Raw genomic sequence first — 218,224 nt, 5'->3', positions numbered from 1 at the left:
CTTCTCCTCAGGGGCCTGCGCTGCTGTGTGTGTGTGTCTGCTGCGTGAATAAAGTGGCTCAGGACCCCGCAGCAGCGTGTGTGTGTGTGTGTGTGCTGCATGAATCAAGTGGTTCAGGACCCCACAGCCGCATGTGTGTGTGTGTGTGTGTGTGTGTGTGTGTGTGTGTGTCTGCTGCGTGAATAAAGGGGCTCAGGACCCCGCAGCCGCATGGCAAGCCGGCCACACTCACCTCTTCTCCTCAGGGGCCTGCGCTGCTGTGTGTGTGTGTGTGTGTGTGCTGCGTGAATCAAGTGGCTCAGGACCCCGCAGCAGCGTGTGTGTGCTGCGTGAATTAAGCGGCTCAGGACCCCACAGCCGCATGTGTGTGTGTGTGTCTGCTGCGTGAATTAAGTGGCTCAGGACCCCACAGCCGCATGGCAAGCCGGCCACACTCAGGGGCCTGTGCTGTGTGTGTGTGTGTGTGGCAAGCCGGCCACACTCACCTCTTCTCCTCAGGGGCCCGCGCTGCTCAGGGGCCTGTGTGTGTGTGTGTGTGTGTGTGTGTGTGTGTGTGTGTCTGTGTGTGTGTGTGTGTCAAGCCGGCCACACTCATCTCTTCTCCTCAGGGGGTGGGGGCTCCAGGTCCGTGTGGGCGGAGGATGCCACGACTCATGGTGGGGACCGTTTAGGAGACTCAGGGTGGGGACCGTTTAGGAGACGGCACCTTTAGGCTAGGCCCAGAGCGCCAACCCAGCTTGTCTGGCCCCTCAGGCTCCGAGCGGCAGGCCACCCCCCGCTGCTCCAACTACCACCACCGCCAGTGTGGCTTTCCACGGCTCCTCCTACACTAGGACTGGGCTTGGTCCGTTATTTCCTTTGTCTTTTGCCTTTTCAGTCTCTTTCTTTCTCCGGGGGCCTTCCTCTCTCTGTACCAATATCTCTTTATGACAAAAACAAGCACAGCCACCCAAAGCCGGTCCTCTGTCCTGGACACCCTTCACACGTCCGTGCCCTCTCTCCTTCCTTTTGCGATAGAATATTGTGGATAGGCTACACTTGGGGTCTCCACTTGCCAGCCACCCACTCATTCCTCAATCTGTCCCGTCTGTCTTCGGGCCCCACCAGCCTCCTCACACTGCTGTCCTCACTGACCTTCTCCTGACAGCCCACGGGCGGGCGCTGACGCTCCCTGGCTCGCCACCAGGTGTGGCTCCTTCGGGACTCACCTTCTCCTCCCGCAGCTGAGGGCACCGAGGGCCTCTTGCTCAAGGCCTGCCCTGGGCCTCCCTTGGAGCAGCCCCTCCAGCCGTCCTCTGCCCTTCGACCCGGCGAAGTTCCGCCCTCACGAGGAAGCCCGAGGCATTCAGGCCCACCCTCATTCCCACCAGCAGCGCAGAACGAAAACAAGAGGTGGCAAAAGCCTTATGACAAGGCCTCTGCGAAGGTGACTGGGCACAACTCGGGGTTTCAGAAACGGAGCGTGGTCCCTGGGAGTCAGGCGGTTGGGAAGAATGAAGCCCGAGACGCAGCGGACAGGCGCCCGGTTCCAGAGAAGCGCGCACCAGAGCCCCCGATCGCCGCTGGGCGGGAGGGGTACCTGGGGCCGGTGGGAGGGAAGGGTCGCCGTTTATCCTCAAGACCTGGGTGGGCCTGCCCAGAGAGAAGGCGGGCTACTGAGGCACCGGCACCGGCAGCGACCGCCGCTGCTCGGGTGACGCCGAGGGGAGGTCAAGGCCTGAGCGGCGCTCCGGCGACGGCTGTGGGCAGCCGCGGTGCCTGCTGCGATTTCAGACTCCCCCGGCCTAGGCGGCTGCCCGGCGCTCTCTGCAGGCCCAGCGCCCCTGCAGCGGCTCCTTTTCATCAGGCAGTGGCAACGTCTGTTTTAAACAAGAGCGTTCTGACTGCAGCCAGCACAACACTCTGCTGGTCGAGGAGAGGGGGCGCGGGGAGGAGGGAAGCCGCCTTCCTAGAGCCCCGCCCACGAGCTGCTGGCGCTCGAGGCCCACGGCCGCTCGAACGACCCGGGCAGACCTGCCGGATGTAATGAGGGAGTAGAAGCAGGTGGACTACCCGCCTGACCCCATTGCAGTGTCAGCATCAGGCAAAACCAGGCAGGATCCCCCAGACTTGGATTATTATCAGCAGATACTTGTTAATAAGCTGTAGAACCCATAACAGCTTGGCCTGGGTTGTGTGTGTTCAACAGGGGATATGTTTATGAGAATATACAGGAAAACAGGAAACACAGGAGGACTAAAAGATACGGATGGTAGATCGGGGTGAGAACTGAAGCCAGGAACCAGGAGCCAGAGCCGGAGGCGGGACTTCGGGGCCCGAGGGATCTGCCCGCACATCTCCGTGGGCTGTGCTGTGTCTCCCAGGAGACGGCATCCAGGAGACGGAGGTACCTACCAAGCAGAAGACAAAGACCAGGAGGCCAGGCGCTGGCAGGAGCCCCAGTCTGGGAGTGGCTGGGCAGCACCAGGTCTCCGGGGGAGCTAGACACCTGGCACCTTCCCCAACTTCCCTTCACCTTCCTGCCTCTCTCTGCTCTTATCGGGTAGGTCGAAATCAAAATGAATGATTTAAACCTTTTCCCCTCCAGAGTCTCTTTTTTCTTAACATTAAACTTGTTATGAAATACAGAGGCCAGAATAGAGAAAATTATAACTACCCAGCTTTAAAATTTCAGCATTATGCCATTTTGCAACAAATATAGTTGAGACACTAAGTATCACAGAAGCACTGGCTGGCCCTACTCTCTGTATTTCTACGGGGCTATTTCATGTTCATTTCTGTTTCATTTCCGTCAGCTTCCGCTGAGTACCTACCAAGCAGCGGTGGGGTACGCATTCCTCTGGGAGGCACGTACTTGGGTCTTGATGTAGGAAGCAGGCACTGAAGTGGGCCCTGAACTCGCCCTCTCTTGCTCGGGAAGGTGGAGGGTGGGTGTGTGGGCCTGTCTGTTCCCCGAGGTCTAAAGAAACAGGGGATCTAAAAAAGCCTTCCAGCTCCATCCGTGTAATGATGAGCACCTGCCTGAACACTGGCACTGGGCTGTATTGTGACTTTAACCTTGTTGATTTCCTTTCTTTATTGAATTTTACACCTTTATTTATGGTGAGCCCTTTTAACCACTGAGATTCATGAACCATTGCTGTAATTTTCCACTTATAAGACTTGATGTGCATATGGGTATTACCATACTTAAATATTTCTTGCTTATTTACCTGCAAAAATAGGGCAGTCACATCTATTTCAAAGATTTCCTGTGGGTCAAGTGAGATAATACATGTAAACCATCCTACTATGGTAATTGGCAATACACGTAGCAAATGATTCTTCCCCTTCTTTTCTAATTTCTCATAAAGCATCTGTTTAAAACTCCATGTAGCTACGCTGATGGACAGTGACTGTGAAGGGGTATGTGGAGGGGGACTTGGTGAAGGGGGGAGCCTAGTAAACATAATGTTCTTCATGTAATTGTAGATTAATGATAGCAAAAAAAAAAAAACAAGGACTCCCTAACACAGAAACATAAAAAAAAAAAACTCCACATAGAGTTCTCAGAGCCAATAAGCTCCACAGCTAGAATTTCTGAATACTACATTTGATCATGGCATTTCCTGTCTTTTAGTGAACTAGATGCTGGAAAACCTGCAGGAATAAACAGTGTTAAAATATGATTTTTTTAAATGTAAAAATATGATATTCAGGCAAATATGAAATGAACACAGGTCAAAGATTTTATTCAACCCATTAATTACTAAGGTCCCCCAGTAAATATGTTCAGGCTGTTTCAAAGGAGAATGTGAAGAACAGAGAGGCAACAAGAAAAAATAAAATGCTAATCTTGGTGCAATAAAATGTAATGTTTGGGTTTATCTTTTCTACAGAGGAGACATCAACTGTTAACCTTTACCAGACAAAATGCATTTCTTTGCTATGGACAAGGACCATTTGCATTCCTATCAATCTTTTACAAATTGACCTACAGAGTTGGAAGATAGCCCAGTATACAAGAAATCAAAGTGCACAAACCTATAGAGTCAGGAAATCAGATATTCCAGGAAGCAATGATAAGCATTCCAGTGAAGGGAAACCCAGGGTATAATCTCTTTCGTCCATTTCCATATCTTGGACAGCTTTTCCGATGATTACCTATGCCTTTGGGGTGTGAATTTTCTCCCTCTGGACTGTGGGGCTACAGAGTCAGCCTGGGATAGCCTCCATCTTTACCCCAGGCCCCTGTCCTAGCCAGTTCCTTGCTCAGTCTCTGACTACAGGAAGTCTCCTCTCCCTGAGGCATGGCAGGGATTAGGGAGAGAGTACTCGGGCAGCCAGTTCCAATATTCACAGTTTTATTCCCATAATTGTTAGGCCAGGGGCTAGTTATATGTGCAGCACCATTATTTAAGGCCTCCGTCCATGAACTGCCCTCAAAGCTTCCCAGACTACTCTCCTGCTTTGCCCTTGAAAACCCTCAACCCAAGCCAGATACAATTCATAAGCCCTAAAATAGGCCAAACCATATGGTTTGTTAAACAATTCATCCTGTATGCCTTGGAACAGCTCTTGTACCATATCACTTAACTTGTCTATAGTTTTAAAAATTGTTATTTCTTATGTTTTCAATTAGGTTGTATTTCTTTGATACCGGAAACTATTCACCCAATATTAGGCATTAAATAAATATTTAATGGGTATTAAATTAGGTGTTTAAGCAGGGGTTTAATTAGATGCTAAACAAATATAAACAAATATTGATTGAAGGGATAGACAGAAGGTGTTAGAAGAGTCTGTTCCTGCTCAGAAATATTTGTTGATTTTCCACCACCTTTAGAATACTGCGCAAACAGCTTACCAGGGAGCTCATGCTCCCCCTCCATGTTGTCCACCTGCTCCTGCCATGCTGGAGGCTTGCCCCCAGCACATTTTTTGTTTTGTTTTGCATCTCTGTATCTTCTCTCCCAACCTAGAACATTCGTTTCCTTCACCTTTAGGGCTTAACTCAAATGCCATCTCTTCCATGAAACCTTCCCTGACCCCCCTGGTTAGATGCCACCTGGTCGCTTCCCTTGTTCTCTGAGCAGCTGAAGTGAGATGACGATGATGGATATAGGCTATGGAGCAAGACTGCCTGAATCCACTTCTTAGTTTTGTGATCTTTGGCAAGTTATGCAGCCATTTTGGGCCTGAGATTTCCAATATAAATTTGGGTGAACATTGCTGTTTCCTCATAGGGGTTTTGTGAAGAGTAAATAAATTGATACATGTAAGGCCCTTTGAAGATGCCTGGGACCCAGAGTGCCCAGCAGGGGTTATTCACTATCATTGCTGCTGTATGCTCCCAGAATCCTTTCCTGCTGCCTCTTGGAGTTAGTTTATTATCTTACATAGATTTCATTTCTTACATTTCTGTCTCCAACACTGAAGTAAGCTCCTTAAGGGGTGTTTAAGGAACATTTACTGAATAAACAGACAAATTAAAGAATGGATGAATGGGTAATTGTTGCCCTGGCTCTCAGTAAATAAATCTTAATAAAAAAATCAGAGTTTTTATTCACAGCATGTGTGAGTTAAAAAAGAAAAACAAAACACACCGACCCGTTTGAGCTTTTATTATGCAATTTCAGACATGTTTGATCTTAAGGTAACTTTTGAATAGCCCCACCGCCTCCTACAGCACGAGGATATTTCCTACATAAATCATCTTGGATGTACTTGTTTTCTGGGTGTAAGTTGTAGTAGTAACTTTACAGTCAATTTGTCTTGCTTTCTAAAGCTCACACATGAAAGTTAATTTTTTCCTAACGAAAGCTCTGGGATGGAAGGAAGGAACATTACTGCTAGCGAGTTATGTGGCCTTGAGAAAGTTACTTCCACAACCTGGTTTTCTATTTCCTCTTTTTAAAAGGAGGTGATCTCACTACCTGTGAGGACCAAGGGGTCTGGACCACACATCTAGCACCCCAACTTTTAAGACTCCCAGCTGAGGGGTGAACCCCCAAAATACCTTGCTCTGAAAAACAATGGGGCTTGTGTCCACAGGACTCCAGCAAAGAATCATTTCTTAATGGGCACCCCAGAGCTGCAGCTATTCCCACAGGGCTCAGCAGGGACAGCAGGCAAAATTCACCCATCTCTCAGTCTTTTCCTTGCAAGAGATCTGACTACATACTTTATAAGCTGCTGCCTGAGGGACTGGCTTCTAATGTAGCACAAAGCTCAGGACTGTCTGCCATCCTCCCTGCCAGAGTCCAGCAGCCTGTGGGAACTTCTCCAGCCTTCTTCCTCCAGCTTGCCCCAACAGTAAACTCACACCACTGCTTGGCTATCTCCCTAGAAGGACTGTGTTCACGCATCTAGTGCCCCAACTTCCACAGCTACCACTCAAGGGATGAGCCACAAATTAAATCAGTTGCAAAGAAAGCAGAAGCAGACATCTACCTTTTTTGTGGGTGAGAGTGGAACTTCAGAGGTCTTCCAGAAAGAAGAAAAAGGTAAATATAAGAGATGATGGATGTGTTAATTAAATCAATGGTAGGGGATGCTTTCACAATGTACACATGTCAGATCATCATGTTGTATGCCTCAAGTATCTTACAATTTGTCAGCCACATCTCAATAAAGCTGAAGAAAAGGAGAGAGCACGAGGCCTGGCATCACCTGAGTAGATGGTCAGGCTGTGGAGGAGCGACTTCTCGCTGCCCTTCAAGCTTCTTCTAACTGGTCTGAGAATCACGTTGACATGAGATGGATTTACAGGAGAAAAAACTGAAGTTCACATGCGTAAGAGGAATTCATAGACCTGAGATTCCAAAGACTGGCAGGAAACCTGAAGTCTGGACGTCAACCTCACCTAAGGAGAAGAGGGCAGGGGTCTGGGACTTCAAAGAGGGAAGGGAAACAATTCATAGGAGTATGAAAAAGAAAAATACTTGCTGGGCCACACAGAAACAATGGGAGATAGGAATTTTTAACAGACCTCACTAGGGCCTCCCTCTCTACCACCCTCAGGTCATATTATAATGTTGCCATCTGTGGGCTAGCAGATCCTCTATCTAAATTCTTTCAGGCAGTTAGCAGGAAGGGGAGTTTCTTTCTCAGTCTTTCAGGCCTTGTTTGCAGTTCAACAAAATTAGCACACGAGGTGGGTATCTTGGGGCAGCCTGCCCTAGGCCCTGTCGATGAAAAATTCATTAGAATTACCTTGAAATAAAGACAGTTTTATTTGAGCTGAACTGAAGATTTATATATCTGGGAAGAAAAAACTACTATGGGTGAGGTAGGAGATATGTTTCAAAGGGCTCAAGTCAAACGAAGGTTTTATATCCTGGAGGACACAGGCAAGAGAGACAGAACTTCAAAGGGTCCATTCATTTACATAAGATATGCAATGCAAAGAAAGATTTGGTGCTGATATGCTTCCTGGTGCCAAAGGAAATTAAGGAGTAGGGCAAACATTCTTGCTTATCTTTTATCAGGAAGGCAGATGACAATTGTTTACCTTTTAGTTTAATTAACAGATGGTACTAGAAAGTTTAAGTTTTCACAGGTAGCCATTTTTTTTCTTCTAGACTTCAGAAGGTTTATTTATTTCTATTTTTAAAAAATTTATTAAAAATTAAAAAAAATTGGGAAACAAAAGCAAAAATGAACAAGTGGGACTATATCAAACTAAAAAGCTTCTGTACAGCAAAGGATACCATCAGTAGAACAAAAAGACATCCTACAGTATGGGAGAATATATTCATAAATGACATATCTGATAAGGGGTTGACATTCAAATTATATAAAGAGCTCATGCACCTCAACAAACAAAAAGTAAATAATCCAATTAAAAAATGGGCAGAGGATCAGAAAAGACACTTCTCCAAAGAGGAAATTAAGATGGCCAACAGGCACATGAAAAGATGCTCCACATCGCTAATCATCAGAGAAATGCAAATTAAAACCACAATGAGATATCACCTCATACCAGTAAGGATCGCCACCATCCAAAAGACAAACAACAAATGTTGGTGTGGTTGTGGAGAAAGGGGAGCCCTCCTGTACTGCTAGTGGGAATGTAAAATAGTTCAACCATTGTGGAAAACAGTATGGAGGCTCCTCAAAAAACTCAAAATAGAAATACCATTTGACCCAGGAATTCCACTTCTAGGAATTTACCCTAAGAATACAGCACCCAGTTTGAAAAAGACATATGCACTCCTATGTTTATTGCTGCACTATTTACAATAGCCAAGAAATGGAAGCAACCTAAGTGTCCATCAGTAGATGAATGGATAAAGAAGCTATGGTACATATACACATTGGAATATTATTCAGCCATAAGAAAACAAATCCTCCCAACATGGATGGAGCTTGAGGGTATTATGCCAGGCACAGAAAGACAAGTATCAAATGATTTCACTTCTCTGTGGAGTATAAGAACAAAGCAAAAACTGAAGGAACAAAACAGCAGCAGACTCACAGAACCCAAGAATGGACTAACAGTTACCAAAGGGATAGGGACTGGGGAGGGTGAGTGGGAAGGGAGAGATAAGAGGGAAAATGGGGCATTACGATTAGCACACATAATGTAGGGGGAGGGACATGGTAAAGTCAGTATATATAGAGATGACAAGTAGTGATTCTATAGCACCTTACTATGCTTGCTGATGGACAGTGACTGTAATGGGGTATGTGGGGGGGACTTGATAATGGGGGAGTCTAGTAACCATAATGTTGTTCAAGTAATTGTACATTAATGATATCAAAATAAAGAAATTAAAAAAACCATTTTTTTAAATTTAAAATATTTTTTATTGACATACACTCTTATGAAGGTTTCAGATGAAAAAACAATATGTTTACTCCATTTACCCATATTATCAAGTCCCCACCCATGCCCCAATGCAGTCACTGTCCATGAGTGTAGTAAGATGCCACAGATTCACTATTCGCCTTCTCTCACAGGTAGCCATTTTGGAACTGCCAACGTTAATGGAATCCTCAATACTTAGGCCTTAGAAATCTCTTTGGTGGCCCCTTAGTATGGTGGTTCGTTTTTCTTTAGTTCATAGCCCCTATAGTTTATATGCAGGGATGAAGTGATAAGAGCTTGGGCTAGGGGAAGAGAGGTGCCAGTGTAATATTAGGAAGAAGTGCCTTCAGAACTTGGAGAGACCCAGGCAGGCAGAGTCATGAATGGCAGCAATGTTAAATGCATACAGGGGAAGATGGCAAGAGATGTGGAACTCACATGGCCAACATTGGACAACAAGCCGAGACAATGGCATGTCCATACAGGGAGAGGGCACTCACTTCACCACGGGCAGGAAAGGGCCCCAGAGGATGCTTGGCACCTGCTGGGCCTCAGGGATGGCACAGATCTCAAGGCTGAAGCAGGACAGGATATGCCCCCCATTGAGAAGGTGGTGTAAAACTAAGCTGGACTGGAACTGAGGGTTTACATTGGAGGTACCGATAACAGAGACTGGAACTGAAAGAAAAAAAGAGGGGATGCAAACTCAACAGTTCAAGCAGGTTTATTGCTGAACCTGAGAGGGACCCTCTGTCCTGGCCAGCAGAACAAAGGAAAGGGGCCTCTAAAAGGCCAAGAGGATTTTCGGTGGTCTTTTTGAGGGGAGGGGTCAGGGGCAAGGTGGGCTTGTGGCTTGCTGCCGTGTCCTCTTGAGGATGCTTGTAGCCTAGGTAAGATGAAACCTAGGTCTCTCTGAGATGGTGGGAGGGCTTATTTGAAACGTGGTACTCAGGTCTGGATTCCAGCAGGGACCATCCCTGTGGCTGTCCAGAGGGCTACCAGGAGAGAGGGAAGACAGATTTTCATCCTTTAGTCCTCCAGATAAGAACTTAAAGTTCTGTCTCTTCTGTATTTATAACAAGCATCCATAATCCATAGGCTTATGTATAAATTGCTTTCTGATACAAGCTACCTTCTTTTAAAGTGTTTGTAGACAAAATGAAAAACAACAAAAGAAGGGACTTTAAGTTCATTTTAAGAGAATTCAATCCAGCGATTGTGAGCTGAGATTAGTTTCATCTCCAAATCTATGTATTTGACAAGCATTTGGTGAATGGGTGAATAGATGAATGAATCAAGTATGCAAGACTGGATGTATTCCCTCAGTGCACTGGAGCAGGTAGGGTAGGGGGCCAGAGGAGCCAACCGGAAAAAGGTTTTCCTGATGGGCAGGTTTTAAAATCAGTTGCAAAGAATGCAGAAGCAGACATCTACCTTTTGTGGGTAAGCCTTTGTTCAGCCTCCTGCACAGGGGGAGTGCAAGAGATAGTGTGACCTTTATTTCCTATGTCTGGTCAAAGAGGCTTTCTGATTAATTTTCCTGGGACACAGAGACAATAAGCACAAGCGAATGTCTGGCCTTAGCAGGGAGCAGTTTCAGACTGGATCTTTTTCTCCAGTTTCAGCAGCCCTGGAACGGGGGGAGGCATTATGACATCTTTGCCAAATGACATTTGAAACGGGGGGTGGGTGAGGGGCGTCATGTTGGGGAGCTCCAGACCAGCGCCCTTGAAGAGCAGACAGGTAAGGCCCTGCCATGTGCTGGCAGCATTTGACAGCTGCCTATCACAGGCCCAACTGCCTGCCTTTATTTAGATGAGCTCTTTCTAGAGCTGGAGGGGGGCAGGGACAGTCATTGCTGTTCTGGGGGAAATTCACATCACAGACTGGGAGAGACCCATGTCAATTGGGAAAAATAGTATTTTGGACACTGACAGACCTGGGTGTGGAGTCTGACTCTACCTGTCTAACCAGCCGGGTCCCTGGGAGAGTTATATACAATTCCCACCTCTTGCCAAGCCACTCTAAATCTGGAAATGCTGACCTCCAGCCCGGAGGGAATAGCAATGGGAGAGGCCAAAGGCAGTGTGGAAGGTGTCAATCAAGGTGGGAGTCTGGCTGGGAGACCCAGGCCTGCACTGCTAGGTGTAGCAGGCAGAGGCCTACAGAGAACTGAGAGGGGTCTGTACACTTACTAAGAGAAAAACCTCTTGCTGATTTCCATTAGCCTCTAACTATAATTTAGGTTTTCCTTCAGTTAAGAAGGTAACCACAAATCATGGTATAGGAGAGATCCTGTGGCTTTGTCACACCTAGAATCACAGATACTTTCATATTACATTACGATTGTCGCAGAGATCTTGAAATATCACTTACATTCGTAGCTTCTTCAAAATCACAGTCATTATTATACCTACGACTAGGTCTTGTCATTTAATGCATTTATAACGTAGCCTTTATTTTCACAAATTACAAATTTGTTTGTAATCTGGTAACTATATTTCAGTATGATTAGTTCCCTCTCTAGTCCTTTGCCCTTATGTTTGCATTAGAAACGGTGTTCTGAGAAATAATCCATAGGCGTCTCCTACTTGCCCAAGGTGTGAGTTCCTGGCACACAGAAAGGGCAGGAACAGCCAGCAAAGGGGCTGGACGTGCTAAAAACACAACACATGTTAAGTTCCGGTTTCAAAATCCTTTCAGAAGACACAAAGCTCTTTGTTGCTCATGTCTGTTGCCCTTGTAAGTTGACCAAGGGCCAACTTAGAACAGGATGGAGACATGTAAGAAGAATGGGTGGAGGGCCCGGGAGACATAACGAAAAGCAGTCTCAGTTGCCTCTGCACCACTGCGCCCTGACGTATTTAACAAGGGGATCCAGGCACCTGGGTTAGAGCTGACCCAGCGGCAGCTCGGCCCCTCCAGCCAGCGCCTGACAGACTCGGCGGCCGCCGCATACAACTCCCAGCCCACTCCTAACACCTGCTGGCCAGCTACCCAGACTACCGAAAAATTCCCAGACCCCAAACATTTTTTTCTTCAAGAAGGTCGTGATGAACTTTGTGGTCTTTGTTTGATGACTCTAATGCTATTTGATCACGGAGTGTCTGAGCCAAAGCTCAGTACTAAACACCCACTTGAACTTTGCAGTTTCCCTGTTTCCTTGTAGAGCCTGGCTGTGTATCAAGGACACGTTGACTCTGGGGCCAGGAAGGTGTGACCAGGAGCCAACAGGGAAGGGCTCAGACAAAAGGGGAAAGGCTCTGCTGGCAGCTGGCTGCCCTGGGGCTGCCCAGGTGGCACAAGCACTAGCCCCTGGGAACAGCAAGGCTCTGGGCTGTAGAGCTCTGTCATCACACGTGTTGCTCCAGGAGTATTTCCCTACCAGTGCCCAGATAATGGGTAGATTAAGGAGAAGGGGACTGCCAGTTGCAGGGGGGTGAAGGGGACAGGGGAGTGGCATAGGAAGATAACTGCAGTGGTAAAAGAGACCCCGGGTTTCTCATCTGGCAAAATTGAGGTTTACCAAGGGGCACATAAGTAAAGAGTGTTCTCTCATTTTTCCAGGAATCTATTCCTACAGTAAACCAAAAGGAAGACAAACTCCTACCAACCCCCTTCACGTGCCCAAGAGCAAATAGGTGCATTGGCAGTCTGGGGAGGGTGAAGGCAGAAAAAGTCCCCTTGCTCCCCACCACCTTCGGAGGGATGTGATACTAGCTACCAGGAAAGCTAGGTTGCAGCCCTCGCCCTGCCTCTAACCCCATTTGACCTGGGGTAATTCCCTTGTCCCAGTGTGCCTCAGTTTCCCCATCAGAAAGTTACCCACTGCTGAAGATCAGTGGTCAGGGAAGAGGAAAGAGGGGTAGGTAGCTTGTCCGCGAGGAGGCAGGCAGCTGGGGCTCTGGGAGTAGCTCAGACAGGGAGAAGAGGTGAACAGTGAGGTCTGAGCAGGCGGCAGAGTCCTGGCTAGGGACAGACAGGACTCTCGAGGTGCTGGTGTCTCCCCCATACCTGGTCCCGAACACAGACTGGCTCCTGTGCTGGCTGGAAGCCCCTCCTGGGTGCAGGCAGAGAAGTGCTCTGCTGCCGCTGGAGACCCTGCAACCCCTCACCCCTGCAGCAGAGCTCCGTGCTTAAATGGTGGAGCAGGAGGATGCAAAGCTGGCCTTTCTGGGGACTTCCATTCATGCATTCATTTATTAAATGCTGTCTTTGGATATTTTTCTGCTTCTAAAAATGAAATGTGCTTATTGTAAAGACTTCGAGCATAATGAAAATCTTAACTCACTGGAAATGCTTTCCCGGTACCACCTCCTAGAGCAAACAGTTCTGTTGTGTATTCATTGGATGTACTTATGTGTTCCTTTCTTTTTCTTTTTCTTTTTTCTTTTTTTTTGGGGGGGGGTTTAACATATGAACACGTTTATTTTGGGCAAGATAGAAAAAAAATCAGAAAAAGCAGTGTGATTCAATAGATTAGTGATTAGGAGAAAAAGGAAGGGACATAAACTAGGGGAATAAAAAAAAAAGAAAGAGAGTCAGTAGAGAAATGTAAAGGAGGTAAAACTGACTTGGTGACTAATGGGAGGTAGAGAGGAAGTGGTGGCAGGGGCCCTTGTAGGCGTGGTCAGCTCCAGGGTCTGGATGCCAGTGGGCGCTGGAGGCTGAGGAATCTGGGCTGGAGGGTGAGTGCAGGTCTGCTTGCAAGGAGTCACTGGTGCCTGAGGCGCTAGGACAGAGGCAACTTGGGTGACTATTGGGTGATCGCTAACCCGTTTATTGGAGGAGTTGCCCTGGGGTAATTTTTTTTTGGGGTAGGAAATTCCAGTGATTAGGAAAAGATTTGAACAGGTGATCTTTCAACCCAAGTACTAGTGCTGCTTCTCTTTAAACATGGCACTGTTTAGCACATGGCTATATTTATGAAATCATGAACTCCAGAGATGTTTGCATGGTTTTATCACTTATGACACCATTTTGGCAGTCACAGAAAAGCCAAATTGAACAGGGGTTTGGGGGACTCAATAGCCAGAGGTCAGACGGGTGTCGGCTTTGGGATTGCTGGAGGCAGCGTTGCCAGGGTCATCAGGCCCATGTCTTTCCAGTTCTGCTTTGCCTTCTTCCTGAGGCTAACTTCCATTCCTATAGGATGACTATCAGTAGCCAAAAGGGGTGCATTCTTCCACATTTACACCCAGGGGTACAGAGAGCATTTCTGAGTCACCGTTCTATGGAAGACTTGGAGATTCACCTTAACTTGCACTGGTTAAACTCCGTGGCCTCCTCTAACCCGACTGTGCCCAGGACCACGGCATGTGCACACTGGCTCTAACCGCCCTGGGCCCGCCTTGAAGCTAGAACTGAAGTCAGCTTCCTCCTTCCACCACATATGGTGCCTAGGGACTCTGAGGAAGGAACAAGGGAACAGACACCCAGTAGGTAATGAAAAATGTTCATAAGGCAAAAATATCTACATCTGCAAACCCAAGGGCCCGGTCCAGAGAAAGATGCTGCATCTTCAGTTTTAGAAGACAATGAGTGCTTCTCCTCTTTTAGGGAGCAAAAGATTGATTTTTCATTAAATTTTGTGTTTCAACCACTTATCGCCAATGTGTGCATGATTCCAGAATCTTCTCTCCAGACCTTTAGGGGTGCCTGTGGTCTCCCGGGAAAGGAGTGAACAGGAAGGGCATTGGTCATGATGCTGCCATGTGGGTGGTGCTATTGTTGGCACTTTCACTTGTGCTATGTTATTTAATTTGGTTCCTTTGATCCTGTGAAGGATCTTGTCCTCAGTTGATAGATGAGGAAATGATGCCCAAAGAAATTAAGCGAATCACCCACTGGCACATCCCTGATTAGCGGCATGTTCTTGGTATTCACTAGATTCTCAGTGCACTGGAGGTGAGTTAGCTGAGACAAGCCCGGGCTGTGTCATGGAGCCTGAGGCCTGAGATGCAGGGGGACAGAATTGGGACTGGAGACTCACCAAGATTCTCTTTCATCCCTGCTCCTTTCTGGTTTCCACGCCGTTTTTTTCTTCCCACAGACAGACTTTCTCTTCTTCCCTGCCTAGAGGGAGAAAAGGTGGCTACCAAAGTCAACCTTTTTCTCCATCAGTTCCAAAATCCCAGAGGAGGCAAATCCATGGGCCAGGGAATGACATACAGAACGGCCACTCTGGGTAGCTGTCAGCTAAATTAGGTCAGGGAGCCCTGAATGGACAAGCCAGGAGCAGTGTTTCCTTTGCCCACCAGCAGCAGGGGGCAAACCTCCTCCGTACACTCCATCAGGGGGCCTCGAGCAGACGGGTGACTGGTAGGAGCTTTGAGCCTATAGCTGTTAGGCAGAAAAATAGGTATGAGTGGGGTGGAAAGAGAAAAAGGCCAGGAAAGTCCACTAAAAAGACCCAGAGTTAATCAATTAAAACTCAAAAGCCAGGAGTAACTTAGTCTGGAATGTTTGAATGTTCCCCAGAAAAGGAGTGTACCTCAGCATAGCCCATGTCTTTACTGTGTTAATCATGCAGGCCCAGCTATAAACATGGTAAAATGCAGGAAGAATTCCATCTTAAAAATAAGATTGCATTTTAATACCCAGGAAGTTAAGTAAGATTCTTAACCTCCTCTTTAGCAAACAGACCATAGCTCAGCCCACCTTGGGGGCTGGGCAGGCAGCCTTGTTTGATATGCTCCCAGACCAAGACTCTGGTATCCCAGAGAGAAATCAGAGCAGTAAAGTTCCTTGTGTTAATTTAAATATTCAAAAGACCACTTAAGTCTGCATCACCAGCCCTTGGTCACATTCCTGAAGAATCCTTAAAAGGGGGAACCCCAAACCTTTCCAGGGCGCTCCTCTCTCTGAGGTCGCCTGCACTTTCTAGGTGCATAACCTTTCAATCTTAAACCTTTTACCAACCTTTCAGGGGCGCCTCTTCTCTAGTCCACACTCCCCTTTCTTCAAGTGTGCTCCTTTTTGCCTTAAACTTCTCACTTAAACGCAGTCTCTGCACCTTTCCAGTGGTTTTATTACTTTGCTTTGTTAATCTAATCTTCCGGATTTCAGCTTTAACCTTCATTCTCTATCCTACCTCAGACAAGTAGGGAGGGGCTGCTGAGAGCTCAGACCTGAGCTTGCAAATGACCATTGCCTAGGTGACCGGGAAATGCAGTTTACAGTCACGCTCTTTAGTAACCGGCCGGAAAGTCTCCCTTCTTTACCTACAGGAAGTTCGCAGTGCTCTGCGGCTTCCCCAAAGTCTGGGTGGTAGGGACTCAGTTCCCATGTCGTGCAGATCCAAGCAGACATTGTACGCCAGGTGACACTGGCTTGAGGAGTTGGCAGGGCTTGTGCCTCATGCTGAGTAGCTGTTCAATGGAATTCCTTTATTATTCTATCCTGCCATTCCCTAACACTCTGGCTTTAACGAATTCCTCCCTCACTTTATACTCTGACTTCCCAGCATCTCCGACAGCACTCTCCCTAACATACCTTCTGTCACCCACTTTTGCCCTCTGTGGGTGTTTGTCCAAGTGGCCCCTGCAACTGATTGCTGTACTGCTCACAAAGTAGATTGAGGATGCTTATGGAGGCAGCTGCCTGGGGCCTATTTCCTGCCTCTGTTGCTGTGTGATAAAATTCTGGGCCATTTCCTCCTGGGAAGTCATGATGTGCCAGTCCCTGGGGGACAATCGGCCTTGCTGGGCCCTGGGTGGCCAAGGAGCTGATGGCATTTGGGTTCTGTGCACAGGCCAGGGCATGTTCCCGATTGTGCTCTCCTCGGGCCTGTGGCAAGTATGTGGGGCGTGCTCCCCTGCTTGGGTTAATGGTGACCTGAACCTAATTCATTTGGTACTCAAATTCAGGAAGGGTGGTTCACTTAGACTTGGGAGAACCATGGGCAGCCATGGCAGCCTCTCTCTGGTACGTCTCAGCAAAGGAGTGCCTGTTTATTTCCTGCCATTCAGAGCCATGTGGAGCCTGGTGCAGATCAGCATCCTCCAGTTGGAGGTGGCTGGAGAAGTTGGAGTTGGTCCTGGTCAACGCTGGGGAGACTCCCTCCTGAGGCCACCTGAAGTCAGCCTTGTCTTGGCTGACACAAGGTAATGCTTCTAGCTCCTCATGGCCCAGGCTTCTCTTTGGAGCTCTGGCCCATCATTCTGTTGCCTGGCGTACAGCTGCCCATGTGTGCACACCAGCATGCGCTGTGCAAAGGCCTGGTCCTCGTCTTCCAAACACACACTCTTCTCCTATCCTCACTTCTGTCAAAACCTACTCTTCCTGCAAGATTCATTCCTTGGGTGATTGTTCCCACCAGCCACCTAACCATTTAGGCCAGGGAATCCACCAGTCTTTATTCCTTAAGAAACATTTCTGGAACCCCTACCACATACCAGACTCTGTGCTAGGCCCTAAAGGTAAAAAGATGCATTGGTGCAGGCTCCAGATGCTCACAGGCCAGTGAAAACCTGCAAGAACAGGTGTTAGAACACACTGAGGGAGGGAAATGGCTAGGCCCAGCTTCTGACAGGAGGGGTAGAGCATCCAACCTGCTTATGGGGTTCAGGAAGGATTTCCTGGAAGAGTTGGGTCATGAGAAAAGGAGGAAGAAGCCTTCCAGGCAGATGGGTCTGCACAAGAAAATACATAAAGAGCACAGCATGTCTGGGCAACAGTAAGCAGGTTGATGCAGTCAGAGGGTAAAATATAAGGCAAAGAGATCTTGAGCACTGAAACTGAATCCACAATCAGGAGCGGATGGTAGAGGGCTTTTGTTGCAGAGCAGAACATGCTAGTAAGATTGAACTTTGTCCTGCATAAAGGGTTTGGGGCCTGGTGGGAGAGGTGGGGTGTTGGGGGATGTGACAAAGTGATTTGTATTTTGAATGACTCGGTTTGGAGGCTGTGGAGAAGTTTGAATATGAGGGGGTTGCAAAGCTGGAAGCAAGATCTTGAAAACGCAGATGATGGAGCCTGAATTAGGGCTGTGGAGGAGAGGGAGATGAAGGGACAATTGATTAGACGTAGAGGAGGTGGAAAAGGAATGAGTCAAGGATGTTTCTGGCTGGGGTGTCTGGTGGATGGTGGGGGCCAGCAATGTAAATAGAGAATACAGGAGGGAAAACTAATTTGGGCAAAATCTGATGAGTTAGTTGGCTATACTGAGTTTGAGTGCCCATCCGAGGTTCAGGAGGAAGCTGGAAACACAGGCAGAAGCTCTGGGGGAGAAGCTGGGACTGGAGATGTGAATCTGTCAGTCATGGGAACTGATAAAACAGTGAATCAGTAGGAGAGGAGGCAGGGACTCCATGGAGAGTATGCAGATGGCAAAACGGGAGGAACACATCCTAGGGAGCCCTGTTATTAATGGGGCAGACCGAGAAAAGGAAATTCAAGCTGCTGGGAGAACGAACTCTGAGAGAAACAAGGAGGATGGAGTAGGAAGAGTATCATGAAACCGAAAACAGCTTTCAGAAATGAGAAACGAGCTGGGTCACATAGCACAAAGTCTGGGCAAGACAGACCAGAAAGCATTCATTTGAGACTTAGCAAGTCACTGGTAAACTTGGGATGGGTAGGAGCAGGTCTTGGCAGATGTATTAGCCCCCATCTCATTTGAGCCTGTGGAAGTGCAGCGGGCATGCGAGTGGAGTTCATATGCAGGAATCAGTCTAAGTAATATAGAGGGAGTCTGATTTGAAAACTAAACAAAGGTGCACTTCATAATACAACAAAACAGAAAACAGCTGAAAGATAAACATTCAACAGCCATTTAAACTGTTAGAAACCCTACATGGTCTGGAATAAACACATTATTTAGGAAGGAATGAGTCTCTGAGATGTAGGGATCCTGCACAATTCTGGAACAAATTTTTTTTTTAGGTCATTATCTTTTCTTTTTTTAAATTAATTTTGGTATCATTAATCTACAATTACATGAAGGACATTGTTTACTAGGCTCCCCCCTTCACCAAGTCCCCCCCACATACCCGTTCACAGTCACTGCTGGAACAGATTTTTTAAGCATGATTTCTGTAAATGAAAACATTAAAGCACATTCTGGACATATATAACCACATCAATCCTATACATTCTGAGGCCTTTCAGATAAAAAAAAAAAGAGGCTTTCAGATGGTTACATGAATGTGTTCACTGGGCTATATACACTAAGATTTATGCATTATGTTACCTCAATATAAACAATTTGAACGGCTTGTTTGGAACTTGATTTTGTACAACAGTGCCCCCTGGTGTGCATGTCCTGCTTAATACTTATCTTTTGGCATGGAGGCAGTATTCTAGGCATACTGCGGCTCTCACACTTAACTGCAAGTTCAGAACACCTATGTTTTGGACGGGGAGGCATTTGATTTGGAGAGCTTGTTTAGGTTTTAAGCCATGCAACTTTGGGATATCAGTGTACTTGTTATGGCTCACTTAAGATGATAAAAACTCATTTGTCCACATGCTTTGTATAGTTGTATTTCTACCAAATGAACCATGGAGTGGGATCTACCCTTTATTCTTCAAAACAAAATTTTACAAAATTATATAGACAGAAAATTGGACAAATCGTTAAGTACAGAGCACAGTGAAGTTTCTCAAACTGAACCACTTGGATAATCAAGCACATTGATCAACAGAAAATTACTGACAGCCCACATGCCCTTCCTTTCACCGTCTACTCTTTTCAGTCATTACAACCCCTGCCAAGGATAACCAGTATCATGCATCTTCATACCATAGATCATTTAAATTTTTTAACTTCTTGTAATTGGAATAATCAGTATGTATCCTTTTGTGTCTCATTCAATGTATTTGTTGAGATTCATCCATGTTCCTCTGTGTAGTTGTTTATTCTTTGCTGTATAAAATACGACCATAAAGCCCAACTACAATTTTTTTTTATCAATCCAGTAGTTAATAAAAATCTAGATTGGTTCTGGTCTGGGTCTATTATAGCTAAGAACATTATGCCTTTTGGTGTAGGCACTTCTGTTTGGTGTCCATCTACCTAGGAGAAGAATTGCAGGGTTATGAGGGTATGCTTAGCTTTAGTAGATGTCAAGCAGTTTTCTAAATTGGTTGTTCTAATTTATATTCCCATCAACAGTGAATGAGAATGCCAGTTGCTTCTTATCCTCACCAACAAATGGAATTTATTTTTAACTGTAGTCTCTTGGGTAGACATCATGCTTATTAAAAACAGCTTTATAAGGATGTAATTAACATACCTTACAACTTACCCCTTTAAAGAATACAGCAATGACTTTTGATATATTCACAAATTTGTGCATCATCACTACAGAATATTTTCATTACCCTGACAAGAAAGTCAACCTTCCTTAGCTGTAAACCCCAACAGTACACCCTCAGCCCCAATCAACGACTAATCTTTGTCTCTGTAGATTTGCCTGTGGCTTTTCACATAAATGGAATCATACAATATGAGGCCTTTTGTCTGGCTGCTTCAAGTTACCATGCTTTCAGGATTCATCAGAGATTGTGATTGAACAAAGCGACAAATTGTACATCTGGGACATGGGTTGCAGGCTTGTTCCTATTTCTTCACTCTCCTTGAAAAAACATTACTTGTTCACTTAACTGAGGTGCACTCGTAATTTTCATAGTTAACTTATTTTCAAGGATAAACTAGAAGCTGTTTGAGTCAATTAGTGAGTCCATGACCGAGATTTATCTTTGGCTGTAGAAATGAGTCCCTTTAACATTCCCCAGGCCAAAAGTATTTTGGTCATGCTTTTCAAGAAATTCTGGAGTTTTGATTGAGTTCATTTGTTGGAACAGTCAAATGATTTACTGAGATGTGATAAAACTGGCTTTTCCTAAGGCACCCCTTATAGCTGACCTCTATGTAGACTCATGGAGCCGTCCAGTTAGAAAACATGTGAGACACAGGGGCAATGTGAAGACCCACATACAGACAGAGGCAGAGATTGGAGTTATGTGTCTGCCAGCAAAAGCGCTTTACTCTGAGGAGAGGCATGAGAAAGATTCTTCCTCAGAGCCTTCAGAGAAAGCCAACTCTGGCAGCAGACTGTGGACTTCTGGTTTCCAGAGCTGAGAGAATAAAGTTGTTCTAAGCTACTGAATTTGTGGCAACTTGTTACAGTAGCCCTACAAAACTGAAACATCCAGGTCAATTCTGAAGCTGCCTGGCATCCTCTGGTGCTCGATAAAAACTTGTGGAACAGTCTGGGGCTGTGAATACTTCTTAGGAAGGACTCGAATCTCATTTTGTGGGTAATAGAAATAAACCTATTTTGAACTCATTTTTTCCTTTCTGACTTCTTTCCCCAATTAAAATCTAGTAGCTTAGATTATGTAGCCCAGTATCTTTAAGATTCGAGTCCTTCCTAAGGAGTATTCACAGCCTGACTGTGCTCCACAAGCTTTTATTGAGCACCAGAGGATGCCAGGCAGCTTCAGAATTGACCCGGATGTTTCAGTTTTGTAGGGCTGCTGTAACAAGTTGCCACACTTCAGTAAATGCAATTTATTTTCTTACCCAAATGGGGGCATTCTAAGCCTGAATCACCACAGATACATTTTTTCTTGGCCAGGCTGGCCTCGCTAAAAAAGTAGTTTATTTTTCTGATTAAGCTGTAGTCCAGTATTAACATGTCCAAAAGCAGAAGGGAAGAAAAAGAACCATCCAGAACATGTGGGTACCATATTGCTTGCACAGACTACAGAAATGTCTATTATTAAAAAGATTAAATTTGCACTTATAAATGTTCCTTGGCCCATGTTTGGAAAACTAGTTATTAGAAGATAAAACTAAGAAGGTTGGGTAACACAGAAATTCTTATCCAAAAATGAAAAGACTGGGGTAATGGGAAGAGGCTGTTAAACTGCAACTCTACAGTTATTAACAAGGAGCTGTGGGGAAGGGGTTCTGACCCCGAATGGGAGGCTAAGAAAGCAGCTTATGAATGTGTCTATTGTAGACATTGCCAGGTACTGGCCTAGAGCTGGGTGTAGGCTACAGGTCTTGTTACTAACTAGCCACTATGTGATTTCCCTGTGTAGACTAAGCAGCAGAGGTCTTAAAGGAATGTGGGTTCCTTCTTCCTGAACAATCCACTTCCTCTCATAGTGGGAAAACATCCATACTGATTTTGCACATTTTCAGACTGTGAGTTGACACTCAGTATCCCTGGCTGTCATTTTTTTTTTCCTTCAGTCTTTCTTATTCCTACATTTCCTGCTTGACATTTTGGGAGGTAGAGAAAACCATGTGAAAAGGGTTAAGATCATGTGCACTGTGAGCAATCCCAGTCATCTCGAACCCCATCATCTCAATGAAGATTTCCTACTCAGTTCTTCAGAATGATCAGTTTTCTGACTGGCAAATAATCTTTTAAGTAGCTGTGAATCCTGAAGGTGCTCGCAAATGTCTTATTACACAATTTATTGACAGACAAGGAACTGTTCTTGAATGTTACCTAGGCCAGCTATTATGTGATGCTCACAGCAACTAAGTTAGCTTTTTATGTGTTTATTACTTATATACTGGAATATAGCCACAAAATTTATATGCAACTATACAGAGGAGTAAAATATTTATCATACTGTGATATTAAGGCATGCAATAATGAAATTCAGAGATCTTGGGGTATCAAGAATAATGTTCCATTCTTTGGAAACCGGGTAACTCTGCAGTCTCAATTTAGACCTATTCCATTCAACATGGTGGCACTCATCCACAGGCGGTTGAACATTGAAATGCAGCCAGTCCAAACTGAGATATGCTGTAAATATATATATACTGGATTTCACAGACTTGGTAGAAGACATCACAATAATTTTCTATAACTGATCAGGTATTGCAGTATTTTGGGTTTAAATATTGTGGATAAAATTAAAGTTCCTATAGCCAGAATTCTTACCTGGCCCTGGTTGGCTAGTTCACTACACATATATGGACAATATGTTGCTATCGACTCTATATCAAGAGCTCTGCCCAGTGCTCTGGGTGACACAGTGGCATGGCTGTAAGGCTGCAGGAGAGCAGAGCAGAGGCCAGAGTGGCAGCAGCGCCAAGGACAGAGACTGGGACAGCTGTGCGGGTAGAAAGGCCCATTGGATGGCTGGGCAGGCAGGGAGGACCAGAGGCAGAGACTGGCTTGCTGCATGCAGACTCACTCTGAGTGAACGGGATTTTAGTGACTGACCTGCCACCAAATAAAGTTGAGTATTACCGTTTCACCCCAAGAACGTTTTACTGTCATTTGGTCACATTGAATCCACAGTGAACTTGCCCAGGGCTGAAACCCATCGGCAAGACAAATATATTAGAAATATTTCAACCGTTTTCTTTTGCTTTTCAATGTGGCTACTAAAAATTTTTTGATTGCATATATGGCTAATCACACTTCTATTACAGAGCATTGTCTATATACAGTTCATTAGTATATATGAGCACACACAAGACCTGAAAACTTGGTAGTGAACTGACCACAAACATTCACAAGAATTTTATCTTCTGGTACATATCAGGTCTTGTGATCTAGGAAGAAAGTAATTGTAGACAGTGATGTTTAATTGGCATATTTGGCACACTTGAGGTTTAGTATTATCAGAGCATAGTAAAAATGAAATGAAATACTTATTAAAGGAAGAAAGAAACTGGCCAAGATGAAATCCTGATGGAGTCCACATTTTACAGCTTATTTAAGGACCTCTATTTATTGTTCCCAGAAAATCTGCTCTAAGTCTGGTAGCTTTCTAGAGCTCTCTCCAGGCAGTGACTCAGTGTATGGCAACGTTATTGCCCACACAGGTGTAGTGAGCTAGCCAGCCAGGGCCAGGTGAGAATCCTGTGTAGTGTAGGCAGCGAGACAAGGGAGTGTATGGAAATTTACTGAGCACTAATTGCCTTGGCCGTTAAGACAGCCCTAAGTTTTGGGTTTCTTGAGATATTCAAAGCCCAACACAAACACTCTTGAATGGCTGCTTTCTTTCAAGGAAAGAAAACTGGGTCTATTATTTAACCTCAATTTTTTGTATTTTGTTTTACCTTTCTTCTCAAGTAACAAAGTCAGTATACATATGAGCAGACTTTTACTTTTCTCCCTTTTCTAGTCAAAGGAATTAAACATGTATGCAAATGACAACAGAAGCTCATTATGTTGACAGTAAGTTGGACTAAGCTGCAAGTAACATGGACAAATTTGCCCAATTATCTATTGTAATCTTACTTCCTGCATCTTATGGTTAACATACAAAGAAGTTCAATGACCTACTTACCTCTTACTTTCAATAAGCTTATGGCACATGTGTGGCTATATTCAGCTACCATCTTGGCCCTTTCAAAGATATAAACAAGTATCATATTATGATGTTAGCTGCTTTTGTGCTTCTAAGATGTTTGCAAAAATGCAGAAACACCTGAATTAATAGACTTTAAATCTGGCTGCTAGTAGCTCAACAACTCTATCTTCCTGTTGGAAATCTCCTCTGCCCCTCCCTCCATGCACACATAACCACTACCCTTCCCTAACACAGTAACATGAAACACAACACCTGTTTTAAGTGTACATACATTTATTACCAACAACCCTCTCAACTCCAAAATTGGGCACAGGGATTAAAAATAAAAATTCATTGCACTACTTAGTAAAGCATTACTAGTAACTTTCATAAAAAATGTACAAACTTTGTTAAAAATTTATCAAGCCTTCAAATGATTTGGTTACAGATATTTATAATAAGTACATTTAAAACTATATGTTAACTGATACAATGGAGTATGATTTGAGCAAATGACTCAGCAAATGATTCCAGAAAATACCCCTGTAAGCTTTCATAATCTGAAACAAACAGCCAAGTGAGGTAACCAAATACACCAACAGGGGAAAACAGCTTTCTAATGAAGGCCTAAAGATATCTATGAAAATATTCTCTTTAAGTAAGTTGGTAGATCTCATCAAAATATTGTAAGAGGCCCAAATTTAAGAATCTTAACAAATCACATTTCAGAGTGTATAAAATCTAAATATGCTTTCACATTTTCTAGATTTTGTTCAAAAAAAATTCAGGGCAGAAAATTCTAATGAGATCTTGATACCTGAAGGCCTTGACTTACGTTTTGTTTTGTTCTGTTTGGGTGGGTGGGTGGGGGTAGCTAAAAAAAACAAAACAAAAACAAAGATGATAATTCATGCAAAAAACCCCAAACCCACAGCAGAGTTAAGATGGGTAAAGCCAATGTTATTTAGGAGGAAAGAGGAAGGCAATAAACCAATGTGTGCCTGCCACCTGGTGCACCAGCCAAGGTGGCAACAGCTGGGCACTGTCACCTGTACTCTCTTCTGCTAGCCACAAAGTTGCTCACTGTGACTAGTCTGAGCTGGTTTAGACCACATGCATGTATGCTCCTAATATGCACTAACCACTTAATCAGCAAGTCTGCACACATCTCTAAGAGCCCCATGCAAAGACATTCCCAAAGAGAGATCAGTCACAAGAGTGCAACAATTCAGGATTTTACCGAAATAGACCCTGCTGCCTCTAAAATTGCCAACTGCCTCTCAAAATTTACTGGAAAAGGGAAATGACAAGAATTCATCGTCAGAGGGAGGGAAGAAAGAGCTAATTTTCCTAGTCATTAGTACAATGTGCCTTGTTACTTAGGTATCTATATAAATTAGAAAAAGTGCTTTACTTGCATGCTTCAATAAAATGAATACTGAGTGTAGTAGTGTTATGTTAGATCTGTACAGATATAAATTTTTTGCAGCTATATAAAAGAGTATGTATAAGATGGGCTTTTGCCATTTTAAACATGATTTCTTAATGAAAATAAAGATTAAACTATACGTAATTTGTAATGTAGCTGATGAGGCCAATAATTTTGGTCTTTAACACACTTTTGTTCATCAGGAACAGGTGGGGGATATCCTAATGACTTAAAACGTGTGCATTTTACCACTGTTCAGATGTATTTCCAATGCACTGACAAGTATAGGGCAAAGAGAAAGTATGCAAAATCCTATCTGTATGACTAGATAGAGGCAACAGTGTCTGGAAAAGGGCAAAATTGTGCTTCTGTGTGAATGGACTTTACTGAACTCTAAGCTGTGATGAGCTTATAGACTTCAAGGGAAGGCAAGTAGCATGGCAGTAACAAGTAGTTAACACTGTCATGAGTAGAAAACGGACACAGAGCCACCTGGAAGTTGAGTGAGGCTGGCAGTGAGCCATCACAGTCCTGGCTGGAACCACGCAGCTTGTGCTATGCAAACAAGCAATGACATCAATTCCAAGTTGAGGCAGACAGTGTTGAATACGTTAAAAGAACAAGAGGGATATAAACACTGCTGGAAAAACAACTTTAAACAATCTGAATTATGTTCAGTGAATCTATCTATATATATATAAAAAAAAAGACCCACACAGCTTTGTATTATGTCAGATCAACTAAATGAAGGTCAATTCCTGTTTTACAGCATTATTTTTATACAAAAATCAAATTTTCATTTACACTGCAAGTATTCTGGATGCCTGTTATATTAACTTTTTCTCGTTCAAACAAAAATTAAAGAGAGAAGCAGTAAAACATCAAAACACATCAGGTCTAAGGAACTTGAGCTGTCACAGCACTTGATCCATCCTGGAAATGAGGGTTTTGATGAGAAGCACATTTACTGAGAGAAGAATTAGACAACTTTCAGAATTGGACCTTGGCAGGTGAATGAATATGAACAGAAATATAGTTTTCTTTAAACAATTTAGTTGCCTATGGGAGCTTGAACACAACATGTATCAAAGTCAAGCTGAGTTAAGAGATTTTGTTCTGGTAGAAGGAGGTGAGATTTCATGGGACCAGTGGTATTCTTAGAAATATATTACTCAAATATCTTCAGAATAGATTACAAATCTAAATATCAAAAAAATAAAAAAAATCACGAGTACTTCCTGTAAGAAGCTTACTGGAAATGTAAAGGAAAAAACAAGAAAGTATCAACATTCAAATCACTGACTGAAATGCTAATATTGCTAACTGATGATGTATGATATTGCACCTTCTTTTTGGAAACAGCGAGTTGGAGATTAAAAAAAATTTTTTTTACAACAGAATCAAAAAATCAAGTTCATGGAGTGAGAATCTGTTACACTTTTTTTTCCTAAGTGACCCACTTGGGAACACCAATGAAGAGAAGGTGACAGCTGCCTGAAGCAAAGGAAGAAGGCTTTTCTCATTCCATTCATTGGGGAAGGAAGGGGACGGGAGTATTCAATGTTTGTAATTGATGCACCCTTAGCAATCAGTGTGCAACAGCAAACACAAGGGAAGAACCAGTGTACAGTACTAGTGCTGTTTAAATAACACACCAGATTATACATTGCAGCATAATTAAACTACACACACATTCTTGGTACATGCTGGTATATAGGATCTCATACACTCGTTAGCTACCATGCCCTCATACAGTGGTTGTACACACTCACTCTCACACACAGATACATGTATCACCAACAGTCATACACTGCATTCATTTCCACTCACAGTTTCTGAAGGCTCTATATAAGGTAGATTGCTATATCATCTGGAGCTACCACTTTTTATAAAAGCACATGCTAAAAGATCACGTCCACTGTAATCTTGCAGCAACACTCGGAATGATCACACAAAAACCAGGGAATGTTAGTGCACACACGAAATTAAGCTAAAGAAAAAGTCTTTGGAGTTCCAATCACACGGTTAGTATAACAATCCCATAATTGTGAAGACTACTTGTAAGCTTTTATAGTTGATTAAGTCACACAGTGCAAAGAAAGGTCCATTGACCCTTTTGGTAAAGGGAGGGCTGGAAGCCACACAGATTAAGTTCAATGGATAGTCCATATATACATGTGATGAGGAACACCCAAACCAAATTTGTGCTCTTAGGTTGGTCATTCTGAATCCCGATGGACTTCTGAAGCATCAGCTCGGCAAATTGGGCAAGTACGGTTTGCCTAGAAGACAAAAGAGAAAACGTGTCTGAATTGTGACTTATACATGAATATCCTGAAAGCGGTAAAACCGTTTTTACTTCCCATATAGTTTTTACACTTTGTTCCTGTCTTTTAAAAAATATCCCACAAACCTCAGACTTATTAGTCTGCGAATAATTTTTAAATAAGTCTGTTCCAACACAAAGACAAGATTACCTATCACCAGTTCAAACAAATTTAATAACTGGTTTCAAATTTCTCTCAAAAATGGCACCACCACTTGCTGAACTGCTAAAGCCAGAAACATAGGCATAACCTGCTCTTATTTCGTACCATTCATTAAACACTCTCAGTCCTACATTACAATAGCTCTCAAATCTGTCCTCTCCTTTTTCATCCAACTGTCACTCTCCACTCTCCACCTGGCCCAGAACATCCTTACTCCATTTCCTTGTCTCTCAGAAATTATCCCTTCTATTCCATCTCCAAACAGTGGCCAGTGATGTTTCTAAAACCCAATCTTGGTCACATCCTTTCACACTTTCAGGACCAAGTCCAAACTCCCTCACACTTCACAGTAACTTCACAATAAGCTGGCTGCTGGTCACATCTCTGAAAGTCTCTTCTCTCACCACTGTCCCTCACATTCTCACTACCAGCCACGTGGAACCTGTGGTTTTCTGATCATTCTTTGTTCTCACATGTCAGGGAAGTGCATATACAGTTTTTTTTTCCCCCTAAAAAATTAAGGCTCTGTGCATTCAGGATTCAGTTTGGCTTAAACTGGGTACCCTTCATCTATGCTCAGAGGACTGATCCTATTTTAATTCACCTGTCTTCCTCACCAAACTGTGAAGTTATCTAACCCAATATTATCATCTCCGAATCATAATACTCTTTTAAAAAATAAAAAATGAAGTTGACTATTTATTTTACTGCAACACATTTTTATGCTATTATTATAAAAAACATAACACAAGAACCCTGAAATAATTTCACCCTGGCATAACTGTTAGAATTTGTGTTCTTTGGGCTTTTTTTCCCTTCATATTTGCAAGAGGAAAATGGTCAGAATTAAATAAAAGCACTAGGGGCTTATTTCCCATGTAAATCTCTGGTGAAGGAGTTCCAGTGAGGCCCCCTTCTAAATACTTTAGAGGAAATTGGTCTAATAAGTTTAGGCCTCGTCCCTATATGCCATGAGAAAATTAGGACATACTATTTATCAAGGATAGGTAATCCATTTTTGGACTGTGCACCATCACTCCTACACTGATGATGACTGTTCATTTTTACTGGCCTTTCCATTTGAAGAAATCTTATCAAAAGCTGTTTTCCAATTTTGTCTCTTTACCTACCTTCCACCAAACAGTGGACTTACTCTACATGAAGTATGGTCAATAAATAAGAAAATTCAGTGTTATTCTCTTCACAGATGCCATCACCTTACCTTAAGCCATTTGTCAACACACTTGGCATGGAACTCGTGGTTACAGGGTAAAACTCTAAGTAGCTGCCTTGATTCAAAATCACACATGCATACTACACACCTTAAAGAAAAGCAAAAAGATAATTTAACTATAAAACTAAGGAGTTTTCTATTTTGTTATGATGATTAAAGCCTACAAAAACCACTTGTCTCATGTATCAAAATGTCATTTAAATTTTAAGACAAAATTTCAAAACCCAGAAAAAAATCATGTTACAACATTTAATAGGACTGCTTTGCTTCACTGACACATTAAGAAATTTTTAGTTCAACATCCAAACCAGTCTTAATACTGAAGATACTATAATATTCAACAAATGGTGTTAGAACAAATGGATATCCACGTGGAAAAAAATGAAACTTAACTCCTACATCACACAACATACAAATTAACTAAAAAATGGATCAAAGGCCTAAATGAAAGAGCTAAAAACTACTAAACTCTTAAAAGAAAACACAGGATTAAATCTTCATGATGTTGGAATAGGCAATGGTTTCTTGGAGATGATACCATAAGCAAAAGAAACAACAAAAAGTAGATAAACTGAACTTCACCAAAGTCAAACAAGAGAAATGTGCCTCAAAAGGCACCATCAAGAAAGTGAAAAGAACTCACAGAATGGGAGGTATTTTTGAAAATCTTGTAAGGGACTGATATGTATAACATATAAATAACTTCACCTAGGAAATGAAAATCAAAACCTCAATGAGATACCATTTCATACCAATAAGGATAGCTAGAATCAATACAGATAATAACCAGCATTGTTGAGGATGTGGAGAAACTGAAACTTCATAGACTGCTCGCTGGTGAGAATGTAAAATGGTACATAGCCACTTTGGAAAAACTGGAAATTCTCAAAAGGTTAAACAAAGAGTTACCCTATGACCCAATATTACTAGGTATCCAAGAGAAAAAAGAACACATATCCACAGAAAAACCCTTTACATAAATGTTCACAGCAGAATTATTAATACTAGCCAAAATGTGGAAACAACCTAAAAGTCCATCAACTCAGGAAAGGATAAGCAATATTTTGTGTATCTATACAATGGGATATGATTTGTCCATAAAAAGGAATTAAGTACTGATACATGCTACCACATGATGGACCTTGAAAACATTATGCTCAGTGAAAGAAGCCAGACACAAAAGACCATAGTATGATCCCATTTATGTGAACTGTCCAGAATAGGCAAATTTACAGAAATAGAAGTAAATTAGTGGGGGACTATACCAGGGTAGGGAAGGTTGAGGAGAAATGGGGAGGGGTTGCTAATGGGTGAGTGGCTTCTTTTTGGGGTAATGAAAAGGGAACAAATTTGATTGTGAGGATGGCTGCAAAACTCTGAAAACACTAAAAACCTTGGAATTGTATCTCAGAGTTGCTGTAAACTATAATGAGCAGAGTCTTTAGGTAAAAACCTCAAACTTTACATGTACGATGAGACTTTTCAATCTTCTAGGAAATATTCTAGGGTTTGAAGTAGAAGCCATAAAATTTCAAGACAATGTAAAAATTAAACCAGCAATGTCCAACAGAATTTTCTGAGATGACAGAAATGTTATCCATCTACACCTTTCAATCACTAGCTACTGCAACTTAGAAATTTAACTTAATTTTATTAAACAGCCCCATGTGACTAGTGGCTACCTTACTGTACAGCATAGGCCTAGAGTGTGAAAGAGAGATCATTTTTTATCAAGTTTTCTTTGATCCTCATGCTTTTGTTTCATAAAAGTAGAAAAGGAAAATAAATACTGAGTGATGTCAGAGAAATGTACTTACAAAGTCTGTTCTGATTGGTGGTTGTTAGGATTGAACCGATAAGAAGGAAGTTGTTCAATATCTGCTTTAGTCAGTCCTCGAGGCTTAGCCTCTCCCAGTCGCTCTGCCAGGTTTAACAGGGCCTGTATAAGGAAAAGGACACATATTTTAGTCCTCTAAATTTTTCTATTTCAATAATTTTTTTAAAACTACCTTTATTATGGAAAAATTTAAGATAAACAAAAATAGAGAAACAGTAGAATGAACCTCCTATGCCAATTACCCAGGCTCAATAATTCATGACTAATTTTACTTCATCTATACCTGTGTATTCTTAAACCCAAGATTATTTTAAAACATGATATTTCATTGTTAGAATAGTTCAGTGTTTATCTTGACAACAGTTTGTCAACTTCAGCACTTCTGACATTTTGGACTGGAGCACCCTTTGTGGAGGGGGCTGTGCTGCCTGTCCTGTGCACTGGAGGGCATTTAGTGGTGTTCCTGGCCTCCACCTGCTAGATGCCAGTAACACCCACTCCACAGCCACTGTACTAACCCAAACTGCCTCCAGACACTGCTAAATATCCTCTGGGGTATAAACGAGCCCCAGACTGAGAACCACCACTCTAAAAAAAATAAGACTTTTTAAGAGAATATAATCTTAACACCATAACACCTAAAAATTAAAGACTTCCTTAATGTCAAATATCTCTGATGAAATTCAGTTATTTTCAAAACATTATTTTTAAAAAGTTTGTTCAAATCAGGATCCAAATAAATCAATATATTATCATTGCTTGATATATCTTAAATACATTTTTTCACTCTTACACCTGCTGAAAAAATCAGGTCAATGGCCGACAGATATTCCCAGTCTGAATTCTGCTGACTGAACTTCCCCACCCCTGACTTGTATTTCCTTGTCCCATTTTCCCCATAAATCGGTGGATTTGACTATTTCAAAATTTAAAGACAGTAAAATGGTGATACTGTTATCATTCATTCTTAATTTATTAGAGGAAATACTACACTGAGCAACCTCCCCATATCCAAATGTACTCAGTAGTACAATTTATGTAGAAAGGGCAGGATAAGACCAATGAGTTTATTTTATACCAGCACTGCCTTCCTCCCAGTCTTCACTGGCTCTAATTATTCATTTGCTATATCTTACAATCAGTAAGGCGTTTGTGTGCTGCTTTCCCCCATTTTTTAGGGTTAAGAGAATGGGTAACAAAAGAAATGATGGATGAGAGGAAAAAATTAATTTCCCCAAATCTCTAAAATTAATGCTGTGATAGCTGTGTTAATATGATGACTAATATGAGTACAACATTGCTTCTGGTACTAGCGGTAGAGAATTGGATCATCTAAATAAGTTGCCCCCCCCTTTGCCATGCATGTCCGTTTTTCTAAATGCTAGAATAGAGAGTATATTGTTAAACTGATGCTGACTGAAATTAGCAGGTAAGATTTATGCTATAGCTGATATGTACCTTATACCTCTACTGTATGTACTCTAGGACAATTAGATTAACTAACATAATTTATGACAATTACATTCAATAAAATATGTTCATTAAGCCTTTACTGGATGGAGAATGCAATGATAATCAAGCCCTCAACAAATAATTTATATGATCTAGTATGCAAGACAACTCAAGGCAGGAAGACTTAATCCCTATGGTTTTGTAAGAATCGTAAAAATGAAAAGGAGGGAGAGAACTCATCTAGATTGGGAATGGACTAGAAATGCCTTTCATAGAGGTGGTTTTTAGCTGGGTCTTGACATGGCTATTTTGAAATGTGGACGAAGGGGGAAAAGTTCTTAGGCAGAAGGATCAAAGGGAGAAAAGGTTAAGAATGTATAAGGTAGACTAAGAAAATGGTGAATACTCTGGACTATGGAGTACAATAGGAAGGTACACTAGATTAAAAAAAGTAGAAAAGCACATAGATTTTCCTGACTGGATTCAAGTATGACTTTGCAGAAGGTCAAACATATTCAACCCAAAATGCAGTTTAGAAAGGGATTCCAGTGCCAAATACAAAATATCTTTCTTACATTGGGATGCTATCCCCGTTTTGTCTAGATATGTATGTGATCTGTTTAATGAAGAGCTGTCCTTTTCAGCACCATGACTTATTTTACTACAGAATGCCTAAGGATAACCAACTCCTTTTCTTACTACTCTCTATATATAAAACTAACATAAGCAGTGTAGAAACAAAACCAGGAAATTACTATAGCTCCTTTCTCTCTCAAGCAATCTGGGAATGGAATCCAAAGGACACTGCAGTGTGGATTATATATGTAGAAAGAAAGTGACATAATTGCATTTGAAACTACAAGAATATAGCATTTGGCCTGACTGCTTTCGTAGGCATAAAAAAAAAAGGTGTTTAAAATTATGTGTGCGTCTCCTCCCTGTTCCCAGGTTCAATTTGTCAGAAAACAAAACAAAACAAAACCTGTTTCAATATTCATACTGTATATAAAGACTAAGTGAGGCTGGGGTGAGTGAAAAAATGGCGGTACCAAAACAAAGTCATATAGTCAGTTCACACTCAATATATCCAAAACCAAATTTGCTTTCCAACTCCTAAACTGCATCTCCTATTCCTAAACCTCATATAAGATAATGTTCATATCATATAAATTAGATAATACATCTTAGATTCGGCCTTTTTCTTGGGCTATTGCAGTCTTTTTTGCAAAGCACCTTCTTTTGCAGCCCTCCCACTCACACCCTGGGCCCTACTGTTAAGCCATAGAGTGATCAAAGCCTGTTGATTCTAGTGTTAAAATGTCTTTAAAGATACATTCTTTTTCTATTTGCATTCCCATAGTTCAGAACTTGCATGGTTTTATGATTTATTTCCTGACCTATAAAATAGGTCTCCCTGCCACTAACTTCTAATCACTCTCATCTATTCCTTTATGCTATTAGCAGAGCTAATACATCAGATCTGAGGTAGCAATCTGATGCCATAAGCACCAAAATATTTAGTGGCTCCTTCCTCCCACAATATTAAAAAATTATGTCCAGGGCACTTAAGGACAACCAGTTGAGCTTTTCAATCAAACCTCCATTTTCTTCCCCTTTCCCTTTAGCCACAGACTATATGTTGTTTCTCAAGAATATCCAGCACTTCCCTGACTCAATCTTATGCATGAAAAAATTCCCGTCCTTTAAGAATTGGCCCAAACACATGTGCTTCCACCGCATTCTTTTCAGAACATTCGATTATAATTCACCATTTTCTTATTTCACTCTCTCACAGGAACTGTATGTATCTCTAATATAGCATCAAAGTCTATCTTGTTATCATAGCTGTGTGGCACATATTGAAACATCCTTAAGGATGCTGAACACTTCCCTGACATATTTGTATTTTGAAATGTACAAAGGGTTGACACCTAATAAATGTTTAACTGAATGAGTTGAGTAGAATAATACTTTTTATGCACACAGCACTCACCAAATTAATTCACAGTTCCCCTACTAACCTCGTAATTTTCTACTTCACCATCTTCCACATCCAACTCAAAGCTGAAAGTTGGGCCCACTGCAGGTGGCACTGGAAGCATTGATCTGCAGTGAAAATAACCCAAACTAGTACATGAGAACATTACTTCAATGAATAGGAAGAAGAATAAGGCCCATGCTACAAGGATAAAGAATGTTAGTTTTTTTTTTAAATATTCTTTTTTATTGAAGTATAGTTGACATATATTATATTGGTTTCACATGTACAACATAGCGATTTGACAGTTATCTAATGTTATTAAATGCCCAACCCAGTAATTGTAGTTACTATCTGTCAACACAGAAAGATCTTACAATATTATTGATTATATTTCCTATGCTGTACTTTCATCCCTGCAACTAATTTATAATTGCAATTTTGTGCCCCTTTATCCCCCTTACCTGTTTCACCCATCTCCCCCATGGTAACCACCAGTCTTCTTTGTGTCTATGAGTCTATTTCTGTTTTGTTCATTTTCAAAATAATTTTTTTTAAGATTCCACATATAAGTGATATCATAAGGTATTTGTCATTCTCTGCCTGGCTTATTCCACTTAGCATAATACCCTCCAGGTCCATCCAAGAATGGTTAATATTAATCAGTGGCAACCCTTTAAAGAAACTGACTTCACCAGCAATAAACAAATAAAAACTGAAACAAAAAAATTCAAAGCAGTGTAAAAAAAAAAAAAGAAATACTAGGGATGAATTTAATAAAACATGTGCAAGAAGACCTATATAATAAAAACTGTAAAAATACTTCTAGGATCAATAAATTTTAAAAGATGTGTTAGGTGGTAGAGAAATATGCCATATAAGTAGACTAGAAGACTCAATATCATTAAGATTTCAAATCTCTTCCAAAAACTGATCTACAGATTTCATGTAATCCCTACCAAACCCCAGCAAGTTCATTTTTTAGTAGAAACTTATTTGCTGATTTTTGTTGAAACTATATAGATCATGAAAACTTCAAATGAAGTAATTTTAAGGACAAAGTTGGGAGAATTATACTATCTGATTTTAAGACTTATAATAGAGCTACAATTATGAAAATAGTGTGATAATAGGCACATGGCCCTCTGGGATAGACAACCATTTCCTAGCCTTCCTACGAGGCAGTTATAGACATGAGACTACATTTTGGCCAATGAGATGTAGGCAGGAGTAATACATTCAACTTCTAGAAATATCCTTGTGAGGAGGCAGGTAAAAAGATACATTTTCCTTTTTGCTAGCTGTAATGTGGATGTGACTGTTACAGCCTCAGAAACTATCTTAGATCATGTAGGGGAGGCCATCTAATTTTGAGGACAGTAGAATCATTCCTCAGAGTTATGAGGCTAACAAACCATCCTTGAATTGCCTACTTCTGAATTTCATTATATGAGAGAGAAATAAAGAACTATTATGTTTAACCCCTATGTGTTTCTGTTATAAACTTAATCCTAAAAGAGTATTTCTAAGGCACAGAAATAACTTCTTTTCCCTTGAGAGAAGCAGTAGCATCAAAAGCGGGATAATCAGAAGAGGTTGGCAAGTGATGCCAACTGTAAAAAAAAAAAAAAAAAAAAGCCAAAAGTTTAAAACTTTTCTACTTTTGCTTTGTTAATCTAATCCTATTTTTTGCCTCACACATTTCTTTCTCTCCCACTAATCCCTCATCCTTGGCTCTTCTCTGTCACCTTTAAATGGCCATCCACTTCAACCTTTAACATTAAATAGAAACAAGTATCTAGCACACTCTAAATTATGCACCACAGAGAAGATATTCACAAAAATCTTAATATTCACAAAATTCAGAACTTAATAAAATGAGAAAGAGAGAACTTACAACACATATGGTAGTAGGCTGGGATGATAAGGAGGAGGTGGTATTGGCTGCTGGGATCGATATCGACTACGTCCTGTGAGTCTCCGAGGCATAAATGGAGGATAAGGCTGTAGGGGAAAAAATGTTAAAATAATTTAAGATAATTTTCCCTTTACAACTAACAACTATTTAATCTGTCAAATAGTTTCTTCTTTAAAAACCTACAAAGTTCTTTACTGTTCAAGTGGTATTTAATGTTTCTTAAATATTAACACAGATGCAACAACTAGTTTAAAACATACATTTTGGTGTATTCCTAAATACATTTTCCAACCAAATGCTTTTAATATATTAAAAATTCTAAACATGTAGAGTTATATTGAAACAGAACTTATAACAAGTTATCAAAGCAAGCAATAAACAAATAAAATGAATGAAAACTTACTACTCCAAAGGACACCTCCTGATGCAAAGGATCATGTGTTAAGAATTGCAAAGGAGCTGATGGAGGTAATGCTGGGGGATGGGCTGATGGAGGATAAGTAAAGCCTCCTACTGGAAGATGTTCTCCTAAGAGTTCCACTTCATTTTCTATCCTTTGCAGAGGCTGAGGAAGGGGAAAAAAAACAAATGAATATATTTCCATAACATTAGACAGGTTGTGCTTTGTAACATAAAAATCAAGAACTCCCCAAAATATCTAAGGTCATGCTCATATCAATCTAAATTTATATATGTGGACATATATTATAATAAAATCTTCCTACCTTTAACTGAATTTCAATAAGAAAGTCTCTGGAATATGTTATTAAACATTTATACTCTCCATTAAAGGACAACTTTCTTTCGACTATTTGAAACTCCTCTTAAGATGAGAGATGGAAATGAAAGACAAAAAATCATGTAGTAAGCCAATTATATGAAAGTTAAGAATTATTTTTGGTAATGGTACCTGACCTACTCATAGGATATCCAGACACGTAAACTTTAACAGATAAAATAGAACATGGTATTTATTAATCAGATCCAGGGCTAAATGGGCTATAATACAGCAGGCATTATGCTGTAGTACAAAGCTTATGGGCTTTGGTATCAGACTCTTGTTGCCATCATTAATCAGTCATATGACTTCCATATAAATTACTTACTGTGAACTTCAAGAGTGTCATGTATAGAACTGACACGTTCATAGCTTCTAAAGTGTGCTGTGAACAATGAGACAATGTAGGAAAAGCACATAGTGCTATACAAAGCACGTTTTTTAAATTAACTTTTTATTTATTTTTTATTTTGGTATCATTAATGTACAATTACATGAGCAACATTATGGTTACTAGACTCCCCTATTATCAAGTCCCCACCACATACCCCATTAGTCACTGTCCAGCGTAGTAAGATGCTGTAGGATCACTACTTCTCTTCTCTGTGTTGTACAGCCTTCCCCGTGCCCCCAATCCCCTACATTTTGTCTGCTAATAGTAATAGCCCCTTTTTCTTCCTTATCCCTCCCTTCCCACCCATCCTCTCCAGTCCCTTTCCCTTTGGTAACTGTTAGTCCATTCTTGGGTTCTCTGAGTGTGCTGCTGTTTTGTTCCTTCAGTTTTTGCTTTGTTCTTATACTTCACAGATGAGTGAAATCATCTGATACTCGTCTTTTTCCGCCTGGCTTATTTCACTGAGCATAATACCCTCTAGCTCAATCCATGTTGTTGCAAATGGGAGGATTTGTTTTCTTCTTATGGCTGAATAATATTCCATTGTGTATATGTACCACATCTTTATCCATTCAACTACTGATGGACACTTAGGTTGCTTCCATTTCTTGGCTATTGTAAATAGTGCTGTGATAAACATAGGGGTGCATGTGTCTTTTTGAAACTGGGCTGCTGCATTCTTAGGGCAAATTCCTAGGAGTGGAATTCCTGGGTCAAATGGTACTTCTATTTTGAGTTTTTTGAGGAACCTCCATACTGCTTTCCACAATGGTTGAACTAATTTACATTCCCACCAGCACTGTAGGAAAGGTTCCCGTTTCTCCACATCCTAGTCAACATTTACTGTTGATTGTCTTTTGAATGGTGGCCATCTGGTTTGAGGTGATATCTCATTCTGGTTTTAATTTGCATTTCTCTGATGATTAGCGATGTGGAGCATCTTTTCATGTGCCTGTTGGCCATCTGAATTTCTTCTTTGGAGAAGTGTCTGTTCAGATCCTCTGCCCATTTTCTAATAGGGTTACTTGTTCTTTGGGTGCTGAGGCATGTGAGCTCTTTATATATATATTTTGGATGTCAACCCCTTATTGAATGTTATTTATGAGTATATTCTCCTATACTTTAGGATGTCTTTTTGTTCTACTGATGGTGTCCTTTGCTGTACAGAAGCTTTTTTAGTTTGATATAGTCCCACTTGTTCATTTTCACTTTTGTTTCCCTTGCCTGGGGAGATATTTTCATGAAGAAGTTGCTCATGTTTATGTCCAAGAGATTTTTGATTAACATATTTTTTTAAATAGCTTTATTGAGATATAATTCACATACTGTAAGAGTCACCCTGATGATGGGTAAAGTTCAGTGGCTTTTAGTACATTCATAAGAGTTGCCTAACCATTACCATTACACCTAATTCCAGCCCTTTCATCTCTCCCATCCCTCAAAAAAAAACACCCCATGCCCATTAGCAGTCCACTACTCCTTTCCCCGAGTCCTTCCCAAAACCTGTCAAGCGCCAATTTACCTTTCATTTCTACAGATTTGCCTATTCTGGACTTTCATATATTCAGAATTATATGATATGTGGCTCTTGTACCTGGCTGCTTTCACTTAGTATAATGTTCTCAAGATGTTTCATTATGTTTCAAGCATAATGTATCAAGCCATTTGTAGTTTGTTCATCAGTAAGGAATTCCTTTTTATGGTTGAGTAATAATCCACTGTATGGATACATTATTCATTCATCAGTGGATGGACATTTGGACTGTTTCCACTTTTTGGTTATTAGGACTAATGCTGCTATGAACGTTTGTGTACACATTTTTGTGTTGACATTTTCAATCTGATTCTTTTGGAAACATGTATTCTTAAATGGTAGTCTGACTTCCTTTGGCAGAGAACAACAGCACATTGTTCAAGCAGTAAGTTCATATATAATTTTACTAAAGTACACTTAAATTTGGAAGCTTACGTATGATTGGGAAAAATCCAACTGCTGACACTATGACAACATGAGCGAACCTAAGTTCTGATTTCTTATCTGATTGGATCTTTTAAAGAATTATAAATTTAGTTTTAAGTGGTGGCTAAATTTTATGTTACTTTGAATTCCTAGTTACTAGAAGCTCATGAACATCCTGGCACAAATCCTGGCCTGATTTTAATGAGGTATTTTATTATAGGAGCACAGCTGGCCCTTGAACAACGCAGGGGTTATGGTCAACCCTTCATGGAGATGAAAACGCGTGTAACTTTTATTTCCCCAAACTCAACTAAGAGCCTACAGACTGCTGCTGACCAGAAGACTTTACAGTAACAGTCGATTAACCACATATTTTGCATGTTACATGTATTATATAGTATATTCTTATAATAAGTAAGCTAGAGAAAAGAAAATGTCTTTTCAAATTGTCACAAATCTCCAAAATATTTTTCCAATATATTTACTGAAAAAAAAAGATCTGTATAGAAGTGGATGCATGCAGTTCAAACACAACTTGCTGGAAGGTCAACTACATTTTTTTCAGATTAGCAAACTTCTGCCATAATTGGCTTCTATACAGAGTTCTTAGAAAAGCCAGATAAACTGACCACTGCCTGATAAGACCCAGCATGGTGCCTAAATCCTGAGATAAAGGATGGTTAAGCTCTATTAGAACAGACTGTCAAGTTCCTCTCATAGGGCAGAAATCTTCCACTCTAACTATGTCTATATGTTTGCCTTTAAAGTCTGATGGGTCAGATGTTCAGTTTGGCCTGTCCAAAAAACAACTAGTGTTCTTCCTGTGCCCATCCTTCTACTCATGTATACAGTACCTATCTCTTCCAACACTCTGAAATAATATGCCTCTCAGCTATATTCCAGCCCCAGGACAGAATTAACTATGTTAACAGACTGTATCTCGTTTACTTTCTATCAGAACATGGTGGGAAAAAAGGCCTTCATAAAAAAACAATTGAGAGTTATTTTACTTGCTTAAATGAATATAAATACTGCTTTAACATGTATAAACAATTTTATAGTATTTTCATTTTCCATTTTAGAAATACATACAAGGAACAATCCAGAACTGAATTCTTCAGATTTATTTCCTGAAGGATTGCAGATATGTAGTAATAAACTTAAATTAGTCAAGTGACATATAAAATAACTAGAAAGATTTAAGAAACCAAAATAATTCTAGGTAAATATGTCTATATTAATTTTTGTATCTGTGGATTCCTTAATATTTTAAGAACCAGAAGAATGCCTAAGTTATAGTTTTTAAATAGTAACAACTTACAGCTAAATTAATCTTTCAAGTCTAAACATTCTGTGAAAATTAAACACACAACAACAAAGATTACCTACCGATCGTGATTGCTGTGTTTGGAAAGGGACAAACTGGCCCGGTGGTGGCAAATGAGGAGGATGATGGGGAGAAAGGTGAGGAGGATGTAAAAGAAATGGATCACTAGAAATAAGGGGTGGGAATGCAGCATATGGTACTGGTAAGTGCTGAACTGAACACGCTTGAAGCATCTGTAAGAGAAATTATTTTTTGTTAAACTTATCAGAATAATAATTAATTAAAAAACTATACACCAAGATTAAAATGTCATTGCCATACCCTCCCCCAATCATACCAAAATGTTTTAATAACCTATATTAACAAAAAATACTAGTGTATTTTTGTACCTATTATTAAAATACTGGTAACTAGTAATTATTCTGTATTTTATATAGTTCTTACAAATCAGTCAAAACACCTTTTATTTTAGCCTTTTTAACACCTAAGAAATGGGAGTAAAGTTCTATATAGAAGTTTTTCTCTACTTGATTTAAGATGTAGCAGATATTACTGCTTTCCAAGAAGCTCTTTTTCAATCTGGTAGAAATTTTTTTATTGCTATGATTCCTAAAATTAGGAGAACCTAACTCACAACTAAGTGCCTTATTCTCTCTATATTTTAGTTTGCTAATTTAGCACAATAGTTCTATGACCTATTACTAAGAAATCAAGCTTAGGTAAATGAATCTGTTAAATTGGTGCTGGCATTTTTATGGTGTGTGTTCATTTGAACCTCAAAGTCAGATAAGGGTATTAGGATTATTATTAAATTTAACAAAGTGATTTATGGTGAAGACATTACTCAACTTAGACAAGTCACTTCAATTCTCTGGATTTCAGCAACCTCATTTATGAAATAAAGAGGTTGGACTAGAGGTTGATAGATGAAAGGATAAAGCCTAAGCTTAAGAGGCAGAAAGAAATGGGTATGAATCTCTGCTCTCTCTCATACTAGTTGTCTTTATGACATTAAACAAGTCATTTTCAGTTTCAGTCTAGAAAATGGAGACACCATTTTCATCACAGGCTTTCTACAGTGAGGAAGAAATCAGACCAAGCACTCAAAGTGCTTGTTAAAACCCATTAAGTGCTGAGACTGTAACTGTTGATCACTAAAGTCTTTGAGACTTTAATTACTAACTAGCCAGTATGCTGATGTTAACCCCCAAGGCCAACCTTCAAGGTTTTATTATGGGTAGTGCTGGGAACTAAATATGAGGGAACATGTTTTTCCCTTCAGGATATCCAAATATATAATTTAATTAATGTAAAATATATCAAGTTTTAAAGGTCATTTTATTAAATTGTTAACTGTAAGGATGCTACTGAGATTTGTTGTAATAAAATTGACTTTTTTACTTGGAACTGAAAAGCTGCAAAAGGCAATCTCTTCAATTTTGTTTGCTATTACCTAACATACTTAGCCATTCAAGAGGGACCTCACAGACTTACTGGAGGAGGCACACTGCAGACAGGGAGGTGCTGTCCACTGAAAACCACAGAGCATCCTGGGACCTGTTGTGTACTGCAAGCAGGGATGTGCTGGCCTGTGCAGAGTGGAATCCCATGTGGTGCCACTGTTGTTACTGTGTAAGAAACAGGGACAGTGCCCTGATGGAGCTATTAGGGAAGAAAAATAAAATTATAGCTGTTTGGATAAGACATCAACTATTAAAAATTAAAATCTGGGCATTTATTGATTTCCCTCTCAGGTGCATAGATTTTTCACAATGTACTTGTCCAACAAGTTTCAACCAGAATATTCTTTGCCATTCTGTAAGAAAGCTGTTTCAAGAGTAGTGAATGTTACCCATAGAACTAGACTAAACTCCTCTCTAAATGAGACTTGAAAAATTCAGGAGAATAATGAATTGCTAATTAACTCTTCTAGCCTGCTTTACAGAACAGAAACTTTTCTAGAGAGCACACTTGAAAAAAAAAAAGCTTTTATCTTCTAATATCTGGCCACACCAATAGGAAAACGCTTTTCAATTGCAACCAGTAACAGCAATGTGAAGTAGTTACTTAAAAAATTAAATAATTGCCTTTTTTCTTGGCCAGTCTTATTCCTATCTTACCTATCCTGAGGCAAACAATGTTACTAAAATATCCTTCCATAGCCTTCTCCATGAGCATAAGTTATAGTTATATGTAAGCATGAATCAGCCATAAATTGTCATCACATTTGTTTGGTTTTGTTTTGACTGAAATATTACTCTGCAATTTACTTTTTAAAATTAATATTGTAGATATCTCTTTAAGGGAGTTAAAGACAATTCATTCTTTTTGACACTAGCAGATATTTCCTTTTTTTAAAAATCAAAGTATCATTGACATAAATCTTATATTGGTTTTAAGTACATAAAACAGTGGTTCAACAACCCATGTTATCTCACCCTCACTAGTGCAATTATATCTGCCCACACAGGAAGATGTTACAGAGTCACTGATACTAGCCAGATATTTCAAGTACACTCCCATAATACTCTTCTCATTCATATGTTGAATGTTGAACATTCAAATTGTTTTCACTTGGGTGCTAATACAAACATAATTGTAAAAAATACTGAACATACACCCTTATACATTAGTAGTTTCATTTACTTCAGAGGGATTATGGGGTAAAAGGGTGAATGTATTTTAAACTTTTGCAAAAGGCTGGATGGCGTTTAATCACAACCCAAACAATCACAGTAGAGGCCCAATCCAAATATTTCCACTCAAAGTAGATGTCTTGCACTTTAAGTGTTTAACTACCCAAAAATGGGGAAAAAAGTATCAGGTTGTTTGCTTTAAATTCGAATTTCTCTGGTGATGGGGGGAGTCTAGTAAACATAATATTCCTCATGTAATTGTAGATTAATGATACCAAAACAAAAAATAAAATAAAATTTAAAAATCTTTTGGAATCTTCAAAAAAAAATTGCATTTCTCTGACTAGAGGCTTAACATCTTTCAATGTTTATTAACCATTTAGATTCCTTTTCTGTAAATAATCTTATATACTTTGCTCACTGCCCATTTTGTATAACGTTATCTGTCACATTTATTTATACTTTTGTTTTTTAATTAGCGTATGAATCTACTGCTTGTCATGTGTAACAAAAATATTTTCCCAGTCTGTTTTATCTTTCGATTAATCCTTCATTTAATTATAAACTTTATCATTTACAATATTATATATTTTTTGAACGTAGTACCTTTCAGTTCCCTTTTTGATGAGGTTATACAAATATGCTTCCAAACTTTCTAATCCTTAAAAAAAATTTTTTTTAAGTATCATTGATATACAATCTTACGTTGGTTTCAAATACACAACACGGTGGGTCAACATTTACCCATATTATCAAGTCCTTACCCCTCCAGTGAGGCCACTGTTCATCAACGTAGTAAGATGTTACAGAACTATCTAATCCTTTTATTTTTTACATTTAATTTATAGTCCAACTAAAGTTTTTGTTTACAATGCAGAGTAGGGCTCTAATTTCTTCTTGTAATTATAGTTGTTCAATTTATTAAACCATCCTTCTCCCTCTAAGCTGAAAACCATTATTTTTTTCATTCATTAACTTCCCATATAATACTGGATCTAACTCATGCCACACCTGTGCTATTTCAGTTATAGTAATTTACTAGAAAAGTTAACATCTAGTAAGATAAATTCTCCTCGTTATGATACTTTTTATTTTTTGGCCATTTTCACACATTCATCCAGTTTCAAAACCCACTGGCATCCTGATTTGTATTAGTTGTATTAATGTTATACACAGGACACATAATTTTTTTATATTAAGGCTTTTCATGGAGTATCATGCCATCACATGTTCAACACTATGGTACTGTCCTTCAAGAAATTAGTTTTCTTCATAAAGATACTATATTATTCATATTAAATTTTTTCTTCAAGTTTCTTTTTTAAGTTTGTAGGTTTTGATATGTTGTATTTTCCCCTAAATTCATATCAAATTGGTTAGTGCTAGTAGTGAAAAAAACTACTAATTTTTATTTATGTATTCTGAATACAATGTTATCCAACTTAATTCTACATTAAAAAAATTAGAATCTCTTTTCTATGTATACAACTATTATCTGCTAAAATTCAAGCCATTTACGTTTCTTGTCTGGATCCTAGTCCTTTCTCAGAAACAGCATTATGAGTATTTTCATCCAGGCAGTAGCTTGTTTTTTCACTTTAAAAATATTAATCTTGGATGACAGAAAATTTTTAATGAAACTCATTGTTTATTATTAAGTGGCTAGTACTTTATATATATCTTGTTTAAGAAATTGTTGCCTATCCTATGAAAACAATCTCCTTCATCACCTTTCAAATTTAAGATCCAGAGCTCAACTTTTTGTGCATGACATGAAGTAGTAGACAAGGTTCAAATTTATATGCATGGATATCCAGGTGTTTCCAAACCATTACTGAAAAAGATCTTCCTTTCTCTCAAGTGACCAATACATTGTTTAAGTCTATTTCTGACAATGAACACAAAATTCTTTACTCAAACTTACCAACAGTTCTCTGTATCAGTGCTCTTCCTGTGTCTTATTTAAAAAAGCCTTCCCTGCTTAATTAGGTCACAGTGCTATTCCAACATTACCTTCTTAAAAGCTTATAGTTCCGCTCTTAACAGTTATTTCTTTAATCCAACTGGAATTGACTTTTGTGATAGTGTGAGACAAAGGATACAGTTTCACGTCTTCATTTGGATACCCAATTGTCCCAGTATCATTTCATTAAAAATTCTGTCTTCTTCCAATTCTTCTGCAGTCATATATCATATATTATTTATTCATACAATATGAATATTTTCATATTAAACTATCATCCCTTGCCTGGAGTAAATCTATTTGGTCATAGATTATAATTCTTCTGATATATTGCTAGACTGTATTTTCTAACATCTATTTAGAGATTCTTCCTAGGGAGTCAAGAATTTCTTTCTATAGTTTTTGGGAGTATAATATTCTTATTTGCTTTTGGTATTAAAATTATGCTGGCTTCATAAAACAGAGAATTTGCCTTAAGAAAAAAAAAAAGCCTAGAATAATTAGTAAAATGAGTGTTCCTTGAAGATTAGGGAAAACAACTTTGAAGTTATCTGGTCATTGTACCTTTTTTTCTTGTAGCATACAATTTTTAAATTAAAATATCACTGATACACAATCTTATGAAGGTTTCACAGGAGCAACATTATGGTTATAACATTCACCCATATTATCAAGTTCTCAACCCCCATTGGAGTTACTGTCTATCAGTGTAGTAAGATGCTATAGAGTCACTACTTGTCTTAGTGCTGTACTGCCTTCCCTGTAGTCACTGTACCTTTTCAATGGTAAATCTCTAGCTTTCACACATTGGTAATTCAGATTTTCCTATTATTCTTGGGTCAATTTTTGGAACTTCTTTTAAGTTTTCCTTTTGTCCCCCCAGGGTTATATATAGAATTTCATAATAATAATGAAGTAATACTTGAGAGCTTATCACTTGTACTAGTTTAAGTATTCCAAATGGACTGCTAATTCTTCCAACATCCCTTATGAAACAGGAGCTATTTTCATTTTACTACTGAAAAACATTATCTCAATGTATCCTGTATGTGTGGATGTATGTTTATCATTCCTGTTCTTATTTACATTTGTTATTTTCCCCTTAACCAAGAGGTACACCATTCTTATCAATTAATTAAAGCACCAAGATTGGGTTTTCTGTTACTTAAAAAAAAAAAAAAAAAAAAGCCCACATCATTAATTTTAGTTCTTCCTGGTAATTTACTCTTCTCCATTCCTTTTAGTTTACTGTGCTATTTTTCACCTAATTACTCAAGCAATTAGCTCATTTATTTTTAATTTTTGAAATAAATAATGAAGGTTTATAAAATTTTCTCACAACAGCTTTAGGCATGTCCTGTTGACTTTGATATGAAGATTTTTCAACTGTAATCTTGCTTCAAGTATCTCAGTATCATTATTTTTTAAATCCATTTTTTAACTTATGATTTCTTTTTATCAGATTATGACCACAAAGACTGTGCTATGGAAAAACTCTTTAGAACTTAATAGTTCTTAAACTGTTTCATGAACATAAAAGCAGAACATGTCTGACAGAAGAATGGCACCTGGGAGAGATTCTGTTTCTTCCAATTGTCAACACACAGAATTTTCATTGTTTCTATCATCTAATGGAGGTGAAAAATTGGATGCTAGTTTGAGTCTCTTTCCTTTGTAGTTTGTCTATAAATTTGCAAGATTTTTCCCGTATCCTTAAGAACAAGTGATTTTGTAAGTATACATCTAGATTTGTGTCTTTCTAGACCTTAGAAAATTCCATTAAGAACTCAAATAATTTTGGTCTTCACCCTCAGGCTCTGAAGACTGGCAAGCCCTCTCCTCATCTAGTCCCTTAGTTCCTGGCAGAATTGAAGGGAAATAAAGGCTTGTATCTGTTATCTCCTTGGAAACCTATGGAAACCTGTAAGCAAAGATGAACCAAACTGTCTTGCCTATTGAATTATTTCAGAAGAAAGAACAGGGGATAGGAAATAGGGATATGTACGCAAACCAACAGCTATCTGATATCTCATATTAATCCTCCATCAGATCAGTCATTTCAAACCAACTATTACATGAAGTCATTGTGAGCTTTCACAACCTTGATCCTAATTTTCTGACATTGAATTTTCTTCTAAGGAGGCTGTAGGGTATTTAAATTTCACTCCTTCTTAAGAATAATGAATTTATATAAAGTATCTTCATTTTAGGTAGAAGTGTTTCCTTTTAGATAAAAATTTTAAATTTACAGCAAAAAACAAACAACATCAATAAACTACTACCAGCTTTTAACGCCTGTATTTCCTGGACAGTTACTATACCTGATCATGAATGTCAACCATTACTGCATTTTGCTGGGGTGGATGGGCAGCAGGGTGTAACAGACGGGGAGATACATTCGGAGGGTGGAAGGCTCGAGGTTCCTCTATTGCTTGTTGCTGTGCATAAGGGAGATGGTGGTAGTTTTCATCTTGACTAATGGAGTTATGTCGAGACAGACGATCCCTTCTTCCTCTCTGGCGCCTGACAGGAGGACTGTAATACAGCAAATGTCAAAAAGGCTGTTATACTGTTTACTGCTATGATTCATCAGGATTCTGTATTGTTTTTCTTTGCAATCCATCAATAGTTTATGCAAAGGTAAAAGCCTGAATATTAAATAACTGCTGTGGTTCCCCGTCAGCTCTAAAAACTCACAAATTTAAAGAGAAATTTGTTAAAAAAAAAAACAAGAACATAACTAGTATTCAGCTCTGAAAGTATTTAGAAATCAATAGCTAATTACTATCATTTTTATGGGGGTGGGTTTAACTGTGTGAAACCACCCTGTTTATAGGCAAAAAAAAAAAAAAAGTCAAATATCAGCAATTTCACATGGTTTAATCTATTAATTTGCTCTATTTAGAGACATTACAAAGTAAGTTTTAATTTATTTTGTCATTATTGCACATATACCTAATAGGCACTTATGTCTGTCTACTTGGTCACATCATCTAGAAAGACATAGCTCCTATGTATACAAAGTGATAATTTAAAAAAATGAGAGCAGAAAATACATGAAATAACCAAAGAACATCCAATTTGTTCACAACTGCAAGTAACCAAGTAAATACTGAGAACGGAAATGACTGAATGATAGTGTCAGCATAAATATTCTAGTTAAATACAGAATTTTTAGTTAGAATCTGGTTATTGAAGGGAACAACTTTTACTCCCAGGCACTAATCATCTACATAGTTTACCACTAATCTTAAAGTTGTTATTTTGAGTAGAATACCATTTTCTACTTCCCTACAATTCCACAATTCCCATCCACTGATTTTTATGATGGTTCAGCACTGATGCAATCTGAAAAAGCAGCAGGCCTCATTAAAAGGTACTTCATATTGGGCAAAAGAGGCCTAACAGCCCCTTCTAGATACAGGCGAACACAGCTGCCTCGGCAATCTTTACTGAGGTCAGTTCCCCTTTCAATCATCCCACTCTGTACCTCTCAGTCTACTGCTTCTCACTCCCAACTGCCCTGTATTAAAGAGAACAAGGGACATCCCCCTCTGGCAACATAAACTCCTCAACACTGCTCTTGATACCATCCCCCAGTTTTTGCTCCATTAATTGCTTCCTCTATCTTTATTTTTAGTGTATCTCATTTTACATTTTTGCTTCAAAATCTACACACTGTGTTTTGTATTGAATTTAAGATGCCACCCACCTTGGAACTTATTTTTTTAATATTTTAATTTGAAGTAATTTGGGTATACTTTTTGCATACCCCTTACCCAGCTTTTTCCTCCATTCTAGTATCTTCTCCAAGCACAGCAAATTATCAAAATTAAGAAAAAACCTTGGTATCGTACGATTAATTAAACAACAGAACACATTCAGACTTCACCAGTTTTCCTACCAATGTTCCCTCACTGTCTTAGAATCTAATACAGGATCACATTATTGCATACAGTTGTTGTCTCCTTAAATCTTCTCCAATCTGTGACAGCTCCTTAGTCTTTCCTTGTATTTCATGACCTTGATACCACTTAGACATTTACTCTGCACAATGTACCTTACCCTGGGTTTGTCTGATGTTTTCTCATGATCTGCCTGAGGTTATGCATTACAGGGAAGGGTGTATCACAGAGGTGATAGGACCTTTTCAGTGCATCATTACCAACAGGCTCCATCCATCACTGGTGCATATGTATGTGTCATTGATCACTTGGCTAAACTGGTGTCTGCCAAGGCCTTCTATTACAAAAGCACCATTATCCCCTTTGTAACTACCAAATACCTGAGAAGAGATACTTTGAGACCATGCAAATATTCTTCTGCTTGAAGTTATGCCAGTAATTTTACATGTATGAATGTATCTTCAGCAATCACTACTATGGTATTCTAATGGTGATTTTCTATTCCCATTTCTTCTATGTGTATTAATCAGAATTCTATAAGGAAGAGATGTTGTTTCTCTCCCATTTGTTTACTCAGTTATTTATAATCTATATGGGCTTATTTTATTCTTTGGGTTGTAATCCACACTTTCATTTTGTCTTATTAAAATTATTTCAACTTTGTCCAACTGCAGCATGTTCAGTTTGACTCCTATTCCCTCCCACTATGTCCCTATCTTTTTGAGCACTTCCTTAACAGCTGGCACAATACACCTAGGCTCATCTTGTATTTTCCCTACACCACTTCTGGAAATAACCAGGTCTCCAAAGAGCCATGGGTCCTTTAACTGCAGAATGGTATTTAGAAGGTAGGTGAACTCACTACTACACATAACTGTTGTTTCTTGTCCCTCTAGGAGAGAACAGAACAAGAAAAGTTATGCATACTAACTTATGTATATGCACACATCTTTGTTATCTGTACAAATATTTTAAAGGGCTGTTTTAAGTATCACCAAAAAGAAGAAAAAAGTTGCCAATTAAACTATGATATACCATCAACTTTAAATTCTTTATTAGATGTTAAGATGTGAAAAAATGTGTACCTTAAAATCAAAATAGAACATAAATTCTTAGATCACTCATTTCCCAAAAAAATATTCAAACTGTCCATAAACTTTAAGGACCCCTTTTAATATGTTTTATTCTGTTGTTACCACTTGCTCACTTCCCTACTCAAAAATGATTTCAGTAGCTCTCAAACTAAACAAAAATTATGATTCAAGTCTTTTCCTGACATATAAGTCCCTTTATGATTCTAGCCCTTATCTTAATATATTGTCCCTTCACATTAAATCTGTTATGTATGCCTTCGTTGTACAACATTTAGGATAAGAATTATTGGAAAATCTAGAAATAAGAAAACAGATAAAAAAACAAGTATTTCTTTTAGATGACTACATACCAGTGATATATATATATATATTTTTTTTTTGTCATTTAGTTTTAGGTGTATTACTTGTAAATAGCACAAAGGTTTTCCCTCTGGGCTGCATTTACCTGCCTTTTGTTGGATTGAGCTATTTCTCTACTATCTGTTCATTGTGTGGAAGTTCTATATTCTAGCTTTATTCTTCTAGTGATTACCTTTAAATTTTTAAAGGTAAAAAAAAGATACTTCCATTTTTTCTAAAAATATCTAGATTTACTCAGCAGTCCTGGTTGGGGGATGCAGGGGTAATGAAACTTAATACACTTTCATTTTTCTCTGTTGTCCCCATGTCATGTTCAGATATTCCCCATATTTCTTTCTCTTTTTTTTAAAATAATAGACCTTTATTTGGATAAACGTGTGTCTTTTTTGTTTCCTTTGTGAAGTAGCAGTTTTGAATCCTCCTACTTGCATTTATTCTTCTCCTTCCTGGACAGAATATGGTTTTTAATAATCCTCTTTCAAGGAGGATATCTTATTGCTTAACTTTGTCTTTTCTATGTTTGAAATGCTTTTGTATTTTGGCTTTATACTTAAAGGATAAATAAGCTGGTAGAACTAAGAAGTTTTCTGTCTTTGGATGTTTGTGGATTTTTATTTCTCCTTGGTATATGTTCTGAAATCTCACAAAGATCTTGCACAATGCTCAGTCTTTCTTTAACTTTGGAAAACGATTTTGTATTATTTATTTTAAAAAGTTTCCCTTTTAATGTCTCTGTTTGAAAATATTACTAGACATATTTAGAACTGATGGCTGTCTCTATTTAAATTTTCTTTCCCACACTTTTCATTTTGCTTTTACACACTATGTTCTGGGAAAATTCCTCTACTTGAACTTCCAGAAAACTAAAACACATTTTTTGCCCATTTACGGAGATTTTAAATTTTATCAAAAGATTTCTAGTTGATTTTTATGGATATAATATACTCTTGCATCTCTCTCATGTTATATTTACTCTAAAATTCTGTTTTGTTTGTTCTATTAACTTTATTCATGTTGTTTGAGTTTAGTGCCATTCTTTCACTTTTCTGGTTTTCCTTAAATGTTTGGTAATTTCCTGGTTGTGTGCTCATCTCAGTATTTGAAATTATGCTAGACTGTTGTTGAATATTGCATCTGCTTGCACAGTCTGCTTCTGGGAGGAAATATGGTTTATTGTTAACCAAAACAAAGTATTAAAAGTGAGAATGGAGTGAGGAATAACACACTGATGAGCAAAATAAACTCGTAGCTAGTTTTCTAAGTTAAGTGCTCCCTATCCCTCTTCTATGTTTCTATGAACTTAGAGCATGATGCTTCTCTTCAAGAACCTATAGCTAGTTAATAGTACCATCTGGAAACACACTTCTGACACTCCCTTTCTGGTCCAGAGCATTTCCTATGAATTAGCAATTGTACTCCTAGGCTTATATCCTGGTGAAATGTTCCTACATGTGTACCAGATGTGTACATACAGGTTTCTAATAGCACTCTTTGTAATAGCAAGAAACAGAGCATAGTCATTATTCAACAGCAGATGGATGCATTAATTATGGTATATTAATATAATGAAGATGACCTCATAGTAAAAATAATAGAATGACCACTACACAAAGAAGAATACATTTAAACGAAATAGGCAAAAACTAAAACCCATATTGTTTTAGAATACATTCACAGGTATTAAAAAGTCAAATGAGAAATTTTAAGATAGGGTTTATCCTCTAGGATGGAAGGTTGTGGGGAGGGGCTTTTGAGGAATTAGTGTTCTATTTTTACCACGGTGTTGAGGTGACTTGTGTGTTGCTGTCCTTAAGTGTACATTTGTTTTATATGTTTTTTCTGAATATACAGCCATTAGCTGACCACTCAGATGGTTATCTTCTCCCTTGTGTCCCAATATGCCAAAGAGGGTGAGCTCTCAGGTATCACTTCTTATAAGGACACTAATCCTACTGGATTAAGAGGCTCACCCTTATGACTTCATTCAGTCTTAATTACTTTCTGAGAGGCACCGCCTTCAAATATAGCCACATTGGGGGTTAGGACTTCAACATACGAATTTTGAGGAGATAGAAACATTCAGTTCATAACACATTTCTAATTCGATTATCAATATCCTGAACATGCAAACAGTTGTCTTACCCCTGGGACACACCATCTCCCTGGAAGAATGTATGACCTCAGGCAACAATTAAAGAGGAAGATGCTCAGAAGAAATGTCCCTGGGAAGGAAAGGAAGGGGTCAAGTCCCATGGGAAGAGAGGACTGAGAGCTGAATTAAACCTCAGTCACTCCTTCAAACCACAGGTGGCACAGTTTTATAAGAAGCCTAATTAAATTCCTAGTTGCCCTAGAGAATGGGGTGGAGAAGAGGTAGCTCAATTGTAGGATCTCCATTCTTCCTTAGTTGTGAACTATAAAACACATTTTCCCATAATCAGTATTGCAGGCTATCCCACAAAAAAGTTTTAAACTATTAAGATAGCTGAATTCATAGATCATGGCATGGATTGAGTTTAGGTAAATCACTTTAGCCTCTTTCAATTTCTTCTATCTGTCAACCACAAGCTAAATGAACTCATGATCTAGTGTGGGAATCTAAACAATTTGTAATGTTTTTCATGTGTGAGTGTATGAGTACGTTGTGCTGGTGTGTTTATAAGATGCCTACAGAAAAATGCTTTCTTCTAATGTTTAAAATGCCTCACAGATCTACCAACGTAAGAAAATTTAAGAAATAAATCATAACCAACTAACCTTCTTCTGTTGCGTGCAGGTGTGTTGCATCGTTCCCCTGAGAAGTGATGTTGGCTTGGTCGCACTGAAGGGGGCTGCCTATTTGATGTCATCTCCCATGGTCGCATTGGTGGTGAAGGAGCTGGTGATGCTGATGTATAATCAAAGACTGAATGAGAAAGGCGCTGTCTCTTGGGACTTGGACTATCTTCACTCTGCCAATGGAACAAAATCAATCAACTGATTAAGGTCTTTTAAGGATTTTTGCTTTACTGTATATGCACAGGTGTTTAAATATATACCTTAAAGTATAAAGGAGGGGAAAAATATGCTATCGACAAATAAAACACCTTTAAAGAAAAACATGGGGAAAGGGGAAGGAAAAAGGAGGTGCACAGTAATTAGTATCAAAGAAAGTGGTATCTATTTCTTAAAAATCACTGTAAAATTCATTAGGCAAAACATATAAGGTACACAGTAAGGCAATATAAGCAATTCTATGGTAGCTGACCATTTCCTTGAAAGCCCAGTCCAATTAAGAAATTCCACTATGGCTGTTCATCAGTTAACAGTTACTTTTTTTAGACATCAAATCTCAGCTGAGATTAATTTAGGAGGGGGTCTACCTTAAGTAGGCCCTTGACTTCTAAATCACACTCTTCTGCCTCTTTATTCTTGTTAAGGCCATTACATTAATTTTCTTTAATAAGGGTTGTGAGGATAAAATGTTTAACATTTATATCAAACAGTCAACTGATTAAGATTATCAGTTCTCAATTATAATGTTACAGCATTTTTGGAAAGACACAAAGTTTCAGGTAAACAAGGAGAGTGCTGGATAATTCAAAACCTATACTTGTTATATGCTGAGGCACAGTCTCAAGGGTAATGGCACCGCTTATTAGTTGTAAAGTTTGAATGGATCTTTTAATTAAATCAGTAATACTATGATTTCCCCACCTCCACAACTTAATTTTCCAATCTAGTCTCACCAAAACTGTCAAATTAACTGAGTATCTGTGTTTTCTAAGAGAATCTCTCCTACCTCCAATCTACTCTTGCAAATTCTAATTATTTGGGAATTAGAACACTTCTGATGGCAAAATAACTAGAACCTGCTACCAGCACAAAAAATATCAGCAAAAGGATATATGGGACTACATATATTAAGTTTTAAGAGGTAAGCATAATTAACTAATTAAACCGACACAAATGAAACAAATTACTAAATGTTCACTTTGATCATTCCAATTATATAGCAGAGGTATTCCAAGAACAATGTCATTTTCCTTCTATAGTTGAGAATAATATAATTCAAATTTTTCATTATAATTAAAATAAAACATAGCTTTCAAAACCATACAGAAATGCTTTTGTAACTCTTCACCACATTAACCTTATTTTCTTCCAGAATTAATGGTGTTATTAAAGGTACTACTTGTTTTCAACTCCTCTCCTTGATTTTAATAAGAAACCTTTGATAATCCCAGAATTAAGAAAAAAACATTGAAATTTAGAAACAAAAAGGCAAAACAATCAAGGCCTGACAAACTCGTACAGGACCTATATATAAGCATTAGAAACTAGCTGTCTGCATAGTTGCTAAAATAGATTTAACTAACATCGACTTTTTTTAAAGTACCAAATGCTAGTAACCAATCATGATCATTAGCTTTCACACGCAAAGCTTAGTTAAGCAAGCCAAGATAAGGAACTTTTAATTCTAAGAATTCACTCCCCAAAACGGAGGAGAATGCTACAGATCCACAAAACAAGACTTGAAAAAGCACTTAGGCTACCAACTTTTACTTATTTTTAATGATGTTAACACTGTTATTTTATAACTATTTTAAGAGTAGAGATAAGGAAAGGTACTGGAAAAGTTCATCGTGCTTTGATTTCACATTAGTGAAAAGGAGACAAGGAACTGTTAAGTGAAGGGAAGTGAACTATTAACTGGTACTACAGTAATACGTCTTACTTTTATACTCAAAATAACAGAAAACCACAATGGATACTTAGAGACAGAGAAATACTAAAAAGTTGTTTTACTTTTATTCTTCCTCAGTTTTAGTATTCTAAGGAACTGCAAGAATACCCTCAGTTTCCCGAAGAGAATTAGATTAGCATCAGACTTCTCACAAAAAAAAAGAAAGATATTAAAAGGGCTCTGAAAGAAAGTGATACTGAACTTAGAATCTTACGCTCCAAACAACTATTTGGGGGCAAAAACAAAAGATCTTGCCGGACTGTATAAAGATTCAAAGTCACTTCTCACATACCCTTTACAGAAAATTTTACTTGATTTTATATGTGTACAAACGTGTGTGTTTTTACTTCGGGACATTATAAAAATACAGGACCCAATAAACAGAAGTAACCCAAAAGTGCAATGAAAAGAAGTCTCAGGATGATGAAAAAAATCTCAGCAGGTCTGAAAATCACTCCAAATGAGAACAAGTCAAGAGAACTCGGAGAAAAATGCCCTCAATAATGTGGATCAGAAAATAGTACGACTGAGAACTTCAAAGTTCTTAATAAAATTTAAGCACAAGGCTCTTTTATCTTAAGAAATAAAAAGGCAATCAGAGGTCTAGGAAAAATAAAGATAAAAACACCTTCCAATCATTTTGTCACCTAAAGCATTCTTGGATGGAACAGGCAGTCAGAAGATTATATCTCCTCCTCCACAGGCCAAACACGCTGAGTTCTGCAATGACTAGACAGGTATTCCTAACATTACAAAGAATGTTTACTGGTTTTCAATTATTATAATCAATTTAGGACAATGACTGAAAAATTACTGATATAGAAAAATTAACTATAAAGACTAATGTGACAAAATAATGGACTAAATGTGAAAATCCTAATATAAACATCTAAAAATAATGGCTTAAATATAATGAAATTACTTTTTTAAATGTACTGCTGAACTGAGAAAGAATAGAAAATTATACAACGGACCAGAAATAAAGGGTAAGACTGAAAACTAGGTCTGTTTTTTTTTTGATGTCCCCAGTAGGGGGACATCAAAGATACAGCCTTATCACAGATTTCTGCATAAAGCCAAAATTTCCAAAGTACTAAGTTTCAATAGAAAAGAAGACTAGAAAAAGCCTACTGGAATAGAGAATCAACAAGGAAATATATCTACTCTGTCTGGACTGGTAATTTTAAGAATTTCTTCCCTGAGAATTCAAACCATAGGTTCTTGCCTCACACCAAATTTAGGGTTCAAAGTTTTCATTACCCACAGAGGTCTATAAACTTCTAAGCTTAGAAACTTATATAAAAACTGGTCTAGAAACCATGTTAACCACAAAGACTCCTGATGGAAGAACGTGGAGAGATAAACTCCATTACCTAGGCCCATGGCTCTCAATCTTTTTCATGTGTCAGAAACACCAGATTGCTGAGCCCATTCTCCAGTTGCTAATTCAGAAATTTTGGATTAGGGCCCAAGAATTTGCATTTTTAACATGATCCCAGGTGATGCTTGGCTGCTGCTGGTCTGGGACTACTGTGATATAATGAGTCATAAGAAACACATATTTATTTGGTCATTCAGATGACCAAATATGTATTTCCCAGGTGTATTTGGTCTTCATCCATAGTTCTGAAAATACTGCAGAGTCTTAAAGGTGAAATGGGTGTTTTGTCATATTAATGAGAGACTTTTGGACCCCATCCAAGGGCGGGGGTTGGGGTTGAATTGGCCAATGGCTTGTAACTTGGTCAATTATGACTATGCAATGAAGCCTTCACAAAAACCCCAACCCTATCACTCTGCTCTGTAGGATCCTGCTTCTGAGTTAGAGCTTCTACGCTTGGGGAACCAGTACACCTTCACATGCCACCAAGCCAGGCCCTGTGGGTAAAATTGTAGTATTTCCAGAATATCTCGCCTGGCTTTAGTACATCTGCATATCAATAGGTGTTCAGAGGTGGAATTCGAAGTACAGCTTTAGTGCATCTGCATCATTCCTTAGGGGTGGAGAGAAGTTCATTTCCCATCAATGGGTAATTACCTGGGTGAAGGAGGGCTTATCTGTACCTGAGAGGTGAGGAGGAGGGCTAGTTTTGCTTCTGCTGGAGCTGGAGAGAAGGGCCCAGACTGCAGTTTGTAAGCAATAAATGGATTTTAAACTTTCTCTCTCCCTTTGACTGCTTTCGGTTTTAGAGGTATTTTGCCCCGGGATTTCCTCTCCTGGGACTTACATCTGGCATAGTTGGCAGGATTCCTCTGAACCTGAAATCTGAAATGACGGGGAGAAGTGGTGCTCACACCGAGGGACATGTGCCTACACTTGTGTGGTCGTGGAGGCACCACTACTGCTGCTGGCTGCACCGACCCTGGCCTGTGGCCCGAGCCTAAGGTTACTGCTTCTGCTGACACGTGGAGCCTGGTCACAACTATGGAAAGGAGCAGAGGTCTGGTACATCTTGATAGAGAAGCAACTGGCTGCTGTGTACCACGCCTTGCTGGATGGGGCCCATCGCCAGAAAAGCTCTGACCAAGGTAATAACCACCTATCCCATCTCGGAGTGGGTGAGAGACTGGACCCAAAGGCCACAGAGTGGTGTGGCACAGACACCTACCGTATATCATGTGACTGCCCAGGGAATGATGAAGCAGACACATTGGCCCAGGTGCACTGGCTAGAAGGAAAGCCTGCCTCTGATGTGGCCCAATGGCTACATCAGCATTTGTTGCACCTGGGGCAAAAGACAATGTGGGCTGTAGCCCATCAGTGGGGCTTGCCAATGACCTTTGAAGAAGTCAGCTGAGCCCGGAAGGATTGCCCTGCACGTTGTGCAGATCAGCAAACCACCAAGAGAGGCCTAGATAGCATCTCTTTGCAGCCTATGGCCGGTCGCCAGTGACTGAAAGCAATCAAGGTACCCACTTTACTGAACATGCATCGCAAGGATGGGTGCAGCAATTAGAAAAAAAATGGACATGGCCCTGGACATTTTGACACGTGACTGGTGATGGCTGGCCCTTCTGGCACCTTGGGGAAAAAGGCCTGGAAGCTGGTCTCCTGTGTATTCCTGAAATAACAGCCAAGTGGCCCCCCACAATCATGGCTATTTGCTTCTACAGTCCTTGTGTCCTGGATGTGCCCCCTGGCTGCAGCTGTAGTATGATGATCAGCTACTGCCTGCCTATTGAATGGATGAGCTTTGGACTTATCTGCATGGGACTTTGAACCTAGCTGAATCCTTTGACTTGAGAATTATCATGATTGTGTTGCTGTTGTCAAGAAAAAAATGCTTAAAGAGAGGCCTGACTTTGTCTAATGTTTGGTAAAAGTTTTGTGAGTAATCTAGCACGGCTGTTAGAAATTAGTAAACAAGTGTAGAAACATATTTTGTGCTTAGTGAGAGACTGTGCTGTAAAGTACATTAACTTAATCTCTGCATAGGCTGAATCCTCTGGCTTGAGGATTATTATGATTTTATTGCTGTTGCTATTGTATGTCATTAGTTTGATTGGAAGAGGGGGAACAAGTAAATTGTAAGGTGAGATTTCTCGAGGTGTGGCCTGTGGGTAAAATTCTAATATTTCCAGAATATCTCGCCTGGCTTTAGTACATCTGCATATCAATAGGTGTTCAGAGGTGGAAAGAAGTATGGCTTTAGTGCATTTGCATCATTCCTTAGGGGTGGAGAAAAGTTCATTTCCCTATCAATGGGTAATTACCTGGGCGACAGGAGGGCTTATCTGTACCTGAGAGGTGAGGGGGAGGGCCAGTTTTGCTTCTGCTGGAGCAGGAGAGAAGGGCCTGAACTGCAGTTTGTAAGCAATAAAAAGATTTTAAACTTTATCTCTCCTTTTGACTGATTTCGGTTTTAGAGGTATTTTGCTCCAGGATTTCCTCTCCCTGGACTTATGGGCCCCAAGCTCCACCAGGACAGAAACTCCTTTCTTTGGGACCTTGCCCTATGTATCTCTTTGTGTGGCTGATAATTTGTATCCTTTACGGTATATTTTATTAAGCATGTAAATGAAGTGTTTTCTTGAGTTCTGTGAGCATTTCTGTTAGGCAGGAAAATAGATATGAGCTGGGTGGAAAGAGGATAAGGTCAGTAAAGCCTACTAGAAAGGAATCAGAGTTAACCAGTTAAAACTAGAAAGCCAGAAAAGACTCAGAGTTAATGAGCTAAAGCTCAAAAGGTCAGGAGTAAATTGGTCTTGAATGTTTGTATATTCCCTAGAAAGGAAAAGTATCTGAGCACAGCCCATGTCTTCATTGTGTCAATTAGATCATGCCATTTTAAGATTTACTCTAGCCTGCTAAAAGGCCCAGCTATAAACGGCATAATAAAGACAGGAAGATTCCATCTTAAAGCTAAAATTGCATTTTAAAAAACCAAAGAAGTTAGGAAGTAAGATTCTTAACATACTCTTTAGCAAATAGACAATAACTCAGTCCATCTTGGAGGAAGGGTAGTCTTGACTGATATGCTCCCACATAAGGAAGCTGCTATCCTGGGAGGGAACCAGAGCAGTAAATTTCTTGTATTAAGCTAATTTTACAGAATTACCTGCAGGATTGAGACCACATAAAAAGTCCACACCCCTAGCCCTTTGTCACATTCCTGAAAAATCCTTAAAAGGGGGAACCCCCAACCTTTCAGTGCCCTCCTCTGGGGTTGCCTGTACTTTCTAAGTGTGTAACTTCAACTTTTTCCCCAACCTTTTAACCTTAAACTTTCTCTCTCCAACCTTTCAGGGCACCTCTCCTCCTTGAGGTGACCTGTACTTTTTATCTCTTCAAATAATTCTAAATAAAACTTTTATTTTGCTTCACTACTGTGCCTCTGCCCTTCAATCCTTTGTTGTGGCAGGGACAAGAACCGAGGAAAATACACAACGCCTCCCCCAGCAACTCTAGCAAATTAACTGAACCCAAGGGGGAGGTTGTTTGAACCTCGAACCAGTAGCTGGTAGGTCAGAAGCACAGGTCAATTGCTTGGGGTTGTGACAGGTGTCTGGAGTTGGGGGTGGAGGGCAGTCTTGTAGGACAGGGCCCTTAACTTGGGGAATCTGGTGCTGTCTCTGGGCAGACAGCATTAGGATTGAGTTGAGTCTCCAACACATGCTGGATGTTCAAGAATTGCTTGGTGTTATGTGTGGGAAGACCCCCCTCCTACATACTTATACACAATAGAATCGGGTCCAGGAACCCCAAGTTATACTACTATTCCTGCTGTGTATAATATTGTTTTATATATGTATGTAGGAAAAGACTACACCATAGCAGCTACACTTTGAGAATCAGTGAATTAAGAAGTAAGAGACTCTTAGGAAAAGTCCCTAAGGATAAATTCACCATAACAGAATAATTTACATTTTTAATTCTCAGGGGAAGATGTTCCTTCTTCTCTTTGTCGACTCTATGCCAGTGGACTGACTTCAGAGAGTGCCAGATGTTTACAACCTAAATCCATAAAATGCTGATTTAAATCAGGCATAAGAACTGTTTCTACGGGTGCAGAATGCTATAGAGATATTACAGTATAGAATTCTGGTATAGATTTAGGGATTAAAGAAGAAAAGAATGAAGGATGGACAGAAGAAAACCAGCTAGCTAACTTTTATACTGAGTATTAAGCATCTCATAAAATGAGCAGAGGAGTATTCTATTAACACCAAATAATCTTTATAACCAAAAACAGCATTATTAGAACTGGAGACAGGTTCCAAGTTCTAGATAAAAACTGATGACTGAATTGTGCCTCTGATTTCAGGAACCACTAGTGAGCACCCACCAAAGACAAGTCCTTCTCAAGGTACCAAAGTGGCAACTAGAGTGGGTAGGGGTAAAACCTCCAATAACCTGGTCTTTTCTCTACTCATCATTCAAGACCACCTTTCATCTCAGACTTACAAATAAATAAGCACAGAATGATTTACGAGTCCCCAGTTTTCTCTTAAACTCCTAGATTTTCCCCACTTGTCTCATTATTTGACAAAAGATGAAGTTTCTCATTACACAATTAAGAAAAAAAATACTTAAATTTAAATGGCCCAGAGAGAGAAAAAAACGAAATTCCATTCATTTTATAATAGATGTGAAAGCACTTCGAAAACTAAACACTCTATATAAAGCAAGTTGCTAATAAAGAATAACCACCAATAATCAGAAAAGGGGTTAAAATCCAAAATGTAGAAAGAACTCATACGATTCAACAAAAAATCCCAAATAATCCAATTAAAAAATGGGCAGAGAATGTGAATAGACTTTTCCAAAGAAGACATACAGATGTCCAATAGGTACATGAAAAAATGTTCTACATCACTATTCATCAGGGAAATGTAAATCAAAACCACAGTGAGATGATCACCTCACACCAGTCAAAATGGCCTTTATCCAAAAAACAAGAAATAACAAGTATTGGAAAGGATGTGGAGAAAATGGAGCCCTCCCTTTGGTTAGTGAGAATGTAAATTCAAAATCTCTGATTTGAAAAGATATATGACCTTCTGTGTTTACTGCTATATTATTTACAATAACCAAGACATGGAAGCAACCTAAGTGTCCATCAACAGATAAACAGATAAAGAAGATGTGGTATAAACATACAATGGGATATTATTCAGCCATAAAAGAGAAAGAAATCCTGCCATTTACAACAGTGTGGATGGACCTAGAAGGTATTATGCTAAGTGAAAGAAAAAATAAAATATAAGATGAATAAAATTGCAATACTGAGAAGTGACTGGTGGTTACTATGGGGGAGGGGTTGAAATAGATGAAGGGTATGAAGAGTTAAAATACGGGGAGAGGTAGGTGGGTGAAACAGGTGAAGAGGATAAGGATGCACAAAATCACAATCATAATATAAATTAGTCATGGGGATGAAAGTACAGCATAGAGAACATAGGAACATCTTTCTATGTTGACAGATAGTAACTACACTAGTTAGGGTAAATATTTAATAATGTAGATAACCTGAATCACTATGTTGTGTACTTGAAACCAATATAATACTGTATAAAAAGAAAAAAACAAACCCATCAAACATATGTTGTCTTTATCAGCCCTTAGAGTTTTTCAGCAAAGCTTTAGATTCTGTATTAAAAAAAAAAAGGGCAGGCCTACGCAGTTTTATTCCATTCTGGTCCAGGATAGAAAGTTATTCAGAAAGAGGAGCTCCATCAAAAGACTCTTCTTTGAACAAACAAAGGCTGTAAGTCATACAGAAAACAATTTTAAAGTGCCAATAGGCAGTCCTTCCCAATCAGTAGTTATATGAAATGTAAATGGATTAAACTCCCTAATCAAAAGACACAATTTAGCTGAATGGATTAAAAGAAAAACAGTATCCAACTATATGCTGTCTACAATATACTGCTTTAAATCTAAGGACATGCAAAGTTTCAAAGTAAAAGGATGGAAAAAGATACTCCATGCAAAAAGTGACTGAAAGGGAGCAGGGGTGGCTACACTAATACCAAGCAAAATAGACTTCAGGTCAAAGACTGTTAGAAAAGACAAAGGACAATTTATAATGATAAATGGGTCAATTTATCAAGAATAAGTAAAAATATATAAGCACCAAACATCAGATCTTCTAAATATAAAGCAAACATTGAGAGAATTGAAGGGTGTAATTGACAAATTTACAATAATAGTAAGAAACTTAAACCACTTTCAATAACTGATAGAATAATATCAAGGAAGGACCTGAATAACAATATAGAACTAACAGACACATACAGAACCCTTCACCCAATGACAGTATGATACACATTTTTCTTGGGTGCACATGGAACATTCTCTACGAAATGCCAGTAAGGGAAACCACCACAAAACAAGTCTTAATAAATTTAATGAGATGGAAATCATACAAAGTATCTTTTCTGATCATTATGGCTAGAAATTAACAAGAAGGAAAAACTGAAAAACTCTACAAATATGTGGAAATCAAACAATACTCTTAAACAATGAATGGGATAAAGAAATCAAAAGGTAAATTAGAAAATATCTTGACACAAATGAAAACAAAAACAAAACACTATGGGATGAAGCAAAGGCAGTGCTACGAGTGCAATTTATAGCTATTAACACATTAAAAAAGGAAGATCTCCAATAAAAACACCTAACTGTATATCGTAAGGAACTAAAGAAGAACAAATTGAACCCAAAGCTAGCAGAAGGAAGGAAATAATAAAATAGAGCAGAGCTAAATGAAACAGAATTGAAAAACAGAAAACCAGCAAAACCAGAAATTGGTTCTTTGAAAAGATCAACAAAATTGACAACCTTTAGCTAGATTAACTAGGAAAAAAGAAAGACTCGACCAAGGACAAAAAACACCTAAGACATAGAAAAAAGAAGACATTATAACCGACTCTACAGAAATAATAAGGATTTTAAGAGTAGACTTTGAACATGGGCCTCTATGGCAGGCCACACAGCATTATGGGCCATGGCACAACTGGCTGGCTTACCAAGTAGCCAGCAACACAGGAACACTGACAACTTCTACTCCTACTGGAAGACCTTTAGGAGGTAGATGACTCTCAAATCTATAGTTTTTCCTGCCCTTTGAGGCTTCTTCATTTATTTACACTGCCTTCCAGGCAGACATTTGAGTTTTCAACCCCTGGTTCTAAAATGTCTTTGCCATCTAGCCTTGTTAAGGTGTATTTTTGTTTATAACCCTTGTATTTTTCCCTAGGTGATTTCTTTTGTGTATGTGTCAATGTTATCTATTTTAATTTTTTCATTTATTTTTATTATTGAAATGTATTAACCATAAAAAAATAGCCACCAAGACAAATCCTTTTTTTGTTTTGCAAAGGAAGGATATAATCATGGGGAAAGCAGTAAATGATTTTCCATTTGAATCACACAATATAGTTTACAAAATGATCTCTATAGTTTCATTTTCCACAAACTGAAGTCTGTATAAACCATATATTCAGATTTATTTAAATAGGTTTCTATTAATGAAGATGAACCAATTTAGTAAGTAAACTACTCTTATAATACACAATGTATATAGTGTTGCTTCACATACTTTTACTATTCTATGTACAGCCTTGGTAACTTCTCAGATTTTATTTCTAAATCCAAACTCATAACCAGACTTACAGTACATCCTCCTGGTGTGTTATTACTTGTAGATATGGAGGAAGAGGAGGCTGTGAACGTTGCGTTTTCAAAAGCATACATTAAAAAAAATAAAAACTTAATACTTTTTGATATAGTTCAAGTTTGTTTTTTCTCACAGAAGGCCAAAGAACAGTTTTATATGCAGTGAGTGCTTGGAAAGGGATTCAAGTGGTATAATTATTTCAATACATCATAATGAATAGGATCTAGTTATTTTATGAAAATGTTATTTTACTATTATTGGCCATAACTGCTAGTCCAGCAGTGGCTTTCCAAGTTTAGAGTCTGCATGGCTAATTTTTGAATAACATCTTAGTGTCCTTTATCCTAGATTTTTCTTAATTTTTAATTAGATAAAACACCACTGGTTCACAAAACTGATTTACCTTGATGCTATAACTGTAATGTTTTAAAATGCTGTTAGTTCAACCAAAGCACTAGATTTCATGTATCACCAATCTGTGAAGTAACTTTAAGATGTAAACATAGATTAATGGTTAAAATACAAAATCTGAAATATAACATGAAACCAGTGAAAATAGACAAGATATTAAGAACTGAAATCAAGGGATCCCTCTGGGATACCCATGTGGAATTGTTTTGCAGACAGGTGAAGCTCACAGACTAGAAATATAAATTTAGGAGTTTTTGGTATATAGACAGATGGTAGGTCAATAAAGCTGCAGGCATGGACAAGTTTCCCAACATAGTTTATACAGGGAAAAGGAGGCCTAATACCGAACTCTAAGAAACTCCATCTTATGCTGAGTAGGTGATAAGAGAGTGGATTGTGGTGATAGAACACAGTGGAATGGAGTTTCAAGTTATCAACTGAGATACCATGTAAGAGGAAAGCTGAAAAACATTCACTGTTTAACATGGAGCTCACTGCCACAGAGCTGTTGCTTTTACTTTTTTTTTTTTGCGTCTATACTTTTTATTTTGGCTTTTTAAAAAAAGATATAAGCATTTTTTGAAAAACTGAGGTACATACAATAAAATGCACAAATCTTAGTGTACACAGTGAATTTTGACATGCGTATGGAGCTATTTCTTTATAATGTGATTCAGTACCTGTTATGACGTATCTCCCCTCACAGCATTTTTTCCCTTTGTCTTGGATAATGTCCCTTATGAATTTAAGGATAACCCTGTAAAGTTCTAGAATTATAAAATTCTAAACCATAAAACCCCTAAAAGAAAACATGTTAGTAAACTCTGGGACATTGGCTTTAGTGATTTTTTTCTGGATACATCTCCCCAGGCAAGGGAAACAAAAGCAACTTAAAGGGAGACTACATCAAACTAAAAAGCTTCTGCACAGCAAAGGAAAGCATCAAAATGCCAAAAGGCAACTACTGAATGGGAGACTATACTTGCAAATGATATATTCATTAAGTGGCTGATATACAAAATCTACAAAGAACTAAAAAAACTCAACACCAAAAAAACAAAAACAAAAACAAAAAACGAGCAGAGGAACTGAATAAATGGTTTTCCAAAAAACATACAGATGGCCAAAAGATCCACGGAAAGATGGTCAACATCACTACTCATCAGAGGGAAAGCAAACCAAAAAAACTACAATGAGATACCACCTCACAAGTTAGAACAACTCTCATCAAAGAGACAAGAAATAACAAGTGTTGGCAAGGATATGGAGAAAAGGGAGCCCTCATGCACTATTGGTGGGAATATAAACTGGTGCAGCCTTTATGGAAAATAGTATGGAGGGTTCTCAAAAAATAAAAAATAGAAATACTATATGATCCAGTAACTACTTCTGGGTATTTACCCAAAGAAAACAAAAAAACACTAATTCAAAAAGATATATGCACCCCTATGTTTACTGCAACATTATTTATAATAGCTAAGATATTGAAGCAACTTAATCATCTATCAACAGATGAATGGATAAAGAAAATGTGGTATATATACAAAATGGAAAATTAGCCATAAAAAAGAATGAAAACTTGCCATTTGTGACAACATGGATGGACCCACAGGGTACTATGCTAAGTGAAATAAATCAGAGAAAGACAAATACCATATGATTTTACTTATATATAGAATCTAAAAAACAAAACAAATAAACAACCCAGAAAGAGACTCATAAATATAGAGAACTGTTGGTTGCCAGCGGGGGTAGTGGGGGGGATAGGCAAAATAGGTGAAGGGGATTAAGAGGTACAGACTTTCAGTTATAATTTAGTCATGGGAATGAAAAGTAGCTTGTAGAATATAGTCAATAATATTCTAACAACTTGGTATAGTGACAGATGGTAACTATAATTATTGTGGTGTGTATTCTGTACTATATACAAATGTCAAATCACTATACTGTACACCTGAAATTATGCCAACTGCACTTCAATTTTTAAAATTTGTCAATATAAAAAAATTCTGGTATTTTGGCTGGAATTTTTATTAAGTCTATAAACTTGCTGAAGAATAGATATGTTTATAATATTTAGTCTTATCTTTCAGAAACCTAGTATATTTCCCTATATGTACAAATCATCAAAATTTTAGTCACCTAATTAGCTTTAGTAAATTTACAAAGTTATCACATAGCTGTCATTAAGATGCACATGCACACACACCTGAAATCAAGGGCTGTGCCAGACATGAAATTCAAGTTCTTTACAATGCACTATTTCACAGAAGTATACCATTTTCAATCATAGCACTGACTTGGTTGACAGTACAGAAACTGTTAACTTTAAAACTGTGAGGAGTTGATAGCAAAAGAGACAATGGGATTTTTTTGGGGGTGATTTTTTTGGTGGAGGTGGTTCCACATCTGTATGCATTTGTCAAAACTCACAGACCTGTATGCTAAAAGGGTGAATTTTACTGCATGTTAATTATGCCTTAATTTTAAAATTTAAAACAATCATAGGAGGCAATTTGATTCTAATTTTAAATATATGCTTATTTTTAGAGAGATACAAACATGCCTACATGCCTATCCTACACTTCTGAAAGAAAACCCTGAGCAATAAATACACAAAGCCATCAGTTTTACAGAAACATTAAAATACAAACTGAATGTATACCAGGAAACACATACAAGAATGTTCACGGCAGTGCTGCTTATAATAACGGACATTTGGGTAGCTTCCAGTTTTTTACCATCAAAAACAGAAGGAATAAACTATAGTATATTCATATAAATGGAATACTAAAAGCAGGAAAATAAATAAACTACACAGCCACATACATAAATATGCATAAACCTCAAAATGACAAAAACACACAAAATATGATACCATTTACATTAAGTTCAGAAACTAAACTTTACAATATCGAGTCCCATTGTATGTGGTAAACACATACATAGAAGTAAAGGTATACACAAAGGGAAACACAAAACTTAGCACAGGTTTACCCAAGATGAAGGTATGGGAGAATAGATAGGTAGAATATAGAAGGTCTTATGAAGGCTTCACAAGTATTGGTAAATGGTTGCTTAGTTAAGATGGTTGGTGGGGTTTGTTAAATTATACAAGTATCTGCATTAACCTATCATATATGAAATACTTAATAATTAAAAAAATTTAATAAAAAAGCATACTAAATTTGAAAGATTTTGACGGAGTAATATAATACAAAACAAGCAAGTAAAAAGGGAACAAAGAGCAGAAGTCTTTAATAATAAATAAGGACAGTGACAAAACTGATAAACAGTGGAAATGAATGACAGAACTCAAAAACACATTTTTTTATTGTTCAAAGACTGGTGGTTGGAAACTAGGATTCAGGAGGATCCTGGATCCATTAAGGATTTAGGAGAATATAAATAACACTTTGCTTTTCTTCTATGACCATCCCACCTACCAGCCACATACTCAAACTCATGCTTGAGTGGGAAAAATCAGTAATTTTTAACTGCTAGAGAAGATTGCAGGGAAAAATTCCTCAGAAAAGAGACTAGTTTCAACTAAGATAAGGAAATAGGACACATAAAGAAAAAAACGTAAGAGATAGGTGAGAATAAAACAGAATATTCCAAAGAGAAGGAAAAGTAGAAAGAGTTGGGAGGAAAAGAACTTGGGGAAAAGCCAAGAGTAAGAAAATGTAATGCAGTAAGGGAACAAACTTTGTAAGGGCTCAAGAAAACTGGATAGGTTCTCCTTTTCACATGGCGACTAAGTTTTACAAGGATGAGAAGCACAACTGGAACTAAGAAGAAGTCATACCCAATTTTGCTATCAGAACTAATAGAAGGAATCCAACAGTATCTCAAAGGGGATGTAAGAAGGATTTACTTTGCTTCATGCAGAACAGTGGTAGGGAAGCAAGTGGACAAAGAAAGTCTATCTTCCTTGGAAGCAAAGTACACTGATAGCCTTAAGTCAGAGAGAAGTACGATTTATGTTTAAGCAGGACTATGTATAAAAATTTAACATAACACCTACTTTTCACCTTTCTGCAACATACAAACGGAATTGGCTCTTAGTTTTCAAAGTGTTTAAAATCTATTACATTTGGCAGCTAATCTCTGAAATTAAAGTTAATACTGAGTTAATGCCTGAAGACTCAAAGGAAATAAATATGGAAAACACAGGTGTCAAATAACTGTTTAATGGTGGCAGTAGAAAAGGCACCAAGTCAATTTCTTCCTTAGCTATATTGATTTACAAGTAAATATCAAGCTCTTGCAGACAAACACTATCAAAAATGGTAATCAACTTGCCATTCAATTCAGTACAGGCAACAGTCTCTTAACATACATAGCTTCATGTTTATAGAAACACCTGATGCTATCTAAAAGTGGAAATGATACAGTAGATAAAAAATAGCAGAAGCTGAATTTGGTTATCTGCTCTGCCAATAACCAGATATATAATTGGGCATGTCTGTGAGCTTTTCTGAGCCTATATCCTCATCTAGAAAACCACCCATGACAAGTTTTTATTGTGAGGGTTGAAAACAACAAAAGGAGACAGTACATGCAAAGCAGAGGACCTGTCACAAATTCCAACAAGGAGCACCAGATCAAAGAGCCCTGGATCACCTACACTGCTATTCTCATAAATTCCACATCTCTGATTTATTGTGTCACAAGCACTTCAGAACTAGTCCCAAACCCCAACCTGTCACTGACACAAACAGAAAATGAGCTAGCTCTACCCAAAAATCCTAGCCTGATGAGCAACTCTCACCACCTCAGGATTATATACACATATACAAATACGTGCCCTGGCCCACAATCCTAGCATCCAGAAGCAATTCTGTAATTTAGTTCCCTTTGTGGTAATAGTAACACTGTCTTCCATTACTAAAACATCCTTCTCTAAGAGTAATGAATTGAAGTTGGCAGCCAATAATTTATCTGAGCACATTCTAATAATCTTGTTAATAAGGTAATGACAGTTCATACTTTAGCTTTCATTTTATATGTAACAAAAATTTTAATCACATTTTACCCACAGGTATCAAAAGTCATAAAAGGCAAGTAACCATGTTTTCTCTCTGAAATATGCATTAAGATAAAACTCTGGGCACTAAGCAACTAAGTAGTGATGGCTTTAAAATATATCTTGCATGCTCCCATTTTTCCTTTCCTACACATTTTCACATATTCTACAATATCTTCTAATTTCCTTCAGAATATGGACAAGTGATTAAGACCAAAAGATCAGAAAACAAGAATATTAAGTGGTCAAATAAACAGCAGCTCAAGAAAAGACATTCCTCAGAAAAGCTGGCTGAAAAAAGTTATATTAAAGAAGTCCTCTAAGAAGAATACTTATTCTCATATACAACAGAAAATAAGAAGATGATATTGAGAATTTCATTTCAAGCCTTCCTAGAAATAGCCTAGAACGTATCTGTGACGTTCAGCCCTATGTAGGGAAAGGGTAAATATAAAAGAACCTGGAAGAAAGCTTTGAAGTGAGCATCCTCTTGAACGGTAGTATTCTGATCACTTGGGAGGAGAGGGAACAGGCTCTGAAGTCTCACCCTTTCACAAATCACCTTGTTAGGATGGCCAGGTAGAGGTGCTGAATTGGCCCCGAGAGATATCTGGGAAAAAGAGGGAGAAGAAAAGGATAGTTCATGGCTAGCTGCACCAGTGTGAAGAATCATGTCTATGAAGGACAGTCCAGATTTTCTAGGTATTTCATAATTTTGTTAGCACAGACTGGAAAGAAATTAAAAATACATCTTAAACATCAAAATAAACACAAGGATGGCAGAGGTTGCCTCTGGCAATGGATCTTTTTAAAATAAAAAATGCAAAACCCTTCCTATGTTTTTCATGTAATATCTACTGTATCTTTTCTAAAGATATTAATTGGTTGGTATTAATTCTGAAATCTTAAAGGATAAATAAGACTTCAGTTAAGAAAACCTGAGATAAAATCAGATATTGAAAGTATAGAAAGATTAATGTCTGCCTGAACTAACATTTTTTTCTCGTTTTTAAGTTAACCTAAAGGATCAAGCAAAGATGAGGGATTTCAGAACATTTGCAGCAAAACTTCTATAGCCATCATAAGGCATAAAAAACCAGCTTGCGGAGGTCTCACCTGTCTTGTCCTTAAAATTTCATTGCCTCATTCATTCACTTACATTTAAGTGTCCATTCTGTGTTTATAAAGCATTATACTTTAAAGACAGGCATAGTTTCCTATCTTCAACAAGGGTATGCTATAAAAAAGAAAAAATCAAATCACTGTACAACGTACAGAGTGATCTTTCTATGATAATGGTAGGCACTGGGTGCTAATGGAGAGGTAACTGGCAAGAGACAGCAGTGTACTCAGAAAACTGCCAATGTTCAGAGCAGAAAACTGCTCTGGTCCATAAGGAAGTAGCCAGAGAGGAAAACAGAGACAAATTATGAAGTGGCATGCTAATTACATTAACAGTTCTGCTATAATAACCTTCCTTGGCTCCTTATACATTTTTATTTCTGGTTTACTATGAGCCTGCTAAACAGATAACCACGCCTAGTAGTAAGAGTAAAATTACGTCCAAAGAACTTCCTCAGAATAAAAGTTTAACACTTGAGGGTAGTAACTTCAAAATTCATTAATATTGCTACACAAAATCTTCTGGACATAAAGGTAGAGCTTAATCTCTGTACTGCGGCCATCAACATGCTAATATCTTTCACCACTATGAAGTATGAATTGCTGGATCAAAGAATACTTAATAGATTGTCACCTACATACAAGTCAAGAGCTACTTTAGGAAAGAAGATAAAACATGGATCTCAACCTCAAGGAACTTATTCTAGCAAGCAAACAAACAAGGCAAGATGCAAGCAGCTGACTACAGGATAATGTTTTAAATGCCATATTGGAGGCAAAAATGAGAATAGAAGTAGGAGCCCTATGTTTATCTGAGGCTAAGAATAAGAAAAGATTTAATAGGAACAAGTGTATTTCACATTTCTGACTCCACTCAATCTAAGGAGTTCTTTTTACTTTATTCCTTTAAACAATCTTTTAAATTAAGGTATTATTAATATACCTTTTCTATTAAGGTGTTATTGATATACACTCTTATGAAGCTTTCACATGAAAAACAATGTGACTGCATTCACCCATATTACTGAGCGCCCCCACTATACCCCATTTCAGTCACTGCCCATCAGTGTAGTAAGATGCCACAGAGTCACTACTTGTCTTCTCTGTGCTACACTGTCTTCCTCATGATACCCCCACACCATGTGTACTAATCATAATACCCCTCAATCTCCTTCTCCGTCCCTCCCCACCCGTTCTCCCCTTTAGTAACAGCTACTCCCTTCTTGGAGTTTGTGAGTCTGCTGCTGCTTAGTTCCTTCAGTTATGCTTCATTGTTATACTCCACAGATGAGGGAAATCATTTGGTACTTGTCTTTGTCTGCCTGGCTTATTTCACTGAGCATAATACCCACCAGCTCAATCCATGTTGTTCCAAATGGTAGGATTTGTTTCTTTCTTATGGCTGAATAGTATTCCATTGTGTATATGTACCACCTCTTCTTTATCCAATCTACTGATGGACAATTAGGTTGCTTCCATTTCCTGGCTACTGTAAAAATTGCTGCAATAAACAGGGGTGCATATGTCTTTTTGAATGAGAAGTTGCACTCTTTGGGTAAATTCCTAGGAGTGGAATTCCCAGGTCAAATGGTACTTCTATTTTTAGTTTTTTGAGGAACCTCCATATTGCTTTCCACAATGGTTGAACTAGCTTACATTCCCCACAGCAATGTAGGAGGGTTCCCCTTTCCCTGCATCCTTGCCAGCATTTATTGTTTTAGCCTTCGATGCTGACAATCCTAACTGGTGTGAGGTGATATGTCATTGTGGTTTTTATTTGCATTTCCCTGATAATTAGTGAAGTTGAGCATCTTTTCATGTGCCTGTTGGCCATTTGAGTTTTTTCCTTGGAGAATTGTCTCTTCATATCCTCCACCCATTTTTTAATTGGTTTATTTGCTTTTTGGGTGTTGAGGCATGTGAGCTTTTTATATATTTTGGATGTTAACTCCTTTTCGGATATGTCATTTACAAACATTCTCCCATACTGTAGGGTGCCTTTTTGTTTTGCTGATGGTGTCCTTTGCTGTACAGAAGCTTTTTAGTTTGATATAGTCCCATCTGTTCATTTTTGCTTTTGTGTTTCCTTTGCCTGAGGAGATGCATTTAGGAAAAAGTTGTTCATGTTTATATTCAGGAGATTTTTGCTTATGTTGTCTTCTTAGAGTATTATGGTTTCATGACTTAAATTCAGGTCTTTGATCCATTTTGAGTTTACTTTTGTGTATGGGGTTAGACACTCCAGTTTCATTCTCTTGCATGTAGCTGTCCAGTTTTGTCAACACAAGTTGTTAAAGAGGCTGTCATTTCCCCATTGTTATGTCCACGGCTCTTTTGTCGTATATTAATTGACCATATATGACTGGGTTTATATCTGGGCTCTCTAGTCTGTTCCATTGGTTTATTGGTCTGTTCATGTGCCAGTACCAAATTGTCTTGATTACTGTGGCTTTGTAGTAGAGCTTGAAGTTGGGGAGTTAATCCCCCTGCTTTATTCTTCCTTCTCAGGATTGCTTTGGCTATTCAGGGCCTTTTGTTTTTCCATATCAATTTTAAAACTATTTCCTTTAGTTCGTTGAAGAATGCTGTTGGTATTTTGATAGGGATTGCATTGAATCTCTAGATTGCTTTAGGCAGAATGGCCATTTTGACAATATTAATCTAACTATCCATGAGCATGGGATGTATTTCCATTTATTGGTATCTTCATTAATTTCTCTCATGAGTGTCTTATAGTTTTCAAAGTATAGGTCTTTCACTTCCTTGGTTAGGTTTATTCCTAGGTATTTTATTCTTTTTGATGCAATTGTGAATGGAATTGTTTTCCTGATTTCTTTCTGTTCGTTCATCATTAGTGTATAGGAATGCAAGAGATTTCCATGTATTAATGCTGTACCCTGTAACTTTGCTGAATTAAGCTATCAGATCTACTGGTTTTGGAGTAGATTCTTCAGGATTTTTTATGTACAATATCATGTCACCTGCAAAGAGGGACAGTTTAACTTCTTCTTTACTGATTTGGATGCCTTTTATTTCTTTGTGTTGTCTGATTGCCATGGCTAGGACCTCCAAAACTATGTTGGAAAAAAGTGGGGAGAGTGGGCATCCTTGTCTTGTTCCCGATCTTAAAGGAAAAGCTTTCAGCTTCTTGCTGTTAAGCATAATGTTGGCTGTGGGTTTGTCATATATGGCCTTTATTATGTTGAGGTACTTGCCCTTTATATCCATTTTGTTGAGAGTTTTTATCATGAACGGATGCTGAATTTTGTTGAATGCTTTTAGGCTCTATGGAGATAGATGATTATGTGGTTTTGGTCCTTCTTTTTGTTGATACGGAGGATGATGTTGATGGATTTTCGAATATTGTACCATCCTTGCATCCCTGGAATAAATCCTACTTGATCATGATGGATGATCTTTTTGATGTATTTCTGAAGTTTGTTTACCAATATATTGAGTATTTTTGCATCTATGTTCATCAGGGATATTGGTATTAGAGTGATGCTGGCCTCATAGAATGAGGGTGGAAGTATTCCCTCCTCTTCTACTTTTTGGAAAATTTTAAGGAGGGTGGGTATTAGGTCTTCACTAAATATTTGATAAAATTCAGTGGTGAAGCGATCTGGCACAGGGTTTTGTTGTTAGGTAGTTTTTGATTACCAATTCAATTCCCTTGCTAGTAATTGGCAGGTTCAGATTTAATGTTTTTTCCTGGGTCAGCCTTGGAAGGTTGTATTTTTCTAGAAAGTTGTCCATTTCTTCTAGGTTACAGAGTTCATTAGCATATTATTTTTTATAGTATTCTCTCATAATTCTTTGTATTTCTGTGGCATCTGTAGTGATTTTTTTTTCGTTTCTCATTTCTGGTTCTGTTGATGTGTGCACTCTTTTTTTCTTGATAAGATCCAGGTAGGGGTTTATCTATTTTGTTCATTTTCTCAAAGAACCAGCTCCTGCTTTCATTGATTCTTTCTATTGTTTTATTCTTCTCTACTTTATTTACTTCTGCTCTAATCTTCATTATGTCCCTCCTTCTACTGACTTTAGGCCTCATTTGTTCTTCTTTTTCTAGTTTCATTAATTGTGAGTTTAGACTGTTCATACTGGATTGTTCCTCTTTCGTTAGGTAGGTCTGTATTGCAATATACTTCCCTCTTAGCGCAGCCTTTGCTGCATCCTACAGATTTTTGCGGTGTTGAATAATTGTTGTCATTTATCTCCACATATTGCTTGATCTTTGTTTTTATTTGGTCATTCATCCATTGGTTATGTAAGTGCATGTTGTGAAGCCTCCATGTATTTGTGGGAGTTTTCATTTTCTTTGTATAATTTATTGCTTGTTTCATACCTTTGTGATCTGAGAAGCTGGTTGGTAGAATTTCAATCTTTTTGAATTCACTAAGGCTCTTTTGGTGGCCTAGTATATGATCTATTCTTGAAAATGTTCCACATGCACTTGAGAACAATGTGTACCCCGCTGCTTTTGGGTGAAGTGTTCTGTAGATCTCTGTTAGATCCATCTGTTCAAATGTGGTGTTCAGTGCCTCTGTCTCCTCACTTATTTTCTGTCTGGTTGATCTGTCCTTTGGAGTGAGTGGTGTGTTGAAGTCTCCTAAAATGTATGCACTGCAATCTATTTCCCCCTTTATTTCTGTTGTATTTGTTTCACATATGTATGTGATCCTGTGTTGGGTGCATAGATATTTATAATGGTTATGTCTTCTTGTTGGATTGACCCCTTTATCATTAGGTAATGTCCTTCTTTGTCTCTTGTGACTTTCTTTGTTCTGAAGTCTATTTTGTCTGATACAAGTACTGGAACTCCTGCTTTTTTCCCCCTATTCGCTGCATGAAATATCTTTTTCCATCTCTTCACTTATAGTTTGTGTGTTTCTCTGGGTTTCAAGTGAGTCTCTTGTTGGCAGCATATAGACGGGTCTTGTTTTTTATCCATTCAGTGACTCTATGTCTTTTGATTGGTATATTCAGACAATTTACATTTAGGGTGATTATTGATAGGTATGTACTTATTGCCACTGCAGGCTTTAGATTTGTGGTTACCAAAGGTTCAAAGGTAACTTCCTTACTATCTAACAGTCTAACTTAACTCACTTAACATGCTATTACAAGCACAATCTAAAGGTTCTTTATTTCCCTCCTTTTTCTTCCTCCTCCATTCTTTATATATTAGTTATCACATTCTTTACTCATTGTCTATCCCTTGACTGACTTTGGGGGTAGCTGATTTAATTTTGCATTTGCTTAGTATTTAATTGTTCTACTTTCTTTACTGTGGTTTTATTTCCTCTGGTGACTTAGGAACATTTCCATTTATAACAGTCCCTCCATATACACTGTAGAGATGGTTTGTGGGAGGTAAATTCTCTCAGCTTTTGCTCATCTGGAAATTGTTTAATCCCTCCTTCAAATTTAAATGATAATCTTGACGGGTAGAGTATTTTTGGTTCGAAGACCTTCTGCTTCATTGCATTAAATATATCATGCCACTCCCTTCTGGCCTATAAGGTTTCTGCTGAGAAGTCTGATGACAGATAGCCTGATGAGTTTTCATTTGTATGTGATTTTCTTTCTCTCTCTGGCTGCTTTTAATAGTCTGTCCTTATCTTGATCTTTGCTATTTTAATTCTTATATGTCTTGGTGTTGTCCTCCTTGGGTCCCTTGTCTTGGAGATCTGTGCAACTCCATGGCCTGAGAGACTATCTCAGCAATTACCTCCTCAAAGACACTTTCTATCCCCTTTTCTCTCTCTTATTCTTTCGGTACTCCTATAATGCGAATATTGTTCCATTTGGATTGGTCATACAGTTCTCTCAATATTCTTTCATTCTTAGAGATCCTTTTCTCTCTCTGTTCCTCAGCTTCTTTGTATTCTCTTCTCTAATTTCTATTCTATTTACTGTCTCCTCCATTGTATCTACTGTGCTTTTAAATCCCTCCATTGTATGTTTCATTTCTGATACTGTATTCCATAATGATTAAACGTCCATCCAGAATTCTTTCCTGAGTTCTTGAATACTTTTCTGTACCTCTACAAGCATGTTTATGATTTTTATTTTGACATCTCTTTCAGGAAGATTGATGAGTTCAGTTTCACTTGGTCCTTTTTCTGGTGTTTGTGGGATTTGGGTTTGAATAAGGTTACTTTGACGTTTCATATTTGTATGTTGTTCCCTCTAGTGTCCAAAAGCTCTACTCTTGAGCTGCTCAGCCCCTGGAGCGATGTTGGGGTTCGCAGGGGAGCAGCACTGGTGCCTAGGGGGAAGAAAGAGCTGTTTTCTGCTTCCCAGCTGCTGTGCCTGCCTTCACTGCCAGAACCAGTGGGCTGAGCACACAGGCGTAAGCCTCTATGTTTTGCATTTGTAGCTGCCATAGGTGGGGCTTTCCTCTGGCTGGCCTGATGCCAGGGCAGGGGCTGCCAGTTTGTGAGCCAGATGCAGGCTGGCTAGGAGGAAGATGGAGCAGGCTGCCTATCATGTTTGGGGCGGGGGGGGGTGGGGGGTGCCTTGAAGCTGCATAGCCAGCCAGGGGGACAGAGTGCCTGAAGCTCCTGAAAATTCCCAACCTGCTGGGCAGAGTATGCCTGGACAATTTTGTCCATCTGTCCTTTCTCCTGAGCAGTAAGTTCTGTGCAATCCTTGCCCCTTTAGCAGCCCTCTTGCTTTTAGGAAGTCTCTCAGACTGCCTGCTTTTCTTTTGTCCCAGAGCAGCTGGATGTGGATCCATTTTCCAGAAACAGCTGGAATCCCAGTCCCTCCAGGTATTCCACGTATCTTAGCTTTCCAACCCCACTAATCTCCAGAGTACCATGTAATGTAGGTTCGTGCTCCCTAAGCATATCTCCAGGGCTGTGTGTTCAGCAGTCCTAGGCTACCACTCCCTCCCCACTCTGTTTCTCTTCCTCCTGCCAGTGAGGTGGGGTGGAGGAAGGGTTTGGGTTCCGCCAGATCACAGCTTTGGTATGTTACCCTATTCCGTGACGTCTGCTTGTCTCCAGGTGTATGCAGTCTGGCGCAGCCTTCTTTCTTGTTGCTCTTTCACGATTAGTTGTATTAGCCCTTTATATTTTTGTATTATATGTGGTTTTGAGAGGAGGCCTCTGTCTCACCTCTCATACTGCCATCTTTAATCCCTCAAGTTCTTTTCACTTAAAATTCTCTCTTCTCTCAAAACTGTTTGTTCTCTTATGTAGGTTTTGTACTTTTTGAAATCTTGTTAAGATTACAATTTGCTCAGAAAATACATCTGAAGAGTGTTTTAATAAGCGTATTGCTGTCATACAAAGAAGTCCGTATGAGTGAGTAGCACTCTTGCAAATTGCTGGTACAAGAAAGATGGATGGGAAGACAGTAATCAGGGGGTCAAGTTTACTCTCCAATCTTTGTTCCTTTAAAAACTTGAGATTTCTGTCATACTTGAGTTAAAAAACTGACAAACCCTGGCCCTTGTCACAAATTAGTAATTTTCAAGTATATTCCTCTTCTACCCACAACAATTTCCTGTTTTCTGAAACTCCATTCGTCTATAAAAAGGGTGGACATACAATATAATGGAGAAAAGCTATACTGAAATGTTGAGTTAATAGAAATGCGGGACAAAATGATAGATGGGGTTGATCAAAACCAGGTAACCCCACTAACAAGATAAAATTATACACAACTGGGCAGATGGGGGTGTAAGGGTGGCAGAATTCCACCATGGCTTCCACGATCCCCGCCCCTGGTGTTCATCTCCTGCATAACCCATCCTTCTATAATGTGTGGGCAGGGGTGTAAATATGGTGATCTCACTCCCATGATTAGGTTAAGCTATACAACCTATATTAAACAAAGCCATGCAAAGAAGTGAAGGGACTTTCAGGTGTAATTAAGATCCCAAATCAATTGACTTTAAATTAATCAAAGGGTAGATTATCCAGGGTTGGCTTGACTAGAGAAAGCTTTTAAAAGGGTAATGGAACCTTCCTGAAGAGCATCTCCTGTCAACCCTGCAGACTAAACTGCTATGTTGTGAGAAGGCATAAGAAATGGGCCATGTGCCCCAGGCAGAGAGACCTGAGGGCATTCTGTAGTAGGTGAGAATGGTCACTAGTCACACAATCACAAGAACCATATTCCATCAACGAGTGACCTTGACAGAAGTTATCAAGCTTCTAATAAAACCATAGCTCCAGCCAGGTAAGACCTGAACAGAGGTTCCTGCAGCTAACCCATATCAGGAATCCTAATCCTGATAAAACTGTGAGGCAATAAATTTGTATTTTAAGCTACTAAATTGGTGGTAATTTGTTACACATAATAGAAAACTAACACAATGTGTATGTATGTAACAGAATAAAAATTGTACCAAATACATTCAAGTAAAGTTTCTCTAGAACTTTAGCTGTATTAATTTGATTAAAGTTATAAATTAAGACATTTTATCTAAGCAATATGGAAGTTTTTAAAACCTCAATCTGGTAACAGCTAACTTCATACCAGGAAACTGAACAGGGCTCTTTGATCTTTACACTTGAAGTCAGAGTTAACTGACTTACTTAAAGCCACAGCTCTCATAAATACTAGAGCCATAATATGAAGCTAAATCTATTTGGCTCTAAGGTTCATACTCAATCCACTAAACCCCTGTAGTTTAAGAATTTTAAAAGTAACATTTCTATGTGTTGGATTAGTAACAACTATCCCACAAGGCCTACTTAAAGCTATATTAATATTCAAAAATAATGTTTGTTTTTCTGATGCAACTCTAATTCTCCCTCAATTAAAATTACTGAGGTTACACTATTATCTGAAAATTGATACAATTCTGTTTTTTCTAATCTGGCAACTGTTGAGCATTACACACACGTAGTAACCTCTGCCTTCTCTCAGGATGCAATCTATATTTTAAAGATCCTGCCAAGAAAATGTCCCTAAGATCCCATTAAATCTGCCACTCCCTGTACTTCTCATTTTTAATATTTACATATGCCTGGATGATTAATTCACTCAGTATAACTAAGAAAAGCACCTGTTTCACAAGACTAAAGATACAAAATACAAAAAAAGCTTAACCTTTTAAGCACCAGAATATTACTATTTTAGGATATCTTTTGTTTCATGTGGCCTTTCCTTGTCTCGGTGACCATAATAAAACCAGCAATTTAACCTTTGTCTTGGAGAGTGTGATTATTATCAGTTATTGTGTTAAAAATAGCATAGGACTTAGGTTCAGATACTGTCCCAGAACTTGTATCCTCCAAAACTGCTTCTAATGACAGCTTCCTTCTTCACTTACATTTTTCTCATAAAGGTGAGGTAGAGGATGTATGGGTCAATGACCTCGAGGTCAGTAGTAAACAATGTACTTTCTATAAAATAAATTACTGACAAGCTTCTCCAAATAGCCTTCTCCAAAATGGCCACATTATTCTCCAGAAAAAAAAAAAAACTGTTCAATGTTACTAGCAACGTATAAACTGGTCCAAAGCACTCAAACACAGCCCAACAGAGGAGGGGAAAACAAAACAAAACAAAACAAAACAGAAGGTGAAGAGTCAGGCACTCAGCATTGGCTCCAAGTCCCTTACTCCTCTAGGTTAAGTCTGGACACCTAAAAATGGAAGAGGTCAAATGCAAATTATCTAAAAATCTAAATATTTTCACTGCTTCAATGATGGCAAATGTTGATCTCCTGAGAGGTAATCAAGCCGACTTTATTATTTATAACAGTTACCTTTCATCTGATAAATTCTCAGGTTATACTCCAAAATATGGGAAGTCATATGCACAAATGTTTTCATCACAGCACAGTAACAGCAAGAACTGAAAAGGGAACTAGAAATGACCTAAATGCTTAACAAGTATTTGCTAAGTAAAATTATGGTATACATGCTTGGAGGACTACTGTGCAGCCAACAGACCATTCAAGGACTGGTACTGCCTACTGGGGGAGCATCATTACTGTCATTTTTTAAAAAACAAACTATTATTCCCCTTTCTTTAATTAAGACAAACAACAAACAGGGCCCATGTCTTTCTGGAGGCAGAGCAGAGTCAGGGCTGGTGAAAATAGCCAAAAAGACTACTATCCTCTCCCCACCCCAAAGTCCCACAAATTAATGGAAAGGAGATGGGAAGGAACACACATGCAACTAAGGAGGTCTCTAACCATTACACAGGTTGAGAAAGTGGAAATAAAGGTTAGGAAAAAAAAGAGTTACACATTCTTTTAACATGTTCTTTCTTTCCCTTCCATAATCCAGATCTGCCTATACAATATTCTTTTTTTCTTCAAAGAAGTGTGTCTAAAATAATTTTATTTAGGCTGGTTACCTCTTAGATCACTCTGAAGTAGCTTTTCAAGATTTATCTGTTAGAATGGGTTTGGAAAATATCTAGACCATGACCAGTCCAAATTAAAAACATTAAAAAAAAAAAAGATGAACTGTGACTTAATTCTTCATTCTTATTAAATAAAAATAATAATTCAAATATGTACTGAATGTCCACCATGTGCTAGATGCTGCAAATACAATGGGAAAAATAAATAGGACTAGCCTCAAAAGAGATTCATTCTAGTGAGGCGTAATCCAATAGAACTAAACGAGGACATTACGGACCCTTAACATAGAGGGGAGAAGGCAAGGTGTTCAGATCCTTAAGAAAGGGACTAAGAAAAGATCTAAGGGTTGGGGGAAAATGAGACTGTTTAACACTGTCCCTCTGTGTATATGCTCAAATTTCTCACTAATTTGCTATGTAGAGTTGAGGCATTTGCTTGATCTCCTCCAGAGACAACGTCATACTGGCAATTTAACATCTGCTGAATGAATGAACAAGACTAGAACTACAGGGTTCAAATGTGTTTACAATCTGTACACTCTCTATAGAGAAAAACATAGTAAGCTATAAGGTAACTAAAGTAGAAGTGAAAACGGATGTCTGATATACATAGTTAACAGGAAAACAACCAGGAAACTATTAAGTAGACCCAGACACATTACAACAACCATTAGACTAATAAAGAACTACCTTTTCCAGCAAAATGAACCACAACATGGTGGTGGCCTCAACAGACTGGGGCAGTACAGAGAGAAATAGAATAGATTTGAAGCAGAAGACAATCTTAACCAATAATCTTTCCATACTGATCAATTATTTCAGAGATTTTTATCTAAGCATTTCTCATCCACATTTCCCACACACAACCTTGGGTTAAAAAAAAAAAAGAGCACAAATACAGACTCTGGCATGTAACTAAAAGCCTCATCAAAAGCTGTGGGCGGAGAGACAATAGATCTACACTCCACATTATGACGCTACCAATTCAGTTCTGTTTCATTAGTCCATCCTCTGTTCACTCTTCATCTAAAATCAGGTTGCTCTCCTAGAGACAATTACCAACATTTACTTAGATTGGTATTTCTCAACTTAGTTTAGCTACAAAAACAGGATGGGTACATAAACCTAAACAAGTACAGAAACACTACCATCCAGAATCACAGAAGTCATCAGAGGCAGAGGGACAACACAGATCATTTAATTCAACCTCTATATTTTACAGATGAAAACCTGAGGCCCACATGGCTAGTTTGTAACAAAACTTAATCAACTCTACTATAGCCTCCAAAGGCTGCCATATTATTTAGAAGTCCTACAGAAAATTATAGAAATCAACATAAAATTGAACCCCTATAATAAAAAGATTTAAGATTAATAGGTTTTCAAAAAATGAAGCATATACCAACAAATTTATTAGCCTGTAAGAACTGAAGAGGGACACGAAGTGATGCAATTTCCACCTAAAAATCCAGTTAATAATTACATCTTTTGATTTCAAGTACGTCCCAGCTCCAATGCAACTCATCTGACACCAAACATAGATATCATTACTACTTCTATTGTTACTACTATAACAAGTCCTGTTTCTCCGATTAGACTATGTTCTCTAAAGACAGAACAATTTTAGATTCCAACTGTCCCTAGGGCCTTAAGCTTTGATTTCACAAAAACTGTATGACTTCCTTTAAACTTAAACCTAGTTAACTAAGACAGCTTGTTGTTCAAAGGAATTTTACGGTAAATGTGTTAACAATAGTTCAAGGCCAAATAATATCCAAAAAGGCTTGCGATTCTAGAGTAACACACAACATATTAATTGCAAGACGCTTAAGTTTCGGATGTGGGCCACGTAAGAAAAAAGAAAAGGCACTTCACATGACGCTAGCAATAATTACGTGAAAGTATTAATCTCTACGGTGGAAGAATTCGCATAACCAACTTTTAATGAAGATCATAATTTCTGCAGCACAATAAAAATGAGGTCCCTTACAAGTCCTACACAAGGAAATGAAAACTTTACTCTCTTTGGCCCTTATTAATTTGAAAACCTCCTGGTTCAAAATCAACCTCTCTCACTCTTTAGCCCTGAAAGGAAGAGCTTCTGTCCCTTGAGAACAAAATGCAGCCAGTTCAGATACCCGTGGCGGCAGAAGGACGCGAGGGAGGACCCTTCCCACCGGGTTCCGCGTTCTCCTGGGTGACATCATTTCACCTGCGCCTCCGCAAAAAGGGAGGGAGAGAGAGAACGAGGCCATCTGCCAGGCGACGGCGACCCGGCGCTCCCGCTGGCTGCACCCGCACCTCCTCACCACCGCCCCGGGAACAAAGACAGCCGGGCAGCTTCCCGCCGAGCACCGGGCAACCACAGCTTCTCCCGGTCGCTGGGCGCAGCTCCGCAGGCACCGAACGGCCTGGGGCTCGTCCCGTTCCGCCCTCACACGGGAACCAACAAGCCGCGGCGGCCACTACCTGCAAGAAGCTCCGCCCTGCGGGGCTGATCCCACAGCTCCTCGCTGGGCCGCTGCCTCCTATTGTGACTGTTCGCCCAGCCAGCAGCCAGCTCGCCAGCTCCGCCGCCGCCGGGCCTTCTCACCCCCGGATCCCGGGCTCCGACTGTCACGGCGCTTCCTTCCTCCCGGCACCATCACACGGGCCGCGCCAGGGGACGACGGCTGCACGCCCAGGGTTGACAGAACCCACTTAACGCCTCGGGGGCTCCATCCCCTCGGCCCCGGACCCTAACCGCGCCGGGCCACCGCACCGCCCTGCCCCACTGCCCCCAACCTCCGCGCTCGCTGAACGGGCTGAGCGCGCGCCGGCGCACTACCTTCCGCTGCGCGCGCAGGCGACGCCCCTCGCCTCTAGGCCGCCAGATGCGGGAGCATGAGGCCCTCCCACATCCCGGTTCTGGGTCGTTCCCCGCCCGTCCCCCTCGCCGTAACAAACCTTGCAAGCCCCGCGCGAAACTGCCAGATGCCCCGCCCCGTTCCCCCTCGACTGAGCTCCGCGCGCGGAGCCCCCTTTGTTTCCACCCCGCGGGGGCGGGGCTGCGCGCGTCCGGGCGCGCGACTCGGACTAGTTCCGGCAACAGAGTCGGTCTTACAGCGCCCCTGCGCAGCCCCGCCCCAGCCCGCCCTTGCGCTGGGCGCCCAGCGAGGCCGCGGCTCCGCTCGGCCGCGCGGGTGGCGGTGTCTCCTAATTCGTACACGTCTTTCCCTCAACTGTTGCTGCTGGTCGGTGCCTTCCATCTCCAAAACTCAGCAATCAAACAGTAATTAACCTCACTCAATTCAAAATATAATACGAATTCGTGTGGCCCGAGAGTTATTTTCATTGAAGTAGAGGGAGGTGATTAATTCAAGGTGTCTCACAGTGATGCGAGCGGGTTGGGAACCATCTTATCCGACTCTGGTTAATTAGATCTGACAGTTACTCAGTTACTCAGAGGATGGGAAATGTGATAGTTACTACAGTTTGGTGCTTGTACTGATCACGTTCAAGATCTAAAAGAGGAAGTATGACCTTCCATAAAGGCGCAATAAATACAAGGGGATAGTTAAGTGGTACAAGAGGAAAGGAGGGAAAAGAGACATAGAATAAATGGGCTTTAAGAAAATAGCAATTAAATGATGTGTTCCAGGATGGCGATATTTTAGGGTGGTCTAAAAACCAAAACCAAGGTTCTAGTTCTTTGGCATTAAACCAACCTCCTTCCTACTGTGGGCCCCAACTGCCTCCAGTAGAAAATTAAGGAATCATACTAAAATGATGTTCCAGGACCCTCAGAACCCCTAAGTATGAATAACAGTATATGGTAATCGTGTACATCTGTCTCCCAAACCAGACTGAGCACCCGGGCTCTGTTTTGGCTCTGAAACCCGAAAGTCCAAAACTACATCTGGAATGAAACACAACAGTAGATACTGGATGAATCTAAGTTCCAACAATAACATAACAGGCTCTTACAATTCCAGGACAAAGAGAAGCTAGAATGAGATAATGGAGCCCCTATGAACACACCCGTCCCCCAACCGTCCCCCAGCCCCACACCCCCATTATATAGCTCTGTTATCCAGCTGACTTCCCCTGAAGTCCTCTCTGCCAGTCTTTCAAAGTAGCCAGTTGAGATGATTTACATCCACATTTTGGGTTGTTTTTTTCCATTTCATGGTACTGAGCCTTAAATTCCAATCACACCTTAAAATGTGTCCAATGTAATCATTTCTAGCCTCTGAACCCCTCACAACTCCCCTACTACTGCTGTGGATTCACAAGCTTCCTTGCATAATACAGACCATTCTGAAACACCTTATCATATATACTTGGTTGGATATGGGCTATGCGAAGAGAAGGGAAACTAGAAAAAAACTGGGAAGGGGGAGGGAAGTAACCACATGGGAGTTGTCCAATAATGAGAGATTCCTCTAGTGCTGAATCTCAGCAGCAAAAAACCTACTATAGACAGGCGGACAAAGACAAATACCATATGATTTCACTTATTTGTGGAATATAAAAACAAGGGAAAACAGAAGGAACAAAACAGCCTTAGACTCATAGACACTGAGAAGGGACTAGTGGTTACCAAGGGGGAGGGGAGGAGGAGGGGAACTGTTGCACTACTGTGATGTACATTTGATGATAAAAAATAATAACAAAAAAAAATCTAGTACAGTCCTTCAGGGTTCCTAACTCTTAAATTTAATGTGAATCCTCTTGAGCTTTAGCCAACTCTATGAGGCAAACTTCTTGTGAATCCTTCTCAAATGGTTAAGATGTAAGCTAACTGGGCTTAACCCAAGAAGTCTGCCCAGAATGTAAACGATGCTCCCACACCTTGGTGTTAGACTGTTTAAAGTTTGTACTGCAATTTCTTCTATAAACTGATTTTCTTCACCAGAAAATCTGGTACCCTGCTAACAAACACCTACCTAATCAGTGGGAAAGGCTTTAACATGGACCACTTTTGACCACCTGATGTGGCAGGTGGTAGTAAATTATATTAGAACAGTCGTTCTACCACAGTCCACCTAAAATTTTATTTGTTGTCTGTTCAAACAGGTTGGAAGCCTTCTTAGAGAGGTGTCCAATAAAACTTTCTGCAATAAAAGGTTTAACATTTGCACCATCCGAAAGGTAACCACTAGCTACAGGTGGCTACTGACCACTTGAAACGGGTCTAGTATAAGTAATGAATTGACCAGGATCAGCTTAAAAAACCGCATGTGGTTAGGGGATGGCATTTTAGGAGAAGTAGTTGCTTGTGGCAAGGGCTTTTTGAGAATTCTGACCCCAAGACTGCTCTTTAAAATTAATTTTCACGACAGAAGTGAAAACTGTGAATGACTACTAAAAATTTTTCCCTCAGGTACCCAAGACATTTAAGTCCTCTCACCTTAAAAAAAAAAAAATATATATATATATATATATATTTATACACACACACACACACACACACACACACACACCAATATATTGCTTACCAAATAGGAAAATACTGAAGTTCCTTCAAATGTATTTGGTCACTGGGATCTACCCTGGTGTCCTATATTCTAATACATGGGAATAACAGCTGGATTTTCCATGCACTGGATCTACAGATGAATTACGAGGTATTGATATCTTTAACAATAATGAATCTTCAATGTGTGAGCAAGATGCATCCTGTTTACCTGAGTCATTAATGTTCTCAATGTTTCACAGTTTTCCATAGAGGTCTCACACATTTTCGTTCTTAGGTTTATTCTAGTTTTTATATACATTACTAGTTTACTTCAATTCTTTTGAGTGTTCTATACACACAATTCTGTTGGCAGAAAATAACAAACATTCAATTTTTCTTTCTAAAACATTCTCCTTTTCTTTGTCTTGTCTTATTGCACTGCCAAGGACTTCTCATACAGTGCTAAATACATATAGTGAGACTAGGCATTTTTGTCTTATTCCAAAATGAAATTTCCCAACATTTCATCCTTAAGTATGATGTTTGCTTTTTTGTAGGTCCCTTTAGCAAATTAAGGGAGTTTTCTTTTACTTCTAATTTGTAAACATTTATCATAATGGATGTTTAATTTTATCAAAATTTTCTGTTATTTATGATAATCATGTGATTTTTCTGTTAATGTATGAATTATATTGATTGGTTTTGGATGTTAAACCAATTTTACATTCCCAAGAAAATCATGCCTTATTGTCATACCCTTTTTATATACTGTTGGATTTGGTTTGTTAATATTTTGTTTAGGATTTTTACATCTGTGTTTTTGAGTGAGATTATCTATTACTTTCCATTTTTTGTGATGTCCTTGTCAAATTCTGTTACAAAGACTATGTTAAAATGAACCAGGCAGTGTTCTATCTTTTCATATTCTATAGAAGTTTCTTTAAGATTGGTGTTATGCCTTTTTTAAATGTTTGGTAGAATTTGCTGGTTGGCCAACTGAACTTGCATTAAATTTCTTTAGTAGTTATGTATTTTATTCTCAGATTCTCTTTTCCTTATTTCTAACAAATGGAAAACAACTATAATCTCAGGACATATATAAGAAAGATCTCATTCTGAAATTCACAATATCTGCTTCTAGAAAACTGTCTCCCAACCTTGTGAGTTTGAGGGTACTACTGCTGGAAATACATTTAAGCACACTGTATAAACAATAATCATGAACACATTTTCCATAAGTGAGTTAATAGTCTGCAAACAGCAAATAAAAAATTTGGTTTTGTGCTCAGTTTTGCATTTTTAGACATGAAAGATGAATAATGGTTATCTGAAGGATTTCTATACAAAAGAGGTGACTGTGAAGCTACAGGGTTTCTTGTCTCTCTCACTTCTATCACAACACCTTACAATATTTATTAAATGTCTGTTTCCCTTTATTAAACTAAGTTCCTAGAGGGAAGGTCCCATTTTTCCTTCATTTGTCTATCATTAACGTCCTCATTCGGAGAATGTTGGCTGGAAGAAAATGCACAAAAAAGGAAGGAGGGGCATTTCCTATTTTAAGATGCAAAAGTCATGACGGAAGAACTGAAGGTAAAGAATCACTTATCCAGATGCCAAGGAACCATGCACATGAAGGAAAATATCAAAGGAAAAAAAATGCTACACATGCTACACACTTTTGGGTTCTGCCAAAGAAAGTGTGGAGAAGTTGAGGTTCCTATGGCCAGGAACCTCACTGAACTTAAACCACCGATGATCTAACTGGCCTGTTGCTAGGCTACCACTTCCACACCTTTAGGCAATAAGCTATTATTGCGCTATATAGAGAGCTCCGCCCAGTGTTCTGGGTGGAGGCAGAGACGCTACTGCTCCACCTATCGCAGGGAGAACAAGCTGGGTAATAAACCCTTTCACTCCAAAGAACATTTTGCTGTCAATTTCTTTGGTCACACTGAATCCATAGCGAACTTGCCCGGGGCTGAAACCCATTGGCAAGACAAAACTGTTAGAGAATGACCTTCTGGCTGGAAGTAAGTGACCTCTATAATGAAGAGGCAGTTTCCCATTGTTAACAACTGTCAGGAATAGCGCTGTGGTGCCATCACATCCATTGCCAAGTCTCCTGATAGAAACCTCACTCCAACCTCAAAACTACTGCTGAGTTACTGGCCTCTCCTCTGTGTTCTAATATTAATTATTCTGCCTTGAAATATGTATTTACTTGACTCTTCTGCCCATTAGACAGTGAACTCCTTAAAACCAAGGACTAAGTCTCACTGACTCTGGCAGGGGATCTAGCACATGGCAAGTGCTAAGTGATAATTCAATTAATGATATATAAACACTTCACAGCAGTGGTAATTTCAGTGTTTTCTCAATAAGTAAATTCCTAGGGAGAAATGGGAGACAAAAACAGAGTAGGTAGTGAGAGGAACAAGGAGATAAAAAATAAACTTCAAAATTTTCCTGAGCTCTGCTCACCTTCTTCCCTAAGTTTCCCTCCTTCCACCAAGACCAGCTAAAAGGACCTAATAAGATGAAGCTGCTCAAGGGAAAGGTATATTGGCCTAGCACCATTCAGGCTATACAGTATTTATAAGCTTGACAAAACTTGATCTAATACAAAATATCAGCATAAGCACTTTCACCTGTAAGTGTTACCACTTGTCAGAGTGGAAAGGTAAATAATAAGCAGCAGACAGCTACAGACAAGAAAAACCAGAAAGGGGCAGCAAAAGTGCACCCAAACCCAAGTCCACTGAAGGCCTTCCATAATATAGTCAGCTATCAGCCAAGGAGAGGGAGAGAGAAGCTCTGAAAAGAGAACTTGGGCTAGAGTACTCTGAGAGTAGTCATATTTCATATCCAGCTTTAAGTTCTCTTTGTTGTAATTCCCTCTTATTAAATCCTTGGGCCTTCACTATGTTTTTATGAAAGATAATAGCCTAGGAACAGGGCCAAACTGGAGCCAAGTGACAGCCAGTGAGAACAGCAGCACTTAGAGAGCTGGTGATCAACAGACCCTGGGTCATAGGAGGGTAAGTTGGGAGGGCAAGCAATCACTGGAACACATAACCAGGATGTCCCAGAAACATCTGTGAGGGAAGCCAGATAGAACTGGCCAGCGGCAGTTAAGAGGAACAGGGGCTCAAATCACCAATAACTGGACACTAAAGGAAAATATACCCCAAATACGCAGGGAACATGGGCTACCTTATATAAGTGCTTCAAGGAAATAAATAAATGATAGTATAAGCACTGATTAAAAAACAGGGAGAAGCACAGGCAACTAGCTCCTTCACTCTGGGAAGGACATTGAAAAAAAGCAGTTGCTGAAAAGGGATATGGGAAGAGAGCATTAAATATCTGAAGATGTTTGAGATGCAATGTCCTCTGTGGGGATTAGAACACACGATCACCATGCAACTTCCACCACATTTGATGAGGAACAGACTTTCCTCTGGGGAATCCTGATGGATCTCATGTGACTGCATGGTTGATAACTTGCTCTGGATGATCCTCCTTGATTTAGAATTCTAAAACCTTGCATTTATGAAATATGATCAGTTCCCTGAAACTGCCAGAGTCCTTGTGGTACTTCTACTGATGACACAGATTTAGGATGCTGCCTAACCTTGGTAGTTTTGCACAGACATTGCGATACATGGCACATCTCTATAAACCCTGCACCGTCCTGCCCATGCCACACTTAACAGGGGTCTTTCCATACTTTTTCTAAGTTAAAGGATGTGTGTTACCTGAGCAGAATTCCAATTTATACCACAAAATAGAAATAAAAAACCAGGACAACTCTTTGTAGAGCAAATATAAAATTTAAGCTCCCACAGGAAGTTTATCCCCTCTCTGCTTGCTTGTTCCTATTATAATAATGTCTGGTATTGATAATGGGGGGAATCTAGTAACCATAACGTTGCTCATGTAATTGTACATTAATGATACCAAAAAATATATATAATAATGTCTTGTAAATAAAAACAAAATAAACTTAGCAGGCAATGACATTTCAAAGACCAACAAAAGAATGCCAAGTAATAATCTCAAAATGCCTATCACTACATGATATTTTTAATCGCTCAGGTATTTCACAATAAGGCAGAGAATCTATTTAAAAACACACTGGATCACATAATACTACATAGCTTGAAAGTGTAGTGTAAAATCAACAAAAGTTTTAAGGAAATATAGGTAAAATATTTGGAGACAGATTTCCCTAATATATAAGCAATGAAATATATTCCAAGGGACTATATCAATAGATGTACTCCCAAAATAATTTAGAATTTCTGTATAGGGAAAAAATTCATTAAAAATTAAAAGCTGGGAAATTTTCTGCTAATATGACAGATGATGAATATCCCCTTACAGTGATAGGAAAATAGGAATATCCCAAAATAAGAGAAAAATATGGAAAAGACAATTATTTAAAAAGCAATACAAATGACTAATGAATAGTTGAACATATGGAAAACTATCATCAAAGAAATATACATTAAAACAACTAGACACCATTTCTCAATCATATTCACAAACTAAATCACATAATGGATGATATTCAACTCAATGATGTGATAAGGAAGTGAGATGAGCATTCTCATACAGAAGCATAAACTGATGCATATGAATGTGTGGAAAAATAGATAAAAAGAGATACAGGCTGGAAAATGGTCATATCCTTTCATCCAATTCTATTCTAGTCACCTAAGCTCGAGAAATAAATCATTCAAAACTTACTACAAAGTTATAGTAATCAAAACACTGTGGTACTGGCATAAAGACCGATGGAATAGAAAGCCCAGAAATAAACCCTTACATAAGTGGTCAAATGATATCGACACAGGTCCCAGACAATTCAACGGGAAAAGAACATTCTTGGGAAAATTGGATACCCTTTTGTAAAACAATTAAGTCAGATTCTTATTTTACACTATACAGAAATTAACTCAAAATGAGTCAAAGATTTAAACATAAGAACTAAAACTACAGAACTTTCCAACATATATATATAAACATATATATTTAAACTACGTATGTATGAGCTATCTATAAACTATATATAAACTTTATATATGTTATAGTCATAAAATTGGATTTGGCAATGATTTCTTGGATATAACACCAAAAGGAAAGCTAAAAAGAGAAAAATAAAAAGATGATTGGATTAACTCAAAATAAAAACTGCAAGGGACTCAATCAACAGAGTGAAAAGGCAGCTTACAGAATGGGAGAAAATATTTGCAAGCCATGTTTGATAAGGAGATAATATCCAAAACATATAAAGAACTCCTATATAACTGAACAAAAATCAAAACCTGATTTAAAAATGGACAAAAGACTTGAATAGACAGTTCTCCAAAGAAGATACCCAAATGGCCAAGCATATGGAAAGATACTCAGTATCACTAATGAGTAGGGAGATGCAGATCAAAACCATAATGAGACACTACCTAACAAACATTAGGATGGTTATCATTCAAAAACAAACAGATGAAAACAAGTGTTGGCAAGGATTTAGAAAAACTGGAATCTTTATGTACTGTTGATGGGAATATAAATTGTATGGCCACTTGGAAAACACTATAGCAGTTCCTCAAAACATTAAAAATAGAAATGATCCAGCAATTCCACTTCTGGGTATATATCCAAAATAATTGAAATCAGGGTCTCAAAAAGATATTTGTATACCTATGTTCCTAGCAGCATTATTCACAATAGCCAAAATGTGGAACCAACCCAAGTATTCATCAATAGATGAATGGATACACAAATTCGGGTATATATATACAATGGAATATTATTCAGTATTAAATCAAGTAATAAATATTATTTAAAAGAAAGGAAATTCTGACATACACTACAACACGGATCAACTCTGATAACATCATGTAAGTGAAATAAGTCGGTCAGGAAAAGACAAATATTGTATGACTCCACTTACATGAGGTACAGAAAGTACTCAAATTCAGAGACAGAATGTAGAATGGTGGTTGCCAGTGGCTGGAGGAGGGAAAAGGAGAATGAGGAGTTGCTGAATGAATAAATGCATAATAGTGTTTTTAAGGCTTTTAATTTATTAATAACCTATGGATAGTTTCACTTAACTTCAGAGTATGTTTTTGCAGTTCAGTGTTGACAGGTTCCTTAAAATTTAAGTATCAAGAGAAATAAAGTCATATTAAATTTCTGGCTGAGGAAGCTGGTGGGGGGGGGCTTATCCTTAATTAAAAAAATTTTTATTTTAGTTGACATTAGTTTCAGATGTACAACAGAGTGATTCAACATTTACATAATTACAAAACATTCACCCATGATAAATGTAGTAACCATCTGTCACTGAAGTTATTACATTATTATATTCACTATGCTGTGTTTTTCATCCCATGAGTTATGTCTTTCATAACTTGATCTCTGTATTTCTTGATCTCCTTCACCTATTCACTTATCACCCAACTCCATAAAAAAAATTCTTAATTGCCTAAACTACACGAATAAAAACAGGCTAAATAAATTATCATGTATCCTTACGGAAGAACATTACGCAGCCATTTTAACCAATGTTTCATGTATATGTATTATACAGATTATATTTTTCAAGATGGCTGTAGGTTTTCCTACCCTTCATTCTCTTATGTTAACATTCCTCCCGAGTGGTGGGATCAAAGGTCCCTCTCCTCTTGAATTTGAGCAGGCCTGTAACTATAGTGGAATTGATGCTTTATGACTTGTGTAGTTAGGTCATAAAAGGCCATACACCATCTGTGTGCTTTTCTTGGGACAGTTGCTCTTGGAATTAAGCTGCCATGCCATGGGGAAGACCACACTACACATAGGCACTCAGGCCAAGGGTCTCAGTGAAGTCCCAACTGACAACCAGCATCAACCATCAGACCTGTAAGAACCTCAAGACGACTCCAGCCTCAGCCACTATTTGATGGCAAATTCATGAGAAACTCTGAGCAAGCACCACCTAGTTGAGCACAAGAAACCCCAGAACCATGAAAGATACTGTAAGATATACTATGCACCAGAGTTTTTACACACCCACACATAATCAGAACAGTTTAGTTTTATTTTAACCATTTAGAATGAAAAGAAAAATTAGAAGAAAAAATGCTATGTTAACAGTGGTTGTCTATTTGAAAGATGGTGTGCTTATGAAAGTCTATGTCTATGTGTATTTTCCCCAGATTTCTATAATGGAAACAAATAAATTATATATATAATTGGGGCATGTGGAGATTTATTTTTTTAAGCACAAGGGGCAAGAACAATAAAGGAGATCTTTTAATGGCCAATAAATATAAAAAATGATGCTCAGCACACTTAGTCATCAGAAAAATGCAAATTAGAACAATGAGATGCCACTTCACACTCACTACAATGGCTGTAATTTAAGACAACTCAAAAGTGTTGGCAAGGATATGAAGAAAATGGAACCCTGATGCATTTGCTAGAATGCAAAATGGTGCAGCCACTTTGCAAAACAGCTCAGCAGTTCCTCAAAATGTTAAACAAAAATCTATCATGTAACCAACTAAGCAAAAACATACATACACACAAATATTCATAGCAGCATTACACATAATCAAAATACAAAAATAAATATCTATCAACTGGTGAACAGACAAGCAAAGTGTGTTCAATCCATATGATTGAATATTATTCACCCATAAAAAGGAATGAAGTACTGATTCATACTGCAACATAGGTGAACCTTGAAGCTACCATGCTATGTGAGAGAAGCCAGACACACAAGGCCATATATATTGTGATTCCATTTATACGAAATGTATAAAACAGGCAAATCTACAGACAGAAAGATTAATGGTTGCCAGAAGCTGGGGTGGGGGGTGGGGTGGGGAGGAATAATGGGGAGTAACTGCTAATGGGTATGGGTTTTTGAAAGGGGAATGATAAAATGTTCTAAAATTAGTGGAGATAGTTGTACAACTCTGAATATACTTAAAAAAACCACTGTTTGCAAAAATGAAAAATGTCTTATACAAATGCAACTTTTGAAAAATCCTGCTAATACTAAAATTTGCATTGGTGTCACTTCCGGAAACAGGGATTCAAGGTAGTACTGCATATCTTTTATAATCAACATGTAATTTTAAAAAACACTAAAAAATTTAAAAGACAAGATGAAAGGAAGTATATGATCATGGAAGAAAGAAACAGTAGCACATTTCCCACCTTCCCTGAAAGCAATCTGCATGTGCTTACCTGTGCACATACTAGATTAGTGCCTTCCTCCATGGCTAATGGTCCTAACACTAGCACAAGGAAGTTTCGTCCAGAAAAGACTTCTGCCCTTAGTAGCTATTCATATACATGCAGTTTAGAAAGAATTCTCCCATTTCCCTTTTAAATGCCCTGCTTTCCTGTGTGTACCAGACTACTCTAGAAAAGTGTACCACTGAGGCTGTAATTGTAATTCCTGAAGGAATAGTCTTTTACCAAATTGGTCAATATTTTATCTCATCCTCTGGACAGATCTATTCCCTTATGCTAGGTTTGTTCTCATGGTGAAAATATGACTATTTATTCCCAGGTTGACATTAGCTGAGTTCGGTTAATTTCAATACCTAGGTGAAACATAAAGATGCCACCACAATTAAATTTTTATGTTATATTTGTATTTTTAAAGTATTTCTACAGAAGCATCACATTTGAGCAATGTAATAGAGCACAAATAACGTGTGAAGCATAGGATTCTGAGTGTGACGCAGGCAGAGGCATCAGGTCAGAGGGGCCTGAAGGAACAGGCATGAATCAGAATGGAGGAAGGCAGGCAAAGACTTCCTGCCAATGTACTCGGTTTCACTGTGCTTTTTCAGGGCCTTCTTCATTTGCATATACTCTCCATTTTTCTCTGAGTATGTCATAGTTGAGTGGGTGAAGTTAAAATATGAATGGATTTTCTCAGATAGTAGAGTACAGACTCTGGAGCTAGGCAGCTTGGATAGGAATCCGAGCTTTACTACTTACTAACTGGGCAACCTTGGGAAAATTACTTAATCTATGTTTCATATTCTTCACCCACAAATGGGGATTTTGTAGGGCATTGTGACTACGCTGTTTGAGAGGCAACCTTTTCCTAGTACTCTTATACTTGTCCCCTGGTTTATTATTTGTCTTGCCATCTCTCCAGCCCACTTACAGAAAGCAAGCTTCACAGAGTAAGGATTCATATCTGTCTGTTTACAGCACTGTCCCCATTGCCTAGAAGAGTGCTTGGTACACAGTACGTATACAAATATATAATAAATACATTTTCACTACTGGGAAATTGTGGGGTATGGCACTATGAATGACTATAAAAATATTACTGGTGGGGGGAACTGTGGTCTCTTCTCAGCTCTGTCCCGTGGCGGGACTTCTTACCCTCCATTCCCAGTTCCCTCAGGCGGCCACCCCCATGTGTACGAGCCCAGGCGCAGCTTCTGCCCTGCGCTCCCTCCACCTTTCACTGCCCAGCTGCCAAGATTGTAAAAGCTTTGAAGCTCAGCAAAGAAGGGAAATCCATTGAAAGCAGTCTGTAAAGTGTCTAGCAATATCCAGCTATCACCTGAACTCTGCCTGCTGCCTGCCAGATTCTTCCTTTGGGGTCCTTGCTGGCAGGAGAGCAAACGATGAATGTGATTGTACAATATAATGAAAAATTCACTGTTTAACAGTTACCAAACTATTAAGAGGAAAAATAGTTTAATTTTAAGAGAAAATAGAAGGTCATGATCTATAGTTCCTGCTCCCTGCAGTGGTGTGGACCCAGAGATCAAGCTTAGAAGAAGACCAGACCCTGATTTCACACTTCTGATAGGGGAAGATGGCAGCATGAGATGTGAGACATAGAATTCCTCCAAAAACCACATATATTATGGAAATATAGTCAATACAACTAATACTGAAAGAGCAACAGGGAAGAAGGCTGCACCAGACTCTATACACCTGGAGAACAGAACAGACCTTACAAAACTGGGCACCAGCGACGTTCCCCTGCGACCCCCAAGATCACTCAAGGGGCTGAACAGCTCCAGAGAGTAAAGCTTCTGGGCACTAGAGGGCGCCATATACAAACATGAAAGGTCAAAGGAACCAGGTTCAGACGAAAGTCTCAAAAACACCAGAAAAAGGCCCAAATGAAAAACTCACCAATCTTCCTGAAAGTGAGTTCAAAATAAAAATTACAAGCATGCTCATGGAGGTACAGAAAAATATTCAAGAACTCAGGAACGAATTTAGGACAGAGATTAAATCATTAAGAAATTCCGTATCAGAAATGAAACATACAATGGAGGAATTTAAAAGCAGATTAGATGTCATAGAAGAAACGGTAAATGGAATAGAAATTAGAAAAGAGGAATACAAAGAAGCTGAGGCACAGAGAGAAAAAAGAATCTCTAAGAATGAAAGAATATTAAGAGAAACTGCGTGACCAATCCAAACGGAACAATATTTGCATTATAGGGGTACCAGAAGAAGAAGAGAGAGAAAAAGGGATAGAAAGTGTCACTGAGGAGGTAATTGCTGAAAACTTCCCCAATCTGGGGAAGGAGATAGTCTCTCAGGCCATGAAGGTGCACAGGTCTCCCAACCAAAGAGACCCAAGGAATACAATGCCAAGATTTATACTAATTAAAATGGCAAAGATAAAGGATAAGGATAGACTTTTAAAAGCAGTCAGAGAGAGAAAAAGTTTCACATACAAACGAAAACCCATAAGGTTACCATCAGACTTCCCAACAGAAACCTTACAGGCCAGAAGGGATGGCATGATATATTTAATGCAATGAAACAGAAGGGACTTGAACCAAGAATACTCTACCCGGCAAGGTTATCATTTAAATTGGAAGGAGGGATTAAACAATTTTCAGATAAGCAAAAGTTGAGAGAATTTACCTCTCACAAACTACCTCTACAGTACATTTTGGAGGGACTGCTATAGACAGAAGTATTCCTAAGGCTAAATAGCTGTCACCAGAGAAAATAAAAGCACAGCAAACTAAAACAATTAATTACTAAGCAGATGCAAAATGAAATCAACTACCCCCAAAGTCAATCAAGGGCTAGACAATGAGTACACAATATGACACCTAATATATAAAGAATGAAGGAGGAAGAAAAAGGAGGAAAAAGAAAAAAGAACCTTTAGGTTGTGTTGTAATAGCGTACTGAGTGAGTTAAGTTAGACTGTTAGATAGTAAGGTAGTTACCCTTGAACCTTTGGTAACCATGAATCTAAAGCCTGCAATGACAATAAGTACATACTTATCAATAATCATCCTAAATGTAAATGGTCTGAATGCACCAATCAAAAGATATAGAGTCACTGAAATGGATGAAAAAACAAGACATGTCTATATGCTGCTAACAGGAGACTCACTTCGAACCCAAAGTTATGAATAGACTGAAAGTAAATGGATGGAAAAAGATATTTCATGCAACCAATAGGGAGAAAAAAGCAGGAGTTGCAGTACTTGTATCAGACAAAACAGACTTCAAAACAAAGAAAGTCACAAGAGACAAAGAAGGATATTACATAAAGATAAAGGGCTCAGTCCAACAAGAAGATATAACCATTATGAATATCTATGTACCCAACACAGGATCACCTACATATGTGAAACAAATCCTAACAGAATTAAAGGGGGAAATAGAATGCAATGCATTCATTTTAGGAGACTTCAACACACACCACTCCAAAGGACAGATCAACCAGACAGAGAATAAGTAAGGAGGCAGAGGCATTGAACACCACATTAGAACAGATGGACTTAACGGACATCTACAGAACACTCCATCCAAAAGCAACAGGATATACATTCTTCTCAAGTGCACATGGAACATTTTCAAGAATAGATCATATACTAGGCCACCAAAAGAGCCTTAGTAAATTCAAAAATATTAAAATTGTACCAACCAGCTTCTTAGACCACACAAGTATGAAACTAGAAATAAATTACACAAAGAAGATGAAAAGGCCCATAAACACACGGATATTTAATAACATGCTCCTAAATAATCAATGGATCAATGACCAAATAAAAACAAAGATCAAGCAATATGTGGAGATAAATGACAACAATTATTCAACACTGCAAAAATCTGCGGGATGCAGTGAAGGCCATGCTAAGAGGGAAGTATATTGCAATACAGGCCTACCTCACGAAAGAAGAACAATCCCACATGAACAGTCTAAACTCACAATTAACGAAACTAGAAAAAGAAGAACAAATGAGGTCCAAAGTCAGTAGAAGGAGGGACATAATAAAGATTAGAGCAGAAGTAAATAAAGTAGAGAAGAATAAAACAATAGAAAGAATCAATGAAAGCAGGAGCTGGTTCTTCGAGAAAATAAACAAAATAGATAAACCCTTAGCTGGATCTTATAAAGAAAAAAAGAGAGTCTACGCATATAAACAGAATCAGAAATGAGAAAGGAAAAATCACTACAGACACTAAAGAAATACAAAGAAGTATGAGAGAATACTACGAAAAATTATATACTAACAAACTGCAAAACCTAGAAGAAATGGACAACTTTCTAGAAAATACGATCTTATAAGGCGGACCCAGAAAGAAACAGAAAATCTGAATAGACCAATTACCAGCAAGGAAATTGAATTGGTAATCGAAAAACTACCTAAGAAGAAAACTCCTGGACTAGATGGCTTCACTGCTGAATTTTATCAAACATTTAGTGAAAACTTAATACCCACCCTCCTTAAAGTTTTCCAAAAAGTAGAAGAGGATTAATACCCACCCTCCTTAAAGTTTTCCAAAAAGTAGAAGAGGAGGGAATACTCCCAAACTCATTCTATGAGGCCAGCATCACTCTGATACCAAAACCAGGCAAAAACACCACATAAAAAGAATATTACAGACCAATATCCCTGATGCACAAAGAGGCAAAAATACTCAACAAAATATTAGCAAACTGAGTTCAAAAGTACATGAAAAAAGATCATCCATTATGATCAAGTAGGATTTATTCAAGGGATGCAAGGATGGTACAATATTTGAAAATCCATTAACATCATCCACATCAACAAAAAGAAGGACAAAAACCATATGATCATCTCCATAAATGCTGAAAAAGCATTTGACAAAATTCAACATCCATTCATGATAAAAACTCAACAAAATGGGCATAGAGGGCAAGTACCTCAACATAATAAAGGCCATATATGACAAACCCACAGCCAACATCACACTGTACAGTGAGAGGTTGAAAGCTTTTCTTTTAAGATTGGGAACAAGACAAGGATGCTCACTCTCCCCACTTTTATTCAACATAGTTCTGGAGGTCCTAGCCTCAGCAAACAGACAACACAAAGAAATAAAAGGCATCCAGATTGGCAAGGAAGAAGTTAAACTGTCCCTGTTTGCAGATAACATGATATTGTACATAAAAAACCCTAAAGAATTCACTCCAAAACTTCTAGATCTAGTATCTGAATTCAGGAAAGTTGGAGGATACAAAATTAATACACAGAAATCTGTTGCATTCCTATACACTAATGATGAACTAGCAGAAAGAGAAATCAGGAAAACAATTCCATTCATAATTGCATCAAAAAGAATAAAATTCCTAGGAATAAACCTAACCAATGAAGTTAAAGACCTATACTCTGAAAACTATAAGACACTTATCAGAGAAATTAAAGAAGATACCAATAAAAGGAAACACATCCCGTGCTCAAGAATAAGAAGAATTAATATTGTCAAAATGGCCATCCTGCCTAAAGCAATCTACAAATTCAATGCAATTACTACCAAAATAACAACAGCATTATTCAATGAACTAGAGCAAATAGTTCTAAAATTCATATGGAACCACAAACGACTTCGAATAGCCAAAGCAATCCTGAGAAGGAAGAATAAAGCAGGGGGGATCTGGCTTTCCAACTTCAAGCTCTACTACAAAACCACAGTAATCAAGACAATTTGGTACTGGCACAAGAACAGACCCATAGACCAATGGAACAGACTAGAGAGCCCTGATATAAACCCAAACACATATGGTCAATTAATATATGATAAAGGAGCCATGGCATACAATGGGGAAATGACAGCCTCTTCAACAGCTAGTGTTGGCAAAACTGGACAGCTACATGCAAGAGAATGAAACTGGATTATTGTTTAACCCCATACACAAAAGTAAACTCAAAATGGATTAAAGACTTGAATGTAAGTTATGAAACCATAAAACTCTTAGAAGACAACACGGGCAAACATCTCCTGAATATAAACATGAGCAACTTCTTCGTGAACCCATCTCCTTGAGAAAGGGAAACAAAAGCAAAAATGAACTCATGGGACTACATCAAACTAAAAAGTTTTTGTACGGCAAAGGACATCATCAACAAAACAAAAAGGCATCCTACAGTATGGGAGAATATATTTGTAAATGACATATCCGACAAGGGGTTAACATTCAAAATATACAAAGAACTTACACGCCTCAACACCCAAAAAGCAAATAACCCGATTAAAAAATGGGCAGAGGATATGAAGAGACAGTTGTACAAAGAAGAAATTCAGATGGCCAACAGACACATGAAAAGATGCTCCACATCACTAATCATCAGGGAAATGCAAATTAAAACCACAATGAGATGTCAGCTCACACCAGTAAGGATGGCTAGCACAGAAGAGACTAAGAACAACAAATGTTGGCGAGGATTGGGAGAAAGGGGAACCCTCCTACACTGCTGGTGGGAATGTAAGCTAGTTCAACCATGGTGGAAAGCAGTATGGAGGTTACTCAAAAAACTCAAAATAGAAATACCATTTGATCCCAGAATCCCACTCCTTGAAATTTACCCAAAGAATACAACTTCTCAGATTCAGAAAGACATATGCACCCCTATGTTTATTGCAGCACTTTTTACAATAGCCAAGATATGGAAGCAACCTAAGTGTCCATCAGTAGATGAATAGATAAAGAAGATGTGGTACATATACACAAGGGAATACTATTCAGCCATGAGAAAGAAACAAATCCTACCATTTGCAACAACATGAATGGAGCTGGAGGACATTATGCTCAGTGAAATAAGCCAGACGGTGAAAGACAAGTGCCAAATGATTTCCCTCATTTGTGGAAAATAACAATGAAGCAAAACTGAAGGAACAAAATGGCAGCAGACTCAAAGACTCCAAGAATGAACTAGTGGTTATGAAAGGGGAGGGGTGTGGGAGGGCGGCTGGGGAGGGAGGGAATAGGGGATTGAGGGGTATTATGTTTAGTACACACCGTGTGGGAGCTCATGGGGAGAACAGTGTAGCACAGAGAAGGCACATAGTGGATCTGTGGCATCTTACTACACTGATGGACAATGACTGCATTGGGGTATGGGTGGGGACTTGATAATATGGGTGAATGTAGTAACCACATTGTTTTTTCATGTGAAACCTTCATAAGAGTGTATATCTACCATACCTTAAAAAAAAAAAAAAAAAAAAGAAGTGTAGAGAACCCCAAACAAGACAAATACAAAGAAAATCTATACCATAAAGCTGCTGGAAACCAAAGACAAAGAAAATCTGTAAAGCAGCCTGAGGTAAATGCCTCTTCTCAGGAGAACACCATATAGAACAGAGAAGACAAGTAGTGACTGTGGCATCTTACTACACTGATGGACAGTGACTGCATGGGGTCTGGGGAGGACTTGATAATATGGGTGAATATAGTAACCACAATGTTTTTCATGTGAAACCTTTATAAGACTGTATAGCAATGATACCTTAATAAAAATAAAAATAAAGAAAAAAAAAAGACGCTAAATAGCCAAAGCAATTCTGAGAAGGAAGAATAAAGCTGGGGGGATTATGCTCCCTGACTTCAAGCTCTACTACAAAGCCACAGTAATCAAGACAATTTGGTGCTGGCACAAGAATAGACCCACAGAACAATGGAAAAGACTAGAGAGCCCAGATATAAACCCAAGCATATATGATCAATACAATAAAGGAGCCATGGACATACAATAGGGAAATAACAGCCTCTTCAACAGTTGGTGTTGGCAAAACTGGACAGCTACATGCAAGAGAATGAAACTGGATTATTGTTTAACCCCATACACAAAAGTAAACTCAAAATGGATTAAAGACCTGAATGTAAATCATGAAACCATAAAACTCTAAGAAGACAACATAGGCAAAAATCTCCTGAATATAAAATTGAGCAACTTTTTCATGAATGCATCTCCTCAGACAAGGGAAACAAAAGCAAAAATTAACAAATGGGACTACATCATGCTGAAAAGCTTCTGTACAGCAAACGATAGCATAAGCAGAACAAAAAGGCACCCTACAGTATGGGAGAACATATTTGTAAATGACATATCTGACAAGGGGTTAACATCCAAAACATATAAAGAACTTACATGCCTCAACACCCAAAAAGCAAATAACCCGATTAAAAAATGGGCAGAAGATATGAAGAGACAGTTGTACAAAGAAGAAATTCAAATGGCCAACAGGCACATGAAAAGATGCTCCACATCACTAATTATCAGGGAAATGCAAATTAAAATTACAATGAGCTATCACCTCATACCAGTTAGGATGGCCAACATAGAAAAGACTAGAAACAACAAATGCTGGCAAGGATGTGGAGAAAGGGGAACCCTCCTACACTCCTGGTAGGAACGTAAATTAGTCCAACCATTGTGGAAAGCAGTATGGAGGTTCCTCAAAAAACTCCAAATAGAAATACCATTTGACCCAGGAATTCCAATTCTAGGAATTTACCCTAAGAATGCAGGATCCCAGTTTGAAAAAGACAATATGCACCCCTATGTTTATTATAGCACTATTTACAATAGCCAAGAAATGGAAGCAACCTAAGTGTCCATCAGTAGATGAATGGATAAAGAAGAGGTGGTACATATACACAATGGAATATTATTCAGCCATAAGAAGAAAACAAATCCTACAATTTGCAACAACATGGATGGAGCTAGAGGCTATATAAATAAGTCAGGCAGAGAAAGACAAGTACCAAATGATTTCACTCATCTGCGGAGTATAAGAACAAAGAAAAAACTGAAGGACAAAACAGCAGCAGACTCACAGAACCCAAGAATGGACTAACAGTTACCAAAGGGAAACGGACTGGGGAGGATGGGTGGGAAGGGAGGGATAAGGGGAAAAAGGGGCATTATGATTAGCACACTTAATGTAGGGAGGTGCACGGGGAAGGCAGTATAGCACAGAGAAGACAAGTAGTGATTCTATGCCATCTTATTACACTGATGGACAGTGACTGTAAAGGGGTATATGGTGGGAACTTGATAATGGGGGGAATCTAGCAACCACAATGTTGCTCATGTGATTGTATTATAATGATACAAAAAAAAAATTTTGCTGGTGGGTTTTTGTGAATTGCTGTGCCCAATATAAACTGATCATATGAGAGTTTGCAATTCACTGTATTTAATGATAAACCTCAGAGCCAGAATCAGCTCCTTCAAGCACTATAGGCTACAAGCTGATGTACAACAGCAGAGAAACAAGTTGAAGAACAGGCCATACCATGGAATTCAGGGACTTGCCATCATTAGGCAGTAAAGGGTTGCCCAACAAATGGATGACCCTTTTTCTCCTTGCCTAACCCCTGGTTTTACTCCCAGTCACACATGGATTAGTTAAAATTGAAGCAACTTTTAAGAAAAATTGCCATATGTTCTCAAATCTGAGATATGGACCATTCCTGACAGTTAAGTGAGAATAAGCAGCAAAGCATCAACATGTGTTTTAAAAATGTGTTCAGAATTGCTGAGCAATTATTTTATATGACTTGTATCAGGGATGGAAAATCTGGTGAAGCCCCAGTACTGTATCCTGAATAAGCAATTTCTCCCACTGGGGTCACAGCTTCCAAGTTTATTTTAAAAAGTGGATTGGATTAGCTGTACTCTTTAATCCCTTCAATTGTCAAAGTGAGAAAGGCTCACTGTATGTGTGTATACAGACACATACACACATCCAAGTGATATCAGGCAGCAGGTTCATTTCTATTTTTGCTTTTGCAAAACCAATACCCATTTGTTACAGAAAGAAATAAGAAGCTGTTGAAAACAGAGAGATCTGATTTTTAAATATTTATCTGCTACTCTCCAAGAATGATGCCTGATGATCCCATACAAAGCTGCAATCTGTACCATCCAATTCTTAGTGGTCCTCATCCCACTTATTACACTCTGCATTTTCTTTAATCCACTGCACTTCTCATAACACACAATATAATTTATGTATTGTTTATTTTTATTGTATGCTTCTGCCAGTTAACTATGAACTTATGAAAAAATAGCTATCTTTGTTTTGTATCCTGACATATTCCCTAAGTGCCTAGACACATAGTTGCCAGTCAAGAAATATTATTTGCTGACTAAATCAGATGAATACATTATAAATACACAGTCAAGAGACCCTAGTTGATTCACTCCATTTCTCTCTGAGAAACAATCGTTAAGTATACACACTGTAGGTAGGGGAGAGGACATTAGTTTCTGATAGTTCTTTGATCCGCTCATCGAGAGACAAAAGTCTTTTCTTCCCCTCTTCTCATGTATTTTAGGAAAAAATCCATTTCTTAAAAGTACAAAATCAGTCATACAAAGATTCCAAAATTAGGAGGAAAACCCTTTTAAAGTAGATGGAAAGTATCTGGCAGAAGTGGACAGAAATCTCATCACCAGACTCTAAACCTGGAGATGGGGCAGAGCACAGTTTGGCTTCTCCACCATAAGTGAATAAATGGACAGAGGCATATTATACTTAGCGGGGAAAAATTAACCCAAAAAATACCTTCACAATTATGAAACACAACTGTTTGTAATATTACTGACCTAAAGTGATTTTGCCTTTTCTACCATCACTCTTATTTTCAAAAACTCATTTCTAAAACCTGCGGTATTCTGAATTTTATGGAACCAACGAAATAGTCTAGAAGTCTCTTTCAGTGGCTTGCTTATTAAAGAAGTTAAATCCATGCCTCTGGATTACTGTAATAATAAAAGAGACTCTGGAATGCTAAAAGCATACCACTCTCTCTGTAAACAGACTGAAATCTGTCTGAGCAAAAGTCTCAAAGACAGAGATCAACAGACAGAATAAAGCAAGCTGTTTGGAAAATCCCAATGATCAACCAACTTCTTGATCAAACTCCAACAGGATGCGGGAGAAGGATCTTGATTAAACAGCAGAGAAAAATAGATCACGAGGATTGGTCTGCCTGGGGAAATTACCAAGGGAGTGACACATTCCTGCCTGTAAGATACAGGAAATGGGAAAGAAGCCACTGGAAACTGATGATGGAAAAGACTAAATTTAAACCCATCCAACATCAGCAGCCAGATATTCCAAAACCCAAGACCACATTAGTATCTACTCCAAGGGCTGGGCCATAAGAGTGCTGATGAGTACAAGAAGCCCCCAACGGCAAGATTTTTTTAGAGATAAAAAGAACAGAAGTAAAACACCATAATGAAACAAAACCACAAGAGTTTGTTGATTTAAAAAAACAAACAAAAAGCAAAACAACAGACCCCAAAACAGGTTTCTTTTGCATCAATCTGACTGGTTCCATTCTCAATCTTTAACACTTAAATTGGGCTTTGGAAATTGCCCCCCACCCCACTCCCCAAAAAAAGATAAGCATAAGAAGAAGCCATAATCTAACACAACTACAAAACAAATTACATCAGAATGTCTAAGAAATGTCAAACTGGAAACAGAAACAATTGCTGAGATAATTATCAGCTTTGGGAGCACTTGTTCATTTATTAAGATAATCCATCCAGGTTGTGCTGGAAAAGAGGAAGCACAGGGACAAGGATGAGGGTAAGGAAATAGAGGGCTTATAAAGAGTATAGCCCATCTCCTGGGAATCATCCTTAAATTTGCTGGAGCAGTCTAATAATCTGACACACAAACCAGCAAGGTCCCTCCAAGTCATACCTTCCTGGCCCTATGTCCAGAGTTACGCAAGAGAATCCAGCAATATAAGGGCAGCATGCATTTTTTCCACAGTAGACATCAACACAGACCTCACCTTGTCACTGTCGTCATGACAAATGTGGTCGTGATGGATGGACTGGCACTGAAAAGAAGCCCCAACACTACCTACGAGAGAAAGGGAGGGAAAGTTAGGATGCAGTAGTTCCTCATATTTAAACTGTTACCAGTTAAAAGTGATTTTTTGGTCCATTATTCCATCTAATCCTCAACAATACTCAGAAGCAAGCAGGACAGGGATTATTTTTGTATAGTTTGAGCAAAACAAAACTCAGAGAGACTGACTTGCACAAAGGAGCAGTGAAATAAATGACAGGCTTGAAACTAGAACCCCATTATTCAAATCCCTAATTAACCACTTCGTACTATATTGAGTGGTCAGCTTTCAAAGTGAGGCCACCTCAGTAAGCACAACAGTCTTCAACAAGGCAAACTTCTATTTACAAAAAAGTATACTCTTTTTCAGAATATACGTACTTTGAGAAAATAATTGATGCTATAAATTCTCAGCATATAATATAACACTATCTAATACATAATCATGTAAGATTATAGATTATTACTTTAAAAGTACACATTTTCAATACGCCCAATCATTTCATTTGTTAATTTGAATATCTCCTAATAACTGCTTTGTAATAATGGTGGCATTTCTAACCAATAGGAAAACAAATCATTATTCCGTAAATGATTGGAACAATTGACTAGCCATTTGAAAAAAGGTTTTGGTTCCTACATCACACCATACAGAAAATGGTGACTCAAAGATCTATGTGAATGTAAAAAATGAAACCAGTTTTAAAAGAAAATTTAATTATTTTTTATTAAAGTATTATATATACCATCTTATGTTGGTTTCCAATATACAACACAGTAGTTCAATTGTTACCCATATTATTAAATCCTCACCCCCTCTAGTGTGGTCACTATCTATCAATGGAGTATATGATGTTACAGAGTCACTATGTTCTCCATGCTCTACTACCATGCCTATGACCAACTTATACTGTGATTGCAAATTACTGTGCCTCTTTATCCCCTCCCCAACTCCAGCCACTCCAACCCCTCCCCTATGGTAACCACCAGTCACTTGTCAGTGTCTACAAGTCTATTGCTATTTTGTTTCTTCTGTTTTGCTTTTTTTTTTTTGAGAGGGCATCTCTCATATTTATTGATCAAATGGTTGTTAACAACAATAAAATTCTGTATAAGGGAGTCAATGCTCAATGCACAATCATAAATCCATCTCAAGCCTAATTCTTGTCAGTCTTCAATCTTCTGAAGCATAACGAACAAGTTCTTACATGGTGAACAAATTCTTACATAGTGAATAAGTTCTTACATAGTGAACATTACAAGGGCAGTCATCACAAACTTCCGTTTTTTTTTTTTTTAGAGGGCATCTCTCATATTTATTGATCAAATGGTTGTTAACAACAATAAAATTCTGTATAGGGGGGTCAATGCTCAATGCACAATTATTAATCCATCTCAAGCCTAATTCTCGTCAGTCTCCAATCTTCTGAAGCATAACGAACAAGTTCTTACATGGTGAACGAATTCTTACATCGTGAATAAATTCTTACATGGTGAACAGTACAAGGGCATTCATCACAGAAACTTTTGGTTTTGATCACGCATTATGAACTATAAACAATCAGGTCAAATATGAATATTCGTTTGATTTTTATACTTGATTTATATGTGGATCCCACATCTCTCCCTTTATTATTATTATTATTATTATTATTATTTTTAATAAAATGCTGAAGTAGTAGGTAGATGCAAGATAAAGGTAGAAAACATAGTTTAGTGTTGTAAGAGAGCAATTGTAGATGATCAGGTGTGTGCCTGTAGACTATGTGTTAATCCAAGATAGACAAGGGCATTAAAACATCCAATGATACCGAAGATTTCTCTCAAAACAGGGGAGGGTGAGGTTCTAAGCCTCACCACTGTTGATCCCCAATTTCTCACCTGATGGCCCCTCTGCGACTGTGTCTGTCTTAGGTTGTTCATCCCTTGAGGAATGTTACCCGTCTCTGGCTAACCAGTCATCTTCCGGGGCCATACAGGGAGATGTAAAGTTGGTAAGTGAGAGAGAAGCCATATTGTTTGAAAAGGTTAGCTTTTTACTTCTTTGCAGATTTATGCCCTGTGGCTTCTATGCCCAGCATTTGTCTTGAGGTATCTTTACCACTTGGAGGAATTATGATACTCGGTAAATTCGATATGAGGCACGAATTCTATTTAAGGGTTGTAATTAGGAAGGAAGAAGAAAAGCTATAGAGGTTGTTTTGCTTTGTTTTTATATTCCACAAATAAGTGAGATAATATGGTATTTGTCTTTCTCCCGCCTGGCTTATTCCACTGAGCATAATACCCTCAAGATCCATCCATGTTGTTGCAAATGGGAGGATTTCTTTTCTTTTTATGGCTAAATAGTTTTCCATTGTGTATATGTTCCATGTCTTCTATATTCATCTACTGGTGGACTTAACGTTGCTTCTGTATCTTGGCTACTGAAAATAGTGCAGTGATAAACATAAGGGTGCATATGTCTTTTCAAATCAGGGATTTTGTTTTCTTTGGGTAAATTCCTAGGAGTGGAATTACTGGGTCAAATGGTATTTCTAAAAACTGAAGGTTTTGAAGTACAAAACTGGACAATGGGGAACACAACAGCACCCACCCAAGCACCATATATTTTTTGAGACCTATTTTATAAGACCAAAAGAAGCAGCTCCCATTGGCCAAAGTTTTACCAGTTTGAGCATCAAAAACAACAACAAAGAAGATTGCAGCTGATCAAAACACATTATATCAATGAAAATCAATGAGTCCCTACTGTACTTAAAAAAAGGAAAGAGAGACCAGAAGACACAGGACAACAGCCAGACTACATCCAAAAAAAAAAAAAAAGGAAAAATAAGTAAAGCTTCAACTATCAATTGAAATCTATTAACAGAGCTTATTTCAAAAAGTAGTAATTAAAACTACCCACCACATACCCCATTACAGTCATTGTCCATCAGCGTAGTAAGATGCTAGAGAGTCACTACTTGTCTTCTCTGTAAAAATCATTCATTTATCCTACCTTTTAAAATAATCAAATAGCCCTAGTTCTACCCTGTTCTACATTAAAGAAGAATGCCAGCTAATACATGCAGAAGGAATTTCAGAATTTGAAAACATCATTTTGCAAACCCCATAACAACTTGTTGACTCAGGTAAGAGTTATCAGTTAGGTTAAAATCATTAGGTGAATGGCTGATGGGGATTTGTAAAGTGCCAAACTAACACTATACAAGTGACTTATAGTTGCAAGCAAAACCTAACTATACAATAAAGAGATCAATGACCATCATCTTAATCCACTGGTCAATCTTAGCATCATTATCAGTGAACCAACTAGGTATGACTTCTGATATGATACTAATACACTATGAAATTCAGACATAACTTCTGTTGGGCATTCAGGCAAAAATACTTCACTTAGATCCAAACTATTGAATATGATTTCCAGTTTACAGGAAATACAGGAGATAGATGAATAAATGACATCACGAGGAAGCAATCAACTTATCCAAAAGATGTTCTGCAGAACAACTGGCTCAGGTTCTCAGTATGTCAGTTATTTTAAAAGGAAAAAGAAAAGATAGGACTGTGATAGATTAAAAGAGACTTAAGGAAAGTAATGAGATGTACTATGCATACCAGATTGTTTATCAGTTTAAATAAATGAGTTGAAAAGAGAATTGGAGAACTTTCAATATGGTAAAGTTTGATGAGATGGAAATTTACTGAAATGAAATGTTAACTTAAAAAAGCAAGGTATAGAAGAATATGAATAGTGAGATTTCATGACAGTTAAAAAAACATATATGTGTACAAAAATATGCATAGGAACTGTTCAAAAGAATATATACTAAGATACTAATAATGGTAATCCCCAAGTGAAAGTAGGAAATTTTTTTTCATATCTTTGCTCATCTTTGTTTTTTGATATTTCATGGTGTCTGTGAAAAAAAGGGCCTAGCTCCAAGGCTAATTCCCAGTATCCCTAGGAATACTGGACCAGATAGGAAGGACAAAGCATCAAGAAAAAAAGGAGGACTCTAAGAGCACCCCCATGTCCACGAGCAGGATTCCTGAGTGAACCACCCATAACCTTCCCTCTCCTTTGAGACCCTTTCCACAAAATGATCTGGACATCAACTGTTACAATGCTCCACTTTGCTAAGATGCAACTGTTAGCCTAAGTGTAGGTGGGGATATTTTGACTCCATTCATTTTGTCATTAAGTTCCAGTCCAAATCCCTAATGGCTTCTGACATAAGTACTTTTTTGGAAAAGGCAGTTAAGACCAATCCATGAGCACCTTTCTGGCTTGGCTAGGAAACCCCTCAAAAGTGGTATCTCTCTCTTCTCTACTCCATCCTCTCCCAAACATATAGAGAGAATAGGGAGTAGAGAAATAGAATCATTGACCTGAGCTGGTTTGAGGACAGCACGAGGGCTAATAAGGACAGAACCTCACACCTCAATGATCTAACCAGGGCTTCTTTTTTTGGCGGGGTGGGGGGAGGGAGTTTACAATTTGTGGGGGGGACCATTAATATACAATCACATGAGCAACACTGTGGTTACTAGATTCCCCCCATTATCAAGTCCCCACCACATACCCCATTTCAGTCATTGTCCATCAGCGTAGTAAGATGCTAGAGAGTCACTACTTGTCTTCTTAGTGCTATACTGCCTTCTCTGTGACCCCACCACCTACGTTATGTGTGCTAATCATAACGTCCCTTATTCCCCTATCCCTCTCTTCCCACCCATCCACCCCAGTCCGTTTCCCTTCAGTAACTGTTAGTCCACTCTTGGGTTCTGTGAGTCTGCTGCTGTTTTGTTCCCTCAGTGTTTGCTTTGTTTTTTGTTCTTTTTTTCTTTCTATAGACTTTTTTTATTAAGGTATTATTGATATATACTCTTATGAAGGTTTCCCATGAAAAAACAATGTGGTTACTACATTTACCCATATTATCAAGTCCCCACCCATACCCCATTGCTGTCACTGTCCATCAGTGTAGTAAGATGCCACAGATTCATTATTTGCCTTCTCTGTGCTACACTGTCTTCCCCGTGACCCCTCACACCATGTGTACTAAACATAATACCCCTCAATCCCCTTCTCCCTCCCTCCTCACCTGCCCTCCCACATCCCTCCCCTTTGGTAACTGCTAGTCCCTTCTTGGAGTCTGTGAGTCTGCTGCTGTTTTGTTCCTTCAGTTTTGCTTCATTGTTAGACTCCACAAATGAGGGAAATCATTTGGCACTTGTCTTTCTCTGCCTGGCTTATTTCACTGAGTATAATACCCTCTAGCTCCATCCACGTTGTTGCAAATGGGAGGATCTGTTTTCTTCTTATGGCTGAATAATATTCCATTGTGTATATGTACCACCTCTTCTTTATCCATTCATCTACTGATGGACACTTAGGTTGCTTCCATTTCTTGGCTATTGTAAATGGTGCTGCGATAAACATGGGGGTGCATATTGTCTTTTTCAAACTGGGATCCTGCATTCTTAGGGTAAATTCCTAGAATTGGAATTCCTGGGTCAAACAGTATTTCTACTTTTAGTTTTTTGAGGAACCTCCATACTGCATTCCACAATGGTTGAACTATTTTACATTCCCACCAGCAGTGCAGAAGGGTTCCCCTTTCTCCACATCCTCGCCAACATTTGTTATTGTTTGTCTTTTGGATGGTGGCCATCCTAACTGGTGTGAGGTGGTATCTCATTGTGGTTTTAATTTGCATTTCTCTGATGATTAGCAATGTGAAGCATCTTTTCATATGCCTGTTGGCCATTTGAATTTCTTCTTTGGAGAATTGTCTGTTCAAGTCCTCTGCCCATTTTTTAATTGGATTATCTGCTTTTTGTTTATTGAGGCATGTGAGTTCTTTATATATTTTGGATGCCAACCCCTTATCAGGTTTTGTCATTTATGAACATATTCTCCCATGCTGTAGGATGCTTTTTTGTTCTATTGATAGTGTTTGCTGTACAGAAGCTTTTTAGTTTGATATAGTCCCACTTGTTCATTTTTGCTTTTGTTTCTCTTGCCCGGAGAGATACGTTCATGAAAAAGTTGCTCATGTTTATATTCAAGAGATTTTTGCCTATGTTTTCTTCTAAGAGTTTTATGGTTTTATGACTTACATTCAGGTCTTTGATCCATTTTGAGTTTACTTTTGTGTATGGAGTTAGAGAGTAATCCAGTTTCATTCTGTTGCATGTAGCTGTCCAGTTTTGTCAACACCAGCTGTTGAAGAGGCTGTCATTTTTCCACTGTATATCCATGGCTCCTTTATCGTATATTAATTGACCATATGTTTGGGTTAATATCTGGACTCTCTATTCTGTTCCACTGGTCTGTGGGTCTGTTCTTGTGCCAGTACCAAATTGTCTTGATTACTGTGGCTTTGGAGTAGAGCTTGAAGTTGGGAAGTGAGATCCCCCTGCTTTATTCTTCCTTCACAGGACTGCTTGGCTATTCAGGTTCTTTTGTGGTTCCATATGAATTTTAGAACTATTTGTTCCAGTCCATTGAAGAATGCTGTCAGTATTTTGATAGGGAGTGCACTGAATCTGTAGATTGGCCATTTTGACAATATTAATTCTTCATACCCAAGAGCATGGGATGAATTTCTGTTTATTAGTGTCCTCTTTAATTTCTCTTAAGAGTGTCTTGTAGTTTTCAGGGTATAGATCTTTCACTTCCTTCATTAGGTTTATTCTTAGGTATTTTATTATTTTTGATGGAATTGTGAATGGCATTGTTTTCCTGATTTCTCTTTCTGCTAGTTCATCATTAGTGTATAGGAATGCAACAGATTTCTGTGTATTAATTTTGTATCCTGCAACTTTGCTGAATTCAGATATTAGTTCTAGTAGTTTTGGAGTGGAGTCTTTAGGGTTTTTTATGTACAATATCATGTCATCTGCAAACAGTAACAGCTTGGCTTCTTCCTTATCAATTTGGATGCCTTTTATTTCTTTGTGTTATCTGATTGCCATGGCTAGGACCTCCAGAACTATGTTGAATAAACGTGGGAGAGTGGGCATCCTTGTCTTGTTCCTGATATTAGAGGAAAAGCTTTCAGCTTTTCACTGTTCAGTATGATGTTTAACCAGGGCTTCTTATACACCAAGTAAATATAAGCTGATGATTAAGGCTTGGAGGTCAAGTGGTTACCTAGGGTCACATGTGGGCCAAGTCAGAAATCATGTCTCAGACTGGATCTCCTTCATAACACAAGACAGGCAAAGCAAAGTAGAATTCAATCATACATTGTTGGCACATGGATTATGTTTCCCCAGAGGAGGCTATAAGATTTAGATAAAAGATACAAAGTTTTTATACTGCTTTTAGTTCCTTTAGGACACTGGTACAGCCTTTGGCACATAGTGGGTATAATATACATATTTGATTGTTCTGAAATCTGGTTCTGTTTTTGAAGGTATTAACAGCCCTTCCAAGTCAGTCTTTTTGAAAATTTAATTAGCCTACCACCACTCCAACTCAAGTAATTGATATAGATGCTAAAAAGTATTTGAATCAATCAATAATATATAAAAAGAAAATTAACCAGCTACATTTTCGTTCCTTCTACACTAAGAATGACAGGTAGATTAAAAAATAAAAAATCTAGCCTCAAGGAACCTTGCCTGTACTTTATAAGTAACTGTCACTGCAATCACTACCTAAAAGAGACATTCAGCACTAAAGTTTAATTTTTTGGCTCTGCTCCCATTTAATCTTCTTTCTGGCTTCATTTCCTTTCACTGTGACAGAAAGAATTAAAAAAAAAAAAAAGCCTGATGTTATAGCAGGACCGGAAGACATATTGAGCCTTAACCAATTCTTGGCCCAGATGTTACTAAAGTCTGGAACATGATCACTCTGGGTTTTAATCACTCACTTGCCTCCACAATTGCTACTGGGATACTAGATCAATGGCATGACTACAGAGAAATGTGCTAAGGGGGTTCCAAGTCTTAGTCTTAACAACCAACTAACTATTTCTGTTATTTCTGCTCCAAAGATTCAAGTATCATCTAATTGGTAAAACCCAACTTCATTTACTCATCTATTCTCAATATTTTAAGCTTCCTTCAAATGAAGTTACAACAAAACAGACCACTGTTTTTAGAATTACTTAAAATTTACAAGACATACTACTAGTTCTGCCAGATAATCCAGTTCAGACATTATTAATATTAGGTAAATGTTGATAAATAACATGTGGGGAAAAAGCCAATTTTACTCTGAATCTAAAAACAAAACAAAACAACATTATTCACTGTTATAATAAGATCTTATTGATAGTTTGGGTTAAGTAGAGCAGAAAATTAAATTTCAGAGTCTTGGATTGTTTTTTTTTAACTTCATTGAGATACAATTCACATACCATATAATTCATCCACTTAAAAGTTTAAATTTTTTTAGTATAGTCACAAAGTTGTGCAACTACCGTCGCAATAAATTTTAGAACATTTTCATCACCCTGAAAAGAAACTCCAAGGGCATTACCTCATTTTCCCCTCCAACACGCCCCTGACAACCATTAACCTAATTTGTGCATAGACCTATTCTGAACATTTCATGTAAGTGGAATCATAAAATATGTAGTCTTTGTAACTAACTTCTTCCACCTAGCATCTTGTTTACAAGGTTTATCTATGTTATAGCATATATCAACTTATTCCCTTTTATAACTAAATAGTATTCCAGAATATGGATAACCATAGATTGTCTATCCAGTTGTCTGCTGATGGACATTCGGGTTGTTTCCACTTTAGCTCTATTATGAATAATGCTGTATGACATTTGTATATAAGTTTTTGTGTGGATGTTTGTTTTCATTTTTCTTGAATGGAATTGCTGTATCACATGATACCTATATTCAGCCTTTTAAGGCACTGCCCAAGTGTTCCAAAGTGGCTGCTTTATTTTACAATTCTACCAGCAGTATATAAGGATTCCTCTGGTTGTTTTTTGAGTTGAATTAACTTTAAAGTCAGATCTAGACACAGTTCAGTAATTTACTGAATATATGATCTTAGGCAAGTCATTTAACAAATCATATGCCTTCCTCATCTGTAAAGTGGGAATAATAATATCTATTTACCTAGAGTTGTTTAGAGAATTATTATTAAGATTAAATGTATGAAAATGCTCATCACACAGTGACTGACACATAGCACTTCAAGAAATCGTATTATAATTAGCACTTCTATTCAAACCAGGACTGATTTGCCTGTGAGAAACTGTCCAACTTCTTACTTTTTTGCTAGAACTCTTCCATAGCACCATCATACTGTAACTTTTTGGTTGCATGTCTGTCTCTCCAACCAGACCAAAAGCTCCTTAATTTATTTTTTTATATTCTGGCATGGAGCATATTTCCTAGCTCATGATAGACACTAAGTAAATATAGAAACAAAGGAAACCTTCCTAATCATCCCCTCCCTTTTCTGGTCCACACTTCAATCAGTCCCTTTACCCTCCCACCCACAGTGAGATGTAATTTTGCCTTCTTTTCTTCCACACAGCTCCTTAGGTCTCATATTATGTCTTGTATGTGACAGTTATATACAGATAAGTTAAATTTCCTCTACTAAACTACATTTTCTTTGGAGTCAGAGACTGAGCCTTATTTATCTTTATCATGATTACAGAGCCTAATACCAAGTTTGGTTCATAGAAGGCCCTACTTAAAAGGTTTACTAAATACATAAAGACTGCAACTGAAACAGACATCCAAAGAAGAAATACAGATGGCTAACAGGCATATGAGAAGTTGCCCCACATTGCCAATCATCAGGGAAATGCAAATCAAATCAAAACCACAAAAAGGTATCACCTCACACCAGTTAGAATGGCCACTACCCAAAAGACAAGAAATAACATGTGTTGGCAAGGATGAGTAAACTCCTACACTGTTGGTGGGATGTCAACTGGTACAGCTACTAAGGAAAGAAGTATGGAGGGTCCTCAAAACAGTTAAAATAGAAATACCATACCAAACTGCACTTCTAGGAATTTACCCAAAGAAAACAAAAACCTGATTCGAAAAGATATATGCACCCCTATATTTATTGCCGCATTATTTACAATAGCCAAGATGTGGAAGCAACCAAAATGTCCATCAATAGATGAATTGATAAAGATGTGGTACATACACACAATGGAATATTATTCAGCCATAAAAGAGAAAGGAATCCTGCCATTTGCAACAACATGGATGGAGCTAGAGGGTATAATGCTAAGTGATATACGTCAGGTGGAGAAAGACAAATACCATATAATTTCACTTATATGTAGAATCTAAAAACAAAACAAAACAAAATCGACAAAGTAGTAGGATACTCAGACACACTGAGAAGCAATTGGTGGTTACCATGGGGAAGGGGGAGGGGTGGATGGTAGGGAGAGTGAGGGGGATAAAGGGGCACAAAAATCTGAATCTCTAAATTGGTCACAAGGATGGAAGTACAACATGGAGAATATTGCCAGTGGTTCTATAACATCTTTCTATGTTGACAGATAGTAACTATACTAGTTGGGGTGGGGACTTAATGCATATAACTTTTGAACCACTGTGCTGTATACTTGAAACCAATATAATACTGTGAATCAACTATACTTCAATTTTAAAAAATTAAAAAGACTGCACTTGAGTAACTCTGATTTTATGCCTAACAAAGGTCAAGCAAATGAGGCAAGGAGTATATACTAACTGTAGTAGATAGATGGAACAAGACACAAACTGAGAAAGTACCCTTTCTTCTCATTCAGAGATGTCATTTGTGAATAGTCCATTTCTAAAGAGAGCCTTGAACATTTACTGAGTACCTACTCTGTACCAGATACCCAAGGGTCAGAGCAAAAAGCAAAGCCCCTTGGCTCTATGGAGCTTTACAGCACAGTAGAGAGCATCTGCCTTCTGTCCTGAAGGTTCTAATCCCATTTCAACTCCAGATATTTCATCTCTGCAATTGTTTCATTCATTCAATAAATATTTATGAATTCCCAACTATGTGTCAAGTCAATCCAAGGCACCAAGGACATGGGAATAAATAAATAAGACAAAGTCTCTGCCCTTCATTTATCTCATATTTTAACCAATTCTGTAAAGTTGCATTTTCCAATCACTACTTCCGTGAAGCATCACCATGTAATAGTAACACATGTACACAAGCTTAGAAAGTAAAAGCTAATGAAATGATATGTGATGAAAAACGAGCTCTGCTCCCAGGCTCCCTTCCCGAGGCAAATATCCTCAAATCTTCTAGGCATCCCCTCCAGTATTAACCTCATGTTTTCCAGTATGCTGATATGCCTATTTATTGGTTATAGATTATATGAATTATTTATTGAATTTCTGCCATGCTACTCTTAGAGGACTAAACTTTTCCACCCCTCTTATTCCACTTCCCCTCTCATTCAGTCCCCCCAACATAATTGCATCACATTTTATGTATCAAAATCATGGCCACAGAAATTTCAGAAACAGGTAAGATCTCCTAAAGAGAAGCCAAAGTAAAGCAGATGGCCATGAACGAAAATGTTTTGAATAATGAAAAGTATAGGAAGGGGCAGGGGAGTAGCTAATAAAGGAGATAAAGGAAGAGAGGAGACAAGAAAGTGAAGACAAGGCAATATGTTTGGGGACTACGGTAGAAGCAAGAAGGAAGTGGCCTATTTGATCAACTTTCTTAAGTCTTAACAAGATCCTAGTACTAAGTAGACTTTACTTTTCGTTTTTCTTTATTTGACTAGAAATATGAGGTCTTTAGATGGGGGGCAGGTTTTTAGATTCTAATGCAATTTTCAGAGCATCTCCTTATTCATTGTAAGGGGAGATAAGGAGAATGCAGAAGTTCTGAATCCAACCAAAAGTATGGCCTGAATATGATTCACTCCTTGTGTTGAAAATAAATAATCTAACTGATGACACCTAGGTGTTCTCCCCCTCAGCTTATCTAAGTATTGACCTTTCTTCTCCATTCATTACCTCCCACAGTACAAAAGCTAAAGGTAAAATTTGACAAATACTATTTCAGCCTTTAGGTAGAAAATGCCAGGTACACATACACTAAGCAGGGGTGATCATCTAACTGTTTACAGTAACCAACATAGTAACATAATACTCTTATTTTATACTTGAGTTCTTACAAATTCGAGTCTTTGGCCTAAATCTCTAATATCTTCCCTAAATGATAAATGAGAAGTTAAACTACTGCTGTGATTTCTTGTACAGATATAACATTCATATTCACATGTAACATTTCATTCAATAATATGAAAAAACTTGGTAAGATAAAAATTCTCACATTTCCTGAGTCCATCTGTCTGTCTGTCAAGAATGAATGAATGAATGGTGTTAAAAAGCTGTAACTTATAAAGAACTCCTAAAAATAAGAAATAAAAAAACTGAACAAAAAATATGCCAAGGAGGACATGATCGGTCTCAGAAAATATAAATGGTTTCTGAAAATTTACAAATAGTAAGATTTTTTCAAAAGAAACATTTAATGAATACTACTCTGACATACCTTTCTTACCTGATTGGTAAAGACCAAAATGTTAACACATAATGGGCCACCACTGTGTAAAAAGGTATGAAAAACAAGCATTCAAACATTGACAGTAGTAGATATGTAAACTAGTACATCTTTAAAGAGCAATTTGGTAAATGAAAAAAACACATGCTCATTAAGACAGATAGTCCAGTTCTAAGAGTTCACTCAGGCAAATTGATATATGTGCAAATTATTCACCATAGTTTATTCCATGTCCCCCAAGACTAGAAATGGCTCCATGAGAACAGAAAATTCTGCCTGCTTTACACATTGTTATTATATAAGTGCAAAGAACAGTTCCTATTCAAAAAATAAATTTTACAAGAGATCAGTCCTAGTCTAAATTGCAGTAGTTGTAAAATAAAGCACATTTTTAAACACATTTGAGGTTATTGAGTTGAAAATGCAAGGTAAACCAGACTCATGTAACTAAGAATTATTTACTTTGCAAAATAAAAGCAGCTGGTCAATAGAATGGAATTCTATTGGAATAGGTGGAATGAAATTACTCTAATAATTTATATTATTCTGTGAAGTCTATATAGTTGCTGCTTGGATAACAGACTAGCAACAAAAGGGAGAAACTGAATTTGAAAAATAGTAATGCTCAGTTCTGGTTCTTAAATGTTCAAAGCAATTGTTGATGCCTTGGCCTTAGTGAGTGGAGTTTTCTAGACAGCAAATATAATCTAGATCTTTGCAATTCTATGTTTTCTTATCTACCAGGACTTGTATATGTTTATTTCCTAAAATAAAAATGACTTATTTCCTAAAAAATATCACCTGTTTCAAAACGACAGAACAATCCATTTATTGTAAAGCTTCCCATAGGACAGTGTCAGCTCACAACACTTAAGGAGAGCCCCTGCATGTATATTCATAATTGTGTAATAAAGTTCTGTTGATGAGTCTTCCACTGAAATTAGGCTTTTATCACTCCTAAGTGGTAGTAGTGTATTTTGTTTTTATAAAGATGTCAAAAATGTGAAGAGTGGGTAGTAAGTAAAATACTGGGAAAGTGCATTATAAAGTATCTGGGGAAACCAAATCATCTCAATGGGAAAGCTGACATTAAACTGATAATCCAAAAGAAAAGATCTCAGTTCAGTTTGGAAAGAACTAAACCACTCAGCTCTTTTTTTCTGAAAGATGACTGCTCATTACAAAACAGTAATAACAGACATATAGCACATTCTCGATTGTCAGACAATTTACATCCATTTTTCCCTTCTACTTTGTGTGGAAAATATTCTAATTACCAGAAGCATAATCAATAACAGGAAACAGTCACAATAAGATTAGCACTGAAAGAATGGAAACATAAGAATAACATAAAATGGATAATCACCAATCTTTTAGCCTTGCCATGGCAACCTGGGCCAGTAATCTTTGAAGTTTGTTTCCTGACTTGCTAGTTCTGAGAGAAGGCAGTTTCTACCAGCAGAGAAGCAAAGGTCAGGTCCTTTCCTTTCTCGCTCTTTGCTATCGCTATATAGATAAACACTGAGGAAACAAACAGGATATGTATGTGTGGTCACTTATTGAAAGGGTATCTCGCCGCGACCCAGAATGACTCAGAAGACACCGGCCCATGCAAGAGACTTTATTATCTGAAGGAGAGAGTGGCTGCCCCAGATGGGGGAGGGGAGAGAGAGAGAAAGAAAGAGAGAGAGAGAGAGAGAGAGAGGAGAGAGAGAGAGAGCAGGGAGAGCAGGGAGACAGAGAAAGAGAGAGCAGCAGAGAGAGAGAGAGAGAGAGAGGCAGAGAGGGGGAGAGGGAGACAGAGAGCGAGAGAGAGCGCGCAGGGGGACAGAGAGACAGAGACGAAGAGAGGGCAGCACAGAGACAGAGACAGAGAGCGACAGAGAGAGAGGGCAGCAGCGTGGTGCCTTTTACTGTGGCAGATCCGCTCGGCCTGTTGCTTTGGGGGAGGGTTTGGGGGAGGGTCGGGATGTTTAGAGATAAGGTGCAGTAAGCCCCAGGCAAGTCCCAGGTGTAATTCTCACTGGCTTATGTGCTTGGGACCATGGGGCAAATGAAGGATAAATTACTATATTCTTACATTTCTCCCTTTTCTGTTTTATAAGTGGTAGAGCATTTGGAAAGGGGTGAAGGTTAGTCTTCAGTAACTGCTTCTTGCTTATTAGGGGCGATAAAGTTCATTTTTGTATTGATGGGTGGCGGTCCTCAGATGAGCCCTTGGTCTGCAGTGGCGATAGCATTTTCCAGGTTCAATAAGGATCATTGTCTTTGGAGAGGGGTTGGTAATCCTGTAATATAAGCTGGTTAAATGTTTGGTTAGAAATTTTTTGCATTTGGGCTGATTGCTATGTTTACATAGGGTGGCTGAATTAATAGCATTTTTGGGGACATATGTGTAGGCAGCAAAGCAACCTGTAGGGCAAAGGGAATCCTTGATGGTGCAATCGTTTGGACAGTCTGAAAGAGAAGAAAGGGCTGTTGTTGGGAAGATAGGTCTGGTGAGAGAGTAAGTGTTGAGACCAGGGTTAACAATCTTGAGGCATGAGGCATGGCGGTTGTAAGGGAGGTCTTAGGACTCTTGTGCTGGAAGAAACTTCTTCAGTGATGAGTGGAAGTGGAGATGAGCAGCGCGAAATGTGGAGAGTAAGAGGTCCCGTAAGGGTGGAGTAGGAACCTGTGGGAGATTTGGTGGGAGAGGAGTAAGCTGAGACAAATAGTTTAAGGTGGGAGTTGTGTATCCAATGGGGAAGACCCTGGAGTTTAACTGCAGTTGGCATGGAAAGGATTACTGTGTATGGTCCTTGCCATTTGGGAGTTAGGGATGGTGTTACTTGGTGTTTGGAATGGGCATGGTTTGGAGAAGTTTTTTCCTGTCTATGTTAATGGCCTTGTAGTGAGGGGAGAGCTGAACTCCCAGGTATGTGACCTAAGTGGCAGACAGCTGAAATTTGGAGAGTGAAACTCGATAGCTGTGTTCTGAGAGAAAGTTTAAAAGGAGAATAGTATCCTGTTGAGCCGTTTGTAGGGAGGGACTGCACGGGAGGAGATCATCTACATATTGAAGGAGGGTGGAGCTCGAGAGAATAAGGGATTTGAGGTCTTGTGTTAGAGCCTGTCCAAAAAGGTGGGGACTATCTTTAAAGGCTTGGGGAAGGACTTGTTAAGTGTTCTCTGAATATTAAAAATTAACTTTTAAATTAAAAATTAATATTAAAAATTAACATAAGGAATTTCCTGCCTTGATTTTTCTCTGGGATACCGGCGTCTTGGTCTGGGAGCATATCAAAAGGCTGCCTGCTCAGCTCCCAAGGTGGGCTGAGGTATTGTCTATTTGCTAAAGAATCCTGCCTTTTACTATGCCATCTACAGCTGGGTCTGCATGCTAAGTTAGTTGCTCAGTTTGCAAAATTACCTCCTCAGATCTGAAGGAGGAGAGACAGCACATAGGCCTGGGCCTTTTAGTATGCTAAAGTGAGTCTTATACACGATTACAAATGATTAGCATAATAAAACATGTGCTACTCTTCTTTATCTGGGGAACATTAACTGATCTCACTGAAGAATGTTCAACAGTTTTAGTGGGGGGGGGGCGGTTTCCTAGCATGTAGTTACATTGCTCTGACTGCAAATATCCCACCTTGCTTTCTCCAGAGGCTCTCACCTTTTTCTGTCTAAGCCTATGATCCCTGTCTCATTCTCCCCTCTACAGATAGAGACTCTAGCTGCTGCTAGGGAAAAGGGGCGATGACCGCTCTGGCTGCTTCATGCTGAAAGGGGGCGCAGTAAAGGGTGCAGCTAGGTCTCCATCACTGGTCAGTTGAGAGGGCCTTGGAAGGTTGGCGCTTCTATTCTGGGTTTCATTTCTATTACTATTTGCAGTTTTGTGGCTTCTAGGCAAGATAGAATAAATTGTTATTAGGTTAAGTAGCAACATCTGGAGTTGGATTTTCCATTCTGGAAGGACAAACTTGATGAGATTAAGAATGCATGGCTGAATATGAGAACTAGAAATATTAAGAGTCTAATTGAGAATCATAGCCAGGTATCATGGGGAAACTAGAATTCTGGATTGAGTTTACATCTCAATGACTAGTATTAGGATTTAGTATACATAAGACTGCATTATTGAAACAATACTTTTTTCTAAAATCACCCTCATTTTTATTAGAAGTATCCAGATTAAGAAAATAATTAACAGTTGGCTTGATTATTTGCATAAGTGCAGCAAGAAGGGCAACTGATTACATGGGATCTTTTAAATGTGCTTTGCTGGAACTTTTTGTAAGGAATTTCAGATTGGACTTTTAAAGGCTTCTTGAGGCCAGACAGCTAAGCCAGACTTGCCATTAGGTTGTGCCTGCAGTACCTGTATATTTGAGTGAATTCCTCTTCCTGAGGTTCCTGCACTTGCCAGGAAGTGACCTTCCTTACTCACCTTGTAAGGCTGCTGGGAACTCTGTAAGCAAGGTAGCAGGTCAGTTCTTCCAAGGGGCTTTGTTGACTCTATAAAGTCAACCTTAGTTCCTTAAAGCTGTCGGTTCATATCTGACTTTACACAAGTGTCTCTCAGGTATGACGTTTCAGTCAAAGCCTTGGTAATATAACCAGTGTTTTTCATTGGTCCTCTTACAAGGAAAGTAGATTCTTATTGAACTTATGCAAATAAACATACTGCCATGAAATATAAAAATAGTCACTGAGAGTTTTTAAATTCTGGAGGGATCAGGTAGAGAGAAAGATAGTTTCAATTCTGCTTATAAAGGCAGTCATTTACTAAACTGTTGTCAGCTTAAGAGAAAAAGCTTGAAACACTTTATCAACAACATTTGAAACAAAAAGCCACCAAATCATCTTCCTTAGTTTACTTAATCCTATGTAACTAATACCTGTTCTGCTGAAATCTAGTTTTTTACTAGTTTAGGAGTAATAAAACAGTGAGTATAGATGACAAAAGACTTACAAATGACAATGGTTAAAGATCTGATGAGAGCTTACTATAAGACCGTTGTCATAAGGAAATTTGGATATTTTTGTAACACAAAACATTCAGTAACAAAGTTTAGTATCATTCTCTGTGATTCCAGGTAATTAAGCAGGTAAATAAGCCAAATTAGCCAAATATTTTCTTCAATGAGAAAAAATTCCTCTGACATGTTCCAGGGCCCTCTGGAAAATATCAGAGTGAACTAGAGGTAAAAAGCACTTTTTTGAATTTGATTTTGGGAAGCTGTTAAAAGTTTTAAGGCACTTGCTTAAATAGTTACTCACATTAGACAAAACTACACTTTAAGCATTTTTCTTTGAAGGATTTAACAGATACCATCAACTTAAATGACTTTAGGTAAACTTAGGCAGCTGATAACCATAAGGACATGTCTATTCAGTTCAACTTAAATTAGCATTAATGCTTAGTATCTTCTATTAGAATTTTCTGGAAGTTTTAGAATGCCCAATTTTTACAAGCACTTGTCTTTAAATCAATTTTTATTAATACCATTTGGAGGTAGAAAAGTATTTTTCATTTATACACTTAGACACAAACATACAGACTGAGATGTAATGATACAGTGAGAGGACAGACAGAGCTCCTGGCATGAGCCAGGAGGGGACAAGAGAGCCTGTGGTGGTGCACTGTCTAGGAGTTTTATAGGCAGTCGAGGATATTTGGGAACATGAAAAAAGCTTAGGGGTGTGGACTTTAAGGCAAGTAGTAGGTGTTTAGGATTGCAGGGGAGACAGAGAGAGAGCTTGGTTCGGAGGTAGGAGAAAGCCTGAATATATGGGATCTCTTCCCATTTGCCCGTACGCTTACAGAAGTTGTATAAGTCGTGGAGAATTTTAGGATCTAAGGAGCCATTTGGGGGCCATTTAGACTGATTGTCCAAGGGATATTGGGGCCAGATCTCATTACAGTAGCGAACAGGTTTGAGGTCTGGAGTGAGGTAGAGGGGCTTCAGATTATTGAGTAAGCACCCTAGCGGTGAATCTGTGGGAACAGAGGGGCCAGATCCCATGGTGAGAACGAGACTGTTCAGAAGTCACTGAGGCATCCCTGAGAGATTGAGAAGGACACGGAAAAGACCAGGCACAGTTAGGGGGTCAAGGTGAAAACGCCAGGGAGGCTCGGTACCTGGTACCAGGAGTTTTTGAGTTGAGTAGAAACATAGATAAAGGGAGACTGGGCCTCAGTGGATGAGGATTCTCACCATGGGGAGGCAGAGAAGGGTCGACTATGGGGATCAACCGTGACTCTGAAATTCGTGGTTGAGGGTGCCGGACACTCAACAGTCACTTCCCAGGTTCCAAAGGGACATTTAAGTCTACCATGAAGGGGAGACTCACCAAATCGAAGGCCAGTGTTGGGCAAGAAGACGAGCGACCAGGGAAATGGACAGTGAGCCAGTGGAGGAGGATCGGGCAGTGAGGGTTCCAAAGCAGCTCAGGTTCCCAGAGGAAGAGCAAAGTCAATGGGAGAGCCTCATCTGAGTCACGGCACCAATGAAAGGGTATCTCGCCACGACCCTCCTTACCCAGAATGACTCAGGAGACACGGGCCCACACAAGAGACTTTATTATCTGAAGGAGAGAGTGGCTGCCCCAGACGGGGGTGGAGAGAGAGAGAGAGAGAGAGAGAGAGAGAGAGAGAGAGAGAGAGAGGAGCTAGCGCAGGGGGACAGAGAGACAGAGGCAAAGAGAGGGCAGCAGAGAGACAGAGAGAGAAGGCAGCAGCATGGTGCCTTTTATTGTGGCAGATCCGCTCGGCCTGTTGCTTTGGGGGAGGGTCGGGATGTTTAGAGATAAGGCGGGGTAAGCCCCAGGCAAGTCCCAGGTGTAATTCTCACTGGCTTATGTGCTTGGGACCATGGGGCAAATGGACGATAAATTACTATATTCTTACACTTATTAAGGCCACTCAGGCTACAGTGGTGGACAACCAGACCTTCCCTCCTTCTCCTGGCATTTCAGCTGAGCAGTGCAGGAACGGTGAGAGAATTCACATGTCAATCTTACTATCAAAGATGCCATTCTTCACCTAGCATCAGATGGGTTGTGTATATACAGTATGTTTTTTTCTCAACATCTTACAATTAAATTATCTTCTTATATCAACTACTGATTATCTATGATGATGCACATGAGATCAAATACAAATACCAGTTAAGTAAAATCAACTCAGAGGAAAACCTATTCAAGCTTGGTCAGTTACTATTATGGGTATCTCACCCCAAATTATTCACACATCCTTGGCTGTGAAATGTTTGTCCTCTTGTCTGGGGAACTAATCCTTTTCACCCGAACTTAGAGCTTTCTTAGGGCAACATTCTAAAAACAAAAGTGTTAATTTATCTCCCAATGAGTGATAAGCCAATCAATGTTACTAGCCTACAGACAGAGCTAGGTGCCACAAGAAGGACTACAAAAGCAGCAAAAAAAAAAGGTCCCTTATCTCCAGGCAGCTATCAACCTATCAACCTAGAAGGGGAAAGTAAGCCTAAATATCAGAGAACAACCCTAAAATAATTTGTCAAGATGGTTTACTTCAGACTATAAATGCAAAGGCAATCCAGGTGAGTGGTTTCCAACAGATCCTCAAAGTAGTCCGGGATTCTCAAAAAGTTAAGATTCACTACTTTAAAACAAAGTGTTCAAGATTCTTCTCTGCATACACATCCCAGTACACACTTGCAAGCAGGTAGAGTTTCAGGACATTCAGATTCAGTCCAGAGTAGAGCTTTCACTGAGCTGAGCAAAAGGCCTGGAGGTAGGAAAGCACACTTATTCTGCAACACAATTACTTCTGCAAAGCCACAGAAGTGGGGGATGGGGGGAGTGGCAATGCCTTTCCTAAGTATAAGAAAAATCTCCTTCTCACTCTGCTGGCTAGGTTAAGAGGCCTGGCATCTCCCCTACTTGGGCAGAGATGCCCTCTCTCCTGCTTTCACTTCCTTAGAGTGTCACTGGCCTAGGGGAGGGCAAAGCAATGCAAGAGGTAAAGTTTTACAACAGGGAGTTGGAAGCTTCAGAAGTATTAGATATTTCTCAGACTTTAATGCCAGTACACAGACATTTGTATCAAATACTCTAGCCCACAAACTTGAAGAAATAGGAGGTACAGTGAGCCACAGGGGCCACTTCAAATTGCCATATTTCAAATCTATGTAGAAGAGAGCTATGAATGAAAACAACGGGGGGAAGGGAGAAAGAGGACTACAGAACTACAATAACCCAGGAGTGAATTTTAAATAGAACACAAAAATTATATTCAGATAATTCTAACATCACTGGCAGAAAAAAAAAGAACATTCTTCTTGCTAATAATACATTTAGACCTAGAAATGATAAGTAGAAAAGAAAAAAGATTTTGTGATGAGACAGGTTTGCATTTTAATCCTTGTTCTTCGGTCTGTAAATTGTCTGACCTTGGGCAAATGAGCCTGTTTTTTCCTAATCTGGGAAGGGGTGTAACACCTATGACACAGGTTGTTGTAAAGCTTTTATGATGTAAATGAAAAATTTATGCCTGGCACAGAAAGGGTTAATAAGTGGTTATTCTTATATCAACAGAAAAAAGGTAACAGTACCAACCTTTCTCCAGTCCAGAAATTGTCTGACATAGTCTGTAACTGGGAAAAATCTTACAGTATCCAGCAATAAGAAAGTGGTTAAATACTGCTATTCCTTCATATGAGCTATTCATTATACAGCTCTCATGAAAGTTACTGACATGGAAAGGCCACCAGGATATATTGTTAAGTGAAAACGAAAAAGCAAACTGCAAAGCAACAAATATAATAAGGTCCAGTTTATCTGGAAATATATACAAACTGTTAAGAGTAATTATCCTTGAAAAGGAAAATGGGCTGGGATTATGCTTATACATTTTATATTGTTTGCATCTTCTATAAGTACTGCTTATATTAATTAAAACCTAATAACAAAAGGCAAAAGTATTACTGTATGGTTAAAATGAAAATTACCCATACAAAATGCTTACATAACCTCAAGATACCAATTAAACCTTCCGATCCAAAACTTTTCTTTTTTCTGAAGTAGCCCATGGTCTGACAGTCTTGAAAATCCCATGAGCAGACTTATTTTTGGTTTTATCTGTCAGTCAATCTAACACAGCCACGGCAAAGCCAGGCATGGCTGCTTTAACCACAACAGTGGCTTGGTGGTAGGGGAACAGGGTGCTGGTGTGGGTAATGGAGAAGAAATGACGAGAAAGAAAAGGCTCAATGGAAAAAAACACCCCTCTTCTCAATTTTATACTGTACTACTGAGGTTACAAAATGGTTTTTTTGCCTATGCTGATAGGCACCTATTATGACCTCAGCCATCTATACGCAATACAGCCAACCTCTCCAGGAACTTCAGCTGATAATAAGTGAGATATAATCTATGGGATTTCATTTTTCAGGCTTGTTACCTGTTTAGAGTTACTAAACTACTCTGCTAAATCTTTCTTAATATTGAATTACATCATCTAGGATGGATTCCAGAACTATTCTTATCTCATTTTATTTTACCAGACACTATAAAAGTCTGACATATGACTCTATAGCATCTTACTACACTGATGGACAGTGACTGTAAGGGGTATGTGGTGGGGACTTGATAATGGGGGAAATCTAGTAACCACAATATTGCTCATGTGATTGTATATTAATGATACCAAAATAAAAAATAAAAAAAAGTCTGACATGCATACATGTACACACTCTTCAATACACTTGTACACCTCCTTCAAAAAGGCTTGCTTTGGAAAGTTAATACTAATGCTCATATGTACTTCCAAACTGATTTATAGTGAACATTAGATTGTAACAAATTAATTGCTATTACTGAATGCCAGCCTATTCTTAAGATACTAATGGTAACATATTCTTTTATGTATTATACTATATTTAACCATCAATTCATAGAACTCTTTCCCAATACATCACTTCAACATTATCACTCTCTTACACAGAAACCATCAATTGCTTTCTGCTACTTACAAGACAAAAAAGTCAAATCTTGTCAATCAGGCATTCAAAATCCTATACAATCTACCCTGGCCAATCGTCCTAGTCGCATCTTACTAACATTTTACCAAAGTTCACACCAACTTTCAACTTCCTGCTTTGTTAATTCACCATTAGCTTCCTGAATTTTCTCAAGGCAACATACCTTTGAAATCCTACCAGAATGCTGCCACTTCTCAATACTCAACTCAAACCTCAAAAAAGCTAGGAAGGATCATTTCCCCCATGATTTCAGCAAAGATTACTACTGGAGTTTATGGGATCATTAAATAAAATCCCTTCCTCCAATCCAACTATCCAACTACCTCTGGAATAATTGAGAAGATTAAATAATCAAATAGATGGAGATCAAACTATCAGCTTTATTACAGATAAAGCCCCTACCTTTTCAATGTAGCTTAAAGGCATAGCAACAATGGGCTTCCTAAAACTGTACCCCAGATTGAGTCAATTTGCTGACCCAATCATCATCACAGCTGGAAAACCACAGGTCTCCACACACAGGGGTCTGTTTCTGGAAGACGTGCAGGCTATATGGACTTGGGAGCCCAGGAAAGGGAAAGTGGAGAAGGACAGAGAGCTAGGCTTTGACTAGTCCTTGCCCAAATTTTCCAATAAGATCAGTCACTCCCACTCTGGGACAATGAGAGGCCAAGGGAATTACATGGAGTGATGTCCTTCCACAAGGAGACATGAATCTAGGCTAAAAGAGGTTCTCATCCATCTTTCAAATAACTCCTTATATAATTTGATTTCACAATTTACCAAACAGGCTTCTACCACTTCTATAGATGCTTTAAAATGTTACTTTTAATGAAGTTTTTTACTGTTTTTACTCCCTATGTTTGTTGTCTCCAAGTAGATGGTAGGCTCCAAGAGGGGGCCATATTAAATGGATTGTCCAAGGCAGAGTGGTGGCAGGACTGAGAGACAGCAACACAGTGGACCAGATGACAAAAATCTCCCATGGGCTGTGGGCAACAGGATGAGAGAAATGTGGGTGAGAAATTTTAGATGACCACAAACAGAGAGAGATGGAGGGCAGTATGATATAAGCCTCAAAAACAGGTTTTTACACAAAGATATTAAAACAAAGGTACAAAAAAATCAACAGTAGAAAACTGCCAATGTTGCTATATACTTACATTAAAAAGTAAAAAAGCAATTCAATATTTCTATCACTTATATACACAATACAATCACTCAGTTGTTAGAACACAGAAGACTCAAATGACAACTAGATGAAGTGTTAATTAACATACATTGTTGGAAAATTATTTCAAGCCATCAAGCCTTATAGACCAGAAAGCAACAAAAAGAACGTGATTAAAATGTAAAGAAATAAACACTGAAAAGGCAGGCTTAACCACTGAACTGAAAAAAAAAAATTACTTAAGATGGCAAAACAGACTCATCCATCTGGCTTCTGTGACTGATAGGGGCAGAGGTGCTCAGTGAGAGCATGTGTAGAGAAAAGCGGAGGTCTCAGATAAGAGCCTGGCAACTGTAACATGGACTAGAGGGGTTGTAAACTCAAGTGTCCGGAGACCAGGTGGTCACCACAAGTGGAGTGCACTGGATGGCACCAAGCCAACCACAGGGAGCATGAGCCTCCCCAGCAGGAGCGGCTCTTGTGGATCACCGCCCACAGAGAAGTGGCCGCTTCCCCCAAAGAAGCCGAACATTCAGATCCTGAATATAAAATGTACTTTCATTATTGGCTATTATAAACATTTTCAAAACACTTTGAGGGCCAAATAAAGCATGTCAGCAAACCAGATTTGACACACAGATCGCCAGTTTGCTGTTGCTGATCTGAGACATGGACACAGCACAGCACCCAGAGCCCCTGAAGAGGAGTATTAAAAGGGCTGATGAGCAGTCAGGACAGGACAGTCACCGAAGTCAAGGCATCCAGGCTTTCCAGAACAGTGATAAACAGTAAGTTCAACTAAAAATCAAGACTGAAAAGAATCTGATTCACCAGAAATTCACTGATAGAACAAACAGCTTGGAAGGGACCAGAAGTAGATAGCTACTTTGTAGCAAATTACTTCAGTAAACTGCCATTTTTGAGAAGTGAGGGAATCTGTAGTTCAGAAAATCTTGCTCAACTAACATAATTATATATATTATAATCTTATTTATTATATTATGCATTTTTATACACACACACACATCCCTAGTTAAAATCAAACAGACCCTGGCTTTACAAATATTACAACTGTAGTGTAGCTTTTCAGAAGAAAAAAAAAAAGTAAAATCTGAATGAACAAAGGAATACTCTTCCCCCCAAAATGCTCTTCTCTTTATTACCATGAAATCCTAGCATAGTTTCATACTGCAACTTCAAGAACCATTCTCTTTTCTAGACCACTTACAATATATTCTGGATAATCCATTATCCCTCTAGACACAAAGGCTCAAGTCTCTTAGGATGCTACACTGGCTGATCCAGGACACATACATGATAGCCCCACTATGGTTCAGCATCCATAAAAGTGGACTACCTCACTCTTTCTTACGAAGTGATAGCATGTTATGACATAATGACAGAGAGGGTACAAATGATGTGACTCAGGAAGCACTTAAAGCCTTAACTGTCAAGTTCTCCCACATTCGTTTTATCATTTTGTCTTTTCAACAGGAAACACCAAGTATTAGAACCAAAGAAGAGAAAAAAATCCAGATGGGGAGAAGTTAATCATGAAATGCTTTCTGAGAAAATCTGAACATGGCAGAGAACATAAGGAAACAGACAATAGACATACAAAGTAGATTTCATGGCCATGTGTCCCCAGCTTTGGGACAGTATGGTCTCAGGTAATTTTTTCCTTTTTAAAAATGGTCATTTGTTAATTGCATAATTAAATGAACTTAATGATCACCTGTTCCATTCTTCTTCACATTAATAGTTTTACAAATTAAAAAGTCCTTTGTCAGACCTTGTACACAATCTGAGATTGGATAACTGGTTGCCATACGTATCAAAGCAATGGAACCCACAACACTGGCCACAGAGATGCTTACAATAAATAAGAGTTGGGATGAGAGGCAGCATAGGCAGATAGTCCATGCTGGGACAGTGGAGACAAACCAGATTAGAAAGCCCTGGAGAAGGTGAGGGAAAGAGAAAACCAGCTGGTCCAACACTCCCCTTAAGCAAGGAGGCATGTGGCTCTCTGAAAGCCAGGCTGCAACTCCTTAATCCAGGTTTTCAATTTAGTACTTCAGAGTGTCAGCTGATCTCAAGGAGTGTCACAAAACAACAGAACACCAACAATGAACTCTTTCCTTTACAAAAACAACTCACAGCTTCAACATGTCACTTGAAATGACAGTCAAGGAAAACATTAATTAAGATTTTTCTCTCTTTCAGTTCTCATCCTAGCTTGAAACATTTCACCTTGAGGTGGAACATGAGAGCCAGTCCCACAAAGCGCAATGTTTAGGACGTTAACTGAATAGTTCTCCCATACTAATTTTGCTTTAATCTAATCTTTGCCTTTATTCTTTCCCTTCCTCCAAAGTTTGGATCTTGCACAGGAAAGCTTACCCAGCTGTGATGTGCTAAAAACTCTCAGGCTGTTTTGTGAGGTCCACTTGCACAACTTGACCTGTGCTCATGTCAGAGAGTTTCTTTGTGGGTTAGCCCTACCAAAGTCCTAACTATGCTAACAGGCCTCCAGGCAGGACTTCTGGCCCTTCAAGTACAGATTCTGGTAATGTTACACTGATTTTTATAATTGAAGGGTTATTTTCTATTCCTTGAGTATGAGGGCAAGGAGTTACGGGGGCTCATGTACACAGTGAGGATTTTCCCAACAGTCTCTAAGAGTTGAGGACAATATGAATTCAGTATAACAGTTTACATGAAATACTCTTTTTCTCCCCTGTGCTTCTTAGAAAAAAAATCTGGACTAAGAAAATTGTTTGGAAACAACTGATTATTCCTTTGTATTAAAATAAGAATGAAATCTTAAAACTGTCTATTAAGTCTAAACACATGACAAGTTATACTGATTGTTGATTAAGCTCTGTGATTGTGGCCAGAAATGTGGACTCGAGTCTCATCACTGTGACTGAAGGCGTGAGTTAGACACTCCTTCTCTGTGCTGCCACAGCTCTCTGTATAACATGTCACAACCTGTCACAAAGCTTTGCTTCTCCTTCTAGACAAAGAGCTACCTGAGACCGAAGCCTCAACTTGTATGTTTTGATATACCCAAGCCCAGCCCAGAGGTAGGCACACAGTAGGTCTTAAGTAAATATTTCTAAATGGAAAGACATGATATTATGAATTCAGGGGACAATTTTCTAACTAAAACTCTGCTATCTCTGAAGAATTCCAAATTTGCCAAAAATAGCTACATACCTCACCTTAGATGTATGGGCATTTGGTAATGTGATGTTAGTAAATGTTTAATAGTAAGTGATCTACTAAACTAGATAACTCAGAAGAGGAATAAGCCCCCAAAGAAGCAAATATAATTTTCTACAGACTCCGAATTCTTGAGCACTCTTAGTAAACTTAGTATTCAAAGTAACTATTGAATAAGTAACAGAAATGTAAAGACAGAAATGGAGTTGCCAACTACAATTTGCTTTCTATTTCCTTTTCAAATCCAATGACCTTAGGGCCCAGGCCAAGAGGAAGCTTGAGATTTCAACACTCAAAAACGTTATTACCTGTATTGAGAGACCTAAATAAAAATTCCTTCATTTGTACTTCATTAATTGGGTTTGTTTTTACTATGTGCACAGCTACTGTCATGGGCAACCAAGAGCAGCAGCCTCTACCCTGTAAATTCGTTTTAACTAAAAGCATAGAAGACAGTGATTCTTCGCTGCAGTAACTGAAGTTTACCTATAGCTCAACAGCTCTAGATGGCTGAAAGTAACCTTTACAGTTCATCAAATCTACCTTTACAGTTTACACTGAGCATAAAACTGAGGTCCACCAAGAGAAAGTAACCTGCCCCAGGGCATACAGAAAGTTAATGGCCGAGCACAGGCAGAACAGGTCTTATGGACACCAGTGATCTACCCCAAGCCATCTCCCAGTAGCTACTTGATTTGTGTTCTTTGTGATAAACTATATCCAAGTCCTATGCCAGTGCAAATGCAAATTGAAATGATCAAAGATAGCAAAACCTTCCTAAGCAGATTTCTCAGAAGAACTGCATATTCTAGCTGATTTAATATTCTGGTTACTAAAGGTTGGTTTTGATAACTGAACCTCACAATTAAGAAAAAGAATGTGAGAGAAGGGAAAAAGCAGAACAGATACTAGATATATGCAGAGAGCCATTTCTTTTTGATATACCTTTGCTACAAAGTGGCAGTGGTATAGTACAAAGGGCCCAACCCTACCTCTGACTATCTGTGCAGCATTCTTCAAGCCAATCTCTCTAGAACTCAGTTTTCACATCTTTAAACAGAAGAGGTTGAACTAAATAATGCAAGATCCCTCCCAACTCTAAAACTCAGAGCCACCTAGAACACCTTTTTTGGAGGAGCCAAGATGGCAGCATGAATAGGGCAGTGGAAATCTCCTCCCAAAACCATATATATTTTTGAAAATACAACAAATAAAACTATTCCTAAAAGACGGACTAGTGGATACAGTACAATAGCCATGCTGCATCTACATCTGCGAGAACAGCATCTCACGAAGGAGGTAAGATACAAGCCACGGCCCGGCGGGACCTGAGCACCCCCCTTCCTTAGCTCCCAGGCGGAGGAAAGGAGTCGGAGTGGGGAGGGAGTGGAAGCCCAGGACTGCTAAATACTCGGTCCTAGTCATGTGCACCGGGAGTGCAGACACACATTGCATGGTGTGGATATTAGTGAAATAGAAAAGTAAAATCTACGAGCAGGTCCCTGCAGCCGGCGCCCCTGGGACAAAAGAAAAGTGAGTGCTTTCTGAAAGTCTTAAAGGGACAGGGGCTTCACAGCTGGATGGAATCGTCCCGGCACACTCAGCCCAGCAGGCTGGGAATTCTGAGGAACTTCGGACGCCCCAAACCCTGGGTAGCAACAAAGCCCTGAAACCCCTCATGACGATAAGTAGCATGCCAAGCACATCAGCCAAGCACATCAGCCAAGCATATCCCCATCACAGCAGCCAAGCAGCCAGAGAGCGGCCACGCCCACAGCAACAGCCCAGAGTTTCCTCCCAGCACACACCTGCCTGACACAGGCAGAGGAAGCCGGGGCAAGGCGCAAAGGGGCACTGTTCTCACAGGTGACCCCGTCCATGGCAGTTCAGGGGATTAATCCAGAGCCTGCTCCAGGTGTGCAGGTAACCGACACAGGCAGTGGAGAAGGGCAAGGCGACCAGCAAGCAGGAAGGGACTTTGTTCTCCCAGCTGACATACGCGCTACCTGCCTACAACTACCTCTACCACCATGAAAAGGCAGAAGAATTTGGACCAGTCCAGAATTACCCAGACAACCCCCGAGAGAAAACCTGGGGAGATAGATTTAACCAATCTGCCTGAAAAAGAATTCAAAATAAAGGTCATAGCCATGCTGACGGACCTGCAGAGAAGTATGCAAGAGCTAAGGGATCAAGTCAGGAGGGAGAATACGGAAATAAAACAACCTCTGGAAGGACTTAAGAGCAGACTGGATGAGGTGCAAGAGACCATTAATGGAACAGAAATCAGAGAACAGGAATACTGAGAAGCTGAGGCAGAGAGAGTTAAAGGATCCCTAGGAACAAAAGAATATTAAGAGAAATGTGTGACCAATCCAAATGGAACAATATTTGCATTATAGGGTTTATCAGAAGAAGAAGAGAGAAAAAGGGATAGAAAGTGTCTTTGAAGAAATAATTGCTGAAAACTTCCCCAAACTGGGGGAAGAAATAGTCTCTCAGACCATGGAAGCCCACAGATCTCCCAATACAAGGGACCCAAGGAGGACAACACCAAGACATATAATAATTAAAATGACAAAGATCAAAGACAAGGACAGAGTATTAAAGGCAGCCAGAGAGAGAAAAAAAGGTCACCTACAAAGGAAAACCCATCAGACTTCTGAACAGAAACCCGACAGGCCAGAGGAGAATGGCATGATATATTTAATGCAATGAAACAGAAGGGTCTTGAACCAAGAATACTATATCAAGCATGATATCATTTAAATATGAAGGAGGGATTAAACAATTCCCAGACAAGCAAAAGTTGAGGGAATTTGCCTCCCACAAACCACCTCTACAGGATATTTTAAAGGGACTGCTCTAGATGGAAGCACTCCTAAGGCTAAATAGATGCCACCAGAGAAAATAAAATCACAACAAAGAAAGCAGACCAACCAAATACTAACTAAAGGCAAAAAGTAAAATCAACTACCCACAAAAGCAGTCAAAGCAAACACAAAAGAGTACAGAATAAAACACCTAACATATAAAGAATGGAGGAGGAAGAATAAGGGAGAGAAATAAAGAATCATCAAACTGTGTTTATAATACCTTCCTTAATAAGTGAGTTAAGTTAGATGGTTAGATAGTAAAGAACCTACCCTTGAACTTTTGGTAACCACGAATCTAAAGCCTGCAATGGCAGTAAGTACATATCTTTCAATAGTCACCCTAAATGTAAATGGACTGAATACACCAATCAAAAGACACAGAGTAATAGAATGGATAAAAAAGCAAGACCCATCTATATGCTGCTTACAAGAGACCCACCTCAAACCCAAAGACATGCACCGAGTAAAAGTTAAGGGATGGAAAAAGATATTTCATGCAAACAACAGGGAGAAAAAAGCAGGTGTTGCAGTACTAATATCAGACAAAATAGACTTCAAAACAAAGAAAGTAACAAGAGATAAAGAAGGACATTACATAATGATAAAGGGCTCAGTCCAACAAGAGGATATAACCATTATAAATATATATGAACCCAATACAGGAGCACCAACACATAGTACATTTTTTATATATATATAATTTACAATGTTCTCCAAAAAGTGCCTACATTCACTCCCACCTCCCCAAAAAAGTTCTGAGCATATGATTATCTCAGGTTGAAACAGACCTGAACAATAAACCAGTTTAAACACCCAACTGATACCTTGATCTCCACTAAAAGTACTTGTAACTCCAGTGAATAATGGCTTTTTGGTTTATAAAGGAACTTCTCAGAGATTTACAATAGTTTAAAACATTTAGGGACCCTACAATGAGGTGGGAATGGGGGACGTTCAACCAGGAGGAAGGTTTCCAGACCCCTTACTTTATCTGAGGAGTTCCAATTTAATATTTTACTCATCATGGTTTTCTCTTCAAAGAAATTTTGGAAGCTCACTGATTTAACAGCTGGTCTTTCTTCCCAAAAAGAATATAGTTTGACAAGCACATATTAATTCTTTTCACAAGAGGTATACTACTGAATCTCCTCCTGCGTTTATATGTTATCATATACTGTCATGAGGTTCATTTTAACCATTTTTAGGTGCATAATTCAGTGGCATTGATTATATTCACAATATTGTGCAACAATCACCTATCCATTTCCAAAACCTTTTCAAAATTACCCCAAAGAGAAACTTTGTGACCATTAAGCAGTAACTCCCCATTTCCCTCTTCCTTTGTTTTATAATTACATTCTCAAAGGACTTAATGGACTTTCAAACTATGGTATGCTGCCACCAGGTGGCAAGAAAGTGTCATGGCTGGCCAAGATTGGGAATTGTTTCAAAATTATCCAAGGGTAATATGGGGGAAGTAAGTGGAAGTATCAATGGAAAAAAATTGTCAGTCTGGTAACTGTTGACTCTGGTAATGCATACACAGGGGTTCATTATATAGCCTTCCAACATCTGTGCATGTTTGAAATTTTCCGTAAAAAGAATGCCTATAATATCACAAATGTATATATTTTATACATTTTTAAGCCCTAGTAAACAAAACATTCCTACTGCATTTTATACATTAATATTGCACAAATAGTGTATTTCTTCAGATATTTTTCAAAGCCTAAGAAAATATTCTGTAAAATATTTTGAAAATAAAGTGATCAATTATACATTAATTTTAAATCCTGTAACTAGAGACAGATTTTCAAGGTTACTTATGCCAGTTAACAAAATCTTTGTGTATATCCAAATAAACCTATTAGTTACAAATGTGAAGAATAACGTTTATCAGTACTCAACTTCCACATTTATGCAGAAATGAATTCATAGAGTAACTGAAAATACACTATTGTACTTTATCTCAATTTAGAAGGTATTATTTCTTTAATAATAAACACAATCGCACAAAGGAGCTAACTATTGCCAGTATAAGGAAGCTAAGGGGCAAATCAGTTTAAAAACTGCACTTACTTTCCTTAATTTTTTTTCTTTCATAAATTGCCACTTGACCAGATCATAGAAAAGCTGGCCCAGTAATTTTTAATTTTTCTAGCATCAGTAAAGTATAGAAGTACAACCTGGATGGATTTTCTTGATAACAGCTGATCCAACAAATAATTTTTATTTCAATCATCTTTAAAACATTCCTGTTTAAAAAAAAAAACATTAACTCCAAAGTAATTTTATTTTTTCATGATACATAATCATCATTAATTATTAAACTCTGATGCTTGCTGCTATAGAATCAAGGGAGAACTACACTTTTGTTTTTTTGAATGTCAAGCTCTTGGCTTTTCTTTTCAATGATGCTAGGCCCTGGCATGCCAGTAAAACTGCCTCCCTGCTGGGCTGAGGGTTTCTTTTGGCCTCTGCTGTTCAGCTCTCAGCCTGCTGGACTCACTGAATCTAATGGATGCCCACTGCTCCTCTGTTTCTGACTAGCTCAAATGCTCCACCTCCTGGGTGCCAGAATTGCTACATCTTTCATTGTTTCATGTATAAAGACCAACAGACTGGGTTGTATGGACCACTGCGCTGAACTATTTAATGTATTTTAGAATTATAAGGAGAACCACAGTGATAAGAATTCAACCTCACTGTTTATAGATGAGCAAAGCCCAGTAAGATTAAGTGACCTATCCAAGGCCACAGGGTTATTTAGTGGCAGAAAAGCTATTAGCAGTGGGAACTGCAGGTTTCTAATCCAAGTGCTTTTGCACTACTTACATCAATCAACGCTCACATCCTACAAGATTATAATACAATAATAAAACAAGCTGATAAAACCATTAAGGGAGACAAATTTTACCCAGATTCTTTAAATTCATGGACACTGGTCATTCTAGGAAGAAGACAACAAAACCCTAAAATCTGATTTCTATTAGATGACCTTGTGTTAAAACAGAACCAGATTTATCACAGGTGCCTGCTTTCTTCCAGAACATGAGAAGGCACTGAACTCCATTTAAACCAAACATAAAACTATCTTGCAGAACCACACATACTGCATACTGTAAGGGCAATCTACAGTTTTATCAGATCAGAAAGACTGCCTTCAGTGAATGACGTTTTCATGTGAGAAAGCAAGGCAGCTCATTGCCATCTGTGAATGCTCAGCACCCATCGTGGGTTTGCTGTGTTCCCACACACCAACCCTTCTGGAATGCAGAACCTCAATATAGTGGTAATCCTAAGAGAGCAGAAGTTCCTTTGTTGCAAGACTGGGAAACAAGTCCACTATATATCCTAAGCCCACTATACCTTCCAACCAACATATCACCGTATTTGGTCTCTTAACCATAGAACAAGATATTTTATAAGAAAGCAAGACTGCCCACTGAAAAGATGGGGAAACAGTTGGAGATGTGATGGGAGAGTCCCTAAAGTAAAGGACCTTGTAGCATCCATAAACTAGCAAAAACCCTCCCTCTTAGGGTTAAATTTACTAACCTGTGTTGTTATTAACTTCTTTTATTTATCCAAAAAGAAAACTTCTCTGTCAAACATTAGGGATAGAGTACTGCCCTCATCTTGATACTCTGAGTATTAAGCATTTTGAGAATAAATTGTTATCATGGTTTTATAAGCTTGATCACAAATTCTGTTAGTGGTCTGAGAGTGAAGAATGCTTTCATATTTAACAGCCTGAATGCACGAGAGACAGAGAGTGGGTGGGTGGGTAGGGGGGGTGGTAGGGACGGTAACAACTCATACTCCATTCACACACAGACCCAAAGAAAACATTAAATACTGTACGTTGCTTACACAAAAATCCTCTTTCCTCCCACCACCAGTAAATGTTATTACTTGTTCACTGTAAAGGTTAGTGAATTTTAGAAATTTTTTTTTCATATTTATCTTTTACTACTATGTGTAATGCTAAGAATGAGTTTTAACTGATTTTAGCCTTCTTTCAAAAGAAAATGGAGGATTAGTCAGGAAATCTGTGAAACAAGTTTCTCCATAGTGATTGATAACATCAGAACAAATGCTCTGTTTTACATGTATTTTTAGGCTATTGTTATCCAACAATTTAGGAAAAAAATTTTAATGTAAAATTTTTAACTTAAAAGGTAGAGAATTAAATTCATTCACCAAAACTATGCCTCTTAATATCTGAGAACTATACTCAAGGCCCAAATCAGTGCTTTCAACAAGAGAGCACAAATGTAATTTAAAAAAAAATTTTTTTTCTTGTGCTTTCTTAAGATCATGATCGACTGCTTACAAGACAATATTGAGGATTAAAAATAGTAACGACCAATATGTTAGAAATTCCAATTTTTCCATTTATAGGCACAATATAATTGTTTACATAAGCACACAAAAATTAATTATCCACACACCTTCACAACTCCATATGGTTGTCTAGCAAGCGAAGAAGGTAGTAGAGAGAATTTAATAATAGGTTGTCTCGGTCTGCAGACTGTTGGTTTACTTCTCTAGTGTAAGTAACCATAGGGAAGAAACTAACCTAATCCAAATGTTAAGCAACAGAACAGGAAATTCAGAAGCACTAATAAAAAAAACCTTTTATCTATATTGGTTTAGTCAAGGTTAATATAAACACATACATATTGGAGTAAATGGAGTGACAACAAAGTGTGTGTCCAAGTGCCTGCCCCACACTATCCCCCTACCCCAAGAACAGGATTGATTCAGAGAACGAAGTAAATAAAAAACACAGTGGTAGGAAATGGGCTTTTACTAAGCCTCAAAATACTTAACGCACTGGGAGAAGCAACTGACTTAATCAGTGACATGAGCACATTTAAAGAAACAAAGGGCCACCTAAAAGTGGCAATCAGCAATGAGAAACCGGTTCTGAGACCAAACTCTGGTCATGTCTTGCGCTGCTGGCGGGGGAGGAGGATGGGGGATAAGATACACAAATATTCTGGATAGTAGAGGCATTTGTTGCTGAGCAGCAGAGATTTTTTCATCAAGCATCCCATCACTTTTTTAGATGCAATTCTCATGAGATGAGCAACCTTCTTTTGCTCCAATTCCATTCTGTGCATATATACTCAGCAGTTATTAAATGCAAGGCACTGTACAAGTGCCAGGTACTTCATGATAGTGAAAACAGAAGACAGATTATCTCCTCATGCTGCTTGTAGTCTAATAGGGAATACAACTTAGAGGGGGAGCAGAGGGCAGGACAAGGGGGCCCTAGTCCCCTTCATTCCCTCTGTTCTTCCTTCCAAACTCCTGGTCAGGAGGAGGTACATTAGGATAATATATCAAAGTTACATTAGGAGAGATGGCCAAATAAAAGAGAAGTCTGGTCCTGTAAATGCTCAGTTTTGAAGAAAATAACTATCCCAAACTACCTTACTGGACAGAGCCAGGCTTAAACACAAGATGTCAAAGATCCTCCCAGTCTTGTGCATAAGGGAAGGTTATTAGAGTAGAGAGGGAAGGCATAAAGAAAAGGAAGGAAGACCAAAGAATGGGCTTCTGGGGACTCATCCAAGACAAAGTGAAAAATTATTCTCTCTTCTGAATTCAGTTTCTTTGGGATCAGTTACAGTCAAAATCAAAGTCTTCTGCTAAAGGATAGACTCAATGTCCTGACAGACCTATAGAGACAATTGTCTGGGACACATCTGTAACACCATGAGAGAGTAATTGCAAATTGTGGTACGTGCTATGAAGGAAAATACAGGTGCAATAAGAAGCAGAGGTACAACCTCCTTCAGAGACACGGTAGTCAAGGAAGCATCAGAGGAAAGCTGTAGCTAACGGTTGAGCAGGAGGTAAGACTCAAAGGGCAGTGGGAACAGTCTATGCAGAAAGAACAGCTTGTGAGAGGGAAAGGAAAAACTGAGTAAATTCAAGTGCAACAGGAAGCCAATGAGTGGTTTTAAGTAGTCATGTGACTCATTCTTTTAAAAGCACTGTAGCTGCTGTGCAGAGAAAAAATGGGAGGGAAGCCAGAGAAGTGTGAGGACCAACTGAAAGGCTATAGTGGTAGTTCAGGGGGAGAGATGAGATGGCTTTGATGGAAGAAATGGAAGGATACAAGATACATTTTGAAGGTGAGTTGAAAAGGCTTTGGTGAAGGGGAGGGAGTGGAGAAAAACTAAGGTGACAAAAATGACTCTTAGGTATGCAGTTTAAGCAATTGGATGTCATTATCTGATGGAAAAAAATGGTGGCAGGAAGAACTGTACCCCCAAGTTTTGGCTGGATAATAATTTAGTTTTGGGCATGTAAAATATGAGCTCCCTGAAAAATATAAATTTGGAAATTCAAAGCATATCAGTAACATTTAAATCATTGGGAACAAATGATATCATCAAGACAGACAACAGAAAAGAGACGGGTTCAGGGCCAAGCACTGAGCAACTCAAACCTGTAGTGACTGGGGGGAAGGGGCTAACAAACAGAAAGTGCACACAAAGGTGAGAGGAAAACAAGGACTATGAAATTACAGAAGCCACGAGACAAGGTTCAAGAAAGAGGGTAAATTCTATGGGAAGTTCTGTTACACATGAAATGGGAGGGCTGATGGGTGACTGTACACCAAGCAGCCTATTTCTAACTTAGCTCACTTCCCAACTATAACCAGAAGCAGGTAAATCACCTTATCTCCTGCTCTACCAGAACAGCTTCCTAACCACTTTTCATACTTCAACCCTTACCTTCCTACAGCCATTCTCAGCACAGCAGCCAGAGTGATTCTGCTAAAAGGGAAGTCACATCATATCATCGTCTGCTCAGTGATCTCAGCTTAGTCAAAAAGAAAGTCGTTATAAAGGTCTAGAAAATCACCATCCTACTTTTTGCCCCTCAACTTCTCCTCTCTAGCCACTCAGAATTCCTTCTAGCTCCCTGAGTGTGGCAGGCACACCTCTGCCTCAGGGCTTTTGCACTTGCTATTATTTGACTCCTCGCTTCCTTCTGGTCTCAGCTCAAATGTCACACACTAATGAGGTCTTCTTTGGCCAGTGGTTTTAAGTAGCACCCTTTCCTTCCAAGCTTTGCTTACCTTTCCTTACCCTACTCTATCTTCCCTTATCACTCTATCTTCACTAGCACTTACTCACGTTCATGATATATTACTTATTGTAGTCTGTCTCACATCACCAGAATATAAGCTTCACAAGAGCAGAGTTTTACCTGTTTTTGTTCACTACTCTATAACCCAGTTAGTAGGCCTGGTACACTGTAGACACTTACATTTATTTGTTGCACTTGGGGGAAAAAAGGCCTTCTCACATTATAAATTATCAACTGGTACTTTCAGTTTGGATACAAGTCTTCTATTATTTAAACAGTGTGAGTCTGATCACCTGTAGACATGCAGGAAAAGCCAGTTTCTGGGCCCATGAAATTGAACACTAACCTCTAGGCCTTGGAAAGCTCACAATAATATGCTGTGGACTACCCCATGTAGACTCATGAAGGAATATATCTATTCATATTTCAGTATGAACTGTTTCCCTTTTGGGTAAAACAAGATACAATGGATAAAAATTATTGGTGATGAATCAGAGAAGGGGTCATTGAGGGAACAGTGGTACTGGTGAATCACACAAATAGGAAGACATGCACATATCATATTTGAACAAAGGCAAGTAGGTACAATGCTCTGGGATTAAGTGACTCTTCCAAATAATGGAGCCATACTCTCCAATCTGCCCATCTGGTTTCCCTATTCATCTCTCTGATCACCATGAAAGAGATCACACCATTTTTCTCTGCAAACTCCCTACCTCAGGCGGTTCTCCCTGGAAGGGTAACTTAACTAAAAAATACTACCTTGAAACTCCTGATGAGTTAAGACCCAGCAAAATTCTAGATTATGTCAATGAAATGCAAACCTTAGTCATACCTTTGCAATGTTCAAATCAGGCTTATCAGCCAGCCACATGTAATCCTATACAGAATCTGGAAACCACAGTACTCACCCAATGAGTTGATTTACATTTATTATGTAGCTAATGGAAGGCAACAGCAAAACAACTTAAAATACAGGTAAATCTGAATAGCAGTTTTAAGTCTGGCTACATAATTGCACAAAAACATTAAAAAAATCATCCTGAAAAGAAATTTGTGATGTGTAAAAATAACATAAATGAATAAACTTTAGATTATAGTTACCCAAAAAAAGCAGAGAAGTATAGATGTACTGAAATGCTTGTCTAAAAAGTATGAGGACACAAAAGATACTATTTAGCTTTGCTTCTGACAATCAGAGAAAGTTAAAAATCTTTTTAAAATCCATGTGAAACCAATACACATGAAAAGATGATCAACATCATTAGCCATTAGGGAAATGCAAATCAAAACCACAATGAACTACAATGCACCCCCAGCAGGAAGGCTATGAGAAATTAGGAATCTCATACACTGCTGATGGAACTGTAAAGTGAAATAGTACAACCAACCACCTTGGAAGAAAAGCAGTTTGGCAGTTCCTCAAAAGGTTAAACAAGTAGTTACAATCTGACCTAGTAATCTGCTTCTAGGGGTATGTGTGTGTGTGTGTGTACCTAAAAGAAATCAAACATATGTCTACACAAAAGCTAGCATTACTCATGATAGTCCAAAAGGGGATGCAAACTAAATGGCCATTAATTGATGAATAAATAAAATGTAGTATATCCTTACAATGAATATTATCTGGCCATAAAAGGGAATGAAGCACTGATATAGGTTACAACATGGATGAACTTGAAAGTATTATGCTAAGTGAAACAAGCCAGTCACAAAAGACCACATAATGTATGATTCAACTTTTCAACTTTCTCTGGTTGTCAGAGGCAGAGCTAAATAGTATCTTTTGTATCCCCATAGGACACAAAGGTCCAGAATAAGCAACTCTGTATTTAGACAGAAGATACATAGCTGTTGCCTAGCACTGGGGTGGGAAGAAATGGAGTGTGACTGCCAAAGGGTACAAAGTTTCTTTTTGGGTTGATGAAAAGATCTGGAATTAGATAGTGGTGATGGCTGCACACCTGTGAATATACCAAAGTATCAAAAGCCACTGAACTGTACACTTTGTATGGTGAATTTTATATGTGAGTGACAGTTCAATAAAACTTAAATTTTTTAAAAGAATGAGGTAGGACGCAGGATGGGAGGCTTCTGGGGTACTCATATTTCTTGTCTTATTGGTTGCACACAGTGTTCATATTGTGGTGATTCACTGGGCTGCAAACTTACAAGATGTGAATGTTTCTATAACATATGTCAAATAAATGTTTTAAAAATAACAACTAGATCTATAAATTCTGACTTAGAAAAAGATCCAAGATACACAGTAGGGGAAAAAACAAATTTCAAAACAATATATATAGTATGATCACATTTTTATAAATTTATACACATACACATACATGTATGTGCGCAGAAAAAAAAATGTAAGGATATACCAATCTATTCTCACTGATCTCTGAAGAATTCAGATAAAGGGACTTATACTTTGATACATATTTTGGTAATGGTTAACTTCTCTGCAATGTGTATTTTTGTGATCTGAAGTCAATAAATATATCTAATAAAGATTAGAGAAGAAAAAAATAAAATAGACAATAAAACAATAGGAAAAAATCAATAAAACCAAGAGCTGGTTCTTTGAGAAAAAATAAACAAAAGATAAACCCTTAGCCAGACTTACCAAGAAGAAAAGAGAGGACACAAACAAAATCAGAAATGAAGACAACAGTCACAGCAGATACCACAGAAATGCAAAGAATTATTAGAGAATACTATGAAAAAGTATATTCTAATAAATTGGACAACCTAGAAGAAAAGGACAAATTCCTAGAAAAATACAACCTTCCAAGACCAACCCAGGAAGAAACAGAAAATCTGAACAGACCAATCACCAGCAATGAAATTGAATTGGTAATCAAAAAACTCCCCAAAAAACAAAATTCAGAACCAGATGGTTTCACAGCTAAATTCTACCAAACATTTAAAGAAGGGTTAATACCCACCCTTCTTAAAGTATTCCAAAAAGTAGAAGAGGATAGGATACTTCTAAACTCACTCTATAAGGCCAGCATTACTCTAATACCAAAACCAGGCAAAGACACTACCAAAAAAAGAAAATTATAGAACAATATCCCTCATAACATAGGTGCAGAAATCTTCAACAAAATATTAGCAAACCAAATTCAAAAATACATCAAAAGATTCATCCATCATGACCAAATGGGAGTTAGTCCAGGGATACAAGGATGGCATGATATTTGTAAATCAATCAGTATCGTATATATCAACAAAAAGGATAGAAACCTTCTTTACCAAGAGATGCTGAAAAAGCACTTGACAAAATTCAACATTCATTCATGATAAAAACTCAACAAAATAAGTACAGAGGGTAGGTACCTCAAAATAATAAAGGTCACATATGACAAACCCACAGCTAACATCATATTGAATGGCGAAAAGCTAAAAGCTTTTCTTCTAAGATCAGGAACAAGACAAGGATGCCCACTCTCACCACTTTATTTGACATAGTACTGGAGGTTCTAGCCACGGCAATCAGACAACACAAAGAGATAAAAGGCACCCAAATAGGTAAGGAAGAAGTTAAACTGCCACTACTTGCAGATGATGTCACATTATACATAGAAAACCTTAAAGATTCCACCAAAAAACTATTAGAACTAATAACTGAATTCAGCAAAGTTGCAGGATACAAAATTAATAAACAGAAAAGTCCAGCATGGAGAGGAATACAGTCAGTAATTCTGTAACATCTTTCTATGTGTTGACACATAGTAACTGCACTTGTTTGTTGGGGTGAGGATTTAATATGGGTAACTGCTGAACCACTATGTTCTATATTTGAAACCAATATAAGATTGTATATCAACAATACTTCAATTTTAAAAAAGGCCAATAAATGTATACTTTTTTAAAACTTTTAAGACATAAAAGAATTTAATGAGGATGAGAACAGAAATTCCTGGATCAGCATGCAAAAATACAGAAATAATAAATCTAAAAATAAAAGACAATCATTTAAAAAATAATAGAGACCATCATTTGACTGCTTACTATGTAGTAGGCACATATATTAGTTCATTTATGTATTTTACTGATGAGGAAATAGATAGATTTTAATCTAATAAAAAGAACAAAATATCACTTATCAAGATTAAGAAAGCTGTTACCACCTTTACAGAGGAATTTTAAAAGGTAAAAGAACATATGAACTCAGACTTTTTTTTAAAGCTGGAAAACCACTGAATTTCCTAAAAAAAAGTCTAAATCACCAAAATTGACTACTTGCCTGTCACACAGAAAATCAAAGAAAACTGAATGGAAAAAAAAAAAAAAGTAAATAGTTACTGCATCTCCTCCCCCAAAGATTGTTTTTTCCGTGTATTTCCAATGCAATACATTTAATGCATTTCCAAACAGTATTATCAATAGGATTTTTTTGTGGGAATCCTAGCAAAAACTTTTTAAAAATGTACCTGGAAGGGGAAGAAAAAGATGTGATGAAAATCAAAAGTTTTTTTCAAAATAACTATAAGGATTTTGCCCTACCAAGCACTTACCTGTATAAAACTACAATAAATGTGTAATATCGGTACCAAGATAAAAGACAGATCAACAGAAAAGACTACACAAACAGATCTAGGTATTAATGGAAATTCAATACATGATTAAAAATGTCATGTTAAATATATAATGAGCTGGTTAAATTGTGGTACATTCATATTAAATGCAACAGTATTAATCAAATGCATAGCTATTAAGAATAAGGCAGATTATCCTGACATAGAAAGATAGTTACAATACAGTATGGCGTGAAAAAAAAAACAACAATGGTTCATAGAGTAGGAAGTACAATATGGTCCCCTGTGTGCTAAATAAATACATTTATTTGAGAGCCACGCTATATATAAAAAATATCTGGAAGGATATACATACCAAAATACTTGTCATTACCTCTGGGATTCTAGTAGAGAGAATAATAAGAATAGAGTCCATCAGTCACAGTCCCAAAGGTGAAGAAATGGCAACTCAAATTAGAATAATGTTAAATGAGTTTACTTTGAAAGGAATAATTACAAAACTGAGAGGTTAAGGCCTACAGAAACCACAGGGTTGGAACAGGAACCATGACTGGCAGTACTGGAATTATTGCTCTGGCCTGCCACCCGCCCCCAAAAAAGATACAAATCAGAGATTACCAGAACCCAGTTAATATGATGCAGGCTACCGGGAGGAGAGGGGGTAAATATTCTGACCTCCTTCCCCTCCTTCCCTTCAATCTCTTCTGAAGGCTGAGCACAGCAAGAAGCCAGAGGACCTGGGAGCTCTTTCTGTGGGGCAGAGAGTCAGGTGGAAAAGAGGGAGGATAGATAAATGAAGGACTTCTGGCCCAGATTTACTTTACCTTTTATAAAATTAATCACATAAATAGAAGTGCAACCTTTTCATCAAAAAGTAACACCTTACAAAGAAAGCTAAAGTCCCACCCTCTATAATCCTGATCCTTCTCCAGAAGTTATTATCTTTATTATCGTCAGTTTGGTAAGGATTGTTGTTGATTTTTTCTGAGACACACACTCACCACAATAAAACACACAGAATTGTTTTATGAAGTATTTGCTTAACATGAACATTATTAATTCCTCCATTACTTCCTGCAACCTTTCTCTTTACCATTTTCAGTTCAGTTATGAAATAATGCTCAAGCCAAAATGGATGTTATTTATACGCTACCTCAGTGGCTCTCAAAATATGCCTCCTACTTCACCAGCTGCATTAGCAATACCCAGAATTTGTTTAAAATACAAAAAAAAAAAAAAAAAAAATCAGGTCCCATAGTAGTGAGGTGAACCAAAAGCTCAGGAGGTTGGGGCCCAGTAATCTTCCTCTTAACCAGCCATCCACATGATTATTATGCAGGCTGAAGTTTGAGAGCCATACTCCACCATCACCAGTGCCCTAGCCAGGAATCTACATTTAACAAGATCCCCAGGTGATGCATAAAGTGTGGGAGGCACTGGTCTACTTCAGAGCCATAAACCAAACTTCAATCCATGTTACCTGTAACCATCTGCATACAGAGTATCTGTAAATGGTTTCTAGAGGTGGGAACCGGGAGGCTAGCAGAAAGAGCAGTGGTGTTTAATCTCTGAATTTGAATCTATCACTCTTGTGGGAAAAACATCAGCACTGCATGCCCTAGTTAGGCAGAGCATATTAGCAGTGTCATCTTTTTTGCATGACAGATAGCACATAACTACCATTAAACCACCCTTGGAAATTTATTGCTCTTAGGTGTCAATGTTAGACCTTAAATTCTCATTTGTCTTTTAAAATAACTGATTTTCAATTTTAACCCCAAGCATAATTAAGATGAGGTAGCCTTTGTACTGTTTCCTTTATTTGCCTCGTTTGTATTGTGTAGTGGGAATCCATCATTTAAAAATTACAGGGTTACACCTTTTCTGTTCTAACGGATTCCTTTACCAACGTCTCCAAGTGCATCTACCCTCCACTTCCATGCCACAGCCTCCACCTCCACACAGCTTGCAGAGAGGGGAAAATGTCCCCAGAATTCCATCTTCAGTTTCCTGCTGCTCCCACCAAGAAAGACTCAGAAATTTCATTTCAAAACCTGCACTCTTAAGCCCCTGCCTCAGCCTCTCCCTTTGCTCTCCTCTCATTTTCCTTCATTGAGTACCAGGTCTGGCCTCAGTCAACTGCAAACATTTTGACTTTCTCGCAAAATCTGCCAGGGAAGCAACATACACATTTGGGCATAAGGATCATACTGTCTCACTGTTCAATCCAGCCTGACTCAGCCTAATACAACGATCTGCTTTTTAAAGGCACTTGCAGTTTCACTTCTGGTTCCTACTAGGCTTATGCCCCGCCCCAATGCAACACAGCCCCCCTTTTGAGCTTTTCTGACCCAGGAAGTAGCTTGGTCAATTCAATGGGGGCCACACCCAATTCGACTTGCCTCTCTTCTTAAAGGAAAACAATCTTGGAATGAAAATTTCCAAAGCCCCTTTTCAATTTAATAACCTTTATTCCATAAAAATAGAGTGTTAGTCAAGCTTTAAAATAAATGTAGGCCCTGGGTTTTTAATTACATAACATCAGGAAAAATAATATAACTATGCTATCAAACAATTTTGTTATGAAAGTAAACATAATTACATCTCAAATGTACCAGAGACTTTGGTATGGTAAAACTAGTTTGATTTCTACCCCTACCCCAGAAAATTATTTATGCTAAAATCACTTACATCAATTGACACAGTTCAGTTTTAAAAATATTTTGTTTCACCAAAAATTAAGACTCAAAATATGTACAGTAGTATCTAAACATTCTAGAGTCAAATTCTGGCTTTTATTTTGATCGCAACACAGAAATTAAAACTTCACAAGTTGCACACAAATTCTTTTTAAGAACATAAATCTTTTGACTTGTTGGGTTTTCTGGGTTTCTTTTTAAGCAAATAATGATAGCTTTTATTTCTTTAAAATTAAAGCTCAAAAATATCATGGAATAGTAATGTTTTCAATAATATATGCAGTTTTTAATTGAATAATTGGATCACAAGAGTTCAAGACTCATATTGATAAATAGCAAAGGTAAGTCAACAAAAATGTCTAGCAGAGTGTACAAACATACCATAACTCCAGATACATTCTGAGGCTAAGGTTCCTGAAGAAACTCAAACCAGTAAATGGGTGTAAATTTCTCAATTACGTGGGTTAGTCAGTTTTTATTCTGCCTGAATAGAAAGAATATCTCCCTCCTATGAATTAATACTATATTGCTTTGTAATCTGAAAAGCAGAGAATTCATTTTTCCTTTCTAGGAATCTATAAGCAAAGCAGAAGAAAAAGATTTGAGTTGGCAGTGCTTGACTCAAAAGCAGGCCATATTCCAAAAGTCTGTAAGTACTGTGCCTGGTTTTGACCTTACAATTCCACTTTCCTATGAACATTTTCTACGTGGATGGCCCACTGAAGCCTATTAAGTACACAAGATAGATGAAATAATATTACAAACACCATCTATAACTGATAATGAAAAAATTTACTCAGTCTCAGACCACCTGAAGAATTTTTAACAAACATTCCAACCAATTTTGCAGTAGTTCATTTGGTAACCACTACACTACAGTATCTCCCTCAAACAATCCACTGTCTGACACAGCATCAACTCAACACCAGGCTCACCAACTGGTGACTGAAATGCTCATATTCTATGCTGCTGAATAAAGGGATATGTTTATGCTTTAGCTCACGACAAATCAGTTTATTATGGAAGTTAAGAAGGCTAAAAAGAAGTCTAACATCCATTCTTGCACTGATTTGAGGCAAGTAAGGGCACGCATACGCACAAAAAGATGGGAGTCAGAAGTTCTCTAAGTAGGACATTTTTTCCTTGAGTTAAGTTTTTAATTTGCCTGAGTGCCCAGACAAGGATTCAGTTAAGGCCTAATGTTCAGAATCACAGAACCCAGGAGGTTTTCTAAGAAGCAATTTAAATATGCCTCTTCTAAAGTGAATCTACTCCAGTGCAGGCAGTCCTACTCCTCATGTGAAAAAGTGATCAATGACTCTAAAAAATCAATTAAATAATCCTAACACAATAGCTCAGAACTTTTTTAAAAAGCATGTATTTTTAAAAAGACAAAAATAAAGGTTTATACATCTTTAGAAGCAAAGGTAACACTAAGGAGTGCAAGTTCTCTTCAGTTACTAAAACAGTGATCACCTGCTTGTAACAGTAGACGCTTAAGCAACAGATTTGAGCTGCATAGGTCCAGGTATTTTTTTCAACAAGTATATTAGAAAACTTTTTGGAGATTAGTAACAAAACATTTTTTCTCTAGCTTACTTTATTGTAAGAATACAGTATATAATACATATATAAGTTATGTGTTAATCAACTGTTTATGTTATTGGTTAAGATTTCTGGTCAACAACAGCTATTTGGTAGTTAAGTTTTTGGGGATTTTTGACTGCACACAGGTCGGCACGCCTATATCCCTCGTGTTGTTCAAGTATCAGCTGTACTCATTTGTTACCAAAACTGACTGCTAAGTTTGCTCAGACTATCTAGATGCAATAGAGCATGATGGCTAAAAATACAGACTGTGCAATTAGGCACTTTGAGCTCATAACCCAATAACACTCTTAATAGTTACATCATCTCTAGCAAATTATTTAACCTCTCTGTGCTCTAGGTTCTTCATCTGCACAGTAAGGATAATAACAGCAACAACTTCAGAGGACTATTGTGAAAATTTAATTAATTAATCCAAGTAAAGTGCTTAGAGCAGAGCATGGCACATAATAAGCACACAATAAGTGACCACTATTATCTAGATATTTAAAAATGACAACTATACTTCAATTTTTAAAAAATTGTTAAAACTAAAGAACAGACATTTCCAGCTGAAGTAACAAAGGAACAGGAACACATATGGACAATAGGGCATTCTTTCCCTGGAGAATTAACATTCATGAGGAAGAAGAGTAGAAATTGGGATAATGAAGACCCAATTATGCTGGCCTTGAATGCCAGACCAAAAAATATTTCTTTTACTTAGAAGGCAGCCACTTGAATTTTTTATCTGATTAGATCTGTGCTTTAGCAACATTACTTATCATGTAATATCACATCATTACTATTAGTGCAATTTTAATGTTCTCTGCCCTCCTACTAAGGGTTGGCAGACCCAAAAATGCATTTGTTCTGCTACCAGTGTCAGAAATCTATTACTGAATCATATCTGAAATCCTCTCTATGCCTGGTACATAGTAAGCATTCAATAAATGTTTTACCATTACTTTTTTAAAAAATTAAAGTATCATTGATAATACAATCTTATGAAGGTTTCACATGAACAACACTGTGGTTTCAACATTCACCCATACTATCAAGTCCTCAACCCCACCATTGTAGTCACTGTCCATCAGTGTAGTAAGATGCCATAGTCATTACTTGTCTTCTCCATGCTGTACTGCCTTCTCTGTGACCTACCTATGTTGTGATTGCAAATTATAGTGCCCCTTAATCCCCTTCTCCCTCCTCCGCCACCAAACCTCCCCAACTCCTCCCCTTCTGTAACCACCAGTCCCTTTTCGGAGTCTGTGGGTCTGCTGCTGTTTTACCATTACTTTTAATGTTCACCAGAAAGCAGTGAGGTGAAGAGTCAGAGGTTAATCTCCAAAGGAAATACATATAAATGAAACAAATGAAATAGCCAAATAACAGTTTACAATTAAGCTAAAATATAATTGACTGATCAATATACTTGTCTAAAACGGTGGTGGTGGAGGGTTTCAACCCACTTTTCATTAAAAACAGATAAAATGGATTCCTGAGTATTTTTAAATTTCACAAAATTTGGCTGTCAAATTGGTAGTCTTTTCAAAGGATTATTTGGGCAATATCTTTGTAACAGACTCTTTGTACCAGTAATCTTAGGTGAGGATAAATTTAATGTAGATTTCCTCAAGATATCTGTACCCTCATGTTCCTTGCACCATTATTTACAATAGATAAGACTGGGAAACAACCTAAGTGTTCAGCTGATGACTGGATGAAAATGTGGTATATACATATAATGGACTGCTAGTCAGTCATGAGAAATAAAGAAATCCTGCCATTGGTGACAACATGGATGAACCTGGAAGACATAATACTAAGTGAAATAAGTCAGAAAAAGACAAACACTATATGTATATCACATCTATATGGAATCTAAAAAAACTTTAATTAAAATTTAAAAAGTCAAACTCAAAGGAACAGAGAGTAGAATGGTGTTTGCCAGGGAGAGGCTGGGGAGTAGGGAAAATGAGGAGATGTTGGTCAAAGGGCAAAAGCCTCCAGTAGTAAAATGAGTTAAGTTCTGAAGCTCTCATGTACAGCATGGGAACTATAGTTAATAATACTATATTGTACATTTGAAATCTGATGAGTAGATCTTAAGCATCTTCACTAAAAAAGAAAAGGTAACTGTGTGAGGTGATGGATTTATTAAATAACCTGATTGTGGTATAATCATTTCACAATGTACACATATATCAAATCATCACATTGCATGCCTTAAATATATACAATTTTATTTGCCAGTAAAAAAGACAGATTTCCTCAAACAGAACAAAATCATGCTAGAAAATAATAAAGGACCAACTCCTGACCTTACTCCAACAAGTAACTAGAGGAAGGGACAGTTGCAGCAGCAGTATGTTTCCAAGGACTATCTAGCTACCTGATTGCTTCACTCATCAAAGATGTCAGTGTTAATTATGCCAACAAAAAGAACCCCTTTCCCCTCACCTTGAGTAAGGAAGGCAGGAGCCCACTAACAAAAAGGGTCTAAAGATAACCTCTGCAGTCAATTGTTTGGTGCATTTCTTTAAAAAAGAAAAAAAAAGCTTGTGTAAGACACTAGTAATGTACTAACAGTTAACTGTAAGAACAAAGTTTTCACTGAAACATTGCCAACGGAGTTTGGAAATACATCACGACAAAAGGTGGTTGATAAAGAGTTTATTAAGGACATATCTCCAGATTAATTGATTTTTTTCTGGTGGTGGCAGAAGGAAATCAGCTTCCGAAAAATATCAGTCAGTGTTTACTTTTAGAAACTTAAAAGAAAAAAATGGATTAGTAAGAGCACCCTCTGGATAGTAAGCAAGTTATGCATTTGGCTTTCTTGGGCAATCAAGCATTCTGGCAACACAAACACAAAGACGAGGCGGCCTGGAATTCTACATACCTTCTTCTAAAGTACTTTTCAGTAACAATTTTGAACAAACAAACAAACAAAATGTTCCAGCTGTCTGATACTTTATAAAGCCTCAAATATCTTGCAAGTATGAGAATTTAAAACCCTGAAATGTACTCACTTAAACACATTCCCTTCAGCATTACCAGCAATGCTCCATTATCCATTTTGGTACTGTCTCCAGATGATTTTTAATACTTGCCTGACTTGTCCCTACCAACGAATACTTGGATACCATGTTTACCCTGCCTGCCCCCATTACTTGGTGGTGCTTAGGGAATTATAATTACAGTGATCCCGCCTTTAGAACATCCTCAGAGCACAAAGCCTCTTTGTATGATTGGGGGTAGGGGGTGCCTCCCATGCTCCACAGCAAAAGGTGGGTGGTGGCAAAAACAGGCAGCAACGAAGCAAGATGAGTTGGAGCTGCTATGGTGGCCCTTGGGTATGGCTCTATATTGTTCCAGAGGTTTTACTTGCGGATGCCCAGCCAAAAGGTTCTGCAGAGCCTCTGCACTCCTTGCTTGGGGAGTGGAAAGAGCAAGGCCTATCCTGAAGGATGGGCAAATCACCACCTAGCCCAGAAGGCCAGGAAGCAGAAGGGAGAATGAAAAAAGGGAGAAAAAAGAGCAAGAGTTGAATTACACTCTTATGTGTTCTCGGTATTACAGGTAATAAAGTCTCTGACAATAAAGGCTATCACTCCAATCAATCAGTGGCATCCAGTAGGTGCTCAAATATACATTGAAGGTGAACAAAAATCTACAAAGGAGACAAATCTATTAAATTTAAAAATAAGATAGCCCAAAAGCCAAATGAAAAATATTTTTTTGTTAACTACAAGAGTCCCAACTATTTGCAAAAGCATTTACAAAACGAATACTTGTTTTACTTTTAGCTTACCCTGTTACTTCAGTCTAGTCCTCAAAACTGCTTACTTTCTAGCTCTGACAATAAAAAAAGTTTCCAGTGAAGATCAGTGAGCACCATCTGCAGACACTGAAATCAAAGGTGCTGAAGCAGGATGGATAGACAGGTAACTTTCAACTCAAGCAACATGCCAAGAGCACTACAAAATGTCCTATTACTTAGCTACTTGCCACTCTCTTCCATGTATATATTTCTTCCTTTTACCACTTCCCTCTACTTTTTCTTTCAAATGATTATATATATATATATCAAAACTTACTATTTCTCCCTTATTTGTATACTTTACCACAAAAGCAGACAATACAATGATAACTTTCCATATCATGACTGGAGGAACTACTGATAAATCTTATTATAACCCCATCATTCTCTTCCTCCATTTGTCCAACATCAACCTGTTCTAAGCAGCCCCTAGAATTGCACAAATATCCATTCAAGCAGGACAAGAAAAAAACCTGAAACCGCTTTGGGTAAGGCCTATAGGTAAGAACTGTTTATTCTCCTTGTATGGGCAGCAGACTATTTTTGTTGAACTTTTAGTTTTATTTACATAAATTTTCTTCAAAAAAATTCCTTTAAGATAGCAGCAAAAGCACCATGGAACTCTCTATCCATTATCCTCAATCATGTTTAAAAATAATAAAAAAAAGAGACAACAGAAACCACTTCAAATGTACCTCTCCCTTGAGCCCACAGAACAGCACTCTTCCATGACAACTGCTCTGAAAAATACACACTGCCATTATTTGCAAAAGCAGTAGGAAGTCCAGTCTTGCCCTTCATCCGGCACTAACCCCCTCCCCCAAGAAAAAATGAAACAGCAGGAAGTGTAAACAACCACTTAATGGAAAATACAAACGGGTTAATATTTTCACAACTGGCTAAAAAGCCTCAGGTTTTAAGAAATTCAGCAATGCTAGTGTAGGGGGAAACAGGAAGAGAAAAATAACATTGTTATTTTCCCCTCAAAGTGAGCACTGTAAGAATGCAAGAGTAAGGGGCACAATAGCTGTTTTTTTCTTCTTTACTTAACAGATACTTGCGTCTTTTTTAACAATTTCTCTCTTAGTCTGTCTTTCCATAAATAATGGTATTTTCTAAATAGGTTATTCTGAACATATTTCTCCAGCCCCATAAACAAATTTTACAATTTTAAGCTGAATTCTGTTTCAACTGAGCATGATGATAAAAAGCCAGGGGTAGGTCCCTGCTCATGAGACGTCCACATGGAGAAAATCTTTTGAGTCCCAGACCCAGCAGCGACCAGCCCGCTTCAGAGAGCCTGTGATGAGTATGGATGGCACCATTACAGGTGGACCAGTAGTTCTAAAGCTTCAGGGTCATCCAAGTTCACCAAGAACCTTTATGAGAAATAGAAAAGGGTGCCTCCTCTCTAAGGGGTCACCATTCCACACATGGTGCTCATCTTGACAGCTAAGCACAGAATGATTTCCACTCCCACTTGCCACCCAGAACAGGTGCCCTCGCACTGCACACAATCTATCCAACCCTACGTAACAGCCCTGCAAACGTGTGCCTGGGACAACACTGCATCTCCAAAGTAGGTTTCCAACAAGAAGAATCTTACCAAAGACAAAAAGGCATTTTACAAATTTCATTACCAGAAATCCTCACATTTGTTAATATAATAAATTCATACCTAAACATATTAGGACAAGAACAAAAAGAGTCTAGCAGAGAAGGAAAACTAGCAAATCTGGAAGAAGGGGAATTATCTTCGAGGATATCAGTTATTTACGACCCTAATCTTTGACTATGGGTTCAAATAGCTGAACTTCAAATCCATGTCATAAGCTAAAATACTAAAACAGTCATTATCATCTGCAGAGAAAAGTATGATCACATACATTTACCTTTGTGGATTAACTCTCCAAATATGCTATTTTTCCTTTTCTGTTAGATCCTTTTTTGCTCCCGTCGTAACTATAAAACCAGATATGGTAACAAATGTGGTTAAAGTCTGTAAAACCTGATAAATAGCCCTTGTAGGTGGTGGATCCCTTAGCTACCTGTGGAGGAACAATAACCTGGATTTGAAGGGTTTATCTACCACTCAATGGTTTCTAACCCTATCATTCTTTTATGCTCTACTAAGAGCTAAGAATCACATAGGCCCAAATTAGTAAGTCACACAGGGAGGGCAACAGAAAGCAACCTGGGGACTAAACTGGGCAAAACTGAGATGGAATAGAGCCCAGAGTTAGAAGGAGCCTAAGGCAGTGGTTCTCAAACTTTAGTGAGCATCAGAATCTACAGAGGAACTTTTTCAGAATCAGATTTTCTGGGTCCCTCCCTACATCTGGTAAGTCAGAATGTCCTGGAGCACTTAGATTTTTGACAAGGCTCAAACTGCTGACCTAGGTCCACTGAAAGTTTAGAAAAACTGGGAAATCCTCCATCCCTATTAGTTCCAAAATAAAAGTCATCCATTGCAAAACTAGGCTTTGCAGGTCAGAAAGGGATAAGAAAAGGATCACCAGCTTGCATACCTAACAGGCTGTTCTGGGCTAGACCCTGTAGCTAAAATTTCATTACCATAAGACAAAATCTTTGTGCTCTATAAACAAGAAAAATTTCTGTATGCAAAAATATTTCAAACATCTGAAAAATATTAAAATATAATGATATTTGTTTCTGTACCCTACATCCAAAATAAGCAAATCTTAACCTGCAATTATCTGATTCAGATTTTTTTAATAATAAAATACTATGGACATAATTAAAGCCCTCTGTGCACCCCTGTACAATCCTATTTCTCATCTTCTCCTCACAGAGATAATCACCACTCTGAATTTGGTGTTGCTATCATCCATGCATGTTTTTATACTATGATTATTACATATGGACATAACTTCAAACATTATTTTGCATGTTTTCAGCTTTTACACAAGTAGAAAAATTCTGGAAGAATTCTCCAGTAACTTGCTCTCCCACTCATTACATTTGTGAGAGTCAACCATTTTAATGCATGGAGCTACAGTTTATTTTTCAATAAAAGGACTATAATATTTAATGGTGTAGGACCATGTAACAATTTATGTATCGCCCTCTTGGTGAACATCTAAGCTGCACTGAGTGCACTTGTATTTCTTAGAGTATATACCCAGAAACTGAAATTTTGGGTAAATAGGTATGTTTGCCTTCCTTCAACTAGACATCATTATACTAACTCTTCCAGGTGGTTGTAGCATTTACATCCCCATTAGCAGTGTAGAAAAGTTGATTTCCCCTCAACCTCAGTGATACTTGGATATCACAGCACTTAGTTTTGCCCATCTGATGGGTGTGAAATGGCATCTCACTTGTTTCAGTCTGCATTTCCCTTATTATAAATCTGTAAGAAGTAAAATTTCATGCTTTTACACCTATGTGTAAATATGTGTGTGTGTTTTTTTAGAAAAATCTAGTCCATCTTGACTGGATTGGGACAGTGCTTCCCAAAGTGCCTGGCCAACAGCCACCACAGCTGGAAAGCTGTGATGCAGGAGGGCACAAGAAAACAGCTGACTTAAACAAGGAATCGTTTTGGACAAAGCGCCCTAATTAATGCATTTGCTAATTAGTCTTTCCCTTCCCTCTTTTGTCAAGCCTTACTTCCCAGACAATACTAGTGGTCTGCAGCATTACAACAGGAGAAAGAATGGGGGTAGGGAGTGCAAAAGCTAAAATATTTGTATAAAACTACTACAATTGTCTTCACTCAAAGAAAATGAAGTGATGGCAGACCAATATCTACTATATTACTCAACCTTGTAAGATACTGGCCACCTCTAACAGACTCCTTTCAAACTCATCACGTCTGGCTCTCTCTCTGAAACATCTCAGTCTTTTTATCTAGACTAGACACTGTCCCCCTCCATTCAGCAACCCTTCTATGTCCCTTCCCCCACAATGATTAAACATCCTCTCCTTTTTCTCCATTCTACAGCTTCTATTTTCTAGCTCCACAGAACCCTCCTCCTTGTCTACATGTTTCTCCCCCCCCCCATCTCTTTAACTCCAAGTCCTATCCTCCTTCCCTTTCCAAGATGCATCCATAGTAAAAAAACAACCCACCCCATCACCCATCCTAAAGAAAACTGGGAAATTCATGCACTATGCTGCCCTATGATACATGCCAAGCAGGTGGGTTACTTGTGTCAATTCTCCCAGCTTCTTGTCCCCTTCACACCTGGGATAGCTGTTTTTTTCTCTGGGGATTCTCCAAGTGTGACAGATCCAGGGCCACCTGGAAAAACTCATTCAGCCTTCTGTGGCAGAAATGCCTTCACTAAGGCCATACAGGCACTTCTGCTTGGCGCATGAATGAAACTCAGGCATTTCATGAAAAAGACACCTTACAGGGGTCTCCACAAAAGCAGACAGGCCTCCTTCCTATTAATTTCAGTGGGATTGGTTTAGTAGTGGTGCCAAAGGTGGCCTGGCAAAGAACAAACGGTCCCCACCATAAGTTTCCGAAGCTCTGCTCCACTCACTCAAGAAAGCCCTCTCTCCGACAGCACACCCCTCACACGGGTATCTTCCCCCGAGTCTCCCCAAATCTCGCCAAAGTACTACCATGCTTCCGAAGAGGCCCCTGAACCTACGTCCCACCCCGCAAGAGATTCTCCCAAGACGGCCCAAAAAGGGTTGGGGGGGCGTGCCTATGAACAGGGCCTAGCGCCCCCTCCTCCCCAATCTCGCTCTCTATTCTCGGAGGTTGGGGGTCTTCCCGCTCCCAGCGCCCCCTCCTCGGGGCCGCGCCGGCCCACGGTGCCCCAGCCCTTGCCCGGCTAGGACTCTCACTGGCTATGTGACCTTGGGCAAGTCACTTCCCCCATAAACCTCAATTTCCTCCACCAGGCGGAGACCTAAAGAGGTCCTGCCCTGCCCACGCCACGGGAGGGGGCTACTCACCCGCTGGGAAAACGCTTTGTGAGCCGGTCGGCGCCGTGGGGACGCAGGGCTCACAGGGGTCCGGGGCCGGACAAAGCTGACCCGGACAACGCTCCACCCGCTCCACACGCCTTTGGGCCCCCACCCCCGGGACCAGCCCACGCCCCTCCCCGCCCGGCCCGCTGCCGGACCCCGTACCTGCTCCCGGAGCTCGGCCGCAGGCGCCGCCACCCTGGGCGCCCGCCCGCGGAGGCCCGTGTCCGGGAGGGCTGAGGCGGCCGGCGGCGGCGGGCTCGGGCCGGGGCGGTGGCGGTGGGGGGCGCGGGCGGCGCGGGGGCCCGAGCTCGGCGGCGCCCGGCCTGGGAGACGACGGCTGAGGTTGGAAGTGCGCGGCGGCCGCGGCAGCTGAGGCGGCGGCGGCGGCGACGACCGCGGCGGCGGCGCTTCCGCTCATGGCGGGGCCGCGGGCAGCGGCTCCAACTGCGACTCGACTCCGGCGCGGCGGGCGCTGGCTGGGCCCGGGCCGGCGGCAGCGGCGGCGGCTCCCGGAGGGGGAGGAGGCGGAGCCTGGAAGCAGCGGCGGCGGCGGAGGGGGCGGGGACGCCGCACCGCCGCCGCCAATAGGCGGCGGGCTGTTCGACCGCGGCTCCCCGGCCGGCCGGGTGGCGCCGTGGGGCATCCTCCGCCGCGGCTGCTGGCGGAGGCCGGGAGGCCGAGTGCCGTCTGCCGGGAGAGCCCTGCTCCGGGTGCCGCCTCGCCTGGGTCCGCTCCCGGAGCGTGGGCGCGCGCCTCCGGAGTTGGGCCTCGCGCGACCCAGGCCCCGCTGCGCCCGGAGCCCCTCTGCCTGGCTGCCTCCGGCGCCGGTGCTTGTGCCCGAGTTTGCCAAGGGCTTGGCCGGTGAAACTGCCGCCCGCCGGCACTCCCGCCCACCAGCCTCCCGTTCCACCGTGTGCAGCCTCGGCCTCCTTCCTTCCCCTCTTCCCCACACTATAGCCGCAGTCTGCTCCCCTTTCTCTTTGCTGTTTGCTCAAAGTTTTAACCTTTCAGACACTTAGGAAAGAAACTCTCATCCCTTCTTAGGCTGTGTCTCAGTGATCAGTCAGTCTCCGCGGACCCAGAGAGTACAGCAGAGGCAGAAACCAAAGAGGTGGAAGGCGCTGCCTTCTCTAAGTCCAGAGACTCATCTGGAATTAAAAACGGGGGGCAGCCTGGCTCAGCCCTGGCCCCCGCCCCTGTCTCTGACTTTCTCTTCCTCTTTCTTACTTTAAACGCCCTTGTTGTTAAAGATTTACCAAAAACCATCCAACCTAGCTGGGCCTAGTTTCAAAGAAGGGAGAGTCTGTAGGTGAGGAAAAATTTTTGAACTGTGCTGAGAGTTTTCCTCAGAGAATTCTTCAGATTCATGACCTCCTTGGCCACCCTCCTCTCCTTGGATGTGATGTTGGTCGCTGAAAACATTTCCTTTTCATGTTTCTCTGATTCACATGTCAAAGCCATAGAGGAATGAAATAAATTCAACCATGTGTTTTAGGAGTACCTCAAAGTACAGCCATGTGAGTGAGGGTGCAGCTAAACTGCTGACTAGATCATTTCAATAAAGTATTATCAGTAACCTTTCTCCACATGCAGCCACTACGAGGAGACTGAGCAGAGAGCAAGCTAGAAGCTGACAAGGCACAGTGCTACAGTGGTAGGTGGGCTGATAAGAGAGAAGTGTGTGTGAATCTTTGGCAACAGGCATTTCAAATTCCACCCTGATTGATACTAAGTGTGTGATCCTTCGTTCACACTGTCATCAGAATGCTAGGCACTGGGAATAATATATTGATATATAGTCCAGACCTTCAAAGAAGAGCTTACAATACCCTTGGAAGATGGTGAGATACATTCTTAGAAGTTAACTTAAGCATGAGTAGTTTGCCAGGTGGAACAGGTTGGGATAAAATAGACAGGGAAGACATTAAGATTATAATTGCCCAGGAGAAGTAGTATTTCCTGAATTCCATCCTTGACATTCTGGTCACAGAGTGGGCAGATAATATATTACTACCTGGGGTTTCAGAACCAATACCCACTGTAGAATGCCAATAAAATATGCTCATAAACTATAGCATTCTTCTCTCCTTTGATAGGTTTCAGCAGTCTTGAACAAAATCAGACCTATTTCCATCCCAAAGCCCAAACCCATTTCAGCTCTTACAACTCCAGTTTGGTCGAATGCCTTGCCCACCAGCTCTAGAAGAAAAGGGCAGGCAAGCAATTTAATCTAGTAACCAAAGGAGCACACTGCGGCTGCCTTGCAGACCAGGAAGAAACAAGGGAGAGGGCCCTGCTAGGCCCTCATCTCGCCAGTGAAGGAATACAAAAGAAAGAACAGACCACATCCATGTGTGCTGTGACTTTTATCTCTGAAAATTTTCATCCTCCTATAATGATCAGGAAGAGAGATGAATATGATAGTTAGGAAACCACAAGTTTAACAGGGCTGGAGCACAGCCTCAGTGATGAGTGGAGAGAAGAGATAAGATTGGAGAGTTAAGAGGAGACCAGATGACATTGACGAGTCTTGAATGTCATCTTGAGGCATTTGAACTTAACCCAAATAACTAAAGGAAGCCATTGATGGGTTTAGTGAGAAGAATGACCTGATCAGATCGGATTTTTGAAAGACTCTTGCTGGAGTGTAGAAGGTAGATTGGAGAGGGACATGAAAAGAATAACTGGCTAAAAAGCTATAAGCAAGGGATGAAAGTGACCCAAACTGAGGCAGAGGTGATAGAAAAAGAGAGATATTAAGGTGATGGAATCACCAAGACATAGCTGTTGAGGAAGATGAGAGAGAATAAAAAATAACAAAAATGTTTGTCTTGGGCAACTAACTGGGTGATAAAGCTGCCTTTCCTTTCCTGACGACAAAGATACAGAATGAGGAACAGAGAACTTTGATTGTCATTAAATCGGTTTATTTCTTACTCTCCTCTTTCATATAAGGCAGAAAGGCTAAGGGAGTTGAACTAGAGTCACTCTATACAGTTACTAAGGTCCTTCTGAAATTGGCATCCAGAGATTTACAAAGGAGACGCAAGATAACAGAATATACCATTTCACTCCTCCCCCACTTTTTTTTACTGTGGTAAAATGTATGTAACAATTTTATCATTTTAACTGTTTTCAAGTATACAATTCAGTGGCATAACTGCTGTCTTTGCTCTGGCTGCCATAACAAAATGCTTTAGGCTGGTAGTTTAAACAACAGCAATTTATTTTCTCATAATTGGAAGCTTGAAGTCCAAATCAAGATGCCAACATGGCGGATTTCTGGTGAGAGCTCTCTTCCTGGCTCGTAGATGGCTGATTTCTCACTGTGTCCTCACATGGTGAGAGCGAGAGCAAACTCTCTAGTGTGTTGTCTTCTTACAAGTACACTAATCTCATCTGGAAGGGCTCACCCTCATGATCTCAAAACCTAATTATATCCCAAAGGTCCCATCTCCAAACATTATCATATTGGGGGTTAGGACTTCAACATATGAATTTGGTGGGGGGGTGTAGGGATACAATTAATATGTAGTCCACAATCCAATGTAGTCCATAGCAACTATATTAAACATGTTATTCGACCATCAACACCATCCATTTCCAGACCTCTTTCATGATCCCAAACAGAAACTCAGTACCTTTTAAACAATAACTTTCCCATTTTCCCCTACCCTTGGCCCCTGATACCTCTGTTCTACTGTTTTTATGAATTTGCCTATTCTAGGCACCTTGTACAAATGGAATCAAACAATATTTGCTCTTTTGTGTCTGGCTTATTTCACTTGGCATGGTGTTTTCAAGGTTCAAGTATATTGTAGCACGTATCAGATTTTCATTGCTTTTTAAATCAGAATAATACTCCATTTTATGTATATACTACATTTTGTTTATCCATTCATCCATCAATGGACATTTATGTTGCTTTTACATTTTGGCTATTGTGAATAATATTGCTATGAATGTTGGTATACAAGTATCTGTTCGAGTCCCTGCTTTCAATTCTATTAAATTCCACCTAGGAGTGGAATTGCTGCATCATATGGTAATTTTATGCTTAACTTTTTGAAGAACTGCCAAAATGTTTTTCACAATGGCTACACCAGCAATGTACATTCCCATCAGCAATGCACAAGCATTCCAATTTCTCCACATCCTTATCAACATTTATTTTCCTTGATAGATAGATAGATAGATAGATAGATAGATAGATAGATAGATAGGTCATCCTAATGAGTGAAGTGGTATCTTATTGAGGTTTTGATCTGTGTTTTCCATTTCACTTTCAAGCCCAGCATATCTATTAGTTGTGTTTGTCTTCTAGCTTAGTTTGCAAATTTTGGGGGGATAGAGAGGCAGGTAGAGGAGAGAAATAATAAGAAAATACTAAAAAAGTTATTTTCTGAAAAATTATAACATGATAGACTTCTAATAGTATGTAAAACAAAAAGAAGAGCAAGATAGTCTTGGGTTCACCACAGTAACTGAAGGACTCCAAATGAAGTGGAACTGAATGACAATCATAACTATGCCTGGGAGTGGGAATAGCAGGGCCACATGGAAGGGGCTGGAGCAGAAGATGATGGTTTTAACCACTAATACTAGGAGACTACACTTGGTCACAAGCACATTACAAACACCTGTGAAATGCCTTGAGGTGTCCCTGAAACACCTGGGGATGTGTATTGCAGGGTGTGGGGGAGGGCAAAAGAGCACATGCTGACCATTTTTCTCACTTTTACAAAGTTGGTAAGCATGAGTTTGTATTTCCTTAGACTATATTTCTAAAAGTAAAATTGCTAGGTCAGTGTTTTAAAGGTTTTACTTTCCAGAAAATTGTAGCAAGTTTTAATTTATCATGTTTTTACTTAAATATAGGGGATTGACTTGATCCTTTTCCTCACTTACAAAGCTTCTCCCACTTATTTATTTATTTGTTATTCTTTTTCTCACCCATATTCTTCTATCTCATTCTCCTTTTCCACATAGCAAATCGTTCCAGTGTGTTTAGTGTATATCTTTTTGCTCATAGGTATTTATTTAAACTTTGCATTATTGTTTTAGATATATGTATTTTTTCTTCTGAAATAGTATTGCAAGATTTATGTATGTCTTTCTTCCTTGCAGCAACATATTTTTAAGAACTGATCCGTTGCTTGTAACTACTGCACAGTTGCCCACTGCCCCCACATTTTGCCTAAGGACTTCTTCAATTATGGACTTCCAAACTGTCTCCAGCTCCCCACAGCCAAAAACAATGTTGCTGTGAACATCATACATGGCCCCTGTGGGACCTGTGTGAAAATTTCTTTGGGTTATATATCCAGTAGCAGAATTGGATATGTTGTAGTTTTTCTTCTCCTTTGTACAGTTTTATTTTTCATTTTTGATCACTGATAAGGTGAAGTGTTTGTGTGTTTGTGCATTTCTTAAACCACTGTATTCTTAAACCAGGAATTTTCTATCATATCAGTAGCCCTATCCTTCACTGCTTCTTTAAAGACTGATTTAGTCTGTAATTGATTGTAACACATTGAAAAAATGTAATACATGAGCCCACGTATGAGTCCATAATGATACTCAAAGAGGGAAAGAGAGAGAGAAAGGAGAAAAACATTCATTTGTCACCAATGGAAATGCTCTGACACTAACTCCTTTATCAGGAAATTGGTAATTAAAAACAAAGAATGAAGCATTTAACCTGCGGTTTTGGGAAGAAATTAGGTTCATCCTCAACAGTTCAGGGAAAGCTCTTCTTTGCAAAAGAATGTCACCTAATAAATATATAAGGACTGATAGAATTAGAAAATCACACTTTGCAATCTCCAATGAGATAATTGATTCAGGCGAGGATCATCAGTGAATATTAAACTACTAAAGAAAAATAAAAGACCAATCTACCATTGTATCTATTTCCTACCACTCTCACTTGCCCTATAAACACTTCAAATTCACCCTCTGGTCCCACCATTCTATTGAAACTGCCATTGTTGAGGGACAATGCTGACTTCTCAATTGCTAAATACAATGGCCTTTTCTCATACTCCATGATCTCTGTATGGTATTTGACATGAGAGGCCACATCCCTTTTCTTAGATCTCTCTCCTTCACCCACAAGACTGGTTACCTGTTACTGCATAACAAACCCACCTAATATGTTGTTATCTCATGGTTCCATGGGTAGACTGGGCTCAGTTGGGTGGTTCTCACACAGAGTCTCTGATAAGGTTGCAGTCAGATGGTGGCTAGGGCTGGAGTCATCTGTAAGCTCAACTGGGCTGGATACCTATGATGGATCCCCACTCACTTGTCTTGCTAAGTAGGCTGAGATAGCTGGAATGGCTGGGGGCTAGCAGGGTTTCTCTCTCTCAGGGTGGCTAGCTTGAACTTCCTAAGAGCTTGGAGGTCTCAGGATAAACTTCTTACATAGTACCTGGCTTCCTCAAGAGCAAATGTTCCATTTGTTCCAGGTAGAAGCTGCAAGCCCTTTTATGAGCCAATTAATGGTCTCTTTCTCACCCAATAAGCATTATCCACTATTTCCAGTATTGGTTTCTTTAGAGGAGAAAAATATCCTAAAGATCCTTTCAGAGCTGAGTGTAAAACACATCCATGTTTTTATTGCTTCATTTTTCAACTGTGTATGTGTATGTATCTATATCTGATCCAAAAGCAGTTTAAAAATGCTTCCTATCAAGTCTTTCAGGGGCTCAAATAATGTCATCAGCTCCCAACCTTCTTCCATGTCTCAGCTGTGCTCACCACCATGTGGGCTTCATATGAGAATTCATGTGGTGGCAAGACGGTGAGGGTGGCTCCTGGTGCAGAAGAGGCAGTGTGTATCCCTCTCAGCAATCTCAGAAGACTCACTACCCATCACTGGTGTAAGGGAAATGGAAGTTACCATGGCCAGGATCCTCACCTGACCCTAATCTACTTGATGCTGTCATTGGCTCATGTGGTCCAATGCTTATACATGTGTTGGCAATGAGCCATGATTGTTGGTGTTACTCTATGAAGAGCTCTGCCTAGTGTCCTTCCTGGAGGCAGAGACGGAGATGTATTGTGGACTTGTCAATGCAGACATGATTCCAGCACCTTTCATTATGAGAATAAAGCTTGGTATACATCCTTTTACCTCCAACGTTCTGTTGTTATTTGGTCTCACCAAATCCAGAGTGAACTTGCCTGGGGCTGAACCCCTCCAGTGAGACAGTTGGCTAGGACTGGATATGTGCCCACCTCTGTATCAATCTGTGGCCAGGGCAAAGTGATGACCTTATTGATTAGGACTGAGTCCTATGCCCCGCTGAAGCCCAGTGTAACCTCATGGACTGGGAAGAATTGCCTGGGAGTATTCCAGCGTGCTATTATAGAAGTCCATTCCTGCAGTAATGATTAACAGAAGGGCTGTGTGCTGCTTGAGGGCAAGTATAACATCTTGTTCCTCCTTGTACTCCCACCCCACATTCATAGCACCTCAGTTTTCCTGTACAATACAGGCATTGTTTATTGTGAACTAAAAATCGCAAGCATCTTTCTCTTAATTTACTGTGTATCTTAAGGCAGTTCATAGAAGATGTGCCCTTGGTGTCCAAAATGCCAGTCCCCATTGCCTGAATTTTCTTATCTTTTTGATCTCTGATGCTGTCAAAGGCCTTAAAGCATACATTTGAATGGAGTTTAGATTCAAAGACCCACAGAGCTGACCTCCATACAGAATCCCTTGAGTAAAATCTTTCCTCTCAATCTCAAATCTTACATGTTGCTTTATAATGCTGGTTCTGGCAAGTCTGTGGTTTTAATTTCACCTTCTGGGTTTGTACTACTGCCACTTTTAAGGACTCTCCTTGGGTCTTTCCCCTAGTCACCCTCCCTCCTTTCCCCCCTTTCCTTGGTTCCTCCCTTGCCTGAAGCTACAGCTGCCTAGCTCCAGGGCACTCAGACGGCACTGTTGCCTAGGCAACCCAGAAGGGGGCTTCAATCCACTGTCTCCCCAGAGGGGCTGGGCTGGCCCTGAGCCAGGAAGAAGCAGGGGGCAGGGGACCTGACCAGCCCAGTGCCAGGAGTGTCGGGAAGTAAACAGACCGCTGGTGTGCTGCCTGACAGAAGAGACAGGGAATGTCATGGGTGTGATTGTCTTAGTGTTGTACCAGCAGATGGCCAGGATGCTATGGCCAGCTAAGAGAACAGGAATCAGACAGGAGAAAGAAGACCTAATGCATCCTGGCCACAGATCTGCAGTGTTGGGGGTTAAATGACTGAGGCTCTGGATTCGTTTCCTGGGGCTGTGGTAACAGTATTACAAACTGGGTGGCTTAAAATAGCAGAAATGTATTGTCTCACTGTTCTGGAGGCCCAAAGTCCCAAATCAAGATGTCAGCAGTGCCACATTCCCTATGAAACCTATAGGGGAATCCTTCCTTGCCTCTTCCTAGTTCTTTGTGGTTTACTGGCTATCTTTTGCCTTCCATGGCTTGTGGTCGCCTTACTCAAATCTCTGCCTTCATCATCACATGGCATTCTCCCTGTTTGTCTCTTCAAGCAACCACCTTCTTATAACACACCAGTCATATTGGATTAGGGGTCAACCCCACTCCAGTATGACTTCAGCATAACTAATTCCATCTGCAGCAACCCTATTTCCAAACAAGGTCACCTTCTGAGGTACTGGAGGTTGGGGCTTCAACATATCTTTTTGTTTAGGGGACACAATTCAACCCATAACAGGCTTGTAGGTAGGTATGAAATGATGGGGAAGATGGTTTTCGAATTTCCTGTAGTATAAGACAAAGGCCTGGAAATCTTCTTTGGTCCTACTAAGAAAGGCTTGGAACACTTGGATTTTGTTTAGTAGAGCAGAGTCATGCACGGTTTTAGCGCAAGCAGCAGGGTGACTGCTGGCGTGACTACCTGTGAGACTTAGGGTTTTTGTCATTGGTTGCTCTTTATTTTAAGTACCAGCAGGAGTCACCTCGTTCTCCAAAGCACACCTCCTAACGGCCTGGTTAAGTCACAGGCCAACCAGAGGACTGAAGCATGGTGAAAGCCTCCAAAATGACTAGCACAGGGTTTAGTGTGATTCAGAAGTAACTGGCCACTTGCCAACTATGTCAGCATCAGTGGTCTAATTAGTCAAATGAGGATAAGAGTACCTATCTGATAGGGTTGTTGGAGGGTTAAAATGAATATACTATACATATTAACTTTATATATGTATCAACAAATGTTATGCAAAGATGAACTGTTCATGTGGCTAAGAAGGACAGGAAAAACAATTATTATTAGTGCTAGTTGTTAGACATTAGACCCTGGAAATATCACCCCTCCCTTCTCCCCTGCAGGATTTACAGTCTCTCCCATTTGCACAGCACTTTTCAGTTTTTAAAACACTGTCATCCATTCTCCCTCTTTCTAAGTACTCCTCACGGCAATCTTACGAGGTAGTCAGGGCTTTCATTAATGTCTCTATTTTGCAGATGGGAAATTAAAACCCAGATGGGTTAAATCAGCTGCTTTTAACATTTTTCTTTGGGAACACATATGACAGATGATGCTTTCAGGTGGACACACTCCTATGTGCAGTTCCTGCCATATCTTTATCTTCTTTGTCTTCCACTGAAAGTATTTGATGCTGCAGCCATTAAGAAGGGTATGTAGAGCTATAAGCAGTTGGTGGGGAAAGAGATTCCTGATATATTGTTAATGACAAAAATTAGATTGCAAATTTATTTCTTAGAGTAATATTCTATATATGTTACACATGCGTAAAGTTGTCAGAGGGCACACAGGAAAGTGTCGGCAGTGGCTACCCTAGAACTGAAGTGAGAGGGGTAGGAGCTTTCGCTTTTACTTCATTCAATTTTTAAATAAGAATGTATTATTTTTACAATGAAAACTTAATCCCATTTTGAAAATAAAGCAACATTATTATAGGTATACTTTGAATCTGCTCTGATTTTCTTCATGGAAATCATTCATGAGTATGCATGACTATCTATGGAAGGATATATATATATATATATATTTTTTTTTTGAGAGGGCATCTCTCATATTTATTGATCAAATGGTTGTTAACAACAATAAAATTCTGTATAGGGGAGTCAATGCTCAATGCACAATCATTAATCCACCCCAAACCTAATTTTCGTCAGTCAAGGATATATATTTTTTTATTATGATGTCATCAATATACACTCTTATGAAGATTTCACAAGAAAAACAATGTGATTGCTACAGTCACCCATATTATCAAGTCTCTATGGAAGGATATTTTAGTGGTTGCCTGTCAAAGGGGAGACTGGGGGATTGGTCTTTGGAGTCAGAGATGGGACAGAAATGGAGTTTTCACTATATACTCTTTTATAAGATTTAATTTGTTTTTAACCAAATGCATGTATTATGAATTCAAATGAATTAAGAGAAAAAAGCTTCAGTGATTTAAATTACCAAAGAATAATATGTAACTCATCTTGAGACCCATCACAGTACACTAGTGCTTCCCATGGATTAGATACTAAGCCGAGTGCTGAGATCCAAACTCTGGACTTCTGTCTTCAGGCTTGTGGCTTTTTACCAATCATAGTTGCTTCATGGGCTGCACCCTCCCACCCTAACACCCCCAGACTCAACAAGCCATGGTAGTAATATCGCAACTGTTATGGCAGAAAAGTTATGACTGTGGAATTAACTCCCCAAACAGTCTTTAGCCAACCACATCTCCATATGGTTTGACCTACTCTCTTCTTTTTCTCATTGAGATATAACTTACACGTGGTAAAGTGTACAAATATTAAATGTTCATCTGTGTAACCACTACCAGTTTGAAATATAAACAATACCATCTTTCCAGAAGGCTCCTTCATGCCCCCTCCAATCCACAGTACTCCCTAAATATAACCGCTATTCTGACTCCTGTCATCATAGATTAGTTTTTGAATTTACGTAAATGGAATTGTAAAGTATTTACTCTTTGGTATCTAGCTTCTGTGCTTAATACTATTTGGTGAGATTTATCCATGTTGTGTGTAGCAGTTGTTCATTCCAGGAGTGGAAGTGCTGAACCACAGGGTGTACATACATTTAGCTTTATAGGTACTGTCAAACAGTTGTCTAATGTATATGTACAGTTTATATTCCTACCAGCAATATAAGAAAGTTCCAGGTGCTCCATGTCCTCACTCACATTTAGTATTGTCGGTCCTTTTAACTTAAGCCATTTTTCCTGGAAGAGAGCCCTATCCTACTATGACCCCAGCCCCTGATTGAATCATAGTGTTCACCACAAACAAACTTGATCTCTGCTATAGTCTGAGACCAGATTCCAGCACAGACTGAGCCCTGATGCTATCACAGACAGGTCTCTACTTTAATCACGGACTGTACTCATATCCTGCTAGGACTGAGCCCTAATCACAGTTACAGCGTAAACACTGATCCCAAACACAATCTGACCATGACCTCAGGAGCTCTAATCCTGGATATAGACTGAGCCCTGACCTACTCACAAACGGACCTGATTCCAAACTCAGACTGATAAATACAAATGGGCCAAGCACAATATCAGAAATTCTTAGAGAATGTGAAATTGCAAGAATAAAATGCACTGTGAAGCAAACTACTACCTCTACAGTCCTTCCAAGGTTCACTTCAAATTTTAATTATAACTGAATTTTGCTAAGTTTGGGAAAGAGACTATAGTCAACCCTATCCTGACATGTTGTAAAGAACAGGCTGGAGGCGGGGGAGTGTGGCTCAAGGAAGCCTAAAGCTGAGCTAGCCCTGCAGATGGTGGTAGAAAGACGAGTAACCTTCTTCCTGTCCTCACAAGATGGCAGGCTTATTTTAAGGGTGTTTTTAACAGCTTAAAAAAATGTATTCAGAGAACACTGGGGGAAGCCTCTAATTTTTGGGCTTCTGCCCACGGTGCCTTTAAAAAAAAAAAAACAATGGCATTTGACTCCCAGTGAGATTTGTTCCTTCATTACATTCTGATCACATTGCTTTTCACATCCCTCTCTCTGCAGTGGCTGTTGGAAAGGAAAAAGGAACCAGAGCTTTCAAGAATGAATGCTTAGAGGTTCTGTTTGTCCTTCATCTGCTAGCCAGCAGCGGGCTGAGAACATAATTTTCACTTTTTTCTTACGCCCTTAAGAGAAATCTTATTTGTCCTTAATACTTTGAGAAGTACATCTAGTGTTCTGTCCTGTGAAGGGTGGGTAAGGAGTCTACAGTGCAACGTGGACCCTCACAAAAGTTTTCTCTCCTGGACAGAAATATTGATTGGTTTGAGATTTCTAATTTCCTAAACATTAAAGGGTCCAGATGGTATTGTGGAGAGGCACTGGGCTGGAAGTTAGGAGACCTGGACATTTTTGCCACTATGTGTGACCTGGTGCCAATCCCATTCTCTCTCTCTAGGCCTCCTTCTCCATCTATAATAATAAAGTTCAGTGTAGCTGTTTTTTAAAATATCTTTTACAAACATTACTCATTTAATCCTTACAACAATTGCAATAAGATGAGAACTATCATTATTCTCATTTTACAAAAGAGGTAATGGGAATGTGGAGAAATAAGACTTGCCTAAGGTAGCATAGTAGTCAAATAGCTTTGTTTTGTTTTAGTTGAATGTAACTCTTTAATGTTGTTAGTTGTCATAATTTGATAATTGGCAAACATTTATTAAGCATCTTCATATGCCAAACATTGTTTTTGACTCAAGGAATAGAGACACTTTCAGACTTATTATTTTTGGTTAACCACTCTATAAACATCAGTGTGTCAGCTGAAAGGGGGTATGAAGAAAGAATTTTACCTTTCTCTTTCTCTTAGGACAAATTTGGGTTAATTTTGTAGCTCTGTTCCTCTGGAAGTTTAATAAAGGAGCAATGCCAGCCTATGGTATTAGGCAGCATTGTTTATGGTAAAAATATCCCCAGATTAGTAAAGTGCATATGGGTGACAATATATAAGTAGCTGGTGGGAGGCCATGGCTTTGGGCTTCCTGTCCAGTGACTTGTAATTGGGTTCATCTCCCACAGGAAACCCGAAAGCTATGCTTATGGGACACAAGATATTGAGTCCTATTTGGGACAGGGCATTTCTAAACTAAGCTTGTCACCATATTCACTGCTGTAATTTTGTTTCCTTATACCTGAGCTGTCACCTGGGGGGCCAAAGAAGAGTAATCTTAAGATTACCATACGAGTTTCTACTGAGAAGAAGTACCAGATGGCATGTCCCACTGGCATGCAGGACTCTTGTGAGTTAATGTGATGCCAAGTGAGGCCTATGGTAATTAAATGACATTAAATGTCTAATTGAGCCCAATGACCACCTGATGGTGGACAATTCAGGGATGAATCCAGGCCAACTAATTTTGAAGGCAGGATTCCAATATTGTTTTTTTTTTACTCTAGAGCCATGGTTCTCAATCTCGGCCACACATTGGACTCCACTAGAAATCATATTAGAATCATTTGCCGCAGTGGACACAGCAATGGAAAAGAATAAAATAGTGCTACTCACAACATGGATGAATCTCTACAACATAATGATGAAGGAAAGAAGCCAGACACACAAGAGTATAGACTAGAGAAATCCATTCATATGAAATTCAAAAACAGGCAAAACTAAGCAGAATAGTGCCTGTCATTGAGGGGTGGGTATTGACTGGAAGGAGGCACAGGGAGGACTAGTAGGGAGCTATACATATTCTATATCTTGATCTATGTGATGGCTACATGGGTGGGTGTATGTATATTCACAAAATGTGTGCAGGCAGAGTAGTTAATCAGGAAATCCAGAAGCAGGAAGATAGGCTGGACCAAGGGTGGGTGGGGTGCTTAATTGGAGATTAGGCAAATTTGAAGCCTTGGCTGGAGGCTGCAACTCTGGAAAAGATCCCACTTACTCTGCAGGGTAGAGAGTGAAAGCTCTATGGCACAATGTGTGAATAGTGTTTCAATCAGAGAGATCCATGGGTTTGAGAAGAGAAATAGGGGCATAGGATGTGGATGTTCAACTCCTAAGGGCAGTAGGGAAGCAGGGAAGAAGAGCCTGGGCCTGCAACCAAAAGGCAAACCTCCACAATGCCAGGAGCTATTAATATAAAACACAGGAGAGTTAATATTTTGTGAAGATCAAGTGACAGCTTTTGGGAAGGTGTTTTACTTTTCATATGTCTCTCTTTTTTCCCTATCTACTTTGTCAGATGTTTAATTGCAAGGGGATTTGTTAAAATAATTTGTAAGGCCTTATTTTAGTCAGTTGGGAGCCCAGACAGCACCTAAAATTAGGCCCTCCCCATGGTTGAAGTTGATTAATTCATTCCTGGCTTCAGGCTGGAACAAAATTTCTGCCATAAGGCCAAGTTGCAAGGGAGAATCCAGGAGCCATGTCTTTGAGAAATGGCTGAAAAGATGGAGGTCATTGTCCTAGAGAAGCAAAGATCTGGGGGTGGGACTTCCAGGACATCTCCTTAAAAATGGCTAACTTAGATAATAGAGGTACCATTACTACCCTCTCCTTAGTTCTGCCTGGAATATAGATGTGATGGCTGGAGTTTTAGCTGCCATCACAGACCATGAGTTGCCCTTCAGAATTCAGCATGGAAGGGAAAGATATTAGGATCTTGGATCTCTAACAACTGTGAATTCTCTATATCAGCTCTATATAGACTCTCTTTTATTTTTACATGAGAGAAACAAACCTCTACCTTGTTTTTAAGTTATGTACTTAGGTTTTCTGTTATATGCAGCTGATCTTAATCCTGATATACTGAGCAAAACTTTTTTCAAACTGAATGTATAAAATGACAACTGAGATCTCTTTTGGCTCAAACAGCTGAATACTCTATTATTCTCCTAGGTTCTATATCCTGTCACCTTCTATATGAAAGTTTTCCAGATTCTTTAGAAACATTCAATCTCTCCCTACTTGGTTTTCCTACAACACTTTATTCTGCTAAGACAACACTTAACAAATTGAGTCTTATGGCAGGTCCCTGACACATACATTTATGATTACTGTTAATTGCTGGCTGCATAGGCATAGCATGATGAGAGTATTTAAATGGGGAGGGAGCGTCTGTTGCTGTCCAAGGTCCTGAACCTTCAAAGCACCCTAGAGCACGGTTGTTTTCTCCAGTCTGTGAAACACTAATTCCACCTGACCAACCTCACCAGACGATTCTGATGAGGCAAAGAAGAGGCAATGGCAGGAGAAAACAGTACAAGCTGAAAGAGAGAGATAAACAGACAGAGAACAGAGGCTGCTCATAGCAGAGCCATTTAGGAGGAGGCTGGGGAGGAAAAATGAAAAAAGAGAGTTTTGACAATTTCAAACGTTATCAGAGTTAAAAAGATTGACAGCTAAATATGAGTCATAAATTTGTGTTCTAAGTGATGCAAACTGTGCAAGCATTGATATGAATAACTATATTTGTGCAGACAGGGAAGCAGGACATCATCTAGGTATCTAGATGGAGATGGTAGGGAGAGTGACCTTCACTGGGTTTATTCCAGCATGCTTACTCTTCTCCTTTTCAATCTGGATAGTTTGTGGTTTAAAAAAAAATAGTGCCACACAAGAACTTGGACTATGACTTATGTTTTACAATTTGTGCAGCTGATTTCAGGTACTTTTTAATGGTCTACTATATTTTTATTGGCTACAAGAAATGTTTTCCCTTCCCCATATTTGGAGAATGGGATATTCTACCTGTATTTCCCTCCATCTTGCAACCCATCCCAGTTTCTTACACTGTTTGGCTTGGCTAGCCAAGTATGTTCCTCCTGTACAAGATTCTTATAATGCTCTTGATTCAAATTCATGCGAGGTGCTTAAAAATGCATTATCTCAGTTAATCCTCTCAACAGCCCACAATATCAGTATAATTATTCTCATTACAATTAAATTCATGTCACGGATCTCTGAGGCTGTTTGTGAATTGAACAGCTGAGACAATGAATAGTAATTCATAAATGTCAAGGGTCTGTTCTAATTTACCTATCTCCCAAAATAATCTATGAAAACTTTGGGGTCATGAACCACATCTTATTCATCATTGTATTTCAACAATATCTAGAATGGTTTCTGACACATAGTAGGGGCTCAAAAGTATTTTAGGAATAGATAAATGAATTAATGGTAATGTATAACAATTAGCCTTACATTTAGATTATTTAAATAGAGTGCATCTATGAATAATAGATCAAAGACACAAAGGGAAATCTCAAAATAGTCTTACCTATGATGATAGGATAGAAAAACATCCTATATGCTATTTCTACTATATGAAATTATGCATCCTTTAAGATCATGACAGGGATATAATGTAGGGTTGTCGCAGGGAAGGCAGTATAGCATAGAGAAGACAAGTGGTGACTCTATAGCATCTTACTACACTGATGGACAGTGACTGCAATGGGGTGTGTGGGGGGGACTTGATAATATGGGTGAATGTGGTAACCACAATGTTACTCATGTGAAACTTTCATAAGATTGTATATCAATGATACCTTAATAGAAAAAAGATTAAGACAAGGAGCCAAATAGTGAAATAATCCCACTTCACATCTAGGTGTCTCTTCTGTGATGAACCACCATGATTTAGCTTATTCTAAGGAATAAAAGGGTAAACTCTCCAGTCCCATCTCCTTCCCTTCCCTTATTTTCCTCCCTTCTCTCCCTTCTCATTTTAAAAGCAGTTAGGAGAGGATATTTTATTCAGGAAGAATAGAGGACAACTAGGTGGGAGATTTAGGCCTGAGTTCTCATGTGTCATGGGAAGGATTGCATTTTCAAATATGCACTCTTGGAGGGACTCTCTCTTGTCCCCTCCTGGCTTGAGCCAGGAGCTCTGTCCTCTCACTTTCTCTCTAAATAAAAGCCTCTGCCTTGCTCTCCTAAAAAAAAAAATGCACTCTTGGGTTAGCAAAGGGTCATGTAGAAACCCTAGGACCTCTTTTTCTGTAATTGAATGTGAATATTTATTAGAAAAGCTTAATTCAAATCCTGCTTCTGCCACTTCCTACCTTGTGCCCTCTGCCATGTCATTTAGCCCCTCTGAGTTTGTTAAAAACTGTGTAGTGGGAAATAGCTATAAGAATGTAAAAATGCCTTGAAAGGGAGAGTGAGAGAACGGCTGATATAGAGAAAGGAAAAGAGCAGAATGACAAAAGAGAAGTAGCTAGGTTAGCAAGACTATAAGAAGAATGGGTTCTGATGAAATTATCTCAGACTTTATGTGCTGAAATAGTCATTCTTGTCACAAGCTGCTAGATTTTCCTCTCACAAAAACATTTCTAAGGTGGCAGATGAATATATTTTTTAAAATTTTCTTGAGGCATAACACTATAACAGGATGTGTTAGAGAAATGCCAAGAAAAGAAGGCAGAACGAGGTAAAGTCCTTGGGTTGAAGAGGAAGATAAAATAATTTATGCATGGACTTACATGGCAGAAGTCTCACCTCTTCCATGAAGTCTTCCTGGGTAGAATAGACTGTCTCTTCCTTGGACTCCTGCTATACACACACACCTTCTACTAGGGTTGCTGTGGTGGCCTAGGAAGTTCTTTGTCTGTCATTCCCATTAGATAGTAACCCCTTTGAGTGCTGAGACTGTGTCTTATTCACCTTCTATATTCCCCGTTCCTCTCACAGAACCTGGCACATATGATATACTTAGTAAATGTTTGTTGAATGAATGAGCCTGGGTCAAGAGACTTGGAGCCATGTCCTTTGAGGGATGGATGAATGGCAGTCTGGAGGACAGTTGACTTACAGAAGAAATAACTCTAGGGAGATATAGTCACTATTTTCCAATATTTGAAGGACTATCTTGGGGATATGTATTTAAAATGGGCTTTATGGTCCCTATTGCACAGCTAGGACTGAGAAAGGAAGTCTCGACTCTCTATAAGGAATTCTAACTGTCAGAATGGGCAAGCAATATCATAGCCTATCTCAAGGAGGCAAGAGCTCATTTCAGCAGAGATTAGATATCATTTTTCAATGTTTCAGACACTGGATTAGATTATCTGTGTTGACTGTCTTCTACTCTTCATATGAGTCTCTCCTCTTTTGCTTGTTAGATTTCTGGCTCATTTGAAAACATCTTCCCTCTGGGCACCTCTATCCATTCTTGGGACCACAGACCTCAGAGCTGGAAAGGACCTCGGAGTTCAGTTGGTCCAATCCCTTCTTTGTAGCACCTTACAGATGAGAAAACCAACACCCAAGTCAAATAGCTAGATTATGGTGGAGGGGAGCCCAAGAACCCGATCTCCAGGGTTCTCTTCATTGCTGACCAAGGTATGGTGCTATTGTATCTGAGCAGTATGACTCTCTTCCTTTTTCTTGTATTTGCATCTTATGGTATCTTAACAAGTACTGTATCTGTATTCCCCATTCTCTAACTTCAGAATAAAAATTGAATGAGAATTTGCAGAATTAGTACAGACTTCTCAAAATGAAAATATCATCATTCTTTCGATAAACCATATTGTGTAATGGTTAAGGGCCATAGGCTTGGAGAAAAATGCACAGCCAATGCATAGCTGCATGTACCCTCTGAGTCTATGAGCTCTGGTGAAGGGTTCATGTGCCCAGAGGCAGAGGCACCTGTTTTTAATTTACACAGGTGACATGTGGGATTGAAACAAGGTTCAGAGAAAGCTGGGTTCTATTTACTCCACTTTTCTAACAGTGTGACATTGGGCAAGTTAATTAGCCCTCTGATCCCCAGTTTCCTCATTTCTAATATGAAAATAACTATACCTCCCTCTCAGGGGGGTGGTAAGGCCCAAGTGAAAAAGCATCTAGAGCTCTAAGCACAGTACCACAATAATCTCTCAATATACATTTTTTAAAAAGACAGCCCTAGTTTTTTTGTTTTTCTTCCCAGTCTATTCTCTGATATAAAAATATATAAAAATGTAATAGAATAAACCTTCGCCTTGACATTGCAGCCTCTTCCCTTTCTGTGAGGAACAATCCTGCTCAATCACAGTGCCTGTCTCCATGAAAACTTCCCCTGCACTCTAACTAGATGACATTGCACAGTCACATCCCTCTAGAAGCTGTTTTCCCATCTGTAAATGAAGGCAGGAAAGGAAGGAATGTCTTTCTACTTATAGCAATCTGCTACCACAAATATATCTTTATTTTGTAATGTAAAGAAATAAAGGAGTGTTAAAAACTGGACTGGAATGCCATCGAAAGTCCCTTCGTGCTCTGACGTTACTTGAGACTGAGAATTGAAACCTCCCTCTCCCACTCCCTTCCTCCATCCCTACCTTTCCTCTGGCCTCAAAACACAGAACTTAGCAAGAGTGCACAGTGCAGGTGGAAGGATTGTAAGAAATGAATTTTTCCTCTGGACCGGTCCCAGAAGTCACTAGAGCTGAAAATGCAGGGAAGCCCTGAACAGATGTGGTTGCCTCACTTAGCTGGAGCACAGTCTATCTTTTAAATCTGAGCACTTTCCTTCATGATTTCTCTGTGTCATCCCCAGCCAGTAACCAATTTCCTTCAGGGAAATCCAGCAGTTGAGTTAGAGAACTATGGACCTAAAAGTAGTACAAAATGGGTAATAAAGAAACCAGTTTGCCCAAACACCTTGCAACAAACTCTGTCCTCATTCTGGTCTCCTTTTTATTTTTTTTCCAGGAGTCAAGTGGCTTAAGCTTTTCTGACCAAATGACGTTAATTTTGTCTTATCTTCTTTGGCCCATTCCAATAGTAGGAGGCTGCAAGCTAGTTATCCTAAAGATTAATACTTAAAATTTTTTGAACAACTCAAAATACAATATTAGGAATATATGAAAAGCCATTTTGGGGAAAAATTACACAGGATCCAGTAACAATGAGCCCACATTTCCTCAGGGCAAAAATGGGCTAGAACTAAGTAATGGCATGGAGTCTCCAGTTGAGCAGATTCTAGTCCTCCCTTGTATCACCTGACCCCACATGGTCAATATCAATTTCATACTGTTCATCACAGATCACTTCTCTAGAGCCTGATTTCCATAGACAAATGTGTTTGTGATTAAGCTGTGATTATCAATGAATCAACAATTATACAAAATTACTTGCAGTCAGAAACATTTTAAATGCAATTAATAAGATTATGAAAGTGCTAGATCTGGCATATTATAGGCATTCAAAAAGAGTAGTTGCTATTATTATTAGCAGTAATAGTATTATTGTCACTTAACTGAAATGTATCTTGTCACATTGAGGATGAAATTAGGTTAGTGATACATCTGATAGAAACATACATGGGACTCTAAAAAATCACTGAGAAGCAGTTAAATTTTTACTGAATATCCTTGCAAACAAGAGAGGAATTATATCACAAAACATACAACTGTTTCATGGAAATCCTCCTTGCAAAGCTCTCCCCTAAGAGCTCCACCCTTCAGGGTGACAGCCTATTTCATCTTTCCCATCTCTTCCCACCCCCAACCTCTACTGATTTGCCTCCTCCCCATTCCCTGCTCCCATTCTTTCTCCTGAGAAGCAGCCTGGCCTACTCTCAGCTTCTGTTATGCTCCTGGTTTGAGGGTAAAAAGAGTATGTAGAGTATTTTAAAATACAGTTAATGCTGTCTTCTTTTACCCTTATCTCAGTTATTAGTATTTACAGAGTAATTCCTGGGCAACTGAAGAAATCCTTCATTCATTGTCAAATGTTTCAGAAGAGTTCATATAACTTAGACTGGGGTGGGTTGATAAGAACTGCAATAGAGGCCTGTGTAAAGCATCAGGAGTGTAGTGATGGCAGCACAGATGAATGTAAATTGGTGAAATCCAGACAATGCCTGCTCCCTCTCACTATTCTGTTTCCCTCTGCCCCCATGACAACACTCCCCAATATTCACAATGAGCGCAGCACAAAAGAATGGGAGTTCCAGGCTGGGAGGGGTCATCCCTAGCTGGCTTCTAGGAGGGAGGGGCCCAAATGACCTTCGACAGAATTCGGAAGCCCAGAAGCTTCTTCAATCCTTCCCCTTCCTGTTCAGGAGTCCTGCCCACCCCCTTCCCTGCTACTCCGATCACGAATACGGAGTGTTCTCAGCAGGAAAAGTGACTGCTCTTTTTACTTCCATTCCTCTCCCTAGGAGTCTTTGGTGGGTGCAGGCTTAGGCCAAGTCTCAGGGGAAACACAAAACAATCTTTTGAGAAGGACATTGGAGAATCTTGTAACAACTCTCTAGTTTGGAATCCAAGCACTGATTTCTTATTGTGGGACTTCAGGCTCAATGCTTTCCTTCTCTGATTCTCAATTTTCTCTTCCACAAAAGAGCTATAATCCCATCTCTGAATGCCTCACAAGATTGTTGGAAACATAAACTATAAAGTGAGGTGCTCATGGGGTAGTTGTCTCCTTGATCGAATCCTGCTTGCCACCCACGGTCACCCAAGGTGACATCTGTCTTCTTGGTGATACCTGAAGACTCCTTTCCTCCTGCCCACTGTTTTGGGGGTTTGGCAATCTTTACGAGTCTATGTGAAAGTAGTCTCTCCCTTGGATGATGCTGTTATGAGATCTAGGTGTGGTTTTTCAGAAAGCCGCTTAGATGAAGTTTGTGCCTTTTGACTTAAGGGAACCTAGGAGTATCTCCCTCACTCATTCATGTATTCATTCATTTGGTTAGAGGGCAGCCATTGTTCATCATGCACTTTTTTTGAGCCTTTAGTTGGCCTGTGTTGGAGACAGAATTAAATGAGCAAGTCCAAGGCTCAGGGTTCTAGGAACTCGGAGTACATGAGGGAGGCAGCTGAGTAACCAGACAGCTTGCAGAGCATGAGTAAGGTCAGTGGCAAAAGGTCTGTCATGAGCTTGCAGTCAAGATGTTGGCCTGAGGCTGGAGGAGCCACTTCCAAGATGGACTCACCCATATAAGCTCCTCAGGAGGCTTTCGTTTCTGGCCATAGACTGCTTAAATGTCCTCACAGCATGGCAGGTGACTTCCCCCAGAGAGAGTGATCCAAGAAAGAGCAAGGCAGAAGCCACACTGTCCTTATGAACTTGCCTTGGAAGTCACCCTCCATCATTACCATAATATTCTACAGATTACACAGGGTGCCCTACTCATTGTGGAAGGGAGTGAATCAGGAGGAGGGAATTTGGGGGGGACATCTTAGAGGCTGGTTACCACAGTGCCACTTGGAAAAATCTTTGGATATCTTAACTTGCGGGTTTTCTTGGCCTTTTCATGGAAGCTCTTTCACCACTGGTGCATTGTCTCTATTCGTCCCCTCATCCAACCTGCTCTCTGTTCCATTTTCAAGTATATATGAAAATCCATTCTCACACATGTTTAGACCATCTTCATATTTCTATAAAAACCCAATCACACTTATTACCGTAGAGTAAATGGAGGTGGGATGGTATCACACAAAATGCAACATTCAGCTGTCTCTGGCGGTATCTCTGACACTCCACCACCTTCTAAAAGCCTGCTTCCTGACACCCTATTCCCAGCTGCTTCTCTGATGGAGAGTGGTCTCAATCATATGTTTTCCCATTCTTCCATGAATTCTGCTGAGTAATGTTTTCTCCAGCTTGTTACAGAGGTGTTTATATAGTGGGAGCCCAGAGGATTTACTGACTGTATGAGGATGAGGGCAAAGCATCATATGGATTGTTGAGGAAGGAGCTTCTTTACCCCAGGTTTCATGCATTCCTGTGGGGAGATCTCCTTAAAAGGAGGAGCAGAGGCTACCTGACTGGTGAGTTTGGAGGAAGGAGTAACATATACAGGCCTCAGCGTTTATCTCTCTTTTTCTTTGGCACAAGCCCTCCTGGACCTGGCGGATACTCTGATCTATTTTTTACATCTCAAGTGTTATAGGAGCTGGATGATTGCCTGGAGCTGACTGAGGGTCAGAAGAGGGTCAGGGGACATTTTAGGAGTAACAGATATGTTTATTACTTTGATTATGTTGATGGTTTCACAGGTATACAGGAGTCATCAAATTATGTGCTGTAAATATGTGCAGTTTATTATATGTCAACTACACCTCAATAAAGCTGGACAAAACAAAGTAGGTAAATGCAGAGAGAATTGTGCAAAAGAATTTTCTCTAATTAAATGTTTTCATTGTAAAAATCAATGATAGTCAACTATAAAATTTATATACACACACATAGAAAATGGAAAAAAATTGTTAACTAGTTTTAAAATCTTCCATAAAAAGCATCAGTAGGTTAAAAAAAAAAACTCTTTTGATTTTAGAGTTAAAATTTTTGGAATGCCACATCTTCCAAATACTTTACAAGAAAAATTGCAAAGGAAGTAAAGAAAGATGGAAATATACTTGTTGAGTTTCAACAAAAATTTCAACAAAAAGCAGTAGGAGTATATCATTGAAAGAGGAAGTCAGGTTTTGATAGTTTGGGATCTGCATATCACTGTAGAGCATTTTTCTCAAAACATGACCTCAAAACAAAACATCCAAGGAAGCTGAAATGAGAACAAACCCTTAAATTTCTATATCATAAATTATTACTTTTTAATTTTAAATAATGAAACTCATTCAATCACATGGTATCACTAAAATATTATCACTGGTAACAAAAAAATGATCAGCTACAACTAACAGAAAAAGATAAAAATAATTTAAAATATTTGAAATAAAACTTTGAATAGATAAAATTTTTTAAATGGAAAAAAAAGTCTGTCCAATTCTAGGGCCAAATACTAACAAAGTAATTTGGCCTGAAAGTTCTCCAACCTAGATTTTTTAATGATAAAAATGACATTTTTGTCTCAATCAGTCAATCCGTCTGTATGTCAAATAGTTCTGAAATGAGCAGGGAGAAGTCGGGAGTCATTTATTGACCTTCCAAGCATGGTGACAATTCACCTTATTTTTGAAGACTGCATAGAAGGTCATCAAGAAAAGATGTGGGAGAGGGCATTACAAGCAGACAGAGTGACATAATAAAGGTTACGGAAACACAAAAGAACCCGACACACCAGGGAACTGCATAGCTAAAGTATTTAGAGTGTATGTGGGAAAGTAGCAGGAAAAGAGGCTGTTGAGCCACAGCCCCAAGTCTAGATCAACACTAGACATATGAGTCTTGACAGCAGGGGTCATGTCCATCATGTTCCCCACTGGTTTCCTAGTGCCTAGAACAATGCCTGGCTCAGCAAAAAGAATACAAAATATTTTCTACTATGTTTATTGAATTTGAATGTTTCCCTGTGGGTGATGGGGTGTTTGGTTCTTCAGTCTTTCCTTCTTTTCTGTGAGCTTGCCCAGATCATTTTCCCTAAGTTAGCCAGAGCTGGTTTCTGTTGTTTGCAACCAAAGAACACTCCCCAGTTCAGCCCACGCGATATCTCTGCCATGAAGTTTACCAAGGGCATCCAAGGTGCTTTCAGTGGTGAGCCACAAGTTCAGAAATCCCTGAGTGTGCAGCCACTGGCATTCAACTGAAAAACATAGGCAAGCAAGAGGGTCCATGTGTGTATCAGAGGGAAGTCAAGTGTGTGTATTTAAGTCAAGCGTGTAACATATGAATGAGCAGAAACGTTAAACACAACCTTTAGGAAAAGACAACAGGCAAGTGCAAACAAAGGGAAAGCAGAACATGTATAATTCATATTATGAAATAAATTCAAGAAAAGTGAGATCTATTTTAGATATTTACCAAAGGGAGAGAACCATGCAACAAAGTGTATGGGAAGTAAACCAAATCTTTACTTACAAGAAGAGTAGCAACCTTAAATTTCCTTTTAAAAATGAGAATGAAAATACCTGAACTGAGCAGTCAAACTAAGAAACATGACAGTGTATGGAGCAGAAAAAAATGAGAAAAGTGCTTGGTTGCAGTCAGGTCCATGGATGTGGGATAGGGAGAGGGAGAAGGACCTCTCAAATGCACAAATTATGGCCAGAGAGATTCAAGGATAATCACAAGAGCTCAGTGTCACAGAAGCAAGGGAAATACAGTTCTAATGAAGAAGTAACAAGCTGCACAAAGGAAGGAATAATCAGCAATGTCAAATGCAAAGAAGACATCCAATAAGAAAATTACTTAGATTTCTACAGAATCTGGCAATTACTGGTAAGAGGTCACCAGGGTTTCTTTCAAGCTTCATACAGAAAGAAAAGGCTGTTGCAGAATTCAAAGAAAGGACACTGAGGGAGTGGTCATTTCTTATGTTTGCCATCTGGCATCTTGGTAGGCTTTTTATGGTAAGTGCATTACAATTTTGCTCTGAAAGAGGCAGCCCATTCTTACTTTCAGCCATGTGGCTCAGTAGAGGGAACATGTTCCTATGTCCTGAGTTGGTGTGGAAGGCTGAGGGTTGGCTGACCGCACACTATGCCCAGCCCTCTTCTGCCTTGCCTGCCTCACCGGTACTCACTTTCCCAATCACCTTACAGCAAGCAGTGGCAATGTGACGTATGGCACAAAAGGGACATGATGTCCAGACAGACATGATGACTAGAACTGGGGCATCCATCTTATGAAGAAAGTGGAAAGATCAAGAGAATCACAGTTCTACCAGCACTGAATCACTGAACCACAGGATGGACCACCATTGAACCACTGGTAGCTACATGACTCCAGACTTTTTGTGATGTGAGAAATATAAAGCCCCAATGTAAAGTCTGTCCTTGATGCTGCATAATCTCTGTTGCAGAGGATTGTGACTTATGGTGATGCTGACTTTGCCCCCAGCTCCTGAGGTAGATGTGTGACTCAGGCCTAAGCCAGTTCCCACAGAACATTTCCTGGATGATAGAGATTTGTTCAGGGATGGGTACAAGAGCCAAGTCAGGACATACGTGTCAAGTCAGGACATAGAGCCAACGAAACTCAGTTTCCAGGAGGTTTTTGGGAACTATCAGATAAGCAGACTTCTCTTTTCCTATAGTGATTGAGCAAGAGAAGCAGCTAGAGCTGTGCAGCATCTTGCCACTCTGAGACTTGAGTTAGCATTGAGGAAGCTGAGCCTAAAGATGATGAAAGAGTTCTGGGTGACATAGCCTGAGATTTATTCAACCCTTATTTGGAGTCCGCCCCACCCCTGGAGTTTTCACATTTGTGAGTCAATAAATTTTGTCTTTGTTTAAGCCAGTTAGTCTGGGTTTTCTGTAACATGAAACCGAAACAGTCTGTAGCAGACTGTATTTTCCAAAGATGACTGCATCAGTATATTTATCTCACTGCATGTGCTTTTCTTGAAATGTGCATGAGACTCTTCCCTCTGAGAGGTGGGTGGGGTCTGTGTTCCCACCCCTTGAGTCTGTGACTACCCTAACCAGTGGCATGTGGCAGTGAAGCTCTGCAACTTCCAATGCTAAGGCATAAAACAGATGGATTCCACCTTCCCCCCTGCCACCACCATGCTAGCTTTTGTAACCCATCTACTATATTGTGAGGAAACCTAAGCCGCTTAGAAAGCCCATGTGTAGCTGTTATAACCAACAATCCCAGCTAAGGTGTCAACTGACAGCCAGAATTAACCACTAGACATGAGTGAATGAGTCTTCAGATGATTTCAGCCTCCAGTCTTCAAATCTTTCAGCTGAGACCCAGGACATCACAGAGCAGAGAGATGATCCATTCTGGGGGTTCCCTGTCTGATATCCTTTTGACCCACAAAAACAGTGAAAGACAATAAATGATTATCATTGTTTTAATGCAACTAAGTTTTAGGATAATTACACAGTAAAAGATAAATTAACGCAGAGTCCTAATTATGGGATTGTTAGTCTCTGTGAGAGTGGTTAAGAAGAATAGTGGAATGAGCAATAAGACTGCAGAGCATGAAGAATGAACTGGAGAGGAAGAAAATGGAGCCAGAAAGTAAGCTACTCTGGAAAATGTTCATGAAATTATTTCCCTGGTATTAGGAAAGGATAAAACAAGTCTGAATCCAAACCAAACAGCAGGCTTCATGCTTCTGCTCATAATCAGAAGACTAAAGTTATGAGTTTGATAGAATCCAGTAGGAGGAACTTTGGCTAAGAGGTTTTGTGAATTCCTGTGGATTCCAAAAGGCATTAAGAAAAAATCAGAAATGAATCATGAAACTCTCAAGAAGGCATTTATTTGAGGAGCATTCTCTACTCAAAACCTCCAGCTGTCTCCATTGTGTAAAATAAAGATCAAGCTCTTCAGCCTGGCATTCAAGGATCTCCTTGATGTTTTTCTTTCTCAACTTCTGCTTTATGCACCACACAGCCCAGAAGAACTGCAGTGGTGCAAAACGGTGCTACTTGATGTTCTGCAAACCCTCCTTCACTTTGCTACATTTGGGCCTTAGCCCTTCCAGGGAGGAAGCTCCGAGGCCCCAGCTTTGGTCAGAGTGCTCTTTAGAGCCTGAGTCCATTCTCATCTCAGCCAAAGTCAAGAAGGCTCCTGGAGTGAGAGATCATTGATCTCTAGTTGTAAGGGCTCCACCCCTCTCCTTACATCATTTTTAAATACCTTATATCCAGAGGTGTAACTTATATAGAATAAAATGAATAGATCTGAGGCAGGGGCTCAAGAGGGCGACGTGAGTAGGGTCGCGGAGATCTCCTCCCAAAACCATATATATTTTTGAAAATACAACAAATACAACTATTCCTAAAAGAGAGACCAGAAGATACAGTACAACAGCCAGGCTACATCTACATCTGCGAGAACTCAACAGCTCACGGAAAAGGGTAAGATACAAAGCCGTAACCTGGGGGGACCCAAGCACTCCCCCCACCCCTGCTCACCAGTGGGAGGAAAAGAATCAGAATGGGGAGGGAGTTGAAGCACAGGAAGGCTAAATAACCAGCCCTAGTAATCTGCACCAGGAGCACAGAAACACATTGCATGGTGTAATGGATATTAGAGAAATGGAAAAGTAAAATCCAAGACTGAGACTGCGAGCGGGGCCTCACAGACGGCTCCCCTGGGACAAAAGAAAAGTGGGCGCTTTTTAAAAGTCTTAAAGGGACAAAGGCTCAACAGCTGGATAGAATCATCCCAGCACACTCAGCCCAGCAGGCTGGGAATCTTGAGGAACTTCAGGCTCCTTAAACCCCTGGGGGGTAACGCAGACCCAAAGACCCTCATGGTGATAAGCAACCTGCCATTCATTCTTGCAGGCTGGCGCTGCAAGCAAACCGGCTGACCTGCCACAGCTGCAGAGCAGCTGGAGAACAGCCCCACCCACAGCAACCACACAGAGACTCCTTCTAGTGCACAGTTAACCGGGACAGACAGAGGAAGCCAGAGCAAGGTCCGGAAGGCACAAAGGGGTGCCATTCTTGCAGGAGAACATACCCCCTGTGGCTGCAGCCCACCACAGGGCCCTAGTCTATCCCAAGGGCTGCCCTGCCCATGGCAGCTCAAGAGATTATCACAGAGACTGCCTCCTGGTGTGCAGGTAGCTGGCACAGGCAGCAGAAGCTGGAGCAAGGTCTGGAAGGCATGAAGAGGTGCCATTCTCACAGGAGAACACACCCCTGTGTCTGCCACCCCCTGAAGTGTGCTAGGCTATCCTGAGGGCTGCCTTGCCCATGGCAGCTCAGGAGATTATCCCAGAGGCTGCTCCCGGTGTGTGGGTAGATGGAACAGGCAGCGGAGAAGGGCAAGGCAACCAACAAGCAGGAAGGGAATTTGTTCTCCCAGCTGACACATGCGCCACCTGCCTGGAACCACTTCTATCACCATGAAAAGGCAGAAGAATCTGGTCCAGTCAAAAATCACTCAGACTACCCCAGAGAGAGGGCCGGTGAGATAGATATAACCAGTCTTTCTGAAAAAAGATTCAAAATAAAAGTTGTAACCATGCTGATGGACCTGTAGAGAAATATGCAAGAGCTAGGGGATGAAGTTTGGAGGGAGATCACAGAAATGAAATAATTGATAGATGGTCTTAAGAGCAGACTGGAAGAGGTGCAAGAGACTGTTTATGGAATAGAAATCAGAGAACAGGAATACATAGAAGCTGAGGCAGAGAGAGATAAAAGGATCTCTAGGAATGAAACAAAATTAAGAGAACTGTGTAACCAATCCAAATGGAACAATATTCACATTGTAGGGGTACCAGAAGAAGAAGACAGAGAAAAAGAGATAGAAAGTGTCTTTTAAGAAATAATTGCTGAAAACTTCCCCAAGTGGGGGAAGGAAATAGTCTCTCAGACCATAGAAGCCCACAGATCTCCCAACACAAGGGACCCAAGGAAGACAATACCAAGACACATAATAATTAAAATGGCAAAGATCAAAGACAAGGACAGAGTATTAAAGGCAGCCAGAGAGAGAAAAAAGATTACCTACAAAGGAAAACCCATTAGGCTATCATCAGACTTCTCAACAGAAACCTTACAGGCCAGAAGACAATGCCATGATATATTTAATGCAATGAAACAGAAGGGTGTTGAACCAAGAATACTGTATCCAGCACAATTATCATTTAAACTGGAAGGAGGGATTAAACAATTTCCAGACAAGCAAAAGATGAGGGAATTTGCCTCCCACAAACCACCTCTACAGGGTATTTTCAAGGGACTGCTTTAGATGGAAGCACTCCTAAGGCTAAATAGATGTCACCAGAGAAAATAAAATCACAGCAAAGAAACCAGACCAACCAAATACAAACTAAAGGCAAAAAATAAAATCAACTATCCAAAAAAGCAGTCAAAGCAAACACAAAAGAGTACAGAACAAAACATCTAACATATAAAGAATGGAGAAGGAAGAATAAGAAGGGACAGAAATAAAGAATCATCAGACTGTGTTTATAAAAGCTTAATAAGTGAGTTAAGTTAGATGATTAGATAGTAAAGAACCTACCCTTGAACCTTTGGTAACTATGAATCCAAAGGCTGCAATGGCAATAAGTACATATCTATCGATAATCACCCTAAATGTAAATGGACTGAATGCACCAATCAAAAGACACAGAGTAATAGAATGGATAAAAAAGCAAGACCCCATCTATATGCTGCTTACAAGAGACTCACCTCAAACCCAAAGATATACACAGACTAAAAGTGAAGGGATGTAAAAAGATATTTCATGCAAACAATAGGGAGAAAAAAGCAGGTGTTACAGTACTTGTATCAGAAAAAATAGACTTCAAAACAAAGAAAGGAACAAGAGATAAAGAAGGACATTACATAATAGTAAAGGGGTCAGTCCAACAAGAGGATATAACCATTATAAATATATATGCACCCAATACAGGAGCACTGACATTTGTGAAACAAATGCTAACAGAATTAAAGGAGAAAATAGAATGCAATGCATTCATTTTGGGAGACCTTAACACACCGCTCACTCCAAAGGACAGATCAACCAGACAGAAAATAAGTAAGGACATGGAGGCACTGAACAACACACTAGAACAGATGGAACTAATAGACATCTATAGAACTCTACACCCAAAAGTAAAAGGATACTTTCAAGTGCACATGGAACACTCTCCAGAATAGACCACACACTAGGTCACAAAAAGAGCCTCAGTAAATAAAAATAAGATTGAAATTCTACCAACCAACTTCTCAGATCACAAAGACATAAAACTAGAAATAAATTGTACAAAGAAAACAAAAAGGCCCACAAACACATGGAGTTTTAACAACATGCTCCTAAATAATCAATGGATCAATGACTAAATTAAAACAGAGATCAAGCAATATATGGAGACAAATGACAACAACAGCACAAAGCCCTAACTTCTGTGGGACGCAGTGAAGGCAGTTCTAAGAGGAAAGTATATAGCAATCTGGTCATATTTAAAGAAGGAAGAACAATCCCAAATGAATAGTCTAAAGTCACAATTATTGAAACTGGAAAAAGAAGAACAAATGAGGCCCAAAGTCAGCAGAAGGACAGACATAATAAAGATCAGAGAAGAAATAAATAAAATTGAGAAGAATAAAACAATAGAAAGAAATCAATGAAACCAACAGCTGGTTCTTTGAGAAAATAAACAAAATAGATATACCCCTAGCCGGACTTTTTAAGAGAAAAAGAGAAACTACACACATAAACAGAATCAGAAATGAGAATGGAAAAATCATGATGGACCCCACAGAAATACAAAGAATTATTAAAGAATACTATGAAAATCTATATGCAAACAAGCTGGAAAACCTAGAAGAAATGGACAACTTCCTAGAAAAATACAACCTTCCAAGACTGACCAAGGGAATACAGAAAATATAAACAGACCAATTACCAGCAATGAAATTGAATTGGTAATCAAAAAACTACCTAAGAACATAACTCCCGGGAAGGATGGATTCACTGGTGAATTTTTTTAAATTAATTTTTTATTAAGGTATGATTTATATACACTCTTATGAAGGTTTCACATGAAAAAATAATGTGGTTACCACATTTACCCATATTATCAAATCCCCACCCATACACCAATGCAGTCACTGTCCATCAGTGCAGCAAGTTGCCAGAGATCCACTATGTCCCTTCTCTGTGATACACTGTTCTCCCCGTGATCCCCAACACCATGTGCACTAAACATAATACCCATCAGTCCCCTTCTCCCTCCCTCCCCACCTGCCCTCCCACACCCCTTCCCTTTGGTAACCACTAGCTCATTCTTGGAGTCTCTGAGTCTGCTGCCATTTTGTTCCTTCAGTTTTGCTTCATTGTTATACTCCACAAATGAGGAAAATCATTTGGCATTTGTCTTTCTCTGCCTGGCTTATTTCACTGAGCATAATATCCTCCAGCTCCATCCATGTTGTTGCAAATGGTGGGATTTCTTTCTTTCTAATGGCTGAATAGTATTCCATTGTATATATGTACCACAACTTCTTTATACATTCATCTACAGATGGACACTTAGGTTGCTTCCATGTCTTGGTTATTGTAAAAAGTGCTGCGATGAACATAGGGGTGCATATGTCTTTTTGAATCTGAGAAGTTGTATTCTTCGGGTATATTCCAAGGAGTGGGATTCTGGGGTCAAATGGTATTTCTATTTTTAGTTTATTTTTTCAATTATTTCTTTTTTATTGAGACACATACAATAAAATACACAATGTTAGTGTAGAGCTTGATTAATATTGACATGTGTATACACTCAGATAACCATCACCTAGATCAGGTTTTCAAACATTCTCACTAATTTTTTCCCTTCACCAATTCCACCCACATCCCACCCTCCTCTCCTATAGAAAGTACCAGTCTGTTCTCTGTGTTTGTGAGTCTATTTCAGTTTTGCTTGTTCATTTGCTTGGTTTTTTAGATTCTACTTATAAGTGAAATCATGTATTTGTCTTTTTATGTTTGACTTATTTCACTTAGCATAATACCCTCTAGGTCTATCCATGTTGTTGAAAATGGCAATATTTCATTCTTTTTTATGGCTGAGCAATATTTCATTGTATATAGGTAGCACATTTTTTTATCCATTCATCTGTTGGTGTATATTTAGATGGTCTCCATCTTTTGGCTATTGTAAATAATGCTGCAGTGAACATAGGAGTGCAGATATATCTTTTCAGATTAATGATTTCATTTTCTTCAGGTGAATTCCCAGAAGCGGAATTGCTGGGAATTAATGGTATTCCCATTTTTAGGTTTTTAAGAAACCTCCATACTGCTTTCCACAGTAGCTGCACTAATTTACATTTCCACCAACAATATATGAGGGTTCCCTTTTCTTTGCAGCCTTGCCAACACTTGTTTTCTCTTGTCTTGTTCTTATAGTAGCCATTCTGACTGGTGTGAGGTGATATCTCATTTGATTTGCATTTCCCTGATGATTAGTGCTATTGAGCATCTTTTTCATGTGTCTCTTGACTATCTGTATGTCTTCTTTTTTTGTTATTTTGTTATCATTAATCTACAATTACATGAAGAACATTGTTTACTAGGCTCTGCCCTACACAAACTCCCCCCCACAAACCCCATTACAGTCACTGTCCATCAGCATAGTAAGATGTTTTAAAATAACTACTTGTCTTCTCTGTGTTGCACAGCCCTCCCCTTCCCCCACTCCCCACATTGTACATGCTAATCATAATACCCCCTTTCTTCTTCCCCACTCTTATCCCTCCCTATCCTCCCATTTTCCCCAGTCTCTTTGCCTTTGGTAACTGTTAGTCTATTCTTGGGTTCTGTGATTCTGCTGCTGTTTTGTTCCTTCAGTTTTTCTTTTGTTCTTATACTCCACAGATGAGTGAAATCATTTGGTATTTCACTCTGCTTGGCTTATTTCACTGAGCATAATACCCTCTAGCTCCATCCATGTTGTTGCAAATTGTAGGATTTGTTTTCTTCTTATGGCTGAATAATATTCCATTGTGTATATGTACCACATCTTCTTTATCCATTCATCTACTGATGGACACTTAGGTTGCTTCCATTTCTTGGCTATTGTAAATAGTGCTGCGATAAACATAGCGGTGCATCTGTCTTTTTCAAACTGGAGTGCTGCATCCTTAGGGTAAATTCCTAGAAGTGGAATTCCTGGGTCAAATGGTAAGTCTATTTTGATCATTTTGAGGAACCTCCATATTGCTTTCCACAATGGTTGAACTAATTTACATTCCCACCAGCAGTGTAGGAGGGTTCCCCTTTCTCTACCTCCTTGCCAACATTTGTTGTTCTTAGTCTTTTCAATGCTGGCCATCCTTACTGGTGTGAGGTGATATCTTATTGTGGTTTTAATTTGCATTTCCCTGATGATTAATGATGTGGAGTATCTTTTCATGTGTCTGTTGGCCATCTGATTTTCCTCTTTGGAAAACCATGTCTTCATATCCTCTGTCCATCTGTCAATTGGGCTATTTGCTTTTTGTGTGTTGACGTGTGTAGGTTCTTTATATATTTTGGATGTTAACCCCTTGTCAGCTATGTCATTTACAAATATATTCTCCCATACTGTAGGATGCCTTTTTGTTTCATTGATGATGTCCTTTACCGTACAAAAACTTTTTAGCTTGATGTACTCCCATGAGTTCATTTTTGCTTTTGTTTCCCTTTCTCGAAGAGATGGGTTCAGGAAGAAGTTGCTCATGCTTATATTCAGGAGATGTTTGCCTATGTTGTCTTTTAAGAGTTTTATGGTTTCATGACTTACATTCAAGTCTTTGATCCATTTTAAGTTTACTTTTGTGTATGGGGTTAAACAATAATCCAGTTTCATTCTCTTGCATGTAGCTGTCCAGTTTTGCCAACACCAGCTGTTGAAGAGACTGTCATTTCCCCATTGTATGTCCATGGCTCCTTAACCATATATTAATTGACCATATACGGTTGGGTTTATATCAGTGCTCTCTATTCTGTTCCATTGATCTATGGGTCTGTTCTTGTGCCAGTACCAAATTGTCTTGATTACTGTGGCTTTGTAGTAGAGCTTGAAGTTGGGGAGCTTAATTCCTCCTGCTTTATTCTTCCTTCCCAGGATTGCTTTGAATGTTCGAGGTCTTTTGTGGTTCCATATGAATTTTAGGACAATTTTCTCACTGCTGAAATGTATCAGACATGTGGAGAAGACATAACACCCATTTTCCTTAAAGTTTTCCAAAAAATAGAAGAGGAGGGAATACTTCCAAACTCATTGTAGAAGTCAGCATCACTCTAATACCAAAACCAGGTAAAGACCCCACAGAAAAAGATAATTACATACCAATATCCCTGATGAACATAGATGCAAAAATACTCAACAAAATATTAGCAAACCGAATACAAAAATACATCAAGACGATCATACAACATGATCAAGTGGGGTTCATCTCAGGGACGCAAGGATGGTACAACATTTGAAAATCCATCAACATCATCCAGCACATCAACAAAAGGACAAAAACCACACAATCATCTCCATAGATGCTCAAAAAACATTTGACAAAGTTCAACATCCATTCATGATAAAAACTCTCAACAAAATGGGTATAGAGGGCAAATACCTCAATATAATAAAGGCCATATATGACAAACCCACAATCAACATCCCACTTAACAGTGAGAAGCTGAAAGCTTTTCCTCTAAGATTGGGAACAAGACAGAGATGCCCACTCTTCCCACTGTTATTCAACATAGTACTGGAGGTCCTAGACATGGCAATCAGACAAAACAAAGAAGTACATGGCATCCAGATTGGTAAAGAAGAATTTAAACTGTCCCTGTCTGCAGATGACATGATATTGTACATAAAAAGCCCTAAAGACTCCACTCCAAAACTACTAGAACTAATATCGGAATTCAGCAGAGTTGCAGGACATAAAATTAATACACAGAAATCTGTTGCACTCCTATACACTTACTATGAACTAGCAGAAAGAGAAATCAGGAAAACAATTCCATTCACAATCACATCAAAAATAATAAAATACCTAGGAATAAACATAAACAAGGAAGCAAAAGATCAATACCCTGAACACTACTTTTAGTAAAAAGACACTCTTTTAAAAAAATTATTTTATTAAGGTATGATTGATATACACTCTTATGAAGGTTTCACATGAAAACACAATGTGGTAACTACATTTACCCATATTATCAAGTCCCCACCCATACCCAATGCAGTCACCGTCCATCAGTGCAGCAAGATGCCACAGATTCACTATGTGCCTTCTCTGTGATGCACTGTTCTCCTCTTGGTCCCCCACACCATGTGTACTAAACATAATACCTCTCAAACCCCTTCTCTCTCCCTCCCCACCCGCCCTCCCACACCTCTCCCCTTTGGTAACCACTAGCTCATTCTTGGAGTCTCTGAGTTGGCTGCCATTTTGTTCCTTCATTTTGCTTCATTGATATACTCCACAAATGAGGGAAATCATTTGGCATTTGTCTTTCTCCACCTGGCTTATTTCACTGAGCATAATGTCCTCCAGCTCCATCCATGTTGTTGCAAATGGAAGGATTTGTTTCTTTCTTATGGCCGAATAGTATTCCATTGTGTATGTGTACCACATCTTCTTTATTCATTCATCTACTGATGGACACTGAGATAGCTTCCATATCCTGGCTGTTTTAAAAAGTTCTGCAATAAATATAGTGGTGCATATGTCTTTTGGAATCTTAGAAGTTGTATTCTTTGGGTGAATTCCAAGGAGTGGGATTCCCGGGTCAAATGGTATTTCTATTTTTAGTTTTTTAAGGAACATCCATATTGCTTTCCATAATGGTTGAACTAGTTTACATTCCCACTAGCAGTGTAGAAGGGTTCCACTTTCTCTGCATCCTTGCCAGCATTTGTTGTTCTTAGTCTTTTTGATGCTGGCCATCCTTACTGGTATGAGGTGATATCTCATTGTGGCTTTTTCTTTAATGTAATTTTTTTATTTTGGTATCATTAATCTACAATTACATGAAGAACATTATGTTTACTAGGCTTCCCCCTTCACCAAGTGCTCTCCCACATACCCCTTCATAGTTACTGTCCATCAGCATAGTAAGATGCTGTAAAATCACTACTTGTATGCTCTGTGTTGCATAGCCCTCCCATAGCCTCCCCGACTATACATGCTAATCGTAATACCCCCTTTCTTTTTCCCCACCCTTGTCCCTCCCTTCCCACCCATCGTCCCCAGTCCCTTTCCCTTTGGTAACTATTAGTCCATTCGTGGGTTCTATGATTCTGCTGCTGTTTTATTCCTTCAGTTTTCCTTTGTTCTTATACTCCACATATGAGTGAAATAATTTGGTACTTGTCTTTCTCCGCCTGGCTTATTTCACTGAGCATAATACCCTCTAGCTCCATCCATGTTGTTGCAAATGGTAGGATCTGTTTTTTTCTTATGGCCAAATAATATTCCATTGTGTATATGTACCACATCTTCTTTATCCATTCATCTACTGATGGACATTTAGGTTGCTTCCATATCTTAGCTATTCTAAATAGTGCAGTGATAAACATAGGGGTGCATCTGTCTTTTTCAAACAGGAGTGCTGCATTCTTAGGGTAAATTCCTAGAAGTGGAACTCCTGGGTCAAATGGTATTTCTATTTTGAGCATTCTGAGGAACCTCCATACTGCTTTCCACAATGGTTGAACTAGTTTACATTCCCACCAGCAGTGTAGGAGGGTTCCCCTTTCTCCACAACCTCGCCAACATTTGTTGTTGTTTGTATTTTCGATGATGGCGATCCTTACTGGTGTGAGGTGATATCTCATTGTGGTTTTATTGCATTTCCCTGATGATTAATAATGTGGAGCATGTTTTCATGTGTCTGTTTGCCATCTGAATTTCTTCTTTGGAGAACTGTCTGTTCAGCTCCTCTGCCCATATTTTAATTGGAATATTTGCTTTTTGTTTGTTGAGGTGTGTGAGCTCTTTATATATTTTGGATGTCAACCCTTTATTGGATCTGTCACTTATGAATATATTCTCACATACTGTAGGATACCTTTTTGTTCTATTGATGGTGTCCTTTGCTGTACAGAAGCTTTTTAGCTTGATATAGTCCAACTTGTTCATTTTTGCTTTTGTTTCCCTTGCCCAGGGAGATATGTTCATGAAGAAGTCGCTCATGTTTACATCCAAGAGATTTTTGCCTATGTTTTTTTCTAAGAGTTTTATGGTTTTATGACTTACATTCAGGTCTTTCATCCATTTGGAGTTTACTTTTGTGTATGGGGTTAGACAGTGATCCAGTTTCATTCTCTTACATGTAGCTGTCCAGTTTTGCCAGCATCATCTGTTGAAGAGATTGTCATTTCCCCATTGTATGTCCATGGCTCCTTTATTGAATATTAATTGACCATATATGTTTGGGTTAATGTCTGGAGTCTCTATTCTGTTCCACTGGTCTGTGGCTCTGTTTTTGTGCCAGTACCAAATTGTCTTGATTATGGGGCTTTGTAGTAGAGCTTGAAGTTGGGGAGTGAGATCCCCCCCACTTTATTCTTCCTTCTCAGGATTGCTTTGGCTATTCAGGGTCTTTGGTGTTTCCATATGAATTTTTGAACTATTTGTTCCAGTTCATTGAAGAATGTTGTTGGTAATTTGATAGGGATTGCATCGAATCTGTATATTGCTTTGGGCAGGATGGCCATTTTGACAATATTAATTCTTCCTAGCCAAGAGCATGGGATAAGTTTCCATTTGCTAGTGTCCTCTTTAATTTCTCTTAAGAGTGTCTTATAGTTCTCAGGGTATAGGTCTTTCAATTCCTTGGTTAGGTTTATTCCTAGATATTTTATTCTTTTTGATGCTACTGTGAATGGAATTGTTTTCCTGATTTCTCTTTCTATTAGTTCATTGTTAGTGTCTAGGAAAGCCACAGATTTCTGTGTATTAATTTTGTATCCTGCAAATTTGCTGAATTCCAATATTAGTTTTAGTAGTTTTGGAGTGGAATCTTTTGGGATTTTTATGTACAATATCATGTCATCTGCAAATAGTGACAGTTTGCCTTCTTCTTTACCAATCTGGATTCCTTGTATTTCTCTGTTTTGCCTAATTGCTGTGGCTAGGACCTCCAGTACTATGTTGAATTAACAGTGGGGAGAGTGGGCATTCCTGTCTTGTTCCCGATCTCAGAGGAAACCTTTCAGCTTCTCACTGTTCAGTATGATGTTAGCTGTGGGTTTATCATATATGGCCTTTATTATGTTGAGGTACTTGCCCTCTATGCCCATTTTGTTGAGAGTTTTTATCATGAATGGATGTTGAATTTTGTCGAATGCTTTTTCAGCATCTATGGAGATGATCATGTGGTTTTTGTCCTTTTTGTTGGTGTGGTGGATGATGTTGATGGATTTTCGAATGCCGTACCATCCTTGCATCCCTGGAATGAATCCCACTTGGTCATGGTGTATGATTCTTTTGATGTATTTTTGAATTCGGTTTGCTAATATTTTGTTGAGTATTTTTGCATCTACGTTCATCAGGGATATTTGTCTGTAGTTTTCTTTTTTGGTAGGATCTTTGCCTGGTTTTGGTATTAGGGTGATGTTGGCTTCATAGAATGAGTTTGGGAGTATTCTCCCCCCCCCCCCCCCCCGCTGCTATTTTTTGGAAAACTTTACGGAGAATGGGTATTATGTCTTCTCTGTATGTCTGATAAAATTCCGAGGTAAATCCATCTCACCTGGGGAGTTTGTTCTTGGGTAGTTTTTTGATAACCACTTCAATTTTGTGGCTGGTAATTTGTTTAGATTTTCTGTTTCTTTCTGAGTCATTCTTGGAAGGTTGTATTTTTCTAGGAAGTTGTCCATTTCTCCTAGGTTTTCCAGCTTGTTGGCATATAGGTTTTCATAGTATTCTCTAATAATTCTTTGCATTTCTGTGGAGTCCGTAGTGATTTTTTCCTTTCTCATTTCTGATTCTGTTGATGTGTGTTGACTCTCTTTTTCTCTTAATAAGTCTGGCTAGAGGCTTATCTATTTTGTTTATTTTCTTGAAGAACCAGCTCTTGGTTTCTTTGATTTTTGCTATTGTTTTATTCTTCTCAATTTTTTTTATTTCTTCTCTGATCTTTATTATGTCCCTCCATCTGCTGACCTTAGGCTGCATTTGTTCTTTTTCCAATTTCAATAATTGTGACATTGGACTATTCATTTGGGATTGTTCTTCCTTCTTTAAATATGCCTGGATTGCTATATACTTTCCTCTCAAGACTGCTTTTGCTGCATCCCACAGAAGTTGGGGCTTTGTGTTGTTGTTGTCATTTGTTTCCATATATTGCTGGATCTCCATTTTAATTTGGTCATTGATCCATTGATTATTTAGGAGAATATTGTTAAGCCTCCATGTGTTTGTGAACCTTTTTGCTTTCTTTGTACAATTTATTTCTAGTTTTATACCTTTGTGGTCTGAAAAGTTGGTTGGTAGGATTTCAATCTTTTGGAATTTACTGAGGTTCTTTTTGTGGCCTAGTATGTAGTCTATTCTGGAAAATGTTCCATGTGCACTTGAGAAGTATGTGTATCCTGCTACTTTTGGGTGTTGAGTTCTGTAGATGTCTGTTAGGTCCATCTGTTCTAGTGTGTTGTTCAGTGCCTCTGTGTCCTTATTTATTTTCTGTCTGGTGGATCTGTCCTTTGGAGTGAGCGGTGTGTTAAGGTCTCCCAAAATGAATGCATTGCATTCTATTTCGTCCTTTAATTCTGTTAGTATTTGTTTCACATATATTGGTGCTCCTGCATTGGGTGCATATATGTTTATAATGGTTATATCCTCTTGTTGGACTGAGCCCTTTATCATTATGTAGTGCCCTTCTTTATCTCTTGTTACTTTCTTTGTTTTGAAGTCTATTTTGTCTGATACTAGTATTGCAACACCTGCTTTTTTCTCTCTGTTGTTTGCATGAAATATCTTTTTCCATTCCTTGACTTTTAATCTGTGCATGTCTTTGGGTTTGAGGTGAGTCTCTTGTAAGCAGCATATAGATGGCGTCTTGCTTTTTTATCCATTCTATTACTCTGTGTCTTTTGATTGGTGCATTCAGTCCATTTACATTTAGGGTGATTATTGAAATATATGTACTTATTGCCATTGCAGGCTTTAGATTCGTGGTTACCAAAGGTTCAAGGTTAGTTTCTTTACTACTTTACTGTCTAACTTAACTTGCTTACTGAGCTATTATAAACACAGTCTGATGTTTATTTCTCTCCCTTCTTATTCCTCCTCCTCCACTCTTCATATGTTGAGTGTTTTGTTCTGTGCTCTTTTAAGGAGTGCTCCCATCTAGAGCAGTCTCTAAAATACCCTGTAGAGGTGGTTTGTGGGAGGCAAATTCCCTCAACTTTTGCTTGTCTGGGAATTGTTTAATCCCTCCTTCATATTTAAATGATAATCATGCTGGATACAGTATCCTTGGTTCAAGGCTCTTCTGTTTCATTGCATTGAATATATCATGCCATTCTCTTCTGGCCTGTAAGGTTTCTGTTGAGAAGTCTGATGATAGCCTGATGGCTTTTCCTTTGTAGGTGACCTTTTTTTTCTCTCTGGTTGCCTTTAATACTCTGTCCTTGTCCTTGATCTTTGACATTTTAATTATTATGTGTCTTGGTGTTGTCCTCTTTGGGTCTCATCTGTTGGGGGTTCTTTGTGCCTCTGTAGTCTGAGCAACTATTTCCTTCCCCAGTTTGGGGACGTTCTCAGCAGTTATTTCTTCAAAGACACTTTCTATCCCTTTTTCTCTCTCTTCTTCTTCTGGTACCCCTATAATGTGGATATTGTTCCTTTTGGATTTGTCACACAGTTCTCTTAATATTGTTTCATTCCTGGAGATCCTTTTGTCTCTCTCTGCATCAGCTTCTATGTGTTCCTGTTCTCTGGTTTCTATTCCATCAATGGCCTCTTGAATCTTATCCATTCTGCTTATAAATCCTTCCAGAGATTGTTTCATTTCTGTAATCTCCCTCCAGATGTCTGTAATCTCCCTCCGGACTTCATCCCTTAGCTCTTGTATATTTCTCTGCATCTCTATCAGCATGTTTATGATTTTCATTTTGAATTCTCTTTCTGGAAGACTGTTTAGGTCTATCTCCTCCTCAGGGGTTGTGATTTTGGTCTGTATCAAATTTTTCTGCCTTTTCATGGCGATAGAGATAGTTTGCAGTGCTGCCACAGGTGATGGCTGGGAGAACGTCCCTTCTTGTTGGTTTATGGCCTTCTCCTCCTGGGAGAACAGTGACCTCTAGTGGCTTGTGTTGGGCATCTGTGCGCAGACAGGACTTCTGATTCTTGCCCGGCCTCTATGGAGTTTATCTCCGCATTTGCTGTGGGCATGGCCTGTCTTGGGCTGCTGCTCTGATATGGCAGAGCTGCGTTGGAGGTGAAATGCTGGGAGGGTTTTTATCTCTGTGAGGGGCCTCTGTGCTCCCTGCTTCCCAGGGGGTTTGAGTGCCCAGAGTTCCCTGAGATTCCCAGTTGCTGGGCTGAGTGTCCCTGGACGCTTCCGTCTGGTTGTGGGGTCTCTGTCCCTTTAAGACTTTCAAAAAGCACTCGCTTTTCTTTGTCCCAGAGGCGCCAGTTGTGGAGACACGCTCACAGGTCTTACTGTCCTGTTTCCCTAGTTTCCAGCACCCCACGTATGCCCTGTGTCTGCGCTCTGGTGCGGATGGCTGGGGCTGGCTGTTTAGCAGTCCTGGGCTCCCTCTCCCTCCCCGCTCTGACTCCTCTCCTCCGGCCAGGAGGTAGGGTGAGGGGCGCTTGGGTCCTGCTGGGCTGTGGCTTGTATCTTACCCCCTTCGCGAGGCACTGGGTTCTCGCTACTGTGGATGTGGTCTGGCTGTTGTCCTGTGTCTTCTGGTCTCTCTTTTAGGAATAGTTGTATTTGTTGTATTTTCAAAAATATATGTGGTTTTGGGAGGAGATTTCTGCTGCTCTACTCACGCCGCCATCTTGAGAATGCTCTTCCTTCACTGTGGTTTTAATTTGCATTTCTGACAAGACTCTCTTAAGAGAAATTAAAGGGAAAACTAACAAATGGGAACTCATCCAATGCTCTTGGCTAAGAAGAATTAATATAGTCAAAATGGCCATCCTGCCCAAAGCAATATACAGATTCGATGCAATCCCTATCAAATTACCAACAGCATTCTTCAATGAACTGGAACAAATAGTTCAAAAATTCATATGGAAACACCAAAGACCCTGAATAGCCAAAGCAATCCTGAGAAGGAGGAAGAATAAAGTGGGGGGGATCTCACTCCCCAACTTCAAGCTTTACTATAAAAACACAGTAATCAAGACAATTTGGTACAGGCACAAGAAGAGACCCACAGACCAGTGGAACAGAATAGAGAGTCCAAATATTATCTCAAACATATATGGTCAGTTGATATATGATAAAGAAGCCATGGATATACAGTGAGGAAATGACAGCCTCTTCAATAGCTGGTATTGGCAAAACTGGACAGCTACATGCATGAGAATGAAACTGGATCATTGTCTAACCCCATACACAAAAGAAAATTCAAAATGGATTAAATACCTGAATGTAAATCATGAAACCATAAAACTGTTAGAAAAAACATAGGCAATAATCTCTTGGACATAAACATGAGCAACTTCTTCCTGAACATATCTCTTCGGGCAAGGGAAACAAAAGCAAAAATGAATGAGTGGGACTATATCAAGCTATAAAGCCTCTGTACAGCAAAGAACACCATCAATAGAACAAAAAGATATCCTACAGTATGGGAGAATATATTCATAAGTGGTGTATCCAATAAAGCATTGACATCCAAAATATATTAAGTGCTCATGTACCTCAGCAAACAAAAAGCAAGTAATCCAATTAAAAAATGGGCAGAGGATCTGAACAGACACTTCTCCAAAGAAGAAATTCAGATGGCCGACAGGTACATGAAAAGATGCTCCATATCACTAATCATCAGAGAAATGCAAATTAAAACCACAATGACATTATCATCTCACACCATTAATGATGGCCATTATCCAAAAGACAAACAACAACAAATGTTGGCGAGGTTGGGGAGAAAGGGGAACCCTCCTACACTGCTGGTGGGAATGTAAATTAGTTCAACCATTGTGGAAAGCAGTATGGAGGTTCCTCAAAATGCTCAAAATAGAAATACCATTTGACACAGGAATTCCACTCCTAGGAATTTACCCTGAGAATGCAGCAGCCCAGTTTGAAAAAGACATATATGCCCCTATGTTTATCGCAGCACTATTTGCAAAAGCCAAGAAATGGAAGCAACCTAGTGCCCATCAGTAGATGAATGGATAAAGAAGATGTGGTACATATACACAACGGAGTATTATTCAGCCATAAGAAGAAAGCAAATCCTCCCATTTGCAACAACATGGATGGAGCTAGAGGGTATTATGCTCAGTGAAATAAACCAGGCAGAGAAAGACAAGTATCAAATGATTTCACTCATCTGTGGAGCCAAAGAACAAAGAAAAAACTGAAGGAGCAAAACAGGAGCTGATTCACAGAACCCAAGAATGGACTAGCAGTTACCAAAGGGAAAGGAACTGGGGAGGATAGGTGAGAAGGGAGGGACAAGGGCAAAAAAGGAGCATTGTAATTAGCAGACATAATGTATGGGGTGGCACGGGGAGGTCTTCAATATGGAGAAGACAAGTAGTGATTCTATAGCATCTTACTATGCTGATGGACAGTGACTATAATGGGGTATTTGGTGGGGAGTTGATGATGAGGGGAGTCTAGTAACCATAATGTTCCTCATGTAATTGTAGATTAATGATACCAGAAAAGAAAAAAATTATGTATAGATCTTTAGTGTACGGTTCTATAAGTTTTGACATTCATACTCCCCTGGATAACTACTAATCCAATGACATTTTAGAATATTCCTATCACTTCAAAAAGTTCCCTCATTTCTCTGCCCCTTTCCAATTAATCTTTGTATATCTCCCATACCCCAGCAAACACTACTCTGATTTCTACTGCCATAGATTAGTTTTGCCTCTCTTTGAACCTAATAGAATGGGAATCAATATGTGTGTCATGCTTCTTGCACTCAGCATAATGTTTCTGAGATTTGTCTGTACTTTCGTGTGCACTAGCTGCTCCTTCTTTTTTATTGCTGAGTAGCATTCCATGGTATGAATATAGCACACTTAGTTTATCCATTTTCCTGTTGATGAACATTGGAATTTTTTTCAGTTTTTAACTGAATGTAGGAAATATGGAAGTTACCATGGCCAGGATCCTCACCTGACCCTAATTTACTTGCCTATTGTGCATATTGTGCACATGCAGTGCTCACAGATGCACGCTTGCACACCTATTGGCAATGAGCCATAATTGTCTGTGTTGCTATATAAAGTGATCAAAACAGAGCCTGGAGAAGAACACAAGAGAGAGGCAGAGGCTAGAGCAGGGGCTGCGAGGAGGCAGAGAGGTCAGGAGGCAGAGATAGGCTTGCTGTAAGCAGACCGCCCTGGAGGCTGACAGGATTCTAGCACTTGACCTGCCACCAGGAGAATAAAGCTTAGTGTAAGGCCTTCTATCCCCAAAATGTTCAGTTGCCATTTTTTTGATCTCAGAATCTACTTGCTCGGGTGAACTTGCCCCAAGAGTGAACTTGCTTGGGGCTGAAACCTTTGGGCAAGTCAATGAACAAAACTACTATGAACATTTTTGAACATTTATAGGGGACATCTAGCTTTATTTCCTAAGAGTGGAATTGTGGGTGAATAAGTGAATGTTTAAGTGTATAAGAAACTGCTAAACAGTTTTTCTAAATAGTTGTACCATTTTATGCTTTCATCAGCTTTGAATGAGAGTTCCAGTTGCTCTACCCTTTGCCAATATTTGGTATTGTTAGTCTTTTGGTATTGTCAGTGGGTGTGAAATTGTATCTCATTATGGCTTTATTATGCATTTCCCTGATGACTAAAGATGTTGAGAACTGTTTCATGTGCTCATTCATAAGAGTCTGTTCAAGTTTTTTGCTATTCTTAAAATTGATTTATACCTGTCATGTTCTTTGTTGCCAAGGTTACATACACAGAATCCAGAAGCTCACCTGGAATTCACTTGGCCCTGGCACACAGGTTCAAGGCAAGAACAAGGCCAGGTATTCATAATCAAAGATCTGAATCTACTTAACAGCTGGGCTACACAGCATTATGTAAATTTTGCTAATTGTGTCATTTGGCATTGAACATTCAGTGAATCTGAACAAAGAATAGGAATTTTGACTATTATATTACAATAGTGGTTCTTAACCTTAGATACAAATTAGAATCACCTGGGGAATTCTTATCCCAGAGATTCCAATTTAATTGGTGGAGGTACAGCCTGGACATTTGGAGTTTTAAAAGTTTTCCAGGTGATTCAAAAATGTAGCCAGGGTTGAAAATCACTTTTCTAAAAGGAAAGACATTCACTTATTACTGAGCATCTTCTATGCTATTTTGCTAAACCATCAAGATAATTTAAACAGGATATTAGGTGATTAGGTGTCTTTTTCACATTGGAAGTTGTTTGGAGAGGCTGAAGATTTTTATTTGTTTATAAATATAAACTATCAAACTGTAGAATGTGGACCATGGTTAGTTACTTTTCTTTCCTGGTTTCATAATTCTCTCAAGGCCTCACATCATCTACAATAATCATTGTTGAAATAAGTAAGGATTTTGCCCTCATAGTTCTAGACACATTGACCCAGCAGTTAAAATGGGATGAAAGAGTCATCTTTATTCCTTGCCTTAAGCTGATGTGGAGACATCTGATAGATTTGTAATTTATTGCCAAGGTCATTCCCAAAAAAGCCAGATTTCAAATTTGGGAAAGGTTGTGTGGAGGTAATGATCTAGGGCAAGGCTCATCCAACTACATCTTGTAGGTCAAATCCTTCCTAGGGGCTAAATCCAGTCTGCTGCTTGTTTTCATAAAACCTATGAACAAGGAATGGTTTTTACATTTTTCAATGACTGAAAAAAGTCAAAATGAGAATAAGAATTATATGAAAATCAAATTTAGTATCTATGAAGTTTTATTGGAACAGAATCATTCATTTATATATTGTTTATGGCTGACTTGCACTCCAATAGAAGAATTTAGGGTAGTTGCAACAGAAACTCTGAGACCCACAAAGCCTAAATATTTACTATCTGGACTTTTACAGAAAAGATATGCTGACCCCAGGTTATATAAAGACTCTCTGGATGGGAGAGGAGAAGAGTTGGAGAAGTGAGGAATGTACTGATTTTTGTGGGTCTCTCACAAAGACTCCTGGTTCCTCACTTTCCCACTAGGCCACCCTGGGAGGTAAGGAATAAGTAGCAGTAAATAATACAACTTCTGATTTGTTTTGGTAATGTGAATGTAGAAAGTTGATCCCCTTCCTGGTTAGAGCCCCAGCAAGAGATGAAGGCAGAGAATAAATGGCTGCATAGTTAAGTCCAGGCCCCAGGTTCTCAAAGCCTGGTTCCCAGACCCATAGCGTCAGCATCACCCAGGAGCTTGTTTGAAATGTAATTCTCCAGCCTCACCCCAGACCCAATGAATCAAAAGCTTTTGGGGTAGGGCCCAGCACTGGGTGTTTTAATGAGCCCTCCTGGTGGTGCTGAAGTACAGAGGGGTTTGGAAAGCAAGACAGGCAGAGTCTCAGACAGCAGCTCGAAGTCCCTGTGACTCTACATGGCACTGCAAGGGCTGAATGATTCGCATGCACCTAGGGGGGCACAGAAGTAGCTGAAAGAGGGTGGGGCTCAGAGAAGTCACAGTATTAGGATCAAAGGAAGATATGACAGCAAAGTGTAGGACAGGGCCTGACGCCCAGCTGGGGAGAAGTACACCTCAAGGACGGCAACACTGAGAAGCCATGCTGAGGAGAGAGGCAGGATTCCCAAATGACTGAGACTGGTTTTGCCATACTATAGAAATACCAGAACTCAAGGTACAGGAAAAATAATGTTTAATTTCTCCCTCCCAAGCTTTATTGAGGTATAAGTGACACAAATTCTACATAACTGAGGTATATGGTAGGATGATTTGATATACATGTATACTGTAAAATTATTACCACAGTAAGCTAATATATCCATCACCTCACACAGTTACCTTATTTTTTATTTTACTTTATTTTTCATGAGAAAACTTAATACATTCTCTTAGCAAATTTCAAGTATACAATGCAGCATTATTAATGACAGTCACCATTCACCATGCTGTACATTAGATCCCCAGTACTTATTCACCTCGTAATTGGAAGTTGATGCTCTTTGACCAGCATCTCCCCATTCCTCCCTTCCCTTAGCCCCTGGCAACCACCATTCTACTCTCTCTTTCTGTGAGCTGAACTCGTCAGATTTACATACCGGTGAGATCATACAATACTTGTCTTTCTGTGTTTGGCTTATTTCACCTAGCATAATGCCCTCAAGATCCATTCATGTTGTTGCAAATGACAGGATTTCCTTTTGTATGGCTAAATAATATTCCATCACATATCTCTATTTCTATCTATCTATATCTATCTATCTATCTATCTATCTATCTATCTATCTATCTATCTATCTATCTATCTATCTCACATTTTCTTTATCCATTCATCTATCAACACTTAGGTTGTTTCCATATCTTGCTTATTGTGAAGAATGCTGCAGTGGATGGGGAAGTACAGATTATTTCTTCAAGATCCCAATTTCAATTTTTTGGATATATACCCAGAAGTGAGATACTAGATCAAATGGAGGTTCTATTTTTAATTTTTTAGGAACTGCCATGCTGTTTTCCATAATGGCTGTACAAGTTTACATCCCTACCAATAACAGACACGCGTTCTCTTTTCTCTACACCCTCACTACTTCTTATCTTGGTGATAATAGTATCCCACTGTGGATTTACTTTCTATTTTCCTGATGATTAGTGAAGTGGAGCACATTTTCATATACCTGTTAGCCATTTGTGTGTCATCTTTGGAATAAAGTTTCATTTCTCAAAATATAAATTTGTAAACTGAGATTTGTACTTGCTGTATCTTAGCACAGCTTGGTTGTTTTAGGGAAAATGTGGGGATGTAAGGACTACTCTGAGTAAGTTCAAGATCCTAAGCAGCCAGCTTGGTAATAAACTGTTGTGGGACCATGATCAATTTCTTTTTAAAAAATCACAAGAAAAAAAGGATAAGAAAAATCCTGTATATTAGAAGAGACTTAAGAAACATTTTAACCAATTGCAAAGTATAGATCTTACTTGAGTCCTGATTTGAACTGGAAAAAATGAGACAATTGAGGAAATGTGCACAATGGATATCTGATTATATTAAGAAAGCTCTATTAGTTTCTTTACATATGAAAATAGCTTTGTGGTTATGTTTTAAAAATATTTATTTTTTAGAGCTGCATACTAAAATGTTTATATAAAAAGATACACTATTCAGGCTGTGCTTTAAATGATACAGGTCAAGACAGCAGTAGGCAGGGGTATAGATGAGACGAGACTGGCTATGAATTGATAAGTGTTGTAGCTTAGTGATGAGGGAATGAGTTCATTATACTATGTCCACTCTTTCAAGTGTTTCAAAATTTCCAATGTTTTCCTGAGAAAAACAAGCCAGATGAAATTGCTAAATACATGAAAACAGTGAAATTACTGGACTATGCCAAAAAATCGCTTTATCAAAATTTATGAGATATTCTTTTTCAAGGATTAAAAGCTATAGGAAGTAAAGATGATGGCAAACTGGACCTCAGAGTTGTGGAGAATGGAGGTTTGAAAGGAAAAACAATAACGAAGAAGTGAAAGAAAGAAATTGAGGGAAGCACAGAAAATAGGGTTGAAGATACGGACTGCTCAGATAAACAGACAGAAGAGGCCGCACAAACCCATTCAAAAACCAGAAGAGACCAGAAGTAAACCAAATCTGTGAACCAATTTTTCTTTTCTTCCTTTCATTTGACTCTTCCTTCTTTTTCTATTTTAAGTGTTATATTGTCAGGTGAGTCTTGATTAGGTGGGAGGTAACAATGGAATACTAGTGTCTTTGAAAAATATAAACTTTTTAATTAAATACTTTGTACAATTTACTAAAAGCTAATTTATAAAATTTCAAAATCTTTAGGTTATATTCTCTAAGTTATCCTAAGCTGTGTGTGTGTGTTGAGGTTCTGGAGTAAATACAAGAAAAATGACTATGGCCTGCATGTCTTTAATGTTGTGTATTTCCCTGAGTATATAAAAATGTTTGACAAAGTCCTCACTTCTAAGGAAATAGAAAACTTAAAATAAAGGTCTCTTTTTGCTTGATATAAAAAAAAACATATATATATATAAAGTCATGTTTTTTGTTTTTTTAAAAAAAGGCTTTTTGAAAGAGTAATAGCATTTATTTGAAAGAAGTCAGTTATTTGTCCAATAAAACATTTTGAATCTTTATACAAGCACTTCAGTATTTGTATGGGTAAGACAATGAAAGATATTTTTTTGATGGTTGAGATTTTTCCTGCACGATAAATGCCGTGAATATGCCTTCCTAGGGATTCTTGCTCTTCATCATCACTGTATGATGGAGAAGGTGAATGGGGGCAAGGAAGACCGTCACTGGAGGCAGCAGAAAACCACCAAGACAAACAAGGAAAAGAGTGCAAGGAATAGTACAGGCAAGATTCACTCTGGTTTCCCGGTTCACATAGTTGGTGCTGGGGTTATTTATCCTGCATAGCCACACAGTTCTCCAAGAATACTTCACTGTGGGCATCTTTTAATTCGTTATGGCAACCATATAGTCTCTTTCCAGGCTAAAGCCACTACAGAGCAGCGAAAACTGAGGGCTTCCTTCAGGCTATCGTTCTTCTAAATTGCCCAGTAATTTGCAGAGGACTCAGGAGCAGTTAGTCTTTAGAACATTTGATGTGACTGTGGCTTTTCTCCAGTCTCCTGGTCGACTTGCAATGAGATGGGTGTTTTCACGTGGGTGGTCTGGTATGAAGTGCAGCTATGGGAGTGGTCAAAAGAATTTCATAAGGTTGGACAAATAAGCTTGGCAAGTTTTTCTCCAGAATTCCTTTTACAGATCCAGTTCCTCCAGCTGGAATGAATGTGTTGATATGAAGTTCAGTCTTGGCCTGGAAGCCTGCTGAGGCCCATGGTCCTTTAAACTGCAATTTGTAAGTACATTGTGATCATTGGAAATGGCTCAGCTATTTAAGGCTGCTTGTTGAAAAGTTTACTCAGTCACTACTTTGCAGTCTATTTTCCAGAGTTTTGCGGTTGATGCAGAATGCATGGTTGAAATCAGATGTGTAAGTTTTTGTATACATGTTGGAAAGCTTGCTCTGTAAAGTAAGAAAATTGCTCTGAATTCTGGATCACTGGTTCTCAAAGTGCGCTGCACATTGGGATTGCCTAGATACTTCCCTCAGAGATTCTAGTTTATTGGTCTGGGATGTGACCTGGACATCAGGAATTCTAAAAGATCCCTAAGTGATTTCAACACACAAATTCATGAACTACTGATACCATTCTCATGACTCAGTCTTTCAGTCCTAAAGTTTCAAGATCCTATGAATGAGATATATTCAAGGGTTGAGATAATTTTCTTCTAAGTAAGATTTAAAAGCTAGAGCGGCATTATTTTCCCCAGCAGAAAGTCAGTAGAGCTCAGAGGGAGAAGTAAAAGTAACTGTGGCCTAACAAGTCTTGCTATAAGAAGAAACTTCTAAAATAGACCTATAGAAGACCAAAACTCAAACCAAATTATAGAAAACAAACCACAAATGCCTGGGACATATTTCAATGCCTAGAATTACAGTGGTAGTTTAAGTGTTGCGGTAAAGAAAGAATGGGTTTTTGAGTTAAAGTCTTGGTTTAGAGTTCTGGTTTTTCCACTTAAGAGCTGTGAGCTCTTGAATAAGTCATTTGGCCTCTCTAGTTTACACCTCCCTGAAATCTTTAACAATGGTGCTCTAGAAGTTTTTGGAAAAGATTAAATATGTGCTGTATTTTTTATTGTAACACATTGCAGTTATGATACAATTACTATTGATGAGAAAATTAGAAATATTGGCTAACTTACCCTAACCAATATTTAATGAGCACCTTTGATGTAATATTTGCTATACATTGTCACTTTTATTTGTATAACTTCTTAGTTTTTCCATTTTTATTGTGGGAATTTCAAACATACACAAAAGTAGAGAGAACAATGTAATTTAATGCTTCTCAAGCTTCAGTGTTCCTATGATTCACCTGGGGGAGCTTGTTAAACTGCTGATTCTGACTCAGGATGTCTGGGGTCAGGCCTGAGACTGTGCATTTCTGAAGAAAAGCTTCCCTGTGACACTCACATTGCAGGTCTGCTTGTGGTGCTGTAACAAAACACCATTGACTAAGTGGCTTAAGCAGTGGACATTTATTTTTCACATTCTAGAGGCTGGAAAGTCTAGATTAGGGTGCCAGCAACACGGTCAACTTCTGATCGAGCCTTCTTACTGTATCCTCACATGGCAAAGGGAAGAATCTGTTTCTCTTCCTGTTCTTATAAGGGCATGAATCCCATAATGGGGCCTCTACCCTCATGATCCCATCTCAACCTAATACCTCCCAAAGGCCCTACCTCCTAATACCACCACACTGGGGTCTAGGGGTTTAACATAAGAATTCTGGGGAGACATATATATACCCATTAACACATGGTGTCTTGCCAGTGGGTTTCAGCCCTGGGCAAGATTGCTATGGATTCAATGTGGCCAAAGAAATTGACAGCAAAAGGTTCTTGGGGTGAAAGGGTTATACCCAACTTTATTTCCAAGTGGCAGGCCAGTCACTAAAATCCCATTCACTCAGAGCGAGTCTGCATGCAACAAGTCAGTTTCTGCCTCTGGGCCTCTCTGCCTGCACAGCCATCCCACACAGCTGTCCTCTGGGCCTCTGTCCTGGACACTGCCACCACTCCAGCCTCTGCTCTGCTTTCCTGCATTCTTGCAGGCATGCCACCGTGTTGTGCCCAGAGCACTGGGTGGAGCTCTTCATATAGAGTCAACAGCCATGTATTGCCCACAGGTGTGTAGTGAGCTAGTCAACCAGGGCCAGGTGAGAATCCTGGCCACAGGAACTCTCATTTTATCCACACATGGGTATAATGAATATCTAAGCACCATTACACAGCTTCAACAATAATTAACTCATGGCCAATTTTGTTTCCACCTTCTCTTCATCTATCCCCCACACCAATTATTTTGCAGTAAGGATCAGAATCCTATCATTACACCTATATTTCAATATGTATCTATCTAAAAGAGATATTAATCTACTACCTCTTAAAAGTATAACCAGAATACTAACGCCATCCTCTCTAAAAAGTTTAACAATGATTCCTTGATATCATCCACCATCCAGTCAGCATTCACATTTCCCTGATTGTCCCATAAGTGCTTTTTTATGTGTTATGTTAATTTGTCTTGTCAGTCTATTTTAATCTGAAGATTCCTCTTCTGGCTTCTTCTTTTCCTTGACTGTTTTTTTTTTTTTAAAGAAACTAAGGTGTTTTACCTTGTAGAGAATTCCAAACTCTGGTTTTGCTGCTCACATCCTCATGAGGTTATTTAACATGTCTCTTTCCTCTATTTCCTGTAAACTGGTGGTTGGATCCAGAGCCTTAATTGGGTTCAGGTTTGATTTTTTGGCAAGGCTACTTCATAGGCAGTGCTGGGCACTTCATCAGGAGGTATGGGACCTGTGGCTATCTTCCTATGACCTTTGGAAAGGAGTCAGCTCTCCAAACAATGGAATCCACAATTAGGAGATACTGCCACCAGGTGGTGATGATGGGCATAGCCACAGGTTCAAGTAGTAAAACAAGACAAAACCTCTCCGTGTCAGATACCAGAACGTGGAACTTGTCTTCCTCATTGAACCCACATTAAATTACTATGATTCTTAAACATGATACTCCAAAGCTACTTTTAAAATAAAAGAATGTTGTGTTTTTAGAACATGTTTATAGCACATAATAGTAGCTACAATTTATTGAGCCCAGGAAGCTTATATCCATGATTTCATTTAATTCTCACAACACCCAGGAATATTAAATCACCCTGTCCATGGAGAAGAGTGGTGAGGCTGGAATTTGATGTCTACACTTGTTGTCTTAACCAGTTCTGTGCCTCACTCCCTTCCCTTTGGGTCTGTATTGGAGTCCCCTGTACCGGCTGTCCTCCCCCAGCTTACAGTTGTGCTGATATTTTTTTCTGTTTGTCTTGCTCCCCTCCATCTCCCTATCCATTCTCCATTCATCTCTGCCCTGGAAACTCGTTTCTCTGGATTCTATCACTAGGCTGCCTTGTCTGCTGACTCCCAACGGCTTCCAATTGAATTCAGCCCAATTTATTCTTCATATATTCCATCCTTTGCTGCTTCTTGAGAAGCTACTTCCCTCAATGGCTACAACTTCTGCTCCAGGTGGCTCTTCTCCCTGGCTTCTCACCCAGCTTCAGTTAATACAATTTTCTCCTCTTGCCTCTCTGGTCTCAGAGTTTTAACAACTTCCCTTTATTCTATTCCCTGGGAGCCTCAACTGCCCCTTCGGGACCCTAATTTCCCCTACCTCAGTACATGGCACCTTCATTAGGATATCTCTTAGAAAATTACAGCTGAGGTGCTGCCTGTTTCCTGCTGGGATTCCCTCAGGGGCTCACTCACTTCCTCACTGTCCACTTTCTCCTCAGTCTGCTTTGGTGAGGTAAACAACCTAGCACCTCACAAACAGTTTCCACCTTTCCAACTGAGGATTAATTCTCAGATCTCTTCTTACCTTCATTCTACTAGCAGCTTTTGATGTCCTCCTTGAAGCACTTCCTTCCCAGACTTCCTTGTCACCACATGGTCGTCCTTGTAGCTTCTCAGCCACTCCTTCCCTTCCTGAACATATCGCGGCATTTAGTTCACAAACCTCTTCTCCATCTCTAGGCTCTTCCTAATCATCTCATCCAGTCCTGGAGCTTAAATAATACCTTTACATAGGTGACTCCTGAGTCTGTCTCTAGTCCCACCTATCTCTAGAGTTCCAGAACCATCTATCTAGCTGCCGGCTTGCCACTGCAAAATTAGCAAGCCTCAAATAGAACTCTGGATTCCAGACCTCCTCCCAGCCCTACCCCTGTGTACAGCCATCTCAGCACCACCCACCCTACTGCTCAGCTCAAAAGCCTTGGAGTTATCTGTTTTGTGCCTTTTCATTCCCCAAGATCCAATCTGTCAGCAAGTCCTGTGGGTTCTTCCTTCAAAATTTATTCATGATGTCGGCAACTTTTCCCCATCCATGACTGCCACCCAACTCCAAGCCACCATCATCCACTAGGACATCAATAACTTTCTTGACTGGTCTTACTGCTTAAACTCTTCCCTCTTCCAGCAGATTCTCTACACAGCTGCCTTCTGGTCTTCTAAAAATGTAAATCAAGTCATGTCACTCCCCTGCTCATCTACTGACCTTACATCACAATTGGAATGAGATCTGAAGTGCTCCCAAGGGCTGCGGGGCCCTATGCAATATGGTGGCTCCCACCTCTCCACCTAACCACCTGCCCTTTTATTCTTGGGCCCTTCACTCCAGCCACACAGGCCTTCCTGTGAACTTACCAACTTCCTGTGAAGTTTGGTCCTGCTCAGAGCCTGTCTTTGTTGCTTCTCTGTGTGGAATGTTTTTTTCCCATCTTCACACGACTCTATTTTCATCCTTCAGACCTCTGCTCTTTTCTCACCTCCCCACAGGGGCCTCTCCAGACTGCCTCATGTAAAACAGCAGCTCTCTCCCCACATCACTTTCCAGCCCCTGTTCCTGCTAAGCTTTCTGAGCAAGTGTCAAGGTTTGTGTACATTTGTTCTCCATCTCCCCACTGAAAGGTAAGCTCTGTGAGAGCAGGGACCTGCAGGCATGCAGTTCATTGTTGTTGGGTGGGTTAATGAGTGAGTGACACCATGTTCATCTGTGTCTACACACAGCAAGTGGGTACATGTTTACTTAGTGGGGAGCCATGGTATCCAGGCCCTAATTCTGAAGGTTCCAGGCAGCCCCTCCTGGCTTTGGAGGTGGAGAGCGTGTCAACTCACTGGGATCCCCTGAGAGCTTTGCATGCCCTTTCCAAGGCTGTGGTGATGGGTGGCCATGGGGTTGGAGGTTTTAGACGACTGTCAGTGAGCCTTCTCACTGCGGGCACAGCCTAAGCCCTCCTGTGCTTTAGTTCAGTTTTGCACAGTCCCAGAGTCCTCTGCTGGCCCTGCTGTGAAGGAGGCAGAGCCAAGGAAACTCTGCTGTGAGGAACTCGTGGCAAGGAGGGGTCCACTATAGCTATAGTGGGAGGCAAGGGGCCTGTGTGCACAACAGAGGCTGAGAAGCCAGGCCCAAAGGTGTCTGATCAGCCCATCTGGTTCTCATGTTTTGGCCTGAACCTTTCTGACCTTGGAGCTGCTGCCTCATCTTAACCTAGAAATATTCCCCAGAGTGAATAGGTTGGGCCTTCCTTCTTCCAGTACAGCTTCAGGGATTCTGAGAATCCCGGCCGGCATGGATAGCTTCTGAACTGAGAGGTACAGCTGTTCCAAGGTTTACTTCTACCCAAGAAGGGGGATCTGTAGGTTCGTTACTGTGGAAGATTCTTCAGATGATATCTTCCGGTGGTCATGACTGTCAGGTACACACAGTACCATGGCTTAGATGGAGTTAGGGAGTTAGGGGACTTAGGCAGGGTCACTTACTTCTTTGGCAGATGTGGATGCTTATTCATTCAAGTTATTAAAAATGTATTAAGTTGTTATGTGTGTGGTGGAACATAATTTTTTGAGATGTTTAATATTCCTTTGTCCTTGTAGTTTACCACCCTCCCCTCAACTCACCCCCCAGCCCCCTTCTTCATTCATGGTGCTGCCTTTTTTGGCTGTCTGTGTCACTAAGGAAGGGATGTGATAAAGGTGAAAGAAAAATCAAAGGAGTCTTTCTTGTTTTGGTGTCCAAAAATGTGTGCGCTTCCATAAATGAAGACCCCAAGAATAGACAACCTCTCCATGAGAAGGAATGGGGCTTCCTGAACTCCAGCCTCAAACAAAGCAGAGGTTTCCGTACATCTGGTGAAAGGACAAAGGGGAGGAATGGGGAGAGAGACCTTGGTGGTGTACGGAGGGACAAGG

General features: G+C 39.2%; 1 protein-coding gene across 13 annotated transcripts; it reads right to left on the bottom strand.

Moving 5' to 3' along the window:
- Positions 1–24,343: 24,343 nt before the first annotated feature.
- RNF38 (ring finger protein 38) lies at positions 24,344–162,392 on the bottom strand. Of its 13 annotated transcripts, none has more exons than XM_036996546.2 (13): positions 161,864–162,190; positions 107,099–107,169; positions 70,570–70,719; positions 53,579–53,772; positions 47,784–47,997; positions 42,358–42,525; positions 40,926–41,096; positions 36,808–36,969; positions 36,384–36,490; positions 34,530–34,614; positions 31,037–31,158; positions 29,208–29,307; positions 24,344–27,778 (listed from the first exon to the last, which is right to left on the bottom strand). In XM_036996546.2, the coding sequence occupies exons 1-13, from the start codon at positions 162,117–162,119 to the stop codon at positions 27,716–27,718; spliced, it is 1,863 nt and encodes a 620-aa protein (XP_036852441.1). In that variant the 5' UTR covers positions 162,120–162,190; the 3' UTR covers positions 24,344–27,715. The 13 variants fall into 13 exon arrangements, with proteins under 13 accessions (XP_036852441.1, XP_036852442.1, XP_036852443.1 ...); XM_036996547.2 differs by having other exon boundaries at positions 70,657–70,719; XM_036996548.2 differs by having other exon boundaries at positions 70,672–70,719.
- Between the last annotated feature and the right edge of the window lie 55,832 nt (positions 162,393–218,224).

Source organism: Manis javanica, chromosome 2, assembly GCF_040802235.1.
Source record: "Manis javanica isolate MJ-LG chromosome 2, MJ_LKY, whole genome shotgun sequence".
NCBI classification, from domain to species: domain Eukaryota; kingdom Metazoa; phylum Chordata; class Mammalia; order Pholidota; family Manidae; genus Manis; species Manis javanica.
The sequence above is the reverse complement of the archived record's forward strand: the minus strand, read 5'-3'. Positions and strand labels throughout refer to the sequence as shown.

Excerpts from the sequence above, each read along its gene's own strand:
- RNF38 (XM_036996549.2), bottom strand. The coding sequence starts at position 162,344 with ATGCCCCACGGCGCCACCCGGCCGGCCGGGGAGCCGCGGTCGAACAGC. Across the intron at positions 41,097-42,357 it reads TCTGCAGTGTGCCTCCTCCA|ATGCTTCAAGCGTGTTCAGT; the intron begins GTAAGTCTGTGA and ends TTTCTCTTACAG. Across the intron at positions 31,159-34,529 it reads GTGAAGTAGAAAATTACGAG|GCCCTGTTAAACCTGGCAGA; the intron begins GTTAGTAGGGGA and ends TTCCTTATACAG.